General features: G+C 43.4%; 9 protein-coding genes, 1 long non-coding RNA gene and 1 other non-coding gene across 17 annotated transcripts; 3 read left to right on the top strand and 8 right to left on the bottom strand.

Moving 5' to 3' along the window:
- Positions 1-29,950: 29,950 nt before the first annotated feature.
- On the bottom strand, positions 29,951-42,821 carry RABGGTB (Rab geranylgeranyltransferase subunit beta). 3 transcript variants are annotated; one of them, XM_054638414.2, is made up of 9 exons: positions 42,682-42,821; positions 42,090-42,197; positions 40,913-41,110; positions 38,559-38,664; positions 37,096-37,148; positions 36,858-36,968; positions 33,713-33,838; positions 32,834-32,983; positions 29,951-30,942 (listed from the first exon to the last, which is right to left on the bottom strand). In XM_054638414.2, exons 1-9 carry the CDS (start codon positions 42,682-42,684, stop codon positions 30,802-30,804), a joined length of 996 nt encoding a protein of 331 aa, XP_054494389.1. In that variant the 5' UTR covers positions 42,685-42,821; the 3' UTR covers positions 29,951-30,801. The 3 variants fall into 3 exon arrangements, with proteins under 3 accessions (XP_054494389.1, XP_077038787.1, XP_077038786.1); XM_077182672.1 differs by having other exon boundaries at positions 42,700-42,723; XM_077182671.1 differs by lacking the exons at positions 42,090-42,197; positions 42,682-42,821 and adding an exon at positions 41,679-41,884.
- On the bottom strand, positions 41,848-41,930 carry LOC129124125 (small nucleolar RNA SNORD45). The gene has a single exon (XR_008534788.1). It is a non-coding gene; the product is annotated as a small nucleolar RNA SNORD45 (small nucleolar RNA).
- A 2,081-nt stretch (positions 42,822-44,902) lies between the features above and the next one.
- ACADM (acyl-CoA dehydrogenase medium chain) lies at positions 44,903-60,070 on the bottom strand. The gene is made up of 12 exons (XM_054638075.2): positions 59,738-60,070; positions 56,400-56,499; positions 55,464-55,561; positions 55,273-55,342; positions 53,240-53,340; positions 53,072-53,152; positions 52,108-52,238; positions 50,910-51,018; positions 49,936-50,076; positions 49,762-49,857; positions 48,759-49,007; positions 44,903-45,198 (listed from the first exon to the last, which is right to left on the bottom strand). The coding sequence occupies exons 1-12, from the start codon at positions 59,759-59,761 to the stop codon at positions 45,127-45,129; spliced, it is 1,272 nt and encodes a 423-aa protein (XP_054494050.1). The 5' UTR covers positions 59,762-60,070; the 3' UTR covers positions 44,903-45,126.
- Positions 60,071-70,582: 10,512 nt separating this feature from the next.
- Positions 70,583-141,598, top strand: SLC44A5 (solute carrier family 44 member 5). 3 transcript variants are annotated; one of them, XM_077182670.1, is made up of 22 exons: positions 70,583-70,874; positions 102,509-102,557; positions 103,999-104,072; positions 105,885-105,969; positions 109,923-110,007; positions 112,400-112,528; positions 113,295-113,355; positions 114,976-115,099; positions 115,967-116,050; positions 118,619-118,731; positions 119,152-119,283; positions 121,963-122,062; positions 125,192-125,284; positions 126,231-126,318; positions 127,971-128,233; positions 129,293-129,387; positions 129,765-129,868; positions 131,166-131,239; positions 133,102-133,172; positions 134,242-134,330; positions 134,961-135,045; positions 136,634-141,598. In XM_077182670.1, the coding sequence occupies exons 1-22, from the start codon at positions 70,856-70,858 to the stop codon at positions 136,744-136,746; spliced, it is 2,130 nt and encodes a 709-aa protein (XP_077038785.1). In that variant the 5' UTR covers positions 70,583-70,855; the 3' UTR covers positions 136,747-141,598. The 3 variants fall into 3 exon arrangements, with proteins under 3 accessions (XP_077038785.1, XP_054494379.1, XP_077038784.1); XM_054638404.2 differs by lacking the exon at positions 70,583-70,874 and adding an exon at positions 71,066-71,307; XM_077182669.1 differs by lacking the exon at positions 70,583-70,874 and adding an exon at positions 71,363-71,629.
- On the bottom strand, positions 92,717-96,273 carry LOC129123794 (uncharacterized). The gene is made up of 2 exons (XR_013183178.1): positions 95,951-96,273; positions 92,717-93,749 (listed from the first exon to the last, which is right to left on the bottom strand). It is a non-coding gene; the product is annotated as an uncharacterized LOC129123794 (long non-coding RNA).
- Positions 141,599-147,241: 5,643 nt separating the features above from the next.
- LHX8 (LIM homeobox 8) lies at positions 147,242-159,971 on the bottom strand. The gene is made up of 9 exons (XM_054638451.2): positions 159,834-159,971; positions 157,935-158,096; positions 157,563-157,721; positions 154,682-154,803; positions 153,070-153,290; positions 152,383-152,486; positions 149,832-149,927; positions 148,591-148,774; positions 147,242-147,870 (listed from the first exon to the last, which is right to left on the bottom strand). Exons 2-9 carry the CDS (start codon positions 158,013-158,015, stop codon positions 147,794-147,796), a joined length of 1,044 nt encoding a protein of 347 aa, XP_054494426.1. The 5' UTR covers positions 158,016-158,096; positions 159,834-159,971; the 3' UTR covers positions 147,242-147,793.
- On the top strand, positions 159,788-221,210 carry CRYZ (crystallin zeta). 3 transcript variants are annotated; one of them, XM_077182667.1, is made up of 9 exons: positions 212,861-213,004; positions 213,525-213,652; positions 213,990-214,142; positions 215,378-215,541; positions 216,163-216,214; positions 217,494-217,643; positions 218,041-218,142; positions 218,290-218,385; positions 218,647-221,210. In XM_077182667.1, exons 2-9 carry the CDS (start codon positions 213,542-213,544, stop codon positions 218,806-218,808), a joined length of 990 nt encoding a protein of 329 aa, XP_077038782.1. In that variant the 5' UTR covers positions 212,861-213,004; positions 213,525-213,541; the 3' UTR covers positions 218,809-221,210. The 3 variants fall into 3 exon arrangements, with proteins under 3 accessions (XP_077038781.1, XP_077038782.1, XP_054494477.2); XM_054638502.2 differs by having other exon boundaries at positions 212,870-213,004; positions 213,528-213,652; XM_077182666.1 differs by lacking the exons at positions 212,861-213,004; positions 213,525-213,652 and adding an exon at positions 159,788-159,993.
- Positions 208,216-212,882, bottom strand: TYW3 (tRNA-yW synthesizing protein 3 homolog). The gene is made up of 6 exons (XM_054638503.2): positions 212,724-212,882; positions 212,352-212,432; positions 211,543-211,641; positions 210,673-210,744; positions 210,273-210,406; positions 208,216-210,085 (listed from the first exon to the last, which is right to left on the bottom strand). Exons 1-6 carry the CDS (start codon positions 212,880-212,882, stop codon positions 209,881-209,883), a joined length of 750 nt encoding a protein of 249 aa, XP_054494478.2. The 3' UTR covers positions 208,216-209,880.
- Positions 221,211-222,559: 1,349 nt separating the features above from the next.
- On the top strand, positions 222,560-243,214 carry ERICH3 (glutamate rich 3). The gene is given in 15 exon segments (XM_077182665.1): positions 222,560-222,624; positions 225,547-225,640; positions 226,251-226,376; positions 227,001-227,072; positions 228,847-228,966; positions 229,613-229,690; positions 231,653-231,865; positions 232,458-232,632; positions 233,394-233,589; positions 235,469-235,824; positions 237,574-237,798; positions 239,140-239,607; positions 239,879-240,025; positions 240,792-242,899; positions 242,901-243,214. Coding segments are annotated over 15 exon segments (4,446 nt in total). The 5' UTR covers positions 222,560-222,604; the 3' UTR covers positions 242,949-243,214.
- A 3,178-nt stretch (positions 243,215-246,392) lies between these two features.
- TNNI3K (TNNI3 interacting kinase) lies at positions 246,393-277,825 on the bottom strand. The gene is made up of 26 exons (XM_077182710.1): positions 277,793-277,825; positions 275,866-275,906; positions 274,138-274,314; positions 272,732-272,817; positions 271,052-271,149; positions 270,486-270,596; positions 266,822-266,920; positions 266,382-266,520; positions 263,755-263,899; positions 263,562-263,666; positions 262,727-262,821; positions 261,991-262,140; positions 261,370-261,456; positions 260,925-260,981; positions 260,032-260,124; positions 259,889-259,946; positions 259,587-259,781; positions 259,143-259,247; positions 255,211-255,263; positions 255,000-255,052; positions 253,729-253,861; positions 252,090-252,199; positions 250,495-250,554; positions 250,103-250,272; positions 248,595-248,674; positions 246,393-248,499 (listed from the first exon to the last, which is right to left on the bottom strand). The coding sequence occupies exons 1-26, from the start codon at positions 277,823-277,825 to the stop codon at positions 248,429-248,431; spliced, it is 2,604 nt and encodes an 867-aa protein (XP_077038825.1). The 3' UTR covers positions 246,393-248,428.
- Positions 277,826-279,044: 1,219 nt separating this feature from the next.
- Positions 279,045-283,547, bottom strand: FPGT (fucose-1-phosphate guanylyltransferase). Its single transcript, XM_054638808.2, has 4 exons — positions 283,126-283,547; positions 282,722-282,889; positions 281,757-281,849; positions 279,045-280,987 (listed from the first exon to the last, which is right to left on the bottom strand). The coding sequence occupies exons 1-4, from the start codon at positions 283,193-283,195 to the stop codon at positions 279,525-279,527; spliced, it is 1,794 nt and encodes a 597-aa protein (XP_054494783.2). The 5' UTR covers positions 283,196-283,547; the 3' UTR covers positions 279,045-279,524.
- Between the last annotated feature and the right edge of the window lie 3,103 nt (positions 283,548-286,650).

The following is a 286,650-nucleotide window of genomic DNA, read 5'->3' as shown; positions in this document are numbered from 1 at the left end:
GTGTTCAGCCCTGATTCCACACCTGCAATGAAGACAACACCAGACCCAGTGATTTCAGCTCTTTCAGCTCTTGACCCACAAGCTTTATTTTACTGTCTCTATGCCAGCCCTGTGGTTCTTATGCCATGTTCAACCCCCATTCCAGACCCGCAATGAAGACAGCACCAGACCCAGTGATTTCAGCTCTTTCAGCTCTTGACCCACAAGCTTTATTTTACTGCCAGCTCTCTTCTTGCAGCTCCAGCTCTGTGTTTCTCCTGCTTCTGAGGGCAGCATCTTGATCTTGGCTCCAGCTTGGCAAAAATTCAGCCCCGGCACAAGCCTCTCAAAATCCCCCCACCAGCAATATTCCAGCCCTGCCGTGATTTTACCTCCCGCCCAACAATCCCTTGTCACTGTGCCAGCTCCTGCATAAGTTCATCTCATTGCCCACTGCCCCATTCACAGGTCTAGGACCTTTTCTGTTTTCATTCAAATCACAGCCTCACAGTCCACTTCCCAGCCCCACATTGATTTCGGTTCCACCTCTAGAGGTTCCAGCCCAGACGCAAACAATATTCTACCATCGACGGGGTTTTCAGGCGCAAGGCTGCAGCCCCCTTTCCCGCTCCACACGTTCTGTTCTAGTTTCACTCACAATCCCCAGCCCCTGCAGCCATGTCACAGGCCTACAGTGATTTCAACGCAAGAACACTAACGTCTCCGTGCCAGACCTATAGTACTTATGCTGTGTTCAGCCCTGATTCCCCACCTGCAATGAAGACAGCACCAGACCCAGTGATTTCAGCTCTTTCAGCTCTTGACCCACAAGCTTTATTTTACTGTCTCTATGCCAGCCGTGTGGTTCCTATGCTGTGTTCAACCCCCATTCCAGACCCGCAATGAATACAGCACCAGACCCAGTGATTTCAGCTCTTTCAGCTCTTGACCCACAAGCTTTATTTTACTGTCTCTATGCCAGCCCTATGGTTCTTATGCCATGTTCAGCCTCCATCCCAGACCTGCAATGATGACAGCACCAGGCCTACAGTGATTTCAGGTCTTTCAGCTCATGACCCACAAGCTTTATTTTACCGTCTCTGTGCCAGCCCTGTGGTTCTTATGCCATGTTCAACCCCCATTCCAGACCCGCAATGAAGACAGCACCAGACCCAGTGATTTCAGCTCTTTCAGCTCTTGACCCACAAGCTTTATTTTACTGTCTCTATGCCAGCCCTATGGTTCTTATGCCGTGTTCAGCCCCCATCCCAGACCTGCAATGATGACAGCACCAGGCCTACAGTGATTTCAGGTCTTTCAGCTCATGACCCACAAGTTTATTTTACCGTCTCCGTGACAGCCCTGTGGTTCTTATGCAATGTTCAGCCCCCATCCCACACCTGCAATGAAGACAGTACCAGGCCTACAGTGATTTCAGCTCTTTCAGCTCTTGACCCACAAGCTTTATTTAACTGCCAGCTCTCTTCCTGCAGCTCCAGCTCTGTGTTTCTCCTGCTTCTGAGGGCAGCATCTTGATCTTGGCTCCAGCTTGGCAAAAATTCAGCCCCGGCACGAGCCTCTCAAAATCCCCCCACCAGCAATATTCCAGCCCTGCCGTGATTTTACCTCCCGCCCAACAATCCCTTGTCACTGTGCCAGCTCCTGCATAAGTTCATCTCATTGCCCACTGCCCCATTCACAGGTCTAGGACCTTTTCTGTTTTCATTCAAATCACAGCCTCACAGTCCACTTCCCAGCCCCACATTGATTTCGGTTCCACCTCTAGAGGTTCCAGCCCAGACGCAAACAATATTCTACCATCGACGGGGTTTTCAGGCGCAAGGCTGCAGCCCCCTTTCCCGCTCCACACGTTCTGTTCTAGTTTCACTCACAATCCCCAGCCCCTGCAGCCATGTCACAGGCCTACAGTGATTTCAACGCAAGAACACTAACGTCTCCGTGCCAGACCTATAGTACTTATGCTGTGTTCAGCCCTGATTCCCCACCTGCAATGAAGACAGCACCAGACCCAGTGATTTCAGCTCTTTCAGCTCTTGACCCACAAGCTTTATTTTACTGTCTCTATGCCAGCCCTATGGTTCTTATGCCATGTTCAGCCTCCATCCCAGACCTGCAATGATGACAGCACCAGGCCTACAGTGATTTCAGGTCTTTCAGCTCATGACCCACAAGCTTTATTTTACCGTCTCTATGCCAGCCCTGTGGTTCTTATGCCATGTTCAGCCCCCATCCCACACCTGCAATGAAGACAGCACCAGGCCTACAGTGATTTTAGCTCTTTCAGCTCTTGACCCACAAGCTTTATTTAACTGCCAGCTCTCTTCCTGCACCTCCAGCTCTGTGTTTCTCCTGCTTCTGAGGGCAGCATCTTGATCTTGGCTCCAGCTTGGCAAAAATTCAGCCCCGGCACAAGCCTCTCAAAATCCCCCCCACCAGCAATATTCCAGCCCTGCCGTGATTTTACCTCCTGCCCAACAATCCCTTGTCACTGTGCCAGCTCCTGCATAAGTTCATCTCATTGCCCACTGCCCCATTCACAGGTCTAGGACCTTTTCTGTTTTCATTCAAATCACAGCCTCACAGTCCACTTCCCAGCCCCACATTGATTTCAGTTCCACCTCTAGAGGTTCCAGCCCAGACGCAAACAATATTCTACCATCGACGGGGTTTTCAGGCGCAAGGCTGCAGCCCCCTTTCCCTCTCCACACGTTCTGTTCTAGTTTCACTCACAATCCCCAGCCCCTGCAGCCATGTCACAGGCCTACAGTGATTTCAACGCAAGAACACTAAAGTCTCCGTGCCAGACCTATAGTACTTATGCTGTGTTCAGCCCTGATTCCACACCTGCAATGAAGACAACACCAGACCCAGTGATTTCAGCTCTTTCAGCTCTTGACCCACAAGCTTTATTTTACTGTCTCTATGCCAGCCCTGTGGTTCTTATGCCATGTTCAACCCCCATTCCAGACCCGCAATGAAGACAGCACCAGACCCAGTGATTTCAGCTCTTTCAGCTCTTGACCCACAAGCTTTATTTTACTGCCAGCTCTCTTCTTGCAGCTCCAGCTCTGTGTTTCTCCTGCTTCTGAGGGCAGCATCTTGATCTTGGCTCCAGCTTGGCAAAAATTCAGCCCCGGCACAAGCCTCTCAAAATCCCCCCACCAGCAATATTCCAGCCCTGCCGTGATTTTACCTCCCGCCCAACAATCCCTTGTCACTGTGCCAGCTCCTGCATAAGTTCATCTCATTGCCCACTGCCCCATTCACAGGTCTAGGACCTTTTCTGTTTTCATTCAAATCACAGCCTCACAGTCCACTTCCCAGCCCCACATTGATTTCGGTTCCACCTCTAGAGGTTCCAGCCCAGACGCAAACAATATTCTACCATCGACGGGGTTTTCAGGCGCAAGGCTGCAGCCCCCTTTCCCGCTCCACACGTTCTGTTCTAGTTTCACTCACAATCCCCAGCCCCTGCAGCCATGTCACAGGCCTACAGTGATTTCAACGCAAGAACACTAAAGTCTCCGTGCCAGACCTATAGTACTTATGCTGTGTTCAGCCCTGATTCCACACCTGCAATGAAGACAACACCAGACCCAGTGATTTCAGCTCTTTCAGCTCTTGACCCACAAGCTTTATTTTACTGTCTCTATGCCAGCCCTGTGGTTCCTATGCTGTGTTCAACCCCCATTCCAGACCCGCAATGAAGACAACACCAGACCCAGTGATTTCAGCTCTTTCAGCTCATGACCCACAAGCTTTATTTTACTGTCTCTATGCCAGCCCTGTGGTTCTTATGCCATGTTCAACCCCCATTCCAGACCCGCAATGATGACAGCACCAGGCCCAGTGATTTCAGGTCTTTCAGCTCCGGACCCACAAGCTTTATTTTACTGCCAGCTCTCTTCTTGCAGCTCCAGCTCTGTGTTTCTCCTGCTTCTGAGGGCAGAATCTTGATCTTGGCTCCAGCTTGGCAAAAATTCAGCCCCGGCACAAGCCTCTCAAAATCCCCCCACCAGCAATATTCCAGCCCTGCCGTGATTTTACCTCCCGCCCAACAATCCCTTGTCACTGTGCCAGCTCCTGCATAAGTTCATCTCATTGCCCACTGCCCCATTCACAGGTCTAGGACCTTTTCTGTTTTCATTCAAATCACAGCCTGACAGTCCACTTCCCAGCCCCACATTGATTTCGGTTCCACCTCTAGAGGTTCCAGCCCAGACGCAAACAATATTCTACCATCGACGGGGTTTTCAGGCGCAAGGCTGCAGCCCCCTTTCCCGCTCCACACGTTCTGTTCTAGTTTCACTCACAATCCCCAGCCCCTGCAGCCATGTCACAGGCCTACAGTGATTTCAACGCAAGAACACTAAAGTCTCCGTGCCAGACCTATAGTACTTATGCTGTGTTCAGCCCTGATTCCCCACCTGCAATGAAGACAGCACCAGACCCAGTGATTTCAGCTCTTTCAGCTCTTGACCCACAAGCTTTATTTTACTGTCTCTATGCCAGCCGTGTGGTTCCTATGCTGTGTTCAACCCCCATTCCAGACCCGCAATGAAGACAGCAACAGACCCAGTGATTTCAGCTCTTTCAGCTCTTGACCCACAAGCTTTATTTTACCATCCCTTTGCCAGCCCTATGGTTCTTATGCCATGTTCAGCCCCCATCCCAGACCCGCAATGATGACAGCACCAGGCCTACAGTGATTTTAGCTCTTTCAGCTCTTGACCCACAAGCTTTATTTAACTGCCAGCTCTCTTCTTGCAGCTCCAGCTCTGTGTTTCTCCTGCTTCTGAGGGCAGCATCTTGATCTTGGCTCCAGCTTGGCAAAAATTCAGCCCCGGCACAAGCCTCTCAAAATCCCCCCACCAGCAATATTCCAGCCCTGAAGTGATTTTACCTCCTGCCCAACAATCCCTTGTCACTGTGCCAGCTCCTGCATAAGTTCATCTCATTGCCCACTGCCCCATTCACAGGTCTAGGACCTTTTCTGTTTTCATTCAAATCACAGCCTCACAGTCCACTTCCCAGCCCTGCATTGATTTCAGTTCCACCTCTAGAGGTTCCAGCCCAGACGCAAACAATATTCTACCATCGACGGGGTTTTCAGGCGCAAGGCTGCAGCCCCCTTTCCCTCTCCACACGTTCTGTTCTAGTTTCACTCACAATCCCCAGCCCCTGCAGCCATGTCACAGGCCTACAGTGATTTCAACGCAAGAACACTAAAGTCTCCGTGCCAGACCTATAGTACTTATGCTGTGTTCAGCCCTGATTCCCCACCTGCAATGAAGACAACACCAGACCCAGTGATTTCAGGTCTTTCAGCTCTTGACCCACAAGCTTTATTTTACTGTCTCTATGCCAGCCCTGTGGTTCTTATGCCATGTTCAACCCCCATTCCAGACCCGCAATGAAGACAGCAACAGACCCAGAGATTTCAGCTCTTTCAGCTCATGACCCACAAGCTTTATTTTACTGTCTCTATGCCAGCCCTGTGGTTCCTATGCTGTGTTCAACCCCCATTCCAGACCCGCAATGAAGACAACACCAGACCCAGTGATTTCAGCTCTTTCAGCTCATGACCCACAAGCTTTATTTTACTGTCTCCGTGACAGCCCTGTGGTTCTTATGCAATGTTCAGCCCCCATCCCACACCTGCAATGAAGACAGTACCAGGCCTACAGTGATTTCAGCTCTTTCAGCTCTTGACCCACAAGCTTTATTTTACTGCCAGCTCTCTTCCTGCAGCTCCAGCTCTGTGTTTCTCCTGCTTCTGAGGGCAGCATCTTGATCTTGGCTCCAGCTTGGCAAAAATTCAGCCCCGGCACGAGCCTCTCAAAATCCCCCCACCAGCAATATTCCAGCCCTGCCGTGATTTTACCTCCCGCCCAACAATCCCTTGTCACTGTGCCAGCTCCTGCATAAGTTCATCTCATTGCCCACTGCCCCATTCACAGGTCTAGGACCTTTTCTGTTTTCATTCAAATCACAGCCTCACAGTCCACTTCCCAGCCCCACATTGATTTCGGTTCCACCTCTAGAGGTTCCAGCCCAGACGCAAACAATATTCTACCATCGACGGGGTTTTCAGGCGCAAGGCTGCAGCCCCCTTTCCCGCTCCACACGTTCTGTTCTAGTTTCACTCACAATCCCCAGCCCCTGCAGCCATGTCACAGGCCTACAGTGATTTCAACGCAAGAACACTAACGTTTCCGTGCCAGACCTATAGTACTTATGCTGTGTTCAGCCCTGATTCCCCACCTGCAATGAAGACAGCACCAGACCCAGTGATTTCAGCTCTTTCAGCTCTTGACCCACAAGCTTTATTTTACTGTCTCTATGCCAGCCCTATGGTTCTTATGCCATGTTCAGCCTCCATCCCAGACCTGCAATGATGACAGCACCAGGCCTACAGTGATTTCAGGTCTTTCAGCTCATGACCCACAAGCTTTATTTTACCGTCTCTATGCCAGCCCTGTGGTTCTTATGCCATGTTCAGCCCCCATCCCACACCTGCAATGAAGACAGCACCAGGCCTACAGTGATTTTAGCTCTTTCAGCTCTTGACCCACAAGCTTTATTTAACTGCCAGCTCTCTTCCTGCACCTCCAGCTCTGTGTTTCTCCTGCTTCTGAGGGCAGCATCTTGATCTTGGCTCCAGCTTGGCAAAAATTCAGCCCCGGCACAAGCCTCTCAAAATCCCCCCCACCAGCAATATTCCAGCCCTGCCGTGATTTTACCTCCTGCCCAACAATCCCTTGTCACTGTGCCAGCTCCTGCATAAGTTCATCTCATTGCCCACTGCCCCATTCACAGGTCTAGGACCTTTTCTGTTTTCATTCAAATCACAGCCTCACAGTCCACTTCCCAGCCCCACATTGATTTCAGTTCCACCTCTAGAGGTTCCAGCCCAGACGCAAACAATATTCTACCATCGACGGGGTTTTCAGGCGCAAGGCTGCAGCCCCCTTTCCCTCTCCACACGTTCTGTTCTAGTTTCACTCACAATCCCCAGCCCCTGCAGCCATGTCACAGGCCTACAGTGATTTCAACGCAAGAACACTAAAGTCTCCGTGCCAGACCTATAGTACTTATGCTGTGTTCAGCCCTGATTCCACACCTGCAATGAAGACAACACCAGACCCAGTGATTTCAGCTCTTTCAGCTCTTGACCCACAAGCTTTATTTTACTGTCTCTATGCCAGCCCTGTGGTTCTTATGCCATGTTCAACCCCCATTCCAGACCCGCAATGAAGACAGCACCAGACCCAGTGATTTCAGCTCTTTCAGCTCTTGACCCACAAGCTTTATTTTACTGCCAGCTCTCTTCTTGCAGCTCCAGCTCTGTGTTTCTCCTGCTTCTGAGGGCAGCATCTTGATCTTGGCTCCAGCTTGGCAAAAATTCAGCCCCGGCACAAGCCTCTCAAAATCCCCCCACCAGCAATATTCCAGCCCTGCCGTGATTTTACCTCCCGCCCAACAATCCCTTGTCACTGTGCCAGCTCCTGCATAAGTTCATCTCATTGCCCACTGCCCCATTCACAGGTCTAGGACCTTTTCTGTTTTCATTCAAATCACAGCCTGACAGTCCACTTCCCAGCCCCACATTGATTTCGGTTCCACCTCTAGAGGTTCCAGCCCAGACGCAAACAATATTCTACCATCGACGGGGTTTTCAGGCGCAAGGCTGCAGCCCCCTTTCCCGCTCCACACGTTCTGTTCTAGTTTCACTCACAATCCCCAGCCCCTGCAGCCATGTCACAGGCCTACAGTGATTTCAACGCAAGAACACTAAAGTCTCCGTGCCAGACCTATAGTACTTATGCTGTGTTCAGCCCTGATTCCCCACCTGCAATGAAGACAGCACCAGACCCAGTGATTTCAGCTCTTTCAGCTCTTGACCCACAAGCTTTATTTTACTGTCTCTATGCCAGCCCTGTGGTTCCTATGCTGTGTTCAACCCCCATTCCAGACCCGCAATGAAGACAGCAACAGACCCAGTGATTTCAGCTCTTTCAGCTCTTGACCCACAAGCTTTATTTTACCATCCCTTTGCCAGCCCTATGGTTCTTATGCCATGTTCAGCCCCCATCCCAGACCCGCAATGATGACAGCACCAGGCCTACAGTGATTTTAGCTCTTTCAGCTCTTGACCCACAAGCTTTATTTAACTGCCAGCTCTCTTCCTGCAGCTCCAGCTCTGTGTTTCTCCTGCTTCTGAGGGCAGCATCTTGATCTTGGCTCCAGCTTGGCAAAAATTCAGCCCCGGCACAAGCCTCTCAAAATCCCCCCACCAGCAATATTCCAGCCCTGAAGTGATTTTACCTCCTGCCCAACAATCCCTTGTCACTGTGCCAGCTCCTGCATAAGTTCATCTCATTGCCCACTGCCCCATTCACAGGTCTAGGACCTTTTCTGTTTTCATTCAAATCACAGCCTCACAGTCCACTTCCCAGCCCTGCATTGATTTCAGTTCCACCTCTAGAGGTTCCAGCCCAGACGCAAACAATATTCTACCATCGACGGGGTTTTCAGGCGCAAGGCTGCAGCCCCCTTTCCCTCTCCACACGTTCTGTTCTAGTTTCACTCACAATCCCCAGCCCCTGCAGCCATGTCACAGGCCTACAGTGATTTCAACGCAAGAACACTAAAGTCTCCGTGCCAGACCTATAGTACTTATGCTGTGTTCAGCCCTGATTCCCCACCTGCAATGAAGACAACACCAGACCCAGTGATTTCAGGTCTTTCAGCTCTTGACCCACAAGCTTTATTTTACTGTCTCTATGCCAGCCCTGTGGTTCTTATGCCATGTTCAACCCCCATTCCAGACCCGCAATGAAGACAGCAACAGACCCAGAGATTTCAGCTCTTTCAGCTCATGACCCACAAGCTTTATTTTACTGTCTCTATGCCAGCCCTGTGGTTCCTATGCTGTGTTCAACCCCCATTCCAGACCCGCAATGAAGACAACACCAGACCCAGTGATTTCAGCTCTTTCAGCTCATGACCCACAAGCTTTATTTTACTGTCTCTATGCCAGCCCTATGGTTCTTATGCCATGTTCAGCCCCCATCCCAGACCCGCAATGATGACAGCACCAGGCCTACAGTGATTTTAGCTCTTTCAGCTCTTGACCCACAAGCTTTATTTAACTGCCAGCTCTCTTCCTGCAGCTCCAGCTCTGTGTTTCTCCTGCTTCTAAGGGCAGCATCTTGATCTTGGCTCCAGCTTGGCAAAAATTCAGCCCCGGCACAAGCCTCTCAAAATCCCCCCCACCAGCAATATTCCAGCCCTGCCGTGATTTTACCTCCTGCCCAACAATCCCTTGTCACTGTGCCAGCTCCTGCATAAGTTCATCTCATTGCCCACTGCCCCATTCACAGGTCTAGGACCTTTTCTGTTTTCATTCAAATCACAGCCTGACAGTCCACTTCCCAGCCCCACATTGATTTCAGTTCCACCTCTAGAGGTTCCAGCCCAGACGCAAACAATATTCTACCATCGACGGGGTTTTCAGGCGCAAGGCTGCAGCCCCCTTTCCCTCTCCACACGTTCTGTTCTAGTTTCACTCACAATCCCCAGCCCCTGCAGCCATGTCACAGGCCTACAGTGATTTCAACGCAAGAACACTAAAGTCTCCGTGCCAGACCTATAGTACTTATGCTGTGTTCAGCCCTGATTCCACACCTGCAATGAAGACAACACCAGACCCAGTGATTTCAGCTCTTTCAGCTCTTGACCCACAAGCTTTATTTTACTGTCTCTATGCCAGCCCTGTGGTTCTTATGCCATGTTCAACCCCCATTCCAGACCCGCAATGAAGACAGCACCAGACCCAGTGATTTCAGCTCTTTCAGCTCTTGACCCACAAGCTTTATTTTACTGTCTCTATGCCAGCCCTATGGTTCTTATGCCGTGTTCAGCCCCCATCCCAGACCTGCAATGATGACAGCACCAGGCCTACAGTGATTTCAGGTCTTTCAGCTCATGACCCACAAGTTTATTTTACCGTCTCCGTGACAGCCCTGTGGTTCTTATGCAATGTTCAGCCCCCATCCCACACCTGCAATGAAGACAGTACCAGGCCTACAGTGATTTCAGCTCTTTCAGCTCTTGACCCACAAGCTTTATTTAACTGCCAGCTCTCTTCCTGCAGCTCCAGCTCTGTGTTTCTCCTGCTTCTGAGGGCAGCATCTTGATCTTGGCTCCAGCTTGGCAAAAATTCAGCCCCGGCACGAGCCTCTCAAAATCCCCCCACCAGCAATATTCCAGCCCTGCCGTGATTTTACCTCCCGCCCAACAATCCCTTGTCACTGTGCCAGCTCCTGCATAAGTTCATCTCATTGCCCACTGCCCCATTCACAGGTCTAGGACCTTTTCTGTTTTCATTCAAATCACAGCCTCACAGTCCACTTCCCAGCCCCACATTGATTTCGGTTCCACCTCTAGAGGTTCCAGCCCAGACGCAAACAATATTCTACCATCGACGGGGTTTTCAGGCGCAAGGCTGCAGCCCCCTTTCCCGCTCCACACGTTCTGTTCTAGTTTCACTCACAATCCCCAGCCCCTGCAGCCATGTCACAGGCCTACAGTGATTTCAACGCAAGAACACTAACGTCTCCGTGCCAGACCTATAGTACTTATGCTGTGTTCAGCCCTGATTCCCCACCTGCAATGAAGACAGCACCAGACCCAGTGATTTCAGCTCTTTCAGCTCTTGACCCACAAGCTTTATTTTACTGTCTCTATGCCAGCCCTATGGTTCTTATGCCATGTTCAGCCTCCATCCCAGACCTGCAATGATGACAGCACCAGGCCTACAGTGATTTCAGGTCTTTCAGCTCATGACCCACAAGCTTTATTTTACCGTCTCTATGCCAGCCCTGTGGTTCTTATGCCATGTTCAGCCCCCATCCCACACCTGCAATGAAGACAGCACCAGGCCTACAGTGATTTTAGCTCTTTCAGCTCTTGACCCACAAGCTTTATTTAACTGCCAGCTCTCTTCCTGCAGCTCCAGCTCTGTGTTTCTCCTGCTTCTGAGGGCAGCATCTTGATCTTGGCTCCAGCTTGGCAAAAATTCAGCCCCGGCACAAGCCTCTCAAAATCCCCCCCACCAGCAATATTCCAGCCCTGCCGTGATTTTACCTCCTGCCCAACAATCCCTTGTCACTGTGCCAGCTCCTGCATAAGTTCATCTCATTGCCCACTGCCCCATTCACAGGTCTAGGACCTTTTCTGTTTTCATTCAAATCACAGCCTCACAGTCCACTTCCCAGCCCCACATTGATTTCAGTTCCACCTCTAGAGGTTCCAGCCCAGACGCAAACAATATTCTACCATCGACGGGGTTTTCAGGCGCAAGGCTGCAGCCCCCTTTCCCTCTCCACACGTTCTGTTCTAGTTTCACTCACAATCCCCAGCCCCTGCAGCCATGTCACAGGCCTACAGTGATTTCAACGCAAGAACACTAAAGTCTCCGTGCCAGACCTATAGTACTTATGCTGTGTTCAGCCCTGATTCCACACCTGCAATGAAGACAACACCAGACCCAGTGATTTCAGCTCTTTCAGCTCTTGACCCACAAGCTTTATTTTACTGTCTCTATGCCAGCCCTGTGGTTCTTATGCCATGTTCAACCCCCATTCCAGACCCGCAATGAAGACAGCACCAGACCCAGTGATTTCAGCTCTTTCAGCTCTTGACCCACAAGCTTTATTTTACTGCCAGCTCTCTTCTTGCAGCTCCAGCTCTGTGTTTCTCCTGCTTCTGAGGGCAGCATCTTGATCTTGGCTCCAGCTTGGCAAAAATTCAGCCCCGGCACAAGCCTCTCAAAATCCCCCCACCAGCAATATTCCAGCCCTGCCGTGATTTTACCTCCCGCCCAACAATCCCTTGTCACTGTGCCAGCTCCTGCATAAGTTCATCTCATTGCCCACTGCCCCATTCACAGGTCTAGGACCTTTTCTGTTTTCATTCAAATCACAGCCTCACAGTCCACTTCCCAGCCCCACATTGATTTCGGTTCCACCTCTAGAGGTTCCAGCCCAGACGCAAACAATATTCTACCATCGACGGGGTTTTCAGGCGCAAGGCTGCAGCCCCCTTTCCCGCTCCACACGTTCTGTTCTAGTTTCACTCACAATCCCCAGCCCCTGCAGCCATGTCACAGGCCTACAGTGATTTCAACGCAAGAACACTAAAGTCTCCGTGCCAGACCTATAGTACTTATGCTGTGTTCAGCCCTGATTCCACACCTGCAATGAAGACAACACCAGACCCAGTGATTTCAGCTCTTTCAGCTCTTGACCCACAAGCTTTATTTTACTGTCTCTATGCCAGCCCTGTGGTTCCTATGCTGTGTTCAACCCCCATTCCAGACCCGCAATGAAGACAACACCAGACCCAGTGATTTCAGCTCTTTCAGCTCATGACCCACAAGCTTTATTTTACTGTCTCTATGCCAGCCCTGTGGTTCTTATGCCATGTTCAACCCCCATTCCAGACCCGCAATGATGACAGCACCAGGCCCAGTGATTTCAGGTCTTTCAGCTCCGGACCCACAAGCTTTATTTTACTGCCAGCTCTCTTCTTGCAGCTCCAGCTCTGTGTTTCTCCTGCTTCTGAGGGCAGAATCTTGATCTTGGCTCCAGCTTGGCAAAAATTCAGCCCCGGCACAAGCCTCTCAAAATCCCCCCACCAGCAATATTCCAGCCCTGCCGTGATTTTACCTCCCGCCCAACAATCCCTTGTCACTGTGCCAGCTCCTGCATAAGTTCATCTCATTGCCCACTGCCCCATTCACAGGTCTAGGACCTTTTCTGTTTTCATTCAAATCACAGCCTGACAGTCCACTTCCCAGCCCCACATTGATTTCGGTTCCACCTCTAGAGGTTCCAGCCCAGACGCAAACAATATTCTACCATCGACGGGGTTTTCAGGCGCAAGGCTGCAGCCCCCTTTCCCGCTCCACACGTTCTGTTCTAGTTTCACTCACAATCCCCAGCCCCTGCAGCCATGTCACAGGTCTACAGTGATTTCAACGCAAGAACACTAAAGTCTCCGTGCCAGACCTATAGTACTTATGCTGTGTTCAGCCCTGATTCCCCACCTGCAATGAAGACAGCACCAGACCCAGTGATTTCAGCTCTTTCAGCTCTTGACCCACAAGCTTTATTTTACTGTCTCTATGCCAGCCGTGTGGTTCCTATGCTGTGTTCAACCCCCATTCCAGACCCGCAATGAAGACAGCAACAGACCCAGTGATTTCAGCTCTTTCAGCTCTTGACCCACAAGCTTTATTTTACCATCCCTTTGCCAGCCCTATGGTTCTTATGCCATGTTCAGCCCCCATCCCAGACCCGCAATGATGACAGCACCAGGCCTACAGTGATTTTAGCTCTTTCAGCTCTTGACCCACAAGCTTTATTTAACTGCCAGCTCTCTTCCTGCAGCTCCAGCTCTGTGTTTCTCCTGCTTCTGAGGGCAGCATTTTGATCTTGGCTCCAGCTTGGCAAAAATTCAGCCCCGGCACAAGCCTCTCAAAATCCCCCCACCAGCAATATTCCAGCCCTGAAGTGATTTTACCTCCTGCCCAACAATCCCTTGTCACTGTGCCAGCTCCTGCATAAGTTCATCTCATTGCCCACTGCCCCATTCACAGGTCTAGGACCTTTTCTGTTTTCATTCAAATCACAGCCTCACAGTCCACTTCCCAGCCCTGCATTGATTTCAGTTCCACCTCTAGAGGTTCCAGCCCAGACGCAAACAATATTCTACCATCGACGGGGTTTTCAGGCGCAAGGCTGCAGCCCCCTTTCCCTCTCCACACGTTCTGTTCTAGTTTCACTCACAATCCCCAGCCCCTGCAGCCATGTCACAGGCCTACAGTGATTTCAACGCAAGAACACTAAAGTCTCCGTGCCAGACCTATAGTACTTATGCTGTGTTCAGCCCTGATTCCCCACCTGCAATGAAGACAACACCAGACCCAGTGATTTCAGGTCTTTCAGCTCTTGACCCACAAGCTTTATTTTACTGTCTCTATGCCAGCCCTGTGGTTCTTATGCCATGTTCAACCCCCATTCCAGACCCGCAATGAAGACAGCAACAGACCCAGAGATTTCAGCTCTTTCAGCTCATGACCCACAAGCTTTATTTTACTGTCTCTATGCCAGCCCTGTGGTTCCTATGCTGTGTTCAACCCCCATTCCAGACCCGCAATGAAGACAACACCAGACCCAGTGATTTCAGCTCTTTCAGCTCATGACCCACAAGCTTTATTTTACTGTCTCTATGCCAGCCCTATGGTTCTTATGCCATGTTCAGCCCCCATCCCAGACCCGCAATGATGACAGCACCAGGCCTACAGTGATTTTAGCTCTTTCAGCTCTTGACCCACAAGCTTTATTTAACTGCCAGCTCTCTTCCTGCAGCTCCAGCTCTGTGTTTCTCCTGCTTCTAAGGGCAGCATCTTGATCTTGGCTCCAGCTTGGCAAAAATTCAGCCCCGGCACAAGCCTCTCAAAATCCCCCCACCAGCAATATTCCAGCCCTGAAGTGATTTTACCTCCTGCCCAACAATCCCTTGTCACTGTGCCAGCTCCTGCATAAGTTCATCTCATTGCCCACTGCCCATTCACAGGTCTAGGACCTTTTCTGTTTACATTCAAATCACAGCCTCACAGTCCACTTCCCAGCCCTGCATTGATTTCAGTTCCACCTCTAGAGGTTCCAGCCCAGACGCAAACAATATTCTACCATCGACGGGGTTTTCAGGCGCAAGGCTGCAGCCCCCTTTCCCTCTCCACACGTTCTGTTCTAGTTTCACTCACAATCCCCAGCCCCTGCAGCCATGTCACAGGCCTACAGTGATTTCAACGCAAGAACACTAAAGTCTCCGTGCCAGACCTATAGTTCTTATGCTGTGTTCAGCCCTGATTCCCCATCTGCAATGAAGACAACACCAGACCCAGTGATTTCAGCTCTTTCAGCTCTTGACCCACAAGCTTTATTTTACTGTCTCTATGCCAGCCCTGTGGTTCTTATGCCATGTTCAACCCCCATTCCAGACCCGCAATGAAGACAGCACCAGACCCAGTGATTTCAGCTCTTTCAGCTCTTGACCCACAAGCTTTATTTTACTGCCAGCTCTCTTCTTGCAGCTCCAGCTCTGTGTTTCTCCTGCTTCTGAGGGCAGCATCTTGATCTTGGCTCCAGCTTGGCAAAAATTCAGCCCCGGCACGAGCCTCTCAAAATCCCCCCACCAGCAATATTCCAGCCCTGCCGTGATTTTACCTCCCGCCCAACAATCCCTTGTCACTGTGCCAGCTCCTGCATAAGTTCATCTCATTGCCCACTGCCCCATTCACAGGTCTAGGACCTTTTCTGTTTTCATTCAAATCACAGCCTCACAGTCCATTTCCCAGCCCCACATTGATTTCGGTTCCACCTCTAGAGGTTCCAGCCCAGACGCAAACAATATTCTACCATCGACGGGGTTTTCAGGCGCAAGGCTGCAGCCCCCTTTCCCACTCCACACGTTCTGTTCTAGTTTCAGTCACAATCCCCAGCCCCTGCAGCCATGTCACAGGCCTACAGTGATTTCAACGCAAGAACACTAAAGTCTCCGTGCCAGACCTATAGTACTTATGCTGTGTTCAGCCCTGATTCCCCACCTGCAATGAAGACAGCACCAGACCCAGTGATTTCAGCTCTTTCAGCTCTTGACCCACAAGCTTTATTTTACCATCCCTTTGCCAGCCCTATGGTTCTTATGCCATGTTCAGCCCCCATCCCAGACCCGCAATGATGACAGCACCAGGCCCAGTGATTTCAGCTCCTTCAGCTCTTGACCCACAAGCTTTATTTTACTGCCAGCTCTCTTCTTGCAGCTCCAGCTCTGTGTTTCTCCTGCTTCTGAGGGCAGCAGCTTGATCTTGGCTCCAGCTTGGCAAAAATTCAGCCCCGGCACAAGCCTCTCAAAATCCCCCCACCAGCAATATTCCAGCCCTGCCGTGATTTTACCTCCCGCCCAACAATCCCTTGTCACTGTGCCAGCTCCTGCATAAGTTCATCTCATTGCCCACAGCTCCATTCACAGGTCTAGGACCTTTTCTGTTTTCATTCAAATCACAGCCTCACAGTCCATTTCCCAGCCCCACATTGATTTCGGTTCCACCTCTAGAGGTTCCAGCCCAGACGCAAACAATATTCTACCATCGACGGGGTTTTCAGGCGCAAGGCTGCAGCCCCCTTTCCCACTCCACACGTTCTGTTCTAGTTTCAGTCACAATCCCCAGCCCCTGCAGCCATGTCACAGGCCTACAGTGATTTCAACGCAAGAACACTAAAGTCTCCGTGCCAGACCTATAGTACTTATGCTGTGTTCAGCCCTGATTCCCCACCTGCAATGAAGACAGCACCAGACCCAGTGATTTCAGCTCTTTCAGCTCTTGACCCACAAGCTTTATTTTACCATCCCTTTGCCAGCCCTATGGTTCTTATGCCATGTTCAGCCCCCATCCCAGACCCGCAATGATGACAGCACCAGGCCCAGTGATTTCAGCTCCTTCAGCTCTTGACCCACAAGCTTTATTTTACTGTCTCTATGCCAGCCCTGTGGTTCTTATGCCATGTTCAACCCCCATTCCAGACCCGCAATGAAGACAGCAACAGACCCAGTGATTTCAGCTCCTTCAGCTCTTGACCCACAAGCTTTATTTTACTGTCTCTATGCCAGCCCTGTGGTTCTTATGCCATGTTCAACCCCCATTCCAGACCCGCAATGAAGACAGCACCAGACCCAGTGATTTCAGCTCTTTCAGCTCTTGACCCACAAGCTTTATTTTACTGCCAGCTCTCTTCTTGCAGCTCCAGCTCTGTGTTTCTCCTGCTTCTAAGGGCAGCATCTTGATCTTGGCTCCAGCTTGGCAAAAATTCAGCCCCGGCACGAGCCTCTCAAAATCCCCCCACCAGCAATATTCCAGCCCTGCCGTGATTTTACCTCCCGCCCAACAATCCCTTGTCACTGTGCCAGCTCCTGCATAAGTTCATCTCATTGCCCACTGCCCCATTCACAGGTCTAGGACCTTTTCTGTTTTCATTCAAATCACAGCCTCACAGTCCACTTCCCAGCCCCACATTGATTTCGGTTCCACCTCTAGAGGTTCCAGCCCAGACGCAAACAATATTCTACCATCGACGGGGTTTTCAGGCGCAAGGCTGCTGCCCCCTTTCCCGCTCCACACGTTCTGTTCTAGTTTCAGTCACAATCCCCAGCCCCTGCAGCCATGTCACAGGCCTACAGTGATTTCAACGCAAGAACACTAAAGTCTCCGTGCCAGACCTATAGTACTTATGCTGTGTTCAGCCCGGATTCCCCACCTGCAATGAAGACAGCACCAGACCCAGTGATTTCAGCTCTTTCAGCTCTTGACCCACAAGCTTTATTTTACTGTCTCTATGCCAGCCCTATGGTTCTTATGCCGTGTTCAGCCCCCATCCCAGACCTGCAATGATGACAGCACCAGGCCTACAGTGATTTCAGGTCTTTCAGCTCATGACCCACAAGTTTATTTTACCGTCTCCGTGACAGCCCTGTGGTTCTTATGCAATGTTCAGCCCCCATCCCACACCTGCAATGAAGACAGTACCAGGCCTACAGTGATTTCAGCTCTTTCAGCTCTTGACCCACAAGCTTTATTTAACTGCCAGCTCTCTTCCTGCAGCTCCAGCTCTGTGTTTCTCCTGCTTCTGAGGGCAGCATCTTGATCTTGGCTCCAGCTTGGCAAAAATTCAGCCCCGGCACAAGCCTCTCAAAATCCCCCCACCAGCAATATTCCAGCCCTGCCGTGATTTTACCTCCCGCCCAACAATCCCTTGTCACTGTGCCAGCTCCTGCATAAGTTCATCTCATTGCCCACTGCCCCATTCACAGGTCTAGGACCTTTTCTGTTTTCATTCAAATCACAGCCTCACAGTCCACTTCCCAGCCCCACATTGATTTCGGTTCCACCTCTAGAGGTTCCAGCCCAGACGCAAACAATATTCTACCATCGACGGGGTTTTCAGGCGCAAGGCTGCAGCCCCCTTTCCCGCTCCACACGTTCTGTTCTAGTTTCACTCACAATCCCCAGCCCCTGCAGCCATGTCACAGGCCTACAGTGATTTCAACGCAAGAACACTAACGTCTCCGTGCCAGACCTATAGTACTTATGCTGTGTTCAGCCCTGATTCCCCACCTGCAATGAAGACAGCACCAGACCCAGTGATTTCAGCTCTTTCAGCTCTTGACCCACAAGCTTTATTTTACTGTCTCTATGCCAGCCGTGTGGTTCCTATGCTGTGTTCAACCCCCATTCCAGACCCGCAATGAATACAGCACCAGACCCAGTGATTTCAGCTCTTTCAGCTCTTGACCCACAAGCTTTATTTTACTGTCTCTATGCCAGCCCTATGGTTCTTATGCCATGTTCAGCCTCCATCCCAGACCTGCAATGATGACAGCACCAGGCCTACAGTGATTTCAGGTCTTTCAGCTCATGACCCACAAGTTTATTTTACCGTCTCTGTGCCAGCCCTGTGGTTCTTATGCCATGTTCAGCCCCCATCCCACACCTGCAATGAAGACAGCACCAGGCCTACAGTGATTTTAGCTCTTTCAGCTCTTGACCCACAAGCTTTATTTAACTGCCAGCTCTCTTCCTGCAGCTCCAGCTCTGTGTTTCTCCTGCTTCTAAGGGCAGCATCTTGATCTTGGCTCCAGCTTGGCAAAAATTCAGCCCCGGCACAAGCCTCTCAAAATCCCCCCCACCAGCAATATTCCAGCCCTGCCGTGATTTTACCTCCTGCCCAACAATCCCTTGTCACTGTGCCAGCTCCTGCATAAGTTCATCTCATTGCCCACTGCCCCATTCACAGGTCTAGGACCTTTTCTGTTTTCATTCAAATCACAGCCTGACAGTCCACTTCCCAGCCCCACATTGATTTCAGTTCCACCTCTAGAGGTTCCAGCCCAGACGCAAACAATATTCTACCATCGACGGGGTTTTCAGGCGCAAGGCTGCAGCCCCCTTTCCCTCTCCACACGTTCTGTTCTAGTTTCACTCACAATCCCCAGCCCCTGCAGCCATGTCACAGGCCTACAGTGATTTCAACGCAAGAACACTAACGTCTCCGTGCCAGACCTATAGTACTTATGCTGTGTTCAGCCCTGATTCCACACCTGCAATGAAGACAACACCAGACCCAGTGATTTCAGCTCTTTCAGCTCTTGACCCACAAGCTTTATTTTACTGTCTCTATGCCAGCCCTGTGGTTCTTATGCCATGTTCAACCCCCATTCCAGACCCGCAATGAAGACAGCACCAGACCCAGTGATTTCAGCTCTTTCAGCTCTTGACCCACAAGCTTTATTTTACTGTCTCTATGCCAGCCCTATGGTTCTTATGCCATGTTCAGCCTCCATCCCAGACCTGCAATGATGACAGCACCAGGCCTACAGTGATTTCAGGTCTTTCAGCTCATGACCCACAAGTTTATTTTACCGTCTCTGTGCCAGCCCTGTGGTTCTTATGCCATGTTCAGCCCCCATCCCACACCTGCAATGAAGACAGCACCAGGCCTACAGTGATTTTAGCTCTTTCAGCTCTTGACCCACAAGCTTTATTTAACTGCCAGCTCTCTTCCTGCAGCTCCAGCTCTGTGTTTCTCCTGCTTCTGAGGGCAGCATCTTGATCTTGGCTCCAGCTTGGCAAAAATTCAGCCCCGGCACGAGCCTCTCAAAATCCCCCCACCAGCAATATTCCAGCCCTGCCGTGATTTTACCTCCCGCCCAACAATCCCTTGTCACTGTGCCAGCTCCTGCATAAGTTCATCTCATTGCCCACTACCCCATTCACAGGTCTAGGACCTTTTCTGTTTTCATTCAAATCACAGCCTCACAGTCCACTTCCCAGCCCCACATTGATTTCGGTTCCACCTCTAGAGGTTCCAGCCCAGACGCAAACAATATTCTACCATCGACGGGGTTTTCAGGCGCAAGGCTGCAGCCCCCTTTCCCGCTCCACACGTTCTGTTCTAGTTTCACTCACAATCCCCAGCCCCTGCAGCCATGTCACAGGCCTACAGTGATTTCAACGCAAGAACACTAACGTCTCCGTGCCAGACCTATAGTACTTATGCTGTGTTCAGCCCTGATTCCCCACCTGCAATGAAGACAGCACCAGACCCAGTGATTTCAGCTCTTTCAGCTCTTGACCCACAAGCTTTATTTTACTGTCTCTATGCCAGCCCTATGGTTCTTATGCCATGTTCAGCCTCCATCCCAGACCTGCAATGATGACAGCACCAGGCCTACAGTGATTTCAGGTCTTTCAGCTCATGACCCACAAGCTTTATTTTACCGTCTCTATGCCAGCCCTGTGGTTCTTATGCCATGTTCAGCCCCCATCCCACACCTGCAATGAAGACAGCACCAGGCCTACAGTGATTTTAGCTCTTTCAGCTCTTGACCCACAAGCTTTATTTAACTGCCAGCTCTCTTCCTGCACCTCCAGCTCTGTGTTTCTCCTGCTTCTGAGGGAAGCATCTTGATCTTGGCTCCAGCTTGGCAAAAATTCAGCCCCGGCACAAGCCTCTCAAAATCCCCCCCACCAGCAATATTCCAGCCCTGCCGTGATTTTACCTCCTGCCCAACAATCCCTTGTCACTGTGCCAGCTCCTGCATAAGTTCATCTCATTGCCCACTGCCCCATTCACAGGTCTAGGACCTTTTCTGTTTTCATTCAAATCACAGCCTCACAGTCCACTTCCCAGCCCCACATTGATTTCAGTTCCACCTCTAGAGGTTCCAGCCCAGACGCAAACAATATTCTACCATCGACGGGGTTTTCAGGCGCAAGGCTGCAGCCCCCTTTCCCTCTCCACACGTTCTGTTCTAGTTTCACTCACAATCCCCAGCCCCTGCAGCCATGTCACAGGCCTACAGTGATTTCAACGCAAGAACACTAAAGTCTCCGTGCCAGACCTATAGTACTTATGCTGTGTTCAGCCCTGATTCCACACCTGCAATGAAGACAACACCAGACCCAGTGATTTCAGCTCTTTCAGCTCTTGACCCACAAGCTTTATTTTACTGTCTCTATGCCAGCCCTGTGGTTCTTATGCCATGTTCAACCCCCATTCCAGACCCGCAATGAAGACAGCACCAGACCCAGTGATTTCAGCTCTTTCAGCTCTTGACCCACAAGCTTTATTTTACTGCCAGCTCTCTTCTTGCAGCTCCAGCTCTGTGTTTCTCCTGCTTCTGAGGGCAGCATCTTGATCTTGGCTCCAGCTTGGCAAAAATTCAGCCCCGGCACAAGCCTCTCAAAATCCCCCCACCAGCAATATTCCAGCCCTGCCGTGATTTTACCTCCCGCCCAACAATCCCTTGTCACTGTGCCAGCTCCTGCATAAGTTCATCTCATTGCCCACTGCCCCATTCACAGGTCTAGGACCTTTTCTGTTTTCATTCAAATCACAGCCTCACAGTCCACTTCCCAGCCCCACATTGATTTCGGTTCCACCTCTAGAGGTTCCAGCCCAGACGCAAACAATATTCTACCATCGACGGGGTTTTCAGGCGCAAGGCTGCAGCCCCCTTTCCCGCTCCACACGTTCTGTTCTAGTTTCACTCACAATCCCCAGCCCCTGCAGCCATGTCACAGGCCTACAGTGATTTCAACGCAAGAACACTAACGTCTCCGTGCCAGACCTATAGTACTTATGCTGTGTTCAGCCCTGATTCCCCACCTGCAATGAAGACAGCACCAGACCCAGTGATTTCAGCTCTTTCAGCTCTTGACCCACAAGCTTTATTTTACTGTCTCTATGCCAGCCGTGTGGTTCCTATGCTGTGTTCAACCCCCATTCCAGACCCGCAATGTATACAGCACCAGACCCAGTGATTTCAGCTCTTTCAGCTCTTGACCCACAAGCTTTATTTTACTGTCTCTATGCCAGCCCTATGGTTCTTATGCCATGTTCAGCCTCCATCCCAGACCTGCAATGATGACAGCACCAGGCCTACAGTGATTTCAGGTCTTTCAGCTCATGACCCACAAGCTTTATTTTACCGTCTCTGTGCCAGCCCTGTGGTTCTTATGCCATGTTCAGCCCCCATCCCACACCTGCAATGAAGACAGCACCAGGCCTACAGTGATTTTAGCTCTTTCAGCTCTTGACCCACAAGCTTTATTTAACTGCCAGCTCTCTTCCTGCAGCTCCAGCTCTGTGTTTCTCCTGCTTCTAAGGGCAGCATCTTGATCTTGGCTCCAGCTTGGCAAAAATTCAGCCCCGGCACAAGCCTCTCAAAATCCCCCCCACCAGCAATATTCCAGCCCTGCCGTGATTTTACCTCCTGCCCAACAATCCCTTGTCACTGTGCCAGCTCCTGCATAAGTTCATCTCATTGCCCACTGCCCCATTCACAGGTCTAGGACCTTTTCTGTTTTCATTCAAATCACAGCCTGACAGTCCACTTCCCAGCCCCACATTGATTTCAGTTCCACCTCTAGAGGTTCCAGCCCAGACGCAAACAATATTCTACCATCGACGGGGTTTTCAGGCGCAAGGCTGCAGCCCCCTTTCCCTCTCCACACGTTCTGTTCTAGTTTCACTCACAATCCCCAGCCCCTGCAGCCATGTCACAGGCCTACAGTGATTTCAACGCAAGAACACTAAAGTCTCCGTGCCAGACCTATAGTACTTATGCTGTGTTCAGCCCTGATTCCACACCTGCAATGAAGACAACACCAGACCCAGTGATTTCAGCTCTTTCAGCTCTTGACCCACAAGCTTTATTTTACTGTCTCTATGCCAGCCCTGTGGTTCTTATGCCATGTTCAACCCCCATTCCAGACCCGCAATGAAGACAGCACCAGACCCAGTGATTTCAGCTCTTTCAGCTCTTGACCCACAAGCTTTATTTTACTGCCAGCTCTCTTCTTGCAGCTCCAGCTCTGTGTTTCTCCTGCTTCTGAGGGCAGCATCTTGATCTTCGCTCCAGCTTGGCAAAAATTCAGCCCCGGCACAAGCCTCTCAAAATCCCCCCACCAGCAATATTCCAGCCCTGCCGTGATTTTACCTCCCGCCCAACAATCCCTTGTCACTGTGCCAGCTCCTGCATAAGTTCATCTCATTGCCCACAGCTCCATTCACAGGTCTAGGACCTTTTCTGTTTTCATTCAAATCACAGCCTCACAGTCCACTTCCCAGCCCCACATTGATTTCAGTTCCACCTCTGGAGGTTCCAGCCCAGACGCAAACAATATTCTACCATCGACGGGGTTTTCAGGCGCAAGGCTGCAGCCCCCTTTCCCTCTCCACACGTTCTGTTCTAGTTTCACTCACAATCCCCAGCCCCTGCAGCCATGTCACAGGCCTACAGTGATTTCAACGCAAGAACACTAAAGTCTCCGTGCCAGACCTATAGTTCTTATGCTGTGTTCAGCCCTGATTCCCCACCTGCAATGAAGACAGCACCAGACCCAGTGATTTCAGCTCTTTCAGCTCTTGACCCACAAGCTTTATTTTACTGTCTCTATGCCAGCCCTGTGGTTCCTATGCCGTGTTCAACCCCCATTCCAGACCCGCAATGAAGACAGCACCAGACCCAGTGATTTCAGCTCTTTCAGCTCATGACCCACAAGGTTTATTTTACCGTCTTCGTGCCAGCCCTATGGTTCTTATGCCATGTTCAGCCCCCATCCCAGACCCGCAATGATGACAGCACCAGGCCCAGTGATTTCAGCTCCTTCAGCTCTTGACCCACAAGCTTTATTTTACTGCCAGCTCTCTTCTTGCAGCTCCAGCTCTGTGTTTCTCCTGCTTCTGAGGGCAGCATCTTGATCTTCGCTCCAGTTTGGCAAAAATTCAGCCCTGGCACGAGCCTCTCAAAATCCCCCCACCAGCCATATTTCAGCCCTGCCGTGATTTTACCTCCCGCCCAACAATCCCTTGTCACTGTGCCAGCTCCTGCATAAATTCATCTCATTGCCCACTGCCCCATTCACAGGTCTAGGACCTTTTCTGTTTTCATTCAAATCACAGCCTGACAGTCCACTTCCCAGCCCCACATTGATTTCGGTTCCACCTCTAGAGGTTCCAGCCCAGACGCAAACAATATTCTACCATCGACGGGGTTTTCAGGCGCAAGGCTGCAGCCCCCTTTCCCGCTCCACACGTTCTGTTCTAGTTTCACTCACAATCCCCAGCCCCTGCAGCCATGTCACAGGCCTACAGTGATTTCAACGCAAGAACACTAAAGTCTCCGTGCCAGACCTATAGTACTTATGCTGTGTTCAGCCCGGATTCCCCACCTGCAATGAAGACAGCACCAGACCCAGTGATTTCAGCTCTTTCAGCTCTTGACCCACAAGCTTTATTTTACTGTCTCTATGCCAGCCCTGTGGTTCTTATGCCGTGTTCAGCCCCCATCCCAGACCTGCAATGATGCCAGCACGAGACCCAGTGATTTCAGCTCTTTCAGCTCTTGACCCACAAGCTTTATTTTACTGCCAGCTCTCTTCTTGCAGCTCCAGCTCTGTGTTTCTCCAGCTTCTAAGGGCAGCATCTTGATCTTGGCTCCAGCTCGGCAAAAACTCAGCCCCCGCACAAGCCCCTACAAACCCCCCCCAGCCATATTCCAGCCCTGCAGTGATTTTACCTCCCGCCCAACAATACCCATTAACTGTGCCAGCCCCTGTATAAGTTCACCTCGATGCGCACAACCCCATTCACAGGTCTAGGACCTTTTCTGATTTCATTCAAATCACAGCCTTACAGTCCACTTCCCAGTCCCACATTGAATTCGGTTCCACCTCTAGAGGTTCCATCCCAGACGCAAACAATATTCTACCATCGACAGTGATTTTAGCACAAGAACACTTTTGTCCCTGTGCCAGCTCCTGCCTAAGTTCCCCTCGATGCTCACAGTCCCATTCTCAGCCTTAGTTTCTTATGCATTTTCAAGCACAAACCCAGCCCCACAGTGATTTCAGCTCGATCCTTAGAGATGCCATTACCAATCTAGGCAATATCATAGGATCAACAGGGTTTTCACAAGGTTGCAGTCCCCTTTTCCACTCCACACATCCCATTCTACTTCCAGTCACAATACCGAGCCCCAGCATCCATATCACAGGCCTGCAGTGAGTTTAGCACATAAATCATACAGTCTCTTTGTCCGCCTTTCTGTTTCCACCTCATGTGCAGTCTCAATCCCAACCCCACAGTTCCCCTTTCCCAGCCCCACTGATTTCAGCTATTGACACACAAGCTTTATTTCACTGCCAGCTCTTCTTCCATCTCCAGCTGTACTCTTTTCCAGCTCTGCCACGCAAAGCTGCTCTCAGGTTGAGACAACCTGAGGGTTTTGGCTTTGCCTGCAGTTTTGGGGTTTCACCTCCACGTTCAGTATCACCATTGCCACCCCATTTTGCAAGTTGTTATTCTATTTCCAGTTTTTTCATTTTGTGTCTCATTCTATGGTTAGTCTTCAGATCTACAGTGAGTATCCCTTTGAGCAATGATTGATGCTGCAGCACTGCATTCCCCACCCTGGGCCCAGTGATTTCAGCTCCAGTCCCACAAGCTTTATTTTACTGCCAGCTCTTCTGTTCCACTTCCTGCTCAACATCTTCACAGCAGTGCCACATAACGCTACTTCTGCTTCTCAGGGCAGGATCTTTGTTTTAGCTCTAGCTCTGTGTGGTTTGAGCTCAGATCACAGCCCTTACAGCAATTTCAACTCCAACCATGCAGTTCACCTCCTAGCTCCACATTCCCTATTACCAGCCCCACAGGGGTTTTCCCCAAATCCTACCATATTTCTGTCTCCTCCAGCTCTGCTGCCTCAGCTCCAGCTCCTCAGCTTCCTACTGGCTGTAGCTAAAAGCTGCTCCTGCTTCTCACTGCAGCTTGGGGCTGTTGATAAGGTCACACATCAGTTACTGCCATCATTTCAATGTCTCTAGAAGCTGTCCCACCCACCCACCCCAGTGGGATCCCAGCTTTGGGGACACTTGAGGCCTGAAGCTCATCTACCTTCTCCCTCGCTCTGGCTCTCAGCCCAGCACCTGCACAAAGGCCCCCTCACCTCCTCCCAGGCAGCTCCAGGGGCTGGGAATAGCCACTGGGCTTCTGGTCCCCCATCCCAAAAGGCACCCTTGGGCTGGTTCTTGGGCCCTGGAACCCCTCTGAGCCCCCACGCCCTCAGCCCCTGCTTGGTACCACGGGGCAGGGGCTGGGAACCCCCAGGCATATCCTGTAGCCCTGTGCTGCATTTATCTAGCCCCAGCATTTCCACCGCTCCACATTGTTTTGGGCCTGACTCATGTCAAAATCATTATTCCACACCCTGGGGTTTTATGTCTCTACTGAGCTCACAACTAGTGTTTCAGCCCCAGTCTCACGACCCTTACTGAATTAACATCAGATATCTAGTAAAGAAAACAAACCAAAAAGATGTAATAAAACGAGCAATAATAAAAAAACACAATAAAGGAAAAAATCATTATAAGTAGAAACAAAATAAAGTAATAAAAATGCAAAAAAAAGCAAGCTTTATTCCTCGTATTCTGAACAATACTTTAAATCCAGAAACCGCGAAACGGCTACTTCCCGGCCCCCAGTGACAGCAGCCGGTTCCCCCCCGCGCCACTCCAGGCCCCACACCAGCCGCCAGCTACCCGAGCCGCGCAGGGCACGGCAGAAACAACTGGACACGACCGGCTCCCAGATGCTGCCGCAGGCGTCGCGTCCATGCTCACCAGCGCTCCCCGGATCAGCTACCACTGGGTCCCGTCCCGGCGCAGCGCCGCTCCTCAGATCGCGCAACCGCAGCTCCCGTCGCTCCCACGGCGCCGCTCCTCAGATCGCGCATCCGCAGCTCCTGTCGCTCCAGCTCCGCCGCCGAACTGACGCCTGCGCCGTGCCAACGCACGCTATTTATGCCCCAGGGCCGGACCAGCCAGCCAATCACAAGCCGAGGCAGCGCCTGCCGGCTCCACCAATCCCAGCCCGCCCATTCCCGCCGCGCTCGGCTCCGCGACCTCCCGCAGTCCCCTCAAGCGCTGCTCCCGCCGCCATTGCAGGGGCCGCGTCTGCCCGCTCCCCGCCGTCTGCCCGTTTCCCTGGACCAGAACCTGATCCCGGCCAGGACCTGAACTGGAAGCTCGCTCCCGGCCCGCCCTTCCCGGCCCCAACAGTGCCTGCCGAGGCAGCGATAGCGGGAACACAGCTCCGCCGGCTCCCAAAGCGGCGGTGGCGGGAGCGGCGCCTCAGGTGTACTGTGGTATGGGCCAAGCTGAGGGGCCGGGCCGCGACTGAGCGGGCTGAGATTGGCGGGACCGCGCCCGGATTGAAAGGGCGGCTGTGATTGGACAGGGCGGGCGGAGAAAGGCGGGCCGGGATTGGCAGGCTTGGGAGCCGTCAGGCTGCGGCCCGGGGTAGCGTGGGGCGGAGCCTGGGCTGCCCGAAGGGTCCGCGGGCGCCCGGGGGTCCCGCTCGCGAAATCGCCCCCTGTCCCCTCCTCCGGCCCTCTCTCGTGCCCAGGTCCCGGCGAAAAGACCCCCGCAGAGCCCCTCGGGGCGGGGAGGGGTGTAGCCCGGGAGTGGTTCCGGGTCGTAAAGGCGGACTCTGCGACAGCAGCGCGGACCAGGGAGCGGCGGCGACAAGGTGAGGAGGGGGCTCGGGAGCGGGGAGGGCGTGCAGAGCCCGCTGCGGGCTCTGGGCGCCTCTTCTCCCGCACTCCTTCCGCTTCTGCGGAGACGTGGCCTGCCCCGACTGGCCGAGATCAGCACCCTGGCCAAAGTTAAGTGCCCCGCGTCCCCCTGCGCGCCCTCTGCCTGCTGCGGGCCCGCTGCTCACCCTCGTTTTCCCCCACAGTCGTCGGATGTTATAGATGATAAAACAATATTGGCTTTCACATTCATAGATTAGCTTTTTGCATCACAAGTATTCTGATATGGTACAACTTATACTTACTTTTAACTGCTTTGTATAGTGTCATATGCCAGTTTATGTATGCACTGTATATTTCATAGGAATAGTAGTGTGATAAATATATTATATCGTAGGCTTTAGCAAAATGTTAAAATAGAAACTAAAACACTGCTATGTAACTAACTCAGAAAATGGTGTAAAGCAATTATTCTGTTTCTTATAACTCGAGACTGCCCTTACCAAGTGATAACAGTGACAAAAAGAGCTTAAGCATCCAGGAAGGATTTATCGACTCTTATCGGTGTTATCAGGGAGTGTGAAGCAACAGGATAAAACTACAGGAAGAAATAAAATATGTAGATCTAATTTACAGAATGTTCTGCAGACAAGTCAGCGGTTAAAACCAAACAAGAGAGTTCCTGCAACATCAAAAACTCAAAGGAATGTTTGAATAATGTGTAAGCTAATGAATATGCATGTAACCTCAGCAATGTAACATTATATAGTGAACACGATTTTATGCTACCTCTGTGCTCTGTGGCTGTGTGCTAAAAGCATCCCAGTGCTGGATTATTTTGTCCTTTTATCCTTCATTAAACTTTTAAAAATTTTACAGAGTGAACTCTGTTTATCACATCAGTGAAGCTTAAGCTGATCTGCATCCCAGTGCTTCGGGACGTGCTGGGGGAGGCCATCGACGTAAGTGTGGGGCTACCGCAGTGGAGGCCAAGTAGTTCAACACCACAATAGCAGAATCAGCATCATTAATTTATTTTGTGTTCTTCATGCAAGCCTCAGCATTAAGAATGCTACCAGCCTCTACTAGCATTAATAATATGCATAGTAAGTGTTATTAGTATTAATATTTAGGTAAGAATTGTTAGCGTTAACACTGGTAGCGAGTATGTTAGCTGGTGTTTACTGTGAAGCTCTGCTCTCCCACAGTATGACAAGATCCTGAAGCTGACCTCAGGTGCAAAGTTAGGTCAGCACTGCTGTCCTTACTACGACCCCCCGATGGAGCCATGCTCCAGAGATGGGCAGCAATGAATCTGCAGATGCCTTCCCAAGGTGACAGAGCTCACCCTCCCTCCCATCTGCAGTCAGGGGATGTGAAGGCAACCATTGCTGTCCTAAGCTTCATCCTCTCTAGTGCAGCCAAGCACAGTATAGACACTGAGTCTCTGTCCCGTGAGCTGCAGCAGCTGGGACTGCCCAAAGGCAGGGGAAGCCCTCAGGGTGGCACCATGAGCCAGACCTGGTGGGATGTTGCTGACAGTTCCCAGCCCTGCCTTCTTCACAGCCAGATGGGGGGCAGGCTGCCTGCTGTGCTGTCCTCCATCACCTCCCTTCTGTACCCTCAATCCCTGGGGGCTCCTCAGGTGCTTTGGTAAGGTTTGGCAGCTGCAGGTTTGGTGTGAGCAGAGGGATTCTTCTCTTGTCTCCCCTCATGAGCAAAGCATGCCAGCCAGTTGTGCTGTTTTACATGTGACTGACCCACAAAATTGCAGGAGAGTGAGGACTTGTAACAGGTGCAGGACAGGTTCAAAAGGAACTTGGGAAAAAAACTCTGTCTTTCTCAGTCCAAAGGGACAGCAGAGCTCACGTCTGCTCACAAATTAATTCCCAATATTGTAGCCCAAGGCAATATTTTCTATTCAGTGAGTTTGGGTTTTTATTTTAAATGACTACAACTCAATATACAGTTCTGCTAGTATGAAAACTGTGCAGGCCAAATCTTGGGTGGCTATCTCTGCAGAGTGAAGTACTGGTGAAACAACTTTAGGCCTTATTTAAACATAAGTATAGAGATTATCAAAAGACTTCCTGCCCTTCCCAATTACCTTTTACTGTATATTACAAGTGGAATGTCATTCAGCTAGGATGTGTGGAATGTCAATTAAGAGGCAATTTTAACACTTCTATGAAGACAAAGAGGATTTCACCCTTCAGACAACAAGTGTTTTCCACAGCTTATTTTATTTTCAACTACACCAAAATCAAGTGTTGACAATTAATGTCTTAAGAGCTACAAAATCAGGATTTCAACCCAGCAAGAGATTTAGCATCAACTCTATGTTCAATTACAAGTCACCATCCAACAGGGACCTTCTCTAGAATGTTTAATGTTAGCAAGTTTCACTCTACGTACTCAAGGTGTGCTGTATCGCAAGTATCAGTGGAATTTTGTCTAAGGGACTGATCAATAAATGAAGACATTTGTATATTTAAAAGAACCATAATTATGGTACTACTAGTATCAAATACTGGGAGAAGAAGCAGCTGTTTCTCAGTATAGAAAAGTGATGGCAAATGTGAATAATTAAATATGTAAGTGTGGTATTAAGTGCAGGCCTCAGGTAGGATTTTATTGGTTTGTTTGTTTTGGGCTTTTTTTTTTGTTTTTTTAAAGTGCTTTGCATGATCCACCATCAAAAGAGGCCTGTATGAACATCAGTACTAGCATGGTTGATATTACAGGAATAGAAAAGTTAAGCATTCACACTGTCAAGCTCTGATTTGAAAATTATATTAAAAAAAAAGAGCCAAGGCCCATAAATTTAGATACAGTTTTGAAATGTTTCTACACATCTTAGAATACAACAAAATAACATGTTACACTCAGATTAAGAGAACCAGCCTGTTCTGAAACAATTTATAAAGTGATAAAGTCCACAGCAAAGCTATTGCTTTACTTCCATAATGTAAACACATCTGAAAGAAGAATATGATGACAGTTTCACAGATGAGATTATAAATCAGTAAAACCAAAAAGCAATTGGTCGTACAAAGCTTTTGTCTTTTACAAGGCTTAGCTTACAAGCTCAGGCTGTACGTTTATTCTTCGAAGGACGTCTTCTGGCATACAAAAGACAGGATTGACAGCCTTAATTTGTTCTTCTCCCAATAAAGATAGTCCAGCAATACCAAATAAGGTGTGAAATGGATCCACCTGGAAGAAAAAAGAAAGCTTGTGTCTGTTTCCAAAAGTCAACTGTTTTTTCACTTGTATGGAATGAAATTTTCATTTGCCAGCAAGAGAACAGAAAATCTCCATGGCTTCTCTGGGGAAGACAATACAACTGAATAAATTTTCATTTGTGCTAACATGTGTTGACAGGCAAGAAATTTCCATAGCAGGCATTTACAATACTATGATTTACACAGGCATGCTTGTCAATTATCTGCTGCTAAGATGATTTTCTACTCCAAGTTAGACAGAAAGCACTCACATTTGTCTATTAGGCATGCAATATCACAGGGTGGTAGAAGCAAAGATAATTAGCATTTTAAAAGTAAACTGGATCATCTACAGGTACCACTTCCATAAATTCCCCATTTGTTCTTCAGAAACATCATAATGCTCTTTACTGGTCTCCAAATACAGAGCTGAGGTGTAAAACCTTGAGAGGGAAGCAACCTATTCTGCTAGAAAACCTCCCAGAACTATAAATGAGAACAACCCCCCCCCCCCCCCCAAACCTCTACTCTTAAACCACATGACCACCACCCCTTCTCCCCCCTACAAAACAAACAAAGGAAAAAACAACCCAAACACAAAATACCCCAAAACAACAAGGTCTGTTAGGACTGAGTTTCTGCAAGAATAAAGCAAAAACCTGGGAGGCCAACATTTCTACAGGAGTAGAAATTTCTACACTTCAGCAATCAAAGACAGGTAAAAATAATATTAAATGACTGCTAATGTAACATAGAAAAGCTGTCCCAAAGGTGCTCTCCTTAGTTATAGAGTAAAGGCTCTTCCAAGAAGATACAAATATTTCATTACTCAAAGATAGAAAAGTATTTAAACTTCAAGTTCTGGGCTTTTCTTCAAGAATTCTGAAAATAGAAAAGGTCTTCCTGTAAGCTCCTTAGAAATACAAAACTCTTCCTATTTTAAGAACAAAAAAAACACTTTCCAAATGACAGATCGGAGTTAACAGATTTCTCCCCCAACTGGGAATAAAGTAGTTGCTTGCAAAAAAATAAAAAGTTACTTTATTTTTTAATGCATTTGTGGAGAAGGGAGCAGATATGGGCAGCTGCAATAAAAACAGCCGATGCCTTTCCAGACCATTAACAAATAAGCCAAGTGTTCAAAAGGAATGAAGTCTCACAATACTTTTTATTTTATCTGTCCAGCACTCTTGAAAGATAAAAACTTTATTTGCCATTTCACTGGGACAATATCAGTTACTTCCACTTAAAACCAAAGAGAACAGACTGGCTAAATTTTAACTGCTTTCTCAACAAGCAAAAAATCTATAGCACCAGCCTCTTGACGATGTTATCACAAAAGCTTCTTCCTCCCTCAGCTAGACAAATGTCAGCTACATGATTTATTCAGTGGCTGGGCTAGCAAAGAATGAAAGTTAGTGTATAGGGATTCTTGATTTAATTAGATCACACAAAACCACCAAGAGAGTTGAAGACTATTTAACCTACACCAAACTTTAGCTTGCAGACCATTTCACAAAACAAAATAATAAACCCAAAGAACCCACACACGCACCGGGGCAAACCCACCACCAAACAGAGCGTTTTTACACACATCTTCCAAATGGTCTTGTGAGAAATGGTTTGTGTTGAGTGTGTTATGGGGGACCAAACCAGATTTTGTGAGGAATGGCAACTGACTTCACTGGGGGATGCATGTGCATTATAAAGAATGCACTCCCCAAGCAGGCCTTCAATGGCAATTCTACACTATTCTTCCTTCAGAGTAAACTGCAGCCTCTGCAAAACCGACCTAGACCATGAGTTGAGTTACACTCAAACAAAAGTTGATATTTCCAGTTGAAATTTTCATGTGTATTTTATTTAGAAAAAATATCACTTACCATATCTCCTGGTCTGTCAGCAAATCCTCCAGACTCCTCATCCTGGCACGCCAAAATAAAGCAGCGCAGTTTCTCTCTGTCAATCCACTGTATCCTACCAATCATCTTCAAAGAAGCTAGCACCCACCATGAATAACATACATCAGGTAACTGGCAAGCAGAGAAACAGATTAAATATTTGCCTGGGTTTTAAACATAATGTTGCAAATTTTACTGGTAATTCTGCACATTATCAGGGGTGTGCTATCATAATACTCTTGCGGAGACATAACACTTAAGAGTGTCTTTGGAGTAAAAGAATTTCTTGACAGAGTCTCTTTTCAGCGGACTTCTGTTTTCAGGAAAGGAAACTATCTTTTTCAAACTTCTTCAAGAAACAAGACCACAAGAATGTGATTTTTAAAGACTTCACCTTCTGTGAGAGAGGCTGAAAAACCACAGCACTTCTTTGAAGAGGAAATACAGAGAAGTTCATATCAACTATTTGTATTTTGGGGGCAAGGGGGGAAGCAGGGGAATCTGTTGGATGATTATCTATTTGCCAGAGATTATTCTAGGTTACACAAATCTCTAGTGTGATGTGAAACACTATGACACTCAGGATTTACATCCAGTAGAACAGCAATTTTTCTACAAATCCTATAAAGATGCAAGACATCCTTCAGCATGTGTACTTTGCTGTACTGAGGACTCAAATGAAGCATAGCTAAGGCCTGCATAACAGGTGTTAGTAACAAAAGACAGAATCAGGATGAAGGCCTGACTTCTTTGAAAAGTTTACTAAATGTTTTATAGAAGTCATAACATTTTGCAGTAGTTCAGCTTCAGAAAAAGCAATCTCTGTTGAGGTTTGAACAAAGAAAAGCAGCCACGAAATACCTTCTCTGGTCGTCCGTTGAGACCTCCAGAAGGTAACTGACGTTCACAAAGCCACCAACCCAGCAAGTCAACATTTACTTGATGCAACTGGTCTGTTATAGCCAGAAATCCTGTGCAACAATAGATCTAAAATTACAGACATAAATTTTTTGTGTATTTAATAACTAAATATAGTTTAGCAGACTAAATGCAGGAAGATAGCAAACAAAGCAACAATACAGTCATATAAACAATGCAACATAAGCTCACACACATTTCAACTTTTAGTTTCAAAGACTTTTCCTTTAGAAAACCATGTTATTGTTATAGTTCCTTTTGTAAAAAGGTACCAGTAGCACAATTTGTAATACTTCACTAATATAAGACAGTAATGCAAGGTTTGGAACATAATCCTAGGAGATCCTGAGAGAGCCATATAATTTTATTTTAAAAACACAGACTCTCAAGCCAGAGTAGTCAAACCAACTTCTGCAGGCTGGATATGGCCTTTATAAAAATTTTGCATCCAGTCTATGGTTTGTTCCTGTACCTGCCTTTTACCCTAATGCTTGCAAACAGTAAACAAAAGACCAAATGAACTCCCTAACAGAAACAGGCTAACTCAGATCATTAACTGTCTTGGCGATTCCCTATGTGTTCGGTCACACTAACTTTCAAAGTGCCATGTAATGTATCTGCATTGATTAATCCCCTTTTAATTTTATTAATCCCCTAAATTAATTAGTTAATAGAATTAATTGATAAAATTAATTGTATTAATTTTGATTTAATCCCCTTTTAATAATAATTTTAAAATAAATAATTTTTTCCGCGGAGATACATTTACGATGCAACAGCATACTCTGGTCACATTTTATGCAGTCACTAAGAAAGCAGCGAAGCACAAAAAGCCAAGAATCATAGAATCATTAAGGCTGGAAAAGGCCTCTAAAATCATCAAGTCCAACCTTTAACTGAATACCACCAAATAACACTACACTGAATCAGGAAGTGCCACATCTACTCATTTTTTGAACGCTTCCAGAGATGGAGACTCCACCACTTTCTTAGGGAGTCTGCTCCAATGCTTAACCACTCCTTCAGTGAAGAAATTCTTCCTAATATGCAACCTGAATCTCCTGCAGTGCAACTTGAGGTCATTCTCCCTTGTCCTGTAACTAAATGACTGTGAGAAGAGGCCGACCCCCCACCTTGCCACAACCTCCTTTCAGGTAGTTTCTCCTGACTAAACATTCCAGTACCCTCAGCTGCTGCTCACAGGCCTTATGTTCCAGACCCTTCTCCAGCTCTATTACCCTTCTCTAGACATGCTCCAGCACCATAATGTCCTTTTGGAAGTGATGGGCTCAAAACTGCCTGCAGGATTGGAGGCGCCCCAGCAGTGCCAGAACAAGGGACACCAACTGCCTTGGTGCAGTGACCACACTGTGGCTGGTACAGGTGCCAATGGCCTTCTTGCCCACCTGCGCACACCTGGGCTGATATACAGCTCCTGTCGACCAGCACCCCTGAGTCCTTTCCTGCTGGGCAGCCTTCCAGCCACTCTTGCCCAAACCTGGAGCATTCCACAGGGCTGTTGTGACACAAGTGCAGGACCCGGCACTTGGCCTTGTTGGATATCACATAGTTGGCCTTTGCCCATGGATCTAGGCTTTGCAGAGCCTTCTGCCCATGAATCAAAACTCCCACACAAACTGGTCCTTCCTGTGACTTACTGAGGATGCCCTTGATTCCTTTGTCCAGACCACATGATGAGGATATCAAAAAGGACTGGTCCCAAAACTGAGCCCTGGAGAATCCCATTTGTGACCCTTCACTAACTGGATTTAACATCATTCCCCAATACTCTCTGGGTCCAGCCATGCAGCCAAGACTGCACCTTGTCCAAACCATAGGCTGCAGCCCCTCCAGGAGCATTCTGTGGGATGCCTTTCTCTCATCTCCTAGGCAGGTCACCCACTCATAAAAGGAGATCAGGTTTGGCAACATTCCCAGAAAAATACTGAACTTTCATGGAGATGAAAGAGAGAGCTTTTTAAGGAGTATGTGAATAAGCACAATAGATCTAATCCTCACAGAAAATGCCAGCTGCAAGCAGAATGGCTTCAGCTATGGAACTGACTTCCTCGAACACTAGAACATGGTCCAGCCATTTAGACTGTATGGGCAATGCTACTGTACATTAGAACTATATGGCAATTACATGTAACAGATTTAACTTTTTTTCCCTGATTTTAAATAAAGAAGGGGCAGGAAACCCAACACTTGTCAACAAAATGCCTTTAATATTTTCATGTGATGAGGTGAATCCTAGCTATGGTATTACTCACCCTAATTATGCAAAATTAACAGGTAACTACAACAGAATTAAAAGTTGATTTTTTTCACATATTCAGGTTAAGTGCACTAAACTTTTCCATGAAAAAAAATTAGGAAAGGTAAATTTAAATTTAAAATTATTTCCATTATGTAAATTTCCTGTTGAAAGAAGTTATTTAGATTGTCTTCCTTGTGAGATCCCTTAATTTTTTCTAATTATACTACTGCATTTTCTTCTCAAGTACGTTTTATTGAGCTATTTTCAGAATTCACTGTCACCAGTAACAGTGTGTAACACTAGTGATTCTAGCTGAGAAATATGCCCATTACTAAGTTAGGTATGTAATCTAAAAACTGACTTTCCTCAAAAAATTAAGTCATTCTTGACAGGATTCATGTCTGGTTTTTATTTGGGTTCATTGGCTGATAAATTTCAGACAGACTATACAATTAATGTTTATGTCTCATTATGACTTCTGCCAGAAACAAGTGATAAATCTTGTTCACGGTCTCCATTGATAGCCATTTCAAATTCTCTAAAAATCCTCATGCTAGCAATTTCAAAATCACTATGTGAAGACTCAAATACAGTCCTAAAAGCTGTTCTATTACTGTCTTTTTTCCTACCTAAACTCTCAAGTCTTGACTCACCTTCCCAGATTAGGTTACTTATCTGTTCATTATTTTAACTAAGACACTAGAATCAGGCATTTGGGAAACAAGAGGTACATCCATTGTCATCACTGATACATGTTGTAAAGAAACATTTATAGGCAGTATGTGATGCTTGCTAATTTAAAGTATTTCCATATAAAGAGAAACTCACCTGTCCTGCATGTGATTCGGAACCTGGTCTACAACCAAATCCTCCATCGAAGTTCATACAGGACAAAACGAATTCAACTGCTTTTCCCACATCAATAGCATCCAGCTTTCCCTGCAAGTCAGAAAATAACTAATGCACTTGATCTCCTATCAAGCTGATCTTCTGCAGAATCTTCAGCAGTACCAAAGGGCAGTACCAATTGATTCTCTACTTATGCAAGTGGTGGTTTAGGACTTACCAGAAGTGCAAGAGTTGCTGCAGCACAGAAAGAGAACCTTGTATCTATTTCTCCTATAATGTGGGGGATAAGGAATGAAATCAATTATTTTTTCAACATACATTTAAACCACTACTGAAAATACAAAACAAAATGCTAAAATCCTAGGTTCTACATCAAAAAACAAAAATCAGCTAAAAAAATCCCCCCATACAATTTAATTTTCCACCTTACCAATTATTTCCCCAGTAATTTAGAAAATATACATTACCATTTAAGTGATCTGTATGTTTTACTGTGCATAAAAGTCAACAACTCTTTTAGAGCTGGACAGCTATATATCCAAATCAATTCAGCTAGCGGTAATTTACAAACAGCTGTTTAATTTTAGAGTTTTTCTGCAGTGCTCCACAGACAGTTGCAGAGCAATGGAAATAAAGCAAAAATAATCGGACAGCTCTTGCTTTGCCTTAAATCCAGCCAGAAGTAGAAGCCATTTCTTGTTTTAGGGGAAATCTAATTAAAGTTACAAGGCTTCGTTTGCATATTTGTACCTGGAAGAAAAACCTAAGCTCCTACACCTATAACAGAATGATTGTTTGTCAAGTCCAATATAACTCTTTTAGCACAAACTCTAGGTAATTAATACTTGAAGTCACAATTTAAAATTTAACTGAGCTGCAAACATTCTGTTTCTTGGTCAAACTTTTGCAAGACTTCTGTTCTTAAGAAATTCACAAGCTGAAATACAAAAACCAACTATCTGCTGCTCCATCCTACATCAGGGATCACACTCCCTCAGCTGCGCCTCTCGGAATACTTCAACAAAAAAGGGCGCAGCAAACTATGAACCAATTTAGCGCACAGCATATCGTCTACCTTTACAGTAGCATACATATACTGCTAAGATCTCAGTTGCTGAATTTTACCTGAACAAGAATGATACGCAATAGATTTTCTTAAAATTTAGGTCGTCCATGGTGATAAATACCTTGAGAGTGACTAAATATTTATGCCACAGCTTAAAAATCTTGTATTTGTTCATAAAGAATTTATAAGCAGAAACAAAATCAGTATTAAGAGAAGTTAATGAGTACAAACCCAGTTTTTCTCACTCCCACAAAGTGAAAAATCCTTTCATATTTGACATGGATATGTCATTACTAACTACCATCAAATAGCAAGTATAAAATTCCTTTATGAAAGAGCGTATCTAGTATTTCAAAGTACTGTTATGCTAAAAATGCCCAAAAGTTTTCTTCGTCAAGACACTTTATTCTTAATACAAGAATGGAACTGAAGTTGAGAATATTTATAAAAGGAATGAAACATAATTCTGTCCTTCACAAACTCTTCTTTTCCATGACTCAGAAAATAAAAGTGTTCCCATATAATACATATGCAAAAAGACCATCCAAGGAAACTTAAGTTTACAGACTTACACAAGTCAACCTAGACACTACATTTAAAAGATCTAAAATTACCCCATTCGTCTCCAGCAAATGATCCATCTTCTTTCTGCAAGCTCTGTATATATTCAACAATTTTATTTACATCAACTACATGGAGACTATCATATAAAATAAGAATCTGGGAGGGAAAAAAAAAGGACACAGTAATAATCAAAGAGGAGCAACAACTTTAAAAATTTTTATCTTAACAAAAAAAAAATCATGGATTTATAAAAGACATTTATAAATTAACTCAGATTTAATTAACTCTGAATACTATTTGGTAAGGTTTATTAAACGTTTTTCCCACTTTAGTAGTTAATCTCTGCACTGCAGATTATCTTTGCCTAAAACCTTTAAAACATTCTCAAAGGGAGATACAAACAATTCAAACTGAACTCTATCATGGTTTGTTACTTTCCAGTGTTGAGGTCTCCTTTCAAAAGCACAACCAGGTTTATTTATTTTATGTTAGCAATACGTAGAACAGATATTTGATTATGGATGGTACAATGACATCTTAGATGCACCAATTTGTAGTTTTGCACTGCGACTACTTGGATATGTGTATGTTAAGTTACTAACTCCACTTACAGTCCAAACTTATCAACAATAACTTGTTTCAAATTATTAGAATTTTATTTAAATTAAAATTTTAAATTTAACAAATAGAACCAAAATGCAATAATTTAAGTATGAACAGTATGATTATACACCAACTGTATAGTGAATATATTCTGGAAGAAAAATGAAGATTATAGTAGGAAATACAATTTTCCAAACCAATTTCCAATTTCCACCGCTGATTTAAACCAACAAATCTGTATGACACAATATCATGTGAAAACAACAGTACTGTTCCTGAGCCCTATCTGACTTCATGTTTTTACTCATACCTTGCAAATCAGTAAAGACAGTAAATAAGAATTTATTATACAGCACAAAATGGAAAAAAAACCCAGCTGAAACGAAGCAATATTATAGTACCAATCTGAAAAACACTAGACACTATGACTTTAAAATCTAGTTAGCTTCAATCTTTCAATTGTTAGATAAAATTGAAGTCAAATAAAATATGTCTTACGGAAAATTCCAAAAAAAAGAACCTACAACTCCAACAGAAAATATGTAATCACAACATGCTCCCTAAATGCAAACCTGAACAAATTACTATTAAGTGAGATCACAAGAACATATGATGTCACCCTTTAAACATCCTGGATACGTAGACAGCACTAACGGTGTTTGTTCACTAAGACCATGCATACTCATTAAGATAAGCTGGTTAGGTTTACCACAAAAACTTTACATCAGCATTTGTGAACACTTTTTCAGTTTGGATAGCTACAGCTCAATTTAGTTAACATGAAAATATCTCCTAGTAACATCAAGTACATATTTAAGAACTAACATATATAATAGGTAAGGTAACAACCTCAAATTGGACACCCCCTTATACTGAATTGGAATTTGTGAAAGGAGCTGGATTGGACAGTTTGGAAAAGTTCGGACATCACAGCCTGGAAAAACTTTAGTGTCCTGGTTCTCACAGTGTATTCAGAGTAATTCTAGTGCTAAAGTGGTAATAATGATCAACCTTAGAGCATCCTGTCCTACCTAAGGGGTTCAAACCCAATATCTTAAATCCAGCATAGCTTCTGCCTAGAAAAGAATGCCATTTTGGTTTTTTTTGTAATGCCATTAAAATACTTCATCCATAAGACTGAATGAGAGACACACCCTGCAAGCAATCAAGCTAATTGTTCAGAAGTGTTTGAGCCTTTTCAGTACTTTTTCACAAAATGGTTTGCATCAGCAGAGCAAACAAAAACAAAAAACAAAACAAAATAAAGGCATGAGCAATAGTGAGAAAACAAGTCTATAATGGAGATAGCTGCAGTTAAAAAATAAGATTGAGAGTTACTTCTTATCAGGGGGAGCATATGCACCAAACAAATTAAATGTTCAACAGACTAGTACAATTTTTAAGTTACACACCCCCAAAAAACTCATATAAAAATAAAAAATTTTGCTCTTGATCTGGTCATACTTATCTGTCATCTCAACGTACACTAAGAAGAATTTATAAAATCAAAAATTATCTATAAAATGCTCCAGCAAAACCTGTAGCTAAGGAGTATTCCAAGACTTACTAAACTGGCAACAATGCAGTAACCATTAATTGACCATTAAAACATTCCCAAATATGTCAATTTTTAGAAAGTAATACATCTAAATCCTACAGTTTTGTCCACTAGATTCCTTTTTTATTAAGATACCGAAATAATTTTTGTCATGGACCTCCAACAGTAACTGGTTCATAAATCTGCAATAATCAAAATCTTAATCACAAACACTTTTTTGTAAAATTACCCTCCTACATTTACCTGGACAGCACTGAGGGTATACAGAAGATGAGGATCATGACCTATGCTGGCACTTATTCCACCACACTCATGTTGACACGATTTGATGAATGACAGAATTTCTTCTTTGTTCATTCGGTGCAGCTGCCCCATGAGATCCATTGCTGTCAGTCCCCAGTACACACCACTCATCCTCAAATACTCCGACATACAGTATTCCTAAACAGTGCATTATTTTAGTTCTTGATCAGATAAGCACACCATCAATGTGGGGTAATGAAAATACGTTAGTTAACTTTCACAAATAGCTTCTAGTTAGTCAACTGTTTTCCAACCATTTGGCAACTACACATCAGCCACTCACAAGATATTCTGTAGATCATGCACATGTGTATATACACATACATATGGGAAAATGCACATGTAGATACCAACACGTACTACACTCCCTCCCTCCCTGTATTTTTCTAGTTCAAACCATCAAGCTCAATGTCAAATTAGCCACAAACAGTTGCACACCAGTTCACTTCAGATCACTTACTGACATTCAAAGAAGCCCTCAAATTGCCAGCCCAACTAGTCTCAAAAAATAGCAAGTCTATTTCCAAGTGCCAAAACTCTCACAATTTAAAGTCACACTAGGGAGTGAAATTTCATATTGAATTCTCTTACACTGATTACATCACCTGCACTACATAAACTTTTTCACATGCACTACAATTGAAAGCAACAGTGCTTGGCATGCTCTTGTGAACAGTAAAGGTAACCACAACTTTTCTTCACGTACGCAGTTATTGACAATTTTCACTTGCTGGAAGTGGAATCATATTGTTGTGGACTACATCCAACCACTTATGACTGTAAAATTGATGCAAGTTGTCCCATCAAAAGAGTAACATGCAAATACAACTCTACTTGTGCATTCTAGCGAATGAAGAAGCTAGTAGCTTGTTTCTCAGGTCTCAGAGTAATTATAGAGCTAAAATGATAATCTTCAAATTTATAGTCAGATAATACATGCCAAAACTCATCACAGACCTAGAGACATTAGCAAGGGCACCTTTACTTTATACTTTGGATTGCAGGGCAAAAAACAATTAGCTTTTTAACATGCATCTAACCCTTAGCTCTGAGCCAATAAATAAAGGTTATTACTGTTAACAAAACCACAGTTGTATTGTAACAAACTGATACCTACATAATCATCTTTCTTTGTTCCATATGAAGCTATATAGTCCGCATGTTTTTCTGAAAGTAATGTGCTTGGGGCATCGGGTTTTATTATAACATCCTTTTGCGGTGTCCCCTGTAAAAAGCACCAGTAAGTCAGTTGAAATGTCAGGTCAAAACGTTTTAGCAACTTGGTATAAAATAACCAACACCGGTGATTGTGACTCTGGGAAAAAACATCTCTCTAGCTATTTTGAGCCTATTTTGAGGTCAGGTTGCGCATCTCACGCCATCACTGTTCAGCCTGGCTAAACCCTTCCCCAGGAAAGGCTACGAACCGAACCTTGCAATAAAGCTAAGAAATAACACCAACTCGCCAAGAATAACCTGAAGTGCCGGACGCAGGAGCCCTTCCCCGAGCCCAGCCGTGCCGCCCCGCGCACCCACGGCCCCGGCCCAGCCCGCGTGCTCCCGGGCTTGCTGGAAAGGCGAGCGCCACTCCCGTCCCCCCGAGCGGACCCAGTGCGACTCGCGTCTCTCCAGGGCCGATACAGCCACGCGCTAGAAAACAAAGCGTTCCCGCAGGCGAGACGAACCGCAACACCGACCCCTCTACCCACCATGTTCTCCGTACGCACAGGAAAAGGGGAAGAGGCAAAGCGGAAGGCGGTGGCCGGCGGGGCCTCGCTGCGCCCGCCCGGCCTCGCTCGGGCCCCGCCCGCCGGTGGCTGCGCAGAAGCGAGCGGCACTGCGCATTTCGGGTCCGCGGGGCTGCGCTGTGCCCTTCGGGCGCCCGGCGGCGGCTGTGGTCTTCTGGCTTGCCGCAGATAAAGTCTACTCTGAAACAGGTAGTTTAAAGTACACTAACTCCAGCTGTGCACTTTCTTGCATCACATCAAATAAGACAGCGTTTAGAAATAACTTCGGTTTCCTTCCTCAGCTCTATGAAAAAGCAAATCCAAGAATTTAGTCGCAGGTAAAATGGGTAAAGATAACTGTCCTTTTGCTCAAAACCGTCTTTCTTGCTTCCTAATTAAAACTGCCTTAGGTGATTCTGTTTCTGATTACCAACTCTTGATTCCCCCTGAACTATACGAGACAGGAACATCAAAGAAGTTGTAGTACGTATAATGTTGCATAGAACAGTCAAAAATAAGGTCTTACATATGTCAAATACTTACCAAAGATGTTGCATTATGACTCTTCCTGGAGGAAAGTCAGTACAGAGACTAAATGTTTTCTTTAAAGAACTGATTTTCCAGCTAGCTTACCCAAGAAATAAGGATTGCAGAGCTTATACCTGATGATAGTATTAGTACCATCCAGTAAATTCAGATGAGACATGAAAGATACCAGACACAGGCAAGGACATTTTGGAGTGAAATTGGAAATTACTTAATAGATTAATTGAGGTTTGAAGATACCTTTTGAAATCATGGAGCACAACCCACCTACACCAAGTAGGCTTTAGCTAGAGCAGGTTATTCGAGACCACTGCCTGTTGAGTTTTGAGTGTCAAATGGACACTCCACCACCTCTGCCAGCATATGACATCCTGCACAGTAAAAAAATAAGTTGTGTTCCAGTGGAATGTCATGTATTTTAATTTGTCCCCATTGCTTCTTATCTTGTTAATGGGTACTATGAGGCTGGCTCCCTCCTCTTCATTACATCCTATCAAGAATTAATGCACATAGATAAAATTACCCAAGCTTTCTCTTGTCCAGGCTAAACAGTTAGCCTCTTCTCACATGACAGATACTTCAGGTCCTTAATATTTTTGTGGCCATGTGCTAGACTCCCTCCTTTAAGTCCCCATCTTTCTTACACAGGGGAGCCTAGAACTGGATGCAGTATAGCCTCACGTATCCAGTAATTTGTCCAAGAACTCCAGGGAATGTCTATTCTGCCAGCATTGCCAAGAAAGGTCTATCCAAGTTAAAAAAAAAATAAATCTCCTAATTCCTTCTTCTTGGCTGTTCTTGCTGCAAGCATAGTTAAGTATATGCATTGATGGAAAGGAATAATAGGTTTATATATATCTAAGAAAGACATTAAGCTATTAGACAGCATCCTAAGGAAGGCAGTGAAGATGATGAAGGGCCTTGTGGGGAAGCTGTATGAGGAGCAGCAGAGGTCACTTGGTCTGTTCAACCTGAGGAAGAGTCGGAGGGGAGACTAATCACAGTCTACAACTTCCTTGTGAGGGGAAGAGGGACAGACACTGATCTCATCTCTCTGGTGCTCAGTAACAGAACCTGAAGGAATGGTTGGAGCTGAGTCAGGAGCTTTAGGTTTGGTATTACGGGAAGGTTTTCTCCCCCAGAGGATGGTCAGGCACTGAACAGGCTCACCAGGGCAGTGGTCACAGCTCCAAGGCTGTGAGAACTCAAGCAGCATTTGGACCATGCTCTTGGGCACAGAGTGGGATTTTTGTGCAGGTCCAGGAGTTGGACTTGAAGGTCCTTGTGGGTCCCTCCCAACTCTGCATACTCTCTGATTCTGTGTTTAAATATACTGGATTTTAAATAAAAAACATATTGTAAGTCATCGTTAAGGGAAAGCTACACGTTCTCACTTGAAGTGATTCATCCTCATTTAATATGTACATGCTTCAGAGTGTAAAGGCCAGAATCTGACTAGTACATAAATCCCCAGCACAGACACATGCAGACAAATGCAGGCTTTCCTGCTGCTCAAATGGAATGGCTGTTCAGCTGCTTGGAGCAAGAGCATAGAGAAACTGAAATACAGCTATCAATGTACTTCAGAAATAGTATTTTGGGTTAGTTGTCCAATGAAAGTGATATGACAAGCAAAATTAATACAAACAAACCACACTTCTCTTAAAAATATTTTATTGAAATGCAGCATTGACTGTCAAAAATTATACTCTGATTATCTTATTTTATACTGAGAACAAAATCAGTGCTTAATAATGAATGGAATAAAAATATCATGAAGGAATTTTATCTCTTTTTAATTCTATTAAGAAACACACTAAAATCTTCTTCCATAAGAACACAGAACACTACAGCAGCACCAGACACGCTTTATACGTTTCTTTAAGCCTTAAATTTGCCAACATGTTCACGAGCTATGATCATCCTTTGAATCTGAGCAGTTCCCTCATAAATCTGAAAAGAAGAATTGCAATAATGTTACTGGTGATTTTTAAAAAGGTTTTAACAGGTATACATTTGTAAACCTGCAGGGCACTAATCCAGTGTAGATTAGGATGTGCAGGAAGACAGAAGAAAACAGAGGAAATTCCAGTGTGCCGGAGTAATTACAGTGGGCTAAATTAAATGTAAATCATACAAGATACTGAGAAAGTCTTGTTCTCTCAGGTGCTCCTATCTAAAGCCAGTAGGGCTCTCATGAAAATAGGTGACAACATTCCTCTTATTTAAGGAAGAAAATACATTATTTAGATTTTTCAAAGTAGGATCTGAAATCATGGGTAGAAGGGAAGAGATGACTTGTCCTTAAGTATTTTCTTTAATTAGCCTTTCAAGGTCTGTTGTCTTTGATCCATTTATTTCCATTGCTTCTTGTTAACTAGTACTCTCTCCCACAGTTTTGTTTGTGGTTTTCTTTATTCTTGCATTTTCTTCTAGAAACAGCCTGCATCATCCCTCTCTTCTGTTTGTTTGCTGGCAGCAAAGTCAAAAATAGACAAAAAAGCACCTATGAAGTTCTAATGCCAAAGGAGGACATATGCTCCACAGGCATACTGCAATGTAATGTTTTAATGTTTCAGCTCCCAGTTCTGCCAAAACTTGGTTTGGCAAAATGCTGGAAATCATGCAAATTCATTTCTAGGAATTATCTTTCCAGGAACCTTAAAGAGCATTTTAAAAATAAGAATCCTATCACCTGTGTTCACATTAGTGTTCTGGTTCAGTGCTCTGTTGATTCCCAAGGTGAATTCTCTGCTGCTGCTTACCCTGTGTTGATCCAGTCCACAGAGCAGACTGTGTTTTGTGAGTACTAGGTGCCTTCTGAAACCAACTGAAAGAGAAGCTCTGCTTTCTCTCTATACTAAACATTCACCAATCCCTAGAAAAGCCATAATGGTACAAGCCTACACCTGGACCCTAACAGCTGGATGCCTGTCAGGGACATACATTCCAAGGGACAAAACTCAGCCTGCTCAAACTGCTCAGAGTGTAGCTGTCAGAGTCTCAGCAGCTGTTCCTGCGTCTACCAAACTGCTCCTATTGCACTGAATTTGCACTTGCTGATGAACATAGCCGTGGAAATCAATCAAAGATATCACAGCTCACAATCTCATTAAGTAATTACAGGAAAGGTTTTGGTTTGTAAGCTGATGGAAATAGTTTCAAGACTCTCTGACAATTAAAGAAAGGAAGTTTTCCAAATTTAAGAGTTTCCAAACCTAAGAGTTTCTACGAAAGTAGCCAAGATTTCTAGCCGGACAAAACTAGGGCAAAGTAAGGACATGTAAAAATGTTATCAGTAAACACAATAAAAGGATTGTGTGGTACCAAAGAAGATCAAACATATGAAAGATAATTTGAAAAATCAAGATTTTCTGCATGCAATGTATGGCCAAAAGTGTATACCATCTGGAATTGAGCGGTAACACAGCAAAGCACAGTGAAGTGTAAGATATAATCAAGACACATGGACAAAATCATTGCAAGAAAAAACCCTTTCCTGAATTCTTTTGGGGATGAAATGGAACTGACAGTCATCAAAAATTTAATACAAAATCTGATTAATTACAAAAACAAACCTACTTAGCCATGCATTTGGATCACTGTAATGAAAAAACTATGTAATAATGGAATTTTGTCAAATCGGTCTCAATCAATCTGAGTTTCAACCCTTGCACCATCATTCTCTAAAAAAGCATGCAATTTGACAGGAAAAAAATCCCAATCGTAAATTTCAATTAGTCATTCATTTCCTCACTCACAGAAGTGAAGTTAGTTATAGGGACCTTTAGATACCAACATAGCAGTTGTCTTTCCTTAAACTGAGAAAAATAAATTCTTGGCTAGTGGCAATATTAGTTTGCATTTTGAAGTCAGCTGTAAGACAAATATTAACTGCCTAGAATCTTGGACTGACAGCTGTTATAGCTAACAATCATTAGAGGTCATGGTCTATGTGCATTTCTTGAAACCATCTACTTTGGTATGTTTTATCTAGACACAATTAGTGTCAGTGTTAGATGTCAATGAAGATTACTGGTTTTGCTGAATGAAATTAAAATAGTCTTGCTGAATTAAGAACTGCAGCATAGTATATGCCAATATACTAGTTACAACATGACATGGAATAATTTCTTGACAGTAACACTGCAGTAAAAACCTGGGGATTACAGCGAACTATGGGCTAAATATGAGTACAAAAGGGTCTTGTTAAAAAAGTGGATAATCACTCTAGTTTGTGTCACACTTCTGTTGATACAACACATGCAACGTAATCATTTTACATGTCATGGTACCAGCTAGGATAGGGTTAATAGCTTTTCTAGTAGCTATGTCCAGTGCTGTGTTTTGTGAGAATAGTGTTGGTAACACGTTCATGTTTCAGTTCTTGCTCTGTAGTGCTTACTGCAAATCCAGGACTTTCAGTTTCCTGTGATCTGCCAGTGAGGAGGTGCACAAAAAGCTGGAAGGGAGCATGGCCAGGAGTGCTGACCTGGAATGGCCAAAGGGGCATTTCATCTCAAAGAGAGTCACACCCAGTACATAAACTTAGGGGGAGTTGACCAGGAGGGTGCTGATTGCTGTGGGTGGATAGGGTGGGCATTGGTCACCAGGTGGTGAACAACTTTATTGTGCATCACTTGTTCTTCCTGGGTTCTATTCCTATCTGCCTCTCTCTTTTATTATTATAAGTTACTTTATTTCAATTATTAAACTTACTATTATTAAATTTATTTCAATTACTCTCAATGCATGAGATTTACCCTTTTTTTTTTCAAATTCTCTCCACCATCCCTCAGGAGCAGGGAGGAAGGAGAAGGGAGTGTGCAGCTTCCTTGTGTGGCAACTGTGTTGCCAACTGGGTTTAAACTACAACACCATGATACCCAATACTGTTGATACATCAGCCCCAGCATTCTACACAGCTTATAATACCAAAGTTTCAAACAGAAAGTTTAATGGAAAAGTAAACAAAAACCCTAACCAAACAAAAAACACCTCTTCCCTCGTAAGTCGTTGGGGTAAGAAACTGCTTTAGTGTTCAGGCTAAGAAGACAGCTGAACTATAAAAAGACATCAGTCTGGGATACAGACAGATGGTCAAAAGTTTTGCATCTCTGGAGATTTTCAAGAATGGTATGATATGTAAACCACTTCTACTTACAGAATCCCAAAGCAAGCATTGGTATTTTGGTCAAGGTTTTCTCCCTAAGAGTTCAAAGACTTCAAAATTGACAGTCCAAGAATTGCAACGAGTTACCACATTGGGGAGGAAAAAACCCAAAACCCACACAATATAATTTATTTCTCTTAAGCGGTTTCAGTTTTCATCAAGTACAATGACTTTAGTATGAAGTAATTTCCTGATTTGAATCATTGTTTCTTTAAATTGAAGGATTACTGCTTTAATTCTCAAATTATTTTTTTAATATGTGCACATCATGATTTGAAGTAAGTAGCCATTACTTTATTCTGTATAAAATCTATGCTTTATCACTATCTCTTTTACTTACCTGGTAGATTTTAGCATCTCTCATTAGTTTTTCTACAGGATATTCAGTATTAAATCCATTTCCTCCAAAAATCTGTACTGCATCTGTAGCTACTTGGTTTGCAATGTCACCAGCAAATGCCTTTGCAATGGAAGCATAGTAGGTATTCCTGCGACCGGCATCAACTTCCCAGGCAGCTCTCTGGTAAGCCATCCTAGCGAGTTCAACTTTCATTGCCATTTCAGCAAGCAAGAAAGACACTGCTTGGTGCTATGATGAAATAAACTAGGTTAATATTGCCTGCTTAAAATTCTATGACATGCAGGAAAGATAAAATCTTCTTAACGCAGTGATTTTTCTCAAAAAACTCAGTAAGTTGTACAAGAGAAGTTATACAGAACATGCATCACGCTTTCGTATAGGTATGTTGAATTATACTCTTAAGTTTTCGATATCCAAATCCATTTAGTCATAGGGATTAAATACTGATGAAACAACAGTTGAAGTTGTTCTTTCCTATTTATTGGTATTTATCTTGTTGTTTATTCATATTTTTTCAGAACTGGTAAGCAGCATGATGGGCAATGTATTCTATTGGTATTCTAATGTATTCTAATACTATATATCTTGTTTCACATACCTCAGATGTTTTCTTCTTTCCTGAAAATCCCTCTTTATTAGTGCTGAAGAACTTAAGTATGCCCAGTTGGTATGTAAGTTCTGAGCTTTGGGGCAAAGTTTTCTTTCTGCTTTTCCTACTGTCATTGATAAATTACCAAAAACTCTTGAAGTTACCACATAGCTAAGTTTACTTATAGTGCAACCTATATACTTGGAAACCACAAAATGGCTGAGGTATAATATAAAAACTAAGGAAATATAAATATAAATATAAATATAAATATAAATATAAATATAAATATAAATATATATAAATATATAAATATTAAGGAATAACCTTGAAAAATCAGTAGTAGTACCTCTAGTGTGAAAACTTTTATGCATTGTCTGCCCCCACACTTACTTCAACAATTGGTTTCCCAAAGGTTTTTCTCTCCAAAGCGTATCTAGTAGCTTCATCGAGGGCTCTTTTTGCTAATCCAACAGCACCAGCTGCTACCTAAATTTAATACAGGGCAGAATAAAAAATCAGAAATGCCTGCTATATTTTATAACCTATTTTTTTTCTGATACTTACGGGTGGTCTGGTCTTATCAAAAGCTCCCATTGCGATTTTAAAGCCAGCTCCTTCAGCTATCAATACATTTTCTTTTGGGACTCTCACATCTTCAAAGACAATGCCTCTGGTATCTGAGCAGCGTTGACCCATATTCATTTCCTGAAGTGGGAAATTTACAGATGTGCTACTAATTTGGATTATTCAAAGGTACATTATGTTTTCATTTTTTTGTTGACTCAAAGCATAGTTTTTCTTCCCCAAAACACCTAATCTAAAAATTACCACGTGCAAGACAAATACTAGTTTTGTATTTGCAGACCAGCATGCCCTTAACTTGTCTAAGCTGGGCAGCTTACTTTCTCCTTAATATGAAATTAGTTCTGTTCTTCTAGTTCAACTATCTTTTAGATGCAAGTGGAAAAAGGAAAGAATCTAATATGCAGGAAGTACAGGTATACTACAAGTGAATAAATAAATGAGCTTTTCAAGTTTTCAGATTTCTTGACTAATGTTCCACCATTCAGTTTTACCTACTATTAAAAACAGTAATTTTTGTAAAGAGAGAAGTAGCATCAATATCTCTAAGGCCTCTTCTTTGACCAGCACTAGCTAAAATTAAAACTCACTAGGTATGTATTTGCGGACAAAATTGTCCAGCTTGCTTCTTATTTTTTCAAGGCATACTACTTCTCATTTATTGGCACCTGCCAATATAGTCATTCTCAAAGACTCTTTGCAGACGTTCAAAGTAGTCATCTTACTTTAGACCATTCTGAATAATTCCTTTTCTGAATTAATAGCTTTAAAATTATGTTTCATGCATAGTTCCACTATGTTTTGAAATTTAAAAGATAAGCATACATAAGTACATAAGCATATGAGACTGTTCAGTTGTGTAACAGTCTCTTTTCTTTAGTGGTACATTTGTTTTATTGTTGGTTTAGAACTGAACAACAGTTCCTGGCTTGTCAAACAAGAAATACAGTCTTCACCTTTCTTCCAATTTGTATCCCTGGGCTATCTGCTTCCACAATGAATCCAGTAAAGGCTTTGCTTGCAGGAGCTTTTGGATCTGGATTTGTACGTGCTAGCAAAAAATACCTAGTGTAAAACAAAGTAGATGGATGCAGTTTATCTTCACAATTAACAAGATATATTTATCTAGCACTTTAAACACTTTTATGTGCATTTCTACCATATAATAAATTTTGTCTGTGAGTTAACAGCCTTTCTTTCTCGCTCATCCTGAAAATAAAATAAGAGGGAGCAAGAAAGTAGAAGTTTTAAGATTCAATATTTCATAAAGTTACTCAGATCAACATGCAAATAAATATTCCCTACCTTTTCCATGTATTGTAAGTCTTTAGGATATCAACAGCTTCCCATATAGTACAAAAGAAACCTATTCATAGCATGTACATAAAAATTAATGCTTAGAACATAATTTCTGGATGTAAAAGTTATAATCTGACTTCAAAGATCTTGATTTTATTTTTCTAAGTGTAAGTTGTAAATAAGTATTTCTCTTAAAAATTAAACAGCTGTAAATCACTTCTATGGTATTCAGTAAGGTCAAAAGAAATCTGATAGATTGTCTTTGGTGGGTCTGCCTGCAACAAGAAAATAACTAGAAAATTCCATTTTTGGTATATAAAGTTTCTTCCACTTGAATTCAGGGAAATTTCTGTGTTGTGAATCAGTGTGATGTAAGACATGATTTAAGAGGTTTACATTGTAAAAGCACGCTCCAGACAACACAAGCCATATCTGCAATCTTTGACAGATGGAAAATGTCTGCTTTTCAGAGAATAAAAAGTAACACTACAATCTAACAGCATTGCTAGCTTCACTAGCAGTCAGAGGTGTTTCTAGAATCACATTTCAAATCACATTTAATTTTGATAGCCGAAAGATTCAAGAAGCTATTATTGAGTGTGGAGTCATAATGTCATCACTCATTTTTTTTTTTTAGGCTTTGCATAGCACTCAAGACTGCATTTGTACATGCTATCCTGATAGCTATCCTCACAAACTGGGCAGAGATTAAAATGTAGTCTGCTGAAACACAGAGAACATTCAGATTTGTGTCTGAAGGATAGGTTTTTAAAGGATTGGTCTTTAAAGAATTTAACTGAGGTTGGAGGGGTGGGGTAAAGACACGGCATAGAACTATGACACCAGTTAACATACCAGTTTGCTTTCCCCCCATTTGTGATCCACATCTTCTGACCGTTAATAACATATTCATCTCCTTTCTTCTCAGCCTTTGTTTTTATACCAGCCACATCAGAGCCTGCTCCAGGCTCTGTTACACAGTAAGCCTAAAAAAAATTAAGATGCAAATTCTTGCAGAATAAAAGTTCTATCTTTAGTCAACTACAAATTCATGCAGATTATGTGCATCAAACTAACTGTCGAAGGTTTAAGTGAACTGCATGGTAATATCCAAACACCAAATAAACAAAACTCCCCAATAAAACCCCAAAACAACCCTACACATGGCCCCCTCCCCCCTGCAAACAGCTGGCTGAGTAAGGGTAAATTTTCTTTATAAATCCATATTAATACATAAAATTGGCTTTTAAACAAACAGAAACATTCTGTAATCCTTAAGTTACTACTTCCAGGATTCAAAAATTCTGATGGGAAAGCTGAGGATCTTTAAAGTCTGAAAATAGGAGCACTGAGTCGTTCAATGTAGGAGATTTAGTTGTAAATTGATATACATTGCACACGAATCTTTACTTCTTTCTACGTAACAAGTACTATTAATGTAATATTTGAGATCACAAATCAAGTGTCATTCCCATCCAAGTTGAGGGTCTCCTTACATAAACCTTGTATTTTTCTTAAACATCTACAACCCTTCTTGAAAGGGAAAAAAACCCTATTATTTTTGGTAAGTGACTTAGGATGAGGATCATTTAATATCTTCTGTTTACTTACTGGATGTATCTCATTAGGTGTTTGCTACCTTTCAGTAAATGTCACTGTTTACATATAAATCAAAGAGGGTTAAGTTGTGAGTACATATAAGTGTTCAGGGGAAAAAAAATCGCAAAAAAAGGAATTTAAAAAAAAGGAGTAATACAATTAATGTGGTTTAGAAACATTCTGCATGTATAGCATTCTGCAATATAGCAGTTATACTTACACACATCATTGGTTCTTCTGTCATTCTTCCTAAGTATTTTTTCTGCTGATGCTCATTTCCCGCAATGATAACTGGCATTTGCTGAAAAAAAAATATTTAGACCGTTAATCTGGCTCTTTCAACGGCAGAGATTATAGTTTAAGGGATGTAAGAAAAGACAGAACTTACCCCTAGGGAGTTTGCTTCAATGGCGGTTTGAACCCCTGTACATCCGTAAGCTAACTCTTCTGTAATAAGGCACGCTTCAAAACTGCCAAGGCCAAGGCCACCTATGGTCGAAGTATTTAAGTTACTCAAGGGGATTTAAATTATAATGTATTCATACTAATGATTTACACAACATACTTATGGAAGTGTATTATTCCATATACATTTGATTGTGTACTGTGTTTGGTTAGGCATTCTCACACAAGCCTTTTAAATAAATCTTCATCAGAAGAGTAACGGGCGATTTGAAAATTACATGTCATGTGTCCAGAGTTATCGTTTGATTAATGTGGGACAACATGCACAAAGTGGCAAGAATGTACCACTCACATTTTTTTACTACTGTACATTCAAGAATTAAGAGTTCCTAGGAAGCAGAGAAAGGGCCCCGAGCCAAAAGCTTTTGGGAACAAAAAAGTGTCCATATTAGTAGACAACCAACACAGTAATCTGTTTCTGACAGAAGCCAACACTATGGGAAACTGGCCAACACTACAAGTACAATAACAACTACCTCAAAAATATTTTCATGAACTTTCAGGTGACTTCCTCGGTCAAAGAAATAATTCTCTTTGGTATCTTTGTTATGCCAACCCCTGACAGACATCTGTTATATGAATTTATCCAGTGTCTTTTTGAATCTATGTCAAATTTTAGCACCTATATCCTACAGGGGCAATAAGTTGCCAATTAACTCCACACTGCATGCAGAACCATTTCCTTTTACTTGTTTTGAATCTAGCATCTGCTGACATAATTTGATGCCTTCTAGTTATATTGAAAGGGACAGTATACCATCAATCCCTTTTCACACTCTCCCATGACACTAACATTTTAGTAATTTCTCCTATAGAGTTTACATCTCCCATAGAAGATAAAACTTCTATATTCATTGTTACCCTGTTAGAAACCTTCTCCATTTCCCTAATACTCTCTTGAGATGGAAGGATCTGACTATATAATGAATTAAAGAAGCAAGTGCAATTTGCATTCAGGAGGCAGCGTAATTATGCCTTCTTCTTTTTAATTCATTCCCTTAAGAGTCCCTCTTGACCTTAGATTTTACAGTTTTGACCACTTCTGAGCATTATGCTCATGTTCACAGGATCCAAAGATGTCTTTTCTGAGAGGCAGTATCTAGTGCACAGCATACCTTTCCTCTGTGAAGTTCAGATTGATTCTTTCCCTTCACATGTGCATCACCTTTTCTTTTTGGAATCACATTGCCATTTTAACTCTCATTCTCTTCTGTGACCTTTTCCTGCAGCTGTCTGAACCAGATCATCTTTTCTATGCCGAATAACTAAGTATTATCAGCAAACTCTATCACCTTTGCATTTATGCCCTTCTCCGTTTATTTATAGACATCCCAAATAGCACAAGACCTAGCAAGGCTGTGCTGCTAATTTTGCCAGTATGAAACCTGATGATCTTTAAAACTTATTTTGGAAGTTCAGGCATTCTCTATCCCCTGCTCACACATTTATTAGCTACTTCAGAGAACTTCAATGATTTTATGAGGCATGAGTTCCTTTCACTAAAACCCTTCTCTAGCATATCATGTTTGTCAGTATCACTCATACAGCTTATGAGTCAGGACTCTGCTGTACTGCACTTAATCTAAACTGAAAACTGTCCTTCTGGAATAAACTCTTAAATTGGTCCAGCCTGTGACAGAGACTAGAACAAAACATGACCTTCTAATTTCTCTGCCTAATCAGCTGACATTGCACCAGGGGAACATTAAGCAGCTGTAATCACGGTAGAAAAATCTGGTCATAAATTACTAAACCATAATCTGCCTAATTTGTCTCCTGATTACACCCACACCTAGTACCACTCTTGTAAGTGTCAACTTGCCTACTGATTAAATTTAGATTATTCAGGTATGCAACCAATAATGCGACAGTACAGAATCCATAATTACACACAGGAATCTCATCTAATGTCTTTTCATTGTTTCATTTTACAGATTAAAAAGAATGTTTACTTACCACAGCTTTCTGGTATGTGTGAATTCATAAGACCAAGCTCCCAAGCTCGCTTTATAAGTGGAATAGGATACTGAAACAGACATGGTAAAATCACCTTCTGATTCATCACAACCAAAACTTTAAATTTTATGCAGGTTAAGATAAAAGTCTGTTTTCCCCCAATTTTTACCTTACACTATGGTAGAATTTACCTCTCCAGTTTTGTCATATTGTGCAGCAACAGGAATGATTTCCTCCACAGCAAATTTACGAGCAGTAGCTTGAAACTCTTTCTGTTCATCAGTAAGTTCTATTTTAAAAAAGAGAAAAAGATCATAAATCCTCTGCTGTCTTTTATTTTGCCAATTGTCAAGACTATGATAAAAAAGAACATCTAAGACTAACATAAAAAAGAACATCCTTCCAGGATAACCCAAGCTACCACTATTTGGGGCTCTCCAGGAAGCAAAAATGTTCAGGTTCCTCTTCCTCCTGGGAGAAAACTTCTATTGTTCTCTGATCAACCCTCACATGCACTTACTTATTTCTGATGAAATTATCCACAAAATATTGAAAACGAAGCAGAGAGGACTGTGTAACATAAAATGTATTACCAAAAGAAATAAGAAGAATGCTGTGCTAATTAAAAGCATAAAAATACAGAGGTTGCCCAAAGATCCTGACTCTTTAATTTCAAACATCTAGCTCTGATCCTCTAAATTTGCTTGTGTGTATATATATATATATATATATATTATATATAATATGCCAAGAAGAAGATAAATTTCTTTTTTTTACATTTCTTGATAACCAAGTTCAACTATGACTACATTTAGGTAGTGTAACATTGAAAACAGCAATATGAGGTAAGTATTCAAAGCTAAAACACTCCGCAATAAAAAAAAAACTTATCATAGACATGAGTTAAAAAAAGAAGAAAATCTTAAGAACACTACAAACATATCTTCCTTGCCTCAGTTAAGGATAAAATTACTTTGTTTTTCAAACTATTTTTTTTCTAGAAATATATTTAGAACAAACACCTTCATTTTAAAATCATGGTGAACTACAATACAGGATATGATTTCTTTTTAACTCTGCAATTTTCCCATTATTGTTACATTTCTTTCAAAAACGGTACTACTTACCAAAGCTAAAGCCAGCTCCAGGTTTGCCTACATGTAAGTTTTGAGCAGGTTTACTAGAATAGGACCTCCATCCATGCCCTGTGATGGTTTGAAGCATTTGCTAGAGAGGAAAAGAACATAAGGTGTAAGATCTTTACAGCTCAAGCCTCCTAAAGCTACTAACCTATCTGCAGCCCAACTTTGGACTCCCTCTCTAGAAACTGTGTCACATCAAGTAAAAACAATTACTACAGTGATAAAAGAATTACTGGCTACATTGTGTTTTCCTCCTGTGGCAAGCAGCACTTACATGAACTGGCACCTCTACCAAGAATCTCAGGCTTTAACAGGACGAAGGATGAGTGAACTGCTGCATGGACTTTTATGTATTGTGCAATTGAGTATTTAAAAAATATTAAGTATAATTAAAATTTATGTTCACAGAGACACAACAATACATATTTCTTTCATTTATACACACACTCAAACTTCATTTTCTGGCCCTCTAGTGAATATCCTCTTACTCAATGCTTACCTACATTCAGATTTAGCAAGATTTTAAAAACAACCTACCTATTAGCCAATATATCAGAATATTTTGATAATATCCTACACTAATCTCTACTTTCTTTTAATAAGCTGCTGCCACTGACACTTGGTGATTATTATTGTCCTCCAACAGGAGAGACAGCTGACTATCTGAAGTTTATTTTTCCTCCTAATACTTACCACAACCATACTTTCATTCTTTTTCATTGTAAATACTTTCTCTGCTTTTTCAAGTTTAGAGCCCCAAATATTGTTGCTACAGGTATTTTCATAATGTCTTAATACTGTGCAAAAACATGTCTGAATTTGTTTTAAGAGGATGGTTTACTCTCTTCAAGAGCTATGAATCTCTGAAATGTTTGAAAACTAGTAAAAAATATGAAATTGGATAATTTTTTGGGATGACCCAAATCAATATTGCAAAACCAGATTTGCCTGAACACTAAGGAAAGGCTTCTTCTTGATTTTCTTCTGTGAAAATGTAGACTTCTTTTTTTTTAATTGTGATCAGAGCAGTCACTTACTTCCTAGCTTAAAAAAAATAATTTCTGATAGTAATGCAAAAAATATCACAGAAATTTTACTGGGAACTCTAGAAGACAAGGACATTGCAGAAGGTTACACAGCTGGGGAGGCAACAAGTACCTTCATAAAAGTTATAGTAGATAAACCGTGCTCCTAATAATAATGCTATATGATAGACGGTTATAACACAGCACAAGAAGCATGATGAATACTGCCAATAATAGGTATCAACACAGTGAAAAAAGTATTTCCAGGGGATACTGAAAACATCTATAAAGTTCAAAGGTGAAGAAATGCAGAAGGAACACTTCTAGGCAGGGAAGAGGGAGAGGCTATGACATATTTGCATACTGTGCTGGTAATGTCAATTTATTAATAATTCAGGATTGCATTTTGCTGTAGGCAATATATTATCAATTTCAAGTTTTTAGAAACAATAGACATTGCAAAAGAGTATCTTGCCAAGTTTTCTGTTACTGCTACCTCTCATATTAAAAGCCAAAACAATACCACAAAAATCTAGATAGACCTTGATTCTTCAGAATTATTTATGCCTTATTTTATCTGGAAAAAAGACAAGATGAGGTTGAAAAAAAGTTAGATGATTGAAATTTTTTTTCTTTTCTTTTTTTAAGGAGCAGCTCTTGATAGACTAATGCATAGTTTTGCCACCGAAAGGTTTTGTCTACACTTGGAAAAGTGGATTCAAACTAATGCTGAAAGTGATACCCTATATGAAAGAAGCTGTAAAATTTAAACCGGTGAAATTATGTCTATTGTGGTATAGTATGCAAGGTAACACTGAAGATTACTCTGGAAAAATTCAACAATACCCCCACAAAGAAATATGGACAGATGGGACTCATACCTGGAAGTTGCATGACTGATCAGATGACAAAGGATGAGGGTTTGCTACATGTAAAAATTTGGATAACCATCTGCCTGCTTGTCAACTTTCCCATTGCTTAACTCTGAGGAACAGTTGGATTCAGTGACAAACTACTGCTAGTGATGTTCAGATACAACTCCTACTGCATTTCCTTGCACTACTGTATAAATTCTGTCACAATTACAAATACGATCATCAGAGTAGCGAGACTAACACTGGAACAATGTGCTGCCGGGAAAAGGGTATGACAAGGCTACTCACAGAAGTGATGCAATCTCTTTATTACCTTGGTGACAAAAGAACTATAGAACCTGTTTGAAAAGATGCACATCACAGAAAACGGTGGGACAACAATAAGCTAAGGGTCGCTAACCTTGATTCTGCCTCATGTATCTCAGGGCAGAAAGGAAAAGAATTATCAAGAGCAGTTTGTTGCAGGGGTAACATGTCAAGAGGCTGAACTTGAAATAATAATTTCCTCCTTATGGGCTTCCTTTGCCTAAAACATTACTTTTGAGCCACAATATACCAACTTCAGATGGAGACTTCTTCCCTCACTGACTTCCCTCACTCTCACAGCAACACTTAGGACCTGCAGCCAAGCTGCATCAATTTGGGGCAAACTAACACTGCTACTAGGAGGCTGTGAAGGGCCTTTCAAGTCATCCAGACTCATGAATGCCTCTGGAAATGGGGAATCGAGAAAAAGGCATGTGCAATGCTAAATGAGTTTTGAATAGTTTTAATTTTCTAGTTTGAAGCTGTGAGGTTATTGGTGGTTCAATACAGTAGGAAGTTTGTACTTTAGAAAACCAACTATTATATTTCACACATGTTTTTTAAAATTAACATACGTAGCACAGCTACGTATGCTAAAGGAAATGCATTGGATAAAATACCCTGAACTCTAATCCCGGTGTTTTGAAGCCGTCTCCACCGTTAAATGGAGAGGTGCCAAACACACTTAGCACGACGCGGCCTTTGCCACATGAGGAACCCCAGGGCTGTGCAGTATCACCACTGAAGAACATCAAATGGCAATACCCATTCGAACCGTGAGGATTACGGCCATAAACTCGGCTAATACTACGAGGCAGGAAAAGCAGCACAGCGGATGGATTCCAGCCCCGCCAGCTCGCCAGCTCTCCCCACCGGGGTAGCCCCTATGCCTGCAGCTGTCCGGACAGTCAAGGCGGGTGGAACGCGGGCTGGCCCTGCCTCTTCCGCCCTTCGCCCTCTGCGATCCCGCCGCCCTTCCCCGCCGCCCGGGCTCCCCGGGCCGCTAGCACCGGCAGCGCCTCGGTTCGCTCCGGTCCGGTCTGGTCTGGTCCGTCCCGTCCCGTGCCTCTCCCTGGGTCTTGTGTCCCCCGAGCGTTCACCCGCCCTGGCCGCTCACCCGCGTCGCCCTCAGCGCAGCCATCTCGGCGGGAGAGTCCGGCAGCCGCAGCAGCTTCGGCGGGGCGGTGCTCGGGCGGCCGGGGCGGTGCCACGCGGGCCCGCCCGTTGGGCCGAGGCGCTGGGGTAGCCCTGGACTCGACCGCCCCCCCTCGGCTTGCTCTGCTCCTGCGAGGAGAGTCTCTGGAGAGTTCCTATTCCGCCTCTCGCTCGTGGGAGGAGCGCCTGCCCCGTGACCGGGCCGCCCCGTCCGTTGGCCCGAGCGCGGGTTGTGTTCGTGCCCCGGGTTGGACTGCTTCGCTGCCTGTTTGCTGAGTGTCCTAGGCTGGTTCCAATCACCTACATCATTCACCTGTTAGCAGAAAAGCCCGCGTAAGCAGTTTTACTGTAATTTGTGCCTCAGGGAATCATAAACTCATATTTCGGAGGTGTGCCAGGAACTAGAGAGTGACTGGGCCTGGCGCACGGGAGTTTTAACTATCAACTGTGTTGATAGTTACATAAAATGTGCTTCTAAATGCTCTTAATTCCAGTTGTATTTTAAAGGAAAAGCAATGCTTTTGGAAATTACCTGTGGTGAATAAAATATATGCTCTTGAATAGTACTGTTTCACTGTTTCACAGCAGTGTTATTTAGGGGTTTATTAAAAAAAGGATACCAAGAAAAATGGCAGCCATTGATTTCTCTGTGACATCCTTATTTGGTGTGAAATTTCAACAAAATTAACAAAATAAAGTATTTTTCTGGAAGCTGGATTTTTAATAACATTTTATTTTGCATAATAATACAAAATAGTATGCAACAAATATTTTTGTGTCATTATTGCCTTTTTATATTTGGCTCTTAGTTGCTTGTTTTGTTTCTGACAGTTGACAGTATTGATTTTGTGGTTAATACAAAAGAAACAGTTTGATAGAAAACTAGCCATATAAAAGTTATTTACAGACATATTTATCAGTTGTCTGAAAGGAGATGATTGTAATGCTTTATAGACTTCATACTGTTGTGATTTCAGGTGATTACCTAAGGGAGGCAAGTGGACAGCTTTGATTCAGTGTATAAGCTGCTGCTTTTTCACTCTAATATCAGGAGATTTTTTTTCCCCTGTACTTTAAGGGCAATGGAGTAAAAGACATAAGCATAACTTAAAACTTTGTGTTGTTTAAGTATTTTTGAAGATTCTGTATGTTCCTGTTTCAAGTACACCATACCTTTGGAATGTTAAGCTGCAGTGGGGCTTTAAAATACCAGCACTCAAAGTCTGCATTTTGTGTTCCATTTTATGTAGGGTTCTCTTCCATAGATCATGGTTCTGAATATAGTGAGGGAATTTCATTACTGAGCAGTCCATTTTCCACCTATATATTATTTAACTATTTGTGTAGTTTGTGTGTACACAATATCTTTGTATTCTTTAGTTTATTTCTCATCGCAACACTATGTTGTAATCATATATAAGGAAATAAGCTAATCTCATTTGAAAGCTTTTAAGTTTTAATTTTTGATTTCTGGCATGGATTATACTGTGCATATACTAAGATGGCACACATCAAAATCTAAAGATGCATAGATGGGTTCAGAGTATGTATAAAAAGCTGGTGTTGTATGTAATACATCCTGTTATATGTAACAAGCGACTTCACCTGACTGATCATGATTAAACACCTGTAAGAATGCTATGTACTAAACATAGTTGCTAGCTGCAGGAAGTGCTTCAAATCCTACAGTGATGAGAAATGCAACATTAGATGCTTTTGAGATTCAGAGATTTTTGAGATGCTTTAGGATCCATAGCCCTTCAGTAGTGAATAAGGTCTTTTTTGAGGTGAAGAGACAGCTTTGAATGGGGTTGAGGACATCCCTAAGGCAGGGAGATTGAATACATCAGTACACTGAGGGAATGTTGTCATCATGAAGTAATGCAAAACACTGCTTTTTGGTTTATGCAGTGAAATGTTGTATTCAAGACCTCAAGAACATTTTGGAGTGTTTTTAATTCCAGCTTGACTGAATGTTCCCTAGTAAGGGGTTGGAACACTTTGGGTGCACTCCTAGACCATGTCTTTGAGTAAATTTCATCCAAAAATCAGTCCATGTGCTTTGAGATCTCTCTGTGAATCAAGACACCATAAGTAGGGACAATTTGGAAAAATGCAGACTTTGAGTGCTGGTATTTTTGAATGTCCCTTCATTCAAAACTACACTCCTCATCTGATCTGAACTGCTCATGTAGACAGAGACTGAGAAGGCTGTTGTCTGAAACTGTCAAATTGAAGAAATTGAGTCAGGAATACACAATAACATTTGATGTTGTCCTGGTTTGCCTTACACTAGAAGCATCTTTGCATGTGAAATTTGCTACTTGCTTCTGAAGACAGATGTCTGTACTTCCTGGAAGCAAGCTTCTGTAGTAAAAAGCTGCTAACCATCTGTGATCTCCTGCAGGGTTGTAGACGTTAAAGAAAAGAAATTGTTCCAGAAAAAGGAAGGAAAGAGTGCATATAGCCAAGACAAAGGTATTCCAGGACATTTCCACTAAATGATAAGGTTAAGGTTCTAAAATCAGCTGCTCACTATGCAGCTTTCACTGATAAAGCTATACCTTTGCTTACCTTCCTTCTCTACTTCAAATTGGTTTTTTTTTTTTGCTACCTCTCTTCACATCTTCTTGGGTAAACCAATAAGAATTCTTTTGGCAATATGTTGTCAACATAGTTTTCCCAAGACCAATCCGGAGGAGAAAATTCAAAACCCAGATGGTCTATTTCTACTAAGTGCTTGGGATTAGAGGGGTATGAAGGATGGCAAGGTTATTGTCAAAGCCTGAACTAGTAGAACTTTGAGGTTCAAACTTAGTTACAAAAGGAGTGAGAATAAATAAAAATTTCCTCAAGATATAGTTAGATTTTTTTGCCTGTTTCTCTGAAGCAGGAAATACAGCATCTGCCTTTCATTTTTCAAACACTTAATACTGTGTCATATTTCTTAATTAATATTCCTCTGATAACTTTTACTGCAGTAAGAATTATATACTGCCCAGTATGTTGCTTTATTAACCTAGAATACTCTCTTATATATTAATCAGCAGAATGCATGATGCTTATTGCTGAAATGCATAACTTAGCATTTCAGTAAGTAAATGTAAACACAGTATTTACAGTAAACACAGTAAGATTATTACATTACAAACTACTGCTCATTGTCATGGTTTAGGAATGGTATTCCCCAATATAGTGCTGATGCTGAGAGTCTTCAAACTATGCTCGCTCGTTCCTTCTTCCCCTCCTCCTGTGGCAGGCTGAAGAGAAGAATATAGCATGTGTTTCTTGGAAGGGTGTTCAGGGCAATAAATCCAATGATAAAACATGGAGGGAGACACATTCTTACAGGAGCAAGCAAAATGGATTATGTGCACAAGATTTGACACTGCTTATTCATAATCTGAGTTTGTGCAGTCAGTTAATAACCTGATCTCTGAATTCCATTTCTGCAAATTACATATTTCTCCATGCTCCTCCACTAAACATATAAAAGTATAAATTGTATTATGAAATGTTAGATATAGGGTTGCTTTTTAATGTTGTAGTTTAGGAATGGTACTCCCTCTGTGACTCTTCAACTCACTCTCACTCCCCCTATGGCAGGCTGGAGAGGAGAACTGGAGACACATAAGTGTTAAGACCAATTTACTGGAAACAGCAATGGGATAAGAAAAAATACCAGTAACTGTAACAATAATAATAAAAGTATGCAAAAGAGACAGAGTGATTAATATGCAAAATTCTCATTAATCCTAACTACTACAACCAGAAGCAGCCCCTTCCTCCCACCTCAACAATGGTGAGGTAGTAAAGAATAACCTCTGGGTCCTGGCCATGTGCCTTCTGGCCACTGCAAAAATTAACCTGGTCCTGGCCAGAACCAGGATGCTTATCCCTTAAAGTTAGCAACTGTATTCTAGGCTGAAGTGTTATTTTTTATTAATTAGTAATTATTACTAATTAGTAATAATTAAGTCTTAGTAATTACTAATTACTAATTTTAAGTGTTTTACCGGTTTGGAGTTTTTTAAATTGTTAACAACAAACAGGATTTTACCATTTGTTAATGAACTTTTATTTTAGAAATGGAAAGCAAATGAAATTTTCTGCAGTGATTTATATATTAAGAGTTACTGAAGTAACTACACAAAACAAACATAGTAAAATTTTGTGTGTAGGTCCTGAATTCATGATCTCTAAAGTAGAATAATTTTTGATGTAATGCAATGCAACAAACATGGCAACTTCTTCTTCATAGTTATGACCTGTTTTGCTTTTCTTTGATCCCTGATACAATAGTAACTTAAAACATCTTAAACCAAACATTTTTTTCTAAATTTCTGTTGCAAGCTCTTGTGATTCTTTTAGTTTGTCTTGAGTTGTCTTGGGATTTAGTTGAGGAGCTCAGGGTGGGTGGTTAGGGTTTTTTTCCTAGAGTTTTCATGGTTTTTAAAAGAATAAATTTATTGGGGAAAAATAAAAAAAAGGAAAGCATCTCTGTGGAAAACTCTGAATGATCTAAAATCAAGATAATGGGATACTTGAATTGAAATATTTTGAGGTGTATATATTAGATTGTTTAATTTCTGGGTATCACAAACAGCACTTAATGTCAAATTTTCAATCTCATTTAATCACAAAGTCATAGCTGCTCTAAGTCTTGAAAGTTTTTCATTTAACTACTATTTGTAAACACACCAAATATTTTTCCTTAATGTCATCAAACCACACTGGGTTACACTTATGTGACTGTCAAACATGAACCATAAGGAAAGAGAAGGGACAGATGTACAGAGCTTGAGAAAAAATAGAAAAACAATCAGTTGCATCCTGTAATAATTTTGCTCTCTATTGACTTTCCGAAGAAAAAGAAAGTCAGTAGAAACCTGAGAAGATCATTTTTGAACCATGCCTTAATGTAAAAACCACGTGTCCTAATTTTTTTTAAAGTATGGTGAGACTTTTTCAGAACTAACTGCTTAAGAAACAAGTACTTAGTTAGACAAGCATGGCTTTTGCATGAAATATGAAAACAAGTGAAAACAAACATGAAAACAAACATTAAGAAAGAGAGGTAGGCCTAGCTGTGTGTAAAAGAAGTAACTAGGAGATTTTTGCACTAAACATGCTGTAGCTGGCACTTTAGTAGCCTAAAAGTCTTTAAGATACATTGTTTGGTACATTTCTCCTTGTAGAATCATATATTAATAAAAGTCCAGTTGTAGCGAGCATACCTCTCGCAAATGAATTTAACACTTACTTGTAGGTTAGAACCCAGAACAGTGAAGTTACAACTCTGCCAGCCCAAGCTGACTAAAGGTGAGGTACCACATAAGCACCACTGTGACACTATGGTGGGTGGGATTTTAATAAACATTTATATTGTAAAACTCCATTTGTGGCTCTGCAAGACTATACCAATGCTAGTATTTAATAGTATACAAGAACCTAACCATGTAAATGTGTATTGATACAATGTAGACACTAATTTTATCGTAAGACATGTATACTTATTTTTAGTAAGTGCAGCAAATGACAAAACACTAAGCAAAACATGCCTTAAATCACAAGAGTTCAGTTTCTATAACAGCTGACAGAACTTACACCTGCATAATAAAGACAGAATTCAGTAATGATTACAGCTGTTGCTTGCTGTTGAATTGTATAAGGTAGAATTTAGAAACACTAGCTGAGGTATAGCCCTATTGAGGCACATGCAGTGCAAAACGAAAGAAGGGGAGACATCTTGGGTTGGAGATTCTGGAAGAAAAATACTGGGATTGAGAATACAAGCACAAGAAGGTGGCAATTGAGATTTTCGTATGACATTCATGTGACAAACAATGAGGCTCTTTACAACATGAATAGCTGAAGCTCATTTTTCCATGGAAGTAACAAGACTTGTACTAGGTCAGACCAAAGATCCATTTGACATAGTATCCAGTTTATGGTAGTGCAACAAAGAATGTTCAGGAAATGGTTCCAGGTCATTTACCAAAAAAGTAGTGATTTTATAGATTTTTTTCTAAATTTTTTCTACCCTCCAAAAATTTTTCAATTTATAAGTTTCCTGAGCTGGAGGTGATGCCTTTGTGTTTAATAATGCTTCATAAATGTCTCTTCCATTAACTTGACTGGTTGCTTTTTGAATATGTTGGGAACCACAGCTTAGTTTCTACAGTATAAAGAACCACTCCAGGTTGCTTCTTTTTAATCAGACATCTGATAATTTCATTTGTGGTCCCTACTAGTTGAATTCAAACAGGCACATTGAAGCATAACATCTTTGAGGCAATCATCCTCTTTGGGTCTAAGATTTGATTAAAAAAAGGTGTTGATATCCAAATAGCAATTTCTTTTCCAAGCTGAATAATCATCTTTGAGTACTTCCTGCAATGTCTTAGCTTTGTGTCAAAGAATCAGAATCATAAAGTCGCTCGTGTTCTTGCAAAAAGATAAGAGTATAACTTCTATGGTCTTTTTGTGTGATTTTCTGTTGCCCTTTTTTAAAATTCCTCTGAACACCAAAGTGAAAATTTTCATGTATTATCTATGATAACAGGATGTGGGATGTAATGGTCAACTCAAAGCTCATCTTTGTATGTATTTATTTCTCTGCACCCCTTTTCCATGCCATTTTACATTTTATTTGTCCTGAGCTTCTCTGGAATTCTTTCAGCCCCATAACTATTGGCATCAAATTTTCCTACTTCAGTATTCCTCTCCTTTTTAAAATCTTTGATGAGTATCTGGAACAAGAGTCCCAACATACAAGCCTTTGAGAATCTATGGGTGACCCCACCAATTAAAAAACATTTTCTTAAGGTTATGTGGAAGGAAAATGTGTGCTTCTTTAAGGATATCTGGTCATGAACCTTTTCAGTGCAGAAATGGAGGAAGCCATAAACAAGAACATGAAAGACCTGACTGACAAATGGTAAGGGAGTCAGGGATGACACACAAATCAGTCGTACTAACTGATGAGGAATGTTTATTTCAGTACGATTATCTGATCAAAGGTCTTGTCAAGTGAGATAACAAAAAAAGGTGGAAAGCCATAAACAAAATATGGAGACACACACTTGACAGTCAAAGATAACAGTGATAAAGACAAGAAACAAACTGTCTCTCAATAAACTGCAGGCAAACTGGGACTTTGCACCTGATAAGATGCAAATGTGAGGGTACATAATGTTGGAAATGGATCTGTGGAGCTATTCAAACTAATGAAGGAATGTGCAGGGGAAGTGCATCTGGAGGAACAGAGGAGAAAATAAAGAATGGACCATTAAATGGACCAGTCAATGTTAAAAAGGGCAGTAGGTACACTTGTCTGACTGAGCCCAATCTCACTCTCCCATGTGTATGTGTGTTGTAAGGATAAAGTGGTAACTGTGAGGGTTATGAGTGGATTTGGTACCAAGGTTACATTTGGGAATGTAAAGTGCCCACTGGTGCTGCTGGTGTTGGGGAGGTCTCGTTATCTGGTACTGGAGTGGTTGGAGGTCTTAGCTGCTAGCTGCTGAGGTGGGTACAGTGAGTGCATGTCCTGAAAATCTTCTACTGGGAGAGGCTGCTGTGGGTGAGGTGAGTGATGGGTTCAGCACCAGTAGCTGGAGCGTGACCACATGTCACATCTTGTGTGTGTGGTGCTGGATTATCTTCTCCATAGTGGGTGTGCGTTTCTCATTTCCTGGCAAAATTCAAGCTGGACTTACCAATGAGTAGGAGACATCAGGTCATCAGACAGGCAGGGATCCATTCTGTCATCCATGGCAACCTGTGAGTGCGGAGTTTCCTGTGGGATATGTGAGTGCAATATGTTTGCAGGAAGCATCAAGCTGAACCAGCCTGGAAATAGGCACTCCTGAGGCAGGTAAGGAGGCTGGGATCTGGCCAGCAGTACTGGGTGAATGTGCTTGGGCATGTGCTTGGGCATCCAGGGAGTCTTGTGCGTGCCTGCACTAGTGACCTTTTGTCTCTGCCAGCCCAGGAGGAGGAGAGGACATGGCTGCCTGTGCTCTGTGCTGGAGCTGAGGGTGAGTCCTGATTGCAGGTGCTGTTGAAGACTGTGCACCACAAACAGGAAGGCAGCAGCAGCCACGTCACTCTGCCTGGCAGGTACCCTGCATCCCCAGGCACCAGTGTGCCTCCAATGGCAGGGCAGGACAAGAAGGGCCCTGGTGCTCCAAGGAATGATAGACCTTTCTAGCACCCTTTAACAATTTTCAGCCATAAAATAACTTTTCCCTCTATGGTAGCTTATTTTATTTAAAGCTTTTTTCATGAGGAGCCTTGTGGAATGTTTTCAGAAATCCAAATAACTTGAAAATCAGCTGTATGCCCTCATTTTCATGTCTTCTGGCTCCTTGAGAAGTCTTCGGTAGTTCTCTGAGCTTGACTTCTCTTTACAAAAATTATACTTTTCCAATATATCACAAAAATCTGTCTGCATTAAATCTGTCTGCATTATTGTAGTTTTCAGTATTTGCAACATTCATAGGCATGGTCAGCAGTTTTATGGATTTTCATTGGAAGTATTTAAAAAAAATTGTGAAAATGCTTATCACCTTCAAGTCTATATGTGCATAGAAGACTTAAGGAAAATATCCTATTAACTCTACATATTCTTTTCCTCCTCTTGGCCGTTAGACAAATGATTCTTTTTGGCATCCTTTTTTGCAATTAATAGTCAAACTCTTTTTTGGCCTGCCTTACTGTTCTTTCACACTTAACATGCCAAATTTTGTGATCCTTTATAATTTACTCACTTGAACACAATTGTTCCCTATTTTGGTAGGTTATAGGAATATAGGTATATTACTCCTTGTTTGTAGCTACTGCCCTTTTCATTCTATCTAGTCCTGGCAACTTCCTTCTGCCATATCCCAGGCCCTTCAGAGAAACATGAATATACAAAGATGATCTGCTCTGTCTCAAAGTGGTCTCCTTACATAGCCTTCTATCTATCTGAATAGCTGTCTTGTAGTTTTTAGCACTATTCTAACATTTTGAATGCTTTTTAGCAAGTTTTCTCCTTTATTTTAATGTATTTTTTAAAGTTGTTCCTTGGTTCTGGTAGTCAGAACCAAGTAAAAAGTTACTTCTCCTGGAGGATATAAATACTATATTATACAAACTGTGTAGTATAGACACAATATAGACATTGTATAAGCTCTGTATTATATATATTATTTATATATATAATATGTGATACTTAGGTATCTTAGATATTTATTTGTAGAACAGGGTATACTACCTGTATTACCTATGTTTTTTATTGTTGAGATTCCAATATTCATTCTTGAAGGTAGGCTGTTGTTGTGGTTTGACACTGGCCCAATGCCAGGCACCCATGAGGCCATGCCAAACAATACAGATATATATAGATACATTTCTCAGCACAAGGGGTACAGAAGAACACTGAAGAATAACTGAAGCTTCCTCAAGCATGCTACTAAAGCTCTGATGATCAAATCCGGTCATGCCCTGCTACCTTTAGGTTGCCATGCCTTATCAGAATGAGCCAGAAGACATTAATACACTTCCTTCCTTCTTACAAAACTGTCCTATGCTGCATTTCTCATGTTTGACTCAGTCTTTGACACAAGATCTTTCTTCTGCAGGTGAGATTGTCTGAATTGTTTTCCTAGTCAACATCACTGAGATTAAATAAGAATTTCTTAGCAAAGGACATCAACCCTTTTCTACATCAGGTATTTACTTGAGGTCCATTTCCTGGAACACAAACAGGCATCTTGGGTAGCTAGGCTAGGTAAGTGGCCTAGTGGTTAGGGAGACAAGGTTAAGAAGGAGCTCTCAATAAATTTGTAGACTACGAGCAGTGCACAGAATCATAAACCTCTGCCCAAGTTTATGATTATAAATCAGAATCATAAACCTCTGCCCACTCTGATAAACTAGGATGAAAGGAAGCAAGTACTCATTTGAAAATATAATACTTAAAAGTATAAATTCTAACAATTCTATATATGGGGGGGGGGGGGAGGAGTGATTCCCCCCAGTATTTCCACTACTAGCAGACAAAACTACATCAGACAAAACTACATATGTGAAATTCAGTAATTATTGGAGTGATTGGCCTGAACTGAGACCGCTAGGAGGATAGATAAGGTCGTAAATATGCCTGATTTAATTTTCTTGAAACTAGCCAAGGCAGCTACCTCTACAAGACCTGATGATGCACACACCATGTATGTAAGAGGCACGTACCCTCACTAATGCACAGATGATTGGTTTACATTTCCATACAAGCAGAGCAACAACTTCCATGATCTATGGACATTAATTTACTCATCAAGAAATGAGCCATGTGCTTTTGAGGTCTTAAGCCAATTTTAGGAAGGATACCTTTATTTGCAAGCCTTGGAAAGTAACTTTTCCTCCAATGCTCATGTCTGAAAATACAAGTAAGGGCTGATAGGTGCACTTCTGTAATTTCAAAATGCTTTGTCTTAGAAAATGCTCTGTTGTCTTGGACTTAGTGACAACAGATAATAACATAATGACATCTGCATGTAGTGGCCTTTTGCTGTAGTGATGATTTGTGCTGTCACGACTGTAAAAGAATCTCAGCAATTGGACTAATTGCTCGTAAGTGGCCTTTGTCCCATTTAGATAAAACGCATGGAGGAGGATGGCAACTGAAGGAAAGTTTATGACCAGAAATTACGTATTTCTCAGTATTGAGGGTGTTTTTTGACTGAATCATGAAAATGCCCCAACCCAGGACCAACACACTTCCCCCGTCAGGGACAGACGGACGGCTGTCGGTGAGCACGAAAGAACGCTTCACCCTCCTCCAGCCCCGGGAGCTCGTGCCGGCTGCTGGGCAGGAGACTGCTGCCCGAGGGCGGCCCAGCCGGCCCGGCGCTCAGCACGGGCCGCACGGACAGCTCCGCCAAGGGAGGCGCTTCCCGGCGGGGCTCGGGCGGGCGGCGAGCGGCTCCAGGGCCGGCCGGCCGGCCGCTTCCCACCAGCGGCCAGCACCTCCGGGCTCTGCGCAGGGCACGGGCACAGATACCCGGCTGCGGTCAGCAGTGGTTGGTGCGGGAGGATGGAAACCGCCCTGCCAGGTACGGCTCGCCGGGTCCGGCCTCGCTCGCTCTCCCCAGATGCCGAAGTTGCCTCCGGGCCCACGCGAAGTCGGCGACGCGCGACCCGTCCCGGCACCCCTCGCCGGCCCTCGGCGCGGCCGCTCCGCCCGCACCCCCCCTCCTCGCGACCCGGGCACCGGCACCGCCCCCGCGGGTCGGCGCAGGCGTCGCCGCGGAGCCGGCGGGACGGGAGGGTGGGCGTGGGGTGCGGGTGGTGCTGCGGGCGGCCGCGGCTGAGCGGAGCGGGAGGCTGCCCGGCCGCCGCCGCCGCCTCTCATGCCTTCACGGCAACAAAGAACGCGCTGAGCAGCGGGGGAAGGCGCCGGGCCCCTGGCTGTGCCCTGGCAGTGCCGGCGTGGAGGGCATCGAGAGACGATGGCGAGGAAGGGCGAAGCCTCCGCACATCTCTACGGTGAGCGCGGGGCACGGCGGGGCGAGCGCCGGTGCTGGGGCGGGGGCGGTCGGCGCCTGTACTGCCCTCCGGCCTGTTTACAGCGTAGATCCGCCCGGCCGAACAGCGGCGGCCAGAGGCAGACGGAGTTTGTGCCCCTTGGCGAATGTGGGGGCGCGGTGGCCGCAGGGTCCCCCGTGTTGGCGGTAGACCCCGGGACGCCGGAGCGCCTGGCTCGGCCTGGAGCAAAGCAGGACGATCGGTTCAGGGAAAGAGCCGGTGGGCGCAGAGATGGGGGCGGGCAGACCTGGAGCTTCCGCCGCCGCCCTAGCCGCGGGAGCAGGTGCGCTGTGGCCGCTTTGTCCGCGTTCTGGGGCAGAGAGGGGCCGGGCGGCAGGTGCACACGCCGGGCCGGGCCGGGCCGAGCTGAGCCGACTCGAGTGTGGGATGCCTGAAGCGCTGTGCGGGGCCGGGGGCCGGGGGGTGCCCGGAGCGGTGTGCGGGGGCGGAGCCCGTTGAGCGGTGGTACCTGTGGGCTGCCGGTGTTCGCGGCGCGTGCGGCGGGAGCTTCCCGCTGGTCCTGCTGACCGGCGCCGCGGGAAGGTCACCGGGGGCAGAACTGGGTGTTTGGGCCCTGCTTTAATTGCTCCTTGGAAGGCCATGTATTTGCGATGAGGGGCACAGGGTTTGCGGAGCTGCTTAGCTTGTTTGAAGGTGTTGCTACAAAGCTGATTTCCTCTTCCAATGTGCGTGATATTTCCGTGGCAAAACAAACGAGCAGAATGAGCAAACCCCCTTAGGACTGGTCTGCTGCTCCAGGAGCCCCGAAGGCCTCCAGCAATGAGCCGAATTGCGCAAAAGCATAGACATGGCTTGGTAAAGCAGCCTTTGCCTCGGTACCATTAGGCATGCTGATTTACATCTTGGAAAAATCTGTTTTTTAATTCACTGACATGGTGTGAACCTTGATCTGACTAAACGAAAATCCATGGCTTGCCTTCCTTTGGAAAGGGCAATAGGAAAAAAAGCCTTTAGGGAGGGAAGACAAGCCACAAACTAAGGTGAAATAAAAATTGGTGAGTCTGAAATAATTTAACTTCTGAGAGAATAATTTTCTACTCCTATGGAATTCAAATGGTTTTGCAGATTACTGCAGTGAGAGTGTAGGCCTAAGATCATAGATACTCAGCACTGATGGCAGAAAGAGTGGAAGTATTATTCTGGAAGAAGAGCGAGAACACAGTATTCAGAAAGGGAAAAATAGCTTTTGAATAGAGTTCAATAAGTACTATGTATGCTTCCTCATTTGCTATTTGTAAACAAGAACCCTCTAATAAAGTCATGATGAGTGATACCAAGTGTTTTACTGTCGTTATACAGTAATCTTTTAAACTTCATTTTGAAAGCATGTTACATGGGTAAGAAAGGGTGAATCTTTTTATTCACCTTTAGGGAGGAAGGCAGCATTCTGAAGAATTGGAGAATTTTGTCTATTTGACCTGTTTCGTCAGTGGGTTTACTTCCTTTAAGTTCATTTACATGTATGGGTGTTAATAGTGGTAATGTTTATTGTGTTACTACATTTGCAGAAATCCTGAGCAATTACTCTGCTCTTGTTGGGAAGCAAGGTTCTTTCCCTTATTAGATCCCATTATGTTGAGGACTTATAAAACGGAAAGTGGAGCATTTTCAAATTGAGCATATGTAATATAGATTTCCTTTTAAATTAGATTGCTGTAATAGTTATTCTCTTGACTTTGTTGTCTTTGTCTGCAGCTAGTTATTTATTAGCCTGCAGGTATATTTTTCAGAGGAATAGATGTCCTAAACTTCTTTCCTTGGAATCTCAAGGATTCCTCACAGCATTTATAAATGACAAAGGCAAATACTTCTCAAAGTTTTTTAACTTGTGTCATCAGTCTGATTCTTTAGAAGAGATTAGTCAAGTGCATGGTTTAGGAGTGGGGTTTTGTTTTTTAAGGGAAGCAGTACTTTTCTTTAATGTGACTGCAGTATTAAATGCTGTCATGTGACTGTTGAAATGAATGTTGAAATTATTTTTTACTTCATTGTAGAATCAGTGATTGTCCCATAAACAATTTACTGTAGCAGTGAAGTGCAGTTCAGTTTTACCTTACAAATGGACACTGAAGGCCAAAGCGATGATCTTTAACAAAAACTTTTATCACTGTTTTAAGAAACATTGAGAAGGCCCAATTTATTATTTACAACTCAAATTCATCTAGTTTTTTTTATATCTGTGTTTTTACATCTTCTCTAGGAAGAACTACTTACCCATGATTTTTTTTTGCCAGTAATGGATGCAACTGAAACTTGAATTTATAATTGTGATTTCCTAGTTACTTCTGTGATCATGTTTCTCCCAAGAAAGGAGAAACATGATCACAGGTTTCTCCTAAGAAGAATTCTATTTTTTATGTTTCCAAGCTAGGGAAGTTCTGTTTCACTTGGGACAGCTTTTGAGGAACTGTGACACTATCAAGATGTCATTTTTGTCACTTGGCCTGCATTTACCATTCTTAATTTCCTCCATTTATGTATGTGTACCACCCAGGAAGGGCATCCTCAAACTGAAGAAAATGGGCTATTTAGCCACAGCAGTGTCGTACTATATGGAAGCTATTGGCTGTGACACTACTGCAGATAAAACTTCCCTAGCTTCTGCTGGTAAATCCTTGTGCGTGTGTATGTAATTAATTTTGCCTTCTGAGGTTCAAATTTCATACCAGTGGGGTAGGTTCATATCAAAAGTGAAACTCAATTTAACACTTCATTAATATTTTAATATACTTAGAAGTGTTGGAAGTAGTGAAATGCAGATTCAGCTTATACCTTTCTTCTCTGACATAAGTTTGGTCCACTTCATTTAGGCTTTGTTGTGCATGTTTTAGGTGGGATAAATCATTTACTCTTTGAGTAGATCTGCTAAACCTAGTTACAGAGCTTCAGCCATACCTGATTTTGCCAGCATCCTAGTTTTACATAAAATGATTCACTGTGGAATAAACCTGGGAGGCTGGGCAGAATTTTAAGAATTTTAAACACTTTGTTATATGTTCCCTGTTGTTTTTTACTGCAGACAGATCTTTCTGAGTGAAAACTTTCTCTCTCAGCATGCTGCTTCATTTTTTGTCTGGTTCTGCTGTAATGTCCTCTGCACCATCCTTGTCCCAGGAGTTACAGCCACTAGTTCAGTATCCATGTGAGAACCAGTAATGAGTGATGTTTGTATTGAAACCAGTGCTATTCAGTATGTACATCAACAAAATAAATGAGATCAAGTGCACCCTCAGCACAGGCTGCAAATGACACCAAGGTGAGTGGTTCAGTTGATACACTAGAAGGAAGGGATGCCATTCGGGGTGGGGGCCATGGGGCATGACAAGCTTGAGGATCTGCAAGCTGCTTGAAGTCAAGCAAGGCCAAGTGCAAGGTCCTACACCTGGGTCAGGTGATCCCCATTATCAGCACAAGCTGGAGGATGAATGATTTGAGAGCAATGCTGCAGAAGAAGGACTTGGGATACTGGTGGATGAAAAATTGCCTGTGGACTGTCAACGTGCACCTGCAACCCAGAAAGCCAGTGGTGTCCTGGGCTGCATGAAAGAAGTGGTACACCAGGTTGAGGGAGGTAATTCTGCCCCTCTACTCCACTCTGGTGAGACCCCACCTTTGGACCCTGAAGGTGCTGCATCTGTCTCCAGCATTCCCAACACAAGCAAGGCAGGGATCTTGGAGCAGGTCCATAGGAGGGCCACAAAGATGGTTAACAGGCTGGACCACCTCTCTTATGAGGAAAGGTCAAAAGAGATTGTTCAGCTTTTTGATATGTACAATGGGGGTTTGTGAGAAAGATGGAGAAAGAGTTTATATCTTTTTTTAACCCCTCTTTTTTTGGTTTTTTTTTTTCCTTTTTGTTTCCCCCAAGTTTTCTATTGACACGACAAGGGGCAATGGTTTTTAACTGAAAGAGGATTTTGGTTGGATGTAAGGAAGAAATTTTTTGTTCCAAGGGTGATTAGGTGCTAAACAGGTTGCCTAGAGAAGCTGTGGCTGCACCATCACTGGAAGTGTCTAAGGCCAGGTTGAAAGGGACTCTGAGTAACCTAGTCAAGTGGAAGGTGTCCATTCCCATGACATAGGGTTGGAATGAGATGAGCTTCAAGGTCTCTGCCAACCCACACCATTTTATGGTTTTGTGAAAATATGAAAAGTACTCCATACCAGAGATGGTTTAGTCAGTAAGTGAATAGGCAATAAAACTGGTAGGATTTAGGTAATACAATTTTTCCTCACCTAGTGGTCTAGCACTTTTTCGTATTTCTTGAGCCAAATTAATTACTGCATTTTCAAGTCCAATTAAGATTCTAGAGTATCTGAAAGTGTCCAGGTTCTACATTTGCTATCCTTTAGCACTTCAGTGTTGTGCATCTTTTAGCTTATTGACTTAAGCTGAGCCATTCTTGGTAGTATTGGCTCAGCCATGAACAAGGACGATACAATCAGAACACCTATAATCAAGGAGATTAATGGAACTGTTCTGCATAGTTATATTCTATTGAGTGGGTTATGTATAACAGTCACTGGACATTATCTAGAAAGAGTTTAATAAGCTAGGTTTCTTGTTGACTAATTAAACTTGGTTATATTTTTTAACAAGCAGGATACTAATACATAGTTGAGGGGAAATTCTCTCTACTACCATCCCAAGCCTGTATAGTGTATTATCATCCAATCTTGCATCTCTGCTTCTCAAAGTCTCTCCTGTTCTACTAGGCCTGTATTTCTCTACACTGTATCCTTTTATAGAGTCATAAATATCTCATTCTGCACGGGTTAAGTAGTTGTTACTGTTACGTAATAAGCAAAAATAAAATAAATTTGCCATAATCATCTGGTCAGAAGAAAAAATGCTGTTAGACTTAAACACACAGAAATGTGGAGATGATTTAGTAAATTCAGTAACTGATCTTCACTTGGATATGAGAAAATCTGTTTGTTCTGCATTCACTCCTGAAGTGTAAAGGCACGTCACATTCACAGTTGCTTAACTGTATTTATTTGAGTTTTCTGTTGCTAGTATCCGACTCAGAGGCAGTCAGATTTACAAAATCTGCTAATGTGATTCCTTAACATCTGAATATTATGTCAGGGAGTCTGACATAACATTATTGTCTAATAATCTAATAAAATAATACAGAAGCATCTAGGAATAGTGTAATTACGTTAATTTAGGACTATTAAAGCACATAAACGTAAGAGCTTTCCTGTGAGGTTAGGAACAAGGTGTATTTTATGGAATAATACTCTGATTTGTTTAATATCGGAAGATAAATACCCAAATTTGTTAACAACCTTACTTTGTTACAGTGAAGGTAAGGAAAATGTGATGGCTGTGCACTGTGCAACATATAAGTAAACCTGGATGTTTAGATTTCCATATATGGAACTTGTACTGAATCATTTGGGACTTTGAAGAAGGTGTTTCAGTCAGAGGTTGAGGAAACAGTGAAGAAGTACCCAAGAAATCTTGGAAGAAGGCTAACAGAAGAGCCTTTCAAAGTTCTTTTCAACTTTATTTTCTGTGAGCACTTACTTGGGAGGTGGTGTGATACACAGGACTCAAAGTCCATGAAGATGGTGTGGGAAAGTGGTGACAAATCTAATAGGTTACTGTGGGGGGTTTAAGAGTTTATTATAAAACTGTGTTTTGTTTTTGCTAGGGTGACAGGAAACAAATGCCTGCCTGTTAGAGTTAAGTGCACATCTTTGATATCTAAGTATTCTTAGGCTAAAGATCCCAACAGTGACTGAGTATAATTTTGGTTAAAAGACTTGTGCAACTTAAACTTTATGTGAATGCTTCTGCTTTTTTTTTTTTTTTTTCCTTTTCATATTGTCAGTCTAAATTTGTTGGTACCAAGCTTTTATGGTACTGGATTTCCAGTCTCTGGAATTCACTTCTCTCCAGGTATAGATATAAATAGCTTCATACCTGCCATTCCAAATAATAGAGCTGCAATCCATATGAAGCATCAAGAGTTTTTATTACATTAATCTGCTGCGGCACTTTGCAGCATCTGAGATGCTATAAGCACCGAGAAATAAAAGTAGCCAGGAGGGCATCTCTCTCTCTTGTGGGATAATCCCACAGAGTCTACTGCTGATGTAGAAATTCAGTGCTGTCCACATGCCAATACAAATTATAGACAACTTTTCATGGGCAGAGATGGGATACATCTGACTGTTCCTTCTAACTAAGGGATATTTGCATTTTTCCAGCCTCATTCCACATAAATGAAATCATCCTTTCCCTCCTAGATTGTGCTGAAGAGAGCTGTACAAGTGACTGTACGCTTTGAAGGTACTGTGTTGAGCAGTCACTTTGAAGTCAAAGGTCTTCTGTTTTACTAAAACCTGGAATGATGCCTTTGATTGACCTCTGACATCTGCCAAGAAAAAGAAGTTTTGCCTAGAATGATCCTCTCCGTAAAAAGGACCACTTATTAAGGTTCCCCAAAGATGTTTGGCGGGTTACTTCTTCAGCAGGAAATCCCATGCTTGTACCTCCTTTAAACCAATAGGTATCTGTTAAAATAGATGATTTAGTGTGTACTTCTGATGTGGTAAGAGTGGGAACTCATTTGTACTTTAGGAGTATGTTTCACCAGAAAGAGGAGCTCTAACATGACTGGGCTGGGATACCACATAATTATCTCTTCTGTACAGCTGATTGTATATGGAAGAAAGTGAGTATCTATTGCATGCAGATCATCTACACTTGTACAAGCTGATGTGCTTGAAATTTGGTAGCTGAGTAAGTGTCCTTTATAATCAGTGTACTTTGAAATAAATGAATATGTGGAATAATAACTCTGGTATTTATTATATAAGATTATTTTAGTGGATATTACATTAAAATGAACTGGGTTTTTTCATCATTGATATTTTTCTATAAGAGTCATAACTTCCTGGATATGATCAGGTTGCTAAAAACTAGCTAAGTGTAGCAAAATACAATATTTATTTTTAGATTCCCCCCACCCCCCCGGCAGAATGATAAATAATTCCTATGCTGTGTTGCTTTATTCTGTCAGACAAAAGGCAATAAGCTGTATCTGTGAATGCGCCTTTTTCTTGGTTTCAGTACAATGCAATATCTGTGCTAGCATCTAAGCAACTGCTATAAACAGGGAAGTGATGTGCCCGGTGACCAATACTCTTGAACTCTTATAATATTTTCCCCCATATGTAATTTAAAGATTTGTGTAGGATTTGTGAGATAATAGAGTTTTTTCACATGTATATATATGTCTGCGGGTGTATTTAAGTAAATATGTATATAATATGTACATATATATTGCTAACAGATTTATTATAACCAGGAATGCATAATTTCATTTGGAAAGCAAGTAACATAATGTTATATTATATTGTATTTGTAGTTATGCAGTTCATGCAGAGCAAACCCTTTCTGATTTATGCTGATAGCCTTTTCACAAATGACTAAGTGTTGCGGCAAGAGCCATGTAACAAGCAGTCCACAAACTTGAGATTAGGCACCATTTTGGGCTCCAGTCTGAGGGAAAACAACCATCTTGGCAGCTGTCTGGAAGCTTATTTTGGAATTGTAGAGAGGATAAGAAAGAGAACTCAGCTACTGGGAAGTTGGCTTTTTCTTCCAATCCTTTTATAATGAAAGGTTTTCCTTTCAACTGGGGGAATCAAAAATCTGTAGGTAGTGAATGAGTGGTTTAGGATACTGACAAGCAGAATAGGAAGAGAAATCAGTGAAAGTTTCTTAACAAAGTGAAAGTAACCCCAAATCAAGTGAATCTGTGCGTGGACATGGAAAACAAATTAACAAGTGCACTAGAATTCTGAGTCAATGACAATCGATGAAGTTGTATAGTACGCCTGGAAATGTGGCTCTGCAAGCAGAAAAAAATAATCCCCCCCCAACTGCCAAGAGCTTTTTTCCAAGACTTTTCCCTGTTATGTACACTGTAACCACTGCCAGAATAAGATATATGAGAAATCCTAAAAATGTTGTTTATTTATGTTCTTCTCCCTCAAAAGTATAAGAAAAATATAGTAAGAAAGGATGGCATGGTAAAGGAACAGTGTGGGGAAGTGTTTCTTTTTTTCCTCGCAGAGTGACTCTTGGGGGATGTGGATGGTCAATTAATGTATATTTGGTCACCTGTTTTTTGACTTGTTTTAAGCTGTTGGGTCAGTTCAGTTAGTGGGATCAGTTAATGATAATATTGCATTCAACGTGGGAATTAAAGTTTGTTAGATTTGACTAGTCCTTAGGGGCTTGCACTAAAATGTGTCATCTCTAACGATTTTTCTGTCATACTTTAAGGCAAAGTATCATAGTTTTATGTCTGTACCAAAGATTATCTTTAAAAGGCATCCTGCAGTGAATTTGCTTTAAAGTATTGAATTTGCCTGTATTAATTTTGCCTTTAAAATAATAAGTTGTAGTTGCGCAACCAAACTAGGGCAACTGAATGACAATGGTCCTTAATACAGACTGCTCTGCATTTTGAAAGATTCTCCTGTTTATGGGTAACATTCTGCTTGTAGACTGCATAATAAATGAAACTGAAAGAGGAAGTAGCTTCTGTTCTCACTGTGTGACCCTAGAGCCTTTCTGGAGCATTTGTGGAAGGGCAGGATTGTAGTCTGTATAGCTGTGCTTTTTTTGACCTTTCAAACAAGCTTGCACTGTCTTGGCCTGTCTGCTCTTCCTCTCACCCAGACCTGATGAGCACTTGCAAACTGTTGGAATAGCTGGGCACTATCTTAAAACATGTTTTCCTGATGTTAGGGCATTTTAACTTTGATATCAGTCATGCTTAGTGTAATAAAGGAGAAAGCCATATGTGTTTGCTTTCCCTTGCTATGGTCTTGTACATGATTTCCACTTACAGGGAAGTGGAGTAAGCTGGGATTGGTTTACTTTTCACCCATGTCCTTACCTTTTCTTTTTCAAAGATAGATGAAAGCTGAATATTTGATTAGAAGATTAAATTATGTGCTTATGTTTTTCTGGGCTATGTTTATATTTGATGACAGCTACATATTACCATTGTCTTTCTCTGCTGCTTTAGCTGCACTACAGAAGCTGTGGTAAGTTATGTTGTGGTTACTCACAGCTTCTTCCTGACCATTTGACACAATCCCTCAACCTAATGCTGCTAATGTTACTAATGTAGATGCTTCTAAATAATTGTGAGGTTGCATCCCTACAAGGGTAAAGAAAGTTTATGCAAATTATTAGTATAGATGTCCAGTTCTTGTACTATAGCTGTTGTCATTACAGGCATCAATTTTGACATTATCTATGCATCTGGCATCTGGAATATCTGCTTTGTGTTTCATTATTGTCTGTCTTTCTCTCTGTTCTATCAATCTGTCTTCTTGTTACAAAATGCAGTTTTAGTTTATCGCATGCTTCTTCATTGTTGTCCTCTGTTTTAGAGGAACTTTATGGTTTTCCTATTCTCACTCTATTGGTTTCAATTCTACATCAAAATAAATATGAGCAAAAAGCAAGGAATCTGAAGCTTTTTGTGTTATATTTGCAGTGTATTTCACCATTGAAACTTTTTTTTTAAAGGTAATTGCAGATTGCCAAAATATAATCTTATTTAGAGCACAAGATTTCTCTCAGGAGGAGTTTGTACTTGACTTGCAGCTGTGAGTCCTCTGTAATGCATGACAGACCCCTGAAGGAAACCTGCCATTTTCTTTGGCAACATCTCAGTAGTGATAAACATTGATCAAGAAGTTGTTGGAGGTGATTTTGTTCATTTGTTTTGCAGCTTTCATAGAACTAGGCAGAAAGTAGTTTGCAGCAGATATTCTACACAGCTGAAAGTTTGGAAATCTTATCCAAATCTTCTGCTGAGTTAACATGCTGAATCTGTAATAAAAGAAATATTCTGACCATAAGAAAATATTCCATGGGAACTACTGAGTAAGAAGAGTTGCCATGTACTATCACATTACAAAAGATAAGGAGATGTTTATTTGGTAAAGGAAGCCTCTTACTTGTTTGGTTTTAATACTTGTGTATTGCTCAAGATGGGAGACTTGCAGAATGTGTGAGAAGTTGTTCATGCTTCAGGACCATTTCCCAGTAGCACTCAAAGCAATTGAAAATGTAATTGTATTGATATTGTGACAAAATGTCAGAATATCCCAGAAATAATAGGTCTTAATACTTAATGCAAGCTGTGGTTCGCTTGATGTATTTATTCCTGGTGATGCACTGTGCCAAACAATTGAAACACTTCTATTCTGGGAATACCAGTAGGATGGAATGTGCACTGTGGAATAGTTTTTTTGTTTGAATTCTCTAGTGGGTGGGAAGTATTTGAAGAGTGGGGGGCCAATCCACTGCCATCTTTTTTTTTTCCCTTAAATCTGAATGATGGCTTTTATATGTTCTGTGAAGACACATAGCTGCTTCAGTGTTCCAGCACAAGTCGCTTAACAAAGTAGGGCTTAGCAGGGTAGGTATCCAAATCACAGTGAGGGAAACGGGGACTTATTTTATGTCTTGGCATAAAATAATCAGGAAACACATAGTTAAGAGTGTTTTGCAAGACTATAGAGTCACTGGCAAACTAATTTATTTTTCAGATTTTTAGGACAGTAATCCACAAGTCAAGCATTTTTTTGCTTCTTTTCCTAGCCTGTAGTGAAGCAGGAAGAGAGACTGGGGATAATTTTTGGTATGTCAAAAAAAGCCTGGGATTAAAAAGCATTGGCTTCCATCCTTAGAATAGAATAGCAATTTGGAACAGCCTTCTGGCATGTGAGACTAGAAAGTCAGTCTTCTGTGTCCTAGTATTCCCAACTTGTCCCATTTAATCTATATTAATCCTTTCAGGTTTTATAGAAGCTTTGATTAGGTTTAGTGATTGAGATCTCTCACAAAAGGTACTCCAAGAAGAAAACCATATGTTAATCTTCATTTTGTCTATTAATAATAGGAAAATACATAGTTGTGTTTCAGGTAATTTTCTTTCGGTCAAGTTCCTTATTGCATTTCTTAAAACATTCAGGATATATATCTACTGTTATCTCACTCTGCATTTTACCAGTACATGCTCATTATCTTTAGGGTTCTTTGTTGTTAGCATTCAGGAATAATTTCATTAGTGTATTATCCAGAAATCAAGATCAAGTAATAACTTATTGTCACTATCCAATTCTCATTTAATCAAGATCAAGTAATAACTTATTGTCACTATCAAATTCTCTTTTATGCACAGTTTACTACATAGTTTACAGTTATCGTTTGACTTAAAGGGATTCAATGGATGGGAGTGTACTGTTAACTAGAAAATGCTTAGGTGCATTAAAAGAAATTATTGCTGATGGTTAAGATTCAAGAAACAACTCTTTGTATGTCATAATATTAATTGTATCTTGAAAACATGCTAGGATTTGAACTTCTTTCAGTTCACACTTCTTAATTACAAAATTGCTGTGCTTTAGATTCAAAATTTTGATTCAGAAATTGACTTTTTGAATAGTTTCTTCAATTTTGCAGCTGTCAGGATAACCAAAGTCCCATTTTAACTCAATGCTTTTTGATTGCCTACTAAATACAACTTGTGGTGGACCTGTCTTCAGTGAAGGACATATAGATAATTTGCTGCTGTTCCTGGATACCTGATCAGTCTTATAAACTCTCCTGCACTTATGCTACAGATTGTTCTTCGATTTACCCTTCTGCATCATCTTGTTCCTGTTTCCCTTGCTTACCTGGTTGTTTCCATTTCTACTTGCTTTCTATTTTCTATTTTTTTTTTTTACTTCCTTTTTTCCCCTCCATAGGATTTTTTATTCCACTTAATCATTAATCAAGCCCCGTTAATCACAGTTTAGATGGACTTCCAGTATTGTGCCTTTTAAGCTGAAGAACAAATATTGCTATCACTGCATTGACAGGGAAGGAAGTCTGGGATGTCAAAAACATTAGCATTCTAAAACATTTGATCAGCCCTATTTTAATACCCAACCAACCAAAAAGCCAGCACCAAACAAAAAACCCCCACAATCCTGCCATCCTGGAAGTAGCACTCATAAAAAAAAGAAACACTGCTATTGCTCAGACCACATATTTTCTTAGCAATAACATGTCTTGTTTAGGTGATTGGGAAGTCTGAATGGGCAAACATTCAGAAGAGCTCTACTGCTGTAAAAATCTCAACAGAGTGGTTCCTGTATGAGGATGCTCTGGCTAAGAGGCCAAGGAAAATCTTGAATAAGTTGGTTTTGGGTTTTTTGGTTTTGTTGTTTGGGTTTTTGTGTGGTTTTTTATTTGTTTGTTTTGATTTGTTTTTTCTGAGAGCTCTTTAACATAAAATTAGTACTCTGAGATTGGAAACCAAGCTTCTCCCACCAGGCAAGTGTATCTGTCGATCAGTCCTGTTTTCCCCTTGGCTTACTGACACTGATCTTAACTTTTAAATACCGTCCGTGTGGTTTGCTTTAACAGGACCCCATATATCTGCTTATTTTCATTTTTTTTATGCCCCTAGTTCAGTTTATAGATCACTCTCTTCACCTTAGGCAAGCCCAAACTGGGTTACTAGAGTAAAGAAAACCTTCCAGAAAATACTAAAAGGGCAGTCAAAAAAATTCTGATACTTTGGCATCAGTTTCTCTGGCATGAGGTCTGCTGCTTAAAGCATGAGAAAGTCAAAATTTCTTGCTATTTTTAATGCATATGTTTGCAGCTTTTCTTGGAATTCTGTAGTAATTGCCACACAAATTTAGGTTGCTCTTTAAGAACCCCATCTGTCTTAAAAAAAAAAAAATACAATATAGAAGCAGTAGAGAAAGATGGAGTTTCTGAACCATTATTTCTGACTAGTTCAAGTCTCATTCAACTTACAAGAAAGACTTAACCCAGGCCCTTTCCTGTGGCACCCATACAGATACCTGTCTTTAATTGAGCAAGTTAAAAAAGATTTGCAAGATTTAGAATCTCAACTTTCAAATTCATAATGCTGAATTATACACAGGAAAGGAATGTATATTGAGTATTTTTCTTCTTGTAACATAAAGTCTTTTTTTGGACATTTCCTTTTATTAATCTCTCTGTCAACACAGAGTTGTTTCTACAAAAGATCTCTCTTTTTTCAAATTAGTTTCTAGTTACCTTATAATTTACAATATTGTTGGAATGTTGATGTCACTCTTCACAGTTATTTTCTGTGACAGGCTTCCAAACAGATTGATTCTTGGCTGGCAAAATGTTTTAGGAAACATGAAGAGCTGATTTTGTTTTAATGGGTGATGGTGCAGTGTAAATGACACAATTTCAGAGGAGACTAGACAAATGCTACTGCTCACTGAGATATTTAATTAGTGCTATGTATTCAGGTATAGAAAGTAGATTTAGTATGCAGCAGTCCCTTTATTTGATTGGTCTTTATGTACCTTCTTACATGGCCTTTTGATTTTGGACCAGCTCTTCACATTAAAAATGTATAAAACATTTTTATCTCTAAGGGTGAACAGAATGGAAATGTCATTCAGGAGCAGTCTTGTTTCATAAATGGCAGTAGAATGTTAATAAAAATGTGGTTAGGAAAAGAAGGGAGAATAATTTGGGGTTAAGGATGGAGAATTACTTAAGAATGTGAACTAGGAAATGAGGGTTGAAGGACATTGACAGAACAGAAGGAAACAGATTACAGGACCTGGGACCTTGGAGGTTACAGATAATGGAAATAGCACTTATGAATCCTTGAACATGTTCTACTTATTTTTTAGCCAGAAGAATTCCATGAAGATGTCCCTAGTACGAAGGGATTGCTCTCTTAGCAGAACAGTCACTTCCGCTCAACTGGAAAGAATGTATGTAGCCTGCTAGCTAAATATAGGTGACAAAATGTGTTATTATTCAATAACATGTGGACACATGTCACCTTGAGTGTTAAAACCTTGCATTTTAGAGTCACAGTGAAAAAAATCCTTCCAATTAAAATTTGAAATCTATGTGTGTGTATGCTCACAGACCACACATGGAAATAAAAAGTAGGTAAAATAAAATTGTTGCAAAATTGTTAATTAATAGTTTGGGGTGTTTTAGCTTCTCCAGAGATCTGGAATGCTTAGTGAGTGCTGATAATAAATTCACATATTTCGCATTTATACATAATATAGTACAGCTATAATGTCTTTCTCCTCACTTTCCATTTTTTAGAGATGGGTGGATTAACGGAACATAGGAAAAAGTAGGGTACAAGCATGCACTGTGAAATCTTCCCTCTACACACTGAGGTTTTGTAATACCTTTTGTTTGCATCAACCAGAGGTTCATTGGAATGAATACTGTGGTGTGGTGTCTCATTGGAGAAGGCAAATTCAGACTGCAGACCATAACATTTCTGTTGATGTACAATTCCTTCAAGGTCTCAAGAGATGAAATTAGGTGTCCTGTGGTAATGCCTTCTTAGGCATTACCTACAGAGTTTAAGCACAGTATCTGAAGGTACACGTGTCCTGAGGGCATTTGCTTAGAATCCCATTGGGAAAGACAGAGTAGAATTCTTCATGGCACCAAGAGCAGAATTACTAGCCACAGAAACCTTACTGCTATAAATTCCATGTAGCAAAGCATGTTAGCAGCACCTTTATAGCTGAATGTTAAGCTTACCTGTTTTCAGTCCACCTCTTTGGTATGTGTGTACTAGCAACTGGCTTCAAACATTGCACAGAAAAGTGTAAGTAACTTGGGTGTTAATGTGTACCACTTCAAAAATTGCAGTTTTAATGGGGACATGTAACAACAACATCAATAATAACAATGTATTAGTTGTTTATTAGTAGTATACTATTTCATGACTTTTCTTTTCAGTGGCAGATGACCCTAAGAAAAAAGCACTGTAGTTGATTCAGCAATAAAACTGTAATGCTAAAAGCTCAAATTTAAATTTTTTTTCTGCTTCCAGTTACTAGGATTTCACAGTTTTCACAGGATATTACAACCTTATCACATATAAGAGCAGAAACTAATTTCCAGTTATTATTTATGTGATTATTAATATTTACCAAATATAAGACATCAATTTCTAGGAATGAGTGGGAGATTAAACCAGAGATTAACTTCTAGGCATCTGGGCCTAATATTAAGCATTTTTAGCTAAGAAAATAGTACCAGAACTTCCAGTCAGCAAGTTCTTATATAATTATGATTTTATTGCTTACTTATTCTCAAGATGTTAAGGTACATCTGCAGTGCATAAAGCTGAGTCTAGGACTGTAAAATGCTTGGGTTTTGTAAGACCTTGCGACTTTTTTTAAGGAGATGAGACTTGTTCTACTTCTGAGACTGGGAAGGAATTTTCTGATCTTTCATCAGAGTAAATCAAATTCTTATTCCTACGGATTCCATCTTCTCATATTTTTTCACAACTCTCTTAAAAACTTTTTTGGTGTTGCTAAGATTAATACATATTCTGAGAATCTCCCCAAATCCCCCAAATCTTATTTTGCCTCCTATTTTGGTCTGGTTTTGATTTGTCTGAGATATTTCTTCTACACAAGTTACTTGTCAGTCTGTTAAATATTCATGTGTAAACATTCACATTAAATGTTCGTATCTACAGTGGGCTGCAATTCCTTCCTTCCTTCCTTCCTTCCTTCCTTCCTTCCTTCCTTCCTTCCTTCCTTCCTTCCTTCCTTCCTTCCTTCCTTCCTTCCTTCCTTCCTTCCTTCCTTCCTTCCTTCCTTCCTTCCTTCCTTCCTTCCTTCCTTCCTTCCTTCCTTCCTTCCTTCCTTCCTTCCTTCCTTCCTTCCTTCCTTCCTTCCTTCCTTCCTTCCTTCCTTCCTTCCTTCCTTCCTTCCTTCCTTCCTTCCTTCCTTCCTTCCTTCCTTCCTTCCTTCCTTCCTTCCTTCCTTCCTTCCTTCCTTCCTTCCTTCCTCCCTCCCTCCCTCCCTCCCTCCCTCCCTCCCTCCCTCCCTCCCTCCCTCCCTCCCTCCCTCCCCTTCCTTCCTTCCTTCCTCCCTCCTTCCCTCCCTCCTTCATGTCATTTATGTATAACGAGCGTGTTGTATTCTGGAGCTGCTGTGAAGTCTGTAAGAATATCTCCTCCCTCTTACAAAATAGTGAGGGTCTGATTCAGCATCTGTATTTAACCAAATGTCCAGTTTTTGGATCCTGAACACTTGTTAAGATGCAAGGAAGGCCCATGGCCCATTCCTATAATGAAGCAGATACTGGGCTGGGTTATCACTGAGTACCCTTTCTTTTGAACAATAAGAAGCATTCCCAGAAGATCTTATCTTTTGTGGTCACGTCTTCATTAATTCTACATATAGCTGATACACATCCAATGATTCATATATATGGGCTTTAGTCCTATAATAATTTCAGCCTAGATGTGGATTTACATCTAGGATTATACTTTTCAGTTGTTTTGTTCTAAATTGATACACCAACAGCAATAGAAGACAAGTTCCAAATTAGGTTTAGGTTACGCATCACAAAATGGAAAATCTTCAAACGAGTTATAATAAATCTAGTCTTATACAATGAGCATCTCATGTATTTTTCTATTGAAATGGAGGGGGAATCTGAGCCAGTTCTGTGCTTTAGACACTAACTTGACACCTGCTTCTGCAAGAAATGAGTCGTTTCCTAGAAAGACTTTTCTCATAATGCACAGCGCTTGGTATAGTAGCATCGCAAGTCAGTCTGTGTACAGGTTTAGGAGTCACTGTGTATCAGTTTTTACAGATATCTAGCTAACTTGAAATTTTCCAGACTTAGTCCTCTTACATCCAAACTTATTCAGTTTTCAGATCACCATTCACTTAATAATTTCGTTGTTGTAACACCTAATAATGAAATGTATGGAGACATTGTTTTCTGCATTAGTGTGTAACAATCTCTCATTAATTGTGTGTGTTGGAAATGCCAAGAAGTTCTTTGAGGAATAAAAACCTGTAACTAATAGTGGATTATTTATTTGCTAACAGTCCTAGGAATCGAACCTGGCTCAAAGGATGCACACTAACTTAGCATAATATGTTGTTCCTTTAGAAGCCTATAGAAAACAGAAACCATCAGTAGTCACAGTCCTCTTCTTTTGTCTAAGGACACAGTAGGCTTTGTGTAAAGTCAAGCTTTTGATTCCAGAGTATTTTCTTTTATGAAGACAAAATAGAGAATACAGTAGAAGTCTGTTTTTATTAATAAGTGAAAAAACTTGGAATAAAGGGTTACTTCTGACCCTTTCTAAGCAACTGTATTTGCTCAAATATATTATTAAATTGAATCTGCCTGTATTATAATTTAGAGAATATATTCACTGTTCCAGACACAGAGCCACTGTTAACACTGCTAAGACTACAGAGCACATCCTACAGTAAGTGGCAGAAGTTTCAGAAATGAAGGCAAAATAAATGAAAATGTGCCTGCCAGTTAAAATACTGCATCTAGTTAACATAGCCTTACAAACTCTTAATTGTCACTGCATATCTAATGGTTCAGAAACAACCAGGAACTGGTGCTTTGTTCATTATACCAGACAGTATGCTGTACAGAGACTGTGCCGAAAGGCAGGCATTCATAATAATAATGCATTTTATGTACAATGTTAAATAAACATAAATACTTATGACTCACCAAATCCCCATCAGAACGGTTTTATTTCTGTATTCTAATAGCATACTGAGTACTAGTAACCAGGTGCAAAAGTTGGTCACACATTTGGGCAGTGGGACTTTCAGTGAAACTGTGGGTGCTTGCTTCAAAGAATGCCCTTTTTAAAGGCAAAATAAGACATTTTCGAGCTTTGGAAATCAACATGTCATATGTTAAATTGTGCAGCTTTATGTCGGGTAATTTACCAGACACTGCTCTGCAGACATGATCTATTGGTATTCAGTAATGTTTGAGTGAAACAACCCTTCAGCTGTTGTGGAGAATATTCTTTTGAGGGAAAAAGTTTTACTAATGTTAAATATGCTTGGACTTCTGTTACATTGTTCTTTAATAAAAATTAATTAGTCACTCTCTATGTAACCATCCTGCTGCCAGATCAAGGCTTGCCTTGGGAGCTGGGCTACCAGTGCCGGGCTTGGGCTGGTCGGCAGGGTCTGTTGTACGGTGCTCAGCAGCGCCAGCAGCTCCGAGCGAGCCCGGGGCTGCTCCAGCCTGCGGCCGGCAGGCAGAGCTGACTCTGGGCCGGTGCTGCGGGCAGAGCGGTCAGGCCGCGTGGGCTGAGTAGGGTCGGACAGGAGCGCGAAGCTACCTGGGCTGTGCGTGGCGAGGGCACGGCCGAACTGCGGCTCGGGGATCAGCCCTGGCTGAGGCCTCCTCGCGGCGCTGCTCCGGAGCTTCTCCAGAGTCGGCTGACGGAGGACGTCCCGTGGCTGTGCTGAACCCAGGCCTGGGGCAGAACAAAGAGCTCACAGGGCTTGGCATTAGCGCTTCTCTCACTCAGATGTGCACCAAAAGGGCATGCCTGAGGCGTAGACCTGAACTAGGGCAGAAAATGTCTTGCTCTGCTTCCAGTTTTTCAATCTCTCTAAGCAAAAGAATGGTTTTATTTCAGAGATGGAATGCGAGGAGAATGGTGGTGACACCCACAGAAAATGTGTTGCAACAGCTTGTCATACAATAATGGCATCTAGGGACTTGTTAAAGAAACTGATTAAAATTTTACTAATTCTCCAAGCTATATAGGGATATTTTCTGGTGGTTTTCTGTCTTCTCTAGTAATTAGCCATCGTGGTTGAGTACAGCTCCCATGCTAGATTCTCATAGACCATAGGGCTAAGAGTTCCTGAAAGCTGTGCATTTAATTGTAGAGACAATTTTCCCAGAGACTTTGTGCTACTTTGTAAGACCATACTTCAGAAATTTGAGGCCCCCTTTCCCTCAGAATAAACAACTGTGGGAGTGGATATTTGTATATTCTATTTGAAAACAAAGGGTGAGAGGCAGTAGTTTGTCTTGAGTGAATCAGTATGTCTGGCTTACAATTTAAAAAAAATAAATTGTAATTTCTTAATGTTATATTTAAAATCAGAACTTTATGTATATACTTCTTTTACAGAATACTCTCATTTAATTTTTCTGGTTTTGAACTGGTCTAAGCTACAAAGCTCTTATTCAAATGCTTCTACTTCAATAGAAGGGAAAACATAATTCGTAATGCCACTTCCAGTATTCTATTTGCATCAAAAAGAAATCTTAAATTTGCAATATAAGTTTTAAATGGAAGGTTCTAAATAGGTTGTAATAGTTGATTTCTAGTAAATACTTCTTAGTATAAAAATCAATAGGAAGTAAAAGACAATTTAAAATTGTTACTTGTTTTTAGTTCTTAATGGAAAATAGTGACAAATCTATGAATTGTCTGCATTTTGGAGTAATTAATCGTGTAGGACCATGTAGAGAGCTTTTTGGATAATTAGCTAGCTGAGAAAGGCCACTTCGATGTGATACTGTTAGATAAAGATAGGGGAAACAAGCTAGAGATTGTGAAACCAGTGTCCAATCACTGACAAAGGTCATAGTGACCTTCGCTGAAACGGGAAGATGAGAGAGAAAATCGCTTGCCAGAAAACGTAGATATTCTAGGTAGAGAAGCTAGAAGAATGCAAACATAGAAACAAAATAATCATTAGAGCATAGAAGTAGGTGTGGTTGATCTAAGTGTGCTTTAACCAATAATGAGCTCAGCTTTTGCAATATGTATAAGCTTCATTAACACCAATATAAATATGTGTGAGCTTTCAATAAACTTTGAGATTTACCATTCACGCATATTGTGTGAAGCATTTCTTCCGCCGTTCACGACAGGACCAAGAGTCCATCTTACAGAAAATGATAATAATTATCAATGGTCAGAGTCCATGAGATGTAAACTTTTTGTGGAATTTGAACCTTGTGCTAAAGGTTTAGTGGTATAAATTTTGTTAGTCCCAAAAATGAATTGTGAAAGGCTCTTAATAGTCTGCTTTACCCTTAACAATAAGTCATAACTTGTTCTGGAGCAAAAGGTTATCTTATTTATTTTACACCTTCCATTTGATTTCGGTACCAGACTCATTTAATTTTGTAATAGTAGTGTTGGGGGTTTTGTTGTTGTTTAATGAAAAACCAGAAGACAAGCTAGAGGACTGGGCAATCACCAACCATATCAAGTTTGACAAGGGCAAATGCCAGATTCTACACCTGGAATGGGCAACCCTGGATGTAGAGACAGACTGGGGAATGAGATGCTGGAAAGCAGTGCTGTGGAAAGCATCCTGGGATGCTGGTTGACAGAAAGTTGAAGTATGTCAGCAGTGCTCTGGAGCCAGGGGAGCCGACTGTGCCTGGGGCGCATCAGGCCCAGCACCACCAGCTGAGCCAAGGGAAGGATTGTACCACTCTCCTCCGCACCCTGTTGGCTTCACCTTGAGTATTGTGTGTTTTGGTTACCACAGTATGAGAAAGATATTAAGCTCTTAGAGAGCATCCAAAGAAGGGCATCAGAGATGTTGAAGGGTCTTGAGGGGAAGCTGTATGAAGGCCACTGAGGTCACTTGGTCTGTTCAGCCTTGAAAAGAGGAGAGTGAAGAGAGATTTCATGGCAGTCTACAAGTTCCTCATGCTGGGAGGAGAAGGGGCAGACACTGATCTCTTGTCTCTGGTACCCAGTGACAGGACCTGAAGGAATGGCCTGAAGTAATTTTAGGGGAGGTGTAGGGTGGCTATTAGGAAAAGGTTCACAGCACCAAGCCTGACAGAGTTCAAGAAACATTTGGACAATACTCTTGGGCATGTGATATGACTCTTGGGGATGGTGCTATGTGGGATGTTGGACTTGATGATCCTTGAGGGTCCCTTCCAACTCAATACATTCTGTAATTGTGTAAAAATTATGTTCAAATTCCTATGTTTACCTGCAGGATTACAGTTCCTCTTAAAAGTGGGGTCCTAATTGTAAAAGTGAATTTGCCAGTTTCTGAATGTGCTCAGCAGGCACTTCCTGATGAAGTAGAAGTGTCATACATCCGTACTACATCAGTAACAGGATAGTGCATACCAGGCAGAGAGTACCCGAGACATGAAGAACCATAAGGGGAAATAAAACAGAGGTAATTGTCTTTAAAATTTGGACTCCTGACAATTCATTGTCTTCAAGGCACAAGTTGCATTTTTAATCTTTAAAAGGCTGTGCAGGAAGGAGGGGAGAGAAAGGATAGAACCTTATCTTAGCATTCTGAGAATTGTGTCAGTAATACTGACTGACAAATTTTGGAATTATGGAACAACTTGAGACATGTGATAGCTATGTTCATTTTATACTGCACATTTCACTAACATGTTGCATTAGGATTTTGATATCTAGCTTTCAAAAAAAAAGCCAACTCATTAAAGGCAACCATTGACCATTCTTGGTTTAATATGCAGCTATTAGAAAAGGCCTTGGTATACAGAGAAAGATGCATCTTCAAAATTATGCATTGTGGTCAAGGCTCTGATTACTGCAGTTTCAACGTGGCTTTTGTGAATTAGACACTAGTTTATTCATAAGGTTGTGAGTCTGACTGTTCTCATGCTTCCAAAGTAATTAATGCATTTGTACAAATAAAATAGTGGCATATAGATGGTGTACACAAAGTCCAGAATAATCCAGCTCTTGTTTCATCCACCTGGCATTTTTATATGTAAAAAAACATGTAAAGTTGCACTTCTTTTCCCAGCAGCAACAGTGCTGTGTTGTGATTATAAATGGTAGATGCTGAAGTTAACACCCTCCCTCTGAGATTATAAAAGCGCTATTTTAATGATTTATTGAAAAGGTCTTGGTACGGTATCTGCATGCAGCATTTTACTGCATAAGAATAACTAGAAAATGTTACAATGATATTTTATGGTATAAACCATTTGGGGTTAGAGACTCTGCTAGGAGAAAATATCGTTAACTGCCATCTGTCATTCTAGATCAGCTGGAGTAAAGCATACTAGAAACAGAAAACTGGCATTTTCTGATCCTTGGTAGAAAGCATCTGATTATTTCAAAACACTCCTTTTTCTGGGTAAAGCATTGTCAAGGCTGTATTTTAGGTGCTGTTTTTTCTAAAGCATGAGAGTGTGTTCCAAGATCAAGAGCCCTTTCTAACTGGATTAATACATCAAAGTGTGGGGAAAAGGAAATATTTAACATAACAGTTGCATCAAACATAACTAACAGGCAGAACTTGCTTTGTTCTAGAGTTCACCCAGTCTCCTGGGCCCAATCTCACTTTGAAAAAAATGTCTTGCGGAATAGTTGAGTTTGCAGAGAAGTACTCTTCCCACACATCACACCATTTCAGAAGTATCTTGGTAGCTGTGTCTTTGCTTGGATATTCCATGAAACTTGTTGCTGCATTAGCTGCAGAACAAGAATAAGAAATGGAAGCTGGGGAAAAAAAGAACAGACAATTTCAGCTCCAAAGAAGAATTTGAGGGAACAGCTAATAAGCGCATTGAAATGGAAACTGTAAAGAAGCGCTGTATGTGACCCAAACTGCTGAGAATATTTTGTTTGTTGTTCAGAGAACTGTAAAAGTTCCACTAGCTATTGATGTTTTTGATCGCATGGTAGAATAGCAGTTCATTGATAATTTGCTTGTAATACATTAATGGTATACATTTTCAGTCCCCTTTCTGAGGGTAATCGTTTGACAACTGGTATGTTTCAATACCAGCCTAATAGCCTGTGCTGTCACTAATATTAGGAGAATGTTAGATGTGGGCCTTTGACATGAGATTATATCATGCTGGTCATGCTTTTTCTAATGTTAAGTGAACATGGACAGCGTGTTAATTGTACAGTCACCTTCAGGAAAAAATATCGCACAATCTTTGGACTGATAGTCATTTGGGAGTACGACGTGTTGTTGTCCAGTTTGTCTTGTGGCTATGTCATCATACTTTTTCAGCTACATGGCTAATTAGGAGACTGCAATGATAATAATTTTATTCTTAGAGTTTGAATTAGTGGTTAGTTTTTGACCCACAGTAGAAAACCGGTCAGCTTTCTCCACTGAACAATCACTGACCTCAGGATTCCTGGCCAATTCTGTTTATGTTGTGCACATACCCTGGACTTCTTGGGAAACAAAGGAGTCTGAATGATGGGTAAAACTAAATATTTCATGGTAGTTTGGTCTGCTTGAAACCGTAAACCCTTGCCTTTCACTGTGTTGTGTTTTTCACCCCCTCTTCCTTTATTCTGTCCTTTGGTAAGACTTGCAGCAATGGCACTTGGTTTGTGAGCAGTGCTGAATGCCCTCAGCTTCACTGTAAGTCAGCAACAGTCACTTTTGAAATTTGGACTGTGACTTGCACGTTGAGATGTCTGTCTTTGCAGCTTTGTAAAGAAAAGGACAGCTAAGTGATGAGGTGACTTGTTTATCTTGTCTACCACTCCTCTTCCCTCTTCACCCTTCCATTTTTTGCAAGTCATAAGTCAGTATCCGTAGCATAATGGCAGTCCAGAGACTTATACTGGCACATGAAAGATATTTCAAAGGCAGCTACCATTTAGTATGATTTATTTCACAGGAGAGGAATCATAAGTGTGTTTTTCTTATAGTTGCAATTTGTGTGTGCATGATTGTATGAAGCAAAGGGATGCAGAGTCCCCAGGCAGGTGCAAAGGAGAGTCTCTTAATTGCAAAAAGCAGGCCTTTTTAAGCAGTTAACCCATTATCAGTTACATAGTTTTCAAACGTAACAAACGTAATCCAATCAACCACTATAAATCATGATGTGAACGTGTCATGGTTATATAAATTGTTTTTCTGCCACCAATTCAGCTGAGTCACTTTCCCAGAGTCCTTTTTTTCTTAGCCAAAGTAGCCGGCCTGAGCCATGATTTTACAAAGGTAACAAGTCCCTTATTTTATAAGGTTTTTCCTATATGCAACATATGATATTGTAAGAAATGTTATACCTGAATCTTTCAAAGAGGAAAAAAGCCCCAGCATGCCAGTAAACCAGGTACAAGACTTACTGAAAGAGATGTTTTTGTATTAATGTCAACCTTTTGACTTATTAGACTGCTTCAACACGTGTGTCTTACAGTAATAATGTATTATTTTACATTACTAGGATTATTAGGCTGTGTCTGCATAAGGAATATTGCATGGTACTTAAAATGTACCTTAAGTTTGCCTTAAAAAATCTTCTAAGTAGAATTAAATTGACTACCACTAAACAGCAGTACATTTCAAATATTTATTTGGATTCTTTGCAAAATGACTGTAAGCTTTGAAAATTTTAGGCTTTTATATATGTTCAAGAAGTTTCTGCTTCTGAAAGGGACAGATCAGTTTTGCAGGAACTTGTGTTGGGATTTGTTTATTATCCTACTGAGAACAGATCAGAAGAATCGAAATCTTAATGTAATTTTTTTAGAGAAACATAACTAGGATGAACCTCTGTCGTAGTTTAGGGCAAATTTGGAGGAGAATTTCCAAATTAGGGCTCCTCCAGTAAGCAAACCCACACAGCCCCTCCCCCCAACCGGTTCGGGAAGGATTCCTCGGAGAGGAGTGGAAAGAACCTGTTTATTTAACAAGCACAGCACCCCCCAGCACGCAAAATGAACAATACCGGATGGCACCACTCTGAAAAAGAGATGACAAATTCAGAAAGTCTCTCTTGGGGGGTGGTCACTCTGTTCTCAGTCCCTCTGGCGCTGGGGCAGCTGCTGCAGGCCACAAGGTGCAGAATCTTGGTGTTTCCCAGGTCCCAGTCTGGAGCAGGTTTGAAATGATCAGAAAAAGGAAAGGAGAAACCGTCCAGGAAGAAATTGGACAGTTTAGCTAAACTAGCTAAAGAGCAAAAGCAAGCAGAAGCGAAGCAAGCAAGAGCGAGAGAGCAAAGCAAAAAGCCAAAGCAGCAAAAGCAAAAGCTGCAGTCTCTGTGTCCCGCCAGGCTGAGAAGAAAAACCAAAACAAAACTTTCCCTCTTCAGAGCCGGTCTTAAAGGTACAGAACATAATATCCAACATTAACTGAACACATGACTGGGCATACAAGCATCATAACGTCACCCTGGGACAACCTCTTTCAATCCTACTACACCCTGTGCATTTGTTAGCAGCCTAATTTGTTGTCTTGTGCACTTGCATCTTTGAACATTCAATTAGTACCTTGAGTACGCGGAGGCCTTACTATTGCTGAGGCCTTTTCTAGCAATATTTTGAATTACTTGAAATGACTGATGTGTCCAGTAGAGGGGAGCAGTGCCTATGCATGCAGATCCAACGGCTTGGTAATAAAAACATTATTTTCTTAAAAAGCTGTACCTATTCTAGTCACTGGCACATGTAATTGTTGACCAAACACCAGGGAAGAAACCTGAAGAAATTAATAGTTATGAACCAGAAATAGCATTTTATTGGAGTTGAGTAATATATTGCTGACCAGATGCATGTTAGTTAGTGTGCATTTTTGCTTAGCACTGTCTGTTCAGTGCCTTCTGTTCCTTTACTATATTGAGATTTTGTGAAGCAGCCTTTCACAGAGGTGCAAACTTGAATGGGAGCACAGTAAAATCAGTCATTTGGCCTCACACATTTCTTTTTTTTTTTTTTTTCCTATATGCTAAGAATGACAGGAGGTCTTGGGAGGGTAGTTAAGTACCAGGGTTCAGTCAACAGTTAATATTTTGCAGGAGATCAGTCTACATCTTCAGTGTTTGGTTGCCTGATACTGGTTATACTAAATATCTGATTTGGTAAACATTAGAACATTGCTGCTAAGTTCTCTAATAACAAAATGGGCTTTGACTTCGTATCACAGGCATCATTGGTTAAACATCATATGAGATTATTCTTCTTTGTCATTGCATACTATGCAGTGACAGGGCTGACTTAAAAGTGTTGTTTTTGTCGTTCCAGCTTGTAGTTCAGCTGTGTCTTGTACAGTATCACAGGAGTGCATATGCAAGTGTACACATTTTTCATTGCAAAATTCTACAATTGGTGTTTTAATTATATTCCACAGAGAATGGAAATTTCATTCTGGTCAGGATCACCACATATAGATTCTGTTCCTTTGTGGCTTCAAAGGAGAGATTGCCTCAGGCTTTCAGATTCACATACTGAGTATAATGCCTTGTACTTGTTTCACTATAAAAACATTACAGTATCAATGTAACCATGCTGAGACCTTCCAGCGTTACCTCTTCTGTATTTTGTGCTGTGCAGAAATACAAAAAGTACATACTAGTAAGAAATAATTTAGTAAATTATGACTACTTCTACAGATAGATTTCCACTTGACAAGATTGGAAATGCAGTATACAGCAGACAGTTTACATTTTAGACTTATATGACTTGAACTTTGGGGTGCTAGTCATATGTACAGAGGAGGAAAGATGTGGCCATCTGTTGCATGCAAAGACTATTTACTGTCACAGTAGTACAGGCTACAGAAATGTAGCTAAGAGTGTTTTACCTTATTTTCAGTTAGCAAATCATCAGGATTTTTTTGGGGTTATATTCACTTCCATATGCAGGAAGGTGCAGGTGTTTCCCTTTCTGCGTGTGCAGTGTAGGTTAGTACAAGCTGATAAGAGTCATTCCTCTTTGTACAGACTGGCTTGGGTAGGTGGACAAGGCACTGAGTGATAACTCTCTATTCAGAGAAAGGCCTGCCTACTTTGTGAATTTCTGTTCTAGTTGGAGAAGTCCTTGACAATCACCTTTATTTTTAAATCTATCTAAATAGTATTTTTGTGTATCTCTGCTTGCTGGGGTACGTGTGCTAGCTAGCAACACAGAAGTACACAGCTGGTATCTCACACAGACAGCTTACTCAACCGATCCAGGTACAGTAACATGGATAGAGATGAAGAAAACTACTATGGAAAACATGGTAATTTACTTGCTTTCTTAGAACAATTCAAAACATCTGATCTAAATCTCACATATTTCAACTGTGTAATTTCAATGGACTTAAATGGGCTTGAATGCAGACTCAAATGGTTTCCTGTAACTTCTTCAATTATTAGCAATATTGTAATTTTTTCCTGGATGTCATTTGCTAGTTTATTTAAATTGCACATCAAAGGTAAGTTTTGCATGTGTGTATGGTCGATTTTTACTTTAGGTAAGTAATTTTAGAGTTGCTCTTTAAAATTATTACAGTGATAAAGTGTAACAATTAACTTAATATGCTATTTTGGAGTCAGAATTTGTAAATACCTTGTCAGGTATTTCTGGTAATGATATTTTACTTCAACATACACAAGTTTCGTATTATAAGGCAGCCTGTAAAATAGATCTGTCTCATCTGCAAAGAAAAAAATATGATACCAGTTTTTAATCTTAGTGAAAGGTGTAAGTCCCCCCTCACCACTGCTTTCTTCCTTATGCCTACCAAACTCCTAAAGCTTGGAATTTGCTTTCTAAATATATTTGGGCTTTTATAGCTGGGGAAGTGGTTTGCTTTTACCAGGAGCAATGTAGATACTAGAAACATGAATAATTCCCACCTCAGCCCCTCAAAACATCTTCTGAATTTTTAAAGAATATTAGTAATAAAGTAGAGAATTTGAATTTAATTTAGAATTACGCCAGATAAATTAGATTAAACAAATGGCATTTTTCTTTTTTTTTCTGTTCCATGAAACTGATCACAGTTGTGATCAGCTGTAACAAGAGCTCCAGAGATCCAGACTAATTCTGACAGTGAATTCAAGTGTATTTTGAACTTAGAATGTTGTTACTGTTTCTCCCCATATTCTGTAATGAATTTATACCAAGAGCTCAGTGACAGAGGAGGTAGTTTGAGCCATGTTGCCCTACACTGTGCCACCATAAGCATACAGACTGCTGGTGTGAGGAACAGTTCTTGGAAGGAACTTGCAGTACTGCAATAATTTTATAGCTGTTAGTGGTTGTTAATTCTATTTCTTAGCATCTGTCTTCTGGCTTGTTGGAGATGAAAGTCTCCATTTGAATTAGATCTCCCTTCCTGTAGTGCTTTGTTTTTATCCTCTTATATATTAGATCCATTTGGCTCTCTGTGTGCTGAGATGTTACATTTTCCTGTTCTCTTCTCAAGTGATATTTGTATAATCCTTTCTTAAAAACTTAGTGTGATGAAAATTCCAGTGTGTGTTTCAGTATATGACTGCATCCTGAAAGATTTCCTAATGCCTAATCTAAACCATCCTTGCTGCAACTGAGGTTAGCTTATCTAACTGGTAGAGGAAACAGAACTACTGATCATTGTAAATTTTGCATGGTGATTGAAGACTGTTATTTTGTGCTCCTTTGCTTAATCACAGGCATTGAAGTTGCATTCATTTACTGCTTTTTGTAAACCTTGTAGTATCTTCTTTCTAATAAGTCCCACTACTCTCTCTAATTTGTTTGTATCTTCTGAAATTCTAGTGCCATGATCTAGAAATAGTTATTCATTTGAGGCCTCACATGTCCCCAAGCACAAGGAATAGTGACTTTTTCAATCATGCCCATCTTGAAAGAGTGGTGCTTTTTTTGCAGACATTGCTTGACTGACTCATTCTCTCTTTGTAGTGTGCTGTAATCCTTTAGGATTCTCCTCAACAGTGTTTTTGAAATCAATTGTTCCTTATGGATTCCTGAATAGAGTTTGTCTTTACAACTTTTGTTACTTTACAAAATTCACTTTGAAGTGTTGTTTATAAAAATCCTTTTTGATAAATACCTCTGTCTCCAGAACACTTGTCACCTGCACAGTTTCAAAATGTTCATTCTACTTAATTGTTCTAATTTTTAAGGAGAACATTGAATAACTTTGGAGACTAGGCTCCTCCAGTACTGGGATTGAGCTAACTACTACAATTCAAGAGTGAGAACTTGGAGTCTTTAGGGGTGACTCAATAAAAATGTTTGCCCATAAAAGCAAGTAGACTGTTAGAATTGTTAGGAATGGACTGAAGTCAGATAGAAAGAGTCATTATGGGATTATATAAATCACGTCCAATGTTCGTGGTGAATATCCTGTGCCATTCTGGCCCCTCCTTTTCTAGTGATCTGTAGTAGTGCTGTAAAGGGTAAGAAAAGGAATATAAGCATGACCAAAACTATGAAATGGCTTATGTACAAGAAACATTTGAGCAGACCAGGACATTTGAGTGTAATAATTTGTAACATTTTTGTTAGCATAACATGCTGCTGTGTTACACAGTACAGTAATAAACTGGTTGATTGCAAGCTTAAAACAGATAAAATAAATGTTTGATTGACTTGTAGTACTCTGTGATGTAGAGCATTGCAGATTGTTAAAGTATATGCAAGGTAAATAGAGATTCCTTGAATCTCAATTTTTCAATGAATGAAAAAGAAATTCACTCAGAGCTATTAAATGCAAAGTCAGTACTTTTAGTTAAGAAAAATGCAGTTGGAAGTCTCTGTAATATCAGTGTTGGGTAAATACTGCAGTATTTGCCTTGGTGTTGCATTCCTCCTCAGAGATGGCCCCTTATAACATTCAGGGTGTGGATTTGGTGGATTTTTTTGTGTGATCTGGTGTGGCTGTTCTTATGTGCTCAACAGGTCCTGTAAGAGCAAAGAACAGAAGTTCAGCTTCAGTGTGCCTTAAAGCCAGAACATGTCTATGGGGCGTAATGTTACGTATGGTTTTGTTCTGGTGGTGAATTATTTTGTAGTAGAAATATTTGTTTTGTAGGAATTTCTGTTCAAAATTGTTCGTTCAATATACAGGTGTTGGCCCAACATTAGGTATTGTGTATGGTACATTTGCTTTCCTGACCATGCATCACAGCATAGCTTATTCCACTCCCCAGCATTGCTGTCATACATCACTTCTCTAAAGTTTTAATTTTTTTGGTCTCTTCTGTATTAAGATATTTTTGTTTCAGGAGCTTGCTAAGGTGGATCTGAGTACCTCAGATGAAGGGCAAATAGGATTTTATTAACTGCTGTGTTTATTGTACTGGTGTGTGTGTGTTTTGATAAGGTTTTTCTGATACAAACCAAGAACAAATATAGTGTCATGTAGTTAATAAGCAAATTCCACTTTTGAGAAGTCGCTGACTTGTTCTCTAATTGACAAAAATAAATATTTTTCTTTGGGGCCCAGGGGAGGAAATTTAGGCTGGTAGCACCATGTAATACCAGGGATATTCAGAGGAAGAAATCCTTAAGAAAACAGTGAAAAAGCACTCCGAAGCAGTAGTTTGTGTTGTAGCTTTGACATTTGAATGAAGGAGTAATTTCTCATTGCACAGAATTTTGTTCAGTAAATCTTCACAATCACTGAACTTTGTAAGGAAAAAGTCCCCTAAAGCTGAATAGCTAGCTTCAAAAGGAAAAATCCAAATTCTGGTCTGCTGAATGAAAAGCTGCTTGTTTCTCTTCATACAGTAGCCCAATCTTTAAAATTTTGATTTGACTGTAATTTTTTATTACTCTTTACCAAGTGAGATCGTACTTTAATTTCTCTTATTCAGGTCCCCATGGGAAGCACCGGTTGGTGGGTTAGTATTTGGTGGGTTTTTAATATAGGGGTTTTTTTATGTGTTGAGTGAATCAACTGGAACTGTGCTAACCAGGATAGCCACATGAAAAACAGATCGCCCATGGACACTGTGGATGCCCCAACCCTTGCAGTGTTCAAGGGCAGGTTGGATGGGGCTCTGAGCAACCTGGTCTAGGAGGAGGTTTTCCTGCCCATGGCAGGAGGTGTTGGGACTAGATTATATTTAAGGTCTCTTGTAACCCTTTAACATTCTGTGATTCTGGAGAAAAATCAGAAGCTCTTAGCCTGTAACTGGAGAGAGGTGGGTTCATTTACTCGCTGTCAGACACACTTAGCATGTGACTGGGAGGCATAATCCTTGTCTCTCAAACACATTGGGAGCCTATGCATAGGCATAGTGATAGGATGTACATTAAAGGTAACTTATTACATGGTAAATGTGAGGCCCTCAATATTTTTAAGTTGGAAGAAAAAAAGCTTTAATCTCATATACAAAACCTAGGTAATTTTATTGGTGAATTACTGGTATTGCCCATATGAAATGATTTTAAGAAAAATGATTAAATATTAATATATGGAAGATGCTCTTCAAAGGCTGGTGTTAACATCCCCCTCTGGACAGATTTTATTTTAAATAACAACATGCTTTTATACTGTTTTATTTTAAATGCAGGTGAACCAAGGAAATTTGACCCGAAGTTCAGAGGACCTATTCATAACAGGTAAATATCATAACTCACTCTGTTAAATTCTTTTGGTGAACACGAGTTAAAATTTTTTTTAGCAAAACTTGTGAATTTCATTCTGCAAGTCTTCTAAATCCAGACCACCATCTTTACTACCCTTGAGGATGGATGATTACTAGAGAGTATTAAGCTGTGTGCTCTTAAGTCCTTTTAGTTTGAATGCCAAGTCTGTGTGCCTTGCACTGGCTAGTATCTGCCATCTAACATGTGTAGGAGTTCTGATACACCTCGTTGTGACAGAGCCACCTAACAGAACAATCTGGCTTGACTTCACTTAGTTTTATGCAATGCACGTGAAAGCATGTTACCACTTAGAAGGTTCATTAGTTTACGAGCAGAGTGAAATTGCACAGAAAGCATCTAAGGAAATCATGGAATCATTAAGGTTGAAAAATACCTCCAAGATCATCAAGTCCAACTTTTAATCATGAGCAATTTTTCAGTGTTTTTCCAGATATAGAGAGCTAAGTTCTAAACTAGCATTTAGTGCTGTTACTGAGGAAAACAAATTAGAGAACCACAAGTTACTTCAGTTTTACCATCCTCAGGAGAAAATTTATGACAGAGAAGCATACTACAGACTTGTCATACTATCATTTGAACACAAACACGCTATCCTTGTCTATGCAGGATGTAGTTCTTCCTCTCTGAAAGCTAATAATTTTTAGAAATAAATAGAAATACTTGTTTAGGGAGTTCATCCTGATTTGTGAAGTATCTTTATGTTATTGCCCGTGTATCAAGCCAAGCTTGAGTGGTGTCAGAACTGCTTCTGAATGGTGGATGGGGAAATGAGAAGCATTGTTTTAGAATTGCTTCTTCAATTTTGAGCAGTTGTCCTACCTTAGGTTACTATCATGTTGATCCTGTACCACCTCGACCTCACCAAAAGTTTATTTCAGTGAGATTATAAAGCTGTTCCTCTCTAAAGAAGTGTCCACACTTGCAAACACATTTCAAGTTCTCCAGTTGTTTAAAAAATATGTTCCCTTTATCTCTTTTATGTTAAAAATGTTTCTCTGTAAGAGGAAACATGGATTGGAAAACAGAAAGAATGTCAGATTCTAAAAATGAATTCTGAGGCAGATGTCCTGTAGTATATCTTGCCACTTATATCATCACTTGTATGGTAAGTGATCTCATGGGTCCAGTGTTGTAAGGTATTACTTGTTTCAACAGTATTTAAATCTGTTCTTCAATATGTTCCATTGTCTACAGCAAAAAAATCATACACATTTATTTGCTGGTCTTGCTGCAAAAACAGGACTTTACACCTCAAACGTGAGTTTGTGACTAAAATTTCTGCAAAGTTCTCATGCAGATATCTTACTCACATGTAAAAATACCATATGACAATCAGTGGTTTTGAGGGGTCATATTAAAGACCTTATTTTTAAAAAGTGTTTCTTGCCCCTAGGCACTGCACAGATATTATTTGCTGTGTGATCTTCATAGTTGTCATTCTGGGTTACATTGCATTAGGAGTTGTGGGTAAGTAAATAGAGGTATAGTAATGCCTTTTCATATAGATGGGAAGCAGCTTTGTGAATGTTGGAATTTTTTATTGAAATGTCCCTTTTGCTAATATTAGTGCAAAGCTTTCCAATCAATAAGTGATGCCTTTCACAGAAGCAAGTAATGAATTAACATTCAGTATCTATTGTAATTCACAGAAACACAGACTGGGTGAGACTGTAAGGGACCACAGTGGGTCATCTGGTCCAACATCCTTGCTCAGAAGGGTCATCTCAGAGCATATGGTGCAGGATTGTGTCCAGATGGTTCTGGAATATCCCCTGTGAAGGAGACTCCACACCCTGTTTGGGCAATCTGTTCAAGTGCACAATCACTGCACAGGGAAGAAGTTCTTCCTCATGTTCAGATGGAACTTCCTGGGCTCAGTCCCTGCCCGTTTCTCTGGTGCCATTGCTGGGCCCCGGAGCAGAGCCTGGTTCGTGCTCTGCCCCCTCCCTGCAGATGCTGACAGACAGGGCTGAGGGCCCCTCTCAGCTGGGGCTCCTCTCTAGGCTGAACAGCCCCAGATCCCTCAGCCTTTCCTGGGCACAGAGATGCTCCAGGCCCTTGCTCAGCTCTGCAGCCTCCGCTGACCCCCTCCAGGAGCTCCATGTTCCTCTTGTACCGATGAGCCCAGAGCAAGCACTCCAGAGGTGCTTCACAGGACTAAGCAGAGAGGCAGGATCCCTCCCTGACCTGCTGGAAATGCTCTTCCTGAAGCACTGCAGGATCCCATCACCCTCTTGGCCCTGAGGTTAAACTGCTGGCTCAGAGAAAGCTTGTTGTCCTCCAGGGCCCCAAGGTCTTTCTCTGAAGAGCTGCTTTTCTGCAGGTAATTAGGGAGAAGTTCAAAGCCATGTGTTTACTGATAAAAAACTCACTCAAAATTAGGTGTGTTTAAAAAAATGACACGGTTTGGAAAGTTTGCAATCATAAAGTAACTGTGATGGAAAATTTCAGGTAGCAGAAGCTAGAGAAAAACAATTTTGGTTGAGAGGAGCCCTGAAGAGAAGGAATTGGCAATGCAGATTGATAAGGCTTGGGCATGAGCCAGCCATGTACACTTGCAGCCCAGAAAGCCAAATGTATCCTGGGCTGTGTTGAAAGAAGTGTGGTCAGCAGGTCAAAGGAGGGGATTCTGCCGCTCTTGTCAGACCCCATCTGCACTCCTGCATCTGGCTCTGGGGCCCCCAGCACAGGAAGGACATTGGCATAGTGCAGTGAGTTCAGAGGAGGAGTGCTCTAAGGACTGGAGCACCTCTGCTATGGAGGCAGGCTGAGAAGTTGGGGTTGTTCAGTGTGGAGAAGGGAAGGCTCTGAGAGACCTTAGAGCTCCTTCCAGTGCCTAAATGGTCTCCAAGAGAGCTGGAGAGGGACTTTGCACAAGGACAGGAGTGACAGGGCACAGAGAAATGGCTTGTAAACTAACAGAAGGCAGAGTTGGGTTAGAGATTAGGAAGAAATTTTTCCCTGTGAGGGTGGTGAGGTCCTGGCCCTGGTTGCCCAGAGAAGCTGTGGCTGCCCCATCTCTGGAAGTGTTCAAGGTCAGGCTAGAAAGGACTTGGAGCATTGGATTGCTTTCTTACAGTTTAATCCATATCTTAGTAGAGCTTACTGTGCTTTGCGTTTTAATATTTCATTAGGAAATCTACAAATCAGTACTCTTCAGTGTTGATCTACAAAGTATAAAATGGTACTTCAGAAGTGATACATTTTCATACTAGCTAATTTTAATCATTAACTATGAATACTTGACTAGTATCTTAAGAGGTATTGTGTATTTTGCAGCTTGGGTGCACGGGGACCCCAGGAAGGTGATTTATCCAACTGACAGCTATGGGCAGTTCTGTGGTCAGAGAGATACCCTCAATGAGTGAGTACTAAATCCATTCATATACCTTTTTTAGTCGTGCACTGTGAATAAGATGTGAGGTTTCAAGTCTCTGTCAAAGAGACAGTGACACTCTTTCTGTATTTATTCCAAATGAAGCTCAGAAATGTATTAGTTTCCCAGTGAAAATCCAGATCCAAATTATTACTATAAGGCAGTTGTTTGTGTCATTTAGATAATATTTTTTGTAATGTATCAATATAACTTAAAGATTGTGTCAGCAGTTGCTTAGAAGGTGACTAGCTGGCACAGCTTCTAACTGCCAAAGTTTGGGTAATTCATAACCTATTGTGTAATTCTTCATCCACCTTGGGATAAGAGAAGTCTTAAGGCATTTTAGCCTGGTCTATAGTTTTTGTCAATATGCACCAAATAACATTAAAGTATGTTCTGAAAGGTTCCTGTTTTTTTTTCCTGTGCCAGGAGAAAGGAGACTGAGTAGTCTGGGAGACAAACAGCCGTAACTACATCCTCCTTGGAAAACAGGAGGAAAATAGAGCTAAATGGCTCTATTTACTTCTCTCTGTTTTTGTCATTTTAGATTTTGAATTGTAAGAGTTAAATTAGTTAGTTGATACCAACAGAGTAATTACACATGAAAATAGTTGCCCAGGGAGGAAAGATGTTGCATCTATGTTTTCTTTGAAAATCTAAATCGTTTATGAAACAGAATTTTAAAAAGGTTTGCTTCTTCACCCACTGTTTTCCTTTCAAAAGGTAAGTTTTAGGCATGCTTTATGCCTTTGTCACTGTCAAGAAGCTGGATGCTATGCTAGCGTTTGATAACAATTCTTTGCTGCTTCTTTCTTTCTCCATTTAGTTTTCTGTGGAAAAAAATTTGGAAGCCACTGTCCAAAGGGCAGTTCAGAAGGGGAGGAGCAGGAAATAGAGACTGGAACAGAAGTTGAGCTAGGCCTATATATCCTCTCAAGTTTTTTTTACAGGGGAAACAGGCTAGTGAAAGAAAACCTGTTCCACACTCAAGACTATTCTTCATAGCAATTGTTGGAGAGCCAAACTTCCTGAAGAGGAAAAGCAAGGAGGAAAAAGTTGTAGTGGCGTATGTGTTCCCCTCACTGCAACACTTCTCTGCTCCCTACCATGCTGCCAATTTGTCCTTGTCCCCTCTGTCGCCAATAGGAAGTAGAGGACAAATGACTTTGGGAGTCTCAGACACACAGCTTCAATATCCTGTGTGATGTGGAGCCAGGTGTTTCTCTCTGATTTTTACCATTCACTCCCATTCCATCTTTCTGTTTGTTACTTGAGTCTTCCCTTTAGTTATTTTTTACACTGTGATTTTCGGTTTGTATTTACAAATGACCCTCCCTATATAGGATTGCTGGAAAATAATACAGCTACTGAAACTGCATTTTGGCATATATTTGGTACATTGAGGAGATTCTTATAAAAATAAAGATCAGAAGACACATAATACAACCTACCAGAAAAGCACGAGTGTTTATGGCAGTAGGCCAGGATACTCCTCTGAAAGAATCCCTCTAGTCCCCGGAATGGGGCTGAGGATATGCTTGTGAGGCTTTTGTCAATACCACTGTTTTTCAGATGCTCTGAAAGTAAGCAGTGTGAAAGACTAACCCAGAGCTGTGGTATTCTGAAGTCTCCAAGGGTTTAGTCTGAGACATTTTTCTTGGAAAGTAATCACAATCTTTGTGTTTTGAATCTTGTCCTCGTAACAAGTATTTTCAGTAATCTCACTGAGGAATGGAAAAGGCAAGTTAGAAACAAAGCCAACATTCACAGCTTGTGCAAAAACCCATTTGAACTCCAGTGAATGCCATGGAGTCAAATAAATTATTTTTGTATCATCATGAAAGTCTCTGTTTGACCTCTTCATGTCTTCCTGTAGTCTATCCATTAGTTGATGTGTAATCTCTGAACTCATTTTGCATTATACAGAGCATAATGTACTAATGGAATACAACACAATTTCATTATACAGAATACAGATCTAATTCTCAGTGTGTGTTTTCATGTGTTATGTATGTATTTAAACTTTCTTTTCTGTTGTCAATACCAGCAAGTGGGCTAAGAAAAAAAAAAGAGAATTCATTAATGGTTTTGAGCAGCTCACAGATCATAAATACCATCAAGAAACTATTGAAGAATGATGGCATTTCAGTCCAAAATTGTATTCTACTAATTTAAAGAAAGAGCAACTAGTGGTGGTGAATTAGTTTTGCCAGAATGTGTCTTTTCTTAAACAGTGCATAGTAGAATGAATATACCTCAGTGAAAACAAGTTAACCTTGTAAAAAACGTCAGGCAGTTGAGTTAATCCTAGTCTTAAATGGAGTTTGAATGTGCAGTGGTGCTAAATAGTGTCTTTGATGGTATAGCCCTATTTAGCAATTGGTGGGAGTCACATACTGGTGGGAAAACAGAGGATATGTCCCAGGCTGGGGGATACAATGAGATGTAGAAGCAGGACTGATGCTGAACCAGGACAGACAGAAGAGGGGCAGCCTTGTTAGCCCAAGCACCCTTCATTGTTAATACTGCCATCCTGCTCTCAAGACAGAGCTCCCACTGTGCTGCAGTGCCGTGGTGAAGGTCAGTGGGGGCTCAAACACTGCTTTGTGGAGTCTCTTGCACATCACAGAAGCATAGAATAGCCTGAGTTGGAAGGGACTTCAAAGCTCATCTCATTCCAACCCTCATTCCGTGGCCAGGGACACCTTCCACTAGACCAGGTTGCCCTTGTTCAGCCTGTCCTTGAAGACTTGCAGGGATGGGGCAGCCACAGCTGCTCTGGGCAACCTGTGTCACGGCCTCACCACCCTCACAGCTAAGAATTTCTTCCCAATATTCCATATGAACCTACTGTCTGTCAGTGGGAAGCATCCCCTGTTGCCCTATCTCTCCAGGCCCTTGTAAGTAGCAACTCCGTATTTTTTGTAGGCTCCCTTCAGGTTAAATGTTTTGTAGGCTCCCTTCAGGGAAAGCCACAGTTAGGACACCCCTGAAGCCTTCTCTTCTCCAGGCTGAACAATCCCCATTCTCTCAGCCATTCCTTATGGAAGAAGTGCTCCATCTCTCTGATCAGCTTGGTGGCCCTTCATAGTCCATAGGGGAGCATATGCACCATTTCTTGGGGTGCATATGCAGGGGCACTGCATAACCCTGACTAACTGGCTTTGAAGTTTTGTTTAAAAAGGGCAGGTCTACTGCCATATTATCTTCACTAGAGCTATCTGATAATTTTCTGACGTAGCGAAGTCTAACATGACATTTTGCTGTCTTCAAAACCCAAGTCTTAAAATCAAGAGATCTTGGGGTCCTAAGTTTCCAACAAATCCAGACTTAAGTGACAGCTGCCACAAGGCTCCAAGTTCCAGTTGATGTCAAATATGTGGGACTGACAGACTGACCCTTATTTATATCAAGGGGGATCTTGTCAGTGTTATTAGTAGATGATATTATATTCTGTTTTCTGGACAAGTGCTTTTGGTTTCCAACCATAAAAAGCTTCTGATTGATTTTGGTGCCACCTTCTGATCAACAAAAATTAGGCAGCTTTTACAGGGAAGCATTTGCTGATGGTGAGTTTGCATGCACTTCATACACAGGATGTTGGTGGCGCAGAGACTATGATGTTTTTGCAGGGTTATTCTACAAACTTCACCCTCTCAAGGCAGGACTACAGCTACACAGATTGTTTCAGCTTAAAATCATGCTGCAGATAAAAACGTGTCAAAATTATCATTCTTTAGAGCAAATATTTCTGGTTTCATAGATGTCTTGATGTGAAACATTCAAGGTCTACTTGGGATTTTTTTTGTCTTGTATTTTCAATATGGATGTTCACAGTAATAGAACTTAAATATCAATGTATACTACAAATTTTGGAATGGTAGGATGTATAAGCACCTATATTTATGATGATTATTATTATCTTATATCCATTTCCATAGGAACAAGACCATTTTGTTTTACTTCAACATTCTGAAATGTGCCAGCCCCGTAGTGTTAATAAACCTACAGTGCCCTACAACACAGGTGAGTGAAAATATAGAGATAAAATATTTTCCCTGCATCTTAGTCATGGTGCTTAAAAATGAGACATGTATTTGTTTGGATTTAAAAATTGATGTTCATTTCCCTCAAAATACAACATGGTTGTTTTATAAATTACTTGTAGCAAGCACACTCTCTGTAGTGTGTGACGGTCAGAAAAATGAAATGGATATGCACAAGATTGTATATTTTGGATAAGAGCGGACAAAAAAAGTCAGCTGACTTGAACACAACAATTTTTTTATTTATGAATTCATCGCAGGCAGCTATCCAGTAGTATTCAGTGTATGCAGAAAATATTGATTTATACCTAAGGTTTTCAGAGCTGAACATGTTCAAGAAACTGTGCATATTGCCATTGACAGGATTATCTGGATGTTATTAGAGCCTATGGCTCTTTCAAAAGTGAAGATTTTGAAAGCTTATTCTTGCCTTATGTCACAATTTGTACTCTGTTGTGCTGTGGCTCCTCATGAAGTTGTGAAATAAACCTCGTCACTGCATTTGTGTGGGTTAAGATTAACCTCCTGATCTTTCTTGCAAGACAATTTTCCTGATCATAATACATGAAAATCTCCAACAAGAAAGAGCAAGATCCCTCTTAACATTGGCTAGTTGCTGTCAGAATGAAAACTTGCTCCATCAGCTGCAGATTTGCTTCAGGAATCCCCATCTGTCCACATGCAGACATTGACACTGTTGCCCTGCAGTCTTAAGACTCTTTTACTAGAACAGTTCAGTCTGTTCAGAAATATGAGGTCATTATGTGGGATTTGACTGGTGCTGTGGTCAGGTTGGCAATGGCCATGAATCAAATTGGGTGAAATACTTGTTAAAGGAGAGTTTTTGGGAGCAGAGTAGTTACTTTGTTCATTTTCAAATATGCAACATCTCCAAACCTAAGAATGCTGTTTTTGAATGCTGTTTGTTACTGCAGATGGTTAAATGACTGGTCATTTCTAAAAATGCTGAAGAAATTTTTTTTGATCATTCCTCTTTTGAACTGCAAACAGGGTCCTTCATTCCTGACCTATACATATAAATATCAAGAGGAAGAACCCCCAAGAACTAACATGAGAGGAGCTTCAGTTCTTGAATAAGGCTGGATTTGAAAACAGTTAATACAGTCCATTGGATCCATAGACAGCACATTCCACTGCCTGTTTCATAGATAGCAAACAGTTTATAGTAAAGTGTGTACTTGTTAGTCACCTGCTGTCCCAGCAAGGACAAAACTCTTCTTTCTTTGTTCCTTGGCCTGTGGGTAGCCCATAGGACTGAAATACTCTTATAGAAAGACCCTCTTGCGGTATCTGCTGTGTTCTAAGGATTAGTACAAGACCTCTTCCCAAAATTCTTTTTGGTGAATTACTTATGATGGAATGCCCTTGACATGAAAGACAGTTTTGGTGCATGATGTCTCTCTGGCACTTGGACAGCAGAGCTTTGCAAAGGGTGTTTGGATAGCATAACTTTGGAAACAAACTGCCTTCTAGAAAAGGCTGAAACTTGCTGTAAAGATGGAATTCAAACCACCTCACAGTCTTAATGCTGAGGAGTCAGAATGTCTGTCCTTAGTGTGATTCCAGGGACCAGCAGAACCTTAAGAATCTGTTTATCGGGGCAGCCACTTTGCCATATCCTAAATCTAAATCACAACTTCTCAATGGATGCATTCAATAAACCCCAGTCCTCACCTGATTTCTCACATAAATCCAGCTTGTAATGGCTATACCTTGAGTCATGTGAGCATCATTCTTGTCATAGGCATCCCCTGGCTTTGTAAGTCCTTCCTTAGTCTACAGTTAAAAGTCACTTTTGAGTGATTTACACCTAACTTGACAATATTTGTATAGATGTAATTGACTGAAGAGGTTGTGTAGAAGGATGGAATAACAGTACCCGAGACTTTGGATTTAGTGAGACTTTCTTTAAATAAAGTTCTCCTTATACATGTAGTTGGAAAAAATTGTATGTATCCTGTGGAAATAGCTGTCACACCCCCTTGCTCTTATCTACTGCTGATGATAGATATAAAGGAGGACTTGAGAGGTTTTTTCTTGCTGCCCAGAAAAATAATACTCTTTTCAACAGACTGAAAGCTCTTCTTGCCTATGAGAATGTGTAAAACCTAAGAAGATACAGAGACGGGCTTGATATGCCAGATATGAGGAGAACACACTTTGAAAGTGTTTTCTATCAAAGAATTCTAGAAGTATTCATTTAGGGAATCAAAAGGAGAACATATCTTTTCTAAATCCGGCTGTAAACGTTAATGAAGGCAGTGGCATTTTTCTTGCTTTTTCATTACACCGACTTTCCTTACCCTTCTCTACCCAGAGTGTGTCCTTACTTATTTTTTCTTTTCTTGCAGCTTTGTGTCTCAAAGTGCCCAGACAGGTTTGCAACCTACATTGATGTTCAGGCTTCCTACAGATATAGACCAGATCAGTGGAATTACTTCAGACAGTTCTGCAAACCTGGTTTTAACAATCCTCGCAAGGTGTGTATGTATCTGTAGATGATAAAGTACATTTTTTCTTCAAGCAATATTTAATTTGCATGATTTTACTGAGCTACATCAAAGATTTGAATTATTCTGATTTCAACATATAAGGAGATGTCCCATTTAGGTGATTTGACAGTTGTTTAATCCAGGCTGAAGGTCTTGAATGCACACTAAACCTCCACTCTTCAAATGATTGCTGTTAGCTTAAAAGACTACCTGCAGCTACTCATTCAGTTGCAGTCCTGTGGCAAGCAGTATCCTTTAGTACTTAAGTACCCCACAGCAGTAGAGTGTCTCAAACCAATCCTTAAGGCTCCTAAGTCATCTATAGCTACTTGGAAAGTTAGCTAAGAAAATTAATCTATCCTTCATATAACTGATTTTGTACTCAAATGTACTGCGTTACTTTTCCCATCTTTAAAATGTCTTGCAATTCAGCTATATTAATTGGATTAAAATCTTACTTTTCTTTAAGAGAAAAGATAAAGGGTAGGCAAGGAACAATTGTCTAGTCAGTTCTGGCTTAGATGCTGATCCAAAAGTCTTTTCTTTTATGTCACTAGAAAAGAAAAGAACAATCTTTTCCCAAATCACAATGACAGTTTGGATTCTCACTTAGGTATAAATGTATCTTGCAGCTCCACCAGTGAAATTTGGGGAGGAGACTACAAAGCCCAGTTTGGGGCATTCCTTCAGACTGGGTGAAAAACAAACATGATGTTGTACTGTTATTCAGCATTCCTATTTTTCCCCTTTTTAGTCTATTGCTCAAGTCCTACGTGATGAAGATTGTCCTTCGATGATCATTCCAAGCAGGCCTTGTGAGTGATTCTACTTCTTATACACATCTTAGCAGATTGTGAGCATTCATATTAATGCACAACTCCAGTCTGAAATGTGTTTTGCGGCAACATCACTAGGAGCTGTTTGTTATCTGACATTCACATTAATTCAGTTTTAAAGCATAAATCAATTCAATTTGAAAATACAAATATTTATTAATATTTTTTCTAACAGTCATCTGGGAATATTCAGTGTGTGATCAGGTCAAGCTGAGCTCTTTCTTGCTCTTAAATCATCACTGATAGCAAAAGCTCTTCAACTGAAATTGTGCCTTCCAAAACAAGAGCAAGAGATGCCATTGGCATAAAGAAAATGCTACAAATGTTGGAAGGATCATATGGCCAGGTGTTGAAGTTCAAATGATAGTTCAGCCCAGTTACAATGCAGCTCTCCTTTCAGTGCAATGCTGGCTATGCAGGACATACGGAGGAATTCCGGAGCAAAAAAGTTCACTATGGTCAGCAAGTGTTTCTGAGTAGATAACCACTGATCTCAGAGCTCATCTCAGCTGCACAAGTGTAGTATTGACCCAGAATCTTACAGAAGAAGAAATTGCTGTTTATTTTTGCCATACTTTAAAGTAGGGGTCATGTAAACCAGGAGTATGTCATTAAAAGGAGAAGATATGGATTAAATTTTTAAAACATAGTCTGAATTTGTATGAAAACTGAAGTACTGACCCAAAAGACATAAAATAATTTACAAAGAAGCTCTTATATTCTTTTAGACTACATCAATGAGCAAAGATTACAGTGGGAGGAAAAAATATGTTAAGATATGTTGCTTAATCATTTATTCAGAATAATTGCTGGGGAAGATAGATCAGACTGAATATTGAGCCCTGGCATCACTATTTGTTGGAATCTGGTAAGGAAAGCATTGAATGGTTATGTGAAGTACACCTCTGAAGGAGGACTCACCTGCTCTTCTCTTTGGAATGAAACCAAGGATGTTTTGCAGCAAAGAACAGGGCAAAGTAAATGAGTATGCAAACACCTCCTTTTCTCGCTTTTTTATAATCTCCTCTTCCCTCTCTCTAACCAGTTGTTTCTGTCTTTTTTCCATTGCTTCATCTCCAAGAATATCTAGTGATAGTGGCTGGTACTGGAGCTCATCTGGCATATAAGGAAAACAACACTTGCTGTTATATATTGGTTTGGGGCTAATATGATTCATGATCAGTCAAGTTGAATCTGTCCTTGGGGGCTGGTCTGATTATTACCATTAAATGGCATATTTGAGAAGCTGCAGTTTTTATAAGCTGCCCAGATACTGACAGAGAGTAAGTTCCACATTACAAATTCTTAAACTCCTATGTATAGTACTGTTGTTATTTGGTAGGACCTAGAATCTCCAGTTGAAATCTATGACCCAACCCTGCCTGAGCTTAGATAAAAAGCCTCTGAGCGTAAAAATCATAATCTTGAATGCAATGGCTCTTCCAAGATTTGTCAAAGTCAACATATTGCTATATAATCAGTTGAAGAACAATTGACTGTGAATCTGAAATTATTTAAATATGTTGCAAAACACACATGATAAAAGCAGAGCTTGAAATGAGATGTAATATGCAGGCTTTGTTTTGATATTTTGAATAGTTCTGAAGAGATGCTTCCCAGACTTCTCCACGAAGAATGGTGTGTTGACCGTGGCAAATCAGACTACATTCAAAGATGGAAGAGGGAAAACAAGAAATGTAACTGATCTCAGGGAAGCTGCAAAGTAGGTTTTACCCTTCTTCAGTGTTTGTTGGATTCTGAGATTGCACAATAATTTAATAATTTTAAAAAATCAGAATCTGTTGTAGCAAATGACTGAGGGTACCCAAGCTAGACTCGGTAGCAAATGGTTTCTCTATGCCTGAGCACTTCCAAAGTTCCATTAAGGAAATCCAGTACTGTGGTGTGCAGAAAGGAGCAAAAAGTGCAAAAAGCCTAAGTCTGATGGTCTCAGTAATTTTTTGAAATAATTCTTACTTTTTCTAGCAAAAATAAGTTTTGCAAGGAAAATTACCTGAGGTTCAAAATGCAATCCTCGTGCTGCAGGACTCAGGCCAGCCAGGAATGGCCTTGGCTATGCTGTTCTGTAATGACCTTTCCACTACCATGGGCTGGCCTAGTACTTTGGGCATCTCACCTCATCCGAGTGCTCCTGCTTCTGGTAAAAAATAATGTATTGGGCTTCAGAATTCTGCAGAATAGAAAAACAGTTCCTTGAAGTTGCTTCACTGACCTGTTTTCTGGTTCAATGCTATTAGCAGTTCTAGAGTCACTACTGTTTGTCCCTTGGTACATTGCAGATATCGATAGTATACACTTGCCTTGTGACATAATAAGCAATTCTGACAATAAAGCCTTTTTAATTGATTTTTTCAGGACTTGTAGAGACATTCTTATGCAGATTTTTCTTTGCTGTAACTGTGATTGATGTTGGTTTGGTGACAGAACTGGAGTATAGTTGTAAAAAAATTGTAGTATACTCTTATCACTACCAAAGATATTTCAAATTCTTTCACTGATCATATTTGTTGTTTAAATAAATTCTCCTTTTCTACCTGAAGCAACTTTTGTTTGATTTTTCTTTTCTCAGTGGCATCAATAATGTCCTGGATGCAAGATCAGTTGGAATGAAAATTTTTGAAGACTATGCCATTTCTTGGTATTGGATTTTAATGTAAGGGGTTTTTTGGTGCTTTTAGTGTTTCCAAACTCATTTTGGAATGTGCAGGAAATAAAAAAATAGACTGTGTATGTATTTGGTACATATTCTATTTTAAAACTCAAGAAACTGTAATTTCCTTTCATCACACATGATAATAAGATAGTTACAGTTCTGTGGATGGTAAGGATAGTACAGCATACATACATAGAATGTCAGTTGATCTGGAATAGCTTTTTAATGTCCTGCCAGTCAGAAAATCAGGAGGAGCAGGCTTCTTTCGCAGCACCCATGTGTGTAACAATTCCAAAACTGGAAAATCTTAATTAAGTAACTTTAAAGCCAGTTGCACTGCCAAGTATCACTAGTACATATAAAAAACAGATCGTTTCTAAATTTGTGCAAGCAATATTCAGTTAAACTCATTATAATCCCTAAGTTCAATATGAATCCATAAATCCAATGCAGCAGGCAAAGCAACATCAAGAGCAAAAATTATTGAACAGTATTAACTTTATCTTGCAATTAATATTACTTAATCACCAATTAATTAAAATGCAGCACCAAAACAAGAGAAGTAGCTTCTTTGTTGAAGCAAATATGTAAGTATTTGTGAACTCCTAGCCCATTAATATTGGTTTTGATGGACCAATGTGTTGATCTATTTAAACAGGAACAGAATTTGTTGCCAGGTGAGAACCTTTAACATGCACATGTTAAGCATACATTAGTCAATCCTGAATGCAAATCCACAGCATTTAATACATACTTTAGATAATAATGTGGCGATTTAGTCAGTTCAGAAACACAAATTGTCAGCTTTTAAAGGTGTTCAGACACTGATGGAAAGACAGCTTTCTCATAGTCTGATACTCAGCTCACAATATTTAGTAGCAGGAAACTCATGGATATTCAGCAAGCTTGGGTCTCTCTATCTCTTACTGAAATCAGGTTTGTGGTACAGATTCTTTCAAAGGAGATACCACTGAACACACTGGACAGAGAACTGACCATTGTTTTGAACAGAAATTCTTAATATTGAAGCAAGTTTCCACATTTCAAATATGGTATTTTTTTGTAAGGAAGTGTTACCACTTCAAAGTAGTTGGATATAATTTTCTTCACACTTTTCACCCAATGGTAGCATAGATCACATGATTTCTGGACAAATATATTTAAGTGCCAGAGGTTGGGTGAAGTTTTTAACAGTGAAGGCTTGACACTGAAGGGAGGCTGGATTAGAATTTAAATATGGAATTGCTGTAGTCTTTTTAGCATATCTCGAAAGAACTACTGCTTCAAGCCTCAGTTTAAGGGAACTAGTCTGTTCAAGACAGTTGCTACTCTGTACTCAGTTTTGGTGTTACTAGGACTCATGTATAGCTAAAGATAACTTTAGATAAAGGTAATTTACTGCTTTCAAGATGGAGCTCCAAAACTACAACGTTTCTGGAGGAATACATTCTGAATTTCAGTAAATCATTCACAAAGGGAAAATACATCAGGCTAGGAAGCCATTAAAGACATAGGACTTAAGACAAACTTAGAAAGGTTTAACTAAATAAGCTGATGTGATTTTTTTACGATCAGGCTGCCCCGTTTTTTAGCTTTGGTTATTGGCTAAATAAGCTGGGAACATTCAGAAGAAAAGTTACTGAACACAGGAGAGAAGAGGGTTTAAATTTTTTTGAGTCTGTACTAATACAAAATTCGCATGTAACACCTACTAAAAATAATGAGACATGGAATGTTCTTTAAAGCATCTGAGCTGGATATTTGTTCAATGGGATTAATATTCATATTGCTTTCTTCATAATTGTTTAGAAAGCCATGCGGAGTGAAAAAGCCTTTTGCAATAATTTTTTCCTTTCTGACTTGCTTTCTAGGAGTGAAATGAAAACAAATATTACATTACATTACATTATATTACATTACATTACATTAATTATTGTCTTGATGAAGAAAAGGCACTGTAAATGTCTTTCTTAGGCACTTCATAGAAAGGCTCTTAACAGTTTCTTTCTATGCATCATAGTGCCCTAATCATTTCGTCTTCTGCTTAGTAGAAGTGGTGATGAGTAGAAATTATGTCCTTCTAACCTCCTGATGGTTTTTCTCCTAAATGTAATTCTTTTTTTTTTCCTAGGAAGCTTCTAGAATGTTGTTTACTAACATTGTTTCTTTGCAAGCAGGGATTTTCTGTGGAGGACATAAACCAGCAACTTCCCCACACATAGGTATCCCTCCAATTTAACTTTCTGTACTGTAAATTAGACTGTGGCCTGAAAAAGGCAGTGAGTTTTTCAGCTGGTGTAAGTGACAAAAAAGGCATTCTATTAATCCCATTCAACTGGCCTGAGAATCTAGTACACATATGTGAGATCATCATATATAAGCTGTTTGTTTGTAATGGCAGATAACAGCCATGAGAATGTATTTCATAATGAATATTTTGAAATACTTTTTTACAAATCATGCTATTATCTGAGATGAAGTGACCCTCATTTGAAGTAACAGGAATGCAAGAATGTGAATAGATTCGTACACTCATTTTCCCTGTGTTTCTGTTTCTTCACTTTCTAGTGGACTGTTCATTGCAATGATGTTGAGTCTGCTGTTCCTTGTGTTATTGAGGTTCACAGCTGGGGTTCTCTTCTGGATTTTCATCTTTGGTGTGATTGGAATTATAGGTTATGGTAGGTGTAATTTTCTAGCCTCAGACTATTTTTTTTACTGCTTAAGTCTGGAAAATCAGTAGTTACTTCAATTAAATGGTACAATTGGGTGAATTAATGCCTAGTTTTAGACACAATTAAGTGAGAAGGACATAAATGGCAGCACAATGCAGTAAGAATCCAGCTGTGCTGATACTTATCAGCAGATGTAGTAACCTGCATTACCTATGCACAGTATGCTTAGTCTGTAATCACTTGTACTGATATTTCTTTCCCATATATATGATATCATAATTGGCTAGTCTCACAGTGATGCATTTTTGGGCTTTGCTTACCTGACAGGCTTATACAAAAGCAAAACATTTGGCTTGTAAGATTTTTTTTTAATTTGTCTTTGCACTCTTCATACACACTCCTATTTTATTGATTGTTTTTTAAAAGGCATCTGGCATTGTTACTGGGAGTATGATCATCTTAAAGGAATACCTGGATCTGACCTCACTGTTTATGATATTGGATTCCAGACAGACTTCAAAGTGTACCTGCAACTGAGGCAAACATGGCTAGCATTTAGTAAGTGCCCTTTTACATTTGGTATCTGTTAATGGATATTCAGGAAAATCAGTCAGTGTCTTAATACACTTTCTGCCTTGTTAAATCTCCTCCTCTACACGTTGCTCAGAGGAGAAAGCAGAATTCCCTTTCTCTGTATTTAAAAAATATGCTTTTTTAAAAGAGGCTAGTGTATTTGTAAGGGGAGATAATGCAATCACACTAGGGATAAGAATGAAAAAATCTTTTGTTAGGAGCATTCTACTTCCTGTGCGTTCAGTCTTCACCATGGGGAAAGCAGAAAGCAGTAATTAAGTTCATCATGATGAAGTTGTGCAAGGAAGTGTACTTTTCTCTCTCAGATTATTTTTTCTCCCTCTTTGAGAGCCCCAGAAATGAGATTAATAAGTCACATTAATAACTACACTTGTTTTGTGTCTTAGAATCATAAAATATGCCAAGTTGGAAGGGGCCCATCAGTATGATCAAGTCCAGCTCCTGGCCCTGCACAGGACACTCCAACAATCCCACCTTGTGCCTGAGAGTATTGTCCAAATGTTCATTGAGCTCTGGCAGCCTTGGGGCCATGACCATTCCCTGGGCAGTCTGTTCAGTGCTTGACTCTTGGGGAAGAACCTTTTCCTAACCTCCCACCTAAATCCCCTGACCCAGCTCCAGCTGTTCCCTAGAGTCCTGTCGCTGGTCATGAGAATGAAGAGGTCGGTACCTGCCCTTCTAGTTGCCCTTGTGAGGATGTTGAAAACCACAACAAGTTCTCCTGTCAGTTTACACTTAGGTCACTGAATCTTCTTGTTGTCTGATCTAAGACTGTGAAATGAACCATTTTAAACAAAATCCTACTGGAACAAGACAACCTGCAGCATACACGTTCACCCCCCCCCCCCCAAGAAAGGAGGAGCAGAAGAGGGAAGAAATAACTGTCAAATATTACTTGCATTCCTGTTACTGCTCTGTTAGAAGATGAACAGACTTTTAACTGATGATGAATGGATCATAACCAAAAACACTGCCTCTCCCTATTGGTAGCTAAATTAATAGAACAGTAGCTTACTGCTTAAATCTCCTGTCTCTTCTTTATGTCTTCATTTACTTCTGTGTTGGATCATTGAGCTTATGAGACATCTTCTATATATATTGTTGAGGCAAAGCTTTTTAGTGTGCTCTCCATAGAGAATATTAGGACTTTATTATGCATTTTTTCCCCTGTAACTCTTCAGGCTCTTCCCCTGCCTGATTCTTAGCAGCCAGTGTATAGTTTACCTAGAGTTTAGTGTCACTTTCACAAGAGTAAATTACGGTACTCAGGAATTAATTTGCTTTTTCAAAATCACCCAGCAAAGTAAATAGTTACATATCCTTGAAGAAAACATAGTCAGAGTCCTAGTCTAGAACTCATCATGTACTGACAATGCTTGCCTTTTTCACAATGTTTTGGACAAGTACAGTAATCTAACAGAGACAAATTGGAATGAGACCAACTTCAAAGAATCCTGTTTTTATATTCCTTCATGGGGAAATGGCACCTGCAGTTCTGTTGCCAGGGGTAATACTTGGGATTGCAATTCAACATCTTCTGTGACTATTGGGTCTGATATTCTGAGACTATATCTAAGCTGTGGGACCTAAAGCCAAATCTCATCTTCCTTTGCAAACCTTCATATAAGTTTTTGGATACTTAAGGGTCCTATCCCTTCTGTCTTCCTCTCCCTCCACAGAACTTCTTGGTTTCAGCTGGAGGATACAGGTCCTGCTGCATACAATAATCTGCCCCTACTGGGCTGGTTTAAATGTTGTCTAATGATCTGAAGCACCAAAAATAAATGGATATGTCTCAGAGTCAGAGGATGTGTGCTTCAGGCATTAAAGACTCAGTCTTCTCTAGATGAAGTTCCCAGATTTTTCTTACTTTCTACTGTAGAAGTAGGTTTTGAACCAACACGAATAGAAAGCAGATAGAAGCAGACTCTACTGAAATCAGAGTTATGATTCAAATGCTGCTTATAATTAAGAGCTCTCAGCTCTCTAATATCAGAGCATGATTCCAGCAACGCAACTGGAAGGTGAAAGTGATTTGACCAGGATGGTCCTATCTTAGTCTCTTTTTTTTTTTTAAACTCAAATGAGGTGAAAGGAGTTCATGCCAGGGTAATACTCAAACAAACCTTTTGATTTTAGTACATCTACATTTTAGAACAATGTAGATCAGAAAAATGCGCTCTCCATGAAAAACTTGACTCTTCATCTCCTATTTTTTATTATCTAAATACTACAAATGAGCAACAGTATAGCATGAACAAATGCTTGTATTATGAGCAAATTTCTTGTTTATGGAAAGTAAAATTTGTAAAGGATGAATTGTATCTAAGACTAGATACTGCATTCACATTGAAGTTAATATTTCTCTGAGAATTATATGTTCCATTTTTCTGTTAAAAACATAAATATCAGGGTCATATACATTCTGACTAACTCGCTGCAAATAGAATGTTTTTTCAATGAGACTTAAAAACCTATGAAATGGGATTGAAGTTTGGCAGGTGCAGTTGGAGAAAGAACTGCTCAGGCAGAGAATTTAACAGAGTTCATGAACAATAGTTCAAATTACAAGGAAAAAATTACAGAAGCATCATATTGGTTTCGTTCTTGATAAATCTAATTTCTTTATTTGCTTGTTTACAGTGATAATACTTTGTGGTGTTGAGGTCATAATCATACTGATGCTGATCTTCCTAAGAAATCGGATTCGGATTGCTATTGCACTGTTGAAGGAAGGTAGTAGGTATGTTTGTCTGATTTTAATATATGTTGAATTTTATTAAATGATCTCTAGAGTGCACTCTTCTTGAACTCCATCTTGCATTACCAAGGGCAGAAAATTGGGGTTTAAAATACGACACTGCATTTGTTGCATGAAACAGGTTCAACAAGGAATTCACAGGAGGCGTTCAAGGAATATCAGTTACCTTTTAATGAGGCTGTACTTAATAGAGCTTTCTCTTTTAAAGTAAGGTATTTCTTATCTTTCTGCTTCTTACCTTAAGAATTCATACACTGTTAATGTTACCACATACACTTAGTGCAAAGAAGGTGTCTCAGAAGAAAATCTAAGTGTGGTATACTGTTTATAGGAGCCTGGGACCTGTAAGTGCCAACTTTTCTCTGTCATTGGATTGTTCCTTGAGTCTTATACTAGTGGTAGAGGATTAGTGTTGTTTTGGCTGTGGCTTCTATTTAGGAAAGACCAGGAGATTCTGCTGGGTCCAGTCGAACTTCTGTGTGGACAGGCATAAATCTGCAGAGAGAAAAAGAAACTTCTGTGACCAGATGATGTAAGAGGATGTGGTCTAAGATATGTCTTTTTAGCTCTGAGTAAAGAAGAAGGCAAACCAGGATATGGGAGTTCAGGGCTAAAGGGACCTCTTTGTTGTGTGTTTCCTGAAATCTGCATAGGCTTTGTTCACAGTGGTTCCTATTTTACACAGTTTTACACAGAACATTTAGTGGGGGTTTTTTGTTTTGTTTGGGTTTTTTGTTGGGTTTTTTTTTCCTTTGTTTGGTTTGGTTTTTTTGTTTGTTTTTGGTTTGGTTTTGGTTTGGTTTGGGGTTCGAATTTTTTTAATTGAGAGTATTACAAAGGATAAATGGACTTAAAGCTGACTGACTTAAAATGTCAGGCTCTTGGATTTCATTGCAAATAGGCTATGGTCTCATAGGTCCTGAAAGCAAGCCTGTGTTCTCAGAGCACATAGCGTTAGCTCTAAGTTTATCTATGAGCACTTGCTTATGGTTTTCTGCCATCTTTATTGCTGCTGCGGTTCCCAGGAATCACAATTTGGGATTTTTGACATGGGATTAAGAAATACTGAAGTTCTGCATTTAGCCAGGTATCTGTTTCCTGTCTTATGCTACTGTGCAATTAGAACATAGCATTTAATTTAGGCAGCACTAAATTATACTCTTTAATTCCCATTCATTAAAATCCAGGAACACTTTTAACATTCTTCAAAACCTTTGTTCACAACCTTGACAGGTAGAAGGATTTTAGAAAGTTCATAAACTTCTTGCTGATTAGTAATAACATTCTGTAGTTTTCCAGCAGCATGGAAAGGTCACTTGAAGGTGAATTTATTGCTTTCATGCATAATGGATGAGATGAAACACTGTATGTAATTACTGTAAACCTAACAACGGACCAGATCATGTATTTAGGAAGATAAAAAATAAGGTGCTAATGATTGGAAATCAAATTATATTTTTCAATACCTTTTAGCTACATTTTCAAAAATATTAGTTATAATGCCAATAACTGACTTGAAATCCATAGTTAGAAACAAGAGTTTTTAATCAGTGTTTTGGAATAATAGGGCATGGTCTTAATGGTAACTAAGTCGCCCTGTTCTTCTAAGTTCTTCTAAGCCTTTTGATGTTCACATTTTTGTAATGGAGTTCTCATGCACTTTATGTAAATAATGATTGTTTTTGCATTCCTTTCTGGAGGAGGAGAAATTTCATGGACTGTTGATTTGACCAGTGTCATTGGAGAGGTGGCAATTTCATCCCCTAATCCAGGGTCACTTTTCCAATTCTATATATATCAAGGTCGAGAATTAAACTTCCCTTTTTTTTACCTTGGAGGTTCCAGTGTGCATGTTGTTTCATTTCATGTCCTATTGTGATACTAAGAGGCCTGCCAATAACTGCTGAACACAGCCAATTTGTGATTATTTCTCAAACAGCATAAGTCTGTGTCCTCCTGTGTGACTTGTAATAGACTTTTTTGCCTCTGTGTTCAGACAGCAATTGATGTTTGGCTCAAAACCTCTGGATTGGACATGACAGTTTCCTTGAATTCCCCCCAGCATTTACTACTTTACCTTTAGAAACTGAGTAAATTTTTCTGCTTTTGCTGTCTGGAAACTGCATCCTATAAAACAAATAACATCAGAGGTGCCCTAAGTTATAGAAGAAATACTGTAAGAAATAGTACTAGACAAAAAGGCTTGTGATAAAGAGAGCCAGCCTGTAAGTTTGAGTAAACAAAGCACATGCTTTCTGAATTTACATCCAGTGAGATACCCAGTTGGAGATGTTCACTTCTGGGATAGCAGCAGGTTAACCAAGAGGGCTGGTATCAACTCCCACTTCCAGAGAATGAGTCCCTGGCAGAGTGGGAACTAGCATGCTCAAGTTCCTGCCACTAGTCACATTCTAGCCACAGGAATTAGCAGTAGAATATCAGGCTACATATACCTTGATATTAAAAGAAGCTGTCTAAGCTGTCAACAGGAAAAGGCAATTATTCATTTTGCCTTCCATTAGTCATAGGTGAGCACCACTTATGTACAGCATGTGCAAGGAAAGTCACATAAGTGCAGGAAGGTGCAGTCTGTGCAGGCATTGCAAGACAAGTTGACTGCCTCTGCCTCTACATAGCTAGCGCTTAAGGCAGGAAAGTTGCTGGGAACAGAGTTGTCAAATACAAAATAGAATAAAGTAGTTTCAGGTCTGTAGGAGTGAAGGAAGAACACAGGATGAGCAGAGTGGGAATTAGGACATAAAGGGTCTGCAGCAGCTGGCAAGAAGATGTCATGGAAATCAGTTAATGGCCTTGGAAAGAGATAGGTCTCTGAAGCAGTCATGAAGAAGGAGAAAGCAGAAGACAAGCTGGAACATGGCAAATGGAAAAAGTTCACTTTAGTACCATTGATAAAAGTGGAGTGGTAGAAATGACAAAGTCAAGGCTTGAATACATAAGAAAAAAAATTCCTGCAGTATTCTGAGATCCCAGTACTAGGTTATGCTGTGAGTGTCAACAAGGTTCTCAAAGTAAAATTGCTGGAAGAGGACTGATAAAAAGCTAGTTTCTGGAATTGTTACAGCTTATTGATATATTTTGTTTCTTTTATAGGGCAATTGGCTATATAATGTCTACACTGTTCTACCCAATCGTCACCTTCTTACTCATTGCAATTTGTATTTCCTACTGGGCTGTGACAGCTGTGTATCCTTCTGTCTGTGTACCTATCTGGAGCAAGTTTTCTGGTCTGCAAGACTAGATAATTTTCTGCTATTTCACATTAATTAAACCAATATTAAGAGGACTATTTGGTCACTTAGCACTTTATCTTCTGATGCAGTCTTCTGCACTGCACATCTACATGTGATGCACAAACCAGACAGTGATTTTATTAGAATTTAAAAAAAACCTGGACTAAAAGTCTGCCCAAGGCAGGGGGATCGTACAAAGCCTTGTGTACTGCATAAGGTTGACTCTTGGGGGTGAAATGGGCCCTCAGTGAAGAGTGAATATGGTCTTTAATGTGCTGTGTGCTCCATAGGCCTAGTGTTAATGGTTTCTTAGTTAACTGGAGATGGAATGGGTTATGTATGTTTTTTGTTCAGAAAAATATGAGAAAGGAGCGAGTGAATATACAGTGCACTATCTCCTCTGAATTGCCTAACAGTTTGTTCCTCAACACTGTTTGTTCCTCAACAACAAGGGCTTGGTAAGGATTAAAAAAGGGGAAAACTGCTGATTAAAAAGCAGCTGTTATTTCATATGCAAAGACTGTCAGTTGTTGCTGATCAGGGCAGTGTTAATTCACCATTATGCTCTGTATCTACTTCTGCCAAAATACAAGAACTACTATATAATCTGCTTTGTCAAAGATAGATGTGGAGGAGAGATGGGGATGGTTTTCAATGTTATGCGCCCTGCCCATTCTGGTCAGGGGTAATTACAGCTCCAGGTATGAGTTTGCAGTAGTCCTTTAAGTAATGAGAGTACTTGGTCTTGTCTGTCAACCCTTCAGCTATATCTCTGCAGAGCAAGAGCAGTTTTTCTGTTATACATACAAGTTCTTTAGAGCTAGTGGTTACCCACTGCAGAATCCTAAGTTGCTCAAAAACCACAGTTCTATGATTCCTCCTTAAAATATTTCATTCAGTTTTCTGGCCACATCAGGAGAACCGGTGTATAAAGTAATGGCTAATCAAACACTGTGCAAGTATGCAAACCTGACTTGTGACCCAGAGGTAAGTGTAACAAATATTTACCTATAGGGAAAGCTATACTGACTACATTTCTTAATCACTATTAAATGCACTTCTAGCAAAAAATGTGCGTGTTTTAAGTAATGAGTCCCCATGTTAAATCTGAAAATATTACCTGATGTTCAGGTAACACTTCTTTATTTTACAGACATAAACTAGTTTTTCTGCTAAACTGTCTTGTAAATGTTAGCATTCTAATTTGTAGAGTGAGAAAGGAAGACACAAAAAAAAAATTTATAGGAAAGATGTTCTTGAATTTGTGAGGTCTTCTGAAGGCAGTGGTAAACAATGAAAGCTGCACCTCAAAGTTGCTCAGGGACTAGCCATGATTTGAAGCAGAAGCTTAGTTTTTTCTGGCACAGTAATTACCTTTATGAAGCTCCAAAAATATTTGTTTTGTTTTGTTTTGTTTTTTAATTTTGCCTTCAAATTAAATTTTTCAAAATAAATTTGCCTTCAAAGTCAATTTTTTTTACTTGGCTGTGGGTTTTAATTTAAGGATTCTTTAAAAACTAGATAAGTCTATCAAATGTTGTGCACCAGGGGAAGAATAACCCTGTATACCAGCACAGGCTGCAGGTGACCTGCTGGATGGCAGCTCTGTGGAGAAGGACCTGGGGATCTTGGGGGGGAACATGCTGTCCCTGAGCCAGCAGTTTGTCCTGGGGGCCAAGAGGTGCTTCAGGAAGAGCATTCCCAGTGGGTCAGGGGTGATCCTGCCCCTGTGCCCAGCCCTGGAGGCACCTCTGGGTGCTGTGTCCAGCTCTGGCTCCTCAGCACAGCAGGGACAGGAGCTCCTGGAGCTGAGCAAGGGCCTGGAGCATCTTGGTGCCCAGGAAAGGCTGAGGGAGCTGGGGCTGCTCAGTCTGGAGAGGAGCCCCAGCTGAGAGGGGCCTCAGCCCTGGGTGTCCCTCTGTGCAGGGAGGGTCAGAGCATGAACCAGGCTCTGCTCTGGGGACCCAGCAGTGGAACAAGAGGTAATGAGCAGAGACTGATGCATTAAATTTCATTGTATTGCAGTGGTGATGCACACCCTGCTGATGTCTAAACACTACAAAATAGAGGAATTAGAATTGATTTGGTTTCATTTCGTGTCCAAACCAAGCAAATATATAAAATGAACACTAGAAATAGGGAAAAGTAATTAAATGTTTAGATTACTCCTTTTTTTAATGGTCTGAGATACATAAACTGTGACCACATCCACAGTTTCTCTTAAATTGTATAGCTCCATTTTTCATTTCAACCACAGTGATTTACCTGAACATCCAATTTGGCATCTAGTTTATAAGTAATTCTATTTTTGTTTTAATTGAGGAGATTTTCTTTAACAAAGCATTTATATATCTTAAAAGTAGATTCCTGAAATTCAAATTTCATTTATTCAAGTTTCAGGTATGTGGTAAACAACCCTGTTTGCCAGTACCTAGTTTGAAGTTAAATCTTTGCAGAAGACTGCATAAATCCTTGATATGAATCCTTAAATATGTAAACAGGTTACGTAGTGTTGCAGTTTTGAATGACATAATGGAACATCAAGCAGAGTTATGTTATTTGTATTAACCTGCTAAACTTCAGATGCTATGTATATAGAGTTCATTACTTATGATTGTTTATTTTTTCTTTCTATTTAGACTTTTAACACAACCAATGTGACTAAATTGTGCCCAGGTGCTCAGTGTACTTTTGCTTTTTATGGAGGAGAAAGCCTGTACCATAAGTACATCTTCATCTTCCAGTTAGCCAATGCCTTTGTCTTTCTCTGGCTGGTGAACTTTGCAATTGCACTGGGTCAGTGTACCCTTGCTGGTGCCTTTGCCTCTTATTACTGGGCTTATAGAAAACCAGCTGATATTCCACTGTGGCCACTCTTCTCTTCATTTGGACGAGCAATACGGTAAGACTGTGGAGCTGGAAGCGAGCCTTGTCATGTATCTGACAAATGCTCTTTTTCCAGCTAAGGAAGCCAATCTTAGAATATCATAAGAAAATGATTAGTCAGCATTATGGTTTAATCTCAGTGGCAATCAAGCCCCCCACAGCTGCCTGCTTGTTCCCTCACAGTGGGGTGGGGGAGAGAATCTGAAGGGTGAAAATGCGAAAGCACGTGGGTTGAGATTAAGACAGTTTAATAGGTAAAAGAAAGCTGCATGCACAAGCAAAGCAAAGCAAGGAATTCACTCCCCATTTCCCACAGGCAGGCATGTCCCCAGTACATCAGGGCTTCTTCATGTGTAGCAGTGTCTTGGAACAACAAACTCCGTAACTTCAAATGCTCCCCTCTTACCCTTCCTTCCACCACCTGTTTCTGCCTAGCACAGCACAGTATGGTGTGAAGTATCCTTGGGGTCATTTGGTGTCCGCTGTCCTGGCCATGTTCCCTCCCAGCTCCTCGTGCACCCCCAACCTGCTTATCAGTGGGGCAGGGTGAGGAGCAGAGCAGTTCTTGGTGCTGTGCAAGTGCTACTCAACAATGGCTAAAACATGGGTGTGTTATCATAATTGTTCTGGTCAGAAATCCAAAATGTAGCATAGCACAAGCTACTATGAAAAAAACTAGCTCTAGTCTATCCAACCAGCACAATTGGGTAGATGTAGTTATTTGGTGAAGGCTGTATCCTGTAGCCCTACAGCACCAAGGCTGGTGCAGCTCCCTGCCCCTAGATCCAACCAATTGTAATGCTGAGCAGGTACTCCCAGTAGACACACACACAAAATACATGTACACAACATGTGTACACAGATTGAGAGACAGACACTCACAAACACCAACAGCACCAATGGCTTCATCCTGTTCCTCTGTGGTGGATCGGGATAAAGGTCCATTCATTTTTAATTCCCACTAAAGGACCTTCCTTCACTTCTGATTTTATTTGTATATACATGCATATATGCATACGTATATCCATGTACATAGGGACATGTGTGACATAACAGTCAAATATTTTGTTTTTAGATACCATACAGGTTCGCTGGCATTTGGAGCCTTAATTCTTGCAATTGTCCAGCTTATTAGAGTAATACTGGAATACCTGGATCACAAACTGAAAGGTGAGATTTATTAATCTGCCCTAGGTTGTTAAGAGCTTCCTTGCTATATTACTTCCTTACTTTCCCAAGCTGTTTTTTAGCAAGGAAAAGAGACTAATTCCACATTATCCATTGTAGTTTCTTTGGAAGCCAGTAAATTTGTGTTCATTTACTCAAGCTGAGTCTATGTTTTTGGGAACCTAATGCAAAGTTCAGATGGGATATGAGTCTGATCTAATTGAAAGCTAGTGAGTTAAATTTGGTTGAGAGAGAGAGAGTTCATACCCAGAAATAAAAAAATAATGTCACAATTTAAGGTCTTCTTCTGAATAGCTTTCTACATTCTGACGACTATTAATGAGTTCTGTGTATGATGTACTCTCTCCTGCTCTTTTCAGGTACTCAGAACTCCTTCACTAGATTCCTACTCTGCTGCCTCAAGTGCTGTTTCTGGTGTTTGGAAAAATTCTTAAAATTTATAAACAGAAATGCCTACATCATGGTATGTCCCGTGTCTGCATGTTGTCTCCCCTATCTAGAACATTAAAATATCCTAGACACTACTAGTTCATCAAAAGCCAGCAGTACTTGAATCTGCTGATAATGGGATTTATGGGAGTTTTCAGTACATATGTGTGGTTCTACTATGAAAAAGTACAATTTTTTTTCCTTCTAATTTCAACCTCTTTTTTTTCCTGTCTTTGTCCATCACCCTCCCCCCCAAAATAAGTGGGAAGGGATGAAATAACTGGTTAACTGCCCCTGTAATTCAATAATTGATACCCTGATTTTAACAGGAATATTAGCTTATTTCATATTGCATATTGATGACATTTCTGTTTGGAGGTGATAGTTGAATAAGGAGGTCAGAAGGCATGTGATGATTGTATTTCTACCTGGAAGTTAGAAGCACAAATTCTACTAGCAGAAGCAGTGATATTTTTCTCAAATAAGCCTTCTTAGCTTCCAGATAAGAGAAGTTTGAAATCTTCACATAAATTAACATACACAGATTTCAGCCTAGGATGTTCTGGCTGGAACATCCTAGGCTGAAATCTGTGTATGTTAATTTATGTGAAGATGTGGTTTTTCCAATTGGAAGCAATTTTGGTGATTGAATGGTACAGTCACAGACTTCTCGTCTCAGAGGAGGTGGCTGTAGTGGGTCCATTATAACCTGTGTTGATGCAATTGATGTTTCAAATTTTTGCCATCTTGAAGAGGAAGTGTTTTTGACAATCTTCTTCACAGTTCATAAACTGTCTGAGCTGAGAGCTGTTCTGGTATATCTTACCCTGGTGAACACTATTCCAGGAAGAAGTAGTTTTGTTCCTGAATAACTTTTACTGCTTTATTTTATGCAGATTTCTTCTTCAGGGAAAGCAGCATCAGGTCCAAGGAGATAACTACAGGGGTCAGCTCACTTCAGCTCTCCAAGTGCCTATTCTTTTCCACTGACTATAAATCTAGTTTAGGTAACTAGCAAAGGGAGAAGAACGCCTTGACAAGAGCCTTTTTTGCTCTTCTTCTCAAACTAATACTTAGTCTACTACCTGTGAGATCACAAGGGGTGGCATGCTCATTGCCAGATGATTTGAAGGGGAAAGATGGATAATATTCTGTCCCAGCCTGATGGGAAACATTGAGAAGTAGCAGGTGACTGAGGAAAGTGTTTTATGTTCATCTGAGTTTCAAGGCCACAAATTAGGGAGAGCTATGCATTACATGCAGATGGATCCTGGCATATGAGAAGGTACCCTAATTATTTAAATTACTTAACAGCCACTGTTATTTTACAGATTGCCATATATGGTAAAAACTTCTGCACCTCGGCAAAGGAAGCATTCTTTTTGCTCATGCGGAATGTGGTGAGGTAAGGGACTATCTCCTTCCCTTCTTGGAAATGTCAGGAGTTCCTACTATTGCACTCTGGGGGCACACTTCTTTCCTCTCCCATATCTTGTCCAAATACTGAGTGCCACTTCTGTCCTCAAATGTGGCCCTCACTTCTTACACTCAGTGTATAACAGCAGGTTGGCCAGTATAGTAACCCATGCAGAGCTGATGGAATCTCATTGTTTTGTTGTGATTGGTCCTTTAAATTCCTAAGTATCCAGTACATTGTAATAATGCCTCCAAGAAACAAGTGGAGCCCCTGAGAGGAGATCTGCAGATAGATGGGAATGGGGTGCTCATCATCTGTCATATGTTTGTTTTTTGAGCTTTGGTCCACTTGGTCTGAGAAAGGGAAAGCAGGAAAACCTAAGTCTTCAGATTCATTCAGAAATCTTATGAGGTGTTGGAGAGTGGAAGTAAAGAAGACAGAATACTTTCCTTTCCAAAAGATTGTCTTTAACATAACCAGATGTCCTCTGATGCTTGGAAATTTCCTGGCCCTTTTTTCCACTACCGAGCGTGTGGCCAAACTCCCTGTTCTCATCAGTACTTTCCTTCTCTGCTCCTGGCTCCTCCTTTGCTACTGTAAGATCAAAACGTAATGGGAGAATAACTTAGGAGCAGGCCATATTGATGCAATACAACACAATCTAATTACCAAGCAAGAGACTCAGTAAAACTGGTTAAGTGGTTTAAAAGAATTAAGTGAAGGACTGGAGGAGGAGGGAAATGGATACAAGGGCTGAAAGACGAAAGTGGAAATGGCACTTAAGAAAGAAGAGAAAAGGACTGGAGCTGGGAGATGGAATATCTTCACTGTGTTACCCTGTACTAATATCAGGACAGTCATGTCCATACTGAGTAATGGCTGTGCAATAGGAGAGAAGCTGCCTTCATTTCCTTACAGAATATCACCTCTCTGCTCTTTGTGATTTTGCTCTTAACCAGTAAGAGCAATAGTTAAGAGCTAGACATATAATTTTGTTGTTTCAAATAAAGATGTTTTTATCTTGTGCATTTTGCTAAATCTGAATTCTGACAGGTTAATGATGATTTGTCTCTTTAGTAGTTCTTAACATTTATTTTTTGCAGTAGTCAGTACTGTGTATTACCACATCCATAGTGGTAATATGGCCCCCTGTGCTATCAAGAGGTTGAAGATACAAAGTTAATTTTTCATCCCATTATTTATCTGCAGTTTATGGTAAGACAGGCTGTCTGAACATTGAGCAGAAACTCCCTGCTGTACTCCAATGAGAGCTGCAGATTTATTATCAGCTTTTCTGTCTGCCTTCATTCATCTGTGATTATCTTCCCGCTCTGAAGTTTCCTGCCTTCCGTGTTGTACCATGATATCTTAGAATAGTAGATTTGGCATATTATAAGGTCATGAAAGATGGCCAGAAGGACTAAGTGAAAAGGAGGCCTACCAGCAATCTACATAAATATGGCTTTTTGTTTTGATGTGTCCTTCTCCTATTCTGGCCTCGCTTATCTGTTCCCCTAGAAGTAAGGCCGAAATAAAAATATTTTGAAGTTTTGGGTTGGTTGATTTTTTTTAAACCAACTCGAGGAATAAATAGTCTCCATGTCAGTCCTGTAGCAGCATTGCTACATTAAGGCCTTGCCCAACAAAGGCTCAGTGCTTTTTTGCCTCCTGAGATGATGCTGTAGCAGTACCCATCTCAGCACTACCTGTCTGTGGTGCTGTGTTGTCAGCCTGTAAAACCAGCAGAAGACAGCTTCTGGTCATGTTTTGCAATTATCCATAGATTTAAGGAGAAAGAATACAAATGTCTGGTTGTGATCATTATGTCTCATTTGTCCTTTGCTAAACAGGGTTGCAGTTCTGGACAAGGTTACAGACTTCCTTCTATTTCTGGGGAAAATCCTTGTTGCTGGTGGTGTAGGTAAGCTGCTTGTTTGTTTTCTAAATGGTATGCTTTATTTTCTGGTACCCACAAGCACGTCTGCCATATTCATATGTGCTTAGTTAGCAGCTGGAGGTTCTCATTTGTCTAACTATTTGGAAATCTATTTCTGTGTTTCTAGGATTTGCTAGATTGATCTAAAACCATTTTTTTCCCTTTCTCCCCCCTGCCCAGCACTTGGTTTGCCTTGACAGTGTCTTTTCCATAATTGCTTTTACAGCTTTTGAATGTGTGGCTGGTGCAAGGACTTCTGCAGCTGCATCATCATAGTTGAATCAAACCAAATTCACATCCAATAAGTCAGCCACAGTCAGTTCTCCTTTTGTAAGAACTGAACAAAATTGCAAATGAGATTCACCTGGTAACAGCCTATAGATGTGGTGGTACAGGTCTGCAGGACCTGAAGCTTTGCTGTATTTGAGCCCCTTATATCTATAAGCTATAGTAAAAGAAATAGGGTATTTCTAGCATCCTTATAGGGTTTTCTTTGTTATCTGTAGATGTCAAATAGATTATTCAGTAGAGTAGTTATCAAGTAGACTATTCATGGTTTTTTGTAACAGAAAAGTGGCTTTCTATCTGTTAAATGAAGCATTTTCAGAAATCCAGGTTGGCAGTGTTCTGTTGTGGTTTTTCCAAATTGTCACAGCAGTTTCAAAAACCTATTTTACAAATAGCCATATTTTGCATTCTGTATACTTTCAAAGTTAACTAATTAATTATATTTTAATCAAAAGTAAAACTAGTACGAAGAGCTGATATAAAGTGTTTTGTCATCACTGTGGAATTACAGTATTTATTAATTTTGCTGTTAAATTCAGTAGAATAGTGAAACAAAACATTAAAGTCTTTCTGGGCCCATTAATATCTTTATGGTAATTGATTAATTTACATATCTCTTCTGTTAGATAATTAGTATTGAAGAATGTATTGTTTACAAACTTGTATTGAAACCAGCCTTGGATCTGTTTTCTGTCTTATCCATTTCTTTAGATCCTGGGAAATTAGAGCTAGCATGGAAATAACTAATTGCCTGTGCTTCTTGCAGGTGTTCTTGCATTCTTTTTCTTCACACAGAGAATACCAGTCTTTGGACAGGAAGTGCCAATGCTAAATTACTACTGGGTACCATTGTTGGTAAGGCAACCATTTAATTTCCTGAATGCTTGGGGCAGTTTGAGGTGCTCAGACTACTCAGGGCATGGTCTGGTAACAGCTTCTTTGGTCAGCATCTCAGTGGCATAGTATCCACTCAAGTGAGGACTGAGCTGCTGCACTCCAATCCTTGGGATCCTTCAGGCAGAAGTGGCACTGCAGTGGCTCTGAATCTTCAGAAAAATTAGGTTTCACATTTCCCCAGACTTCCCAGGCAGCAAGACACTGATGACAGTGTGGCTTCTAATGGAAGGGACTTGCAATGCATCTCTCTCTCCTTTTGTAAGCCCCCCCTTAAATTTCAGAACATCTCTAGGCTGAGTGATTCTTGAAGGAGTTTGGAATATTCTTGGCATATATTCTCCTCAGAGGTTGAAATAATTTCAGTTTGGAGCTATTTCCAGCTGGAAAACTAGAAGCTACTACATGTTAGGATGCAGTGTCTTGAACCTGTGATCCCTGTCCACAGTATTAGTAACCTTTGGTAGAAATACAGAGCTGAGATTAAATTCTTCTAAATTTGCATAGCAGACTAGGCTTCTGACTTGTGTTAATACTACCACAGTGGTGCTGAAAGAAATTTGGGGGTTTATTGTGGTTTGTTTTTTGTAGACGGTCATCATTGGCTCCTACTTAGTTGCACATGGGTTCTTCAGCGTCTATGCAATGTGTGTCGACACACTTTTCCTCTGCTTTTGTAAGTACTACATTTTCTTTCAATAATACCTGCAAGTCATGGAAAGAGGAGTAAAAAATCATCTTATCCATCCTTCCAGACACAGAGATCTGGTGGCATACTAGCACACTGTATGAAGAATTAGCAGCTTCTTCTTTTCATATTGGCTCTGTGATACGGTCTTCCATGCTTTAGTGTTCAAATTTAATTACTTTAAGAAGTGTAAGGTAACTTTATGGTTTATGGAAATATCTGGCTTTTGTTTTTCAGATGTTCCTTAAATTTCATTAAGTTTGCTTCTGGGTGCTTTGTGAAGAGCCCTGTACAGTATTGATTTGCTTAAGCATCTTGACAGTAACAAATATATTCTTTGGTATATAGATGGCATTTTGTTTTCATTTTAATAACCCTGAGCAAAGTATTATGCTGAATTACCTCAAAGATTCTGTGAAATACTACTTGAAGCTAACTGTCTCTTGGACTCCCAATGGCAAACAATCAAAGGGACTGCTGTTCAGGCTGCCCAGATAGAGAATACTAAAATCACAAAAGAAATCTGCTGTTCTTGAATTAGGATATGATTATAAGAAGCAGGTGTCCTTAGCATGTAGTACCTTCCATGTGCAGTATTTTTCTATAATGAAAGCCATTCTGGTAGGTCCAAGTGTGTTGCCATGTGGCAGGACACAAGTAGAAGTTAGTTACATGGTAGTGGTTGTTCTTGCAATTTGCAAATTATTTGATAATACTAAGGGAAATAGTCATAGGCTTCATCTTTCATAAAAATCCATATATATATGGATTACTGACGTGAGGCAGACATGGTAATACTGATTCTTTAAACACTCACTTTAACCTCACTTCCATAGAAACTAAGGTTAGCAAGGATTCTGAAAAACTGGGTTGCCAAAGAATCACAGGAACAAGATCAGTTAGAAAACTCAAAATTGGTATTTAGTTGAGAGCTACATCCTATTTATCTCATTTTATGGGCTTTGGTTCTAAGCAAACATTATGACAGGCAGACATAGCACTAATAACACTCAGCTCCTACTTTTCTATAGGGAAAAAAGTAATGTCTGCCTTGTTTATTTATATTCTGTTCTATTTCCCATGCTCCCATTAAGTAATGAACAATAGATCAGATAGAATATTATTAATTCACGGCAACAGGTTCTCAAGTAAACTTTGTCTTAGGCAGTGAAAAATGGTCCGGTTTTAGAAAGTGCTTAACTCCATGGCTGTCTTTGTGACACATTTTCTAGCAAGAGATTTCCAAAATAGCAGGGTTCAGTGAAGGAATGAGAGTTTCTGAAAATTTCTACCTATACTGCCAAACCAAAGATCTGGAGAATAAAAGGGATATATTGCTATCATTAAAAAATGACAAGATGTTTGTGTCTCTGCATCATGTAAAACCTCTTGTGGTCTAAGAAAATAGAAATTTGATAATGTCATTCATCAACTTAATAATAAAGCTAAATTACCTTGATTTCATTTCTTTTAATGTTGGGTCTATTGCTCTATCCTTTTTTCAATTCTTTTTGTGTCTCTGTGTGTGGTTGTACTGCTGTTTCCTTTTTTGACTGGTCTTGCTGTGTAAATTCAGGTGAAGACCTGGAAAGAAATGATGGATCTACAGCAAAGCCCTACTTCATGTCAGCGAGCCTCCACCGAATTCTAGGGAAGAAGAAACTGAGCCCTAAGAAGGCAGCGGGATAATGAACGCTAAACCTCAACATCAAAAAGTGTCACTTTTAAGCAAAACGTGTATAAAGTAGGCAAAAGTAAAAACTGTAAATGATGCTTCTGGTTAATGGGTGATTCTTTTTTCCTTTTGCTTATATAAAAAAAAGAGCAACATTGGTAACATTTAACTAGTTTAAATGCTTAAGCTAACAGCTGTGAAAACAAGGCCACATTTTAGTTTATAGAGTGCCTATGAAAAGGAAAATGTAAATTTGAAACTTTTATAAGTGTATAATGATGTTTTAATAACTTTTGTAATACAAGTTGCTGCCTTAGATGACAGCAGTTTTGATAATGTTTCTTATAAGTGTATATTTGTAAAAGAAATTCAGGCAATTTTTTGAAAGCACTAATGTATAACCTAATTAGCCATAAAAAAAGATAGTTTGGGACTCCAGTTAATGAGGAGATGGTACTAAATTTGTAAATATGGTGCTATGATTGTATTTTTTTGTACAAGCTGGTTTGCAGCTATTTAAACTGTGATTATACATGCATTAATGATTTCCTACACTGAAAAATGTAGTGATATTTTAATCACATCCACAACTGCATCTTTTAAGACATGATGGTACCCTGCAGATCCCAAAGAAGGTAGTCAGAAAATACTTAAGTTGATACTGTTTAAAGTGAAGTTTTATGGGAGTTGTGCTTAAAAGATTATATAACTGAGAGAAGGTCCCACTGCAGCTGAAGTGATTTGTGGTTTACACAAATGAGGTTTCATCTGGTACAAGATGGTGAATGTATAATTTTTAGCTGATGTCTAAGAGAGATGCACATGTGTTAATATCCCCCTAACCCTGACAAGTCTCTGATTGCGTTCTGTGTTACAGGGAGGTTGAGCTTCACTGAAAGGAAAACTAAATGCAGTCCTTTTTTCCGTTGACTGAAAGTCTTCGCTCTGTGTGTGTGCACAAGGAGTTCCATTGCCTCTGCCTAGCTTAGAAGGGCTCCAAGCCATTGGAATGACTTTGCAGGTGCAGAGGGCTGGGGCTGCACTTCCTGCACGTTTCCATGCTCCCAGTGGCTCACACAGTAAGGTACTAGGACATTGAACTCAAATCTTCTCATGGTACAGAATGAATTATTCAACTACTGAAAGATGCTCTGAAAGATTTAGTTTGCTTTTTGATTGTTAAATTTGCCCAATCGTTAGTACAAAGTCATTCATACACCTGTTGGTAGAAAGCGCATTAACGTTCGGTGGGGTTTATGACCCTCCCAGTAGTGGAATTGTCACTGCCATTAAGTAACATCTCTGCTGATGGAAAAAGTCTTAACACTGGAGAGTTTATCAAGTCTGTTACTACCAAGACAGAGCTAAAAAGACTTTAATTTATTTGTCTCCTGGGGGAGCCAAGGACCCAGCCATACTGAGGCCTGCCCCTATTTTTCATGGATTCCAGTGGATTGAAAAAGTTATTTCAGTACTTTCCAGAAGTGCCATGTGCCATACATTTGCCAGTTCTGTGACTGGAGTTTAGCACCTGGAAATACTTTTCTAACCCTAGATGTCCATTGGTGCCACAAAAAGAAGTGCAAATTCTTTTCCAGATGGTTCGAAGGCAAGTTTCTGGGGAAAGTTTACTGACCATCTACATCCCAATGGGATTTTGCTGTCTAACTTACAGCTCTGATTTGTGATGTCTGTGATCACTGCAAAGGCAGTAATACTGTCCTTCATGCCATGGGTCTGGGGTCATATTGATGCACAAGCGACCACCATCCACACCCTTGCAGTCATGGGCATGGTAAGATCTTGAAATTCAGTGACCTGAGGTGCAGGTGGGAGTATCCTTGTAAGCCTTCTCTTTGGACCACTGTATGCTGGAGCCTTTTCCCTGAAGCAAAAATGAGGAGTTCAGTTTAGGACTCCAATAATGTAAAATAAAGGCGTATGGTTTCAAATATAGCTACTGATTATAGGCACCTTAGATTTTGGTAACCCCTCCTGAGATACCCTAGAGGAAGCTTGACTTTTAGAAAGGACTGGGAATCCCACCTTTGGGAAATAAAAGGACTCCTGAGAGATTTTTTCATCATCATCGTCGTCATCATCATCATCATCATCATCATCATTCCTTTCTCACTATGTGCATGGTATGGATTACACTCCCCCACACCCCCCCCCCCTCCCCGTGATTCTAATATTTTTTGAGAATTAAGTCAGTAACTTTTGGGGGTACGTGTAACCATTCTGTGATTAAAGAAGCTGTTGGTCTTGTTACAATCCATGTTTTAAAGCTTTTTTCTTTTAATACTACTGATTAATATTCAGCTAAAGAAACTGCATTACATGATCTATATTTCTACTCGACTTGAGTGTCTTACTGGGAGCTCAATTAAAAAAGCATATTTCTGAATATAGCTTGCTTTTTTATCATATGAATGTAACCACAGAGTTTACTAGGAATAAAACGTAATAGGAAATAGTATACAGTTATTTGACTAGAAAACTTTTGTAACAAACCTATGCATTTACTAAAGGAATTTCTAAAAGTGAAAGTTTTAAATTGTATTATTATTTATATATGGTAAAAATTATATATATGTATAAGTTTGCTCCTCTCACTATTTTGTGAAAGTATTTAGAATGTAACTGATCATCATTTTTGAGAAGAAAATTTAAAAGCCATTTTCTTACGATGTAATTTTGAGAACTGTGAAAATACAAAGCAATACCATGTAGATTTTGTAATCAATAAATTCAGTAAGTAATAATTATTTAATATTAAAATTGGCTTTTTAGAAATAAATTGCAAATAATTAGTCAAAATAATACAAATATTTATTCGGGAAAGGTTCACCTAAGATATTTGAAGACTATCTTATTATAATGGTTCCTAATTAATCCTGTGGCCAGAGTCTGCAGATGCACACCACAGAGGAGGTACTAATATTGACGTTTTTGGATTTGGACTTTTACTTTGTTGCTTGCTTTAGTATGAAATTAAAAATTCCTTTTTTTACTGTAGAGAGTGGAACACAGTGAAATATGCCATGTGCTTTGCTGCTCAGCCCCCCAGGGCTGGTGACACAGTGCCCACAGTGCACTGGGTCAGTGCTTGCGGTGCTGATGGATGCAGGCGCGGCAGATCCCAGAACCAGCGGGCTCCTGAGCTGCCCAGGGTCATGCCAGGCACCTTCTCCCTGGGAGGAGCTGTGGAAAAGCAGGTGGATCTGAAGAAAGACCCTTTTACATGAGTAGAAAAATAAACATTCTCAAAATCACAAACAAGCAGAATGTAGAAACCAAGACAGTAGAAAACACCTGCTATCACATCCATGTGATCACATTTGTTTAGTTTGATTTGGATTCATTGTATCTCCCTAAAGCATATTAGTGAATGGCTTTCATTTACATGTTTTATACCAAAGTTTTAATGTCAAGCCTTCAAATTTTGTAAGAAAAAAAAAAAAAACCACAAAAAAACCAACAAAAAACCACCACACACACACACACACACACACACAAAACCATCAAAACAAAACAAACCCCATGGAAACAAAACACAGAAACAAGAAGATAGGATCATTTCTTCTGATGAGTATTTTTTTTCCAAACAGTATTCAGCAGATGATTCTTGGGTGATCCAAGGATGCTGAATATTCCTTTAAATGTTAGTATTCTATGAAATATTTCACTATTGCATGTTCTACTGTAGAACAGGAAAAATATTTTGGTGGATGCAATGTCAGGCTGATTCTTCAATTGTCAGTAAGTGTTCTTCCACAAGTGGGCTGTCAAAGAAGTGGTTATGAAGAATAAACTGACTGTTTTTGAGTAACCCAGAATGTCTCCCTTTGACCAGTTGCTCAGCCTGGACAGCTGTATCCTTGCAGACAAAGTGCCTTACTGGCTGTTACTTTACCTGGCTTACATTTTGAAATTCATTTATACTGTGTAGACTACAAAACAGAAAAGGCTAGAGAGGAAAACCAACACTTTATTTCAAATTGACTAACAAAAAATCAACTGTAGTAAGGATGTCAGGTGTGTTTGCACTGTGTGATGCAGCACACTGTTGCTGTTGAGAGATTATGAAAATTGATGGTGTGGTCCAGGAGAAAATGTAACAATAGTGTTGCAAATAAATGAAAACAATGCAAGACTGTTCCATTTTTATACAGTAGATTTTTAAAATAGCTTTAATTTGTGATATAGTGGACTTCTGAGTGGGGCCTATTCTGCTTTCTGTTTACAATGATCATGTGTATTGTACCTGTGTAACTGTGGGTAGAACTGGGCTCTTGCTACTTACAACACAAGGAATAAAACTAAAAATTACATATATATTACTGTAATACATTTATTTGTGTGTTTATAAACATAAGGTTCCTTCTCCATTTCAAGACTGATAATTTCCTATTCTGGAACCATTTTATAAATTGTTCTAAATTTTTAAACTTTTGATACAGGCAATGATTTTTGGGGTAATTTGTAATTTGTACTGCACTGTAAACAATTGAAAATGAGTGTTTCTTCATGTTCAAGTAATACTAGTGCTATTAGTATTAAAATTGTCTGTTACCCTATGCTACAAAATGTCCATATACATTTGTCCCAAATAATGAGTTTTAAAGCCATAAAAATGGCTCTTTGAGGTTTAAGAAATGAAAGGTAGGTTTCATTAATATGATTCTTAAGATCGTATTGTTTTGTCAAAACCGAATTAACACGAGCATGATTATTTGAGCTCTAAATCCTGTTGCTTCTGCTATGCAGAAATAGAATCCTATTGTTTAAATCTCTTTGATAACGGAAGTGCTGAATTCTGTTTCGCAGTTCTTGGGGATTGTTCTAATAAAGATTTCGATACAAGCCGGAGTGCGTCTGCACCGCGCGGGGCTGTGTGCGGGGCTGTGCGGGGCGGGCCGGGGGCTCTGCCGAGCGGAGCGGGGACGGGGCGGCTCCGGCTGCGCTGGGGCCGAGCGGGACGCGGGGCGCGTTTGGTGCCGCCGGGGCGCGGGGTGCGAGGCGCTGTTGGTGCCGAGCGGGGCAACCGCTGCCGCGGAGGAGCAGAGCAGAGGAGGCCCCAGGAGGGGCCGCTGCTCCTGGTTGGAGGGGAATTCTGGGGTTTATTTATAAAGGACGGAGGATTGTTGTATCTTTTCATTTAAATTTAGATTTTTTTAAACAATGTAATAATAAACTATACTGGGTTTTGTCTGAATCCGAATTGAGATCTTATATGAAGCAAGGTGTATGGCTGAAATGATACCATAGAACTCAGTAGAAATCTTTTTTGGAGTTTAGGAGGCTCACAGTCATATTTTCCCCTGTCTTCGTGAGAAGTGAAGAAACCTTTACTGTACACCATGAGTTGGCTGAGCATCACAGGCAGATGACCTGTGGCAGATGACTCCCAATCTGGCCAGTTTGTGTATGTTTTTCTGGAGGACAGAAAAAGAAAAAGGCCACCATCAAGCCCCATGCAAAAGCTTTTCAGGGATGGCGATGGAATTCATTCAGCAGACATAGCAGTGGAACACTTATTTCAAGTGGGGAAAAAGGAAGAATTTGGACTCCAGGTTAAGGTATGCCTTGTAAGTCATTCCACTCCATGTAGGGAGCCTTGTCTGAAGTTACTTCTGGCATTCAGCATTCCCTGCAATGAGACCTTGAATTAGCAAAGCAAGCTTTTGAGTTAGCAAAGAAAGCTGGTATGGCTGTGTGTTTGGGATTCAGTGGCTGAATAGTGAATACACACAGACATAGACTCTGTGTACGCATAGTATCATTTATCATATCAGCATATGATATGATAAATGTATATATCATATCATTTATGGGAAAATGAGCATATATCATTTAAGGGAAAATGAGTATGTATGAGGCTTATACTATATGATGCTATTTTTTGCAAGGGTTAAATGCTATCAGTTTTGGTGGGGAGACTGGTTGATTTGTGCTGTCCAGTCACTGGCCATGAGTAGCAGTACTTGTTTGGCCCAGGTCTGTGCCACAAAGGGTGGTAGGCAGCTGCTGGAAAAGGGACTTTGTGACAAAGTTGTGGGTTTGATCCCTGTGTGGGCTCTTCACTAAGAGTTGGATTTGATGATCTTTGAAGATCTTTTCCAACTCAGAACATTCTATGATTCTGTGAAAGCAAATGCTTATGGAGAGGAGAATGACACAGTCTAGGAGGTTTAGATGTGGGCCAGTTCAGTACAAATTAGACAGTGAAAGGTGAACAATCAAAAGTGATCTTTAGAGGAATATTGGTGTTCCCTGAGCCCAGGTTAGCAGCTAGTCTGACTGAGACCATGCCACATGGGAAGAGTTACATTACAGTTGCTTGGAAGAGATAAAAGACACTACTGTTCTATGGTTAATCTCCATGAAAGTGTATTTACTTTTGTTTCCCTTTTATTTGTTTTGGGTTTTTTTTTCTTTTTAGCATTTAATCTGATTCAAATTTGGCAAACAAAATCTGCATACATTTTGTTCTGTAAAGCATTGCTGTAAAGCTCAATTTTTTTTCGTTCCAGAAAGTAACAATAGCAGTAAAGCATTTTGTAGGTTAAAGAATATTGAGTTCAAGTGATCATGTATAGCCTTGAAGAATCTAACATAGTGTCCCCAGACACTGGAAGGTAAATTGTAATATTAAAGTTATTTTAAGGGGATTCTGGAGCATAGAGGACCTCTGCTATGTGTCTCATATGTAAGTTGTTATTTTGATTAAAATCTGGACATTTTTATTTTTTTAACTAACATCAGTGTCTCCTGTTAACACATGCAGCCTGTTGGAACTGACTGCAGCTATTAGTTATGTTGTCCTCCTTCAGAAAATGTCAGGTTTACTAATAAAATTGCTTTCTTGCCACTTTTAAAATTTGTTTTCAGACTGATGGGTGTTTTTTATCTCACATGGTTTTCTTGCTATTCTCATTATATTTAAATCTAATGTTGGCTGCATGCCATAGAAACTTTAATCTACATCCAGATTAGTTCGAAGGCTACATGGAGCTTTTTCTCATGCATGAGCAATCTGCTCTCCAGTCTTTTCTAGGGATCCTAGTTTTGCACAGTTTGTTCTTTTTGGTTAGCCAAGAGGAATGTCATACGGTGGCAAGTCTCCCTGGCAGCCCTGGAACGTGGACCAGTGACCCGTGTCACCACTTGATGGAACACAGCAAGGCTACTCATTTTCAGTCAGTAGGCTTGTTTTTGGGAAGCACCTATGTTCTGAGCACCTTGCTCAGGGAGGTGCCTTCTCAGGCACTGGTGCCAGCTGCTCAGGGAGAGGGGAAAAGAGGCTGCCTCACTCTGCTCTGGCACCACGAGTTGTCATAGTGCTGCAATTACTCTGAGACACAGTAACAGTGCAGCAGTGGTATGGTCTGATTGAAATTTCTGCAAAGAAGGAAATGGTGACATAACTGACCTGTTACAGTCAAACAGACCCTGGTGATAAATACGGGATGAAAATATTCCTGGTTTTGTCTCAGCCAGCATCTGATGTGTACCATCTTTGTGGTTTGACTTTGCAGATGAATGTTGCTTTTGGTGCATTTTCTGCAATAACCTGGCATGTTCCTTTGCAAATCCACAGATCTGCAGATGGCTTAAAGAAGGAAAGGATTGTTTTATACGGAGCTTTGTAATGTAGTTTCTGGTTGCCATCATTTTCAACACATCTGACCAACTCAATTTCCTGTCTTGAATCAACTTTCATTTCATTAAGTCCCAGGTTCTCATTTCTGTTGGTTTGGCTGGGCTCTCTGGGCAATCTGTTTTAATTTTAGTCTGAAAGAAGCTAAGTTTGGAAAAAACTCAGTCCTCCCAGGAGAAGGGTCTATACTTATTTTGCTCCAAATGATAATGTCATAAGGGTTTAGTAGTTTTTATTTTACTTTTTGTTTGTTTTAGTTTACAAAGTTCCACTTTCTTACAGAAATACTGAAATTTGGGCAGTCATGACATTGGTATGTTCAAACTCAGAAATGGGCTGCTTTTTTGAGAATACTAACAATGGTCCAAAACAGATAACAAATCAAAGTATAACAGTCAGCTGTAGTGGTTCTGGGTCACCAGAGCTTAAAAAAATTGTTGTTAAACTCTTTGAGAGTTTTATATTAGTGGCTCTTGTATTGCAGTGGCACCTCTTTCTGAACTGATGTAGTGATAAACCTGCACTGGCATATTTGAATGTATGAGTGGAGCATGTCTGAGCATCCCAGCCCACCCAGTCACCTGTACAAATTCCTGCAGAGACACTGAAGATCAAAGCGCATGTTGAAAGGTAACATTTTTATGCATTTAACTATGCATAACATAGATATACACTTCTTTGATCTTAAAATCATATTTTGGCTAAATGCCTGTATCCTATTACAGGAATGCTAGTATTTCTGCTGATTGTTTCTGAAAATAGTAAAAAAAGTGGCTGCTAGTGAGTCCTGTGTTCAGCGTATTGCAGCTTACATAGTATTTAAATTATATTTTTATGATTAATTTACTTGAATGACTTGCTAAGCTATATTAAACAAAACTCAAACTCTTCCGTGTGTGATTTTTTTAATGGAGTAGCTATCTTAAACATGCAATGGCCTAATTTTAAAATAAGAAAATGTGTATTTTTTTATATACTAGTATACTGTTACTTGACCTAAGTTTCTGCTGTTTTGGTAATAACCTTTGGTTTTGGGAGACTTGCAGCAGTAGACATCTTTCTCCCATGCGATTATCTTGGTAAATAATATTGGTGCAGTTTGTGATGGCAGCTGTTACATCATTCAGAAAAGGGATTGGTTTCTGTTGCAGTATGGCAGAGTTTTAAAAAAACTCTGTCAGCCCAACACCAGCTGCTGACGGCTCTGGCACTGGCAAAGGAAGACTCAAAGCCCAGATTCTATGCTGCAGTCTTCTATTTTCAATGCAGTCTGCATTTTCCCAGCCCCACCCACAAATATCTCACATGGCTTTTAATAAACAAATATCTGCTCATGCACTCAACAGTAGCAAAAGATCAATGGTCCTGCTTCCCATTTTCATAGGGAAATAGGAAAATTGCTCCCCCATGTACTTTAATCTTGTTCTGACTTTAGAACTGAACAGAAGGAGGTGTTTCATAAATAAGCTTAAACTTGCTTTTGTTTCAGACAACCTGAAGCTACTCAGTTCTTTAAATAAGACTGAATAATTACTTTTCCTTAAAGGGGCTCAGCATAAGTGCCCACGTTGCATTTCAAATTACCAATTTATGTTAACATCTAAATTAACGTTATTTAGCATTTAACTGGTAAAACTTGAGCATATCAGACAAATGAACAAAAAGTAGCTTGTCTACTGCTACACATGTACTTTGGTAGCATGCAAAGATCTGGAGCTAGCTTAGGTACTGAAAATGGCATCTGGAATTCCATATTCTACCCATGGCATTTAATTTAGAAGTTATGTGTGCTCAAATAAAATGTAAGGTCAGTCAAGTTCCACTACAGCCCAAATTTTGAGTGTTTTGTGAAAACAAAAGTTTAAAAAAAGGCAGGGTAATAAAAGCCTTAAACCGCTGGAGATTGTTTTGGCTACTCAGATTAGCTCAGACATCTATGAGCAGCACTTAAAACAGTGCCAGCATGTAGCTTACAGACCTTTATTAATTCAGAGCTTGCCATCAAATTTCTCCTCACAAAAGTCATCAACAGAGAACACTACCTTTTCCAAATTGAAATGGTTTGACCAGCACCATTGAGGAATTTCACAGAGTAGACACTAATGCATAGTTGGGGGAGGAAAAAAAAGGGATATGGACACATACACCCTATCAAAATATGGTTTCCTTCTGATGCAAATAAAGTTTAAGTGAGCAAGGGGGATCTAATGGTCTTAAGTCATTTAAGGGAACTAGGCTTTGAAGACAAAAACCTGTTGAATTTGTAGCAACCTTTATGCATCAAATTAGTATATCAAAACATGCTCTACTAGTAAGTCTTGGCACATTGACAGCTCTAACCACCATGCACTGTAGTGCATTTGACTGAATTCCAGTCATTGTTCATCTGCAGTTTGATACTGGGGTCAGTTAAAATGCCAAACTAGATTTTACTTCTAAAAAGCAGACTATTCAAGTATTGCCTCTTATTTATTGCCCTGCTTAACAAAATCACAAGACAAAAACATGGAAGAAAACAAAAGCTGAAGTAAGAAAGATTCAAAATGTTAAAGCAGATGTGACTTCAGGTTCTCCACTTGCCAAGTCACAGATTAAAATCTGTCCACATGTACCCAGTTTCCCTCCCCCTCCAGGTGTGCATCCTCAGAAACAGCACTGCTTTGCATGTACCCACTTGTATAGCACATGTTTGGAGTGTTTCAAGATCCATATAAGTCCATTAAATTATTTTTACTATCAATGGAAATAGATATGAGCCCTCCTGAAGGACTTCAGTGTAATGCTCCTCAGTATACCAGGGACTTTCTCTTAAAATTGAAGATTCAATTTACGCACTTGACGAATGATCACAGTTCAGCCATAGACACAGCAACATTTTTGCTTGGCATGCTACAGCAGAAACTTTATTCAGTTCTTCTTGAAAATATTTGCAACCAAAATTTATTTTTGTAAACTCACAGAAATAAGCTTTAACATATAGGCTCTACACAACTCAAATACAGGTAATACTTTTAACAATAACTTACAAATACAAACCTAATGATAAACTACAATTTCACAAAGAATTGTAAACATTTTGCACAATTGTCAGTCCTTTCTTTTAGGCAAAGTGCTCTTTTGATGACAAATAAATTAACACACACATAACTAGAGCAGACTACTTCCAGACAATACAAAAAGGTGTTTAATAAGGCTTGTAAACAATTAATAGTTACTTATGCAGAATCCATAAAAGTGTCTTGCAGGCTAAATAGATGTACATACCTGGGCAAAAATTTTCTTGAAAATGCTCTGGGTGTTAAATAAAAAGTTAACATTAATATCTTTCCAATTATATTTTCAATACACTGTGACTTAAGGTTACATCTTTAATAGTTTAGATCCCTGATGAAAAGGAATTAGGTGTGACTTAGTGGCAGCTGTGTCATTGAATGGGGTAGCAAAGGCTGAAGTCCAAGAGCTGTAGGTGAATGAGCTACAAAAACAGAAACATTTACCAGTCAACTTCATTGAAAATAGCACAAGATTAAAATCCACTTAGTAATGACAGTTCACTGTCCCAACCCTGCAGCATGTTGTGTTTTTCCTAACCCAGCATCTGCACTCCTCCCCCAATTGGCCACTCTTAACACCACTGCTCTGGAGGAAAACTAGCTCAGGCCACAAATGCAGCTCAGCCTGGTTCTCCCAAAACCTTCACAATCCTCCCAATCACAAATAGGACCCAAAGTTGTTGACTTGCTGGGTCATAAGACAAATGAAGATTGAAGCACTTTTGACCACCAGCCTCTCCCACTCCCTCCCATTGTGTGTTACTGAGAGGAAAGCTGAAGCTTTCAGGGAATTTGCTGGATTGAGCATACTCACAGTCCATGGGACAGAAGCCAGGGAGCAGGTGCGAAACAGTTCTCATTAAAATTAAGTGTTATTAAAATATGTGAAGTAGATGTTTAAATAAGTATTTAATTTCTTATTCTTGTTTTAATAGACTAGAAGAAGCACAAATAGTGGTCTTCATACTCAGATCTTCAGCCATGCTGTTGCAGTGAAGGGCTACTGCTTTCTTAATGAGGTGTAGATAGCAATTACAGTATTGATATCCATTAGGTTTCTTTAATCAGAAAGGTAAACTGGTTTTGCTACAGCTGATAACATTTTTTTATGAGGAGAAAAATAGCAAGGCTGTTATACCTACCATCCATGTAGCTGTGCAGAGCAGTGAGCATAGTCCCATCCTGGGGTACATATGCAGAGTATGCCATTTCTTCTAACATGGGTGGAGACAACCTGGAGGGCTGAACTGCTGTGACAGGAGCAGTGGATGAATGATTAGGACTAACATGTTTCTTATGGCGCGCTCTGCAATTCTGAAACCACACCTGAAAAAGAGGGAAACATACATCACATTGATAGAGCACATTCAATACTAGCACAACAACAGCCTTGGAGTTTATCTTAAGCTGAGTTTGCATAATTCATTTGGCCTTTGATACAATGCTGACAGTCCAAATGGAAAAATACCCATTCTAAACATACAAGTGTGGTCAAGTCAGGAATGCGTCTTCAGTACCCAGAAGCCCACCAAGGACAGGGACAGGTGCAGTGAGGGGCTGGGCATCTCCCAGGCCAAGCAACATCGCCTGTAGCCCCACTCTACTTGGACCGCACCACCCAGCACGTCCCAGACAGTCTCCTCCCTGCTGGAACTGCTGGCAGCAAAGCACCTTTCACATACAATCATACAATATCCACTTGGCCTTTTCACATGGAAAAGACTTCCTTTTTTTTTTTTTAAGGATTGATTGCAGCAGCCAGATACCTCATTTCTATAGAAACACTCTGTCAATCTTCCAGGCTAGAATGAGCCAAGGCAGCTCAAAATTAATTTTTATTTATATTAACATATAAATATATAATTTGTATTATATTTTTAAAATCACATTTTTGTATGTGATTTAAAAAAAATGCATCCATATTTTTGCTGAGAGACATCTTCAAGCAAGGATTCAGAGTTTGTGTTTCAGTTTTGGTTGGCATGGGTACATATTTTAACTCTGCTCTCTATAACAAATGACTAGATATTCACTTGTTCCTAATGTCATACCACAGACACTTTCAAAAAGAGTGCAGGTCTTAAGAACAGACCACTGCAGTCAAATATATATTTGAAATAAATTAATACCAGTTTCTATACTGTTTAGGCTGAGAAGTTTCTTCCGAGAAGATTTAATCCCTTCACACAGAGTGCAAGAGGAATATAGCAAATTTTCCAAATTATGATGCTTGTTCTAGACCTATTCCTGACTAAGGATGTTGTCCAAAGTTAAAAGAGATTAGGATCTTTCTCCATGTTAGAATACCCTCAGAAAAAGATTTGGTTGAACCTTTCCAATGGATGAGTACCAGACTGTGAGTCAAGTAACTTCACACTGTTACCTGTATAACACGCCTGCTCAAGCCTGTTCTTTCTGCCAGTTTCTGAAGCGTTTGTGCATCTGGATTATTGTCCTGAGCAAACTGTGCTTGCATAACCTGAAAAGGCAAGACATGAGATTGTAGGAGCATTTGTGTCAAAAGCCACATTTGACAGTATTTTCAGACTATGGTACTACTCCTTGCCTGTCTTCAGGAAACTTTTTTTTGTGATCACTAGTCTCTAGAGAGTACGCAATACATTAAAAAAAGAAAAAAAAGTCTCCCAAAGCCAAAGTACAAGTCCTTGCTATGCTTGAGTGAGCTGTGACATTTCTCAGAAATTAGAGAAAATCCATTCTGCTTGGCACTAGTAAAAACTGGAAGAAGTCCTCTGTAAGACTGCATTAAAAGAACTATAGGAGAAAATTTACTGCAGAGCAACTCAAATATGCTCAATAAACACCTATAGCAGCAGACCACAGCATTAAAAAAAAGCATGAGCCATGATCCACCACTCTGAACTTGTCAATCACTATCTGCATCCTATGTTAAATGGAGTAATTGATCTTCTTTTCATCTCCATGGAGGATGCAGGAATGCTCTGTTTTCTTTGTCTTTCACCAGCCCAAGAAAGAGGCTCCACTGTGGCTGACCTGCCCTTTCTGATGGTTTGGCTACTCATCTTTTGACAGAAAATTGAAGTAGTCAGCACTTCTCTTAAGAATATAAATTACACCTTTTTTCTGAGGAAGTAAATGTCAATTTGGCCTGCATCCTGAAAATTTTCACAGGCTTTAAGGATTCAGCCAGTTTATGAAAGTAGGGCTTCATGGATTTCTGCAGGGTATCTTCAGCAATTTCAAAGCATTATTTTGTTTTTTAGATTTTTGACCCATCAAACTTTGCCTGGCTTCCTCTTTAAAGATTCAGAATATTTACTTTTGTAATTTTTCATAGAATCACAGACTGGTTTGGGTTGGAAGGAACCTTAAAAGCTCACCTTGTTCCAATCCTATGCCATGGGCATGGGCACCTCCCACCCCTCCCACTGTCCCAGTGTCCATCCTGGCCTTGGGCACTGCCAGGGATCCAGGGGCAGCCCCAGCTGCTCTGGGCACCTGTGCCAGGGCCTGCCCACCCTGCCAGGGAGCAATTCCTAATTCCCAATATCCCATCCATCCCTGCCCTCTGGCAGTGGAAGTCATTCCCCCTTGTCCCATCACTCCAGGCCTTTATCCAAACTGCCTCTCCAGCATTCTTGGAGCCTTTTTAGGTCCTGGGAGGTGCTAAAGAACAAAACCATCAAAAAAGTGTGGACATTCTTTTGTACAAGTACTTTGTGAGGTAATTACATGCTGTCACTTATCCTAATGTTTCTTTTGTTGGAAGGAAAGTTTTATAGCAGCCTCGAGGACAGGTACAGAGGTACAACAAGCAGATAGAAAGTATCATGAAATAACAAGATGCCATAACACCTCAAACACCTGCTCAAGTATGTTACAATCTACTTTAAACAGGAAAAGAAGGGAACATGGAAGTTTGAATGACAGGAGCTGGGAAGAACCCCTGAATACAGTTCCCATCCTAATGGCTGGTCTTATCTCCCTTTAAGCTTCTGCTGGGGGAAAAAGTTCCCTTTTGCTGAAGTTCAAGCTCAATGTCCAGAGCCCTTGCCCTGTGCACCCAGTTAGATTATTGTTTATATGCTTGGTTTGTGTTTTAACACCACCTCCTCTCTCCAGTCACGACTATAATAGGAGCCCAAGCTTTGAACAACTCCATGCCCTTTTTTATAGCACTACTTTAACACCTCACATGTTATTACACCTCAAGATGAGTTTCTCAACTGCTTTCACTATTAGAGGACAGGCCAACAAAATAACTCACATTGTTACGAGAAATTCAAAGACCTGTTAAACTGAAGGCAGGGATGTACAGCCAGGATTAGGTAGAAAGTCACAACTTCCTTCTCACTACAGGTTAAAACCTCTAAATCTTGTCTCACCATCCCCTCTTTCATTGGAAGCTGGCCTTATCTTAGAGTTTTTCCCTAGAAAGCTAATTCAAGTGGTTATCTAGAGCTTGAAGTAGCTCTGGACTGTATCAGTAGAAGTTAACTCTTGTCAAGGCAACAAAAAGACAAGAAACCTGGAAAGTGGAGGAGATGTAGGCACTACAACAATTCCAACTTCCATCCTATTAATGTCTTGAAGTCACATACAGTAGCCATCTTCAGTACAACTTTTCACATTACATAATCTAAAAAATATTTTGTTTTTATTATGCTTAGTGATGTAAATGGCTGATTAAATAGATTTCATTGAGCAATCAAATAGAACTATCTTTTTTGTTTCCACTCTTCAGAATTACAACCTTCCCCCACAGAAATAAAGAGCTTGAAGAGTACTATTTCATGTTAAACTTCCAGAAACATGCTGTGTCTTGATGGTTTATGAAATAGTTTAAAGCATTCAAGCTTTTCTTTCCCCCTGTATGCATAAAATTTTCTATTGGTTCAGCGCCCATGTCCTGCATTAACCTGACCTACACAAGTTTTTAGCACTGTCTCTACCTGGAGCTGATCTGCTGTGAAGCTGGTCCGAGCTCTTTTTGCTGGTTTTGGATGATTAACATCTTGTTCTGTTAGTAATGCTCCTTCCACACTAATCCCATTACCTGAAACATCAAAAAGAAAACAACACTTCCTTCTAAACATTCACAATGTTGTCGTAAGTCAGACTGTTCTCCAACAATAACCAACAGTAGTTGGGGTCAGCTGAATTTCAGCTTAAAAAAACCCCATAATCTATTCAAAATTCAATTGATCTAGCATCGTAACACATTATGCCCTAGACAACTCCCTTGCAAGTGAGGGAAGAAATAAATCTAACATGATATTTTATCAACAGGATATGCTGACACTTTATTTTCCTTAGGATACAAAGCAAGTTCTGCAGACTAAAAAAAAAAAAAAAAAAAACCAAAAAAACCCAAAGCACTGAAACAAAACAAAAAAACTAAAAATCTACAACCAAAAAGCCATCCAAACAAAAAACCCAACCCAAACCAAAACTGCAAAACCAAAACAAACAAATAAAATCCCCTGAATATGAAATAATTTACCATTACTTTGATTCAAGTAGCTGTGCTTCCAGTCTAAGTAAAACCAGTCAATTATCTCCCAGTATGGAAAATGGAGCAAACCCCAACAATTTAATTAAATCTGAACCACAAACACAGTTCTTAAGCAGCACGTTACCATTTTCAACTTCTCTTTTCAAATTGTCCAACATGCAGTCGTAATGTACTCTGCAAAGGACTTTCTCCTCGACCAGAGCGAACTCCTCTCCAGTGGAGAGCTGTCTCTTGCAGGAGAAGCAGGCGAAGCAGGCCAGGTGGTACACGTTCCCTTTAGCCCGCCGGACCCAGTCGGTGGAGTGGATGTGCCGCCCGCAGCGGGAGCAGCGAGTGCCGTAGCGCCTGCAATGAGAACGGCAACCGGGGCAAACTTAGACCCCGGCTCGGGCAAAGCCAGGCTCCGACAGGATTAGAGGTGACCAGGTTGTGGCAGTGCAGCTGAAGCCCACGGCATGACTGCGTTGGCATTGCAAAAAAAAGAAAATCAGCAAGTTTCTATATGATAGCTTAAGGCAAGACACTACTGAAATACAGAGGTTAGTATTTTCAGAAGGCAAAGAGCAAAATCAAAGCATTTTAATTGCTACATGAATTCATAGCTCCTCATCATTCCTTTTATAAATATAATTACTCTTAAAAGCTGAAAGATGGAAACAGCAGACTCTTGAAAATTCTTCCAGTTTTTCAAATGTATTTCACATTACTCTAGCAGTAGTCTGAACTAATATATTTAGCTAGATTACCCCTTTACTAATCTTTAGCATCTTCAGCAGACGGGGGAAAACCTGCATCTTCATATTTATTTCCTCAATTCACATCACACTATGATTTTTAAATAAACTAGAAAATCTGCATTATTACACCAGAAAATTTCTCTTTGAAGAGGAAAGTAGCCACCAAAACATGTTGATTATTTAGATAAGAATTAGTCCCCAAGATCTTTGCAGACCCAAACTTTTTTCAAGTCCCATAAATTTAGTTTTTTCAGAAGTTTACAGCACTCAGCTTGCATAGCTGGATGCAATCTATTCACTGCAGAGCTGAGAATCCCACAAATAGTTTGGTCTAGCAATCAAACTAGAGAAGTACTAGCAATCACATCAAAATTAACTGCAGCAATTTTTACTGCTTTCTGGATCAAAGACTGCCTCCTGAATACTCCATTGCCAACACAAATAATATTCTTCCTTGCAAGATTGGCCTATAATTTTGAAGGAATCACATTCTAAATCAAACTGATCACAGAAAAGTATAATTGCTGAAAGCTTCTTTTAAATATAATGGGATTTATTCTGGGTTGATTTTACAGCTCCTTGTAATGCCTTAAGCCCTACACCAGTGAAGCACTGCTCCAAACAGATCATCTCAATTTTACATTACATTCTCAGCCAGCATTATCCAAGGACAATTCTTTGCACACAGGATGGCTTTACAACCAAACTGCAGCAGGGACTTAGACATTTTTTCCCTTCTGTGCATACACGAGTAAGTGGTGGTATAAATACAGCAGCTGTGTGCAACAGGGGAAGGGCAGATTGGAGACTTAGCAGGAGGTGACATTACACAGACTTAGGGATCCCCAAGTCCCTCCTCAAGAAAAGCCATAGTTTAAACTGCTGAAAATAAACCTAACAAATGAAAAAGTCTCAAGTGAATTTCAGTTGTGGCTGAAGTGAAAAGAAACAAGCAAGTATAACAAGTTATCTGATAAATTATATTCCTGTATGATATACCTGAAATAATCAAGTTTGCAGAAGATATCTTTATCTTTGATGTAGCAGCTGGTGTGCCTTCCCAAGGACGTTCTGCAAACGCTGCATGAGAGGCAGCGCACATGCCAGCAGAGGTCATTCACCTGCAAAAACACAACAAAAAAACACCTCTCAATACCTGTACTACCAATATTGCATTTTATATTTGCAGATCCTGGGTATTTTTCCAGAAATGATCAAATGTTATATGCACCATGTTTCACAGAAAATTTATCTTGAATGCAAAATGTTTTCCCTATAGAACTGCACATATATTGAAGGTAAACTAATTTGATTCAAGTCTTCAGAATAAGCTTTCATGGGTTTGTAATTAAAAGCAGTAGAAGAGGAAGCAAGAGATACAAGTTCCGTGCAGGTGTTTTGTGCCCAGTTCTGTTCTCATAGCATTAGAGTAAGAGAGCAAATTTTGGCCTTACGTGACCTTGGAAAGGCAACTAACTAACACATTTCTATTTCCTAGTCTGCACAAATTCCTGCCTAACAAAAAACAAACGTTGCAAAGTTATTTAAAATTTTAAAACATGAGTATTGAAGGGGAAAAAGGTCTGTCAAATAGAAATACACCATGAACCACTCCTCCATTTGCCATGTTTCTGTTAAAGCAAATTTGGTGAGTGGCATCTGAGTTTCAAAACAGCAGCAGGTGTTTTAATAGCAAGTTCAATATTTCTTTAGTATGTCCCTAGCAAAACTAAACATAGTCATGGAATGTAGTAGAAATCAGCATTTTTGGAAACTTACATATCATTTTGGGGCATATAAAATAAATAAAATGAGAGCAATTGTTTTAATTTCTACTTTCCTATAAAAGGAACTCTTAATTGCGCAAACGTTGCACATCACCTAAATAAATCATTTGACAACCCAAGATTTCCAGTGACCACAAAAATTAAGTAATAACCCTCTAGATAATCCTATACTGTATAGGAGGAATTCTGAAAACCAAAGAATGATTACGGTTTAATTTTTTTCTCCCCACTGAGCCAGTTTGTCATCTCATACCAAATAGCCCATATATTCCCTATGGAAAAGCAGATTTGAGGTAATCTGGAATGTGCCTTTCATCAGAGCGTGGCCAGACAAACCTCAGAGAAGGCAATGCATGGACTCCAACACCCATGCTGGGATCACCCATTTCAGTCATTCTTCAGGCTGTAATACTGCAGTTTGCCCAATGCTTTCCTAACCCTTATCCTTGTTGGCAGCCACCTTCCTATATACTGACAAATTTACACCACAATATGTGAAACTGTTGATAGCAGTTGCTAGCTGTCACCAAACTCACCCTCCCGGGCAGCTCTCAGAAAGGCCGCAGAGTGGAGGGGCAGCGCTGAGCCAGACTGAGCCTGCCCTGCAGCCAGTCCTGCCGTGCCAGGGCTCCCTGGGCCTCCCTAGGTCTGCATCAAGCCCTGGCATGCAGCTCTGCGCAACGTGAGCTGACATCCCAGCCACTCAGAGCCAACTACCCCTTCTTCAGAGATCAACGCCCTTCCAAAGAGCGGGACACCAGCAGCTTCTGTGGTTGTCCCATTTAATGCCATTTGCCTGTGTTCCTGTTTGTCAGTTGACAGGGATGAAGTTGAAAGGTGTGCTGCTGCTGGACACTAGCATACCAGCATTGATTCCTCTCTGCCTACACAAGAAGCAGAAACAGCTAATTTAAACTCAAGGGTAAATAATTTAGAGGTTTTTTCCTCGAAGTCCCGTTATCCTGGTTGTTCAGATAGGAGACAGCAGTGATCAGTAAACTATCAATAAGCTGCCAAAACGTCACGGGAGTTAACAGAACTGAATTGAGTTCAAGTCAGTTTTGTTCCTTGTCCACCCGCCTGTTCTGTGCCAGCCCAAGCTACTGAAAGGGAGACCCGAACCAGGGATGCGTGGCAGCTCCTGCACCGGCTCCATTTTAAATGGACGCTAGCTCCCGTAGGCATTTTACTTAGACCTCCCCACCTCAACTAAGACCTAACCGGATGATTTAACAACACCACAGATGTCCTTCCAGGGGTGTTACCCACTATCAATTTGCAACTATACAACAACTTCGTCTAAGATTGATGGAATCAACTGACTTCTGCCATGATCGTAACTCTCAATTTTGAGAGGAAAGACAGCAAAACTCTGACCCAGCATAATTTTAACGGCTATAATACAAAAAGCAAATAAACTTCCCCCATACACCTCCCCCCACAGTAACGCTTCATATTTAAAGCCACTTGGTTTTGTTTATTTGTTTTTAAATTATCTTACTCGGTTCTGATTGCTAAGACAAGAGAACAGCTCTGCACGCACGCAGCTCGTTTCCTTCAAATATGTTAGTTAACCACCTTTTGCAAGAATAACTTATTCCATTTCTCAAGAGGCATTTTTGGCTTTGAGACTCACGACGTTCCTCCCAGACCTATGTCAGTAAAATGCAGGTCGCGCCGCCGCCATCTGACCGAGACAGCGCGGGAACCGCCGCGGTCGGGACCCCCCGTTCCATTCACTTCCCCGCTTCTCCCGGTGCGTCAGGAACACGCAGCCCAGAGCAAGTAGCGTCACCCGAAACACCGACAGCAGCTAGGGTCCTTTCTCTGGCCCGAGCACCGCGAACGAACGCGCTGGGACTCCGCGCTCCCGTGTCCGCGGCAGCTCCGCGCCGTCCGGGGAGGGGAGGGCTGAGCCGTAGCGATAGGGCGACCCGGAGGGCTGTATCCCCGGATCCCACCGCGCCCGGTTCCCCGAGGCTCTCCGGGCACTACCGGCTACCCGGGTAGGCTCTGCCTAAGCAGGCCGCCCTCCGGCTTCAGCGGTGAGGGAAGTCGCCGGACGAAGGGGGCTCCGGGTCGGGCGCCCTTACCTTGAGCAGGTACTTGTCCACAATCTCCAGGCCGCAGCTGCTGCACACGCACTTGCCGGGGGCGCAGCCTGAGCCTGAGGCCATGCACCGCGGCGATGAGGAGGGCGACAGGGCAGCGGAGGAAGAGCAGGAGTCCTCGTCAGCTGCTGCAGGGCTGGCCTGCGGGAGCGCGGGGAGACAACGGTCAGCGCCCCGCCACGCCCAGGAGCCCCGCGCCGGCCCGGTCTGGCCCACCGATGCCTATGGGTTCCGCCAGGACCCTGGTGGAGGCCGCGGTGTCCGCGGGACCCGGCGGGAGCGCCACGGCCGAGGCCACAGACCCGCCGAGCTGCTCCAGGCGCCCGAGCCGCGCCGCCCCCCCCGCCCGCGCACCTTCTCCGCCGGGCCCCCGAGCGCGGGCAAGTCCTTGTCCTCCAGCCTGCAGACGAACATCGGGTCACTCTTCCAATACATGGCCCTACCCTACCACATACCAGCCCCCGGCGGGCGGCGAGCCGGCTCCGGGGACCCCGCGCCGGTCTCTGCTCTCAGCGCCTGCAGGAAAAAAGTTTTGTTTTCAAGTGGGTGGACCTGCCCCGCTGGCCTCACCTCCTGCACAGAACCCGCCTTCCAGCGCGGCGGGGCCGTTATCTCCACTAGCGAGCCCGTGCGGATTTAGTGAGGGGAGGAGGCACGGAACCCCCCCAACAAAACAACAACAAAAAACAACCCCCCTAAGAACCCCCTCACTTGTCTTAATCTTTTGCCTCAACTTCCCCCGATCACCCCAGTCTAGGCACACGTTCCGGTTACGTCTCCCTATTAGCGAAGAAAACAGACACGAAGGAAAACGAGAGCCAGTATGAGCGATTTTCCCGCACTCCTAAATCCCAAAGCCCAAGCGAATTCTGTAGCTCAAACTCACAGCTCCTCCATCTCTCTTTCTACCTCATCTCCTACTTCCACCTCTCATAATAAAACCTTTCTCATTTAGCTAAAATAGAAGGACCTGAGCTATGGAAGCGCTCCTCCGGCTCTAAGTTCCCACAGGTGCTGCTGATTAACACCGGTGTCCCGGTGGCACCAGGAACAGAGGGTGCGGCGGCCGACTGTCCCTCACTACCTGCAGAACCAGCCGGCGTCTCTCCGTGGAGAGGCTGTAGGTTATGAGCGCCCTTTCTCTACGATTACAAATCCTGTCTGCAGAGTTCCCTCACATTAAGCACCATTGCTGTGCTCTCGGAACATTGGAGAAGAATAAAGCAGTAGCTCGTCCTTCGCAGGTGAGATAAATAACCGGGTATCTACTTCTAGCCACGTGTTTAACCAGCCAGCTGCTTTTAATTAAACTTGTCGTTTAGTTTCCATCTTTCCCCTCACCTCTGTGGTTCAGCCTCGTCTCACCACGGATGCAGGACGTGCTGTTGAGCCTTAGTAAAGTGGCCTGAGAAAATTGCCCCTTCCTTTTTTAAACATGATGCATTTGATAAAAGGGAATTCTGCGTTTAAGGAGCTGTGTGGAAGGAGAAGCCCCGTACTGCTCTCCCGCTAAAAAAGATGATCGTTGTTTCAAATCCCGAGACCCGATCTTGTGAAACCGTAACTCGGCTGTGCCGAATTCCGGTAAAGCCGGGACGTCCCGTCAATTACTCGTTTGTCTAGCGGTTTTAACCGATCTAACCGTGGGCAGAATCCCGCTGATATCCAGTCTCGGTGTCCCTGACACCGCTGTCTCAGCGACGCAAGCAGGGCTTTGGGCTTTCGGATGGCCGTGACGTGGCTCGGCGTCCAGAGCACCGAGCGCCGGCAGGGAACAAGGACAACGCTGGCCCCTGGGAGTACCAGCCCAGCCCTGACCAACACCTATGCTAACCCGGAACTGGCTTTCTGGGGTCTCCCGCAAGGGCCCGCGGTGTGCTCGCTCAAACTCCGACGCAAATGCGGCCCCGATCCGGCCCGAGCACCCGCCCCGCCGGCGACGGGCTGCGGCCCCGTAGGGCGTCCGGTAACCGCACCTCGCCGCCGCGCTCTAAGGCCCCCCCGCCGCAGGGCTCCCCCTTGGGCTCTGCTCCCTGTCCGCAGCAGTGCAGGTCGGGGCGCCAGCGGCCGAGTGCTCGGGCGGCCCCGCGGGTCGCGGCGGGGCGGAGCGGAGCGTTCGGCTCGGAGCAGGGCCAGCGCGGATCCTGCCGAGCCCCCATCCTGCCCCCCACGCGGATCTCCCCATCCATGACCGACAGAGGCAGGACAGCACTACTGTCGTCTGTCGCAGGTAGCACGACAGAAAATGAGCACCTGGCGAGGGGCTCCCAGGGATGCGTTGCGGCGAGGCCGGACCACCGTGATGAGAGCCCGTGGTAAGCCCGGTCGCGGCGGATCGGGCACGGCCGGGAGCAGCGTCAAGGCTGTCGATCGTCTTTGTTTTTCCTGCACCTTCAACGAGATAATTAACGAGGTTGGTGCGCGCTCCGAGAAGGGCTGCGGGTTACATTTCTATGAAACAATCCCCTTCCTATGCGCCTTTTCGCTCTGAAAATACAGCGGTAGGAATCAACAAAGTCTATCGGCGCGTTATTTCCCGCGGCGACCGTGAGATTGCGAGCAGTGGTAATTCATACTGCGGTGCTGGAGGAAAACCAGCGTGCGGGAGATCTCCACGTTTCGCACCGCGTCCGGAGCCGGCTCCGCCAGGTGACGAGCGGGCGCGGCTGCACTGGCCGCCCGGTCTCTCCGCCCGCCCCGAGGCTTCGGAGCAGCCCCGCGCAGTGCGAGGGTCTCAGCGGAGGCGGGGCAGGGGACGCGCTGCGGGGGTGCGGTGCTTGGCGGGCTCACCCAGGGCCTCTCCGATGGCTGCGCGGAGTCGCAGGCTGGGTCGGCCGCCCCGGGGCGCGGGAGGTTCGGGGAGTCAGGAGGAAAACGCGCCCAGAGAACAGTCCGTCAGCACATCCAGGTTATTGTTGTGGCCGGAGGGGCTTCGCAAGAGGTGAGCAGTTTTGCCGAGCTAATTGGAGAGAGGCGTTATTTCTGAGATGCGGTCAGAAACGCGATAACGTGTACGGGGCGGACGTGGGAAGTATATGGGCTTGGTTATGCGGGGTACACTTTGGGCCGTCCACTTTTATCACCCATCTCTCCGAAGCTCAGTCTAAACTTCATCGCTTAAATTACACGCCCTCGACATTTTAGTGAATATTTCCTGCATCGTTTTCTGAAGAGATGGAAACGGGCAGACACGCAGGCTCAAGAGAATTCCCGACTCATGTGCACCCTGCTCTCCCACTGCTGTCTCTGTGCACATCGGAAGGATGTGTCCCCTTTTGGGGCGCCGGGTAGGACCCCTCGGCGGGTCGTCGCGGTCTCGGCAGAGACGGGAGGGAAGGGGAACCTGTCGGCGGCGGGCAGGGTGGCCCTGGCCTGATCCTGCTGAGGCTGAGAATGGAGAAGAGCGGGTGACTCCAGCGGGACCCTCCAACAGGGTCTGTATCTCGTTCTGCTTCCCCTCTCTCAAGAGTTATACCAGGATGTTTGTAGGTGGGAGCGCTGACCAGTTGCACATAGGAAAGATTTGACGATATTAAATATTTGACGATACGGTACAGCACGAAGAAAATACTGAACGTGGAGAATTAGGGCTGTTTTAACGAAAGGGTGTTGGCACACGGACTCCTTCATCAGAGATTGCACCGGGCTGCAAGTGCATGCGGCTGGGTGCTTCTCTCTGGAGTCTTCTTCAGCGACACCGGTTCTCCCGTTAAAACAAGTTCTGTAAGAAATTAATACCGCCACTGTGGTCAGCTTACGAAAAACGGGCACCGACACCAAGGCCACGGTAAACCGGGTGTCCACGCCCGGCCGGTCCCGCTGGGCATGGGGCTGTCGGTGCATCCCAGCGCCCGCCCGGCGGGTCCCTCCGCGCTGCCGGCAGGACGGGCGCGTCGCAGGGCTGGGGGGACCGCGGGGACGCACCGTCCCCTCAGCGGAGCGCCACCCCATGTCCCCCCAGCAGCTGCTGGCAGGAGAGCTCGGAGAGGCGGGACGGCTCAGAGAGGGAAGCCCGACACCCTCGGGACAAGGTTCACTTCCCCGGAAGCTCCCCTCTCGTCTCAACCATCTCTTTGCACTACTTGGGTGTTTGTACACCTGCAAGTGTCCAGAGGATTTTCATCTGTAGATCGCCGTGTCTTGGGCTGTGGAGCCTCTGTGAGCTGTGGAAGAAAGAGCCGAGCCAGCGCCCTCAGGCTTGCTCTCTGTGAGTTTGCACCCCCACTGATCCCAGCCAGTGGTAAAAGATGCAGGGTTTGGACTAGCCCTGAATAATTGACTCTGGGCTGATTTAACGGGAAGGAAGCGAACCCAGTCTCTTACCTGTGACTCGTTTTCCAAATCAGTGCAATGCACTTTCCTTGGGTCGGGCTGTCTGTCTCTGGTTTGCGGGGTCTATGATCTTTCAGGGCTGCAGACATGTAGCTTTTGTCCACGACTCTTCTAGTGCAGAGCTCTGTGTTGCTTAGCTGTGAGTGGCAAGACCAGTCAAAGGGAAAAATTCCTATTCCCTAACTGGATTCCTGAGTCTGTGGTTCCCCTACCAAGACCAAGACTTTTATGCAATTTCCAATTTTTCTTTTTAGCATTTTTTTCCCTTCCCTTCAATAGGGAGCTGGGGCGGGGAGGCAGATGGCAAGAAAGGAATCAGCGAGATGCAGCCCTGCATGTTTTTAGACTGCTGGCCCTTGCACTGCGACCAGAAGTGCAGGGAATAATTTCGACATACCAGTGTGGAACGTCTTCATTAATTTCAACTCATGATCTCTGCACTCTGAACATATTATCTGGATGCAAGCCATGCCTGTTCAAATCAAGTGTTGCATCTCTGTGTTCCTGAAATCGCGGTGAACACTTGATGTAGAAGTTGACTTTTCAAGTATCTATGCTAATTGTGTCATGCTGTCACTCAGTTAGGGGAAGTGCTGGGGACAGAGGAAATCAGAGCAGCGATCAGATTATGTAAAAGTGCATTTTGCCCCTAAAGTAATGGAAGGCAAAGGCAAACTCGAAACCATGGTGGGTTGTTTATACATACACAGGCACAACATTGTAAGGATGTCCTGGTTTCGGTGAGCACGGTAACTCCACGCTGGAGGGCCCGAAAGATATCGGGTCTGCCTGCCTTACACCTTTCGCTTCTGTTCATGCGATGAATAATCACTCTCTGGAAGAGACCCGGCCCGTCAGGCTGGATAGCCTGTGAGGGGGAGGCCGGGGCCCGGGGGCCGCAGTAGGCTCGGAAGGTTTTCGGCTGCTTCGGCCGTCGTCCGTACGGACAGGGCACAGCGGGAAGCCCCTCCCTGGACGGCCTTTGGTAAACACCCGAGGGGTGCGGCAGTAGGAGAGCTTCCCTAGGAGTTATCTCTGCCCCCCGCAGGCTGTCCAGCTGCTCTGTCCGGAGCCGCGCCCGGCTGGGGTCAGTGCCACCGACGGCCGTGCGCACCCATCTATCTGCTCGTCCTGCAGCTTGCTCTGCAGGACACCGCGAGGCCCGGGAAAGGGGGGAGGCTGAGCCGGGCCCCGCGCAGGTATCGTGGAAACCCTGTACTCTCCCAGCTGCCCCGCGGAACCCTTTCCCGGTGGGTCCGGGGTCGCGCCCGACGGCGGCGCGGTCAGCGTGTCCAGCTGAGCGCGATCTCCGCGCCTGGGGTCTGCCCGGCACCGTGAGCAGCCCGTGCCGCTACGGACCTGCCGGGCCCCCGTCCCGCACCGCCCGCGCCCCGGGTTCCGTGAAAGCCCAAGCCCTCTCCGGCCCGTGGGCCGCGATCGCTATCGGCTCTGCGGCGGTGGAAGGACAGAGATGACGGGACAAGGACGTGTGAAGAGGGGGCGGCCGAGGCGAGAGTTAGCGGCCGGCAACGGAGAACGGCGGGCGAGCAGCGCCGGGCGGGGTGCGCCGGGTCGGCCCGGGACCCGCCGCGGCTGCGGGAGCGGCTCGATGGACGCCTGGGCTGTGCCGGGCAGAGCGGGCGGGCAGCCGCGGGGCCCGGAGGACGAACCTGGCCGCAGCCTGCTCCTGGCCCCGCTGGCGATTGTCCCCGAGAGGAGGGACTCGAGCCTGCCCGGGATTTGGCAAAGACGAGTGGAAGCCGGGCAGCGCCGGCGGCTGCAGGTCCCCTCGGAGGAGGCTGCCTTGGGCTCCGAGGAACCCTGGTCGGTGCCAGCCCCCGCCGAGGGGGCAGAGGCAGCCACCGCTGTGAAGAGCGACAGCTCCGTTCCCCACAGAACATCAAATGCTTTTCAGAGAAAAAACAGAGTTTCAGGGCAGATTCATCTTTCAAATTCTTCCGCAGCCAATTTGTGACTGTGTGTTTATACAGTGTTAAGTGTCTGTATTAAAGTGAAAATATCTGTTAAAAATCGAGCACATTTGGGACTAGCGAGCTAAGCTGTTTTGTTTAGTAAGTGGGCAAATTGGGAAGGGAGCTAATGAAAGAAAGGTGATTTGTTCATACCAGGTCTGAAAAACACAGAGAGCCTCCAGAAAGGAGATTCTGGTTTGCTGGCCACAGGTTACAATTGACGAAATGTTTGCTTACGTCTACAAGTAAATCCACATTTACAGTTATGTAAACTGGTGTTACAAAGTGCTACTCTAATACTCTGAAATAAAATACATTTATTTGGAAAGTGCAGAGGCTGCAGGTTTTAAGTAGCAAGAAGTGCAGTGTTCTAAGTAGAAATGAGAAATCTTATTATTCTTGGTGCTTATAATTTTTAAACTGGTATGACAGCATTAGCTCTTGACTGACACAGAACTGAGTGGGGAAATTTTAGCTGATGCTAGAGGGATGTTAATCTGGAGGAGAATGAAGAGTCTGAAGAGTGTATGTTTTTGGTCAGACATCTTTTATTGAGTTTAGTGCCTGAAAGCATTCCAGTGCTTTTGGGCAGGTGACAAAATGGGGAAAACATCATGTTAAGTTTGACACAACTACATATGTCAACCCTCTTGGTTTGAGCTGTTTTCTGAGTTTAACTAACTTGTTCACACGGGAAAAGACACTGGTCAGTGTTTAAAATACATCTTTCATCTATGAGAACATGGTGGCTGCAGGAAAAATCATTGTTTTGTGGTACCTTGGTTATAATTATGGAAATCTGGATCCAGCCCTATTCCCGCTGCAGTCAGCAGTGCCCCAACTATCGTGTCTTTGCTTTTGAAGGACATTAAGGATAAGTTTCACTGAGCATATGTAAAAAAAATAAAAAGTGTAACGGAAGAGGCTGATTACTTAAGTAGCATGTTAACAACACAGTCTTATTCACCCCACTGCTCTACACAAAACCACTCATCACAGTTTTGGGGCCCAGGAAATGCTGTGCTCTCATTATGCACTCTAGGTACTCTTTGTACTCCACAACAAAAGTCGACAGAAAATGAGGTTTTTTTACTGGTCGTCTAAGATAAGCTTCTGTTTGTTGCTTAACTTGATATTGCAGAAGGACAAGAGAGCGACAGAAGGAACCAGTAATTTTAAAAGCAACTGTTTGTTTTAATATATACAAGGAACACTTGTTGAGATGAGTCACCTCTGGCTGATTACCTGAAAAAGGGTTTACATACAACAGCGCTTAATTGTTTAATGTTTTGCTGTTCCTTGGTACCAATCCGAATGCTGGTTCTTGAGCAGGAGAAAAATTATTTCATCCACTCTCAGGGAAAGAAAGTTTGAGGGATGAAAGAAAACTTAGAATTCAGGGAAACATTGACTTGCCATCACAGTTATACAGACTATAATTTAGAGTCTACTGCTCTATTATAAATATCCAAACACTTACATCCCCTTCAATCAGCTCCTGGTGGCACTGAGAGGCAGATTTACAAAACAAAGTATGCAATGGGTCCAAGCATTTTGTGTCACTTCCACAAAAGTGAAGCCCTTACATTGCCATGCTCCTGCCCACTGAAAGTCTCCCAGTGTGTGGAGCCCAGTCGGGCTGGAGCCCCGGGTTTTGGCAAGTGGAACACACACACAACTCTGTGAATGCCTGCCAGCTTTGTCACAGCAGCAGCTGTGAGGTCATCAGGGCTGTCTGGTTTTGCTTCCTAGATGGCTGCAAGCAGAGTGGGAGACATGGCCCCTCTCTGCCTTGTTTACTGGTTATATTCTGTAATGTTTTTTGCTATATTTCTACTTTTACTGTGGAAATCTGCACTTTCTGGTGAGACAAAATCATAGAGAGTTCAGAAATGGAAATTACATTTATTCTCTCTTCACTGCAGTTCATACCAGTGTTTTGGGGGATTTTCATACTGATGTTTGATTGTTCCCCACATTCTCATGATGCTGCTTTATGTCTGAATGTTGGTCTAAAATGGGATATGAATGATCCCATAGGAAGTATTTCAGACTGCTAAATCTCTGCAGGGGTACAAGAGGAGAACATATGGATTCTATTCAGTGCTAGAGGCTATGAATGTGCTATTCAGCTATGATACGTGTGACTAGATGATATATACAAGAAGAATGGAGTCCGACCAGACAGCAATTACATCTAAAGACCAAAGAAGGTGTTGGTATAGTAAAGGACTCCTTCCCATATTGAATGAATAGTGAATGTAGGTTAAGATTGTTGATTGGTACAGCAGAGAAATGAAAATGTCAAATGTGCAGTGCCCATCTAATCACAAATACATCTACTGGAGCAGACAGAGGCACTAGTTAGGACTCATCCCTGCAGTAAGAAGGTAATTGGTGTGGTCTATGATGACACTTCTTGAGGGACACAGTTCACTGATATGCTTGCCAAACTGGCAGGTGAGGTACCTTCCTCATTGCCTGATGCCCTGGGAATAGCTAAGAGCTCTCTCTGCCATGTTTATTTTATGCTGTTTTTTGCCAAGTGGAGAATTTGTGGTTAGCGTTGGTTGTATCTTTGGTGCATTCCAAGGGAACAACGCTTTCTCTCTGGTGCTCAGGCTGCCTGAAAATCAACAGCTATGTTGATTCCCTTTCTTGACCTTCTCATCTGTGCTGCACACAGTTGCAAGCTTTGGCTCTCAACAGGCTTTAGGAGCAGCCCAATAGTGCAGGGTCACATTTGCCATCTTCAGGAGAGAGGTTTGTCCACCCATGCAGGGGAGAAGTCTGGGCACCACTTGGAGAATAATGAGATGAGACAGGGGACCCACAAACTGCATCAAGGTGGTGGGAGAGCAGCTGGACCATCCAACAAATAATCTGCTTCATGTTATATTTCTTTTCTGATTTGTGCTGGGGTAACCAACTTCCGTGCCAGGACTTACCCCATGGGTGTCAATGGGCATTGGTGGGACACATGTACATCTGTGGGCAGATAGTTAGTGTCTCTGTGTGTGCACAGGTGGGCTAATTTAGAACACCCAAAACAGCCCAATCACTCTTGGACCTCTACTAGTCACATGCACATGATATGGTATGTGGGATGGGAAGAAATGTGAGGCTCTGTTCTCTGGTGCAGTCACATTGCCAGCAGCTGAGGTGTCCCCACTGCCCTGGGGACGTGCACAGCTTTCGCGTGTTTCTGCTGGTGCTGCATCCCTGTGGCACGGCCTGGGCCAGTGCAGCCAGCAGCCCTTGCTCAGGCAGTGCTGGCACCATGCCCCAGCCCCGCTGCACAGCCTCTACCTGCTCCAGTGCTCACATCTGTCTGTGCCTGCTGTCAGCTGAGGGAGGGCTTTGACCCTCACATGGGGTCTGGGGGCCACGTGTCCGAGCTTTACCTGGGCGTGTGCAATGCCTTAGCTAGAGACATAAGTCTGGGTTCTATCTGTGTGCTTAAAAAAGAACAAAGCAGGCTGCCTGGGGGTGAGGTGCATGCAGAAATGTCAGTACACAACATGAAGGAGATATCAGTGCAAGTCTACAAACCATTCCTCTCTTTATTTTAGCAGGTGTCAGACCTTCCTCATCCTCAGGCGAATGTCTGTCTGTATATTATACACTGTAGTTAAAGCTTTCTTGCTCTAATTATTCCAAGTAGTAGATTCTGTGTAATCATCTTTGCACAGTCCTGAAATTGTTGACAACTTTTAGCCAGAAATACTAAGAAGCAGTGGAAGTATTTATCTTGGAGTCAGTGGGCACTGTGCACTTTACACACTTCTCAGTTCATAACAAATGAAAAGCTTTGTTTCGGTTTGGCTTTATCTAGATGTGGCAATTTCTGATTAGGATTTAAAGAGAAGACTTAAAATTACTTAATTGTGTTTTGTGTACCTCTTATTTAACACTGCAAGCAAAATAAATCAGAATGGGATTAATTCATTTTAATTTGTTGTTGTTACTAATTATATAATTAAGACCTCAAATACAGAAACAGTTTTATTTAAGTAGAAAAAGCCTCCATGTTTTAAAATAGGTTTGTAAGAGAAATAGAATTTATTTTCAGGGTCAATTTTAATAAATCATATTAGGTATATTTCTGGGTCCTCCTTTCTCTGAAGTTCATATCACTAAAGAGTTCTGCTTGGTGTAGTTGAAGCATTCCTTCATTCTAGCTCTGCTGTCTTTCAGGGTTTGTAGAAACTCTGGTTTTACAGTAAGAGAAAATTAAGAACCAAGTATGTTTTCACCAGTTTCATTTGGCAAATGAACTTTTACTCACTCCATGTAAACACCAGTTGCATTTTGATACCAAGAGTAGTTAAGGTAGGACAGCCTGCTCTCCAAGTGCGTCTTTGTGGTTTCAATGGCCACTACATCTCTCATTTTCTCATGGGATGAGGCAAAATATTCCTCCTGCCTTACTTTCAGAGAACAGTTAAACACCTTCTCCAACAAAAGTTCATAATTTTGAAGCTCCCACAAAATGCATTCTTCAGGGTTTGTGTCAGTCTTTAGCCAGGTGCATCTCATGGTGTGCCAGGAAGCTCCTTCCAGCTTGGTCCAGCAGAGAGAACAGCTCTCACCTCCTTCAGGGTCACCTGAATGACTGTCCTTCTATGCTGAGTGCCCATGGGTCACACTGGTGCAGGATTTGTCTATTTACTACCCTCTTTCTCTCATTTTAAGTGTGAGGTAATATCTGGGCAAAAGCACAAACTCATGGATCTGATGCAAATGGCTTTAAAGTCCATTGTCAGGAATGAAGAAGGAAACAGAATTAGACCAGCTTAGTGCATAGAAGTGATGATTCAAATATATTCTGCACTACATATGTATGCCTCCTTCCATTTAAGTTCCCAAATAAACCCAATTATTTTAGGAAAGCATTGGAAGAATCATGGATGCAGTTAGGGGTGTAATATCTTCCTCTGCAAATGGGATACTGGAGGAAGCTTAATGTTCTGCAAAAGTGACATATTGTTTCCCTAAATTGTTTCACTTGTGGCAAGCTGACTTTTAAAGTACTTGTCCATCAGAAACTTTCTGACTGGTGCTAATGAAAGTCACAATTGTTTTGTTGTGTTGAGATGAAGCTGAAGCTCTCTAACCAGTTAACTGAATTTTGCCTGTGTCAAGTCCCACGTTTCTCAAGAGGTGTGGAAACCAGCTGTGTTGTGGAGGAAGGAGTGCGATGGCTGTGCCGATGCAGGAGAGGATTGTGAGCAGGACACTGTCCCCAGGCCTCGCTGCCTCAGCAGATGGCCAGGTCAGAGCTGCATGCCAGCTGGGCTGTGCCTGCGCTGCCACAGCAGAGACGCACACGGAACAAATTTTATCAGATATTTTCAAGGTAATTGCTTCTGGAGGGATTATCAGATTAAGTGCCAGTCATCCTAGCTTTAGCTAATTTCATCTGTTACACTGTCAAAATATTTTCCTACAAAAGATCAGGGATCAGGCTGCCTTGCTTTTGAAATCAAGGGCATTTTCTGTTGACCTGAGTAGATAAGTTGTCCCACTGTGCTTCTCAGAAGAGGAGGAAATTCACATTTTCTCAAATCTGTTGCCAATGTGCAGGTCAACACTTCAGAGTCAGAGACCAGGTGTGGGCCAAAGTGTAGAACACCCAGCGTGTGCACTCTGTTGGGGTCAAAAGAGCAGGGTGGTTGTAGGGCTGGCAGGGCTGCCCGTACGAGGGGTGGCCCGCGGGCACTGGCTGCTCACCCCATGGACAGCCCTGTGTTGTGGTGCCCCCTCCTGCCTGTGCCACAGGGGCCTCACTCCAGACCTGAGGAAGCACAGAGGAGGGGAGAGCCAGGTGCTAAATCCTGTGTGTACCTCAGGTGCCTTGCAGAGATAACAGTGCTTGTTTTGGGCAGATGACATTGCCCTTCAGCAACTCAAGGCATTATCAGTCTTGATTCAAAGCCCTAACAGCCTCTGGAACAAGCACTTACAGCAATATAGTGTCTTACTTATTTGCTTGCTTGATATAAGAGTGCAAATGAATGACAGTTGCTCAATTGCCTCTAAATTACTGGCTCTTGAGCACCAATCTACCATCTCCCTTTGGTATTTTTGTTTTCCCTTGGGGGGCTGCATTTTGGAAGGAAGGATGAGTTTTGACTTTGAAGTGAAAACTTGGACTTTAAGGCTGACATACCCCAAAGAAGGGTGTTTGAAATCCCTGAGAGCTTTCCAACCATATGCCAAAAGAGATGTTCTCCCACTCAGACAAACCCAGCCTACAGTCCTTCTTCCTGCAGAAAGAGCCCCTCACAGTGCTCCCCTCAGGCTTTAATGAGTTTAGTCTGCAGGATTTCCTCTTCCAGTGACATTATCAGGAGAAATTACCCTATACCACTACCTGTGGCCAATGAAGGCTGACAGGCCTCTCCCAGACTGTGTCTGATGCCCCCAGGACAGGAAAGTATTGTCTGGACTTAATCCTTTGAGGCTGCTCTCACCTCTACCTTCCAGCTTTCTGCAGTGGCAGTGCTGGGTTCCCTGGCCTGTGTTCCTGGGGACCATGGGTGCTGCCATTGCTTTTACACTTGGGTGCAATGGGTGCCTATGGGGGGCCTTCTCCATGGAAGCCCAGGGGAGAGGCTGCAGGGAATTTTTGTTGTCGTGTGACATCCAGGTACACAGGGTTATAGCCAAATATTCCTTTTTTATTGGGATTTTTCCTTCCCCTCTGATGTTACCTTGCAACATTCATTGCATGGATATATCATCCATTGTGACAATCTGGGAAGGGTGCACCTCAGGAATGTTCAGGACTCTGATGGCTTCACTTTACATCTTTTGGCTATGTCCACAGCCAGATGCTGTCCAGCCTTTGTTATGTGACTCAGAACACTGTTGGTTTACATCCACTGTATCATTCTATATTGACTACAAAATTACTACTCACAGAAATTCAGGCCTCTCTGTATATATTACTAGAGTAAGCAATGATCCTCTCTACACAACCTGCAAGGGTACTGTGAGTGCCAAACCCTTGATTAAAACACCTACCTAGCAAAGACAGGGAAACATTTTTGCAAGGTGGTTTTCCTCAGTTCTTGTCTGATAATTTTGGGTAACAAAAGGTGATGTCCTGAGGTGTCAACCTGGGAAGGATGAAACAAGGCTCAGGAAAGCATTCACATTCTGTGCCTTGTGGCTTCAATGCTGGGTTCACAAGACTGCAGGGAGGATTCCTGGGAAAAAGGCAGTGTTGGCCTGCTTGGAGGGCACCCTGGGGAAACATCCTTTTTCCCAGTCCTAACTTCAGCCCACTTTGGGGGCTGACCTCTGAGGGGATACAGTCTGCAGGGAAGGATTTGTCATGGGAATTAGCAGCAGGAATTCTGTCTAGTGTCACTTTCCTCTCTGTCCCAAGAGCTGGATTGCTGGGGAGCTCCCTGTGCCCATGTCAGCTCAGTGCTGAGCCGCTCTTCAGGGAGGTAACCTGGCGCAGAGCTGCAACTTGGACATGGAGGATGGAAGGGGGATTAGTGCTTCTTGAGGATCATTTTGGTTTGTGACTGCCTTCTTGCTTGAGGAACAGAGGGTCTTTCCTGCTCCTGTGAGGCAGCAAGTGTTAAACCCTGCCTGGGGCCCTGCTAAGGATTTGCATTTCTATCTCTGCTTCTGATTCTTCAGCTTTTCAGGGGCTTTATTAGCCCAACCACTGGCTTCACTGATTGGAGAATTAATCTGTTTTTTTGTTAATGGCAGGCCTTCATGTAAAAGGCTTGAACTTGGCTTCTCAGTCAGTTTGGTAATTTTTATTGGGCCTCAAAAGTATTCCATGGCTAGAAGACATGCTCTGTGTAAAACTCACAGCTTCATCTGGTAGTGATTTGTCATTTACCAGGCTTTGGGCTTGCTGCCAGCTCAGCTGTTGCCAAACAAAATGAAAACAAGGGAATAAAATGATTATCAGAAAAGGGCTTAGAAATGTTGCAAATGAAAACTAAGAATAGCTTAAAACTGAGATAAGGATATATATAATCAATCACAAAAATCATGGGGACAGGCAACAAAGGAGTTCAGGTTTCCCCTAGACTAAAGTCCTCTTCACACTGAAAACATTCCAGTATTGTCCCTCAATATATGGGATTTAGTGGACCACTAAGAGAAAATTTCCTGTGAGCCTGGAAAAATGGACTTGTCTCTGTTTTGTGTCCTTTGCTTACAGGACAGGTGGAAGTCCATTTTCAAATGGACTGCCTAAATCCATAGAAACTTGGAAAAAATTTCAGTTTATGAAATTTTTGGGTTGAAGGACAGAGCACAACAGGTGAAAAGTTTTGTGTAACATACATCAACTTCAAATGATCATATTTAATTTGTATAAGGCTTTGTTGTTCCTTTATCTTACCACTACTGGGTTTTTGTTTAATATGCACATTTAGGCAGAAGTTGTAACTAGATGTTACAAATTAGAGGTCAAAAGATAATGCTCATTCAACAAATAATTTATTCAAAAAAACAGGCACTAATAGGACTTGTAAATTGTTTAGGATACAGTTCCATGGCTCTGGCAGCAGACAGCGGTGAAGGGAATTCTCCACAACTTTTAATTGCTAATTTAATAATTTTTCTTCTCAGCTGTGTAAGGTAAGTCAGTAAAATTTAATGGAGGCAGAAACAGAGGTGTAGGGAAATTAATGACTTGCCTGGGGTCCTAGAGGATTGGGGTCTAGCATGGTGCCACCCCAGTGCACGTGGCGCACACGAGTGGTGTGGTGTGAGCCTGCTCTCGTTAGCTGGCCACCATCATGCAGAATTCTGCCTAGGCAAGGAAGAGGTGGCCCTGTGTGGAAGAGGTTGTGCCAAACACGGGCCAGAAGGGTGGATGGACAACCAGGGAGACAGCCTCATCTGGGCTGGGTTTGGGGACAAACACGCTGGGCCAGAAGCAGCTCCTGTTTATTTGCCCTGGCAAGGCATTCACAGTTGAGTGATGAAGTCAGAACTCGGCAAGAGCCATAGCTCTGCAAGCCTGCTGCAAGATACCTGACATGCAGGTATTGGCTTCTTAAAGGTTTTTTACCTTTTGGGAGAAAGCAGCTGAACAAAGAAACAGCTGTTCTTGTAACTTACACTTGTCTAGGCTCCAACCCTAGTTTTCTCCCAGTTTTCTCAGTCCAGGTATTCTATACACTAAAAAACTGCAAGGACTAAATTTTCTCCACTTTATCCACTGCCCTTGTCATGGTTATCCTTCCCACAATTAGTGCTACTGCTTTCATCCCTTACTCTCCTTTCCAAAGCCAGTCTTCCTCTTCCTGCCTTAAATTTTTCTTCTGCTTTGAGATGCATATTGCCTGAGCTACTTTTCTCCTGCTGTGCTAAATTGGCCCTTGAGGAAGGCAAAGCCTTCCATCATCACATATCATTGCTGATTTTCCCTTACAGAGAGGAATGACTGCTGTCGAGGGTGTCCTGGCCTTGATGATAGGTGGCTTGATGTCTGTTATGGTTGTAGTCTTCAAATACATGAGCAGCAAAAATTTCCTTCTCTTATGGCCTTTTTATTCTTTCTTGAATGTGCACTGAGAATAAGGAACTTAAAATGAGCTGGCAGTGGCTGAATAGCAGCACAGTGGAATACATTGCTGTCTGGTTCAGAGGAGGCAGAATGCTGCTGCCCTTGGTATGAGATGCACTCCTACCTCCCGTGTGCCCCCACCCAGGGCCTCCACTGATGTTCAGGACTTGCATGATTTTAATGGTGGTGAAAAAATGAATGTCTATGTCCTTGATATATTTAAGGAAGCTATTAAATAGTGAGCTGAATGGAAAACTAAGATCAAAGAAATGCTGTTTTATTTCAACCTTTAAGATTGATTACCTTGGTAGTGCTGTAAGCTGTGCTATATACAAACCTAACTTCAGAAGTGTTAATGTGAACTGATACCTGTAGAGACAACACACTCAAACAAGTGTTTGTTTATTGTGCCTGAACCGTTGCTTAGTGAAAGACAGAATCCATTTAGACAAGAAGATGGGTAAAGGAAGACAGCTGAGATGCTAAATAGACATAGGAAGGCAATGATAATTTAGAAATTGTTTTATATTATGTATCTGTAGAACAGTGACATATGTACATTTTGATACTTGGGAAATGTCAATTTCTTTTCCATGCTGTGTTCTAATAAAAGCATGGATCTAGTTTTCCTAACCACGAACATACAGATGGTGACCACACAGAAAACTTGTCTTATCCTGTTATCCTATTTCCAATTATTTGGGGTCATTTGAATTAAGCGAAGTAAATGTGATAGACTTATGGCAACTGTTTGAGCTATTTGGAAGATAGGTTGATTCTGAATTCTGAGAAGATTTTTGGTATGTCTTGATGCATTGTTTGAGGGTGTGTAAGAAGTAAAAAGGTGACATGGCCCATCCTGGTTTGTTCTACACTGAGGTCCAGCATGATTGCTGTGGTTTGATCTTGGCAGCAGCCAAGCCCCCACAGCCACTTGCGGAGAGGCTGAGGTGTCCTCAGTGTGCCCCACTGTGGGTTCCCTCCCACAGGGGCTGGCTGGTCAGCAGCTTATGCTGGTTGTTTAGGAGTATGTGTGTTTGGTTTATTGCTGACATTTGGTGTAACTGTGGGTCACAGAGGTTCACAGAGATGCTTTGTTGGAGAGATTGAGCAGTGCAGGTAAATAATGTGGTGGCTGCTGCCACCTTTGGAGACATTCAAACCTGATCTGCTTTCAAAGTGTCCCTGCATTGAGTACAGGTCCCAAGATCATCTTCTAAGGCTCCTTCTAATCAAAATTATCTAATGACTTTGTGATATGAGGAATTTACAAAAAAAATCTGACTTACTCGTTTATCATGTCTAGGTGTTTCTTCAGCATATCCTTGTTTCCTACTGCACTTCTCTGAGAATACCCCATTGATTAACTCTTTGGACATATTTTTGATCATTTAATTACCTGTTCATTTCTTATTCATGCTTTCCCCAGAGAAAGTCTAAATCCAGGCTAGGTGGCTGGCTATGAGTTACACACCCAATCTGAAAATGGATATTCATTCATTTTCTTAATTCGAACCATGAGATTTATCTAATACTTTTGTACTCTCAAAACAAATGACAACGAGTGTCTTTACAGTCTCTCTGGGCAGCCTACCCAAATGCCAAATATTCAACAAACTTTGTCCCCTAAGATGACTTCCAACTTTACCTCAGATGTGCTGGCCTCATTAAAACTGGGTTTGTGAGGCCCCAGGAGGTTTTGGAGGGCCTGGTGTGTCCAGCTGGCCATGTTCACTGCCAGCAGCTCCTGGTGACCTGAGCTCTGCACCACAGAGCAGAGGATGAGGGCTCTGGCACAGCCCTGGCAGGGCTGAGTGGCTGCAGGTGTCTCCACTTTGGGGGTGTTTCTGGACAGACCTCCATGCCAACCTCCCTCATGGGCTGGTTTCTCCTCTGCTGCCAGCCAGCAGAATTGCCCAGTTCAACTGTCTTGGACATGTTTAGGACACTGGAGGTTTAAAACCTCAGATTCCTAAGTTTTACTTGAAAGCTTGACAATCAGAGGGAAGCTGATGGAGACTGCAGCTGAAGATATGATCCAGCTGGTTTTGTAGTGTAGTGAGCTGGAGATGAAGCAGCACATGGAGCGTCTGTGGGTATATAGGATATAGGTGATCTCTTTATGGATAAAACCAGTTGTAAATTAAAACTGATTAGAAAAAAATAGAGATTAGAAAAAACAGAGCGCCACAAAACGAGTCTGATGACAGGATCAGCTTCTATTAAGCTATCTGCAGTTTAGAGTTCACCAAATTAAGATGCAAAAAGCAATCTTGATTTAAAACAAACAAATAAATCTCCATTTTTTTCTGGTTTTCCCATGCTGTTATTCCTACTGTGTAATCTGAGCATAAAGGAAAGACCGCTGCTGAACTTTTTGAAGCCTTCATTTAGCATCTGTATGAAGAACATTAAAAGAAATAATACAAACAAGTCGAATTATACAAGTTGGTATATAAGGAGTCTTAGAAGATTGTATCACAGATAAGGAAAATGCCTAGAATTTTCTTTTTTGTGTGTGTAATGCCTTTGCAACCTACTCACAACATTGTTCCCTGCATGAGGGCCCCCTAATTATTTCATCATGCAGCAGGAAATTCTGGAAGGTTATATATAAACAGCCTGAGGCAGAGACCTCTTCATCAGATAGAGCGTGACATCTGACATCTGTGCAGCCTGCTGCTCGCATGACACAATCATCCGGGCAGCCGAGGGCTGGGGAACGCAGTTGCAGTTGGGAGCACGGGGCTAACGAGGTGGCAAAGGGCTCCTCTAATCCAAAGCTAAAACTTCATCCCTTCCCTGTCTGGTAGCCACGTCCCACCTCTCTGCAGGATAGCAGCTGGAGCAAGGCTGGATTCCCGGTCCTGCTGTCCCCAGAGCATGGGCTGGCGCAGCTGCCCCTGTCCCGTGTGGTCCTGGCAGGAGCTGTGACCTGCGGTAGCAGGGCCACCAACAGGCCGTAGGTCCCAGCTTCAGCTCAGAGCACCTCCTGACATGGGTGGCATTCTCAGAGCTCCTCCTGGCACCCGTACACCCTGCAGAAAGGCACCAGCTCCCCATGCTGCCTGTGGGAGCCTGAGATGCCGCAGTGAGGAGTGGCTGCAGGTTGGAGATGGCCAAACCCCAAGTGATGATGATGGATTAGGGCTTTGTGTCAGACATGATGTGTGACTGCCTTATTTTTTCTCTTTGCACTTATTTTTATGGTTCCCGACAAAAAGGCAGATTATTTTCCCCTGAACGGATAAGTGGTGTTTCTACTTGGTCAGTAGTGTTTCCTTGCTACAGAAAATGGCTTCTCAGGGAAGTTGTTGGAAGTAGCAGGCTACGAGGAGTTTGAAAGCAGGTGCCAGCAGCCCCCGCTTCTGCCCTCCAGCATTTCCAGCCTGAAGTTCCACGCACTCCCACACTCCCTTCCTGCGATGGATTACCCAGGCCATGCTGTGTGTCCAGAACAGCTCTGCTTACTCTGACACTTGGTGAGCTTGTCTCTGTCTTGCATGAAAGAAACAGACTGCCTGAAAAGCAAGGGGAAATTCTCTGAAGGAGTGTTTTAGGGAAGCAGCAGCTCCTTGTTGTGACATGCATTTTTCCCTCTAGTGTATATTTTCACTGTCTTCAAATATACAACTCTGTTTCATTAATAATGTTGTTGTTTCGACTACTGCTTTCTGCTCTCACGTGTCATGGATGCTTTGAATTAAACAAGGAAGTTTTTTCATGCATTTTTTGACTTTGGCTTTAACTTTAAGCCCAGTCCCAGAAAAACCTGTGTTCGCCAGTTTTCTGAACTCTGTCCAAATATGTTTACACTGGAAAATATTCTTTCCATTGCTACATCTAAGGACACGATAAATTCCACAAGTTTTAGGAAACTGAGGATAGTAACAGTATTTGGAGGCTTTTGATCTTCATTCCAGACTATTGAGGCTTGAACTCTGCTGAATCTCCCACCACAACATCTTCTTCAAACGTTTCATTATCAGTCCTTTGTCAAATTTCAGTAAATCAGTAAATCAGTAAAGATTTCCTGAAAAGACAAGTTTTTATTTCCCTCTTTCGTAAGTAACTGAATTAGGTTGAGTTTGCTTGCTGAAATCAGCTCTTTTTAAATCAAAATGTTTCACAGACTGGAATTGTTTCCTATTTTCTTTTGATGTAGTCTTTACATTAGTTACATTTGTAATCAGATAATTCCTTATTAACCTTTTTTTCTAATCTACCATTCTTTTATTGCATCCTCATAAACATCAGTATGCACCCATTCACTTTAAATTTGAAGACCAACATGCAACATTTTTTTTTTGTTAGTATAAGTTTAAAATTTAGGGGTCTGTCTCCAAGCTCCATCTGCATTTTTAAGACTCTCAGATGATCCTGACTTTGTGTACTTGTGCTTATTCCTGACTTGGGTGGTACTTCTTATCATCCCTTTGTTTCAGGGTGGATAAAATGAAATGTCTATCCTTCAGGGTAAACTTAAGACTTTTAGTATTTCTGACAAATGTAAGTAGAGTTTAAAACTGTGCTTGTCCTTATAGGGGATTTGAATTTCCCAGATGTTTAGCCTGATTTGTTAAAAAACAGAGCTGCAATCTGGGTCCATTTTTTCCAGTCTAACTTTGCAGAGAGAACATTTTCCATTTCCTGTGTGGGTGAAATTCAGGAGATGGCCAATGCTAAAAACATATTTTATTTGCCTGCTGTTCTACCAGGTGCCTTTTGAAAAACATGCATTTGGTCATACATTTGTACCTGCTTGATACCTGAGACACTTTCCCACAAAATGGAACAGGCTTTTGGGGATCTTGGGGAAGAATCGGGGCTCTGGCTATAGCTAAGCAAAACCATGCAACTCCAGGTAAGGGAAATGCAGACCCAGGCTAGATGTGAACGCAGCAGACTTTTTTCCAGGAAGAGGGTGGGGCTGTTGCTGATGTATGGTGTCACCCTTTCTGATTCCTGTCTGGAAAGGCTCTTTGGAAATGTTACCAAGATGCATACTTGGTAACACTGAGCTCCTTGAATCCAGTAAATCTCGGCCCAATTACTGCTGGAGTTCATAGCACACTGCAGGGATTCCAGGGCTGGCAGTTTGGCCACGTGTTTTATACATGGGTATATTTTAGGACATGCTCTACTCTGAGGTTCTGCCTACTCTAGGTTCAGAGGACTTTTCTTCTCCACAAGGCAGCATGAAATTTTAATTAAATTTTACTAGTTCTTTAAAGTATAGAGGCAATTAGCTGTGTCTGAGGCCAAATTCTGAATAAACTGTCCTGGGTTTCTGGGAAAAAAAAAGGTATTCCCCTCTGATATTTGGCTAGCAGGTCTTGCTAATATCACAGTCAGCAGCTGAGTGATCTTTTCTAAAACAGAACCTTCTGTGTAGTTTTTCATCTACTTTTACATCCCTTGATCAGCTTGGTATCTGAAATCTGCTGTGTAAGTCTCTTGTACCAATGTCCAGCAAATGTCAGTATGTCAGGCTCAGGTGGCTTGGTCTCCTTGACTCTCTCTTAGTAGCATGTGATTCTGTTTGTGAAAAAAGAGAGAAACAGATAGCTTAAAAGAAGCCTTGATTGATGTAGCTTGCATAGATGGTATGTTTTTGGGCAAGCATACGATGGAGTAAAAGGATGATTATTTATCACTCTTTCTCTGGTCTCTAGGAACCTCTGAAATCCAGCAATCTGTGAAATCTATGACACCCAGTGTCAAAACAGTAGAGTGGGTGGAAGTGAAATTTGGTGTCATGGCATCTGGGCAGTCCTGGTGAAGATTTCACCCTGGGCTTGATGCTGCTAACCTGTGCCTTTTAAGATCCTTCACTAATAAATGTTAAAATTTAATCACTAGTAATTATGTCATCAGCTCCATCTATTGGAAATAGCTGAGACTTAAGATACTGAAGATTTTTAAGTAATTTTGACCTTCTGCACCAGAAAGTATGTGCAGTAAATACCTCTGGTTGTCTTAAAGATCTTCATGTTCTCTTAATATTTCTTCTTCATCTCTGCAACAAATTCCTATAGTTACTTCAACAGAGGAATGAGAATTCTCTGCTCTTTAATAGACATTACAAAGATATTACATGAAAGAGAATGGTAGAGGAAGAGACTGTATTTCTGTTTAAGAGGTCTAAAGATACGTAAGTTGGAAGTAAATCCTAAAATAAAAGACTTTGATATGGATGGAAATTTCATGAATGAATTTCTTTTCCTTTTTCCCTCTGCTTAATGAAGAACACAAGTAAAATTGCAGATTCAACCACTTGAGTACTGAGGCAGGCAGGGGGTTGATTAGAGTTCTCTAATTATAACTAATGACAGAAATAACATGGGCTCCTGTTTTGCCTGGATGGCATAGGAATTGAGCAGCTCATACAAATACAGCATGGCTCCCCTTATTTTCTTTATGGCAGATGGTAGAAAACTGATGCAGTAAACCAAACTGCTGTTTGAGGTTGTGAAGAACAGGACCCTCAGTCTGCTCCCAGCTCTGTTCACCAGGTTCCTGGTGAAGGCGGAATGGCACTGACGGGAAAGGAGCGGCAGGCACTGGGGATCACAGCGGTTCTGCTGTACCTGCTCTCTTTTGGGCTGAGACTGGCATCTTGCTTAGGGCTCCAGTTACTCTGACTTGGGTGCTGTGCTTCTTCCATATGTTGTACTGCTACCAGTGAAATTCCTCTGGCTGGATTGGGAATGGCGTTGCTCTGGTGCTACGCTGAGAATCACAGTGTGCTTTTCAATATTTACTCATACTCCAATCTGTGTGGAATCTCCTAGGTAGGACAGTCCAGGAAAAATGGCTTTTTGCTTAAATATAGTCAATAAGATACTTATGAATGCATTTATTGCCCTGCATCTGCCCCAGTAAGCTCTCAGCAAGCTCCATTCAATCAGCAGAGTCCTCAGCTCCTCTGTGCAGTGCTGCCCAGAGCGGGGAGCCAGGCACTGCCGGCTCCCCCAGGGCAGGGACTGCGTTCTGTTAAAGGACTCCTCAGGCCTCGGTGTCAGTGGGACAGTTTCTAAATCAGGGTATGCATCACAGATCCTGTTTAAAAAACAAGTCTTCTAATCCTGTTTGTTTTGTCTACTAATGAGCAGATTCACTGAAACAGACACCTCATATCCTGAAGCAAAATTTCAGTGCTGAGTAAAAAAGAAATGATAAATATTTTTGTTATGTATATTTCTTTGTCAATATTTATACAACCTGATTCCCTGGGTAGCTGTGGGTGAAATTACAGAGGGTAAAAAAGAATCCTTTAGCTTCTACCTGACTCAAAGGGAACCAGCCCGTGCGCACTTGTATCAAAGGGGCTGTCTCTGTGGCAGCTGCTCCAGTGCTGCTGTCAAGCCCTGGTGTGCAGGGGCTGCTGGGGCAGAGCCCACCCTGGCTCTCGGCTCTGGCCCAGCACCCTGCTGAGCCATGGCAGGGCCAGTGGGAGGGCTGGGGCTCTTGCTCCTCTGTGTGCCCTTGGCTGTGCTGGCTTGGTGTGGGGCACCCCAAGGGCAGCCCCTTGGGCTCAGCTGTCCCTGCCAAGCAGCACCCGGTGCTCTCCCCAGGTGATCCTGTGGCTGCTGCCGAAGCCAGTGGGAGACACGGCACCCAGCTGCAGAGAGGTGCAGAAGACCTGCCCATTTATTCCAGTAAACACAGTGCAACAGCGAGTAACAGGGCAGAAACACAGAAACAATCTGGCATGCAGACCACAATGACACCTCTCTTTTTAAAATTTTTTATCTCTCCAGGGAATCGCATGTTTATTAAAGTGTTAAAATTTATTGTCTCACACTTCCTTTAGGCTAATCCCAGAATTTGCTAGAAAAATCCCTTCTTGTAGAGCATACATTGTAAATCTGTTTTGTTTAAATATGGTTCTCAGTTGTGAATGTCAACATTTAAGCTTAGCATTTTTGAGTCTGTCTGAGTAACGTGGTTTCGCTCAAAGTCAGAGTATCCACACACACATGCTGTGTACTTCCTTAAAGCTCAGGAGAAAATGAGTATGTGCAATCTATGTGGTTAAGTGTGACTGTGGAAATGTGGCCTGATATCTGGCTAAAGTGACATCCTCTAATAAACTGCAGTTACCTGAGTGGTCTCCTTTCCTGTGATTACAGAGTAGATTTAATACATTAAAGCAAATAGTCATAGCAAATAGTCCAGGTAGAGGAGATACTGACAAGGGAAAGAGCTACTGAATTTTAGCAGAGTCTGATTCTTGCAAGAAGCTCAGAACATGAAATGTACCTTGAATTTAATTCTTCAGTTTCTTTCACATTAGAAAATACACAAATCATCTCACTCATTATGGACAAAGTGAGCTCCAAACCCTTCGTGGGTCCCTTGCTTATGCTGTAAATCCATATGATTTTGATAATAAGAGCTATGAAATGGCTCTGGTATTCAGTGAAATAGTTGTTTTTTTAAAGTTGTTTTTTTTAAAGATTCCTGATTAGACTATCAAAATGGGATAAATTACATTTCTGCTTCAGTGGTCAGAGGAATTTCAGAGGCATGCATCTTCATTAAAAAATATGTATTTATTACCTTTCTCTCAAATAAATATGTTTATTTACAATTTATATTTATAATTTGTATTTCTTTTTATTATCTTTCTAACTTTTTTTTATAATAGACCAGTCTATCAAATAAACTAGTGTGCTTTTGGGTCTTCTTGGAGTATAAAATATCACATCACTGACTCTGACGATGTGACACCCTACAATTTAAATAAATTATACATTGGGTACATCTGGTCCAAAATATTTTGGTTTGCTGCCAAAGAAACAATGCATATCTCCAGTGCTTTCACTTGCAGCATCTTCTTCCATTTCCATATTATGATTTCAGGGCTCCTGTCTGCAACAAACCAAAATGTTTTCATAATAGGGGAACTTTGTAAGTAGAGATAAGACAGGCAGATAACCTCTGTTCACAGGTGCCCACAAAGAGGGCCCTCGAGTGCTTTGCACAGGTGTGATTTGGCCAGCACTGGTGTCTCAGTGCCAGCTGGTGGGAAGTACCATCTCAGGCAGGGCTTCCCTCCCGTTCATCCACTCCTTGTAGTCTCTCCTGGAGTCTGGTCTTGAAGTCAGTAGTTTCCAGTGGTCAGAAGAGCAGAAGATGACTCCCAGCAGAACGTGGGAGCAGCATGCAGAGGCCACGGGATGATGCATAGAAGGTTCCTTCACCTGGGAGTGAGTGTTCGTGTCTTTAAGGGGACAGGCTGCACACAATGGCCTGGCCACAATGGCTCATGTGTACAGAGCTAGTCTGAGCTGAAATAATTGTAAGAAAGAATGGTAGAAGAGGCTTTAATGGAGTCGTGGCAACTATCTATTCTAGTCACTCAAGGATGGATTTGGAAGGGAAGAGAGATCAAAATTATTTTGGGAAGGAAATTTCTTCCATTTTTTTCTCCATTGAAGTGCAAGTTTGCACAGGGACAGTCACTTACAATTAAGTTCTGGGGAGGTAACCACTGAGTGTAAAATGATTTCTCAAATGATTGAAAGATGCAATGCCTTCTCTTTGCATATCTCACAGAGAACCACAAAACTATTGAAGAAAAATGCTCAAAAACAATAAAAACATTGTCACTTTTGTTATTTCCCCCTACCTGGGACTGCAAACAGCATCTGGGTAGCTATGTGTCCCTGCTCTGGTGCAAAACTGCCAGGTCTTCCCAGGAGCATAGCCTTGAGCAGCACAGTTACAGAATTGTCCAAAACCAGATGGTGACATTGGAGCCAAAATTGCTCACAACTGAAATACTTTAGTCCTAAATTCCTCCCTGATGTTGCTCCATCAAAGTCAATTACTTTGGCCTCCTCAGCCAGCATCCTTCTGAACTTTGCCAAACCTTTTTGGCTTGTTCCTGTTGCTTGAAAATGGTTTTAGAATGAGTCCTCCTCCCATGCCACAGTCAGAGAGCATGGTCAGTGGGCAAAGGCACATTACAAGGAAAAGAGCTGTCCCTGCCTATGGATTCGCACTTGACCTGAAGAGATTATGTGTGACGTATTAACTGATTTATTAGTGGGTCTAATAAAGCTGGAAGGTTTTTAGAATTTGTTATTTATTGCTTGCATCAAATTCTGCCAAAATGCTCTCTTCTCCAGAGAATGTAAAATAATACAAGGTAAAAACTAATAATCTCACTCATTGGAGTCCACAAACACTTGGCAGCTGGGCTGCTGCTCAGTTTAAGAAGCACTGGGTTGGCTCAACTGACAAAGTCTTGACAAGGTCCCTTCTTTCCTGGTCACTAGCTCAGATCCAGAGCAGGTTGATAACGTTCTTGGGGGATGTGATGGAGCTGCCCAGTGTAAGCCAAGGGCTCCTGGAGAATGAGTGGTCCTTCCTCCTTCAGCCTGCCGTTGCTACACTGGTCTTCAGCCACAAAGGTGAGGTGGTGGGTTGGAAAGCAAGTGGACTGAGAAAAATGTGGGGAGGGCTGGAAACTCTCCCTCCCAGTGTCACAGTTTGAGTTTATTATTTCCTTGTAGATGCTTTGGTATGTGCCAGTTTCCCAGAGTGTGATGTGCAGTGTTGTCTTACAGGCAGAGGCAGGAATACAGAAACTGTTTTTCCCCCCTTTCTTGCTTCCCACCCAGATGTAACTAGAGTGAATTTCCTGGAGTTACTCCAGTTAAAAAATGGAGAAATGGGGAATGTTTGCTTAACACAGTTCTTCAGAAATTATGTTTCCTGTGGCTTATGTAGTCTCACAGCGCCACATGGATCATGGCACAATGCTGTAGGACTGTGTTGGGAATGTTTCCAACACTACAGTGTTAGTCAGTGGTGAAGGGGAAGAGAACACAAATGTCTGGACTCTTAGTTTGTCTTTGGCCAGGCATGTATGGAATGGGAGTGTTTGTCTTTGAGCTGAATGCTTCTTTCTACAGGCTTCAGTTTGATTGTATTTACGATTTAAGGGGCTTCAGTTCCCTGTCAGGCATTTCAGGTGCTTTTCTCTGTATTCCAGGAAAGGATATAAACCCACAGCATTGGTGATGAAATAAATGGTGGACCAAAATGTTTTGTCAAGGAGTCATCCTTTCGTTGGGACAGCCAGGGCTCGTGGTGGGGGGTCAGGTCTCTGCTGACCATGGTGCTCCTCATGCTGATCTGTAATGCAATGCTGCATTTTCCTTGCAGAGGGGGAAATACAACTACATCTGGTAATGATGTTATTCTTATTACATTTGTGTGTTGCGCTGCTGGACGGACCTTGGAAACATTCAGTCAGCCATCTGATCCAGCTTTTTCTTGACTCCACACATTCACTTACTCATCAGCTCTGAGGCATATTGACTTAATTCCCTCTGTTTTCTAATGCTGTGTGTGGTTTAATCACATCCCCAGGAAGAGGTGTAATTATTAAACCACAGGAAAGTTAATGACTGGTATTCGCTTTTCAGCATAACCCATTTTGGTGTCTGGGGTTTGGCACGTCATCCAATGGGAAAACCAGCTCCAAGACATAATCCTCAAAGCACACATGATTTCCCAGTGATTTATGCATCTTTTTTTTCACATCTCAGTTTTAACAATAGGTTTGCTGGTTGTTTCAGAAAACTGTGTTTTCTTGATCAAGCTTATTGTGCTGAAAATTCTTCCTTGAAATTATACCATGTTTTATCTGGGAGATGGGTATTACATATATGCAAACAATATTTTACATAAAATTTGCATACCTGTGAAATGTTGCCTACAATACTTGTCCTTACACAAATGCATAATTCAGGGGTTTTTGTTAAATCAAGAGCTTGTAATGTACTTTGTTTATTATGTATAAAATCCCTAGGAAACTGGCCAACAAATACTCAACATTTTCTTTACTGAAGGGAGTTCCTGGTAGTCTCTCCATAGCAGTTGTATATAAGTAGCTCTTTGTATGTCTTATGAATTCTGTTTGACTAATAATCCACAAAGCTATAGCAAAATTTATTTTGGTCAGAAGGAAGGCAATAGAACCCATCAGAAAATAGCATTTCTGCATTTGGTTGGTACTTTATTTAGGAAATTATGATCTGAAATAAAATTTCTGCTTTTTTGTCTATGAGATTGATAAAAAGATGATAAAAATAATAAAAGCTTAGAAACAGGTCTAGTTTAATCATCTTTGTTAGTCTCCAGACAAAGATAGCCAACCAAACAAGTAATTTGTCAGCCATGGGCAGTTTTGGAGTCCCCATTCTCAGAGTAATTTAAAAGCCTTGTGGATGTGGCATTTGGGGACATGGGTTAGTGGCCTTGGCAGTGCTTGGGAACACTTGGACTCAGTGGTCTGGGTGAACTTTTCCAACCCAAATGATTCTGTCATTACCTGCAGAGCTGCTGCGTGCATCCCTTGCTGTTTGCACATGCCTGCTCCTGCCTCTGCTGTTACCCAGACATCCCTAAATCAGAACCAGAGAGACTTTATTATGGACTTCATCAGGGAATAGTTAGTTTGGTCTAGGGGTGAAGGAGGCTGGTGCAGGGATTGTGCTTTGTTTACTATGTTTGAAGTCCTAAGGCGGAATAGAATACCAGTGATAGATAGTTCAGGAAAAAATTGTGTGATATCAGGGAAAACACCCATGGAATAGGGTTCTACTTTGTGTGAGCAAAGGCATCAGAACTGCAATGAGTAAACTTGAAATAACCATGTCTGTTTAAATTAACTGGTTAATGGCTCTGGAAATTGAAGGTTAACAATATTTCCTGGAGTGGAGATGACAAAGGTTTGCTTTGAGATGAATAAATCAGAATTGAATATTACTCAATTGCACTTTGATAGTTTTTCTCCCCAAACATTTGTGAGACTTCTAGTTTTACCATGCAAGAAATCAATTTTCTCCCCTCTTCACATGTTTAATCTGAGCTTTATTTTGGGCTGCTCTTAAAAACTACATAAACCATAAAGGGTTGGTGCTAGTTTTATGCTCAAACTCAACAGTAGTGGTGTTTTACTACATTCATTTTAAAGACTGTTTCTGATTTTATATATTTCAGTTCAAGAACATTAGGATTCCTAATTTAAACTGGCCTTGAGGTAAAAAACAGACTTTAAGCTTTTGTTTAGGAATTTACAGTCATTTGCACATCAAACGGGGTATAAAGGCCTCCCAGAGCACTGCAGCCCACTCCACCTGGGTCTAAGGATTATACATGATCTGGACCTGGAGAATCAAACTTTGGGATAGAAATTCATCATCCCTCATCTAAAATGTCTCAGCTAGCTCCTCAAACTGGGAGCTTAGTGAAGACAGGAAAAGTGTCCCCATCACCAACAAAACTTCCCAACTCTGTAGGTGCAGGTGAGCTGCAGCAGTGACCCTCAAAGAAGGTCCTTCCTGCACATCCCCTTTGGCACTGGCGGGCTGAAAAGTGTGGCACAGGGGGAGCTGGCTGCCTGCTGCTGTAGCTGTGTGGCTATGCAGAATCTTAACTGGAGAAAATCAGATGATTTCTCAATGAAAATGTCCATGGCATGAGGATTGTTTTCATGTTTCAAGAAAGATGAAATCTAGGAAAGTGCTTTTGTTTTTGTGCTAGTGCAGGTCAAAAAGAAGAATGTCACTAGGGAGAAGGGAGGCAGTTGTTCATTTAGAAAGTTTGAAACTTGTTTTTGAAGCAAGAGAACATATTGCTATTTTTTCCCCTACTCTATAAATAACTCTTGGCAGGCAGAAACAACCTTGATTGCATGAGATGAAGTAGAGCAACCAGCAGGCTCTACAGCAGAATAAATGGCACAGTGCCAAGAGCTTCATCAAATGAATAATAGCTTCCACTTGACAATCAGTAAAGTGCCTCTTCTCCTGTGGATTTAGTTTTTAATGATGATTAGAGAGGATGGGCCCCTAAAATTTCTCTGGTAGGAATGACCTCCTATTAATTTCTGTTACTTGAAATGCTGAATTCAAAGCTATTTTACAGCTGCAAAACCAAAGGCACTGACATAAAGGAACTATTATCTTTGTAATTGTAGCAACAAGTACTAAATTTGTCATTGATTAAGAGAGACTTTTAAACTTTATGATTCTTCTGTTGTCGATGTCCCTTACATAATGTTCTGGGCTACCCAGATTGCTGTCCTTTGGAAGTAGAATGTTTGCTAAAGTGTGAAAGCTTATCTTGTGTATTAGGGACCCTTTCTATAGTACTGCCTTTGTTTAATTTAATTCCTCCATGTGTTTTTTTCTGACATTTGGTACTGGTGGTTGTGGGAAGCCAAGGGCATGTTTCCCTACGTGGGGCGTGGGAGAGCCCTTTCCAGGTGCGTGGCCAGGGTGGGAGGAGTGCTTTGGCAGTGGGGTGCCTCACAATGAGAACAAATAAGTAAATCCCAGTTGTCACTTTCCCCGTGAACAGAGAGATTTTCTCTGCTCTGCTGAATAAAAAACCTGGGGATTTTAAAGCAGAAGGATTTGATTGCCTTGAAAACCAAGACCTGCAACACATATCCCATGCAAAAACTTTCATTTTTTGTTTTGTTTTGTTCAAAATAAAATTGTAGAAAGAAACTTTGGAAAATTCTGTTAGACCCTCCATGGTGTTGTTCTAATTGGGACTTACAGGAAAGGCTGATTAGGAGTTAATTTTTGATTAAAATGTAGAGTCAAATTGCAGTCTAGTCTAGGCTTCTGTCCTTGGGTTGCTGCTGCTGGTGGTGGCTCAGGACAGCGTGCACACACGGTGTTTAATGACTGGGTGTAATTCTACAGAGCTATACGTGGCTTTGTGCGCTCAGCCCTGAAGGTCCCGAGGTGCCCGTGTCCCTGCCAGCGAGCCCCGAGGGGCCGCAAGAGGCTGTGCCGGTGGTGGCTCAGGACAGCGTGCACACACGGTGTTTAATGACTGGGTGTAATTCTACAGAGCTATACGTGGCTTTGTGCGCTCAGCCCCGAAGGTCCCGAGGTGCCCGTGTCCCTGGCAGCGAGCCCCGAGGGGCCGCAAGAGGCCGCGCTGGTGGGGGCTCAGGACAGCGTGCACACACGGTGTTTAATGACTGGGTGTAATTCTACAGATCTATACGTGGCTTTGTGCGCTCAGCCCCGAAGGTCCCGAGGTGCCCGTGTCCCTGGCAGCGAGCCCCGAGGGGCCGCAAGAGGCCGCGCCGGTGGGGGCTCACAGGGGCCGCCTGCCCGCGCCGCATCCGGGCCCCGCCGCGGGGCCGAGGAGCCTCGTCCGGCCCTGCCGCCGGCTCTCCGCGGCCACGGCCGCTGCGGGGGCCGCCCCGGGCACAGAGGCGCCCTGGGAGCCTGGCTGGCCCCCCACTCTCCCTCAGGAAGGAGAGAAATGGCAGGGGAGGGCAAGAGAGGACACAGCATTCCTTAACCACCGGGCCACGCGCCTGCAACTAAATGGACAAAATGAGTACTTGGGGTAAGTAAAATAGGCTCCTAAATGAATTTTAGAGTCAAAGGTGGTTTCAGGGGGCGGCCCTAGTATGCCATGCTGTGATGGAGCATTAGCGGAGGGTGAGTAAGGAATGCTGTAATGAGAAATGCTTGTCAGAGCAGGTCCTCAGACTTCTGGGGCTGTGCCTGCCACAGTGTGTTGGACTTGATTCCCTGCAAAGTGAGCCCTCTGCATCAGTCTGAATGATGCTGACAGGAAGCTCTGGCATCTATGAATAGTACTTAGAGGGATGCTGAAGGGAAAAATAATGAGAAAACACTTAAGACCCCTATTCATATTATTGCATGTACCATTAAGATGTGAGGAAGAACTGAAAATACAAAAATTAAGGGAGTCAGTGGTAACTGCTTGCTTAGAATATTTAAAAATATTATGTTCTCAATTTCATTTTTTTTGTTTCATATTATATTTTTAAAATTTGTGAAAAAATTATTAGTTTTTTTTCATAGTGACTTCGAATAAAACCTTGGAACTGTTAATTTGGACTTCTAAAATTGGATTTTTGATTGGATATTGAAACTGTCGGTTTCTCATAACTGACCTTTTTCCCTACATACAAAATTACTGTTGATGAATCAGCACATTTTTTTATATAAACGTTTCTCTAAAACCACTTGGCAGGCAATGTAAGTATAGACAGCATGTGTGCAGAGATGGAAATTTATGTCTGGACCTGGTATGTGTATTGTGGGAGTTGGGATTTTCTTCAGTTTTGCCATGAGTGAAAATTACCTTGTGAATCTTTTCTGTAGATACATCCTTTGGCTTCCTTAGCGTGCTGCGTTGTGTTGCGGTTTTTGCCATGTCAACAAAACGTGAAACGAGCATTTTGGAGCGAGGCTGTGAGCGTGCAGGGTCAGCTGCTGGGGCTGTGCCCCTGGCTCGGCGCTGGCCCCCAGTGCTGTGTGTGCTGCTGTGGGATTGCCCAGCGCTGGTGGAACGCTGGCTGGAGAGCAGAGCCGAGCAGCCCGAGGGGCGGCTGCCCTGCAAGGGGAGGGAGTCCGTGCGGGACTCTGGCCCTTTTAGCTACTGGCATCTGCACTAAACCATTTCACAACCATACTTTATGGCAATTGGCAGAAGTTGGCTTTCATTTAGCAAGGAGTGACCTACCACTTAGAATTCTCACAAATGATGTGTGATCAGTTAACAGCGTTTAAACCACATTTCTCTGCCATCAGATGTGTACTTCAGGGAATTTTCACTGAAACTATTGGAGCTCTTTTCAAGGTTTGGAGAACACAATATAATATCCAATGCTGACAACAATTAATTGCTTTTGTGAGATGTCACAAGACTTCAAAAATCATCATCTGCTTTAAATTCAGGGGACTGTGGGACTGTTTCGGACACTGCTGTTGGTGAGCACTTCAGTGACAGTGACCTGTGTGTGACCAAGGTAACACTGAGCCAGGAATGCAATCTTGGCTTGTGGGTTAGGGACTGGAGAGGCAGAGGGGTGTCCAGAACATCAGGTTACACTGTGAGGATTAATTTTCTCCCCTGGCGGAGGCTGTGCACCATACCCTGTAGACCTTCAAAGTTCATACTCAAACTACATGGTGGTAAGAAAGGTGCTTTTGCAAAGTCCCTCCTGCTGACAAATGGCCTTTGCACAGTCATGCATCTTCAAGAAAATCCAACACCTTATTTAGGAATTGATGACCCATTTGTCCTTTCTTTTTGCACCTTTCTTCATCACAGAAGAACATCCCAATATTTACTCTGGGTTTTCAGTGTAAATGCTGGCACTATGGACACCCTTTGTAAGGCTGTGGCAGCCTAGTGTTTGTGTTTTAATGTAAATTTAAATATATCTGGACTGTTTCAGAGGCACCAGCATCATCTATGGAGCTCTAAGTTGTTGTACATCTGTGAAAGCAAAATAAGGTACTGTGTAACACCTCCCCAGGAATGCTGCCAGGACATTGAGTCAAATTCAACCCACAAGGGTTAAAAGTTTGAGTGTATTGTTTCAAGTTAATGAGTATAGCTTTAACTCAAGACAAAAACAAAAGCTCAAACCAGGTGAATATGGCTTTGAGCCACACAAGAATTTCCCTCGTGATTTTTTTTTATCTTTACGATCAATTGAATAACGTAATCAAAATATTTCATAAGAATGGTAAGCTTTAAAGTGTTTTATTCCAGTAGTGTGGCTCGGTAATTTTGTGGCAGCCTGTAACTCAGAATGTGGTAAAAGAATGTGGTAAAAATAATTTATTACAGGTATTAAGAATAAAAATTAGTTTAGAATAAAAACGGTTCAGGAACCAACCCCTTGAGAAATTTTTGTGATATTATCTTGAAGAAACTAATTAGACTCCTTTGAAAAGCTTTGTCACAGAGATGTATTTTGTAGGGAATCAAGTTTTAAAGAGAATTCTAATTAGAGATTACAATTTTTCCATATAAAATCGAACTCTTCTATATATTCTCATATTTTTATAATAATTAAGAACAACTATAATTGGTTTTGGTTTTTTTTTTTCTGAAAGATTCTTCCCCATTTCAGTTTCCATTTTCTAACTACAAGAAAGAAAAAAAAAAACAACAATTGGCCAAGTGTTTCAAGGACTTGTTAAGCCCTGAAACCTTCTGAAATCTAAACATGCAAGACAAAGGGATTAAGACTGAAGCTTCCCACAGCAATCCTCTGACAGCTGCCTCAGCTGGGAACAGAGATGCTCACAAGACTTGTTCTGCTGTAAGCTGCAAGATGTTACCTGTGCTGTGAAACAGAATAATGGTCCTGAGGGTCATCCTTGTCCTAGCTACAGCTGGTTTTCCCATCATGGAGTAGATTCTTCTCACAGAGATGATCATGCTCCTCTTTTATCAGCTGGAGATCAGAACTACAGAAATTTCCAAAAATCTGGATGGAAGTGGAATCCAAACCACTGCTTTATTATTTTGGGTTTAGTGTATTTTGTACAGGTTTTATAGGTCTGAGCTATTTTTCACAACCAAAGGGAGAGTCTTTCTTCACAGGGAATGCAACATTTGTTAACAGATCATGAGAAAATGCTTCAGCACAATCTCTGAGGCTCTGAAAGTCTGCTTGATAATTTCTGATGCCTAACACTTTTTTATTCTTAATAGGCAGATTTTTACATTTGCAATAGGCACAAGATCTTGAAATTAATAGAAATTACATCAAGTCAGAATTGACTTTTGGGCAGCTCTTGAGGGGAGGGAGGTAAACTCTAGTGTGTCTACAGTCATGTGCCCATTTTTGCCTGGGAATTAGCCAGCAGTCATAACAGAAAAGAAAGTAAAGTAATTTATGCAACATCTTTGGCATGACACCTTTACATCACTGTGGGAGAATCATTTCTGATGGGAACTAGAACCCTGGAGCACTGCCTTTGTGTATGAGGTGGATGTGCCCTAAAATCACAGAGTCTGATCCCCTGAGTGGCCAGAGGCAAATCCTGCCCCCACTACTGCACAGGTGGTGAGGATTTGGCTCCATTGACTAAATGACAGCAAAGTCTTGGTTCACTTCTGAAGACTTTTACTGGTGATGCAAAATCCTTTACAAGACTGACTATGAATCTTGGCTTCTCCAAAGTGGTGTTCCTGAGAAAGTGCCTAAAAAACCACTTAGACCCCATTGAAGATGGAGTTTAATCCTTTCTGTTCCCAAGTGTTTACTTCTTGCTAGAGGAAAATTGGCTGAAATATTCTAATAGTTTCCTGAAGTCAATATGAATTTGGCTTGAGCTGGTAAACTGCAGAGCTGTAGTATCTAAGAACTGGGATGGAACAATAACTATTCCAATATTCCCAAGGAGCATGGGTAAAAAAATGAACATGTTCAGGGCTCTGCTTTGTTAATATGGGAATAGTAATAGATGTGCATTGTGAAATTTAAGATCAGAACTTGTTGCCCTTGCTCTTGCTGTGGTAATCAAAATTATTATATTTTCCCAGTATCATCATTACTGATCATCCAAAATGCAAAGGCAGAACATGATGCAGTTCAGTGACTCACACCAAAGAAAACAATGCTTAATTATCTTTAATAAAAGCTGCATTTTTCAAGAAACTTAAGTCCCAGAACAGCCATGTTGAGGCAATCTGGTATTTATCAGTGAACACAGCCCCTTCGTGGGATATGTAAGTGTTTGCCACAACATATGGGGAAGAACTGATTGATCCCCGAGCATCCACAGCAGTGTGGGGGTTTGTCTCTGGAGGGTGCTCAGCCCTGGCCCACCCCAGTGCTGTAGGTCCCTGGCTTATTCCCTTTCTTTGCCCATGTTTCATTATGCATGTCAGTGAGAGGACAGGAACGAGCTGTTAGAAACCCTCATTCACCCCAAAAAGCTGCAACCACTCAAAGACCAAATTTAGGCTAATTATTTGATAAGCAATTAGATGGGAGAGGTACGTTTCAGGAAAAAATGCATATCCAGAACCAGCAGGGCTGTAATGAGCTGAATTCTGCTGGTTGTGTCTGTGATGTGTAAGCACCTCTGTGAAAGGCTGGCTGCTACTGTAGCCAGTGCTGTGGCTGCTCAGACCTCTCCGAGAACCTGCTGCTCAGGCACACCTGTGATTTTTTCGGTAGCAGCAATACTTTACCTCTTTCTTCTACAGACAAAGCTGATTGTCTCCTTCTCAGCAGACACTGCCAGGCCTCTTGCTCCTGGAACTGCCTTTTGCCCCTCCCTGTGTGACACCATCATGACAGTCTGCAAGGAGCTGCCCGAGTGAAAAATATAGTAAAAACATGGTTGTTCCAAATAACAGAGAAGAAACTCCCACCACAGAATTATAGAATTGTTAAGGCTGCAAAAAAACCTCTAAGATCATCAAGTCCAGCTATCAACCCAGCATCAACCTCATGTTCACCATCAAACCATGTCCTTAAGTAATACAGCCACATATTTTTTTGAGCATTTACAAGAATGGTGACTCCACAATTGCTCTGGGCAGCTGTGCTAAGGCTTTACAACCCTTTCCATGAAGACTTTTTTCCTAATATCTAATCTAAACCTCCTGTGGTGCCACTTGGGGTCATCTCCTCTCATCCTGTCAATGGTTCTTGCATGTTAGATTCACTGGGAATAATATGGCCCCAATCTTCAAGCAGTATGGGGTCCTTGCCCCTGAGCACCTCTGAGCATCACCCACGGGTTCCTGGGCAGATGTGGTTTGTGAGAAAAGCACAGTGAAGCCCTGAAGTGACACCTGTGGTGAAGGACTGTGAGGTGGCAGCGGCACATAGCCGTGCTGGCCCAGGGGGTGACCAGGTGATGGGATGAGAACAGAAAGCTTGGAGCAAGGGAGGGAAGAGCAAAACCACAACTTTATTTCCCAAACCACTGAAATAATTCTCCTTGCTTTGGCACTGATTCCTGAGCTTCTCTCTTTGCTTCCATGGGACTTCAGTACATGTTTAAGCACATGTTTGATTCCTGTCCTGGATTAGGAACCATTGAAAACAGATAAAGTGTCTTGTATAAGGGTATGCAAGCCAAAAGAATGGTTGGCACAGCAAGAGCTGAAAGATTTCCCCGGTGCAAGAAGCTAGAGTACCCTGAGCAGAAGAATGCTCGTTCCCCTGGTCTGTCCATCTGATGACTGCCAGGAAGTCCAGCCAGCATCTGGATCCTCCCAGCCACTCAAAGGTGGGCAGCCCTTGCTCAGAGCTGGGTGACTGAGGAGAGACATGCTGTTTCTTGGTAACTTTGCTCACCACTACATTGTATTTATGAAATCTCCAAGTGGACCAAATTTAGCCTTCACTCAGGAATTTTTTTGAGTAATTGTTCCCGCCTCTTAATTAAAATCTGTGTGTTTGATCGTGGCTTTTTCTCCAGCCACAGACATATCCAGTGCAGCCCACACAGGCTCTCAAGAAGACCTGTGTAAACTGACACATTTACATGATTTTTGAACATATTATCATGGGTACTTTGGTCTTGGCCCAACAACATGCATAGAATTATGGAATATCCTGAGCTGAAACAAACCCATGAGAGCCCTTGAGTCCAACTCCTGACTCCACACAGAGCAACTGAAAGTTAAACCAGGTATCAGAGAGCTTTCTCCAAAGAGTTCTTTAAGCACTGGCAGGCTTGGGGCTAACTAATAAAGTTGTTATTTTTGTTACTATAAGTAGCAAGTATGCAATGTTTCATGTTGGTACATAGGCATCTATATTACAGGTAAGGTTCCAGCACTCAGGAGCGCATATCCTAATATCTGAGTTTGAGAACCTTTAGAAATATTTAGTAATGGTGAAGATGACTCTTTTGTTCAGCTGTTAACTTTTAACACTGAGGAGCAAATAGGGTCTTGACTGCCAAAAATGCTGAATAAGTTGAATTTTACAGGAGATGCCATGATGAACAATGCTACTGTGACCTTGCTGTTTATTGGGCTGGGTTTGTAATACCACAGTGTTTTGAAAAAATCATTTCCATATGAGCACTGGTGTGAGATTTTCCTTTCTGAGCATACCTTTCTCAGCTTGTCATGGTTTTCACTGCCATGGAGCTGTGAGCAGGAACCTATCTGTTTTCAATTGGTTGCCAGAACGCTCACATATTTAGACTGTGCAGTTAAAACTGATTTATATTGTGGATATGAAGTTGAAGTTACAAACTTTTATTGAATAATCATCATTGGTAAAGAAAAAGCTGAGACATGCTGCAGAGAGATGAAATACCTCTGAACCCATGGGTTTTCATCTGAGTGGTGAAGTACAGAGCCATCTGCTATCATCCTGAGGGCTGAGAAGGGCCTGGAATGTTCCATCATCAGTCTGCTAGGAGATCTCAATTGGATACTGAGTGTTATGCTGTATGTGGTAGTAGATGTTGGAAGGAAAATCCTGAATATGGTCAAACCTCCCTCTGCTTTTCTTGCCATAGTCCTGCTTCAGAGGGAGTTCTGTTCACGAACCATGATACCATGCTGGGCATGAGGGCAGTGCATGCTGAACCATGTGTGGTTACAGCTAGAAGGTGACTTTTAACACCCCAGGCCTCTGCTATTCTGTTGGTTCTTGCTGGATGGCACATGCCTTTGGGCCCGGATTGGGTGTGGAGAGTGCATTTGTGTTTGGCAAAGGAGCCAAAGACTCTGGACATTAAATGTCATTCCCCTGCTGTGGCATGACATCTGTATGCCCATGGGTAAATCATTCAGTTCCTTGGTGCCTCCACTCATTTTCTGCAAAATGGCTCACAGCTGCATTTCTTAGGGGTTTTACAAAGGAAAATGTACCAGAGATGGGGAGCTGTGCAGTTTCTACCTGAGCCTTGCAACCATACCAGTCCTCCCTGGGGTCCTTGAGTGTTTCACTTCTGCCAGTCGTGGTGGGAGTCCGTGGTCCTCCAGTGCAGAGGAAAGGTTTAGATTAACAGCTGTGTATTCCTTATACTCACATTCACCTGTCAGATTTGCTCAGTCTCCCAGCATGATTAAGTCATCCAGGAATGAATTGAAAGGGTTGGATTTGTAATTAAAACAGGAACACATGGCTTAGTTTCCTTTTACCTGTTGCAGAATGTAGAGTGTGGGGCATGTAAGATATGAAGCTGGATGCAAACTTCCAAGAGGAACTGAGTAATCATCTTGGCAATACTGCCCGGGGCTCACTGGCTGCTTTTGATGCAGCTATAGGGTTACCAGAGGATTGCTCACATCTCTGTGACTGTTGGAATCCTGGGATTTTGATGACATTTCCTTTCACTGTCTGTATCTCTTCTATTCATTTGCAAGAGGGCATAAGTTTCTAATTAGGTTAAAGGTGTCCTAGCCATGTTGTTCCCTCAGATATTTTCTCAAGGAATGAAAACTGAAAAGAACAGAGTCTTGACAGAATTTTGGCTCTGGTCTTTGGCTGGTATTGAATCAAAATGTGGTGTGAAAAGTGTAGGCTTACACTGTTTCCATCTGCAGTGGGTAATAAGGGATTGCAGTGAGTAATAATGGATTGCAGTGTTTGGTTTGAGTATCAGCTGCCGTTGCAGCTCAAACCCAGACTTTGTGTGTCTGTCTGGGGGTTTCTCTGGGGTTGGCTCTGCACACAGGTGCTCAGGTCTGTTTCCAGGGGCACAGCTGGCACCCACAGGGCTCCATCACCCTGCTGGCACCGGGGACCCGCAGCACAGGCTGAGCCACCCTCAAACAAGGCTGTTATTTGGGCAAGCTTTGTAACAGCTCACCCTGCCTCAAAGACCCCCTTGACAAATTGCAGTGGCTGATGCATGGAGAGAGCTGCCCGAGGCTCTGCTCTGGATGTGCCTCCACAGACTGTTGGGCAGTGCAAGAGGAATGAGTGAGGCGAAGGTGTTTGGCACTGTGAGTTATCAGCAGGTTTTTTACCTGCAGCAGGTCTTTGCCTGCTGCTTTGGGCATGCTATGGCCACAGTCAGAGGCTAAATCTCATGTTAAAAGGGAAACTGTTATTTGCTTATGGAAAGACAGGTAAAATGGGGCATATATTTAAGTCACACAGAGAAGCTACTGGAAAGCAAAAGACAGAGATCAATTCTCTCAAGCTGGGGGCCTCAACTACAATTACAAATCTCTTTTACTCTATTTTATTTGCACTTTTATCAGGAGCTTATTTTGTTAAATTCCTAGAGGTGTCAGTACTCCCTATGGCAGGAATGAGGCAGCGCAATGGTTCATTGCCTGCTGCACTTGCCATGATAAAACTGCTCGTGCTAGTATGTATGTTTATTTATATACCCAGGAAACTCTTCTTGCAGTTTACTTTTGTTTGGTCCAATTGTACATTCTCCATCAAATTACTAAACCTTGGTATCCCACTGGAAACCACCCTCTATCCTCAATTTGCTCAAAGACTGACCTAAGCAGGAGTGTTTTGACATCAATTCCAGACTCTGACTCGTTGAAAGCATATCTTGCTCCAGATTTAAGACTGTAACTTGGTAACTTGGACACGTGTGTCATGTTTGTGTGTTGATTGTTTATGGCACAGGTATTTAGGCTGCTAATGCAGCAGAATTCAGAACCATCCTTGTTACTGTCAGACAAAAGATCACTAAGGTTTGGAACAGAAAGAAATATTTGTTTGTGAAATTTCCTCCTTTGGTTTTGCCCTTAATCACTTTTCTGACCTAGGTCCAGGGTTGGTACCAGCTGGTGCCAGGAGATCCTAGGCCCTCAGGCCTCCTCACAAGCTGTGCTGCAGTGGTGGGTTCCCTGGCTGTGTTGCAGCTGGAGAAGGATGTAAAACTCCCTGGGACACCTTGCTGGGTGACACCATTGTCACCTTGTGGCTGACAGCGAGGTAGCAGGAAGGGAAGAGAGGGGCTTGTGTTCTGAAACAGATAGAACTGAAATTATTTGGCTGAGCACTTTTCACCCAGTTCTAATTTTAATCTTTTAAGGTTGTATTTAAACCTATACTGATGAACAATCTTCTGGAGTGCCTCATCCTCATAGCTGTGAAGATCCACATCTTTTCCACAGAGAGGTAGTGTTGCTGTGCCTGTCATTTTAAATTTGAATTCTGGTCTTTTAAAATGCATTTTTCCATTTGATTTGTGTGCTACTTTAATTTTCTATTCTCTGCGTACATAACAGAATGATAATTCCAAACAATTATTATGATAATAGTATGAAGGACTGATGGGTACTATGAGCTGCAGGAAGAATCTGAGGCATGGCTGATATGAAACTCACTGAAAATAACACGACTTTATGTGATAACCAAATAAAATATGCTGTGAAATTCCTTTTGGGTGACAAGAGCAAGAACAAAAAGCAGATTCTGTGTTTGTTGGAGACATACATCATGTTTCACTGGTGAAAGCAAACAGAGCAGGCAATGCATTTGAGTGGGGCTGTAGTTGTATACAATGAGCTCATCCGGGTCCAGGTGCAGCCATCAAGGAAACATTTGATACCATGAAGTTCCTTAAGCTTCAAATGCTGGTATTTCTAAAAAGTGAGTTATTTAATGTAAGTGTAAATACCAGGCAAGAAAGGGAGCTGCTTTTCATAGCTTGGGAAGCCGTGTGCATGCTCAATATAAATACAATTAACCATTTCATACCTTTGCACACCAAGGAAAGGTTTGATGATGTAGGAACTGTGATATTAGCCCTCTGTACTCTCTTGATACTTGACAGCATTGCCTGCAGTTTTGCCAAAAACTAGCTGTGAGCTTCTGCCTGCAAAACAGCCCTCGCGCCTCCTGCCCCAAATCGGAGGCTGTTCCCAGCTGCTCTTTGCAGACTCAGCTTGGTGATTTTCCTGTCTTCACACTCCTGGGCTCTTTCCTAGAGCCAGCCTAGAAGGGTGTCCAGACCATGGCATGTCAGAAGGGAACTGTGGCTGTCATCCTGCCCAGGATGGAGGGGCCCTGGCTGGGACCCAGGGTGCTGTGCCTGGGCAGGACTGGCCACTGCAGGGGCTGGGAGCAGCAGATTCCCACCAGCTGTTGGGTGTCTGTGTGTGCACCCAGTGTAAGAAAAAGCCTGATGGTTTGTGTTCATGGATATGTTGAGAACTGGACTTGGGTAAGGAAATTGCTTTAGGCTAAGCAAAAAATTAATTTAATATTAGTAAGGAAGACAGCCTCCAACTGCATTCTAAATGATTTTTTTTCTACATTGGAGAGCAGGAATTAGTATTTTTTTCACTCTTTGCCTCCTTTTTAAAATGATTTTTAAGCACTCTATCAAGTTGGTAAAGAAAAAAGATAGTAAATGATCCCTGTAATGTTGTTAAGTGAGGGGACATCAATGTAGTTTAACACATTAGGGAGGGAATTAAATAAAAGTTGGATAGCAAAACTCTAGGCCAAGCTCTACTGTCTGCAGATGTTTATTCTCCTAAATACAGATACCAAATCTCTTCCGATTCTAAAGGCTGTTTTACACTTCTTTCTCATTTTCTAGAGAAAATTCCTCATGAATATTTTTAAAATTCTTATGTTTTGGCCTTCATTGACATATTTAGATCCTGAAATGTATTGGTCATACCTTTGTGCAGGACTGGAAATAAATTACCCTGGGTCAAGTTCTGTTTATACAGTGGACTGCTCTTGCAGAATTACCTCCTTGACTTAATAACTTCCTTTCGGATGACATTTCTGCCAGAACGAAGACAAATTGGCTAAGGTCAGCGTGCGGATCAGCTCAGCGTGTAGGAGGAAATTGTAGCGGATCAGCCAAATTGCGATGGCTCTGGCTGGTGGCAGCGCGGCTCAGCCCGGGGCTCTGCAGCAGGGCTGTGCTGCAGCGTGGCCAATTCCAGCCTTTCTGGAGCAGGCAGAACTCAGCTGGAGCAGTGACTACGAATTAGATCAGCACAGGGATCCTTTTGGATCTACACTGAGTGCGCAGCTGCCCTTCAGACCGCTTGTGTTAAACGCAGTGATACCCGGCTCTACCCAAAGTGCTCGTGGGTCTCTGCAGATGGCACACTGTGAGATTTTCCTGCATCTTCCTCTCACTCATTCCTGCAACCTTCTTTGGAATTGTTGTCTCACAAGTATCTGGGAGCTGACAGCTTGCAGCTGAGCCCGTTCTCATCATCCACAGCGGCAGGGGGGAGGATGCTGAATTTGCTTCCTGATGAGTAACATTGAGGCACAGGACTGAAGGATTGGATGCAGATCCTGTAATCCCACTCTTGATGAGTACCTCGGTGCTGCTCTTTGTAGATCTGGATGTTATAATAGACCACATTATGTTAAATAGAACATGTTATGTTATACAGAACATATTATGTATTTGTTATATATTTAATATTATTTATTTTACTTATGCATGTGAAACCAAACAAATCTGAGTTGTGAGGAAAGGAACAGTTCTGCTGAAGTCAGTGGCTTTATATTGTATGGAATTGGTTGTAAGAGAGCAGTGGAAGCTGCAGGTATTGGCCAGAGTGGAGCCAAAACCTTTGCAGAGCCTTTGCAGAAAATGCTTGAGAAGTTGAGCTGCCCCTCAGCCCCCTGACCATCTCACAACCTGCCCTGGCAACATTCCCTGGGGCAGGGGCAGTGTGAGCCACATTTGCAAGCACTGTTACTGCACCTCAGCCCCCTCCAAAGTGCACTCCCTTAGCCCAAGCACAGAGGAGAAAAGCCAACAGCCAAACTGAAAAACATTTAAAATGGTGGCATTACACTTTCCCTTTGCAAATTCTTCTATTCCTTCTGTGTTCTACAACAAAAGAAATGCAAAGGCCTCCTTTTAATTAAGCTCTTTATCCTTTGAAGTTATTTTGGACTTTTTTTTTCACATTGGTGATGTAATTTATGTAAATAATCATCTATCTATGAAAGGAGTGTGTCTGTCAAAAGCTGAAATAAAAAACATCCGTCATTTTGAAGTGATTAACATTCTCCAGATGTTTAAATCATCGGATTTCAGGAGTTTCCCTTTGTTGTGATAATGATATAGTATCCAGAACAAGAATGTTTACTTTTTTGTAGGGGTCAAACATAGATTTTTCACAATCCTATTAAAGCAAGCAGTTTATTGTAATTGTATGTGCAGATGAAAGCATATGCAGTTATTATTATTTCCCTTAATTGTAAACTGCTGCTGGTAATTTTACTGTAAAGCTGAAACAAAAGGAACATACTTGAAAGGACCACCACTGCCCACTTATGTAATCAATTTATAGATGTCAAGTTTGTACCAAGATGGTTATCCCTCTCCCTCGGAGCCCCGGTGACAGGCTACCACCCTGCAGCGCAGTCTCTGCTTTGGGGGCTGCCAGGGAGTGCAGGAGATGTAGCTGATAATGATTAGTGACAGCTCTGAACCACTGCACTCCGAACGTGCTCAGCTTCGGGCTGCAGGGAGGAAGTGAGACACACATTCCTTCCTGGTGCTGGACCCTGCGGCTGACCAAGAGAATTTTGCCTGTCCTGTGCTGGCCAGCCCACTGTGGTGACTGGAACAGCAGCAGCCTGGTGTAAGGAAAAGGAGGGGTATAATCTTGGAAAAGGGGTATGTGTGAAAAATGGACCATTTTCTTTTGCTCTCACAGTCCTTCCAGAGCAACACCCTTCAATTCATAAAACTGGCCAACACACAAGATGTGTAGATCTGAAAAGTCACCCCAGTGGCAAACTCCTCAGAGCTGACAAATTACAACTGGAGAGATCTCTGAGCAGGCTGATGGGTAACAGCAACTGGCCAACCTCCTTCAATGTTTGTTTTTAACAGAACCTCTCCTGAAATATAAATTTAGGAAAAAAACCCCATATCCCTGGAAAAATACTAGATAGTTGTTCCACACAAATAACCACAGCATCTACCCCAAGATTTCAACTGAGCTAAAACTTTAACTAAGGATTGTTCAAAATATAACATTTTTTCAGTTGTTGGAAGGTTCTTATCAGATGGGCAGATACACCCTGGGGGCATGTTGCAAAGACAGAGGCAAGCTGGCCCTGTGGCCACTGCTGCTCTCTGCCTCCAGTTTCCTTTCAGGGATGGTTTTGGCACCCATGCCCTCTCTGGCTCCAAATGGGCTGTCCTTAGAAAGAGACACAACCTATTGGAGCAATTTCTTCTGTGTCCCACCCAGATGAGCTGGTGGCTGGTGGCTGATGGCTGATGTTAGTGATGCACTAGATCCTCCAAGCTGACCTTTTGAAAAACGTGTCTGAGGAATAGGTGAGTTACAGACATGCACTAAATACCTGTTCTGCTGCATTTGCAGTTTCCAGCACCAGGAAATATTAGTTCTGTTATTTTTCCACTGCCTGTTGTTGCACATGGTCAACAGGACTAGCCTTCTAATGCAACATCACATCATACTACATCACATCACATCACATCACATCACATCGCACAGTAAATGTTACATGGCATTTCATGGCACAGCCTGGCCTCTGTGTTCACAGGGCTATCACACCACTGTAGTTGGGGATTTGGTGCATTTCCATTCACCATGGTTGTAGGGATGTGTGCCAGTGGCCCATGGAAGTGTGTTTTACTGGTTTAGCTGACATTGTTCCTGCCTGCAAATGGACTATGGGGCAAAACAGCTATTTCAGAGCAGTAGCAATTAAAGGAAAGGGGTCTGTGCCGGTGACATCCTGCAGATGTGCTGATGTGTTCTGAGTCCAAAGTGCTGGCAGGCTCTGTGGCTGGACTGCAGTAGGGTGGCCCTGGTGCTGCTCTGCTGCCTCTTCTGCACAGGCTGCACTGGCTGCCACCAGGCTGGGGGTTCAGGGTGAGCCCTGGGGTCTGCCAGGCACCAGCCCCCTCAGCTGTGCTTCCAGAGATCGCTTGGGAGGAGCTCTAAAATACAGTATGCTAGCAAAACAGGTAACTTCTGGAAAAAAATCATATAAATACAAATTCTTGGCTAAACTCTGAGTTTCAGGCAAACCAAACTCAACTCCAGCAGCCAAACACCCATCAGTGCTTCTGGCTTGCCTCAGTCCTTGAGCAAATTACTTCAATGCTATTTTTCATGTAACTGCAGATCTGATATGTACATAGAGCAAGATGACAACCAGCCAGCTTCATCTGCCTTCTTTCAACTTCATACTTGTAACTAAAGTTCACACAATATTTTCAGAGACATCCATCCCCCCCATCCCCCCTCAAAAAAAAAAGAAAAAAAAAAAGAAAAAGCATGAGGAAGGCAATGGGAGGATAAAAGACAAACACAAAATGCAGTTCACTTAAAAATATCTCTGCTTGATGGAGGCTAAAAGGTGGCAGCTGTGCCAAAGTAGTGGACCCTAAATCGCTGAGCAAAAAAGAGCAGGGAAGACTGATTGCTCCCAGTACTGTGGTGAATGTGTGCTCTCAGCCACAAATCAAGCAAGCTTAAAAAAAAAAAAAACAACCCGGAAAAAAAAGACTCAATCAAGGCAATAATGGCCTCCACTTCACAATCAGACAAGTGCTTCTACTTCAGAAATCCTACCATTTATGGCTGATTGCTAACCCTGGCCTCATTTCTAATCTAAAGGGTGAGTAATAATTTGGAAAAGGAATTATAACAACTTCCCAACCATTTGGTAAATCGTCATTACTTTAAAGGGGTGTTGGGGAGCTGTTGCTGTTTGTCAGATATTTTTTTCCTGCTACAGCTCTCCTACTTCCACCACTCCTTTTCTCCTTTATCTCATACTGGAAGGGAAGTAATGTACAGTGGAAATATGTAAGAAAGAAAAGTCTGGAGGGATCTTCTGACCATGGGACTCTGCCATGTAGAAGCTGACATGAAGCACAGAAAGGTGCAATGGCTCTTCCCTTTGTGTGGTGCCCAGAGATTCATGCAGGGATCAGTGGGGCACTGAGCATTGCTCCCAGCCCAGGGGCTGCTGCATGAGTTCCCTAGAGTGGGAAACCTTCTGCATTAGGAACTTCCCAAAGGACAGGATGAGGAGCACCCATGCAGGTGGATGGGCGATGCTGGGGTGCTGGTGCAGCAAGAGCCTGCTGCCCACCTGACCCCTCACTGGAGCCCCCCTGGCCTTTGGCCTCCCCTGGTCAGGGGCCACCAGTTGGATGGAGCTGGTGCTTTGCTGTCCCAGTCCTGCCTGGACTGTCTGGAGTAGGCAAAGAGACATTAACCATTTGACCCATAGGTTATCCTGATGGGAAGTACCAAGTCTGGAACCCTGAGCTCCGTTTATTGCATTTATTTTCTGGTTCAAGCAGGGAGAACTGCATCTGTAAATATTTCAGTATTTATGTGAATATTTTTTCCATCTTCTCCAAGTACATTGTGATTTTCATATGCACATCAGAGTTCATCGTAGAGGTTATTCCAACCAAAGCAATTCTGTGATTCTAGGGTTTTCTAGGGAGAAAATATCAAAACAGAGGACTTGGACAATGTTCCTTCTGGCCATCACCTGTGAAGGCCACAGCTGCCCTGGGCAGAACTAAGGACTTTGCCTGATGCTGCTGTTCTCCCTGACAGAGTGTTTAAAAACAGATGAAACTTGATGCAGAAAAAAAGAATCGGGGGGACCTGTGCTGGGGGAGACCTGTGCACAGCTTCACCTGAGTTACCTATTCTAATCCTGTGGAAATCATGACGATGTTTTGATAACAGTAGACATTTGTGATCAAAATACCTCTTATTTCAATGATTCAAGGACAAAATGGGAAGCTGTTGTCTCCCTGGATGAATGTGAGATATTTTATGAAAGGTATGATCAGTGTGTTTGGAGAATGACAAAATCTCCTCCCTGTCTTGGGAGGTAACTGCAGTACTGGCTGTGCAGCAGAGTCCCTTACTCCTGGTTTGTGCTGTGAAGGGATCTGTGTCTTATTTATGTCTGTATTTTAAATATGATTTGAAAAGAGACTGATTCAAAAATTTTCAATGACCCAGTGAAATCTGAACTACTTATAGCAAGACAAGAAGTATAATGCTTCAATCAAAATAGCAACTTGGAATGTGTTTTATTAAACGGAGTTCATTTAATACTACCCCAGAGTGCTGTGGATGTGAAAACACATTCTTGAATTGGAACTTTCATATCTAGGTAATAGGAATGAAGGGAAAATTGTCATTTTTAATATTGTACATTTTGGGACAAATTCTGGTCTCATATAGAACTACCCACAGCATTCCTGAGTATTTTCCAAAACTGGTGTGTCCCTGGATCCTGTATGTCACTACGAGGTGAATATGTTACAGGAAAAACAAGTAGACCCTGCACAGAGCTCTAAGTGAAATCCTGGCAGATTTAGCTTTCCTATCATTCTCTCTGCAGCATTTTCAAGGTGTTTCAAGTGAGAGAAAACAAAACAAGTCTCAGACTAAGTGCGATTGAAGAAAACCCTGAAATAAGACATCAAGGGATGCAAAATAACAGAAAAAAAGTGGATTATTTATATAAACTCTGGATGCATTTGCCTTGTAAATATTTCTTGAGTTTTGCTAGCAATATTATGCAAAAATATTTAAATGAGCAGATTTTAAAAGAGCAGTGCTGCCTGTGTAACATGGATGCTGAATCTATCGGGGACGAGCAGTTGGGAAGTGATGGGGCCATCTCTATCTCCATTAGTGGACAACTGCTGATCATCCCAAGGAAAACAGTTTTTTCCCTGCCAGCTGTTCGGTATTTCGGGAGTTTAAAAGGCTTCTGCTACCAGCCGGAGCGCGAGCGGGGGAGGCACAAGGGCTGATTTTTCCCGGACGCCTGGCGAGCTCACCGGCGCGGGGAGCGGGGCCGGCGGCTGCGGGGGCTCCGCGCTCGTCGGTGCCCACGCTGGGCCTCGGGTCCCGATCCCCCTCGGTCCCGCCGCCAGGCACCCACCGGGACATGAGGCCAAGGAGGGACTGGCGGACCAGAGCAGGCGCGGAGAGCTACGCTCCCGGCGCACTGTTAAAATACGATCAAAAAGAACTTACTAGGTCCTTATTTAGAGAAACGAAAAATCCTGTTCCGTTCACACGGAAGAGCCCCAGTGCCTGTACGAATGAATTCTCATCCGCCGCTAGTGCTGGTCGCGCCGGCACCTTCCACCTCTGCCCGAATCCCCGAGACAGAAGGAGGGTGTCAGCTGAGCATCGAGGGGACGAGTCGAGCATCGGGCTCTGCCCCCGCGGCATCGCGCTCACCGCCCGGTGCGGGCTGCGGCAGAGCCGGGCGGTTCGGAATGCAGCGGAGCCGGCGGCTCGGAACGGAGCCGAGCCGGACGGTTCGGAACGGAGTAGAGTCGGGCGGTCTGGGCAGAGACAGAGCCGGGAGGTTCGGGATAGGGCAGAGCAGAGTGGTGCGGGCTGGGGTAGAGTCCGGCGGTTCGGAATGGGGCAGAGCCGGGCGGTTCGGAATGGGGTAGAGTCCGGCGGTTCGGAATGGGGCAGAGCCGGGCGATGCGGGATGGGGCAGAGCCGGGCGGTTCCGAATGGAGCAGAGCCGGGCGATGCGGGATGGGGCAGAGCCGGGCGGTTCCGAATGGAGCAGAGCCGGGCGATGCGGGATGGGGCAGAGCCGGGCGATGCGGGATGGGGCAGAGCCGGGCGGTTCGGAATGGAGCGGAGCCGGGCGATGCGGGATGGGGCAGAACCGGGCGGTTCCGAATGGAGCAGAGCCGGGCGATGCGGGATGGGGCAGAGCCGGGCGATGCGGGATCGGGCAGAGCCGGGCGATGCGGGATGGGGCAGAACCGGGCGGTTCCGAATGGAGCGGAGCCCGGCGGTTCCGAATGGGGCAGAGCCGGGCGATGCAGGCTGGGGCAGAGTGGGTGTCCTCTGCCAGCTGGGCCAAGCACCCAACAACCAGGTTCTGAGCTGTCAGAACTGCTCCGCAAAAATCACAATTACAACTATAAAAGCTGATTTCGAGAAAAATATTTCTCTTTTCTCGGGATCCTACAGAAAATAAAAACAAGCTTTTCCCCTCCAGTATAAAATTAACCAAAACAGCATATCTGTTCAGGTACCATAAATAAACTGCAGCCTGAAAGCAGAACAAGATCTTTCATGTAATCTCTATATGGAATTTGGGTGTCATTCTCTGATTTGAAAAAAAAAAAGCTGAGAATTCTCTGACCTTGATCTCAGGTAGCTGCCTGCTGTCACACCACTGCCAACACAGCATGTTTGACAGCAATTCTTGCCAGCTTTATTTTCTCCTGGTGTGAAGAAATTAAGTGAGCAGCTCAGGAAATTTAGGTATTTATATAATTTTTAAAGACACAATTTTTTTAAAGACACATTTTTTCAAAAAAAACACCCAGTATGCTCCCCTGGGGTACTTTCAACTATGGGTAGATCAGAAGTGAAACATCTCCCATTATATCCCACTATGTAAAATCAAATTCACAAGATATTACAAAGTAATTGTGTATTTTCAGTAACCAGAAGTACTGAAGAGCTGCTAAGCCTCCAGTGCATTATACATATAATATGATAAATTCAAAAACTTGAGACTGATTAAATTAAATTGAGACTTGGTTAAATTCAAGTGAAGCCCTGGCAGGAGTGGAAGCTGAGAGGTGCAAAGCCACCCTGGTCTGGAGATGTTTAACCCCATGTGAGAACACTGATTTCACTGCACTCTGCAGCTGTCACTGTCATGCTCTTGTAAACCATTTTAAGTATCTGAATTTCAGACGAAGCTGTTTCAAGCGAACTCTTGTGCTCCTGACATCTGTGATTTGCATGTACAGAATTATCCCAGCGAATGGGTCAAGTGACTCTGTGCCCAAGTGCATGGATGCGCCGGGGAGCACAACTGGCTGGGAACCTGTGGCACAGCCACAGGGAATGCTGCGGCGCTGATTTGAGTAGTTTCCTGGTGTGGATGTGAAATGCTATGGGGTGAGAAATGACAATCAGTTCCTGGAGTGAATGAACCCATCTGTGTCCCCTGAAAAAACTGAGAGCACAGGGAGTGAAATTGTAATTTAAAAAAATTTAACACAGTGAGAGCAAGTATAAAAATACCTTTTAAATTAATTAAGTGGCTAAGCACACTTACAAATGATAAAGATTTGACAGTTTTAGGAGTCTTGTTGCTTATTGAATTTCCCTGCAGCCATAAGCCCCAGAATCCCCTTTTCAAGGGTGCTGCCTCCAGCTGCCTCTGGATGCTCTTCCCAATTCCTGCCTGTGCCCTGCACATTGACAGCCCAACAGAATCCCATACAGCAGCTGGAAATAAAACACAGCTTGATAAAATTAACCTCAAAATGAGCTGGTGCAACTTGGGTGAGCATGGGGCAAGATGTAAGGGCAGCAGTGCATGGAGGAAGGTGTTGCTGGTCCCAGAAACCTCCTCAGCATCACCCTCTGCAACCTTGGATGGATGCAAACAGTTAGGGTAACATTTTTGTGTTAAGATGCCAAAAAGTCTTCCTGAATGTTTTTATAATTTTCAGAGGAACGTGGGATCAGTTTCTGACAAACTGTATTTCTCAGAATGTAAATACTGTAGTGCTGTTACACAGGGTGAGGGTTTGGGCTGTTACAGGTCTGTGGGCACTGCTTGTGGTTGGTGCTGGTGTCGTCAGTCCCTTGAGCCATATCCAACAGTGCCAGACCTTTTAAGAAATGTCACACGCAGAGGAGGGTTCAGACTATTCTGAACAAACTCCCTGAAATCCACAAGCAACAACTACTCCTCTGTGTGCAAGACGTGCCCTCCAGGTGGTGAAGAGGGATCTGCAGGAATAGTGGGACTCCCAGCAGTGGGGATGGCAACAGGGGATCCCCAGGAATTTGCTAAGGCAGCAGCTTGGGGAGGACCATCTGCATGGAGGCAGATGCTGCTTTTTGTTGATGGAAGCCCTGGAGTTTCAGTTCAGCCCAGACAGGCAGTTGACCCTCAGAGTGGAGAGGAAGGTCTGTGGAAAATGGTGACTGCAAAGGTCTGACACAAGCCCGCATCCTGACAGTGCTGCAGTAACACCTGCGGCAGAAGCCATGTCCCCACACCTGAGGAGCTGCTGTGCTTTGCCCTGCTGTGGCCTGCTCCCACCACCTGCCTGCTGCCCCACAGGCTGTGGGACTCCAGTTTTGCTCACACAGCTCCTGGCCAGCAGCTCTGCACTGTTAGAAATCACGCCCCTGGGTTGAGTCATACTTTAGCCAGTCCACCCAAACGCACATGAGGTCTGAGACTGGTGTACACAGCGCTACTTTGGAAGGTTTCGGTGGAATTTCCACCGCATGTATTGGATAGTCTTCAGTCTTCAATGCTTGTCCTCCCCTTCCTGAAGGAGAAACCTGCAGAGCCAGCTGGCTCTGCAAAACCCAGAAGATGGAAGTGAAATGCTGCCACAGAGAACACAGTGAAAAGCTGCAACAAACCAGTTATTTCTAAGACAACCGATGGAGGACCACTTTGTTAATTTAACAGTACACTTTAAAAACTCCCAAAACATTCTATGGCTTTGTTCTCTGTGTCCTGTAGCTACACCTGCTCACTATTCTGTTAATTACCTTTTTTTCTGGTCAATGTCCATGAGAATATTACTACTTGGAGCACAGGAGTATATAAATATCTTAAAAAGAGCATTACAATAACTTTTTCAGTTCGCCATTTGCTTTCAAATGTCTTAGTCTATATCATGATTTCAGCAAACAGACCAAGACTGCTTTCAGTATCATCCAGGGGTTCCAGCTCTCTGCTGGGATCAGCCTGTTCCTGAGCAGTCCGTCTCTTTCTTCTATGCACGTACACAGAGTGGCTCTTCTCTGGCCCCTTGGGAAACAAGGTGTCTGCAGGGAGAGCAGCTTCCAGAGCCAGCTCCAAGCCTTTGTGGAATCTAGATAGAAACAATTCTGTAGTTACTGTTTTTATACATTTGCTCAGGATCTGAAAATTACTCTGAGAAACGAATGCTTTTAGAATGTAATCAAAACATGCAAGGGGAGAAAAGTAATTACTAACATTTTACTTAATACTGAAGAAAAATTAGATGTCATGAACAGAACTGGTGTTTTCTTACAAACCTGTCAATCCTCCTTATGTTTTCTTCCATTTTCTGATTGGCTACATGTACCAGAAATTCAATATATTCTTCAGAGACCATCAATCTCCCTTTGTGGCTCAATGGAACTTCTAAGCAGTGAGTGCTCCGCACAGCCTGAAAACACACACATGATTTACCTGGAATAAAGTTTTTTAGTTTATGAAGGTTATTTAAATAATGTAGGGAGTTCATTATAGTAAAAAAACTGCTTATCCATACGATTATTTAGGTTGCTATCACCTAAAGCAGCAAGCTATTTGTTTGCTATAGCATGCCCTGTGACAGCTCCTAAGCACCAGTCAGGTCTTGGCTGATAGAAAAATCAAGGTTAACGTAACAACACAACTTCATTACATCCCTCACAGTAGCAGAGTACTTACCATTGTAATTTTTCCTCCTCTGCCAACTGTAATACCAGAGTTCCTGAACCCAGAGTCAATAGCCACTGAATGCTGCAGAAAAAATAAATACTTTAACAGGTCTTGTACACTTTCACAGCAAAAAATATTTATGGATGCCTTGCAATGCAATGTACAATCTCAATTTTGCAAAAAACATATTCAAATCATCTACCCAGTCTTATTAAAAAATAGTTACATTAAAATCCTTTTTAAGATCAAACCCACAAATGGTGGGTGGTTTTCAGAGGCCCACAGTGGATCCTAATTGAATCCATCAGTGCAGAAGGGATGCAATGTCTCCCTGGGCACTGAACTGTTTTATCCCAATGAGCTGGAAGCTCACAGGCAGTCGTGCCACGCGCTGACAACGATGAGCGCAGCTGCACTCTACGTGAGTCCCTCAGCTCTTCTGCACTAATGCCAGAACAAGCCCAGCACAGCACACATCGCTCTCCGCAGTCATACTGGAAAAGCAGAAGGCAAAGGCATCGTTCAGTGCACTGAAAATGGAGCCAAATGGCCTGGCTGGTAGCAACGTACCATCTAAAATCCAACCCCTTCCGCCAGTGAGAGCAGCCCAGGCCCCTCAGGTAGCGTTTCATACAGCAGTCTGCTTCAGCTCTAAGACTGAATTGCAGGCTAGTCTTCTTTCTTTCTAAGTACAGTAAAACCCTCACCAAGTTTAAAGCTGTGTTTTTTCATCAGCTTACTTTACTACTCTAATTATTAAACACACAGCACACCTGGGACTGTTTCTAAGTGCAACTGCTTACCCAGGAGCCAATACTTTTATTTTTGCAGGCAAGAATGTAACAGAACAATGCCACATTGCACTTGACGTGGCTTTACCAGCAGCTGCGCATCCTGCAGCTCTCGACATAGCACGTGAAGAACAAATGGTTCAAACTTGAACACAACATCACCAGTGGCTTTCTTGAGTGCTGTCATCTGGAAAATATACCAAAATATTTATATAAAAATCAGAGTACTTCCTCTTGTAAGAGTTAACAAGACCCTACTGCATACTCCTTGGCCTGAAACTTGAGCAAACTTTGCTTTGCTGGAACAAATACTAATGAAAACAAATATTCTGGAGGATGCTCCTGTGCATGTGTGAGAATGTATATGTATGGTAAAGTGAACTACAAATTGAGTGAGAACATGCTGATCTTGCAACTGCCTCTTTTGTGGGACAAAGCAATATATGCAAAGAGTAGATTATTTTGAAAGCATACTAAAAATGAAAAACCCTGCACTACAGATGTTTTTAATTTCAGGGTATTTAATGATACTAAATTAACAATGCTATATAAGAGATTCTCTGTTACACCATCTTCAGGTATCTGTCTGCTAGCACAGCAAGCTGGGCTCAAGAAATTTTTTTTAATTCAAGAGTTTTAAATCTGACTCCAGACAGCATAAAATTATATAAGTTTCTGGAATATCAGCTGCCTTTAAATTTGATACTGAGTTTAAAAGCATTCTCTTAAAATAGGCCTGAATAATTTATTAAGCAACACATCTAAGGAAAAGTTAATTTTGAGAGTCGAGTATCAATTCATGTTAGTAGCAGGAATAAAAACCCTTTGACACCATGTGTTTTCTATGACAACTGGAGCATTTCCATGAATAAAGGCTGTATCTCACTGTGCCCTTACCACATCGCCTTTGACACATGGGTCATGTGTTACCAGGAGCCATGTGCAGTTCTTCTTCTGGATGCCCATGCCGTCCGTGTCCTAGTGATGGACAGAAACCATTAAAGTGGCTCGGTAGCTCGGTGAGGTTTAATCTTTGCTGCTACAAAAACGCTCCTTGGAAATAAAGAAGCAGCCCCTTGAAGCAAGAGCCAGTTCACACCGCGACCAGACCCACTGCCACGATCCCCGTGCCGGTCCCGGTCCCGGTCCCTCACGCACCGTCACCATCCCCGTGCCGGTCCCGTCCCTCACGCACCGTCACCATCCCCGTGCCGGTCCCGTCCCTCACGCACCGTCACTATCCCCGTGCCGGTCCCGTCCCTCACGCACCATCACGATCACCCTCCCGTCGCACGAGCTCGTGGTGCAGAAGCTCTCGCGCGCGTTCAGGAGCCGCGCCAGCTCCGCGGCTCGCGCGTCCAGCGCGCTCTTCCGGCTGGGGTCCGGCCGCGCGAGCCGCTGCGCCTTGCGCCGCGCGAACGCCGCCATCGCGGGGGGACGGCGTCCCACGGCGGACAAACCTCGGCGCGCGGCCGGGCGGCGCGGCGGGGCGGGGACGGTACGGCCCCGCCCTTCTCCGCGTTCCGCCGCGCGGCAGCGGCGCTCCGCAGGTAGGCCGTGGGCACGGGGGCTCCCGGGCGCTCCTCCGGGGAGACGGGACGAGAATACAGCGGCTCTGCACTACCCGTGCCAGGCTCCACAGCCACGGGGACACGGCCGGGCTACACGGGGGCGACGGCTGTGCGAGGCGGCTCGAAGGGGCGGGGCTTGATCGCAAGGAGCGCTTCCGGGGCACTGCCTGACCGCGAGGCGGATCAAGAGGCGGGGCCTGGCGGCGAGGCGTGTTTGTAGGCGGGGCCTGGAGGCGAGGCGTGTTTGTGGGCGGGGCCTGACGCTACAGGTGTGTTTGTAGGCGGGGCCCGGCGGTGCAGGTGTGTTTGTGGCGGGGCCCAGAGCAGCCCGGGGCCTTCCCTTGCCCCGCTCCCTCCCCTCTGGTTCGGTTTGTTATCACAGGATCGATCGCCCTTCGGCCCCGCGGTGTGTGCCGTGTTCCAGGCAGTGTCCGCAGGTCAAGTGGCTCAGGCTGCCCGTGACCTGAACAGGTACCTGGGATCTCATTGTGTCTTTTAGCAGATCCGCTGATCGCCATGGCAGCCACCAGGAGTGTGATGAGAGCGGTCCGAGTGTTTGAATTTGGTGGCCCTGAAGTGCTTAAACTCCAGTCAGATGTGTTAGTTCCTGTTCCAAAAGAAAACCAGGTATATGTGAGCTCTGTGAAGGAAAATAGTGATAATGAATGTTAACAAGTGCCTGCAGGACAGAATGAGAGATACAACCAAAACCATACACCTAGAGTACGTGAGTTTTGGTCAGTGTGTTCACAGTACTTGAGATATCATGCTTAACAAATGTGGGCTCTTTACTCTGCTGTGGGCTATATATTCCACATCAAGATTTCCCTGAAATTAGCTTCACTTTGACACTAGGTTGTTACAGAGGCTGTTTGAGGATTCAGTAAAAATGCTACAACACCATGCTGTGAATTCAAGGGCTAAATCATTTTAGTTATTGCTTAAGAAGTGTCTTTTCTTTTAGGTATTAATTAAAGTCCATGCCTGTGGGGTAAATCCTGTTGAGACATATATTCGTTCTGGGACTTACGCTAGGAAACCAGCTTTGCCCTACACTCCTGGCTCAGATGTGGCTGGCGTGATTGAAAGTGTTGGGGAACACGTGACTGCATTCAAGGTATTTACACACTGGGGTATAATTCACCATTGTTTCATGGGTCCTCTTTGGCTGATTGCTGTGCTACTGTACCTGGTTTTGTTGCTTATAATCCTGTAATCTCTTCAGGGGGGGAAACCCCTCCACAGACTGGTACAAGCACACAGTGGGATCCCAGTGGCAAACCAGTCTGCTGGTGGGACTGTGAGGAATGCTGTGCCCTCCTGAAGGTCAGAGCTCTCACAAGAGGCACTGCAGTCTGTCTGCTTAAAGCAGTGATATCTGGTGTACAAAAGTTGGGGTTTAGAGCTATTTTTCTGGCATTGCAGAAAAAGTTGAGATTGGAAGCTTCTTGCTGGGGGTAGTAATTTCAGGCAGAACTAAAAAATTTTCTGTAAAGTATTTGAGAAATGGAAATTGCTTACTTATAATGCTCCATAAATTCTGTTATTTGTTACTAAAATTGTTCAAATACCGTATTACTCCTGTCTAGTAATTTTATTTGGATTTCTCAGTGGGGAAGTCTCAGGACAGGAGAAGACAAATATTGGTTTGCTAAGAAAGATATCTATGACATCAATTTAGTTTTTAAATTGGTTCTCCCATTTAAGTCATTAGACATTTGGTCCCAAACCAACATAAAAATTGTAGGTAAAATTGAGCTGGAATTTTCTGATTTGGAATTTATGTAACAATTTTGGGAGATCTGAGAGATAGGGTTATCAAGAGAGAAGAATAATCTTTTTTCATATTTCCTGCTAACAGTTTGCTTTATCTGCTCTGTGTGACTTTTTGCTTCCTCTGCCAATTGTGACGCTCTTGGCTTGAATGAGAGAGAGATGTCTTAGGGTATATTGAGGGAATAAATATTTCCACATTTAAAAAATTTAGAAATGTTTCTTTTGTGTTTGTAAAAGCTTTTGAGGTTTTGCATTTGGAATCTGTGCATGGAATTCCTGACTTCAGTCAAAGTTCATTAAGGTTCATATTAATGAGGCAGTAGGTTTGTGTGTTACACTGCAGGGTGGGGTTATAATTATGATACTTAGACTTAAGTATAAGAAATTATACAGTTTGTGTTGCATTGATGGTATGTATCGAATTTTATAAAAATTTCTTTGACAAATGTAACTGGTTATTTTTGATAGGAGAACTGTTAGAAATAGCCCAAACCTCTGTAAATTTCATCTTAATGTTTATGAAGGAAAAAGTAAGGGAAATTATTGATTTCTCTGTGTTCTCTCCCTCCATTCTAGAAAGGTGACAGAGTTTTCACCCTTGAAACACTTTCTGGAGGATATGCAGAGTATGCAGTTGCTGCAGCCAGCAGAGTCTTTCCTTTGCCAGACAAACTGGACTTCAGGCAGGGAGCAGCGATCGGAGTGCCCTACTTCACTGCCTACCGGGCCCTTTTCCAAAAGTAAGGCACCAAATCCATGTTTGTGCACTTCAGTCTTTGGTATTTACAATGCCAAAGTTCGTATTTTCACTGTCCTATAAAAGGGGGAGGTTGGTGAGTAGGAAATGTTTAAAAACGTTACACTGATGGAATTGTCAGTTAATTGTGATCTAGGAGCTTGTGACTGTGTTTTCCTGCTAAGTCTTTTTTCTTGAGAGAACCTACCTGGAAAGGCTTCATGGAATAAAATATGTGACTCCCTTTCAGTACTCACTGGTATTTTGGCTGGGAAAGAAAAAGAGCAATAGTTCTAATTTCCTCAGTAAGCAGACAGGTGCTGTGGAGCAGAACCTCTGCTTTCCTGTGGCAGGCCAAAGTCCTGAACTGAAGCTCAGTACCAGGCTCTCACTGGCTGCTGGCTGCATGTTGCTTCAAGTCATCAGTCACAGGATTTATTTTGCCTCCTTGTTTTCCCAAAAAGGCTTATGATATCTGTTTAGCCATAAATTGGAATATAATTGGAACATAAACTGGAAGCAATGCTGTGTGAACAATGAGATTTGATGTCAGTATCTGCAACCCCATGCTCAGTCAGTATGTACTACAGTCACAGTGCCAGCATTTCTTGTGTTCTTCTCCTAGAGGCTGTGCCAAAGCAGGGGAAAGCGTGCTGGTTCATGGTGCTAGTGGGGGGGTAAGTATTCCAAGGAGGAGAGTGGTAGAGAACACTGCTCTCTGTCCTTGCGTCTGCTTCTTCCTGGGATATGAGTTATGGTCGTATTTGTATCAAGAGATTAGCAGATTAGGGTTTTATTTCAGATACTCTAGGATACACTTTCTCAGAAAACCCTGTTATTCCCAATATGTGAATATGATTTCCTGGGCTATGAGTTATGGTCATATTTGTACCAATAGATTAGGAGATTAGGTTTTTATTTCAGATACTCTAGGATACACTTTCTCAGAAAACCCTATTATTCCCAATAACTGTGAGACTGCACGAGTGCTGGTGTGAGTTCCCCAGTCAGAGGGTCACATTCTGAACAGGTGTTTGTTGCAGGTGGTAGTTGATCTGGAAGTTTTATTGCTGATAGCAGAAAGCTCCGATTTTCCAATAGATACGAATTGTTCTCAGTCCTCTGAGAATAAGTCACTGGTGCAGGGTAACTGTGCATTTCTGTTTGCATTCTCATGTTTTTATCCATGAGCCAACAGCTGGCTGCACAAGGAAAGGTACTGGAATATATAAACCTGCAACTGAGTACTACATGAAATTGCACTTCTAGTTTTCTTTGGGTTTTCTTGACAAATTTACTTTAGATCTTTATGACGCAACATTTTAGTTTATCTCCCACACTCTGCAGTTGCTCACTTTCTGGTGATGCACCAAACAGCTTCTGTGAACAGGCCAAGTTTCCTTAATTATTTGTTAGACAACAAAAAGATGAATTCGTATCTTATTCTGAGATACTAGAATGGCATTTAGCATTGTAAGTCTTTTTAAAAATTTTCATGAACTAAATGTAGTGCTTCTATTTTCACTGGAGTGCAAAGCTGGTAAGAGACACTGAGAATTCACTTTCTAAAGAAGTGTTAATAAAATTTGTGCCTGCAGATTGTCTTTGCAATGTATAATGCTGGTATTAATAGCAGGTGATTCTGTGAAGAGAAGAATTTCCTTGGATTTGTATAAAAAATATAGGGCCCAGGTTTGACAGATATTCAGCATTCTACATCGATGTGTGTCAAATGCTGATAGCTATTAAAAAACCTCAAAAATTTACCATGCCTTGGTAAATATCTTTTCTTTTTTAAAGAGTATTTGGCTGTCTTTGAGATCCAAATTATTGGCTAAAAAACACTTTACCAGACTAGCTTTTTAAATGGGGAAGTTCCAAGTCACTGGTAGACTATTTAAAATTCTAAGAACAAGGTAAAATAATTTTCTTTTTTTTTTTTTTTCCTCTCTTCAGGTGGGACTAGCAGCATGTCAGATTGCCAGAGCTTGTGGTTTGAAGGTTTTGGGCACAGCAGGAACTGAGGAGGGCATGAATGTGATCCTGAGAAACGGCGCTCACCAAGCCTTTAATCACAGAGACCCGAATTATACAGAGAGAATTAAGGTAGGCCTGTGTCTGGACTCAAGAATGCAGGTAGTGTTGTACTTAACAACATGTGAACAGTTGTTTGCAGAAGACTTTAAAATAGATTTATGTACAATCAATAGTGTACTGCCTTTTTCATTTCTACACAAGGAAAAACTTTCTCCGGCTGGAAGAGCTGAGCTTTCCTCACAGGCAGTGGCATTTAGAACATCCTACATTCAGCAAATTCTAGTGTGGGATCACATCACAAGTTAGCACAGCAAAATGTGCTACAATTCAGCTCATTTGTTGTCAGCTGCAGTACAAAGGCTGCATTGAAAATTTAAACAATGAGCTGTAAAGTGGATACTTTCTATAGTGTTTAAAATTAAAGATGGTACCCAAGGACTAAAATAACCTCCTGTGTCCTGTACAGGAGTGCACAGGGCCGGAAGGAGTGGATATCATCATAGAAATGCTCTCTAATGTCAACCTGGATGCTGACTTGCAGCTGCTGTCCCGTGCAGGGAGGGTGATGGTGAGTGTCTGTGTCCTGGGCCAGGAGGGTGTCAAGTGAGTGTGTTCCTGGGCAGTGAGGTGATGATGGGTGCTGGTGTCACCCATTTTGTGCATTCAGCATCATGCTGAACAGCTCTGACTCGATGCTTTGGACTCCTTTGGGCAGGTTGTGGGCTGCAGGGGACGCATCGAGATAAACCCAAGAGACACAATGAGCAAGGAGTCCAGCATAATTGGAGTTAGTCTGTTTCTTGCAACTGAGGTGAGAAACATTTCTATTTTTAAGTACGGTTTATTGACTTGTTCCAGCACCCTTCTATTTACAGTTAAAATTATTTGGAGGAATGGAAGAATAATTTCACTGTAACACACTTGTTAGTTCATTCCTTTATGTTTTGATTCAATCTCAGAACATCATAAAATATTTTCAGGTTGTGGAATTTGCTTTAATTATTGCATAAATTGCCAATACTATTCTGAAATGCAAAGACCTTGTCATAAACACTGTGTTTGTTACATGCAGGAGGAAAGGCGTGAATGTGCCACAGCAGTTCTTGATGGCATAGAAGCTGGCTGGCTGAAACCAGTTGTGGGCTTGGAATATCCTCTGGAGAAAGTAGCCAAGGCTCATGAAGACATTATTTGTAGCAGTGGTGCCCGAGGGAAGATGGTGCTCCTTCTCTAAAAGAGCACCTTTTCCCATTCATTTTGTAGCTGTTCTAACTGCACCTTTGCTTACATGGTTCACTGAATGTATGTTATAAACATACCTTTGATCGTGTTTGACAGTAGCAGAAAATGCTCACTTAGATGAATTAGTTAACATTTTCTTTTTGTAATGAGCAGAGTTGCATTTACTGTACAGTAATTTTGGTAGCTTTTTTGATTGATGTGGCAATAATAAATTTTCTCTGCTGGCATACTTTGTGCCGCAGGGAATGGTAGGGTTTGGTATCATGGAACATGTGAAGGCAGAGCAAGGCCACTGTAGGTAACAGAATGAAGATGCTTTTGACAGATACACAAAAATAAATAACTCACTATGTGTGTTAATTAGAACTGTTAATTCTCTTAGCCAAAAAATGTGTACTCAAATTTTGTACTCAAATTTTGTCACATAATTTACTTGAAATTAAAGCTTTTACTGACAAAATAGTTTACTTTCCAGCTGAAAAGATGGGCAGAATCTCTCAAACACGAACTGTTTGGAGCTGAGGCAGTTCTGCTTGTCTGTGCCTCTAAGGCTGAGGTGACAGAATCCTGGCCATCCAGAGGGACTGTCGCTCTGGAGCTGCATGCTGGGATTTGCCTCTTTGGAAATGACAATCATGACTGAAAGCAGCTGATTTCTGGATGGTGAATGGCTGGTTGTGAAGATTTCAGTTCTTGCTATGAGCTTTAATAAAAGTCTCCTGGATCCCTGGCTGCCCTGAGAGTGGAGGGGAGAGTGGAGGCTGCATGGCTTTGTGGCACCGTGAGTGTTCCTGTGAAATTCCTGAAATTCCATCCGCTGAAGTGGGCAGGGCACAGCCTCAGCACTAGGGCTTGTGTGCAGGTGTCTATGTGAGGTCCCTTTGCCATGACACTGGGGTCATTTCATTGTGTCTTGTTCTCATAAACCTTAAGTCCATTGCACAACAGATGGTGTTGCCAGGAAAGATGGTGGAATGTTTCTAGAGTTAATAATTTCCATTTAGTGTTTCAGTGAGTGGTTTCAGAAAGCTGCTTGGAGAGAGAAGGACGAGGCCAGCTCAGCTGTAGGACTGGCTGCCAAGGTGCAGTGGGGTCCTTCCTCCCTCTAGGCTGCCCCAGGGCACTGAAGCTGGTTCCCTTGTTTGTAGCACTTCCCACAGGAGTAGGGAACTATGGTTTTTATGTGAAGATTTAAGTGATTCACTTGGTGTAAGTGGTGTGTAGCTAGTGTCTCCACTGATTATCCAGGTGAAAGGTGCTGACTGTTCCTGCTGTCTCGAGCAGAATGTGGCCTGAGCAGTGGTGTCAGTTGGGAACCTGCTAGGGTTCCTCTTGACAGCTGTTGGAGAAAGTAAAACATCTCTTAATATCAAAGTACTAAACAGAGGTTAAAAGTAATGGTTAATGACATATGATTGTGGAGATGATGCGCATAAAAAGTATATACCTTTCCTTTATATTCTTTTATATTCAAATAATATTTCAAATAATATTCAAATAATATTTTAAATTCAGTCTTAATTTAGTAGGGGTCTATAACATGAATGAGAGGCTGATGGTTTGCAGTGGCTCCTTTCTTGCTTGGTGCTGCCACTGCATCGTGGATGATGTGTAGAGGAGAAATTCAGAGCAAGTCTCTGGTCTGTCGTTGTTGTCCCAAGGGCCGTGGTTGTAGTGGAGTTTGTCACCAGAAGGTGTCAGAGCAGTTCTGTGTTACCACATTATCGCTGCTCCCTGCCAGGTGACCCGGCAGAACAGCACAGCCCGACTGGGACTGACTTGTTGGGAATATCGTATAACGTTTATTCTCTATCAATTTCCAATGTATTGTTTAAATTGAAGGGTTTTTTTTTTATTTTGGAAGAAGTAATGTGGATAGAACTAATGAGGTAGGGCTCAGGTATGTCTGATTTGTGCAAGCCACCAATCTAGGAAATGTTGTCCTGGAGAGTCCTTGGTTCTGCTCTCTTTTTGGGACATGCTGCCCCTTGGCAGTGCAGAAAAGGATGAGGAAGAGACTGGGGGCCACAGACCATTGAATTTGGCGGAATAATTCTCAGTTTGTTGAGAATCTTCTCCTGATTTGACTGGATGGGATTTTGGAGGCAGTGGTTCCCCATTGCAGCCTGCTTGGTGCTGCCATGGGTGGTTGGAAGGGTTGAACAGGCTCTTGTATTTGTGCCGACTTTGGCATCTGCAGGAGAGGTTTGGGGTTCAAAGTGAGGAGCTGTGTACAATGCAAGGCTCTGGAAGCTGCTGTTCTATGTGTTTCTAAAACAGAAAAGAGTGGAATTGTTCTGAGAAGCAGCTGCTCTTGGTTAATCTCATTGTGCCCCAAATAAATGCTGCTTACATTTTCTAGTCATTAAAAGTCTAATTGCGTCTCTATTATAATTGTCCTGTGTCTGTTCCTGACTTCTTCCTGTCCTGCAGGATGATACAATAAGTTAGTTTGAGACTTTAATTACAGAGTTGGGAAGATAAAATATCAAGAGAATATTGATGTCAATAATTGCTCCCTTTACAGAAGTCAGATCAATATTGAGTTTGGGTGGATCATGCCACAGAAAATTTGAGGATGGTGAAGCCTTAACGTTTTGGAACAGATGCATCAGGAGGAATGGTTGTCCCTGCTATTCCTCACTGCAGGGATCTCTGCTCACGTCAGTCACTCTGGTCCCTGGAAGCATTACCCTGTTCAACCGGGACTTGCAAGAACTGCAGGAAGGAGGGAAAAATGAGCATGGAAGGGTGGTTGTGTCTCCTTTATTTCAGTAAATTGTGTGTCTGTTGCCAATGCACACTTTGGTGCTTCCTGTCATCTGGATTGAGAGATGGAAATCAGGATTGATATTGGAAGTGCATCCTGTCACCTCATGATATATTTTTAAGTTCCTGGATCTGTGTTGTATGAAAATGCCTTCTCCATACTTCTATTTTTAACTTTTCTTCTTTTCTTTTTCTTATATTCCCACCCCCACCCCCTCCCCCTTTTTTTCCTTTATTCTTTTTCTTTTTCTATCTTTCATTTCTGTTTTTTCTTTTTCCTTCCCCTCCCCTCCCAGTCCCGCAGCCCCACCCAGCCCCACCCAGCTGGAGTCTTGTGGCCAGTTCAGGCTCCTCAGTACCAGAAAGACAAGAAGCTGCTGGGGAGGGTCCAGCAGAGGGTCGCAGAGATGCTGAGGCGCGTTGCATCTGAAGCATCTTTCTAACGCTGAGAGACTGCCCAAGGTGGGCGTGCTTAGTGTGGAAAAGAGACAGCTGAGAGAGGATCTCACCAATCCATACAAACATTTCCAAGGGGTGTCACAGAATGGTGCCAGGCTCTGTTCAGTGGTGCCCAGCGCCACGATGAGGAGCAATGGCCAAGACCTAAAGCACAAGAAGTTTTATCTCAGTGTGAGGAAGAGATCTCCATGGAGGGTGGCAGAGCTCTGAAAGAGCGGCCTGGGGAGGGTGTGGAGCTTCCCTCTCTGGAGACATTCCAGACCCACTTGTATGCGTTCCTGTGTCACCTGTTCCAGGTGACCCTGCCTTGGCAGGGGATTGGACTTGGATTCTCCAGAGGTCCCTTCCAGCCCCAGCAGTTCTGGGGTTCTGTGATTCTGGGGCTGCGGGCGGAGCCCGTTTCTCTCTCCCTCCCTTTCTCCCATCCCTCCCTCCGTCCCTCCCTCCGTCCCTCCCTCCGTCCCTCCCTCCGTCCCTCCCTCCGTCCCTCCCTCCGTCTCCTGGCTACGCTCGGGACGCGCCGGTGCCCGGGCAGCGCTGTCGCCGCCGCCGCCGCTGCCATGAGCGCCCCGCAGCCCCGGTGAGTGGGGCCGGGGCCGGGGCCGGTCCGTGCCGGCCTTTCGGCGCTGCGGGAACGGTGACGGGCTCGGGGCCACGGGCGGCGCCGCCCTGCAGCCCGCTGGGGAGAGAGCGGGGCCGGGGGTGCCCGACCTGCCTGGACAGAGCCCGGGGCTCCCCTTGGGTAAGGCCTTCCTCTGCGCAGGGGGATGGAGCCGTGGGGAATGGGCTGCTGGCTGCAGGTGAGGCCCTAGTTACCTGCCTTCGGACCTGCAGGTGTTGAGCTCAGAGCATCCGGACTTCCGAGCTGATGTCACAGACAAACAGCGAGGAACAGAGAATCTCTGCAGGTCTCTGTGACAGAATTTGGCACATCTGGTATAGTGGGCGATGATCTGAGTAAGCAAGCCGCGGTAGAACTTGCTCCTGGGCCACACAAGAAATCAGTAGCAGAACACTCCTTTGGCTCCCAACTCCGTGCGTGGTTGTGAGGCTTAAAACTTCCTCTGGGGGGGTGGATGGCAGACGGGTGCCAGGGAGAGCACAGGCACCATGCTGCCCTGTGACTCTGCCAATTAATAACTGAAGCTTTGGTGCTCTCTTACATCATTTATTTGGTGATCTCCGATTTAATTGCACTGTGAAATATTAACTGTGAAGGTTTGCTTTACAAAACACATAGGATGCCTGCTGTGGCTTTGTCTTGATATCCTTCCAAATGAGTGAGAGTGGTCTTAAAATTTACCGTGGTACACAGCTCTGGCTCTGAGTGTAGGGCTTTGGGTAAGCTGCCAGCTGAGAACAAATATACTGTCAATAAATAATGGTGTCGATGATCATAGCATCATAGAATTCTAAATAACCTCAAATATAAAATTACTGACCTAAGAGTGACATGTTGTCACTGGCTGTGATGCCAGAGAAACAAACATGACACTCATCTTGGGAAGAGCTTTAGACATACTCCAGGAATCTACAGATCAGTCAGTTTAGGTTCTGTGCCAGGAAAATTGTCTGCTGTTCTAATAAAACACCAGCACTTTTAGAGAGAAGAATGAACAGGATAAATGGGCAGAGATAAAGGAGTCGCAGGAATACCCAGAAAAGGGATGTGATTACTGTGACACACAGGCTGTATAGAGCTGTCTGAGGCTGGTGCTTTCTCTTTGCTGTGTTTTTTCCTAACATGGATTTTGTCAGTTCTGCACTTCTGCCTGTTGCAGAGGTTTTAAAGGTGACTTTTGTGTGTGGTTCTTTAATACTGGAACCTTGAACTAGACAGCTCAGACAAGAGCTTCTCTTGTCCTTTTGTTGATGCCAGGAGCAGGCTAAATGGAAGCAGTGGCTGCTTTGCTGGAGTGTTCCTGGCCATCCCCAGGCACTGGTCCATGCCAGCATTTGTGGCTGCAGGAGGTTCCAGAGCTGGAGCTCGTGGCACAGCCAGATCCCAGTGGGCCTGCTTGCATTCTTTACAAGGATTTCATGGATGTTGGTTCAAGCCCAACACAATTCCTTATTTCCTCTATTACCCTTTTGAACTCTGAATTTAATTCAATATATTTGAAGACCAGCCTGTTCATAATTTAAGTGAGAAAATACATGTTCTGAGACTTTGGTGAAACAATAATTGCCACATCACTGTGTTCAGATGGGAGCTGCATTTTAACTAGCTATGTGGTCAAGGATGTCTTAGGTGGAAGGAAGTAAATTAAAAGGAGTTGGATTGAGTTTCTCCTTGCCTCAACATGCAATTGCCAGGTGATACCATAAATTAATACTTAGCAAAATTGGTAGAATCTGGTGGTTTCAAATGCAAACTCTGGATTAAAAAGGTAACATAGAACAGTTGCTATAAATACCAATATTTAACCAACAGGCATAAAAGGGTAACCTATATTGTTTGTTTAAAGTTTAGTTTATTGTTGGCAGCTACCTTTGAGGTTATTATTTCTGCTGTGAAACCTCATGTAAAATTCCTGTAAATCCATGATCTCTTTACTTCAAAACATTTCTCCTTTCTTTCCTTGAATATGCTTTTGTGTGTGGCAGATCAGTCTAGCAATAGACATATAACTGAGTTATCTAGCTGAAAAGGATGTAATAGAGGCACAGTGCATTTAAATCTACAGCCAAAGAAAACAAAAGAGTTCAGTCTCTTGTGTAACTTGAGCCCAGAGAGCCCAGAGATCAGGCTGAACATATTATGTGACATGTACCTGAGTGTGCAAACTGTACAAATGTGAAAGGATTTTGAGTATTACCAACTGCATCCTAGTGTCACTGACTTCTCTATTTGTCCTGTTTTCCAGAGGGTGAAGTAAGATATGGTTGTGCTAAGTGAAAAATATAACTGCTAATTATGAATACTTCAGTTTTTGTGTTCAGCTTTCACATCTGAGGTTCAGTTTTTTGGAACTTTGGTCTTTGGTTACTGTGATGATGGTAGCGAGGCCCTGGCACAGGTTGCCCAGAGAAGCTGTGGCTGCCCCATCCCTGGCAGTGCTCAGGTCGGGCTGGATGGAGCTTGAGCAGCCTGGGGTAGTGGAAGGTGTCCCTGCCACCGGCTGTGCCCCTGGCAGAGCGGCTGGGGAGCTGTGTCAGTGCAGCTGGAGTCCAGCTCCAGCACACACTGCCCTGCCCGTGGTCAGGGCTCATCCCCGGGAGCTGCTCTGGGAGCTGCTGGTGGAGGAGCTGGCAGGGCTGGCCTGGCAGTCCCACACTCAGCTCTTGGCCTGAGCTACAAGTCACGTGCTTCTGATACGGATTTCCCAGAGGCCACAAGATATTGCTTTTACATGATCTGATGGGCATTTACCTGACCAAATCCAGGATGATTTACTAAGGCAGCATTTTGTGTAGCAAACTGTTGGGTAGCTCTGTTTAATGTAGACTGTAATAATTTGTCAGTCAAGGGGATTATAAACATCTCCATTTTTTATTGCAGTATTCTTGAAACCTATAACAGTCTTACAGACAAACACCTGGTTGGATATTTCAGCAATGCCAGGATAAGACGACATCTTCAGAAATCAGGACTGGTGAGACTGAAAAGTTTTCCTCAATTCTATATTCAATTCAAAATGTTTTTATGCTTTTTTCTCCCCCCATATTTCCTTTTGCTCATTTGAGTTTCCCTCTGCAAAGTGTTTCAGTTTGTAGATATACAGCATCATATTGGTTCACTCATGGTTTTTACACTGTGAAATGTAAGCATCTTTGACTTGTTTAAATAGCTTCAGTGTTATTTTTCAGAAGTGTTTTATGGAAAACTGAAGGATTTTGTAGAGGTGAATATGCTGAACATTTTGTTGAAAAAACTGGTGCCCTCCTAGGTGTGACTCTTTTGCACAGACAGGTGCAGTAGGGCAGCAACTGTTTAATCCTTTCCACCCCTTTGGGCAGTGGCCTGTGAAGGGTAAGGCTGAGCCCTAGGCTATTAGAAATGTGGCTGCTGCTCCTTCCATTTGGCTGGTGGAGTTCATGGGGTCAAAGATAATACAGTGCTGTAAGGTGAGTTCCATACCATGGCAGGGGCAGAGGTAGAAACAAACCAGGAGGAGGAAGTGGTCCTCTGGGAAATTGTATTGTTTCAAAACATATTTTATTTCGTCTTCTCCTTTTCAGTAACATTCTATTTGTGTATGGCAGATCTCAAGGAGCGGAAGAATAATACCGGAGAAGGAATACCGGCTCAATGCCATAAGGAGGGACCACCAGAGACACGTCCAGGAGTGCTTGGCTGATGCCATATATCATAAGGTCCTCGACATTGAGGTGTGCCCTTACTGAGGATGTGTGAGCCTTCCCAGGTGTTTCCTCACTGACAGCCAGGGGCTGCTAACTTGTGCTGGACTGTTTGCCACGTGTGCCCTCATGCTCCCCTGGAAGGCTCTTTCCTGCTGGGAAAAAGGACAGACTTTGTGCTTGAGGTTCCCCACATGAAACCTCCATGGGCCTCTCATTGTCAAACCATGCTACTGTGAGAGCAGGCACTGTCCTGGCTTCCTTATTGCTTTTTGACAGCTCTCAGATTATGAGATGATATTCACAGGGCTAGTTTGCTTAAAAAAAATCTGATAAAAACAAACTAGTTTGAACGTATTTACATATATGCTGTCTGAGTGCAAAATCTGGGCACATTCCTATGGGATATCAGGAATGGAGTTGGTTCCTACAACTTTACCAACTTTACCAGTGCTCAGTTGTTCCCTTGGCTGTGTGAATATATGCAGGTGAAATGTAAATAGATTCAATACACAGTAGTTTTATTACAGGGCTCAATGAGAGTAGTGGCCAGTGAGAAGGCATGGGACAAGCAGGACAGAAGCAAGAGTTCTTGCACACACTGACATCTGATGATGGCCAGTAATGGGATTTCTCTTCCTCTTGTATTGATAGCATCATCATCAGCTGGGGAAGAACAGGAGACTTGATTGTTCTGCAAGGAAAGAGATGATGCAGCCAGCCAAGGTAAGGCTTCAGCACTGCTGATGGGACTTGGCAGTTTTGCCTGTGTTTAGTAGTAATTGTGGGCCTGACCAGTGGTTCATTGAGACAAGTGCTCTGTCTCTGATGTGGAAAAGGTACAAGAAACAGGCAAGTAGAGGATGATCCTGCCCCAGTTACATCTCCTTTGTCCTTTGTCCAGAAGTTCAGGAGCTTCCATTTATGCATTTAATTCCTTCTGAATCTAGTTATTCTTCTACTTCTGCAGTGCTCTTGGTTGGGTGATTTAATAATGAATTGCATGAAATGGTATCTCCTTGCACTTCTGCATAGTAATAAATGTATCTGATATGTCAGTTTGATGCTCCATTGTTCTTGGTATGACAAAAGTTATTAAATGATCTCTTTTTCCAAGGCATCTGTGGTTTTACATATGTTCTTCACATTCCTTCTCAGTTTTCCAAGCTGAAGGTGCTCAGTCTGAATTTTTCTTATGTGAACCTCTCCAGGCTTCTCATTACCGTTGCTGTTTTTTTTTACCTTTTCTCATTCTACTGTTCCTGTTTTGAAATGGGGAACCATACCAGAATGAATAATTCAAGATACGTTCTCCTCCCAGTAATTCTAGACCTCTCTGCTTTTGACTGCTGATGAGCACTGAGCTCATGTGTTTGGTTGTTTGCCTCTCCACAGGATTTGGGCAGAACTAGCATATGAGAAATCAAAGAGGTTTTAGGAGTCTTCATTTAGCTGTCATGTAGGTTGAACTTGATTCTCTAGTTATAGTCATGGAAATCCCATGGAAGTCAATGGTTCTTCTCCCCATGCAATCATCTGAATTCATATGGGAAAAGTCATCCTCATTTTGGCAGAAACATGCTCAGAATTTTATTTCTGTATTAGGAACCTGAGTGCTTTGAGAAGAGTGCCTTGAGAAGGTGGCTGCTTCATTGAGCAGCTGGTAAACAATGTCAGGTGTGTTAAACTGTAAATAATACATCTAGAAGGAAATCATGGGGTAAAGAGAGGAGGAGATTTTCCTGAAAGACACTGGTCACTATGGAAATTGCGAAGGTGTAATTTGCTGATGGAACTCCTGTGGTAGGGAGTCACCCCATGGGAGCAGTGATTCAGGGATCAGCAGTGATCCCTGTTAAGGGATCCTGGGCTTGAGTAATTTTGGAACGTAAACCAGAACTGCTTCCTTCAGAAAGACACCTGCAGACACCTGATCTGTGTGTGCTGTGCTGCCATGCTGGGATGCAGGAGCCCGGCTGGAACCAGTGGTGTAATTTAATTCTCACCTCATCTGTTCAGTGAATTCATCTGAGTCGCTCATCTGAAGAGAAAGGAGAGAGGCAGATGGCTGAGCAAGGGAGGGTGAGAGACAGAGCTGTCTGTTTCCAGTGGGGCAGCCATCCCAGCACTGGGTTGGTGAGATGAGAAGGTGGGGAGAGGCTGCAGTCACCGCAGGAAAGTGGCAGGTGCGCTCAAATTTAAAAAAGAAAGAGACCTTCAAACAAACCAAGAATTGTGAGATACACAGAAACAGACATGAATTGAATCTAGTGGGTCAGCAGCTAGAGAGAGCTGCAGGAAAATGAATCAGAGGTGGGGAAAAGTCTTTTTGCTTGTCCCTCACATTCTCCCATGATTTTCTTTCTTTCCTTAACCAGCTGTTCCATCGGGTCCAGGCCAGCTGATTGTCACAGCTGTCCAGTGAAGGACAGATGTAATGAGACAGACATGACTGGTTTTGGATTCAGTGCCTCAGAGACATAAATTGCCTTTCTTTCAGATGGAGCGGCTGATGGGAGAAGTGTCCCACATGTACTCCCCACACCCCCCCGTGGCCCCCAGGAGCCACCACGCGCTCTGTCCCTTGGTGTCCGGAGAGCGAACTGGGCGCTCACAGCGGGTGAGTCTCATCAGCTTCTCCATGGCTGCCATGGAAGCACTGACAGCTGAAAGCGTGCCCATGGACCTCAGAACAAAGCATTCACTGCCTGGGTCATTCCGGATTAGGGCCACATCCTTCATCACTTGAGGCTCATTTCCTGCTTGCTGGGTTGTGTTGAGGAATCTCTAGAAGCTAGTGTTGCAGGAATGGCACATCAGAACCTAGAAAAAAACACAAAAAACCTTTGCTGTCTGATAAATCTGCTTCAGTCTTTCCCTTTTAGCTGCCTCATGACCTCAGGCAGGCCAGTATCAGTGTGTTGAGCATTGTCAGTGGACACAGGGGCTGCAGACAAGGTTATGCATGTTGTAAAGCCCTGAAAAAGGTGGGAAAAAGGTCTTTTAGAAAACAGAGTTGAAGGAACGAAATCAGACTGAAGCTCATTTCAGAAGGCTGTGTCTAGGAGCTCTGACTTTTGCTCTTTGTGAACAGCAAAGAAGGAGTGTTAATATAATGAAAATATACTTGAAATATAATAGTACTAAAGCCTGAAGTCAAAGGTCAAATATCTAGGTCAGTTTCAACTGGTTCTCTATATCAATAATGATAATTGATGCAGATTGAAGATAAACTTTTGAGTCCTGAATGACCTTTTTTCATATAGAGGGGACCCAGACTTAGACTTGATTATGGTGATGGACGTTATTATTACCGAGCCAAGGAGCCTCCCTTCTCTAAGGTGGTGAGTTAACCTCAGTTAAACAGTGCTGTTGGATGTTAACATTTTAACTTGGTATTCTGAAGGGTATACAAGGAAAACATGCAATAAAACAGTCAGAAAAAGCTGAAAATTGAACAAAAATGGTACATTTATGTTGTGCATTCTCCCTGGGTCCATGTGCTGAAGTCCATAGCACACTGCTACAGTTTCTGTGAGTTCATTGTGTTTGCTACAAGACTGCATTGTGAGGAGATAGTAGCAAACCTTGTATTTATGGCCAAGAGTTGTTTTGAATGGTCAGTTAGAGGTGCCTAAAGGGGTCTGGCTCTTTGGAGGCAGACTAGAAAATGTCATGTCCTCTAGGTACCTGTAATCACTCACCACTTCCAGATATCTCCATCGGTGCTATTGTTTTTCTTTGTGGCACTGCTCTGCACTGGAAGCTATACACTGAGATTTTGTCATTGTTTTCTTTCTCCTTTTGTAGAGTTCCTTGTGACCAAATACAGTTCCAGGAAATGTACAGCAGCCCCCTCGCCTCCAGCCCCTTCTTGGCGGGGCTGCAGCAGGGTCTGTATCAAAGGCTTCCAAACAGAAGTGCCATGCACTGGAACATTATCAGCAATTTGCCTGTGGGGTGAGGCTGTACTTCATTCTGAAAATAAACTGTCCCACTTTAGGGACAGTTTTGTAATATTGTTTAAATACTGTGGTTCCCAGAACTGTACATGACAGAGAATATCCCTTTCAAATGGCATCAACTTTTATTTAAACTGTCCTTTTTCACTTCCCCTCAATTTTCAAGACACTGTCTTACTGGTTTAATGCCCAGTTCTTGATCACAGTGAGGAAAAATGTGGTAACTTACCTTTTATAGTATAAAATCTTTCTGCATACAAAATTTTCTCCCTCTATGTAGATTTTCTCTTATGTAGAGAGAGAGACAGCACCTGGTTGACTCTAGGAACTTTGGAATATTTTCAGTTGCAAGTCCTACAAGTTTTCATCATCACCTACAAAGGAGCTGCAAAGTAGCAAAAAATTCCTTTGTTTTGATGATTCCTTCTACTAAATCACACTAGTGGGCTTAGAGAATGAGAGTCAAACATGGTTTTGATATATTTGCAGTTACTTTCAAGTGATATTTGGACTTGTCTTCTGTTCTAGAAAAACATAATGTAATTGGTTTTGTGGTATGCGTTCCATGGGGTGAGAGGGCTTTGGAGTGGGACTCTGATCTGCTACCACTGGCTGGTAGACACTGTGTAAATAGCTCCCTTCTGATCTGTGTTTGCTGTGTATCAGCATGGTCATGATTCTTCAAGAATTTGCTGGTTGGTCCTGTTTATGTCTACTCAAATTATGGGTGATTTAATGGTTTCTTTAGTGCTCACAACTGACAAAACAGTTGTGAGCACTAAATCAGATGCAAGTTCTGAGAACATGATGCAGAACTCAGAGCCACAGCATGCAGCGTTTACAGAACTTGTTCCCTAGTAATGTCTTGCTCTTATGGGCTGTGGTCCATTTCATTCTGCAAGAGGACTGAATCTCTATTCAGATGAGGAAGCAGCATTTTGAAGCACATCTTGTATAACTGATGCCAAGTGATGTTTCTGTTGGACGGCTGGCTGCTCTGGGGATGTGCTGTCCAGCTGGAAGGGAGCAGCAGTGCTGCAGGGCTGTGCAGGGTTCTGTCTGAGATGAGATCTTGGTGGTGCTGGAGCCAGGGCTCGGTGTGCAGTGCTGTCTGTATCTCTGAAGGTGACATTTTCAAGCAATATGAATGTTGCCCTGCAAATTAAAAGAAAGTGGTTTAGCACAGAAATATTTTCATGAGCAAAATTTCAGGCCCTGAGTCAGGAGCTGTTTCAGAAGGATGCCTGTTGCTCGGTCTACCAAGAAGTCAGACCATGGCCAGTTCCATTTGCTCGGGATCTGGTTTTGCAGAAGCTGTGTCATGTCATTAAAATGTTTTTCCAGGGGCAGAGCAGTGAGCTACAGTTTAGGAATCCAATGGATTACATGTCTGGTGCGTCACCGTACCGGCCCGCCAAGCGTCGCCGTCGTGCGGCGCCGTTGCCACCGCCCCGCCCGCACGTAGGGGACAGGTGTATCCCTGGAATCAGGCGTGGGCTGCCCGTGGAGAGATGGTTTCATCCCACCACTGGATTCAATGAGCAGTTTTTGATCAATGTGAGTAGTCTCTGTCCACATACAGGTGTATTGCATTCCTCACTGGTGTGTTCGCTTGATGCTGAAAGATGCGCATACCTAGTTTGCATAAAGAAAATGTATAACTATTAAAATATATAATTGCTATGCATGTCCCTGTAAACTAAAAAATTTGGTGTTTTTCATCAGTTGGGGAGAAAAAAGGTGCTGAACAACAATGTAGATTAACAGTTATTCAAAGCCTGCCACTTCAGTCAGTCCGATCCTGTCTCTGGCACCAGAATCTCAGGAATTTGTGAAATGTCTTGAGTCTATGAACACTGCATCAGTTACAGTGTCTCCAGCCAGTTTTAACTCCTGTAAATAAAGTTGTAGGAACCCTGGACTCGGTGGGATGGTATGGGTCATTAAACCTGGTCCTTGAAATTTGGGTTTTCAGTTGGAAATGTATCCCACACCCTCTGCATGTTACAAACACTTCCCCATTTAATCAGCTCACCTTTTGTTATAAAAGCCTGGAAGTCTCAAGTGTGGGCTGCACAGATGTGAGCTTTGTTTTTGCCCCTTGTTGGAGCTGGGAGCTGAAGGCATTTCTGTGCATTTTCTGCTGCAGAATACCAATGGGTTCCCCAAGTCCCCATTATGCAGCAACGCCCTGGTCACCATGATCTACCTGGGAAAGAGTAAGCATGTGTCACTCCGTGATCACAAGGATGAAATCAAAGTCTATCAGCAATACTGTGGAACAGAAAACATTTGTGTCTATAAAGGCGACCTGTTGGAAGGAGGTAAGGATGGAGCCAGTGAGTTCATATTGATTGTGGAAACATCGTTTTTTTGTTAAAGCTTTGCCCTGACATCAGAATGATTACAGCTCAGCTTGGTCAAGATATATGCATCCAGGGATGTTTATACCATCTGCCTCCACATTAAACCTGGATCTACTGTCCCATGATTGAAAGTGAGGTTACAATTACTTTTGCAATGATGGTAGAAGAATTTAGAGAATTGATTTAACAAAATACTTGTGGCTTATGCTAATTATCTCTAGAGATATATGATTAATAGAGCAGTTGTAGTAATAAACTGTCCTTAAAAGGGGGTGATCTGAGTTGCTAATATGGGTTAGTGAATGTTGCTTCTTATTCCAGAAGGAAAGGTACATAGCGAGAGCCTGGTTCCCATCTCTTTTTGGGAAGTGTGAGTGCAATTTCATCACAGCAGTAAAAGATGAATTGTGTTCTGGAAAACTGGACATAGGAAATGGCTGGGAGACTCTGGTCTTTGTCCTGCTCTAGCAGTGAGTGGCCAAACTGACAGTGTGACACTTGTCCTAGCTGTCCCACCTTAGGATTCTGGGGCTGGCAAGAGCCAGGGCTGTGTGTGTGGAGGGGTCGAGTTTAACCAACTGTTGGACAGACCTGAGAACGCCAGTGCCTGTCCACAGAGGGCTGGCTACTGTGGTGATGCAGTTAAGATACAGCAGTTGCTACAGGCTGACAGTGAAGCACAATGTTTTTCTTTGAACCCTTTATTTCTGTAATTGCAGATACCTTCCAGTTCATCTCTAAGAGGTACCTCGGTTACCCGTTCAGCCTCACCTTTTATCTCAACGGGCTCCAGGTTGACAGGCTGAGCTCTTGCTGTGAGTACAGAGGCTTTCAGAGTAAGAGGCCTTGCCGGCTGCGACGCAGAAACACCTACTTCAGGGTGCTCCATGTGGCAGGAGCACCTCCTTGCTACAGGTATGGGGAAAGTGCGCTTTGCTCACAAGGACTTAGCTTAGAGAGTGTCTAACTCGTTTCTCTTCCTTCATCTCCCTGGCTCCACGCAGCTCTGTGGAGCCTGCTCTGTTTCTCAGTGCCCCGTGGAAGGGGCAGGGTGGGGGCCACCTCTCAGGGTCTCCCATCCAAGGGCACCAGCTCAGCCGGTTCCTGTGGTGTGTGCACAGTGGGGACACTGCTTGTGCTGGAGCACGGGGCAGCGGCTCTGGGGCGGGCTACATGTGCCACCCGCGTGGCTGTGGAATAAATACCGAGCATGCTGCTCAGTTAGCTGTGCTTTCCAGAGGCTTTTGTGTGATAATTGATTTTTAAACATCTCTGCCTCTGAAGTGAGATTCTGTTGTAATAGTTCTAGCTTCAGAATAAGGCAGCACTGAATATTTGTTATGGTTCAGAAACCAAATCTGTGCAGAAAGGTCTTGGGCAAATGTCAGTGCTGTGACCAACAGCTGTGATTCTGCCAAGAGGCTTTAATTTTCATAAAATCTTCCTTTTCTGTAATTGTTAATTCAGGCCATACATAAACTTACGGAGATGTGGATAATTTAAAATCTTCTGTGTTATTTTAATAAATAACTTTTTAAAGAACAGCTAGCAGTTGGAACAAGAGACTCTTCACAGAGGTGTACTCTGTTCCTTCAGGCAAGGACTGAGTTCTAGGAAAAAAATGCTAGTTTATTGTACCACAGTCTAACAATGAACATGATTTATGTTCATTGCATGTTCAAAGGAGTGAGAAGCATCTGAATTCAGAATGCCTATAGTGGCTATAGATTTTAGGAAATGCCCCAATCTCAGCTTTTTGTGATTTCTATAAAGATATGAAGTGAATTTTCAGAATTTAATATAGTATCCAAAAACTGGATTAATTAATTCCTAAGTTACTCTCCCTTTCTGTCCCCCTTTCCCTCTTAGTGATATCTCTCTTTTCCTGCCTCTTATCAATCCAGCCGACCTTATCTCATGACTAAAAATCATCTCCATTAACCTGATTTTCCCCATAAATGACAACTATTTTCACACCCCTTCAGGCCAAGTGCACTTGGGTTTGTTTTCTGCTCTATGACATACATTGAATGCCCACTCTGGTTCCCAGTAAAAGTCCCAGTTGATTTTCCCGGTGGATCAAGGCTTTGGCTCACAACGAGGTGATGCTGCAATGGTTTCTGTACCATGCTGCAAGCCTTGCTCTGAGACCTTTCTGCTGGCCAAGAACCAGCAATTCTGTAGAGCTCCTGACTGTGAGAGAGGGAGAGGGGGAGCATATCACTCCATTTTATACAAGAGAGGCAGTCTCAACAACTCATTCAAAATGCTTTGTTTTCCATCTGTTTGGGTTTCTTTTAAGTAGGTAAACAGAACAGAAACAGAAAATTACAAACTTTGCACCTTCTTCTTCCCCCACAGTTCTTAGACCCAGCAGATAAATACAGAAACCCCCAGTCTTACCCTCAGCTATCACACTACTGGGAGTTACAGCAGGATCTGGATCCAGAACACATCAGAGCTTGTCTGCATTTTTCAGTGGTCCTGTCTTCACAGCCAATGCTCGGTGCAGCTTCAAATTAATGGGCACTTGTATTAATTTTGGTTCTGTTTGTATGTCAGTTGTTGCCTGTCAGTGTAGGCAGCATTACTGTCCTTCAAGGAAGAACTGCATCTGTGTTGGGGGAGCTCTCAGGGATTTCAGGGTGCTTCTCCTGCGAGCCATTGTGGCAGTGCAGAGGCAGATGGGTGCTTGGTGTCCCTGCAAATAACAAGCTGAACTCGCTATGTCTGCTGCCCTCTGTTGTTCAAAGGAAGAAAAATGTGATACTTCCCAATTTGCATTATTTTATAGGTGCTTTCTTGCGATGGGTCTGGACAAAAAGCTATACCCTCCCAAGAGGAAGATTAAGTACTACACGAGGCCGCACATGTGCTCCTGTTCTCCTTACTGCGCGCACAGCGAGCCCTGTGACAGCAGCGTGGTGCCCAAATCCATTGAAGGCTCAGTGTCGCTCACCATACCCAGCCAAGAGGAAAGCATTGAAACTATTGATGAAACACTCGACTCTGAAGAGGAGTGCAGCGAAGAAGAAGAAGAAGAAGAAGGAGAAGAAGAAGAAGAAGAAGAAGGAGAAGAAGAAGAAGAAATGGAAGACCAATCTTTTGTGGAGACCGAAGGCACCACTCAGGAAACCGCCAGTGAAAGTGGTATAGTATTCCCAAACATGAGCAGGGGATGAGAAATGGGAGGAGATGGTTCTGGAGAAGGTCTGGGATTGTGGACTGCCAGCTTTGACCGGGGCATGAGAAATGTGGTGATGTCTGTATCTGGGCCACAGAATTAGAGGGGCTCCTTTCAGCCATGCAACAGGATGAGGTGGGTTGCAAGAGCCAAGAAAGTGAGTAAGGAAGGGTGGTGAGGCAATGACTCAGGTTCCCCAAGCAGCTGTGCCTGCTCCATCCATGGAAGCATTAAAGTCCAAGTCAGACGGGGCTTGGAGCGGTCTGGGATAGTGGAAGGTGTACTCAGCTATGGAGGAGGCATCAAGCTCAATCTCTGCCTTTACTTCCTCCTTATCATAACCTTCTTTGGAGGCAATCACATTCACAGAGAGATTTTAATTCCTACTTCCTATTCCTATTTTTGCTTTGACAGTTCTGCAGTGTTGCTACTCATCTGACAGTCGTTAGTCCCTCCGGATGTGTGTTTGGGATTAACGAAGCCTTTTTCCTTCAGGAGGAACTGCCCTTCTGACAGAGACCTCACTGCCAACACTGCAATCGGAATCTCAATTGATTTTTAATACAGAAAAATAAATCTCCTTATTCCCTTAGTTCTCATTGTCTTGGTAATTGTTTGTTTGCCTGACTGGTTCTGCATCAGGAACTCTTCATTTCTGTCCTTGGTGTTCTGTCACTTCCATGCGTTAAAAGCCCCGATGGAAGGAAAGGAGGGCAGCAATAAAATCTGCAAGTGGGGAATGCTGGCCACAAGGGCCAGCTGGCGTGGCAGCAGCGCAGCTGCTGGTGGTGCACATGGTGCAGTGTGCAGGGAGCCCGCGGCAGCAGGGCAGCTCTGGATTTTAGCTGGGAATCCCCGGCATCCCTGTGCTGTGCCTGGGATGTGCAGAGCACAGCTTGGGGGGAAGGGGGCCTTCTCTAATGCATCTGCATGAAGAGGGTTTCACCTCCAGAGCCAAGCAGAGTGCAGAGAAGGGCCGGGAGCTGGACTCGAGGGTCCGTGTGGATCCCTTCCAGCTCAGCTGACTCTGTGATCTACCAGATGTCAGCCTGGTGCCTGCCTGAATTCCAGAACGTGGATATAAGAGTGGTAATTCTGTGCAGGCTTTGTTTGCACTGGGTTTTCCCCTGGGTCCTGGAGGAGCACGTTAGAGCACTGTGATAACAGAGTGCCTCTGCAGTGCCCTTTGGCTGGAGTTCATTAAATTCATTGAGCTTCTAAGACACTTCTTTGCTATTTAGCCATGTCAATATACATTTATTGTACTTTGCAGTATAATATACTACCTTTCTCCAGCTTTCTCAATTGCTTGTAATTTTTTTCATCACATCCAGTTTTTCTCCTGTTATAAGAGATTCTTACATTTAATTTCTGAGTTTTCCCAGCTCTAAATTTTCACTTTCCATGGCTGGTAACTTTGTTTATTTTTGTTTTAATGAATTACTCATACCTTTAGTTTTGCTACATTTTTGCTACTCTATGAAAAACACAATGCTGTTTTATGATAATATGCTCTTATAATTCCTATCTGTGGTCTTAGATTCTCTCATGGCTTTAAAAAGACTATGCAAATTCAAGGGCAAAAGGAGATTAATGATGTTAATTAATATCAACTCAGAATGTTAACACTGGCTCAGTGTTTCTATCTGCTTAAAAAGAATTTTTTTAATTGTGAATTCTGTTTCCTGTCTCACAGTGCAATTCTTCTATTTTAGAATATGATGAAGATTTTGAAGCAGATGAAGAAGTTAATGAAGAGAGACAGACTGGTGATCAAATGAATGGAATGTCAAAGTCATCCTCAAATGATAAAAACCATAATTTAGACTATGGAAAGGAGAGTGAAACCTCATCTCAGAAGGCACTGCAGGCCTCTGACGGTGAGAAAGATAAAAGTGGCAGATATTCTGATGACAGGGACTCTGAAGATGATCTACCAGGTTAGTTTTGTTCATAACAAGGCTTGGAGAAGCTGACCTGACGCATGTTTTACAGTTTGCATGTGTCCAGTATGTTTGTTGAGTCTGCATATGCCCTTCCTACTGAAATGCTAAAAGACAGCTGTTTTATCTGCTATTAATGGTGCCACTGAAGTGCAGGCAGCCCCCTGGCAGTGAGAGATGGGCCTTTGCTGAGCTGCTCAGGTGCTGAGATGGAAATGGAGCAGGCAGCAGGCAGGTTCCCAGAACCTTGGCAGGACACAACCCTCCCTGCCAGCAGGCACTCACAGTGGGAATCTGTGACCCCTACACCTTCTGAGGGGTCCCAGGAGACCTGACAGGCCACCCTGGGTTATAAAACTGCTGTCTTTAAGGGCCCTGAATATGGCCCTAATTTATTTGGCTGTGCCAGAGATCTGGAGATAGTTAGACTGTCTGAAGGGAAAGGTGACGGTGCTGTGCAGGGCTGGGAGTTGGACTTGATGATCCTCGTGGGCCCCCTCCAACTCAGCTTATTCTGTGATTCTGTGATTCTGTCGGTAGAGGAACCCGCTTGGGTTTCCCATGATGGAGCAGTAGTACTCTGAGAGGGAATCTCTAAATGGGGCTGTAAGGTCTCTTGGTGCAACATGTTTTTCAGAACATGCGCTTCTGCATGGATTATAGCTCTGACACTTTTATTTTCTTTGCTTGACTAGATTTTTTGGTCTTGAGTTAGACCAATCTCTTCTTGAAGCCATGTAGATTGTGGACAGCAGCAAGGCTGTGCAGCAGTCAGCTCTGCTGCTCAGCTCACTGTCAGATGAAGAATTACGGCCTTTTTTCCCCTCAAATTTTCCATTTATGAATTTAATATGATGGTGCTTGTATGTTTTTTTCGAGGAAACAGTGAACTTCATCTCCAGTTCAACCTGAAGGGTTTACACATGGTTTTGGAGATCTTTCTAATATTCAATGAGTTAACAGAAAGGCACTGAGAGATTGTTGCTGTGGTTGAAGTCTTTTATCTAATGAAGCTCAAGAGTCTGTACTAAACCCTGTCTGAGCCATATTTAGAGGTGCATTTGGAGGTGTATTTCTATATGATTGATAGAACTACTCTATAAATCTTTGATTTATTTCTATTATCAGAAAAAAACCCACCACGTTAAATGGCTTTAATTTTAATACTTCATACATCTGGGCAATGTTCTTCTATTTACACTAACTGTAATTTTGTCACAATATCCTCAGATTGTATAATTCAGAGAATGCTATTGGATGGGATTGTGTCCCTTTGTGAGTGCCCAGTGAATGCAGAGGTTTAGTGACAAATACTAAATTAAAATTTGCTGTTTTCAGAGAAGAGGCCTGCAGACTCTCTCTCATCCATGAGCACTCAGTGCAGCACTGAGACTGACTCTCAAGCTGAAATGAAAGCAGACCATGTGAATTGCAAAGAGGACTGCAATATCAAAAGTACATCTGATAGTGCAGCACATGCACACTGTGGAAATGAGAATGGGGAGAAGAAACTGCTCAGAGTGGAGGAAAATCAAGAGAATTCTGCACTGGAAAAGAAAGGAATAGATGAAGCAGAAAAGACAAAACCAGAAGATCTAACAGCAAGGGAAGATACTGGAATTTTTCATGAAAACATAAGGGCAATGCAGCATCAAGATCCTGAGGTTAATGGGGAATTCAAACAGACTGGGTCAGGAGAAAGTAACATGAATGAGGAGGAGGAATGTCCTCCAGTGCCTTGGGAAAGCAGGGTATTGAGCAAGGAGGATGGCAACGAAGAGGCTCCTTGGTGTGAGGAAGGAGGTGGTGAGTACAGTCCCTCTGCACAGCTCTGCATGCCTGGCTGCTCTACTTGCCTTGCACTCATTCGTGCTGCAGCATGGGGAGCTGCTGTGGGCTCAGTATCCACTCAGAACACTAACAGTGGCTCAGTGTTTCTCTGCTAGTGTTTAAAGTGCAAGGATTTGTCCAAAAACGAATTTTAAACTATTTCAAAGCTGAGCTGGCTGAATGGCTTCTATTCCCCTTTTGCTCTTTAATGGTTTCTCTTTCTTGCTTCCTGTTTTCTTTGTGATAGTTTTTGAAGACTGCAAACCAGTCCAGGAGAAAATAGCAAAAGCAACTGGAAATGATCATCCTGTGAATTCTGACCCTGAGCCTGGTGATTTGTGTGCCAATGAGGAAGAAAAGAATGCAGCAAATACAGAGCATGGTGCCAGTGGAGGTAAGATTGGCTGTCAGTCAGAGACAAGGATTACCTGAAGTCTTTTAATGGAAGTATTTGCCCTTTCCCTTTCGTTTGGCTATCAAAGTCTCCTTGTGCTTTTTTTCTTACCTAACTTGTAAAAAATCAGGTGATGACTAGCTGGCATCTGTAGTCGTGTATAAGTAATGCTTTTTTGGCCGTTAAAGGGTTCTAGGAGAAGAATCCAGGCCATGAAAAAATTTGAGTCAGAAAATAGCTGTGGAAAGCAGGAATGTAGTGAGGTACCATGTGCTTCCTGGTAGTGTGCAGCCTCCTTGGGAAATGCCTTGGTTCCCAGGGGCGGGAATTAACCCTGTCCTATTCCCTGGTACAATTACAGAATCCACAGGAAGCTGAATGTTCTTTGTCCTTTCTGTGCATATTTCACATGAACAATTTGTCAGCTATTTCTGACTTTCTGGGTGTCACTGTCAAGCTTATAGGTGTTGCACACACACACAAACTCCAAGCAGGTAGGGAGGGAGGCAGAGCAGGCAGGACAAGCATGACTGGCCCTGCATCAACTTTTTTAGTTAGATTCTTTATGCCAGATGCCAGAACAGCAGTATTAAATCATGGTCAGAGTGCAGGGATCTGATGAGCAGCAGCACAGCAAGTTCTCTTCGGGTGCCCAGGCTGATGTGCCTCATGGCTGGGCAGAAATGGCACCTTTAGCACTAACCTTGTGAAGCATGTAACACTGACAGGGTGCTGAGCAAACCAATGTTTGATTATCTCCCAACAGCAGCAGATGGAAGGCTCCTGGCAGAAGGGAGGAGAAGCTGGGATGTGCAGGAGGCAGCAGGACAGGCGGCACGAGCAGGGGAGGCCACAGGGCCGGGACAGGCCCCGGAGCAGGACGGGGCTGCTGAGGGAGATGCTGGCAGCGGAGAGGCCGCAGGAAAAGCTGCAGGGGCAGGGAATGCACTGCCCCAGGCCGGCACGGGGGCTGCGCTGGAGGAATCCGCACCTGAGGAGGGCACCGTGGCACAGGAACAGCCCAAAGGAAAGGGAACGGTGGAGGCAGTGGAGCTGGGCACAGAGGGGTCACCTGGGGAGCAGGAGGTGCTGGTGGAGGGGATGGACAGAGAGGTGGCACTGGGAAAGGCAGCAGCTGGGACAGAGGGGCCAGCTGGGGCACTGCCAGGGTGGGAGGCAGACAGAGCCGTGCCCCAGGGGCACGAGGGGGCTGGGGGCACCAGTGAGGAGGAGGCTGCAGACGAAGGCCTCAAAGGAGCAGTAGGGCCCCCAGCCGAGGAGGAGGTGGGCGAGCCAGTGTCTGAGGCAGGGGAGTCCCTGGGGCAGGGAGGGTCTGCAGGGAAGGACACGACAGTGGGTGCTGTGTCAGAGGGAGAGGAGGCTGGGGAGGACGCTGATGTGGCAGCAGATGGGAATGCCAGAGCTGTGGGCCCTGGAGGAGAAAAGGCTGTTGAGGAAGACTTTTCTGAAGGGGGGGAGGCTTTGGGGAAGCCTGGGGCTCTCTGGGAAGCACTAGGGGGTATGGAAACAGGAGAAGCAATGTCTGGAGGGGAAGGGTTTGTAAAGCCAAGTCAGTTTTCCCAGATGAAAGTGTCAGAGGAAGAGTGGATGGAGATGGGGAAAGCTGTCCCAGGAGATGCAGCAACACTTGAGAGTGCTCAGGCTCTCCAGAGAGTGGAGGACACGCTGGAAGAGTCTGTGGAGCCTGACAAGGGTCCTGTACTGGAAGTGGCACCTGGGTTGGGGGCTCTGGGGGGTGCTCGGGGGGATCCTGTCACTGAAGGGTTATCACAGGTGGAGGAGACACTGGCAGTGCAGGAGGAGGAGGGTGCAGCAGAAGCACTTTGGAGTGGAAACCCATCTGAGGGCAGCAAAGCAGAGACAGAGAGAGCAGTGGAAGGAAAACCCGAAGGAGAGGCGGTGGGAGGGTCTGCAGGGGCGGCCGGAGCGGGCTCGGGGGATGAAGAGGAGGCCACAGATGGAGCAGCAGGTTCGAAGGAGCCGGCAGCTGGGACAGAGGGGTGGCTGAGGTGTGGGCAAGGGAGAGGGAAGGGGGGGTGTCCCGGGGCGGCGGCGGCGGGGCCGGGCGGGGGCCGGGCCGGGGAGCCGGGGCTGGTGGCCATCGCTGTGCTGGGCGGCCAGGCCGGGCCGGGAGCCCTGCCCGGGGGGCCGGCAGTGCCCGGGGCGGGCGGGCTGGGCACAGGGGCGATGGCACAGCCGGGGGTGACGGGGGCAGCGCCGGGGCCGCAGAGCGGGGCAGGGCCAAGGCCGGTGTCGGCCACGGGCAGGGAAGGGCCGGCCGGGGCACCTGCGGCTGCTGCGGGGAAGCGGGAGGCGGCAGCGGGGGCCGAGGCACGGGCAGCGGGGCCGGCCGGAGCCCAGGGCCGGCTGCGGGAGCCGGGCACGGAGCCGCCCGGGCCCCCAGGGCGCCGAGAGGGGCTCGGAGCGGGGGCGCTGGGGGAACAGCCCGGGGCAGAGACCGCCCCGAGCGGCCCCGGGCACGGGGGAGTGGCAGCGAGGGGGAGAGGAGCGTCCGTGGAGGGGCCGTGCCCGAGCACCCGGCCACAGCCGGCAGGGACAGGGACGGGGACGGGACCGGCGCGGGGCAGGCACGGGCGGCAGGAGCAGGGCATGGAGCGGGCAGGAGGGAAAGCCGCGGGCGAGCAGCCGAGTGCCCCTGAAACCACGGGAGAGGGCGAGGGGGCCGCTGCTGCAGCCGGGGAGCAGAGGAAGGACAGTCCCGTCGGAGGGAGCCCGGGTGTCCCGGCAGCCGCTGACGGGGGCGAGAGGAGCCGCAGTTCCCGTCAGGTGAGTCCTGCCTAGGGCAGCCACTGCCCCAGCAGTGCCCAGGCTGATGATTCCTGTCAGAGACGGGATACACCGCCTCGTCCCATTCCTTATCCGTTCCTCAAATGTCTGCTGATGTTAGCTGGGTCAAGGGATGATAAGTCCTTTTGAGTGGCGGCTTCTGCGTTGTTTCCTATTCCCCAAATCCCGTGCAAATAAATCCCTTTGCTGTGGCACTAATTCTCACAGCCCCTTCGCCCTCCCTCCCCTCCAGGAGCGTGTCGCAGTTCTGGGGCATTGGGTGAGCCCTGGGAGCACTCGGCTTCCCTGGAATCCGGCCTCTCCTTGTAGGAGATGTCACAGCAGTACCTCAGCAGCTCCGAGTTCAGCACGTTTTCTCTGACGCTTGGTTGTTGTTTTGTAGGATAGTGCTAACCCAGACCCACTCATCATGTCCTCAGAAGAGGATGGGGAAGAAACTCTGCTCTGAGCTTTTCCTGCAGCCCCTCAGTGTCGTGTCCTGCCACACGCACTCAGCTGGCCGTGGGTTTGTGCCGGCTGGGATGTCGCTCCTCTCTTCACCCTGTGAGTAGCGCAGCCACCTGTCACGTTTCACTGGAGCAGCTCCTCAGCGTGCAGCAGACAACCGAAACAAGATTGTGTCTGCCAGCCCGGGAAACAGCACTCCTTTGGAAGGATGAGGACAGTAATCACAAGGATTGTTCCACAGCTGTCTGCCTTGTTTTTCTTGAAAACCAGAGAAATACTGGGCTGGCTGAACTTCCCTCCTCCCCTAGGCAGGCAGGGCTTTTATCCTGGGATCTTTCCCATGCCGTGCCAGGGGAGGGGACCCCTCCTGCATGCACAGTGCCCCTGTGCCAGGAGCGTGTGGGGGGCTTCCCTCCCCTTGGGCATCCAGGCTTGCTGCTGGCCACGCTTCAGGGCATTCTCAGCACGTGGAAATGTTGTTGAAAGTTCTTAAATCAGAACAATTCCAACAGGTATTTGTAAATGCATAAAGCTGGGCCTTCTGCTTTTGCTGGAGTCACTCAGGAGTAGTCAGTGGAGCCTCAGCTGAGGCTGCCAGGAGGGTGGTGAGTTTAGAGTTGTCTCAGCCTGGCTGCCCTTCTCTGCTACCCAAGGCTCTTCTCAGCTCTGCTGCACCTCTGGCTACACTGGGGCCCCAGGACCCTTTTGGGCCAGGCATCTGGGGCTGGGTGTGCAGCAGCCTGTAGGCACTCCAAGCTTGGTGGGTGCAGCAGACCCAGCCCCACAGAGTGGGGACCGTAACTGCGTTTTCAAGTAGGGAAAAGATGCTGAAATGAGCAGGATTTTGAGCAGATTGGTGCTGTGAGTCACTTCTGATCAATATACATGGAACTGGAAACTCAAACGTGTTCAAGTGGTTGCTGTGTGTTTGCTCCTAGAGATGTTCCTGTACTAGAGCTGGTTGCATTTGTGTGTTTAGTCTGCACATGTCTCAGAGGGTTGTGCTTTCTCTGTCCATACTCATGCCTATTAAATACCTGTTCACTCAGGCCTATTAAATACCTGTACCAGTGTGTGCAGCTCCTTCAATTTATGCCAGGGATTTAACTGTAGGAATAAGCCCTGCCAGTGCAGCAGGGCCTGAGCTTCAGTGTCTTCCTCTGGTTGCCAATGGGCTGACTGATGTTGGGGTGAGTGTTTGTGCCACTAAAGCTGCCCTGTGCAGGTACCCTCTAAAGCTCACGCTCAGGGCTGCAGGTGTGGCCACACCTGGGCATTCGGACACAGGGGCGGCAGGTCCCGGGGGACAGGTGAGCAGAGACAGAGAGGGATGCAGGGATTTGCCTTGGCAGAGATTCCCTGGGAGCCCCTCTGGGGCTGCAGGAGAACCAGGACACCAGAGAAGGCCTTGATGAACAGAGCAGTGTGACTGTAAGGAACTGGAATGCTGACAGATCATTGTTTAACAGTCTTGAAATATTTATAAGTGACACTTATGTGTATGGTTTTAACAGTTGGGGGAAAGAATCCTGTGGTTAGGAACACATATGTGGACTTCCAAAACATTAGTGTCTCTCTCACTTGAGCAGGCAGAAGTTTGGTAATAAGGAAAACCATGGAAATGGATAATTGTATAGGTTTGGAAAAGCTTCCCATAGTCCTTTCTGCTTTCCTATATTGTGCTAATTAGTAATTAACTTCAAAATGAAAAGTAGGTTGCACTTAGGGAAAAACAAGATGTGCAGCAAAAAGAAAAAAAGACTAATAATTAAAGTGAGCATATGTGAGCAAAGCAAACTATCCAACAGTGTTGCCACTGGCAAAACTCATTCTTGGCTCATCAGGAATGCTTTTTTAACTCCCTGAAGTGTCAGGTATTTTCAGTTGCCTGTCATTGGCTTCTGATGGTTGTGCCTCAGATGTGCCTCAAACAGCTGGAACCTGGTGACATTCCACAGCTGAAGAGATGCATTTAATCAGTTCAAAACCATGCCAGCTGTGCACTGTGGACACAGGATGGGAAAAGTCTAAAGTCTAGCTCCTGGAATGGGCACCAAGCCCTGGCATTGCTGGCAGATATGTGGAACAGTGACTCACAGACACCACCAAGGATGCTGGGGGTGCACAGCATGGGCAGCTCATCCATCTGTTTGAAATGAGGGCTGCAAGGTGGGCTTCCTGCCTAGGAATTGCCTGAGTGGTTTTGGGGCTCAGCTGTACAAACCAGACAGGACCAACTCCTCTGCCTGCCCATTGGGGCTGAGCCTCTGAGGCAGCCCCTCTGTGCTGTGCCAGCCATGCTGTCCTGGCTGTGCTGTCCTGGCTGTCTTGTGCTGTCCTGTGCTATCCTGGCTGTCCTGTGCTATCCTGTGCTGTCCTGTGCTATCCTGGCTGTCCTGTGCTATCCTGGCTGTCCTGTGCTGTCCTGTGCTGTCCTGTGCTATCCTGGCTGTCCTGTGCTATCCTGGCTGTCCTGTGCTGTCCTTGCTGTCCTGGCTGTCCTGTGCTATCCTGGCTGTCCTGTGCTATCCTGTGCTGTCCTGTGCTATCCTGGCTGTCCTGTGCTATCCTGGCTGTCCTGTGCTGTCCTGTGCTGTCCTGTGCTGTCCTGGCTGTCCTGTGCTATCCTGGCTGTCCTGGCTGTGCTGTCCTGGCTGTGCTGTCCTGTGCTATCCTGGCTGTCCTGTGCTATCCTGGCTGTCCTGGCTGTGCTGTCCTGGCTGTGCTGTCCTGTGCTGTCCTGTGCTGTCCTTGCTGTCCTGGCTGTCCTGTGCTATCCTGGCTGTCCTGGCTGTGCTGTCCTGTGCTGTCCTGGCTGTCCTGTGCTATCCTGGCTGTCCTGTGCTGTCCTGTGCTGTCCTGTGCTATCCTGGCTGTCCTGTGCTGTCCTGGCTGTCCTGTGCTGTCCTGGCTGTGCTGTCCTGTGCTATCCTGGCTGTCCTGGCTGTGCTGTCCTGTGCTGTCCTGGCTGTCCTGGCTGTCCTGTGCTATCCTGGCTGTCCTGGCTGTGCTGTCCTGTGCTATCCTGGCTGTGCTGTCCTGGCTGTTCTGTGCTATCCTGGCTGTGCTGTCCTGTGCTGTCCTGTGCTGTCCTGTACTATCCTGGCTGTCCTGGCTGTTCTGTGCTGTGCTGTGCCATGCTGGGGAATGTGGGGACCTGCTGCAGGAGTGCTGGGCTCACTTCTGGCTGCTGTCCAAACCCTTGTCTGATTGGACTCCAGATTGTTTTAATCCAGATCACCTATTGCTGATATGTTAAACAATTTAAAATATCACTACAGCTGCCAGGCACTGGCAGGTCTCCAAAACAGGGTAAGAATCCTCTTAGCATCTCATTCTTGGTAAATATTTTGGTGTGCTGGGACTTCTCTGGGAACAGCACAGGCTACTTGCACTCTCACAGACTGCTTTGGAACATGTTCTACTCATTTACATATTTCAGGGTTTTTGTTTGTTTCACTAAGTGATCACTCCTATGAAACACATTTTCCCCTTGAGCCTGATTTTCTCCTATAGAGAGCAATTAACTAAGACATTGTATCCTTCAAGGAACCAGTAATTTTAATTAGTGTTAAAATTAGTTGCAAGCACTTGTCTTTTAAAAGAGCTTTTAAACTAAAAAAGTTTTGCATTCTGATTTTTTGTTGTTGTTGTTTCCATGTGTTCCCCTCTGACATGTTCTGAGAAGGTGTTCAGGGATGACACCAGCAGCTCAGGTATCAGTGAGTACACAGAGGTATTAATGCACATGAGTCTGCTTCCTTGCTCCACTTTTGTTTTCCTAATCCAGTTTAGTTTCTGGTTTTCAGGCCCAGTCACTGAATGCAGAGTCACTGCCTGGTTACTTTAAGCAAGGGGAAAAGAATGCAGAGATATTTGTAAGATACCGGCTGAAAAACAATCTGTGCTGGAACTGATGTTTCAGATATGACAATGGATCCTTTCTGCACCAATGGTGTTTCTGGCCAATGCAAAGATCAAGGAATGAGACCTTATCTCTATCCACCCTCTTTCATCAGCCTCTTCCCTGCCTGTGCTTCTGTAGCTTGGCCATGTGGAGCAGATCATCATCTGGCCAATTAGAGTCAGGTAGGCAATTTTCATCAGCATCCCAGATGCAGCTTCTCCCTTCTGCTCTGCCCCTCTTCCCTCACAGCATGCAAACTGCCAACCTTGCTTGCACTCCTAGAAAAAATACAACAGATTTCCTCCAGTTGTAGACAAATCCGGATGTTGTGTTGTTGTGGTTTGCTGGAGCTTTATAGTTCCTCTTGTTCAGCCCCTTCCATGGAAATCTCGTGACTTCCTGGAGGTTGCAGACAGGGTCCAGCAGGGCCCTGGTGAGCCCCATCCCAGGCTTTCCTGTCTATTTATTCTGACATTTCTACTGTCCCAGCAGCTGCTGGTGTAAATGGAACAGCACCTGAGACATGAGCGCAGTGGAACAGTGGTAACCACTGACTGGTACCAGGGGCAGTGCTGGGAGAGCTGTGACAGAGCTGTAACAGCGCCCTCCCATTCAACTTTTCAGCAAGTGAAACAGAACAAATGGAAAACGACCTCTAAGCTTCACTTACTGAAATCTTCCCCATTTTTATTGCTTCAGCACTACTGAAATAATGGCAGGTGTGCCATTGTCAGAGCCCACCATGCAGTCATAGCTCATGTCTGTCACACTGCTTGAGGCCTCTTTGCAGACCTGCTTCAGGGATCGTGGCTGTAGAGAAACAACATCCTCAATAACATCACAGAACCCTGCCATCAATGGGAAATACTGATTCCTGCTCAGCCAGGAAGGCAGCTCTGCCTTGGCCACACAGACAGTATTACAGGTAACTTTTGTTAATTTGAAAAAAGACCCCAGAAAATATCAGCGTGATTAACTCTGTAATTGCTTCTAGAGGAAGAGTTCAACTTCTGCTGCCCTGCCTCTCTTCTCTTTTTCAATGCCCCGTGGTCGGAGTTGCTGCTGCAGGGCATGGGGTGGTCAGCTGAGGGAGATGCAAAAGCAGAATGCAGGACAGGGACATTTGTCATCAACACTAAAGCTGTTCAGTCCAGGGATGTCAGTGTGACACTCAGGGCTCCGTGGTGGTGCCAGGCTGGGGCAGGTGGGCGCTCCATCCCTCAGCTGCTGTCCTCCAAGCTGCTGCTGCAGGAGTGGAACCTCATGGTGCTCAAGGGGTCCGACACGTATCCTGCAGGAGCAGAGAGGGTCCCTGCAGCTGGCACAGAGTGCTCCCCAGCCCTGCCCCACCGTGCCAGCACTCTGCAGCACTCTGCAGCAGCTCACCGTTTTTGTCCATGGGTGGGTACTGGAAGGTCCTTCTCATGTCATCCAGAGACAGGCCCTGAGAAGGGGGCTGCCCAGTGCTGCAATTTAAACGGGAGCTGTCAGTTTGTAAGACTGATGATGGCACATCTCCAGGCCATGAGAACTTTTTTTCCAAAGTGGAAGGAAAGACCAGTACCATGAGACATCAGCCTGGGGCCTGGCCACAGCAGTGCAGTAAACAAAAAGCAGGAATAAGGCATGAAGTGAGACCATGACCCCCAGGGCTTACTGGCACTCAGTTACCCTTCTCAGAGTAATTGCCCTCAAATACCCCATTTGGGGCTTCACAACTGTCTCTGGATTGCCATCTTGGAAAAAATTCCTGGCATCAATCCAGGGTCATTGACATGTACTTTATGTGTCACTGCTATGAGGTTCTTGCAAATACATTTCTCAGGCAAAGAAAATGGTGCAATTATCTTCCGGTCATGGACAAAACCCACTATCCTGCTAACATGTGGTTCATCCCTGATCCTAGAGATGGGAGTTGCTATGTTTGCCCTTGAAACCAGTTCTCCAAGTGGTAGGGTAAAATACCTCAGGTATTTACTTAATGGTACAATAATGTAGATCCCATGCGTGTCCCTACCTTAAAAAATATCAGGAGTTCTTACTGTTCTGTAGTCATGAAATGAGTGATACCCAGCTTTTAGGATGTACCTTGGTAGAACTAGTCCCAGCAATGCTGACTGCCACAAACCTCTGTCAGGCTCTTCCTTACACAGTTGTCTCCTGCCTTTGTACCTGCTGGAAGGCTCTGGATTCTGTCTTTCTGTCTGTCCACCTGTCCCTTCCCTTCTCAGCAAGGACACTTTCACCTTCCCCCGCTGCCCTCCCAATGTCAGCCTGCGCTTTGTGATGGACAAGCTGATGACACAGGTCCAGTGCTCCCTCCTGGTCCTGCCATGCCACCTCTCAGCAGCACAGCCTGCTTCTGTCCTTCAGTCATGGCAGGGGAGCCCGCAGAGCCCGGTGGCTTGTACCCCCCCCATGCCCAGGCAGCCTGGGTGTTTGTTTGGTACCCACTCCATGCCCAGGCAGCCCGGGTGTTAGTTCCATACCCGCCCCATGCCCCGGGTGTTGGTTCCATACCCACCCCTGTGCCCCGGGTGTTGGTTCCATACCCACCCCATGCCCCGGGTGTTGGTTCCATACCCACCCCATGCCCCGGGTGTTGGTTCCATACCCACCCCTGTGCCCCGGGTGTTGGTTCCATACCCACCCCATGCCCCGGGTGTTGGTTCCATACCCACCCCATGCCCCGGGTGTTGGTTCCATACCCACCCCATGCCCTGGGTGTTGGTTCCATACCCACCCCTGTGCCCAGGCAGCCCGGGTGTTGGTTCCATACCCACCCCTGTGCCCAGGCAGCCTGGGTGTTGGTTCCATACCCACCCCTGTGCCCAGGCAGCCTGGGTGTTTGTCCCATACCCACCCCATGCCCTGGGTGTTTGTCCCATACCCACCCCTGTGCCCAGGCGGCGCAGGCCCGCGCGTTCACGGCGTACTCCAGCTCGAAGCGAGTGCGCAGAGCGGCCACGTGGCTGCGGCCAGGGCCACCCCGGGCCACCAGGCAGTCTGAGGAGGATGAGGGAGACAGGGACCCGCTGCTGTTGCTGGAGGCTGGAGACATTAACTGGATTAAAAAAAAAAAATAAATAAAGGTACCATTATGGCATATTTAATTTACCAGTCCTTTCTCATCTCTCTCATAAGTTGCATCCCACTTTTCCCTGGACTTTTCCATCCGCTCCAAAGCCACCGCTGTCCTTGGCTGCTGCCACTGTCCCTGTGCCCACTTGCACTCCCACCTGCTCGCACACACACAGACCTCCCCTGCTGGCAGCCGGGTCCTTACCTCAATATTGCACAGACACTCCTCTAACTTTGTGACAACTTCTGAAAACTCTGGTCTCCCCTGTGAACACAGCAGGAAAACCAGAGCTGGGTTAAAAATGGAAGGGGACAGATCTGATGTGATTAGATTGACACACAGGGAAGGGATGAGCCACAGTCCCCATCATTTCCCCTCTCTGAATTTCATGGCATAGCTGTCAGTCTGTTTGGGAATCTGATGAAATCTGCAAGTTCAGTGCTGAGCTACAACATGAAGACGTGTGTGCATATGAACTTAAACTGCAATTCATCTCTCTTTCTGTAACAATTAGATTTGAGCTAATGATGACTAGGTCACAAAAAAAAACTATCAATAAATTATTGGCCCTGCTCTTTAGGTTGACTTTCTCTTTGCCCATGAACAGGACTTCAGACACAGCCACAGCAGAGATGAGCAGTGGACGAGTTCCTGGCCAGCCTGCCTGTATGACCATCCTCCTCCCTCCCTTGTCCATGAGAGTTGCACTTAATAAAACTAAATGTTTACTTCTTCACAGAGCTCAGCCCTAGGCCTTATGGCAAATTCTCTAGCTCTAATTAAAGCTCACAAATCCAATTAGCCAATGAAAAAGGCTTCTCAGGAGATGCTGCTAATCTTCTAATCACCAGTTTGCCTTTGGAAACAGCTGCTGTCAAAAGTTTCTGGGAAACAGATGTTCAGCTACCTGATAAATAGAAACAGGGACATGGCACATGGGAACTAGTTTTCAGCTGGGATGAGCCTTGAATGAAATGAAAGATAAATAAAAGGAAACATTTTCTAACTTGGAGGCATTTCATGGCCATCCAGCAATACCCCCACTCCCTTTTTTTCCTTTAAACAGAGCAGACCTTGTGGGGAATTTTACTTGTGAACACTCGTTGAGCCCCAAAACTCACCATTTTTCCATAACAAATGGTAGCAAAACACTTTTAGTAAAGCAAAATAGGGCCTAATAAACAACAGTAGCAAAAAACCCTTAATAAAGATAATTTTGACAAGTTTTTTCTCACATCTTGTGCAAAGCTCTGGCCATCCATGGGCTGATTGAGCCATCAATTGTTTTATAGTTCTGTCCTGAAGCTCTAAAGATGAAGTGACATTGGAGTCACACTGATGGGTAACAAACTGTTACTCTGGGACTCTGAAAAGATGGTTTCTCCTTATAGGGGCTGCCTGGCTGTGGGAATGGTGACAAGACACAGGGACTGTACCCATCTCAGTGCCTGCTTAAGTCAGCACTTTAATATGACACCTTATTAATGAATTTAAAATGAATGTGTGTTACATGCTGTCAATTAACCATTGCTTACAAAAATCTGAGAGCAGCAAGGATTTTTCTACTCACTCTGTAACAGCTCAAGTCATAATCAGCATTACGTGATTAATTAAGTTTTGTTGAAAGGCTAAATGTTAATTTACTTTCCTCCTCAATTCAGCAACTCTCCTGTATTTCCTGACACACCCCATTGCCTGCTTGCCTAGGGCTTTCTGCAGTGACCCTTCCCACAGAAACTGTGATTTTGGGGGCATCAGCCAGAGCAAAATGCCATTTTCCCTCTGCTGGGGACACTCACCTCAGGACAGGCGTTCCAGCCCCTCATCAGCAAGGCAGAGATGGGCTTGGGGATGGAGTAGCCGATGGGGGGGCGGATGTGGTGATAAGCCATGTCTGCTGCTGCTGCCGCTGCACGGGACAGCCAGAGACACCCGTCAGCACCTGGGGTCAGCCCGGTCCCAGAACACCCCTGCCACTGCTGAGACACAGCCCTACAGTCACAGCAACCCCAGGAACACCCCTGCCCACTGCTGAGACACCCGTCAGCACCTGGGGTCAGCCCGGTCCCAGAACACCCCTGCCACTGCTGAGACACAGCCCTACAGTCACAGCAACCCCAGGAACACCCCTGCCCACTGCTGAGACACAGCCCTACAGTCACACCAACCCCAGGAACACCCCTGCCCACCACTGAGACACAGCCCTACAGTCACAGCAACCCCAGGAACACCCCTGCCACTGCTGAGACACAGCCCTACAGTCACAGCAACCCCAACAGCCCTACAGTCACAGCAACCCCAGGAACACCCCTGCCCACTGCTGAGACACAGCCCTACAGTCACAGCAACCCCAGGAACACCCCTGCCCACTGCTGAGACACAGCCCTATGGTCACAGCAACCCCAGGAACACCCCTGCCACTGCTGAGACACAGCCCTACAGTCACAGCAACCCCAACAGCCCTACAGTCACAGCAACCCCAGGAACACCCCTGCCACTGCTGAGACACAGCCCTACAGTCACAGCAACCCCAGGAACACCCCTGCCCACCGCTGAGACACAGCCCTACAGTCACAGCAACCCCAGGAACACCCCTGCCCAGCGCTGAGACACAGCCCTATGGTCACAGCAACCCCAGGAACACCCCTGCCACTGCTGAGACACAGCCCTACAGTCACAGCAACCCCAGGAACACCCCTGCCCACCGCTGAGACACAGCCCTACAGTCATACCACCCCCAGGAACACCCCTGCCCACTGCTGAGACAGTCACAGCAACCCCTACAGTCACAGCAACCCCAGGAACACCCCTGCCCACCGCTGAGACACCCAGCAGGTGTGGAAACCTGCTGCTGAGCCATCCAACCAATGAATAAAGGCTGGATGGAGGCTGGAGGTTAAAGGAGGCTTTTTCCATCAGACCAAGAGCAGACTGAGATGCCCGTGCCATGGCCACAGGCCCACTTCTGGTCACAGGTCAGACAGCAGTGAGGGTCTCACTGGCACAGGGGCTTAACCCTCCCTCCTTACCCATGCTGGCTCTGACCGTGTCCTGCAGCATTCATGTCCCCTAACAGCTCTTGTCAGACATCCAGGGGTCAGAATCTCAGGAGTGCAAAGTGCAGCCCTGGAAATGTTGCTCTGCTGTTGTACATTCCCCCTTTACCCCCAGTTTGTGGATGCTGTCTTGAGGCACACCAAGGAGATGTACCAGGGAATGGCTTTGCAATCCCAATATTCATGTGAGATACAGAGACTCTGTAGTCAGAGTGTCTTATTGCTAGTCCTAGACCTAGACAGGATAGGTCTGTGCTCTTCACCAAATGCCATATCTCAGCACTTCATAGCGCACTTCAGTATGATAAGGGTTAAAATTACACAGTGCAGCTACTTCTCGACTTCAGAGAAATTTAGAATATTAATTCATTGAGCATGTTACCTGGTTTCAGGTGAGCAAAGGGAATTTCCCCCGTTAGCAGCTCCCAGAGGCACAGAGCGTAGCTGAAGACATCGGCTTTGATGGTGTACCTTGTGCACTGGGTGAACACCTCGGGGGCCATCCAGCGCAGGTTCTGCACACCAGGAAACAGCAATCACACATTAGCAGTGTTTGCCTCCCCACACAAGCACCTATTTCTGTGTTTGTAGGCTTGTTTTCCTTTGTTTCCTTATTTCCTGCCTCCATCACTCCATAAAATGATTGGTAATCTGCCAGGAAAAACTTTCCCCTGGCTTGCAAGACCCAGTCAGTGTGGTACAGTGCATGATATGTACCTGCATTACCTTGGTGCTGTCTCAGGTCCATAGAGCCAGGCTGAGCTGGCTTAAAAACATCACAGTAGGGTGAGAATAAAAACAGAACCGCAGGCTCAAGGTCTGGAGACCACATCACGTGGTCTGAGAGATATATGCACATATGCCATATAATGGGAATTAACCACTGCTCCAGCTGGCAGAAGTAAAAGCTGGCAATAGCTGTACTGGACTGGAGCCTGCTCTCTTGGGGTCTTGCTGCTCCCTGCAGACCCCCAGTTCTGAGGCTGCTTCACAAGCAATTCATCTCTCCGGAGTAATGGGTTCAGGGTGGATTTTTAGAGTCCTTGTGCTCCCTGCCCTCCAGTGAGTGCCACTACTGAGTGTTAAAGAGCTGCTTGCCAAGGCCTAGGGCAGCACCACCATCCTCTGGCACTGCCCTCTCCATTCCATCCCATCACCACATGAACAGCTGGGATGAACATTCCTGGCCATGGAGTGACACACAGGACACATCTGGACTCACACCCATGAAGACAACAGCTGTTGTGTAAACCTGACTGTGAGCAGCAGGCTGTTGTGAAGAAAAGGACTGTGAAATAAGGGAACCAGTGCTGAGCAGCTGTTAGAAAAAGGAACCACCTGCCAACAGCATGTGAGTAGGGAAGAGTGGATTAAAAATAACTCTTTAGTAAGGAATTGCAGCAATAGAGCTCCAAAGACAGCCTTATAAAGCATTGTTTTCTGCTGCAGATGTTATATATTCCCTCATCTCTGTTATTGAAGACAGAGGAAAAAAATAAAACCAAGACAGAGAAACATTGAGAGAGATTTAATACTACACCTGTCCATCTATTCCAATAAAGGTATTTCCAATGTCTTCTTCTCCTAAACTGTGTTTGCCTGCATGTTTGATATTAATTATGTGGAACAAAACAAGAAACAAAAGAAACAAACCCCAGGTTGTTTTGTCATGTTGTCTTCATCCAGGGATTGCAGAAATCGAGATTCTGAAACAGAGCAAGAAAAAGAATTACTCTCAGGCCAATACACTTATTATACAAAAGTCCTACCTTAAGTGCAATTCCACAGGGCCCTCTCAGTAAGCACATGTTTAGTTTTAGAGAATTTGGGGTTAATTTATAAGTGTTTCATAAAAACACCTTACCTCCAAAATCGGCAACTACTGCATGACCATCCTCATACAGGAGAATATTGTGACTAGGGAAAAAAAAAACAAACATAGGTAATTGTTTGATAGCATCTTAAAGATGGTGAAAATGCTATAGTTTTTGGATCATAGCTAAACATTTGAGCTCAAATCACCTCATCAGATAGCTAAATGTCTATAGGTATGCCTCATATTTACTGTTAGAAAGTACACAGTACCCCTGAGAGGACAAGCCAACCTTTGACTGACTTGCATGCAACAAATCCAGAGAGACTTTTAGAAATCAGCAACAAAACCACAGGGTTTCAAACAAAATGGAAACTTGGGGAAAGACCCACAGGCTGCTTTAGCTGGGTCACAAGTTTCCAGTACCTCTGGAGGTGAAGATTTCCCTGCCCCAGTCACTGCACCTTCATGGCACAGGGCTGTGGAAGGGCTGAGCAAACCACAACATAAGGAATGTGGACACAACAGTGCTCTCAGGATATTTATCAAATGCTGACTGAGCCAAGAAAATTCAGAAGAGTGAAAAGTGTATGAAAAACAGAAACAAAAAAGTTGCAAGAGTTTACATGAGGAGGGAAAATGGAAGTAATATTGATGGTCTCAACAAAAAGCACAACTTGCTCATATTAGAGCTGTGGATACAAACAAAGAAGAACAGTCAAGGGAGGAACACAAATTTTACCAGATAACAGTCTTAGGACAGAAAAAAATTTAAGCTCTCTCAAGCAGGACTCCCACAAATCACTGTCTTCAAGATTTCCACTTTCACCTAAACCCAACCCTTGGGATGATAAATTTAATCATAAAATTGTAAACATCACTCTCTTGATTTATTTTTGATCTGATTTTAGCTCTCACATGTACTTTCCATCAAAATATTGACATGATTTTAGTATGACACGTGGAATTGTTTTGAGACCCACACCATATGCCAAATGAAAATATGAATCAAACACAGGACTGAACTAGAGAGACTTGAAGGCTGTGCCCCAGGGTGGGTGCAGGTACACAAGCCATGCAAAGCTACAGACTTTGCTGTGGTCTTTGCTCAAATTTGGCCTCTGTCAGTAGGGACAAAAATTATCACCATGTCTCAATGTGAATAAACTGCACTGAGCCCTAGCTTCAACTTCAATTTATTCCAGGATCGTATAGACCTGAATAAATCCAACTTGACAAGTCAAGACATAATGAAGACCTAGGCTGACAGTTTTGGTGGAGAAGCAGAGAAATCAACTGAAATTCCCTTTCTCCTCATGGCATGCATCAGCCTTTCACAGAATCACAGAGTCTTTGACACTGGAAGTCTCCAGGACCTCCAAGATCACAGAGTCCAACCTGTGACCAATCCCCACCTTGTCCCCAGCCCAGAGCACTGAGTGCCATGTCCAGTTGTTCCTTGGACACCTCCAGGGATGGGAAATCCACTACTGCCCTGGGCAGCCTCTTCCAATGCCTGACCACCCTTTCAGTGATGAAATTCTCCCTGATGCCCAACTTGAGCCTCCCCTGGCCCAGGATCTGAGCAACAGTGCTGAAATGCTCATCTTGGTGCTGAGTGCATTGATGGGCATATCTGAGAGCAGGAAGCAGGCTCTGGGAGGGCTTTGTCAGTCTGGCACCTCCAGGGAGCCTTACAGTTGCTGATTTTTCTTTTTTACAGTAAAAAATACACCCCACAGAAATAAGGCTTGGAAGGTACATCTTAAAAATGCTATTATTGCCTCAGTGGCACTTGAAAATTTGAAAACCTCAGATGCAACAGGTAACTCTTAAGCTTGTGTTTTGAGAAATACAGCAAGAAAAATCCAAGCTGAACTGAGCTGGCAGAAGACTAATACCGAGTTCAGCAGAATCAGAAATTAATTGTCTTCTGTTAAGGTCACACAGGGATTGCAGTGGTGAGAGCAGGCATTGTTCTCTTCATGAAACCAGGGAAGGAAGAAAACGAGATAAGAACGAGGAGCGTGCAATCATCCTGGCTTTGTGAAAGGACGCGGTGCTGGGTCTGCCAGGCACGGAGGCTTCTCTCTCCCATGGCAAGTGGCAGGCTCAGCATGTCCCTTTCACAGAGATTCGGGCCATTAAAAGATCCTTCTGCCTTTAACATGCTGCGGGTGTAATGAAAAGCAATGGATATTTTAAGATTTCACAAGGGATATTTCAACAAAGAGGAGTCTGCGACTCCATCCTCATTACCACCGGGCTGCCATCGTCTCTTTCATCTCCCTCACCAAGCAGCTCTCAGAAGTGTTCACAGATAGTTAGAGTCATCAAAAGCAGGTCAGTCGCTCAAAGGCTTCCTCCAGCCATGTTCAGCTGTTATGGCTTAAATTAAATGGATAATAAAATGGTCTCTCTTTTATTAAAGTGCTATTATCATCGTGGCTGCCATCCCTCACCGTGGTGTAAGTGGAAATAAGTTGATGCATGTCACCATTTCTGATGGCTGTCAGAACTGAAAAGCAAAATAAAACTCCCAATTATTCTTCAAATGGAAGGATAACCCCTTTTCCAGGGTAGAGACACGAAAGATTAATTTTCTTCTCTATTTTGTCAAGCCATATTGCAGGTTTATTTAATGCATTATATGCAGTGCATTAGATTTCAGAATTCACAAAGGTGGTTATGAGTTATGCGAAAATTCAAGGTAAATAATACGAGGCTCCTGTGAAGCCACTGGCAAAATGTAACACAGAATTTCTCTCTTAGTCTTTCTCTTAAGCTGTTGCAAAGATTTTCATCTGGTAATTGTGCCTGTGGGTTGGCTGGGACTCATGCTGCAAACATGACTCCTGCTCTTGCACTAAACTTTCAGAAGTTGAGCTCTCCCAGCAGCACACATCAATGGCACCAACAACCCCAGAGCACATTATCTTCTGACCCTTACAAATATGATCTGTATGGCTGCTGTGGGGCTTTCTGGCTCTCTAGGAAGGTACTGGTTTGGGTTTTCTTTTGAGGAAATAATTATCTAAAATCCTTCAATGCAGAATTGTTCTCCTCAGAGCCACCAAGGCATGGGGCTGCACTGTGAGGTCTTAGCCTTGGCTGCCCTGGTCTGAGCCTTGGCTCCCCTAGAGCAGTTCCACAGGCTGCAGAGTCAGGCATGGGGCTCTTGGCTCGTGCCACTGCCTCGGGAACAAGGCTGTCCCTTGGAACAACACAGGTTTGTGGCCTGGAAGCACTGGGCAGGGATGCAGGTATGTGAGGGAGGCTCAAAGCACAGTGGAGATGCCATTCCAGGCTGCCTGTTGCTCTCAAGGGCTGACAGAGCTAAGGACCATGTTTTGGCTTTAGCAAAGGATCATTTTCACCTCCAATCTTGCAATCAGTGCAGCTCAGTATTTCATCCCCTGTTGCTGCAACACGCACAAGACTGTTCCCGTAGCTAGAACAGAAAGAACAGGCTTTTCCCTGCAGATACCGAGGCCTCAGTGCTCCCACTGGGACACCACCAAGGAGATGGATGAGTGCCCAGGCCCGTGCAAGATCCCAGCTCCCAGGGGCAGCAATCAGAGCTGCTGTTAGCTGTAACAAACGAGCCAAGCAAGCCGAGAAACACACCAACTCACTGACTGGGGGAAATATTTACAGTAAAGAGACAAAGCAAAGGGACAGAGAGGAAGTGATGAGGGAATGTGACCAAGTGCCCTTTGACAGACGGTGTTAGGCTGAAATTCAGCACTGGAAAACAGAGATTCAGGAAAACAAAGAGATGCAGGAAAACACTGTCAGTGACTGCAGCCTTCCAGGACAACCACAGTTCAGCTCTTGTGACTTGTACGGGTTTGTATAAAACCCCTGAGATTATTTTCAACTGAGTGCTAATGAGACACTGGCGTTGCAGGAGACTGCACAGTGTCCCTGTGGCTTTGAGCCTTTGTGTTGTCTAAATTTTTAGGTTAGAGACAGAAACTGACCTGTTCAGATCCCGATGTATGATGGGCTGTGTGAGATTGTGGAGGTACTCCATGCCTTTGGCCACATCTACAGCAATGATTAATTTAGACTGCAGATCAAGAATTCTGTATTTTGTAAAAAAAATAAAAGATTACTTGAAGTTAATAGGCAGCTGAAAATTATGCTGATCTGTAAATCGTGCAACAATAAAAAATATTTTACATGCAAAATAATGCTACATAATTTATGTAAAGTAAATCTATATACTGTAAAATAATGACAACAACAAGTTTGTGAAGACTTATCAGTGTACCTTGTACACCCAGTCAACTGAACCAAAGCTCAACATTTTCTAGGGTGTTCCTTTCTCTGTTGTCCTATGCTGAAATGAATATTTACATCAGCTTAGATTCCCTGCTCTTCCAAATTCTGTGAGCAGCCCCGCTGGTGGATGAGGGCAATACCTCTTCTGCTCATGGAGCAGGGAGAAGAGTGATCCCCCCGAGATGTACTGGGTGACAATGGCAAACTGGCTGGGGTCATCCAGGCAGGCTCCCACGAACTGGATGACACAGGGGTGGTTCAGTCGGCAGAGGATGGAAACCTCGCGGCAGAACATGTCCACATCCGACTTGGAGCAGTAGGTGTTGGCTCGGTAGCTTAGCGTTGACATGAGAGGAGGCAGAAGGCAAAGGTATCATAAAATATGGAAATGCTTCAAACTAGGTGATTGACCAAGCAGGATGGAGCAGCCTGACAAACTTACCGTTTGATTGCAACAATTTTATTTCTACATCGTCCCTTATAGACTTTTCCAAAAGACCCTAAAATAGTTTAAAATAAATAAGCTCAAATACGTTTGTTATGAACACCAAATATTTAAAGGGAATGCCCTTTCAGTTCTGGTACCTGAGCCGATGATCTCGTGGAACTCTATCTCAGAGAGCTGCAGGTGGAAGTGAGATGGCAAACCAGCACGGAGGAGGAGGACATCAGCCTTTTCTGCAAGAGGAACACCCATCCTGTTTGTAAAACATGGCCAGGGGAGGACCAAGCATAAAAGCACTGACATTCAGAACTCTTGCACTGGGAAAGCTGATTTTTCCCTGTAAATGGACTGCTAATCCTGCTCCCTGCTGCAGCAAAGCCCAGGGACAGCCACATCCTTGCAATGCCACAGGCAGCCGTGGGCACTCCTGGCTTTAGCACCTGCCAGCCATGAGCACTGTCCCACATTCCCAAACTCTACCTGTACCACGGGATGGCAGTGCAGAATTCCTTACATGGAGAATTCATCCCTTCTCTCTGTGTAGCCAGTGCCCATTGCTGCTGCTGGGGATGCTACTCCAGAGCTGACTGGCTCTTGGTGACATGTGGAATCTAAACTTTGCAAATGAATTTAGTTGTCAAATGTCTTTATCTTGTTGATCTTTTTAGTTTATTATTATAAAGTTTATCAGAATATTTGGACATGTGGAATCTAAACTTTGCAAATGAATTTAGTTGTCAAATGTCTTTATCTTGTTGATCTTTTTAGTTTATTATTATAAAGTTTATCAGAATATTTCTAAACAGAGCATTTTGATGCTGTGAAGGATGTAATGATTTGATTATATTAATTGTCATTATACTGAGTAACAAAGCTAAGTATGTTGTTTCCTAAAATTATCCCAGGAAAATGGAACAATGTACCATAAAACGTCCAGGAATAATGAATCCTGTGTAGGATGCTCAGGCTGACAAACACATTGGATCAAAGGACCACAAAAGTTCACACTTTCCCACTCTGCCATTGCAAATACCTTTTGTCATGCTTTTAATCTTTCCTAGGGGGGATGGCACTGACACGTAGGAACCGTCTGAAATAAAGAACAGAGTGAAATTATGGAGCTCAACGACAACATAAGTGATGGTGCTGATAAATTAATGAGTCAATGATGCCAGAAAGAATTAATAATAAAGGGTGAGAATTCAGATAAACACACCAACACATCTGATGGGAGCTGGCTTGGGCTGGGGTACAGTTCATTTTCCTCACTGCACCAGGCACAGCAGCCTGGGGTGCTGTATGGCTGCAGCCTTGAAAGGAATCTGAGTATGGCCAGAAAATGCTGAGTCTCATGACTGTGATTTTATTTGTGCTGGACAGGACTGACCCAAAGCTCTCTGACATGGGTGGAGCACTTCCAGAGATTTCAGCAGTCTTTGGATCAGGCCCTTTGAATAAAATGATTGCTCAGCCCATACCTCCTCCAGGCTGGGAGTATTCATTGCAGGGGGATTCATCCTGAGGTCTCTTGTAATGCTTCAGGAGGGTCACAATTGCATCGTGACCTAGGAAGGAAAGAGAAATACAAGGATTTGCAGGTAACTCAAAAGACTTTAAAAAAAATATTATTTTATACTAAATAGGGTATTTTTTAAAAAAATGTAAAACATGACTATATAATATGCAAAGACATGGTGATGCTAATCTAAACCTACTGCAATTCTTAATAGTAGAAATATGGAAATTTCTGCCAGTAAAAACAAGCAAGTTGTTTTCTCGAGTCCACCTACTCCTAAAATGCAAGATATGGCAAAGGAAAACCCTGCTGCAGAAATCCTACAATGGAAATTGAAAATCGTCTTCAGTGAACTCTTCTTGAGTTTGTGCTGGATGAAATGAATGTTTAGCAGAGATCTGAGATGACGATTGAAGGGCTGGTGTTTGTAACCCTTTGTGGCAGTGCCTGGGGAGCAGGTGCTGGGAGCTCTGTCTGCAGGCACTGGCAGGTTGTTTTTCAGTGTTATCTCCTTCCCATGCTGCCCTCTCCTTCCTGCACAGCTTCTGTGGGTTTTGTAGCAGAAACTGGAAAATTGAAATACCTTTCTCATAAGCCCACATCAAACAGGTCTGCTCATCCTTTTCTCCACTGGACCTGCTGGGATCACAAGCTACAAGATTCATATCAGCTCCGTTATCCAGCAAGAACTGCACAAGGCGAATGTGGCCGTGGTAGCAAGCACAGTGCAATCCTGCAACATCAGAGAAGTGTGGGGAGCACAGCTGTCAGAACACAGCAACAGGACTGCAGCAACAACTGTAAAGTGCAAATTGATCTCCTCGATAAATAAATATGTTGTCAAAAAATACCCGAGGCAAGAGGTGAAAATTAAACATTAAGGTTGCAAGAACCAATCTTCTGCCTCTGCACAATGTGCCACCACTTTGTCACCTGCAACCCACATTTAATGACTCTGTATGTGAGAAAAAGCAAGTGGAAACACAGGCAGCTCTGTGTAGTGGGGACAGGAAGGTGTGCAGCCCTTCAGACACTACATTCCAGAAGCCTATCTCTTTGCAGAATAATTGTAACACTACTTAGAAGCCTTAATATGGGAGGAACAGTTTACTCCAGGTTTTGTTACTCATATACACCCTAATGAGCCTGATACATCCTCACTGAAGTCTTATCACTCCCATGCCTCCAGTAAAAATATTTCAAGAAAGCTGTGCTCTGTCTGAAAGGTACTTGGGTGCTGGAAATCCTGGTGGTCCATGGATTCCCAATATTTTGGTGCTGGTATATACCCTCATACACAGTAAGTATGGAGATGTTACCTGTGTGCCCATCTCTCCCCTGATGATTGATGCTTACAACATTCTGGTCAAGAAGAAACTTGACAAGTTCTATGTTCTTTCCATAGGTGCAAGCACTGCAGAAGTAAAGGGAGTGGTGAGTGCCATAGTCCATAAAAGAAGTACTTTGGGTAGCCAAAAAAGAATTACAAAGAGATAAAAATGAAGTAATAAAGGATCATTAAAAATGTGCAAATGCATGATTAATCCACCAGAGCATATTCATTTTTATTGTTTCAGAAACATTCTAATTATTGCTGAATCACCTAATTTTGCACAGTTGTGCAAACAGTCTGTTTGGACTGGACAAGGAGAGGAACCACTGTCCAATCAGTTGTTGGTGAATCTGATTTTCACTGCCTGGTTGTGCCTCTTGCTTCATGCCCTGTCATGTATCTCATGACACAAACTCACCCTCCCTGTGTAGCTCTCAGCTTGCTCTGTCCCTCACCTGGGTGCTGAATTTGTAATTCTGGGTGTTGTGAGACATTGGTAATTCTGGGTGTTGTGAGACATGGTAATTCTGGGTGCTGAATTTGTAATTCTGGGTGCTGTGAGACATTTGTAATTCTGGGTGTTGTGAGACATGGGTAATTCTGGGTGTTGTGAGACATTTGTGATTCTGGGTGTTGTGAGACATTGGTAATTCTGGGTGTTGTGAGACATGGGTAATTTTGGGTGTTGTGAGACATTGGTAATTTTGGGTGTTGTGAGACATTGGTAATTCTGGGTGTTGTGAGACATTGGTAATTTCGGGTGTTGCGCTGCACGCGTGTGTAAGTGGAGCTCTACTGACATTGGCATTTGAACACCTCACCTGTGGAAAGCTGTTTCACTGAATATGTTTTCTTTAGTGAGACTTTCTGTTCCTGAGAGCTGAATTATTTCCTTGACAACATCAAACTTCCCATTGTAACAGGCACTGAAGAAGAAGCCAGTACAGAGGAGTTAGCAAAGCCAGCCTTCCCAAGAGCCCCAAACCTGTCCAGCAGCTGCTCCAGGGCACTCACAGGTGTAGAGGTGTGTCTCCATAGATGTTCACCACGTGGGGCTGCACCTCGAAGCTGCTCTGCAGTAAAAACTTCACAATATCATGGTGCCCGAATCGAGAGCAGAAGTGCAGAGGTACATGATCTTCATTGTCCTGAGCATTCACTGCCAGTTCACCCAGAAAAAGACCACAGAAAGGATTTTATCCTTAACACTGTGTGTCTGGGGTTGTTTGGGATATTTAGTAGAATTTTATGTGTTGTGTCTATGCATTTTGAAACCTCCTGCAACAATATTTGTGGATGTATTTGTTCAAAATTGAAATTTCCGTGATCTTTTGGATATCAAGCCCATATTGCTCTGTGCCACCTGCAGTGCACTTTCAAGGTGATTTTCTGAACTTGGGGAATGACTGCTTTCTTCCAGCTGCAAACTTATTGAGTCTTTTGACAAAGCTTTCCATGAAGGAATCATGAGTTATAAATGACCTTTAGAAAGAGCAATTTTGAAGCAAAAGTAAGATAATAACAACATCAACAGAACTGGGAACATCCAGGCAGCACAGAACTGCTGGCACCTACCAGTCGTAGCAAAAGGGCAGTTGCACAGAGTGTCCCTGGGGGATCCTTGACCTGCAGAGGGGAATGTTGGAGCTGCCAGCTGTCATGGAGCTCCCCATGCCAGGGAGCCTTCTGCCTGCTTATGGGACGGGCAATCGCTGTGGGTTTGGGCTCACATTGCGATAAAAGAAACAGTTCAAGTTTGTGACCCCAATTACTGGTCTGCACTGAACAGTGCCAAATTTATTCAGGTTCTTTCCCCAGTTCCTTTCATTCCTGGGCACTAAAGACTTTTCCTCTGCTGCTGCATTTACAGAAAGTTTCAAAGTGTGCTACTTTAAGAGCAAAAGGCTCCCCGCTTCCAGTCTCCCTTTTCTTTTTTTCTGTGCTGAAGATTTTGAGTTTAAAGAAAGGGACCTGAAATGGTGCCCCAGATTCTTTCCTTTTGGAATAAACTCTCTAACAGAGGGCAAACCTCCCACTGCCTTGTCATGATGAGAGAACGTCTCTTTTTCCCCCCCTTTATTATAATTATTTCAGCCCAGTGCATACACATTGAGGCTGAAACACCCTGAGCTCACTTCTGAAAACAGCACGCACAGACCTAACTGCACTGCTTCCCTCCATGCTGTTTTATTGCAGGAGGAGGATGTGTGATTGCAGGCAGGACTCACAGAGAACATGGTAAATTGATGTATTAACGAGCAGTACGTTTCCAAGCAATGTACTGATACTTCCCAAAAAACATTTCTGTCTCTTACTCTGAGGATAAGAAATTAATTTTTAAATAATTTGGAATTTGCTCAGTATTTCACAGAATCGTACAATTAGCCTGGGTTAGAAGGGACCCTGATCTTTCAGGTGCCTCCCTGTGGGCAGGGACACCTCCCACTGTCCCAGGGTATCCCAGTGTCCAGCCTGGCCTTGGCACTGCCAGGGATCCAGGGGCAGCCACAGCTGCTCTGGGCACCTGTGCCAGGGTCTCCCCACCCTCACAAGTAAAATTTTTTCCTGGTGTTTAATCTAAGCCTTCCCTCTGCCAGTGTGAAGCCATTCCCTTTGTCCTGGCACTCCAGGCCCTTGTGAATAGTCTCTCTCCATCTTTCTTTAATGCTCCCTTCAGGTACAGGTAAGAATCTCTGCATTGATAATCACAACGTGCCAAAAATGTGACCTATGAGTTATAACATTTGTATGCCTTTGTGGGGTGTGTCCCCAGCGTGCAGGGGCACACCTGTCACACAGGTGTCACAGCAGTGGAGGAGAAAGGCTGGAGAGTGGCACATTTTGTGCCTTCAGTGTTACTGAACAGCAAAAGGAGAGGGAAGGGAGGAAGAACAAGAACCTAGCAGAACCACCAGCTGCATACTGACATTAGCCATGGGAGAAAATGTTTTAAATACTTATTTACATATTAAATATTTTAAATAATATATTAATGCAGAATATAAGCAATGAAGCGCAATGTCCCAGCCCGAGTGGCATCAGTGTGAGGCCACCTGGACTAAGAACTGACCCAACGCCCAAAGTGTGCTGAGAGACTTTTGGCCAGCCCATCAAGTTTTCACACAGGCACTTTCTCAGGCAGGAAATGGCCCACAGCGAAGAATGGGAAGCTTGTGGAGCATAATAAATTATGTGCTAAAAAATCCCCTTTTCTGTGGAATTTTGACTTCCACATGAATTATTTTAAATTACTTGCTGCATAATTTTGACTTAAAATCCTTCTCCTGTACCTCGTTCACTAGTTCTCTGTGCATTTGAGTCGCTTTGACTACAGATCCCCACCACATGGCCACATGTACCCTGCCTGAATCAATGTCTAAATAATGAGCCACCTCTGTATATTAATCTTAATTTTGTTTTTTGCCCCCTGTTTTTTACCTCTAATTTATTACTGAAAATAGAGTAAACGTGAGATGATAAACCAGCATGCTTAACCAAGGAAAGCTTTCAAACTGCTGCTTTCTTGTTTCAGTTGTCCAAAGATGATACACAGACACACATACAAAGACTATGTGTTAGGAAGATAAGACTCTGTCTGGAAAACACAGTCTTAAAGAGGACTTTTAACTATCTTTTCTTACCATCAGCTTTGCTTCCCTCTTCCATCAAAAGCTTTGTGATGTTGAGAAAGCCTTTGGCAGCAGCCAGGTGGAGAGGTCTGTCCCCAACTTCACCACTCGCATTCACATCGGCTCCAAACTTCAGTAACAGGTGGGTTACCTAAATAATTAATCAGGGTTGATTAAAATATCACATGAAAATAAAACCTTGAGAAAACCAGATACAATAGTGCATTGGGTAGTACTATACGTGAGCATCTCTGTAAAGTTAAAACAGGGAGAAGAGATTCAATGGGAAACTCATTTTCAACTTACACGTCTATAAAAATATTAAAATTCTCAAAAGCAAGCAAACATTAATTCTGAAAAACATTCTCTGTGGTGAATGGACGCCAGACCAACCAGCGTAGCAGAGGAACAGCCCCAGAGTGGCCCAGGGCAGGGCTGAGAGCCCCAGTTACCTGCTCGTGGCCGTAGTAGGCAGCGATGTGCAGCGGCGTGAAGAACACGGCGTCCTGCACGTTCACATAGGCCCCGTGCTGCAGCAGGATGTCCACAGCCTGCAAGGAAACCAGCAGCACTGCCCACTACCAGCACTGAGGGTGTGTGCCACGTGCCCACGACAATACTCTGTGCATGCATTGCATGTGCTCAGCTGGCGAAACAGGACTTTGAGACCTCATGCCTCCAGTTCAAAGCATGTCAAACAGCCCCAACAAACAGTTTATAAAGGTGCAGAGCATGTAAAAGTGATCAGCTTACAGTACTTGAACTGAACACTGAATGTCACTGATGCTTTATAAATGAGACTGAAAATCGGTGTGCCACTAAAAAAACTGATATATGAAGTAAGAGGCACAGAAATGGCTGTCTGGATACTCTCAGAACTACTTTTAATTTTCTTTTAGCAATTATGAACAAAGAGCTGTAAACATATCAGAGTTTTTAGAAGTGAAAATGTCAGACAAAATGAAAGATCCTTTTAAATTTAAATGTGTGAAGGTAAATCCTCAAACATGGAAAGATTTCTTTGTATTTTCAAACATAAGAGCTCTTTGGCTTCAATAAATAACCCTAAGTGCTTTCTTTCAAATTTCTACTTTTTTTGGTCCTTCAGGAGGCCCATGTTTTTTTGAAAGCTATGAACTCTCAGGAAATGCCTTGCTGCACAGCTGCCAGAATAGAAGCCTGAATGAAACCACTTTGGGTTCTACACTGAAGCCTGAGGGGGTTTCTCTGAAGCATGAGGGAGGCCTTGGGCACACAGAGGGCTTGGGCTGGGGATTGCTTCAGAAGTTCTGCATATCAGTTTGATGGGGGCAAAGTTTCGAATGTCACGGTGATGAAAGACACGGGACCACGAGTCAGGACAGGGTGAAGAGCTGGGGTTGAAGGGTACCAAGGACGGGGCAGGGGCCAGTCCTGCACTGAGCTGCTGACACCAGCGCCTGCCCACAGAGGCCCCTGGAGGAGGGCAGCCGGTGCCAGCTGCCAGCATGCACCTCTGCCACCTGCTCGCTCAGCTGAGACCCCCCAAATCACATAAAACATGCGACAACAAGGACAGCCAGTCCAACCCATGCAACTCTCCAGTGCTCTGAGAACACAAACTCTTCCCAAGCAACATCAGTCTACAGGGATTGCTTCTTTACACAATTTCAATTATTCTTTTTTCATAAGAAGGCCTGAAGATATTTTCTGCATAAAGTCTGTGCCCTGACATATATAAATGTATCCATTTCCCATTAGTTTTAACCATTTTTCTATGGCATCAGGTATGATTTCCCCTGGAGGCAGCACTGCGAGGCCAGGTGTGATTATTGCCACGTGTGGGGGTTCTGCATCCTCCCTGGAATGCCCTCAGTGCTGCATCACTCTCATTGTGACCCCCTCACCCCCTTTACATACAGCCAGAATTTCCCTTGCCAAATGTCACACGTGTTGACATCCTTTTGCTGCTGATTTCAAAAAAGCATTTGACTACATAACAAAAATCTGAAGAAAGATCCCCTGAGATCTCTCTGCTGGCTGTTCCACCAGCTCAGCAACAGGCACTCAGGGGATGGGTGGGAATATGCTCAGCTGCTAAATAAAGAACACACTCCATTATTTAGCTACCACAGCTGATTCCCTCCATCGTGTTTCCCATGTCTGGCCAATTTTCAGTATCTTGGTGAGCCAGAGGTGGGAACATAGAGCCAGCCAGCCAGGGATTTAATGGTTTGGTGGCTTTCAAATGATTAGTCTACTAAGACATTTTCCAGCAAACTACCATGAAAAAAGCCTGAAGTTGTAGCTGTTGTCTCTGAAAAGAGATGTTTGGGCCTGTAGCTTTTACACTAATATGACTGAAACGTCTTTGGATTAGCCTGATTTTAATTTAGCCATGAAGTGTGAGGCTGTAACACATTCAGGGATGTGAATAACTCCAATTAATAACTCCATATTCTCCTCAAACTCTTTGGGAGCTGGAATTCAAAATTTAGATTCATCTAGAAGCTTTCAAGGTGGATCTTCAAGGTGAAAAAAGTGTGTTGAGTGATGTAGATCCATCCCTGATGATGAACATAAAACTAGATGGGTTTTGACACATTTTCCAGGCTGTAGCAATGGCAGCCGTGCCTGCTGCTTTGTGATCCCCTGATAAATAGAATTCTGTGCGCTGTACTAAGCAAACTCCACTCAAGTGTAAATGATGAGAGGGGTACAGAGACAGGCTTGATAGTCTCTCAGACAAGATATCTTTCTAGGAAAGAAAAAAGGAGTCTTAGAAAGCACTGAAAGCTGTCATAGGCATCACAAGTAGGAGGCTATGCTGGAGGCATGTGCAAAGATAGAAATACTTCAGAAACTAAGTAGGGAAAAAAAAAAAAAAGATTTTTATCCTCAGGAGACTGCCGGTGAGTGAAGGTGAAGCTTGTAACCAGGAGACGTTCCCAAGCTGCAGAGAAAGCAGCTGGGTGGGCTGGCCAAGGCAGCCAGCAGCATCCCAGTGGGGTTCACGCCAGCACAGCCTGGAGAACAAGGGGAACTAATGCTGCCTCTCTCCTTGTACAACAAATGTTATTTCAAAACAATACTTTCAACAACTTGCACAATAGTCTTACTTTGCAATTTTTCTTAAAATTCTCTTACAAAAGGTTTATTCAGAAGTTTTTTGAACACTCAAGTCAATGATCTTCACTTCAAAGACAATTAATTAAGCCGCTCTGAAGGTTAGAAGGAGCCAACAAAAACCTCATGAGACAGACATAAGGACTTTGTCTTTTGGAAAATAACAAGGGGTAAAAACTCACCCTTATAAGGTGGTTTGAAAAAATTATTCCACATTTCCATGAATATTAATGAAATTGTGGACAAAACAAGCTACTTTATCTGGCAGAGGAACTTCTAAGCTGACTGAAAAACTCACAGCTATGTAAAGAAGGAAAGCAAGAACTCGGACCATAAATCCTTGGTTCCCTGAGCAGCAGATGAACCAAATTAGTTTATATATATATATACAGAGTCCCACTCAATTGATGGAGATGCTTCTGATACTTGGAGAGCTGATCATTCCAAAGGAAGAAATAAGAAACTTTTCAATACTACTAACAGTTTATTTGTTATTGAGTTAATATTGTTGGGTTGCGAGCACCTTAAACCTGCCCATAACCTCAGCAGGAGCTCAGGACAAGGGAGCAACAGTATGTCTGCCTTTGGCATTTACAGCAAAAGGCCAAAATGTTTTAGAAATTGCTTGAAACCCCAGAGTGCTCAGAGAAGACCCCTTTGTACTGTCCACAGAGGAGACATTAAATACCTGTGAATGGGACCATGCCACAGTCAGGGCTCAGGTTAACAGCTCCACCATCATTCTGCACTGAACTATCAGAATCAAAGAATCATCAAGGTTGGAAAAGACCTCCAAAACCTATCAAGTCCAACCTTTGACCTGCGTCCTTTTGTGCATGTTTGTTCAGTGTAAAATACATGCACAGATACGTTTTTTCCCAAAACGCAGAAAAAATTAAACAAAATCCGGCTGTACTTAACCAGTTCTGAATTTTGTTTTGCAATGCAGTAAAGCAGAATGACCTGCCAGCACCAGCTCTCACCAGTCCCGCACACCCAAGGGGGACCTACCTTGCTGTGGCCGGCGATGGTGGCGACGTGCAGCGCTGTCAGCGCCCCGTACCCGACCTGCTGGATGTCGGCCCCGCCGTGCAGCAGCGCCGTCAGCAGCTCTGCGCTGTCCTGCGGGCCAGGATGGAACCCAGGTCATTCCTCACAGGCTCTCACAGCTGCAGGGAGCAGCACCAGCCCCGGCGGTGATGCAGGGGAGCGGCCGCGGCCCAGGGGCTCCGAGCGCCGCAGAGCCTGGGGCAGCTCTGCCCAGCACCAGGCCTCTCTCCTCTGCTATACTGAGGCCTGGGTGTTAAAAAGTCTCTATCCTGATTTTATGGTCACGCTGGACAACTCCTCTGCTTCGAGTTGCTCTGGATGTTGCACTGGAGTTGCACAGATGACACTGCAAAAGCACACGCTGGTTCCTGTGCATGGGATCTTTATGGGGCCTTTTCTTATGCACCACAGAGGTGAAACATACATTTTCACCAGAAATAATGACTAGAGAGCTCATATAGACAGTTTAGACAAATCAGTTGCTCAGTTCTGATTTCCCATCATCAATTCTATTTAAAATAATTTACCTTATAGGCTGCCAAGTGCAGAGCTGTAAATCCATTTCTCGTTAGTCTGGATGGGCGCAGCCCTTTCAGCATGAGAGTTCTGATGTGGGATTTGTTGCCTTTAGAGAGAAAAGTGGAAAAAAGACAGTAACAGGAAAGAACATGCAGATGAGGCAAGAAGCTCCTGTGTGAGTTTGAAAGCAGAGAAATAGATATCTTGACTGCTGACCTGAGGCAAGTAATAAAATATATATTTTGAAACTTCAGAATGATGAGGTTGATGGAAATATCTCATTGGCTGGGACAATTGCAGGTCTGGCCACATACCAGCTCACTGTTTGTTTACACTTTAATGTGGATTTGGTAAGGGCACTGAGCTCCTAGAGAAGCAAACTCCTCCTTTAGCACGCAGAGCGTGCTGCAGAGAGCTGCATGAACCAGAAGGTGCTTCTGGAACCTCTGGTTCCTCAGTCACTGAGCTCCTTTGCCATCTCAGAACTGGAGCACTGCTCTCCCTACACAGGACATCCTCACAAGGACAGTCATTTTGGGCAGTGCTAATGTGGCTCCATTAATGTGCTCCAGGCTGGGAGCTTTGCTCTGACCTTTCTCACACACAGTGAATAAATACATAAATTCAATAAATTCATCTGCCTTTTGAATACTTGTGACAGTAGCCAAGGACAATGTCAGATCTAGTAGCTCTTTGCCCTTCTCTGAGTGCTCACAGAACTAATGGTAAGTGTGTGTTTTCCTAAACTTCCTCTCAGCTACCCCAACTGCACTGACGTTCCCATGTATTGATGCCATCTTTGGATAGGATCTTGCACTCAAAAATGACAAGTAAAGATCCATTCATTTTTCAGTAATGCAGGATCAGATTGTTCCTCATCGTGAGCATCTAACTAAGATTGATAAAATCATTTAGGCATGTCAGTACTTTGCAGAGCTGAAACCTCAGGGTAAAAGTCTCTGCCTCTCTCAGCCAATATCTGCTGAAAATTGTATAACAAGAGCAAAGCAAGTACATGAACTAATGACTTTTTTTTGTGGATAACAGAGCAGCTGTGTGGATCCAAGTGGAAAATCCCACCATTAGTATGTTTGTATGAGCATCCCAGAACACATCTCGCCCTCCTCCCTTGTGCATTCTGATGTGCTATCTGGAAAAGCCTTATCAGCTGATGTTTGTCACTAGAGCATTTCAGTTATTCTTCTTTTAATCAATGTGAAATGAAATACAGATATTTTCATTATGGTAGAAAAGCTGGTGGTGTAAGTAAGCACCACAAAGTGCTGCTACAACAAGGTCCCTGTCCTGGAGCCTGAGCCAGGACAGAAATGTGGAGGCAGAAATGCTCTGCGATGGGTTTGGGTTGATGAATCAGAAGCAATTTAGGATGAGCTGAGCACCTGCAGTGAATCCTGGCACATCATGCACAGAGCCGTGGTCAGGCTGAGGGATCAGCTCTTTCTGGCTCCATGGAAGCCTCGGGCAGGGCAGCTCAGAGCCCTGCTGAGAGCCGCTGCTCCCCGAGAGCTCAGAGAGCACAGAGAGCACAGAGGGCACAGAGCACAGAGAGCACAGAGAGCTCAGAGAGCACAGAGGGCACAGAGAGCACAGAGAGCACAGAGAGCTCAGAGCACAGAGCTCTGCCAGCCAGCCCCGTGCTGGGGCAGGGCGCCCTGCTCCACACCTACCCCCGCACACGCAGCACAGGTGCAGCAGCGAGAGCCCGCTCTCCGTGCGGAAATTCAGGTTCACTTTGCAGAAGGCTTCGTCAGAGCTGAAAAAGGGATTTTACAGATGAGCACTTCTTTCATCTTGCAGCACAGCTTCTTGCATTTAAAAGAGAAATCTCAGTGTAATTTTTTTGAGACACGGGGCTGAATTTATACCCAGTTTACAGTCTGTAAATCTAGAATTACTTCACGACTATCAGGTTGAGTGGTCCAGATTTATTGTTTTCTGAGAAATCTGGCTATGCAATCACAATGTATACATTCTAAATTTATCTAAATTAGGGGAAATAAGAGGAAAGACTCTTTAAAAATATAAACAATCCATAAAAACTCAGCATCTCTATTAATGCAATAATAAGTATGATGTATTTTTAAGATATATGTACTGATTTTAAAATGGTGAGTAGGACATGCATATAGCAGGGGCCATCTTGCTAAATGAAAAGAATAACCAGGAAAAGCCCATCAAAAAGTGGGTTTATACTCCACAGATGAAATCACAGGGACAGTGATCACTGTGCTTGCTTACAGGTTGTTAAATGAGACAGTACTTGGACATTTTAGCTTTTGTCATTGAGCCTTGTGAGTTTCCTTCAGCACAGACTGATTTGTTAGTAATCAGTCAGACACTCTAATTAATTACCCGTGTTGAAAAACAAAATACGCCTACAGTTAATATTGCTTTGGAGAATCTCAATTTTGGCCCGTCCATAGAAGTTTCCATTCAGTGTCACCCATGACCCTGAGTTTGCAGAACACTTGGATTTGTGTAACTATAAACCCACCCTGAGGGAGGAGCAACCATTACACGTATTTAACAAGGTTACAATAAAAAAAAAAAAATTCAATACTTTTCTCAACTCATTTCCAGTCTGTGAGCTGGGAGTTTGCTGCACTGGAGCTTTGCAGGTAATGAACAGGTCTGTGCTATTCAGCTGGGTGAGCCTGTGTGTGAGCGTGTGCTATCCTGAGAAAACCAGTCCCATCCTAACTTCGAATTCACTGCTTTTGTGTTTGCTCACAGTGGTACACTTTAGCAATATTCCTGGCTGCAGAAGCACATCAGCAAAACTGAAAAGTGCACAGCAAAATCAGACATTGTACTAGAGCTAATTATTTTACAAAAGTATATAGGTGTTTGTTGTAAAATATTGGCATTAATAATCAGCAGCCACTAATTTTGGTACTCTGCTGTGGGGCTCTGCCCAGCACTGTGATGCTATACTCCCAAAAATAGACATAAGGAACATGCATTCCACACAGGAGAAACTCTGTCCATATAAAACACCTGAAACTGGAAACACTGTTTTATAACAAATAGTCATTGTAAATAAATCGATAAACAGATTCACATAATATTTTACCTGAAAACATGCTTTAACTCTGCCAGCTCCTTTTCCTTGATTTGCAGGTCGTCCTCCAAGCGCTCCGTGACTGTGGCATAGGATTCACTGACTTTCTTCTTCCATTCATCTACAACAAAAACTCCAAACTGATAAAACACTTCAAAGCACAAAAATAATGTCACAGTAACCAAAACACTGGATTTTTAAACATCCAATTGTACAGTTTCACATATATTTCTAATAAAGTTTAATATATGACAGCTATTTAATTGTTCCTGCTGCAGCCAATACAGAAACATATACAAGGATTTCAGAGACATTGCACATTGTTAGCTCTTTTTTCCTCAACAGACACACAGCAGAAAAAGGTTAGAGATTTAAAGGTTTTTCTCTTAAAGTATGAGTTAAGTCAACATAGTATACAAGTTATTATGATTTATATAATTGCCCAAATAAATTTAGTTTAGTAGTTTTCTTGGCTTTTTTGTCTTCTTTCACAGCCTGTATCTGGGTTAAGTCAAGAACAATACCTGAGCCTTGAACTCAAGAGTAAACCAGGAATGAGTTATCTCCTGAAATAGCATTTGCTCCTTGCTGATGGATGGATGGCACACTGCCTGTAAAAAAGTGACATTAGTTACCCGTGCAAGTCTGGGTTGGTCTAGATTTATAATTTCCCATTTGTCCAATTTATCTTCTTTGTTTCAGCAAAGTTCTTGCAGTAATATGATTCCCTGTTCAGGGGCAGTGACAGTCCTGCTGAAAAATACTTGTGATAGTCTCTGGCTAAAAATAAACGTTGTGCCAAGAGGAATGTCATGCAACAATAGCATGGGGCGAAACAGCCTGTGCTGTCCACGGGGCTAAAGTCATAGAAACACCCACTCAGCTTGCTTAAAAATCCCCAGTTCATTCCCACACAAACACCTGCCTTCATCTGTTGAACACTTACAACTAGTGGGAAATGGTAATTTGGCAGCTTGCTGCTGATTTTGTAGAGAAAAGGGAATGTGAGCACCTGAATCCCAGGTGTTCTGTGAGGATCCCCGAGGAGTGCAGAGGTCCCCAGATCAAAGAGGCCAGGGATGATTGTCCCTCACAACCCCCTGGCACAGGGGGTGGCATTGGGAGCATCTGGGTATGGCACTTAGGAAGGGCAATACATAATTCAAAGTGAAATGCAAATATACACATATAAATATTTATATTTATATATTTGTATATTTATGTATTTAAAGTGAGGTGATTGACCTTGGCAGCTGTTCTGTGTGTGAGTTCTCGTTGCAGTGAAGGATTTCAGGCAAGCAGACAAGTTACCAGAACACACATCTCTAAATCCTCCCACGCACTGCAGCCCACTGTAACAACCTTGCTGGCATCACCAGCCTGTCCCTGTACTTGCACAAACCTACACACCAATCCAAGGATCTATTTCAGACGAGTTTGAACTCCTGGCACTCCCAGCCTGTCCCTATACTTGCAGAAACTTAGATATGAATCCAAGGATCTGTTTCTGAAGAGTCTGAACTGCTGTCTCAGTGTATCCTGTGATATTTGACCAATGATTTGCAGAAAGGCGCCAGCCTGGCAACTGATTCCCACATCCAGTCTCCAAACAACTGGGAGAGCTGAGGTTTTAAATGTCCTTCGCAGGGAGGGCTTACAGGAGTAAGTCTTTTGAAATTAACTTTCTTTCAAATAATCAGAACATATCCACAATTAACATTACCCACATCTATCATTTACTTGAGGAAGGTGTAAGCTGCTCCATAAACGTCATTGCCATTCTAGTGACATTCAGATATGTCCAGGAAATGAAAAGGGCGCTAAAAGAAAACACGAGTTTTCAAGAAGAAAGTGGAGGAACCCTGGCCTTTGTAAGGGAGCAGGTGTTTGCAGTGGCTCCCCCGTGGCAGCAGAGGAACAGAGGGTACAGCAGCACTGCACTGTTATTTTTGCTCTCACAACATTAGAGAGGCCTTTGCACGGGGGCACAAGTGCAGAGAGCAAAAAACAAAGCTCTTACATCAGAGGTTTGGGAGCGAGAGGAGGCTGGAACTTCTGAGCTTGAGCAAAAGCACCGTGACAAGGCACGAACATTGCTCTGCAGATCCAACTGATCCTTGGAGCTTACTTCCTCTTGTCAGCTCCCCAAATCCTTCTGGCACTGATTCTTCTCAGCTGCTCATTTTTATTTCAGCTCCCCTCCCTTGTGCTCTTTGTTAAGTGCCCAATTTCTCAGATTTCAGTTTCCTGCACCAAAGGTCACTGAAATACCCCCTCTCAGGTTTCAGGGTAACACAGACAGCAGGGCTAAACCTCTGCTGATCACGGTGTGTGCTCAAGGCATTCAGGGAAATCATTGCAATCATGTTCATTATGAGCCCTATTATTGCACTACACAGCAAAACTAATTGAATAAAGAAAGCTGACATGAAAAAAATCATTAAAAGCTCATCTTGAGTTTGTTTGAGATTGTACCAGCCCGAATAGCATTTCAGGATAGATGGAGCCAGGCAACGATCTAGAGGATATATGAACATTGCACCCATCCGGGAAACTGTGAGGATCAGCCCAAATCAAACTCTAGGTTTCAGAAGATGACTCACATCCACAGAGGTCCTGCATGCCTGGCACTCTCATGACTGCATCCTTCATCACTCAGACTGCAGGAAAATTATGGGCCAGGATGCTGTGATGGTCTTGTTTTAAGAGCCTGGTACTGGAAACCAGCAACCCCCAAATTGCTGACCTTGCTGTGAAGTTTTACTGGGTGGCCTTGCACAAGTTTCTCAGTGTCCCTGGGACACACTTATCCCAGCCAGCTGCATGAGAAAATTGTTGTCATCTACATTAACAGCTGACTGTGGAATACAAAGATTACCTGGAGCTGTAAATGCAACACAGATAAAAAAACATACATGGATTGAATACCTCAGCCTTCGATTATTGTTGTCAGGAAGGGTCTGCTCTGCAGGCTTTCTGATTTTAATAAGATGTACTCACACTGTAGCATGACCCTTGCTGTAAGGACTGCAATTTGTTATAGCTAAAAATGTACACACTTCATAAATAGCTGCAATACAGAGAACTGTAGGATCAAAGAAGCATTTGGACTGGAAAAGCCCTCCCAGACCATCAAGTCCAACCATTCCCCTGGTACTGCCAAGGCCACCACTAACCTCTGTCTCCAAGTGCCACATCCACGTGGCTTTTGAATATATCAGAGGGGAAAATGACTAATATAACTGTCTATAAATAAAATATATATTGTAATGTTTTTCATAGCATTTTATATTAAACTTGATTGCCATGTAAAAATGAAGAATGGTCCACCACCAGATATTCCCATACCTGTTGAGTAATCCATTAAACCTGCTGATGTTATCCAGGGCTAATACTGACCAAAATCTGCCTTCTCAATTTGAGACAAAAATGTTCAGAGTAAGAGGAAAGCAGCGGGTGACACACAGAATTAAAGCAGTGCAATGTTTCTTACCTGGTAAATCCATGCTTATTCCATTATCTTTTTTCATTAAAACCTTTGCCTCAAGATCCGACCTGGGGGCTAGCTGTGCTAGTCCATGGCTACCACCAGGATGACACTCCATTTTTTTGCCTTGGAATTCACACTGCTCCCTAAACCACAGCAGCTGCTGCTGGCCCGACCTACCGCAACCTTTTCCACAAGTTGTTCCGTCACCATTTTTCCTCATTCTCCCAATACTTATGTGCCAGAAACAAATCCACTTCCTATTTTTATCCAGTTTGCTTTCAGTAATGAAATCAATACCTGGAATTCAGAACAAATGCAATTGTAACAGTTAAAGTGGATAACCATGTTAAAAGGATGCATTTCACTGCTACCAAACTCTCAGAGAACTCAGCTGGCAGCACAGCAACCCTCAGGGAAGTCTGTACCAAACAAAGTTTGGTCTCCAACTCAAGATGCAAAGTCTGCATCAAACATGTTTCTCCTAAAATCTTTTGTGCAGCAATAGATTAATAAATCATGCAAACAGGATGATATACAAACCACAACTCCATGCTCTATGACTACTTTCATTTCTGACTTAAAGGGCTTATCTTAGACTTGAGTGTTCGCAAACCTACTGCTTCCATTGTTTAACTAATAATTCATACTGACTTTTAGACTCTCTATTTGCTCAGAAATTCTTCTCCTTTGAAGCCAACTCCAGCAATTCCCAACCTCCACATTTAACTTCTTTGTATTTTTCTTGGAAGGTTTATTAATGAAGAAGAAACCTGCTGCCAGTTAAAGAAGGGTGGGTAATGCTCAGGGGACGTTACTCTGCTGCCTTGTAGGTGGCATAAGAAAGGTGTCATTTGGGATTTCAGTCAGCAGGGAGATAAACACTGTCATCATGAGACATTAAATAAAACATGAAAACCCACAGAGACTTTCAAGAGAAAAAGATGCATCACATTTACAGCCAAATCATGCTGATACACTGCACAGCATACTCCTAAAACCAGCAGATTTATCTGTTTGGCCCTGGATCTTGGGCATCTGAAGTAGAAAGAGGAGGACTTCAATATTAACTTCATTTGCAGAAGGGGGAGAAGGGGAAGAGGGTTTGTCAGAAGATATGCACTGTGGGGCCACTTGCAACAAACTCTTCTGGCTTTTGCTCTGCCCCACCAAGGACAGCAAAGACTGCAACAGCTCAGTTTAGAGAAAGACAAGGTGCTGCTTTTTGCATGGCACACATCCATCAATCCACAGGTAACAAAGAGCTGGCAGCTTCTCCATCACACTGCCAGCTTCCAACAACTACTAGAAAAAAATAAATCAATATGTCTTGATGACTGGTGTTGACCCCAGTACTGTGAGTCACAAGGGGAAGAATAATCACTCATGCCAATCTTTTTGCTTCTGACAAAAACCAGGAAAGAATAAAAAGTTATGAAATAAAAGAGAAAAATTTATTAATGCCCAAGACAAGATGTCTTGAATTAAAAGCACTTTTAATCATTTTACCTCCACCTAACTACTGTTTGAAACTGTATTGCAAAATGGCAGCATAAAAAGAGGGAAACATAAGTTGTTGTATTATTCCACATTGCTAATATTCTACCCTTTAAAAGCTTTTAAAGCTGTTTTCGGCCAAATAGACATTTTTTTCTCTATTGTATTCTCACAAAAAACTACAAGACATAACATCCAACCCACAAAAGGTCACCAAATACTGTTTTTAGATCTGAAATATTTCCCTGTTTTAATCAAAAGAACACTTTATTTGCATTTGCTGCTTTATTAATGTTATGCAATTCCTTCATTTCTACTTCAATGAGATCAGAGAAGACATTTGTGTACTTTTCCCTTAGGATTCTTACAAGCAAGGAAGTAATCAATTGTCCACAAATGAAAACAGGAGGTTTGATCAAGTACCGTTCATTCTATAATCAGACTTCTCTTTTTGTCTTTGTAGGCAGATTTCATCATAAATTTGCTTCCTAAACTTCAGCATGTCTTCCACATCTTTGTATGTGAGCATTTCTTCAACAGACAAAAGCTGAAAGCCTCTCAGTTTGAAAGCTGACTTGTGCTGCACAGAATTCAGCATGTTCAGTGACATCCTAACTGATTCACTCAGAGTAGAACAAACAGGGAAAATCCTTGCAGCCCACAGCCCCAAACGTGTGTTGTCACTGGAGAAGAGCTGGTCCGAAGCCTCTAAGCTCCAGAGGTCAAGGCATTCTGGTAGGCTGACTCCAAAAAACTGGAGGGAGTGTATATCTGACAGCCATTTCACACCCTTTTTCAAGTCGTCGCCTACACCGAACACCATGGTGACATACTCCACTCGATCAGTAATCTTCACACTTACTGAACTCAGGAAGCAGTCTGAGGGTATGTCTACATTGAAATTTATGTAGCACCCACTAACAATGCTGCCTTTCCCTACTGAGACTTCAGGCCCAATTCTGGAGTACTCAATGACAGAGCCAGGCCCTATTACACACCCGGGCTCAAGGATGCTCTGGATGATGCTCAGCTGATCCAAGGTCTTGGCTGAGTCAGGGAAGATGCTAAAAGCCACAGGCTGCAAGCCAAGCTCTAATCTCAGTTTGCTCTCAGCAGTAAAATGAAACAAATACTCCTGAGTAGTCCCGATGTGGTAGAACTGGGAGTTGTTGAGGACTATGACATTTAGGGCGGTGCCTTGCAGGAGGGAGTACAGCTGCTGCCGCACTGCCACCAGCCCCGAGTCCTCCTTGGAGACATTACTTGTGTTTTTGGTGTAATCTGGAGTGGCTCCAGGCCCCAGGGCCTGGAGAAAGTCACCATATGCATCTATTTCACAGCCAAGAGTGCCCATCTGCTTATAGAACTCCAGCAGCTGCTGGGCAGTGCTGTGGTCCATGTAGAATACGCTGTCTGTGTACACACACTCCGAGGCCGTGGCCGAGTCTCCGCAGCTCCCAGGGGAGCTGAGCTGAGGGCGATCCCCCCTCACACACACTGCACCACTCTGCTGCATGGTCTCCACATCAGGCTTGTGCAGGAAACGATAGCATGATCCATATTCCAGTCCTCCCTTTCCTGAAAAACTGGACGGATCTAGCACAAACACCCCGTGCGTGGTCCCGACTGCCAGATCTGAGGGGTGAGCCAAGGCAGTAAAGCCAGGTTTATCAAAGGTGATGGTTTCTGTGACTGCAGTGCTGTACAGCTCTATGTCATCCGAGCACGTGACGAGGACTCCTGGTTTCATGTGACGGGGGAAGTCGATGTACATGGCCAGCTTCAGCTCCAGCATCTGGTACACGGGCTCGCCCAACGGCAGGGCTGTGAAGATCTTGCCCAGGGCACTTGCACTTGGCAAACGCTGGCTGTAACCACCTGGAAAAAGACTCTTTTAGTTCCACAGAGACACTGTACGTAAGTGAGCAAGAAACTAAAACTAGGCAGCTATTTCACAGGTACACAAAAGCGTTAACAACCTCTCAGTTTGGTCATACACCAAGTCTCAGAGCACATCTGACCTTATGTCCAAAAACCCAGCCTGCCTTATTTAGCTCATATTAAAACTGTGATTGACTTTGTTACCTTTTTGTTTCAGAGCTACCTATTGCTGAAGTGACAAAAGCAAACGTTACCCGCTTTTTGCCTGAAGGAGAACCACCTCATTCCTGATGGGAATTTTAAGCCAGTGATGAGTCAAAAAGGCAAAGGTTTGGTCACAACACTTGTTATCACTTGGTTTCTTTCTCCTCTGCAGCACTGATGTTCTCCCACATCTGCAAGTGGCCTGACTCAGTGGATAAGAAGGCACGTATTCAGCCTGTCCAGAGGCATGAGGAGCCCAAGGTCCCCTGAGAGAGGGCTGTGTTCCTTAAATGGATAAATTTCTGTTTCAAGGCAGAAATTTAAATCACATCTGTGAATCACATCTTTCTCACTGACTGAGCAACTTTAGTGCTGAGAAGAAATGTTGAAGTGACAGTAATATCTGGCAAGCGCCAACCTAATTTCAAATGATCAGACACATGGGTTACTTTTCTCAGGGAACAGTATTTTGGAGCTCCAGCTCCTCTGCCACTTTATTATTTTAAGGAAGAACAAAATAAAAGGTATCACTTTATAGTAAAATATATAAAACTGAATTTACCAGAATGGATTAGCAGCACAGTGAAGGAAGTCCACTGATCACCATACTGCTCTTCCAAGCACCGAAGAGCATGAAGAGTTGATCCACCATTTCCTAAAGAAAAATCATTTTAGCATCTGTGAGAAGAGCTCCAGTAACACCCGTTCTGACAGGTGAGGTGTACTGGTGCCCAGCCAGAGAGGTGGGATAGTCTTTCTACCATATCATGGTTGATAAGATCACACACAGACGCTGATGGAAGCGTCCTTCTGGAAGCCTGTGCTCTCTGAGGGGATGGCATCCTGAGCAGACAGCTCCAGGGAAATCTCTGTGATTTCCCCTCCCAGTTACCTCTGCACAGCCCCACCATTTGAAGCATTTAATCAATCAAATAGGCCATAACTCAGCCACAAAACCAGCTCCTGTAAGAAACAAGTCACATAAAAGCCTACTAATGGATTCAAGGCAGTGTTCAGAAATACTCCTGACATTTACAGTATGGAAATAAGAAACGTTTGGGATCTGAGGGAATGGTTTGGGATATTTTATGAGCTCATGCAACTTAAAACCGCCAGATTCCTGAGAATTAACCTCTGCATATTACTCTACACCGCAGATAATACTGAGATTACTTAATTTATACATCAAAGCGAACAGGAATTAAGACTTACAGGATGGTATTATGAGCAGTGAGACCAGTTTTACATCACCACTGGGTAGTGTACTAAAACATAATCAGACTGTTTAAATAACCAGGTCAAGGTAAGTAGGAATGTGCAACACACGCGTTAGTGCTATCCCACACCCGGAGGACGCGCTCTGAGGAGCGGCAGAGCCCGTTCCCCAGCCCCAGCACGGTCCCACGTGCGCTCCCGCGGCCCCGATGCCCGCTGTCCCCACACCGAGCCCCGAGCGCTGTCCGGAGCCGCGGCCCGCGGGGATGCGGAGCGGCCCGGCCGCGCAGGAGCCGCCGCAGCCGCACGCACCGATCCTGGGCCCCGGCGGGTCGGCGCACACGAGGTACCGGACGGTCCTGGGCAGCTGCTCCCGCCGCAGCTTCTCCGCCAGCTGCTCCCGGAACGCGCCCGCCTGCGCCGCGTCCGCCGCCGTCAGCACCACCACGTCCCACAGCTCTCCGGCCCGGGCGGCCGCGCCTGCGGGAACGGCCCCGCTCAGCCTCCGCCGGCACGGCCAGGCCCGGCCCGGCCCGGCGCCGCGGGACACGGCCTAGCCCGGCCCGACCCCGCGGGACACGGCCTAGCCCGGCCCGGCGCCGCGGGACACGGCCTGGCCCAGCCCGACCCCGCGGGACACGGCCTAGCCCGGCCCGACCCCGCGGGACACGGCCTGGCCCGGCCCGACCCCGCGGGCCGCCCCCAGCCCGCCGCACCTCGCAGCGCCGCGAACCGCGCCAGCCGCCGGCCCGTGTCCTCCCGCCGCGCCGCGCTGCGCTCCCCCATGCCGGGACCGGAGCGCCGGGGCCCGGCCCGGAACGCGGCCCGGAAGCGCCGGCGGGGCGGGGGCGGGCAGAACCCTCGGGACCGCCCGGCCGGGCGGGGCCGGGGCGGCTCCGGGCTCCGGGCTCGGCTCGGCTGGGCTCTGGCTCTGGCTCTGTGGGGCGGGGCTGGCCTCGGCTCGGCGGCCGCTCCCTGCACCCCCCGGGGGTACAGGCGGGTGCCCGGTTTGTAAATCCGGTGAGGAGCAGAGCCCGAATGGCTCCCGAACTCGCCCTTTGACGTGTGCCCGGCCCACCCGCCCTGCTGGGGCTGTCCCGGCCGCACCTGCAGCACTCGGGGCAGCGCTGGGAGCTGGGGAGCGGCACCTACCAGGCTAATAGCGCCTGCTTTCTCTGATAGCGACTGGCGGGAGTCACACAAGCTGAAGGTTTTTCCTGCTGAAGATTTTTCGCTCTGCGGTTCCTTGCCTCGGATATTGTGGGTTTTGATCTGCGGGTTCCGTTTGTATTCAGAGTCTGTTGAGATTACAGATACCAAATGCAGTCAGAGGGGAATGAAAGAAGGCTTTGCTGTGATAAGATCTCATTATACACAAATCTTACAATAAAAAGTAGCTGTAAAAGCACAATAGGAGCTACTGAGAAAAAAAAAAGAATTTATGAAGTTAAAAAATGTACAATAAATCCATAGTTTTTCGTGATTGTAAATCGCTGACAGAGAAGATTAAAGAAAAAAAGATAAATGCTTCACTGTGCTTCCTCAGTGTGAGGCTGTGATGCAGGTGATAACAGTCCTAATCAGAGCAATGCACACCCCAAAGATCCCTTTGATCCTTCCTTGTGCTCTGACCCACTCCAGTAAGGACGATGGTCTCTTCTGCTGGAACTGCACCTCTGCTCTTTTGTACCGGGTTTTCATTGCTGACAGCAATGCTGCCCGGCAGTCCTGGCTTTTCCGGGAGTCCTTTTTCTGCCCAGCGCCCAGGTTCTCCAGGCCCCGCAGATTTGTGGCCCCTGGCTGGGCTGTGCAGTATCTCTGGATGATGCACCCAGCATCCCCGGGATGTGCCCGCTCCAGCACAGCCCCGCAGCGCTGGCACCTCACTTGTGATAACGGGACACAACCCGAGCTAAAGTTATCACTGAACAGGTGATGCTTGCTGCTGTGCTAGAGTAATGCAGTAAAAAACAAGTACAGGCATTTGTTTCTGAGCACACTTATTCCACCAAATCCCATCAAGCTGTGTGAGGGAGAGGTTTCCCGCACCCGTGGTGTGAGCTATGCTGCCAGTGGAAGAGCCCAAGTCCCTCCAACACCTCAGATGCAAAATGCTCAAGCCCTGAATATTTATGAAAGTGCTGAGATTTTATGTAATTTTTGTAATCTAAGCTCTTGCAGAGGCACAGTGAGAAACTGCTTGTTCTCAGCAGTGATGGACCTGTAACACCAGACCCGCTGCTCAGCTTTGCCTGGCTTAAATAGCAACAAAAAATAACTGCTAAAGTAAAGTCTCTGATTTAGCTCAGATTTCCTATACTCCCACCCAGAACAGTAAATATCTGGTATTTCAAGGTGAATTAAATGTGTTGGTAAGTGCTGTGAATCTGTGCTCTTTCTGGTCCTTTTCCTTAGAACTAGATTTTGAATGCTGCATAAAAATGGGAGGAAATGCCTACATGGTTCAGGTGGCAAAAACAAACAGGTGTGGTGCTGGCTTGTGCCATGCAGGAAGAATTTCTTCACTGAAAGGGGGTCAGGCCTTGGCAGGGGCTGCCCAGGGAGGGTTGCAGTGCCCACCCCTGGAGTGGCACTCAGGGCTCAGGGCTGGGGCACCGGTGGGACCCGGTGATCTGGAGGTGTTTTCCAGCCTCACTGATCCCGTGACTCCGTGCCCCGGATCTGCAGAGCATGGCCCCGCTCTGTTCCCACGGATGAGTCCTTCCCTCCCTCTGTCCCCACGCCTGGCACAGCCCTTGCTCCTGCCTGCCAGCGCTCATTAGTGCTGTCTCGACTTGATTAGTTTCCCAGTTCTCACACATGCAGTTACGTATGGTTTGGGTTTATTTTGCATAAATTATCTGTGTATCTGTGTCACAGTGGAAATGTCCCCACTGCATGCTGGTGGCCAGGTCAGCTCATGGAAAAATAACTTACATGTGTTGTTATTTGTATACTACTATATATTAATATAAATATTGTTACGCTGGTGGTATTATAAAAAAAGGGGGATACAGTTCACACCATTTGTCTGTAAATAAGCTTTTCCTCCTTAAAATCTATCTGGGTAGAAGAAATTATTTTTTTTAGCAATACATAATTTGGTAAAATAACTTCCACAAAAATAGAAGTGAAACATTTTATAAACATTTTATTAAAGTCGTATGTAAGAAAAATGTTAAATATTTTCTAGGCACATCAGCTGTGACTATGCTGGGCTTAGATACCAGTCAAAGGTAATGTCTGCAATTTATTGGAGACAAAGCAATTGAAATGCTTAGCAGAAGATAAATAATCTTTTTAGCTGGAGTATAGAGTCCATAATTACAGTGGGAAACAGATTAGGAAAAATAGCATTCCATCATTTCTCCTGTTTGACATTTGCAGAAGTTCAGGGTATTTATTTAATATTTAAACAGCCCATCTCAGGAATGTTTTCAATGTTTGATTTGGTTGAGCACTTCCCTGACACCCTTCATCATTCACCCAGATTATTTTTGTAGGCATACATACAATATTTTAAGATTCTGTCTTTTTATCTGCAGTGTGTTTGTACCCGGACAGTTTGTTAAACTGCTAATGAGTCCCACGGGGCAGTATGTTAGAATTAAACAGACATTGATACCTGCTGGAAATAAATTTACAAAGCCCAGGAAAAAAGTCTCTCTCTCCCTATATACAAACAGTCTGAAGCTAAGCTGTCACATTATGGGCTGGGTGTTGGTTGTCTTCTCCCTTCTCTGGGGTGGGCAAGCTGGCACTGCAGGGCTGCTGGAGCACCGTGCTCAGCTTTGGCATCCCCAGCTCAGGACCTGGAGCTGCTGGAGAGCCCATGGGAGGCCACGGAGCTGCTGCAGGGCTGGGAGAGCTGGGGATGCTCACCTGGAGAGGAGAAGGCTCCAGGGAGAGCTCAGAGCCCCTGGCAGTCTCTAAAGGAACTTAGGAAAAGGGGGAGAGTGACTTTTCACATTGGCAGATAGTGAAAGGACAAGGGGGAATGGTTTTAAACTAAAGAGGAGAGATTTAGATTGGAGATTAGGGACAAATTCCTCTCTGGCAGGGTGGGCAGGCCCTGGCACAGGTGCCCAGAGCAGCTGGGGCTGCCCCTGGATCCCTGGCAGTGCCCAAGGCCAGGCTGGACCCTGGGGCTGGGAGCACCTGGGACAGTGGGAGGTGTCCCTGCCATGGGGAGTGGATGGGCTTTAAGGTCCTTCCCAACCCAAACCTGTCTGTGATTCTGT

The sequence above is a fragment of the Agelaius phoeniceus genome, chromosome 8, assembly GCF_051311805.1.
Source record: "Agelaius phoeniceus isolate bAgePho1 chromosome 8, bAgePho1.hap1, whole genome shotgun sequence".
Lineage (NCBI taxonomy): Eukaryota > Metazoa > Chordata > Aves > Passeriformes > Icteridae > Agelaius > Agelaius phoeniceus.
Note: the sequence above shows the minus strand (reverse complement) of the source record. Positions and strands in the feature narration are given on the sequence as shown.

Coding starts and splice junctions, on each gene's coding strand:
- RABGGTB (XM_054638414.2), bottom strand. Junction 38,665..40,912: donor ATACCCTCAGTGCTGTCCAG/GTAAATGTAGGA, acceptor TTTCCCTCCCAG/ATTCTTATTTTATATGATAG. Junction 30,943..32,833: donor CTGACAGACCAGGAGATATG/GTAAGTGATATT, acceptor TTTTTCTTCCAG/GTGGATCCATTTCACACCTT.
- ACADM (XM_054638075.2), bottom strand. CDS start 59,761: ATGGCTGCGCTGAGGGCGACGCGG. Junction 52,239..53,071: donor CAGAAGAACCAATGATGTGT/GTAAGTATAACT, acceptor AATTTTTTTTAG/GCTTACTGTGTAACAGAGCC. Junction 49,008..49,761: donor TTGGGAAACCAATTGTTGAA/GTAAGTGTGGGG, acceptor ATTTCATCATAG/CACCAAGCAGTGTCTTTCTT.
- SLC44A5 (XM_077182669.1), top strand. CDS start 71,578: ATGGGGGCGGGCAGACCTGGAGCTTCCGCCGCCGCCCTAGCCGCGGGA. Junction 104,073..105,884: donor CATTGCATTAGGAGTTGTGG/GTAAGTAAATAG, acceptor TGTATTTTGCAG/CTTGGGTGCACGGGGACCCC. Junction 125,285..126,230: donor TACTGGGCTGTGACAGCTGT/GTATCCTTCTGT, acceptor TATTTCATTCAG/TTTTCTGGCCACATCAGGAG.
- LHX8 (XM_054638451.2), bottom strand. CDS start 158,015: ATGTATTGGAAGAGTGACCCGATGTTCGTCTGCAGGCTGGAGGACAAG. Junction 154,804..157,562: donor TGGACAAGTACCTGCTCAAG/GTAAGGGCGCCC, acceptor GTGTTTTTGCAG/GTGAATGACCTCTGCTGGCA. Junction 147,871..148,590: donor TCTGCACAGCTACATGGATG/GTAGGTATAACA, acceptor CTGTTTTTGTAG/CTCATTCACCTACAGCTCTT.
- CRYZ (XM_077182666.1), top strand. CDS start 159,826: ATGAGCACCTGGCGAGGGGCTCCCAGGGATGCGTTGCGGCGAGGCCGG. Junction 214,143..215,377: donor AACACGTGACTGCATTCAAG/GTATTTACACAC, acceptor CCTCCATTCTAG/AAAGGTGACAGAGTTTTCAC. Junction 218,386..218,646: donor GTCTGTTTCTTGCAACTGAG/GTGAGAAACATT, acceptor TGTTACATGCAG/GAGGAAAGGCGTGAATGTGC.
- TYW3 (XM_054638503.2), bottom strand. CDS start 212,882: ATGGCGGCGTTCGCGCGGCGCAAGGCGCAGCGGCTCGCGCGGCCGGAC. Junction 210,745..211,542: donor TGCAGGATGCGCAGCTGCTG/GTAAAGCCACGT, acceptor TTTTTTCTGCAG/CATTCAGTGGCTATTGACTC. Junction 210,407..210,672: donor GAGGAGGAAAAATTACAATG/GTAAGTACTCTG, acceptor GTGTGTTTTCAG/GCTGTGCGGAGCACTCACTG.
- TNNI3K (XM_077182710.1), bottom strand. CDS start 277,825: ATGGTGACGGAACAACTTGTGGAAAAGGTTGCG. Junction 270,597..271,051: donor TGCACTTGGCAGCCTATAAG/GTAAATTATTTT, acceptor CCTGGCCCGCAG/GACAGCGCAGAGCTGCTGAC. Junction 259,248..259,586: donor CTGCTCCATGAGCAGAAGAG/GTATTGCCCTCA, acceptor TACAAAATACAG/AATTCTTGATCTGCAGTCTA.
- FPGT (XM_054638808.2), bottom strand. CDS start 283,195: ATGGGGGAGCGCAGCGCGGCGCGGCGGGAGGACACGGGCCGGCGGCTG. Junction 281,850..282,721: donor CCCGCCGGGGCCCAGGATCG/GTGCGTGCGGCT, acceptor ATTTTTCTTTAG/GAAATGGTGGATCAACTCTT. Junction 280,988..281,756: donor TGTGCTGCTAATCCATTCTG/GTAAATTCAGTT, acceptor GTCTTTTTCCAG/GTGGTTACAGCCAGCGTTTG.